General features: G+C 44.1%; 1 protein-coding gene across 1 annotated transcript; it reads right to left on the reverse strand.

Moving 5' to 3' along the window:
* Positions 1-6,633: 6,633 nt before the first annotated feature.
* ANKFN1 (ankyrin repeat and fibronectin type III domain containing 1) lies at positions 6,634-185,462 on the reverse strand. Its single transcript, XM_033961956.1, has 14 exons — positions 185,283-185,462; positions 175,799-176,009; positions 146,188-146,382; positions 138,187-138,300; positions 104,659-104,756; positions 96,271-96,361; positions 75,372-75,479; positions 60,970-61,069; positions 54,799-54,931; positions 46,796-46,912; positions 27,785-28,000; positions 23,725-23,891; positions 16,100-16,250; positions 6,634-6,825 (listed from the first exon to the last, which is right to left on the reverse strand). The coding sequence occupies exons 1-14, from the start codon at positions 185,460-185,462 to the stop codon at positions 6,634-6,636; spliced, it is 2,073 nt and encodes a 690-aa protein (XP_033817847.1).
* Between the last annotated feature and the right edge of the window lie 102,896 nt (positions 185,463-288,358).

The following is a 288,358-nucleotide window of genomic DNA, read 5'->3' on the forward strand; positions in this document are numbered from 1 at the left end:
CTGCAGCCTGCAGCGCTAAATGCTCCAACGCTCATAGAATTCCTATGAGCGTCGGAGCAACACCAGAATATTTAGTGCTGTGGGCCGCGGTAGAAACCTTTACCGTGGCTTAGTAAAAAGAAAGCCTATGTTAAGTAGCCAAATCAGACCGCATAAAACACAGTTCTGTCTTTATGTGGCATCACCTATGTGGCTTGCACTTAATTACATAAGAGAGAGCTGGCGCCTGGACTTGGCTTGGCACTGAATATTTTGGGATAACAAAAGAGGCAGCAGCATAAAGTGCCAGCTGAATATCTATCCTTAAGTATCCTTGGCCACGGACTGGGGGGTTGGGAGGGAGATTGGAGGGTCAGGGGGATGAAGGGAGTAAGTGAGAGGTGCTGGACTCATGAGTGGGGGCAGGGGGAGGGAGGGAATGATGATAGGTGCACAGACCCATGGGGGTTGGAAGGGGAGAAAGAGGGGAGAGATGCTGGATCTTGGGGAGGGAAGAGAGAGTGAGAGAACTGGAATACAGGGGAGGGGAAGAGAAGACAAGAGAACTTGGACTTTGAGAGCGGGGTGCAGAGAGAAGAAACCTGGAGTAGAAGTTAAGCAGAGAGAGAAAGAGAAAGAGTCTGGACCAGTGGTGGTAGGGAGAGAGAGAGAGAGAGAAATACTGGAATACAGGGGAGGGGAAGAGAAGACAAGAGAACTTGGATTTTGAGAGGGGGGTGCGGGGAATAGAAAACTGGAGAAGAGGTTAAGCAGAGAGAGAGAAAGAGTCTGGACCAGTGGCGGTAGAGAGAGAGAGAGAGAGATACTGGATCATAGAGGTTGGGAGGATTAATGGATAGGTGCCTGATCCCTGCAAGGAGAGAGAAGGAGTAATGGAGAGGTGCCAGACCTGTGCATGGGGAAAGGGAGTGATGGAGATATGCCAGACTTGCATGTGGGGTGGGAATGATGGACAGTTGCAATACTTATGCCTGAGGGTGGGAATGGGAGTGATGGAGAGGTGCCAGGTCCCGGGGTGGGGGAGGGAGAGTGAGGTGGTTTAATCCAAGTTGAGATAACAGAACATCTTTTTGGGGGTTTGTTTTTTTTTCGTGTTGTTTTGGATTAGAAATGACATATTTTTGTGTCATGACAGCACACCTCTATTGAAAAAGCAAATTCCGAGACAGACGTTGCGTAGCGAAGTGTTAACGTTTTCAAGTCTCCCTTTCGCCAGCACTTAACTGGCTCCTGCTAGACTTTTTAGTAAAAGGCCGCTGCCTGATTCAGTGTTTGCTAAATATTTATTTGGAGACAGGAGGACACAGAAGCATTCTGTACACAGAACAGACTCCAGGGCTGATTATTAGCTGCCCAGCCTATCCAAATATTTAAGGCTTAGCCCTAAAGTAAATGCTGTTAATTTGCCTACACAAGTCGAAAGTGAAAATATGGACATGTCAGGTTAATTACGTCTCCTGTAACTATTATTATTTCCCATGAAATTAGAGCAAGGGAAAGCAGAATGTTTCATGAGGTGGTTGAAGCAATGCCTAGCTTGTCGGTCATCTCTCTATGGAAGATTATATTTTCTAAAAATCCAACCACGCATTGCTAGAGAAAAATCTCCCCCCTTGGTGACTTAAACAGAGCTACTTCTCAGTAATGCAAGCCTTGGGAGGCCAGTGTGTTTAGAACAGATTGGCACAGCTGGGAATAGGGTGCAGGAGTATATTTATCCAGTAGAAAGAGAACTTCTATGTCTGCTAACCTTTGACACTTGTGATTAAGTGCGTGCATTTTTTTTTTTCCTCTCTCTCTCTTTCAGTGGCTTGAATTGAGGCCCCCAACGTATAAAAGTCATACCTATTAGGCTTGATTTCTAATCCTCAAGAGTTAATTCCTAAGGAGGGTATATAGAAAAGCACCACTCGATTAAAACTCAGCCCCACAGGTAAGATGTAATAAGCATCACTTTTCTTCCCCATGTAAACATTTTCAAATAGCTTTTCTAATTTTTAGAAATTTGCCAAGAGCATTGTATAGGAAGGATAAGCAGTACTTTTGGGGACATGTCCGGGAATCCAAACCCAGCACTTTATCCGGGTTTTGAAAAGCTTTCCTTCGCGCAGCAGAGCATCCGCACATGTGCAGATAAGACGCGCGCACACACGCACGAGCGTGATGTCATCTTAAATGCATCCGCACATGCATGGATGTCCTGCCCGATGAGAGCAGGCGGGGGGGGGGGGGGGGGGAATTGGAGGCAAGGCTGGGCGGGACCAAGGCGGGATTGGGGCAGGACCAGGACGTGACAGGGTGGGGATGGGCAGAACTCGGTGGGCATGCGGGCGGGTCTAGGCGGCCGGATTTTCCAGATGGAAAATCTGGTAACCCTATGTAACATAGAAACATAGAAGATGACGGCAGATAAGGGCCATAGCCCATCAGGTCTGCCCACTCTACTGACCCACCCCCAAGTCTACTATCCTAGGGATCCCACTCCTGGTGACAGATTCCCTTGGCTTAACCCTCTAAGGGATCCCACATGGGCATCCCATTTGCTCTTAAATTCTTGCACGCTGCTTGCCTCGATCACCTGCACCGGGAGCTCGTTCCAAGGATCAACCACTCTCTCGGTGAAGAAATATTTTCTGGTGTCGCCATGAAATTTCCCGCCCCTGAGTTTGAGCGGATGCCCTCTTGTGGCCGAGGGTCCCTTGAGAAAGAGAATCTCTTCTTCCATCTCAATGCGGCCGGTAATATACTTAAACGTCTCGATCATATCTCCTCTCTCCCTGTATACAGTGTTATTTAGGCTTGACTATGAAGAAATGGGCCTGTCATACCAGATTCGAATTCCTCGTATGACCTTCAGTCACTCAACTCTGTTACACTGGAAGACTTGGAAAAGTGTCTCTGTGAGTTAGACAGGCTCAGCAATTGTGAGTTAGTAACCTAGCAATTGATGGCAGGAAAGAACCAAACTCGCATTTGGTCTGGCCAGTTACCATTCTTCTACTGTAGTGTCTCTAAAACATTTTTTTTAGCTCCGGCACACTAAGCCGAGCAAATGTTTTCTGCGGCACATTATACCTGACATTATAAAATTGCAAAACCAACAAAAATTAAATTTTAGAGTTATTTATTTAACAATAGAACATAAGAGCATAAGAATAGCTTTACTGGGCCAGACCAATGGTCCATCAAGCCAAGTAGCCCGTTCTCATGGTGGCCAATCCAGGTCACTAGTACTTGGCCAAAACCCAAGGAGTAGCACCATTCCATACAGAATCTAAAAGAATAGCAAGATTCCGGAATCCCAGAGAATAACAAGATTCTAGAATCCCAAAGAGTAGCAACATTCCATACAGAATCTCAAAGAATAGCAAGATTCCGGAATCCCAGAGAGTAACAAGATTCTAAAATCTCAAAGAGTAGCAACATTCCATGCTACCAATCCAGGGCATGCAGTGGCTTCCCCCCTGTCTTTGTCAATATCAGACTATGGACTTTTATTCCAGGAACTTGTCCAAACCTTTCTTAAAACCAGCTATGCTATCCGCTCTTACCACAACCTCTGGCAATGCGTTCCAGAGCTTAACTATTCTCTGAGTGAAAAAAAGTTTCCCTCTATTGGTTTTAAGAGCACTTCCCTTTAAGCTATGTATGGGTAATTGTAACAACGTGAAACTAAAGTAGATAGAATAGAATTGTTAATCAATGTGATGGATGTGATTGTTTTTGAGTGCAAATTACCGTATTTCCCCAACGATAAGCCGCCCACATGATAGGCCGACCCATTCTATAAGCTGCAGAAAATGCTCATTTATGTTTAAGAATGAGCCGCCCCATGTTATTAGCTTGCCTAGAACTACTGGTATTGACGGTATATAAAAGTAAAGTTATTATTATTATTATTATTAGCTGTGGCGTTACTGAAGTGGCACCTTAAGGAGCGAACGCACCTTTTTAAAAAAATCCTGGCTCGCTCCTGTCTCTCCTGCGCTGGACGGCTGCCGGCTGCCTCCTCCAATCTCGCGGCCAGTGGCGCAGGGCAGGAGTGAGCTTTTCGCGCTCCAACCTGGCCCCACGCCACTTCCTGAATGGCTGCCGTCACGGTATATCGCTCCCGACACGGTATATTTTTTTATCGTGTTGTCAGAACCTTGTGCATCTGCCCCGAGCATGTTATTATGTGAAATGCAGCTATTTTAGGGATAGGTAAGAGGCCTCACAGAATACTGATATAATTAAGATTCCCACCTGAGAACTGAAGACTGTGGCAAGATGCAGTCCACGCCACATCTTTTGGTCTACCAAGTTTCAAGTTTATTAATATTTGATGTATCGCTTAATGATCCAGGGATGTCAAAGTCCCTCCTCGAGGGCCGGAATCCAGTCGGGTTTTCTGGATTTCCCCAATGAATATGCATTGAAAGCAGTGCATGCACATAGATCTCATGCATAGTCATTGGGGAAATCCTGAAAACCCGACTGGATTCCGGCTCTTGAGGACCGGAGTTGCCTACCCTTGTACTAGACCAAGAATCTCAAAATCCCTCCTTGAGGGCCTTAATCCAGTCGGGTTTTCTGGATTTCCCCAATGAATATGCATTGAAAGCAGTGCATGCACATAGATCTCATGCAGATTCATCGGGGAAATCCTGAAAACCCGACTGGATTCTGGCCCTCGAGGACCGACTTTGACACCTGTGGCCCTTAATCGGTTTGCTAAGCGATGTACAAAGTATAAAAAGAGAAGAAAGGTACAAAGTACAAACCAAATGACTAATACCTGACGACAAGAAGAACTTGAATTGGGAGGAAAGAAAGGGAAAGTTACAAATTTTACATTTAGAAGAAAGAACACAAGAAGGAAAGGCACAAAGGGGGCCGGGAAAGTTAAAAATCTAAAATTATTAAACGAGTCTAAAAATTTAGATGTTAAAAGCATCTTTAAAAAGATGAGTTTTTAAAGACTTTTTGAAAGAGGTAAGATCTTTTTCATTTTTAATATATTGTGGTAAAGAATTCCACCATTGGGGGGCTCATTACGGAGAACATGTCGGATCTTCTTGTACCTATTATTTTTAAGGAGGGAATGGTTAAAAGATTCTGGGAGGATGATCTGAGTGGTCGCATAGTATTATGAGGTATTAACATTCTGGCTATAAATTGAGTTTCATTAAAGGTTAAAGTTTTAAATGTTAACAGCAAAAGCAAGAGGAGGACCCTTTCCCTGTGCTGGGTCTTGCTGAGGCCATCTTTAGAGCCCTGAAATGTGGCCATTAGTGGAAAGAAATACGACTATGGCAGATGAGCACAAGTCCAACTGGATCATTTGCCTTTTTGAGGGTCTCATCCCTTCTATATTTCATCGACTTGGAGCCAAAGTCTCTCTCATATGATTGAATTGGATATTTCATATATCTTAATGACAAATAACTGGTTATGAAGCACTCATTCAGAAATTACTCTTCATATTTCAAATATTCTATAATACTTCTGTGATGATTTCTATATCAACCACCATTAGGCTGGTCGGTCTTTATCTGCTTTCATGTTTCTAGGTCTCTAAAAGAGTCTGCATGCAATGACTTTGCTCCCGTAACAACAACAAAAAAAATAAATTGCCAAATGAAAACAAATAAAATTATGTAAAATGAAAAATTTCAGGCTGCCTCTCCTTAATTCTGACCTTTGTGTTTTTGAAAAAATACAGTTTCCTATCTCGACTATAGCACGCCACCGGGAGTACATTCCTACCCATATAGCCAAAAGGATGCACATCTGACCTGCATTAAAGACAGGCGATTTTCAATAAAGCTGATTTACCTGGATAAAAAGCATTTGACCTGTGGAAAAAGCTCTCTGCACTAGAGAATGACACAGGGACAAATTTTTCCCCGTCCCCGCGGGAGCTCAATTTCACTGTCCCATCCCCGCGAATTTTGTCACAGTGCCTGTCACTGTCCCATTCCTGTAAGCTCTGCCTTAACCGCACAAGCCTAAAACACTTATGATTTTAAAGTGTCTGAGGCTTGTGCAGATGAGGACGGAGCTTAGGCATTGGTGGAATGAGGCATTATGACATCACAATCTGAGCTAAAGAATGTTGCTACTTATGATTTTAAATTGTTTGAGGCTTGTGCAGATGAGGACGGAGCTTAGGCATTGGTGGAATTAGGCATTATGACATTACAATCTGAGCTCTAGAATGTTGCTACTTATGATTCTAAAGAGTTTGAGGCTTGTGAGATGAGGACGGAGCTTAGGCACTGATGGAATGAGGCATCATGACATCACAATCCGAGCTCTAGAATGTTGCTACTTAGGATTTTATAGTGTTTGAGGCTTGTGCAGATGAGGACGGAGCTTGCAGGAATGGGGCAAGGACAGGAAAAGAACTCGACGGGAAGGGAAAATGAGTTCCCGCGGGAACAGGGGAAAAATTTGGTCCCTGTGTCATTCTCTACTCTGCACACTCTCAGTTTTTATCTTTTCCAGGGCCAGGGGCATAACGCATTCTGTTATAAGGTTATGATTATTCTGTAATGGTGTCGAGTTTGCTAACACAATTAATCAGCCTTTCACTGGGACAAGAAGAACAGGTACAACCTTGTGATTTACAAGGAGCCTGGGCTAACATTTCTAGGAGAAACAAGTTAGTATACCAAGTTCAAACATCTGAAGAGGGAGGTTAAGAAACCCTGAGTGTGGGGTGTAGGGATTATTCTGTCCCGGAGCAGTGCAGACGTCGTCTGAGGCAGGGAGCAGCAGAAGAAAGGAGACATTGTGGCCCAACTCCAGCACCTCGTGTGTGTACAGACGGAAGTGCTTGGCCTGCAGAGGACAGAGAAAATGGGAGACATGTAAACAACATCAAAATGATAGGCAACAACATGCTTAAATTCAAGCCAGGACAGCATCCCTTCAATATTCAGTGGGAGATAGCCAGTTACCTTCTGCTGAGTATCGGGCTCACCGCAGCTGGTGTTTGGCTTATCATTGGGATAAAAGGCTGGTCTATCTTTGGCTGTTTATAGGGTTACCAGATATTCTGTCTGGAAAATCCGGACACTTAGTCCCGCCCCCACCCATCCCCATCCTAGATCCCATCTCAGCCCCGCCTCCAGTCCTGCCCCCCGCTGCCTGCTCTCATTGGGCAGGACATCTGCACATGTGTGGATGCCCTCCTGCACGAAGGAAAATTTTTCAAAACCCGGACAAAGTGCCGGATTTTGAAAAACCATCTGGGGAAATCCGGATGTCTGGTAACCCTCGCTGTTTATTTATTTATTTAGATTTTTATCCCGTCCTCCCAGTAGCTCAGAACGGTCTAACAAGTGAACATACACAATGGAGTGAAATTAGACATATAAGATATACAATAGGTTTAAATATTTGGGCATACAAGACTGTGTAGTAGTTCAAATACAGGGAGTATACAGCCATTAAGAGTAGAGTTTAAGTATAAGTAGTTTAGTTTAGTACAAGTTATTTGAGTTTGGATACAATTTATCAGAGTACAGACTGAGAGAGGGCTGTACTGAGATTTAGGGAGAAGATAGACAGGAGAGAGAAGAGAGAGGTGGGGCTTGAGGGGGGGTGAAGACTGAGGGTGATCTTTAGTTGAAGAGGATGGTTTTTACCATTTTACGGAATGTCAGTAATGAGTTCTGTTGTCTGAGTTGAGGGGGAAGTTGGTTCCAGAGGTGTGGAATGAAGTGGCTGTAGGATCGTTTGCGGGCAGTTTCTGAGAGGAGGGACCTTCCGGGGGGAATGCATAGGCGTATCTCCGATTTTGAGCGGAGGGTGCGGGTGGGGGTGTAGATGGGAAGCTTGGATTTTATGTAGGAGGGGGAGGTGGTATAAAATCTCTTGTGGGCTATTACCAGGGCCTTGAAAGCACAGCGCTGGCTAATTGGGAGCCAGTGTTCGGCGCGGAGTGCTGGGGAGATGGGATCATGGTAGTTGAGGTTGTGTAGGAGGCGGATAGCTGCATTTTGGACCCGTTGGAGGCGTTTGAGATTATTTTTGGTTAGTCCATTAAATAGAGAGTTACAGTAATCCATTCTGGAGAGGACATATGCGTAGAGGAGTTGGGTGAGGTCTGGTGTGGAGATGTAGGGCTTAATCCTTCTCAGTTGGCGAAGGTAGTAGAAGGAGGTGGAGACTACTTGGGATATGTGTGCAGATAGGGATAGCCTTAGCCTTAGCCGGCCAGCCGATGAAAATCGGCTCGGCTGACTAGGTGTGTGCCACCAAACTTTGCTCTGCATATTCAATGCACGCTAACTAGATGGTAAAGGGATACAGTGTGATAGGGTTACCATATTATGGGCCTCAAAACTCCAGACACGTTACCCCGCCTTGTTCTACCTCTGGTCCCACCCCATTCCACCCCCCAGCAAGCCTCCTCTCTTCTTCACCGGTGAGCTCCTGCCGTGTATGGAAGGCCTGGAACATGCGCGGATGTGTGCGATGTCATCCACGCTTGCTCAGAAGATCTCCAGACGCGGCCGGAGCTCATTGGGACCTTCCAAAAGTCGGACAAACTGCCGGGTTTTGGAAAGTCTGTCCGGGCACTTGATTTATGAATAATGACTAACTCCTAATCATCCTGATAAGACCACCAAGTCCTTTTCATTCAGATATGATTATTACTAATCAGATTTAATTGTTTCCCCTACTGATCATTCCTTTTTTGTATTTCTTCCCTTTTTTCCTCTTGTGTGAATAATTTGTTTTGTTTGTCACAGTGGCGTACCTAGGGGGGGGCGGGGGGGGCGGGCCGCCCCGGGTACCAGCCCTAAGGGGGTGTTCCCGGCCTTGCCGTTCAGTCCCCCGCCACCCCCGAAGGACCGCTCGCCCCACTGACCTTCCTGCACCACCTATGAAGCAGCCGCAGCAGGATCGCGAAGTCAGCGTCAGCATCCCTGCGCTGCTTCCTGCGCCGCGATCCCGCCCTTCCTCTGACGTCAGAGGAGGGGCGGGACCGTGGCGCAGGAAGCAGCGCAGGGATCGCTGACGCTGACTTCGCGATCCTGCTGCGGCTGCTTCATAGGTGGTGCGGGGAGGCCAGGTGGGCGAGCGGTCCTTCGGGGTGGGTCGGGGCATCAGGCCTTCAGGGTGGGGCGGGCGGGCAGGCAAGCAGGCTTTCAAGGGGGAGGGGGTGACAGGCAGGCAGGCAGGCCTTCAAGGGGGGACAGGCCTTCGGAGGGGGGGGTGCAGACCTTCAAGGGGTGCAGGCCTTCAAGGGGGGCAGGCAGGCCTTCAGGGGGGTGCAGGCCTTCGGGGGGGGTGTAGGCCTTTGGGGGGGTGCAGACCTTCAAGGGGGTGCAGGCCTTCAAGGGGGGGAACAGGCCTTCAAGGGGGGAAAGGCAGGCAGGCCTTCAAGGGGGGGACAGGCCTACAAGGGGGGGGGACAGGCCTACAAGGGGGGGGACAGGCCTTCAAGGGGGGGTGCAGGCCTTCAAGGGGGGTGCAGGCCTTCAAGGGGGAGACAGGCCTTCAAGGGGGGGAAAGGCAGGCAGGCAGGCCTTAAAGGGGGGACAGGCCTACAAGGGGGGGACAGGCCTACAAGGGGGTGGGACAGGCCTTCAAGGGGGGGACAGGCCTTCGGGGGGTGCAGACCTTCAAGGGAGTGCAGGCCTTCGGGGGGGGGGTGCAGTCCTTCAAGGGGGTGCAAGCCTTCAAGGGGGGGAAAGGCAGGCAGGCAGGCCTTCAAGGGGGGGACAGGCCTACAAGGGGGGGAGAAGCTACAAGGGGGTGGTACAAGCCTTCAAGTGGGGGACAGGCCTTCGGGGGGGGGGTGCAGACCTTCAAGGGAGTGCAGGCCTTCGAGGGGGGACAGGCCTTCAAGGGGGGAAAGGCAGGCAGGCAGGCCTACAAGGGGGGGGGGAGAAGCTACAAGGGGGGGGGACAGGCCTTCAAGTGGGGGACAGGCCTTCGGGGGGGTGCAGGCCTTCGGGGGGTGCAGACCTTCAAGGGGGGGACAGGCAGGCAGGCCTTCAAGGGGGGGACAGGCCTACAAGGGGAAGGGACAGGCCTTCAAGGGGGGACAGGCAGACCTTTAAGGGGGGACAGGCCTTTGGGGGGGGACCATGATTTAGAAGTACACGGAGGGAAGGGGGTGTTCAAAGAGACATGCATATGCCAAACTTTGGGGGGGGGGAAGAAATAATGGGTCTGAAAATAGAGGAGAGGGAGAGAGATGATGGACCATGGGATTTAGGGAGGGAAGGAACAGAAAGGGAGAGAAATTGGACACAAGGGATGGTGTGGAGGAGGGATAGAGATACTGGATAGGAGGGTAATTAGGAAAAGAAACGGAGAGATGGTGGACTCTGGGATGGTGGGGAAGGAGGGAGAGATGCCGGATGAAAGGGTATTTAAGAAAAGGTGGATCTGTGGAGGGAGATGAAAAAAAGGAAAGATACCAGACTTCCTGGGAAGGGAAGGGAAATGGAAAGGGAGGACAGAGTTGGCAGATGGATGGTTAGCATGCAGAAAGAAGGAGACCCTGGCAAGCAAGTTATCAGAAGAAAACCAGAGCCTTGGACCAACAAGATTTGAAATATAACCAGACAACAAAAGGTAGAAAAATTAATTTTATTTTCTGTTTTGTGATTATAACATGTCAGATTTGAAATGTGTATCCTGCCAGAGCTGGTGTTGGACTGCAAACGTGAGCTAGGATTTAACAGAAAGAGGAAAAGTCCTTTTTGTTTCTTTATTTTATTTACACCACAGCGCCAGTGTGGTTAGGAGAAGCCAAAGGGGGTGAAAAAGCTATAAAACCCACCAGGAGTTTTGAAAAAAATCACCCAACTGGGCAGGAAAATCGAATTGAAAAACCAATTCAATAGGGCTGAATCGAATCAAAATTTTTTTTTCCTGTATCTGGCAGCATTAGTTTGCGCTACTGTCTTAGACTTTAGGACCTGGGATTGGGGAGAGATGGCATCCTCAGTACTTTATAATGCAAGTGAAACGAGGATTTGGTCAGACTTTTGAAGGGTCTGCAGAAAAAAAATATTGTATAGGCCGGGGACATGAGACAGCAGGAAATGGGAACTTTTCTTCCTTCTATTTTTGTGAATGGAAAGGCTGAGGATGTCAGAGAGGTCAGTTAAAATATGTGCTTTATAAGAAAATATAATAATGTGTTTTATAAAGTTTATAGCATAGCTGGCCTACCCAGTGAGGTGTTCCTAGTGGTGATGGTGGCAGCGTGTCAATGTGTTGAGAGGAAGAGGTGGTCTGGGAAATTCTGCTGAGCAAACTCCGGGCCCATTTCCACCCCCCAGTTAGTCCACTCCACTCAACTGATTCACACACTGAGTGGGTCTTTGGGTGTTGTTTTGGGATCTCTTCCAGTGGTTTATCTCCTTCTGGTCCAAGGAAGGAAACTTTGTTATCCTTAGCATTGACCTACAGAATATGTTTGTAACAGCGCTGCTTGTGTGGCATTAGGCTATGTAGTGATCGAAAGAAAAAAACAGACCTTTGCACATTTTTGCACTATATGGTGGGTGTATGAGGAGATTCACATTTCCTGCACAGCTAAGTCCATGTGAAGTTACCTTGTGCTGTATTTGACATCTAGCAAGGTCTCTGTTTGAAAGGAAAGATCTAAACTTAAAAATGAAGTGGCCAGAAGTTATGGTAAAAGCAGATAGTGTAGCTGGTTTTAAGAAAGATTTGGACAAATTCCTGGAGGAAAAGTCCATAATCTGTTATTAAGACATGGGGGAAGTGTCTGCTTGCCCTGGATCGGTAGCATGGAATGTTGCTACTCTTTGGGTTTTGACCAGGTATTAGTGTCCTGGATTGGCTACCATGAGAATGGGCTACTGGGCATGATGGACCATTGGTCTGACCCAGTTAGGCTATTCTTATGTTATGTTCTCATCTGTAGGGGCCTTTGTTTTCACTTCTTATTTTAATGTATTTTTTTTCTGGGAACTTATCAGTGTTTTTTATAATGGGAACAAAAATGGAAGAGAATTAATGTGTGTGGAATGGGGGGTAACTAATTTCTTCAGCTAAATAATTCAATCCACTTCAAACAGACATAGGAGAACTGGTGCACCATTCACACACCCTCCAACCAAAAACGTCAAAAGAAAAAAACTGTTCGACAACCTCCTAGCCATTCGAGCTGCAACACTCGACCCCCAACTCTACAACCAATTGATATCAACCATAGACTGCAAAACCTTCAAAAAGAAATAAAAACCCTTCTATTCAAAAAACACATAAAACCGAACTAACTGTCCCAAGCATCACCTGCAACTACTCCATATGTACTTCTAATGTCATGACAATTTAGACATAATTTATGTTATGTTATGTTTGGAATAATGGTTACATATATGAGGTTCAATAAAAGAAAATTTTCACTGCCTGTTTCTATTCTGACCATTTATTCCATTTCATGGTTATTGCAAAAAAAAAAAAAAAAAAAATTTTTTACATGGGGGGGGGGGGGGGGGGGGTGTCAAAAAATGATGGGCCCCGGGTGCCACATACCCTAGGTACGCCACTGGTTTGTCAGTTAGCATTTGTTAACCTATATCAGTGGTTCCCAAACCTGTCCTGGAGGACCCCCAGGCTGGTCAGGTTTTCAGGTTAGCCCTAATGAATATGCATGGAGCAGATTTGCATGCCTGGCACCTCCATTATATGCACTTCTCTCTCATGCATATTCTTTAGGACTATCCTGAAAACCCGACTGGCCTGGAGGTCCTCCAGGACAGGTTTGGGAACCACTGACCTATATTAATATAATTTTTATTATGTACACCACTTAGATATCTGATATGTGGTTTATCAAATTTTACATAAACTTGAAACTTGACAGTCCTCTAAAAAGAGGACATGTCCGGGTTCTCCAGGACTTCTGGTAACCCTACACCAGGGGTGGGTAACTCCGGTCCTCGAGGGCCGGAATACAGTCGGGTTTTCAGGATTTCCCCAATGAATATGCATGAGGTCTATTTGCATGCACTGCTTTCAATGCATATTCATTGGGGAAATCCTGAAAACCCGACTAGTTTCCGGCCCTCAAGGACCGGAGCTGCCCACCCCTGCCCTACACTGTGTGAGCCCTTCCCACCTGCAAAATGGGTGGCGGTAAGGGGCTCACCAGTAATTTCTAAAAATGGCCATGTGCCAATGGCAACATTAATGTGTGACCATTAAAGCAAAAATAGAATATAGGCCATTTTATGGCTTGGTGCATGGGAAAAATTTGCATAAGGGTGTGCTAAGGCTACGTTTTTTGCGGCAGCTTTATGAAAGAACCGATTTCTTGTACTCCCTTCCTTTAAGCTACACTGGTTGCCGATGGAAGCTCGTGTAAAGTTTAAATTCGCCTGCCTCTGTTTTAAAGTTTTCTATGGTCTAACCCCTAAATACATCACTGACCTATTCTCCTTCTCAGCCAACAAACTCAAGAGAAGATCCCACTCGCACTTCGTTTCTCCCCCGGTTAAAGGATGCAAACTAAAAAAACACCATGAGCATCTTCTCTCACATCAGGTTGCTCTATGGGGTAAAGACCTAGAACAACTCCTATTGCCCACCACTTATGAGGTATTCAGGAAACGCCTCAAAACCCACCTATTCCTGAAATACCTAGACAGCTGACCCACTTCCCTCCTTCCCCTCTCTTGCCCTTTCTCCCCATTGTTCCCCACATCCCTTAAGTTAATTCAACTTGTACGTCAACTCAACTTGTACTCCACTAATCTTTTGTAAACCGCATAGAACTTAACGGTATTGCGGTATATAAACTGTTATTATTATTATTATTAAGCCTGAAACTGGGATCCAAATAGGGCAGCCACAATCCCTAGTCGTACTTGTCCAAGTCAATCAGAGCGGGGCTTGATTAGGGGAAGGGAGAGGCAGTTTAAAGACACAGATTCTTTGTTGGAACATATATTTTCTTTTGTGGGAGAAGACAACAATATAAGTTCATTTAATGCATTATTGACTAATTCGGGTGTGAGGCACTCAGACATATATGCTTATATGCAATTAGTTCATTATAATACCACACTGAAAAGGAAGGCTTGACATTGGGAGTGGGATATAGACTGGGAACTTTGTTGGAACATCTGGAAGCTCTACCCTCAATTTCATACTTTAAAAAGATCCTTGATAAGTGGACTGAGGAATTGGGAGTGGAAATTAGTGAGGTAATAATAGAAAAAGCTCTTCAATTAGGTATTTCTTCAATTTCTTGCACTTATTATAGAGAGAGTCTATTTTGAATGGTTATGAGCGCTTATGTTTCTCAAGTTCAGTATTTACATTTTGGTTGTGTTGATACAAGAATATGCCTAAAATGTGGAAAAAATGGATAATACATTGGGTCATGCTTTTTGGTTGTGTCCCAAAATTCAGAAATTTTGGAATGCTGTTTGTGTTTTTCTTGGATCAATTATTTCTAGAATTGTGGTTCCTTCCCCCCAGATGGTATTATTTCTTTAATGGGAAAGGATTTTTAAGAAAGGGGTTAGGGAATTATTTCGCAAATCCTTTATTGTAGGTCAGAAATCTTTATTATTGATTATTTTGCCTTAGTGTTGTTTCGCCCAGGTGTTTGCTACTCGCAGCCCTCACCCTTGGAACCCTTAGACTGCTTTTCTGCCTTTTTATTGGGTCTTTTGAAGTATTTTTGGCAGTTTGGAAGCCAATGAGAATTGATGAATGCCTCAGTAATGTGATCATGTTTTTTCAATGAATAGACGAGTCTCAGAGCTGTATTCTGAATTGTCTGTGGTTGTTTAATCATTATTGCAGGGCAGGGGAGGTAGAGGATGTTGCAATAGTCTAGGATACTTAGGATTAGAGATTGTACTAGGAGCTGAAATTGTGTTTTTTCGAAGAATTTTCAGACTTGTCTAAGGTTTCTCATAACTGCGAAAGATTTCTGTATTGTTTTGTTAATTGGTGGTTGCATGGTGCAGCCTCTGTCAATAGTCATACCTAGAAGTTTTAGGGTGGTTTGCAAAGGGTAGTTGATAGAGTTGATTTCTAAGTTGGTTATGGTTGGGATTTTGTTATTTTCTAGGAGGATGAATTTAGTTTTGTCTGGGTTGAGACAGACATATCCTTGTGTATGTGAAACAAATAACATATAAGTAGCTTCTCCCTAGGGGGAAGTGACAAGGGAGGGTTGGAGCTGGGAAAGCAGCTGCAAGGAAATTTAAGAGGCAGGGCCAAGGCTAGGTTAAGGAGGCCCAGGGGAGGAGAAGGAAGAAGTGACCCCGTTATACTAGGGTTACCAGACGTCCGGATTTCCCCGAACATGTCCTCCTTTTGAGGACATGTCCAGGGGGTCCGGATGGCACTTTGTCTGGGTGTTGGAAAGCTTCCCGACACTTGCGCACGATGTCTTTGTGTTGTGTCCCTGCGTGTGCGGATGCCGTCTGGGGGCGGGGCTGGGGGCAGAAAAGGGTGGGGAAGAGGCAGAACTGGGTAGTTCTGGGGGGGTGTGGCCATGGATCTGGATTTTCCCGAATGAAAATCTGGTAACCCTACATTATACACCTTAACTTACAACTTACAATGCTCCTTGCGACAAGTCACTCAATTGTCCCAAGTTAGGATTACCAGACACCTGGGAAAACCCAGACATGCCCTCTTTTTAGAGGACTGTCTGGGTGCCTGGATGGACTTTCCAAAACCTGGTAGCTTGTCTGAGTTTTGGAAAGCCCTGACCTCCCGTCCGCATCTGGAGGGCCTCTGAGCATTCAAGGATAAGGTCACATGCATCTGTGCAGGCTCGGAGGCCCTCCAGATAAGGCCCGGAGGCCAAAAAAGAAAGATGAAGACCTCTGGGGGCAAGGCTGGAGTCGGAACATGGCGGGCTGGGAGTGGAATGGGGCAGGGCCATGTGTCTAGTTTTCTCTATGGAAAAATCTGGTAACCCTACCCCAGGCACATTAGAGAGATTGTGAGCCCACCAGGACAGACAAGGGAAAAATGCTTGAGTACCTGAAAAAAAAAATGTAAACCATTCTGAGCTCCCCTGGGAGAATGGTATAGAAAATGGAATAAATAAATAAATGGAAAGCAGGATACCACTGGAGTGCTTTACCTGGTGTAAAGGTAGATGGATCTGTTTCATTAGTGCTTTTACCGCCACCTGGATCTCATAGAGAAGGGGCTGGTTGTAGCCGTCCAATGCCAGATCCAGATTTTCCACTGATTCTGAGGCAGTCAGACTTTGGATCCATTCCCACTCGTCTCTGCCCGTGGAGTCAAGTTAGAAAGATAACACAAGCTCAGTGCACAGCCATGGTTGTAAGCATTCCAGGTCTGTTATCTACTGCATCACCAGGAGACGTCCAATGTAAATGTTTATAAGTGCACTAATTGATTAAAAATAGCTCTCATGCATGCCCTTGAAGCAATAAGAATGCCAGGCTTTTTCCATCTATAATTTTCTCGGCAGCCAGCATGAAGAGCATCATCGGAGACCTTTTCTCAGATCTCTCTTTCTTTTTAAAGGCAGAATAGGTGTGTGTTTCAGAAGGTGATATCTCATATAGTATATAATATTGTATTTATTAATATTATTATTTTTTTTTTTACTGCTTCTCTCTTTGTGGGGGGGGAAAAAAGGTTACAGCTTGCCAATAGCAACGACCAGAAGAAATGGATGAACTGAAAAACATGCCATAAGGTTTGGTTTTTATTAAGGTACATTCACTTTTGCACTTAGGGCCAAATTCTATATATGGTGTCCAAAAATTTGGCACTGACTAAGAATGGCGTGTAGTGTGATTCTATGAAAGTTATGTGTACCTTATTGAATCATGCTAAGCAACAGTGCGTGATGTAACTTATAGGCACACCCATTATGGCAAAGGAAAACCAAGCCTAAATACCTGTATCTAACTTGTGCATGCATCGGGCATATTCTATAACTGTGGTAAATTTTAGAAACACCCATAATCCACCCATGCTCCTCCCCTGGCCATGCGTCCTTTTCAGAATCATACACTAGAACTGGCATGCAACATAAGAACAGCCATAAGACCAATAGTCCATCAAGTCCAGTAGCCTGTCTTCATGGTGGCCAACCCAAGTCACTAATACCTGGCAAAAAAACAAAGAGTAGCAACATTCCAAACAGAATCCCAAAGAATAGCAAGATTCCAGAATCCCAAATAGTAGGAACATTCCAAACAGAATCCCAAAGAAGAGCAAAATTCCAGAACCCCAAAGAGTAGCATCATTCCATGCTACCGATCCAGGGCAAGCAGTGGCTTCCCCCATGGCTTTCTCAATAAGAGACTATAGATTTTTCCTCCAGGAATTTGTCCAAACCTTTCTTAAAACCAGCTACGCTATCCGCTCTTACCACAACCTCTGGCAACGCGTTCCAGAGCTTAACTATTCTCTGAGTGAAAAAAAATTTCCTCCTATTGGTTTTAAAAGTATTTCCCTGTAACTTCATCGCGTGTCTCCTAGTCTTTGTAATTTTTGAGGGAGTGAAAAATCGATCCACATGTACCCGTTCTACTCCACTCAGGGTTTTGTAGACTTCAATCCTATCTCCCCTCAGCCGTCTCTTTTCCAAGCTGAAGAGCCCTAACTTTTTTAGTCTTTCCTCGTACAAGAGGCATTCCATCCCCTTTATCATCTTGGTCGCTGTTCTTTGAACCTATCAAGTAGTGCATGTAACTTTTAATTAGTATCAGTTAGCCTCAATTATGAGACATTAATTGCCTATAGTTGGTGCCAATTTGCACACACAACACAGGGCACTATATACAAAATTTGGGGGTTGATGTGCTTTAATGCAGGAAATTAATATGCATCAAGCGCAAAACTGATATGCTACCTAGCGGGGAGGTTGTCCAGCATGTAACCTTCAGATACCGCATTAAAATGACTAGTAGCATACAGTTCTTAGTTTGCCGTTAGCACACAAGCACTTAGGGATGGATTCTATGAATGCCATTGAAAAATGGGCCCCCAATATAACAACTGGGTGAAATTCAAACAGAAAAAGTTCCCAAAATACTGTGAACTAACAAAAAACAAAAAAGGAAACAAAAAACAAAATGAAAATGCCTTTAAACTACGAAGGTGCTCAGAACCATTGCATGGTAAGAAAGTGACCAAACCAGGGCAGTCCTGTAAGGACTTTCAAAGAGTCTATCATAGCACCATCCTAAAATGGTAGAATGGTATTTAAATTTTGGTGAGTGTCTTTTTTTACTATTTTTCTTTTTTTCTACTAAATGTCCATTTAAAATGTCCAATATTTAAGTGAAAACTATGATCCTCAAAATAAGCAAAACTTAGTTGTGAAAGTTTAGGAAGCCAACTTGCTATAGCAGGTACAGGTGGGTCCTAATGCGTTTCGCCGACAGGCTTCTTCAGAGAACCCCCCATGCTGGATGAAACATCAAGTTCAACAACTTCCTGAATCTTCACTTCTGAACCGATTGCATTTCCTGTTTCCAGGAAATGCAGGACAATTGATTTGGTATATTTATTATTTATTTATTTAAAAGATTTCTTAACCGCCTATAACTAGGCGGTTTTACAAAAAATCAGTTATATAAAAAACATACAAAACAATAAATACAGTAATTCCATTATTTACGGCACTCAACAATGTATCAATGTAAGATCGTTCATAACCCGGGACAGACATTTATTGAAATGCTTCTACAAATAATGTAGTTTTTAGGAGTTTCTTAAACTCCTGAAAATCTACAAGAGCTTTTAGCGGCCCAGTCAACTTATTCCACAGCGTTACTCCCATGAAAGCGATGGCGGAAGACCTAGTACTCTCACAGTGCGCTGCTGAGAAGTCCACCGGCGACAATTGCACTACCCCCTCAGATCGCAATGCTCTGAGTGGCCTATAAAGTGCCATAGCCTGTGGCAGATAACATGGGATCCCTTGGTAAATGACCTTAAACACCAACACTATTGTCTTAAAGATAATACGTGATCATACAGGCCGCCAATGAAATTTTTTCAATCACGGTGGTACATGGTCGAATTTTCTTAAACCACAAATCTACCGTGCAACAGCATTTTGAATCATCTGCATGTGTATATAAATAGGATGATCAATGTGCCAGTAATGTAAGTAGGATGATTGATTATGGCATAATCACACCAGTATTAATAACTCTGTATTATAACACCACCACATACCTCTGTGTATTTCAGTATAGAGTCCATGTATTATAACACCTCACAGAAGCTCTTTGTAACATCTCTACAGAAGCTCATGTAGCGTAACACACCTTTACAGAAGCTCATGTAAACCGCTCTGAAGTGACTCCCAGTCATTAGTAATGGTATAGAACTCTCAATAAACATAAACATGGGGGAAGCCCTTGCTTGACCTGGGATTGATAGCATGGAATCTTGCTATTCTTTGATATTCTGCATGGAATCTTGATACTCTTGGGATTCCGCATGGAATGTTGCTACTATTTGGGTTTCTGCCATGTAGTTGTGACTTGGATTGGCCATTTTGGAAACAGGATACTGGGCTTGATGGACCCATTGGTCTGACCCAGTATGGCCATTCTTATGATTCCTGCACCTTAATTTTGGGCAACTTAACTTTGGGCTGGTGCCTATTTTAGGCATCGTGTACAACTCTTTTGAATGCCCCTGACATGCCCATGCCCCTGAAGTGCCCATGGCTCACCCCTGACATGCCCATGGCTCTCCCATGCTCTCGCCAGGACCGGATGGTATAGATCCCAGGGTACTAAAAGAACTCAGACATGAAATTGCTGACCTGCTGTCTGTAGTACCTGAAGATTGGAGGGTAGCCAATATTACGCCAATTTTTAAAAAGGGCTCCAGGGGAGATCCAGGAAATTACAGACCGGTAAGCCTCACTTCAGTGCCGGGCAAAATGGTAGAAATGATTATAAAAAATAAAATTGTGGAGCTCATAGACAAACATGATTTAATGAGACGGAGTCAGTATGGGTTCAGCCGAGGGAGATCTTGCCTCACCAATTTGCTTGACTTCTTTGAAGGTGTGAATAAACATGTGGATAAAGGTAAGTCGGTTGATATAGTGTATCTGGATTTTCAGAAAGCTTTTGATAAAGTTCCTCACGAGAGGCTCCTGAGAAAATTGAAGTATCATGGGATAGATGGCAAAGTTTAATTGTGGATTAGGAATTGGTTATCAGATAGAAAACAGAGGGTAGGGTTAAATGGCCATTTTTCTCAATGGAGAAGAGTAAACAGTTAAGTGCCACAGGGGTCTGTACTAGGACCGATGCTATTTAACTTATTTATAAATGATCTGGAAATTAGAACGATGAGTGAGGTGATTAAATTTGCAGATGACACTAAACTGTTCAAAGTTGTTAAAACGCATGCGGATTGTGAAAAATTGCAGGCGAACCTTAGGAAATTGGAAGACTGGGCATCCAAATGGCAGATGAAATTTAATGTGGACAAGTGCAAAGTGATGCACATTGGGAAGAATAACCTGAATCACAGTTACCGGATGCTAGGGTCCACCTTGGGGATTAGCACCCAAGAAAAGGATCTGGGTATCATCACAGACAATACGACGAAACCTTCCGCCCAATGTATGGTGGCAGCCAAAAAAGTAAACAGGATGCTAGGAATTATTAAAAAAGGGATGGTTAACAAAACTAAGAATGTTATAATGCCTCTGTATCGCTCCATGATGCGACCTCATCTGGAGTACTGCCTTCAGTTCTGGTCTCCTTATCTCAAGAAATAGTGGCACGAGAAAAGATTCAAAGAAGAGCGACCAAGATGGTAAAGGGGATGGTATGAGGAAAGACTAAAACGGTTAGGGCTCTTCAGCTTGGAAAAGAGATAGCTGAGGGAAGATATGATTGAAGTCTACAAAATCCTGAGTGGAGTAGAACGGGTACAAGTGGATCGATTTTTCACTCCGTCAAAAATGACAAAGACTAGGAGACACGTGATGAAGTTACAGGGAAATACTTTTATAACCAATAGGAGGAAATATTTTTTCACTCAGAGAATAGTTAAGCTCTGGAACGCGTTGCCAGAGGTTGTAGTAAGAGCGGATAGCGTAGCTGGTTTTAAGAAAGGTTTGGACAAGTTCCTGGAGGAAAAATCCATAGTCTGTTATTGAGAAAGACATGGGGGGAAGCCACTGCTTGCCCTGTATCGGTAGCATGGAATATTGCTACTCTTTGGGATTCTAGAATCTTGTTACGCTCTGGGATTCCGGAATCTTGCTATTCTTTGAGATTCTGTATGGAATGTTGCTACTCTTTGGGGTTCTAGAATCTTGTTACGCTCTGGGATTCCGGAATCTTGCTATTCTTTGAGATTCTGTATGGAATGTTGCTTTTCTTTGGGATTCTAGAATCTTGTTACGCTCTGGGATTCCGGAATCTTGCTATTCTTTGAGATTTTGTAAGGAATGTTGCTACTCCTTGGGTTTTGGCCAGGTACTAGGGATCTGGATTGGCCACCGTGAGAATGGGCTACTGGCTTGATGGACCATTGGTCTGACCCAGTAAGGCTATTATATGTTCTTATGTTCTTTTGTTGTGCACAATAGGGATTATAGAACACGATGTCCAATGTGTGTGCAAATCCCAATTGTTGGCACTTAACGTAAATAATTGGCTGTTAGTGGCCAAATATTGCTTGCCAAAGGCTTGTTTGACAATTAAGTTGTGCGCCCTTCTTGGGATATATAAAATCTGGGGATTAGTGCTTCTTATTCAGGAGGCAGTACACGATTCTGCTCTAACTGGGTGGCCGTTAGTTTGCCTTAAGTACAGCATGTTCAATGACAAACACTTCCCACGCCATTTCTCCATCTATGCCCTGCCCAGTTTTGTCCCTTCCAAAAAATTGCCTATATCACATGACTTATGGTGCACTAAGGGGAAAATTTCTATAATGGACACCTAAAGTTAAGCGTCCACAATTTGGATTCCCAGCAACTTAGACGTCCAAATAAATTGAATAAGCACAATTGACGACTTTAACAAGCAATAATTGAATGTTAGACATCCAAAGGCTGTGTGCAATTCATAAAATAGGCATCCAGAATTACAGTGCCTAGTGGGATAGGCATGGGCTGAGCGTGATTCTCTATTGTGCATCTATGCTTAATAGAATCGCGCTGAGCGTTGTGCTGCTTGATGTCTATACGATGCCTAACTTTTAGACATCCTTTATAGAATTTACCCCTAAGGGCCTATAAAGGCACCTGACTCCTAGGCGCTGTTATGCACGATGGTCAATCACTTGCTAGGTGTCGTTTATAGAATTGCGCCTAGCGATGCATAAGTGGTCTTAGGCACCGGTAGGCATTAATACTTTAGGCGTACTCCCATTTAGGACAGAGTTTTCATGGCCTAAATGAATGCACCAATGTTAGGCACCTCCTGGCGCCTAAGTCAAACGATGCCTAAAAATCTACCCTGAATCTGCCCCTAACTATGCCAACTTTCTGGTAGGTGTCTCAGTGTAGACGCTTACCTCAAAGTTAGGCATCTACCAGCTAATTGTAAGCCCCCACCTGGAATACTGCGTCCAGCACTGGTCGCCGTACATGAAGAAGGACACGGTACTACTCGAAAGGGTCCGGAGAAGAGCGACTGAAATGGTTAAGGGGCTGGAGGAGTTGCCGTACGGTGAGAGATTAGAGAAACTGGGCCTCTTGTTCCTTGAAAAGAGGAGACTGAGAGGGGACGTGATCGAAACATTCAAGATAATGAAGGGAATAGACTTAGTAGATAAAGACAGGTAGGGAGAATGAGAGGGCACTCTCTAAAGTTAAAAGGGGGTAGATTCCGTACGAACGTAAGGAAGTTCTTCTTCACCCAGAGAGTGGTAGAGAACTGGAACGCTCTTCCGGAGTCTATCATAGGGGAAAACACCCTCCAGGGATTCAAGATAAAGTTAGACAAGTTCCTGGTGAACTAGAGCGTACACAGGTAGGGCTAGTCTCAGTTAGGGCGCCGATCTTTGACCAGAGGGCTGCCGCATGAGTGGACTGCTGAGCATGATAGACCACTGGTCTGACCCAGCAGCGGCAATTCTTATGCTTTCACTTGGCTGGGAGGGTGTAGATGGGCTGGAGTAAGTCTTAACAGAGATTTCGGCAGTTAGAACCCAAGCACAGTACCGGGTAAAGCTTTGGATTCTTGCCCAGAAATAGCTAAGAAGAAAAATTAAAAAAAAAAAAAAAAAATTTAAATTGAATCAGGTTGGGCAGACTGGATGGACCATTCGGGTCTTTATCTGCCGTCATCTACTATGTTACTATGTCACTTATTAGCTCTGATTGGCCAATTAAGAAAATTAAATTAGATGGCTCAATCGGCTAGGTGTGCTGAGCTAGGTGTCCAACTTTAGGCGTCATTTATAGAATCAGAGCTTAATTGTAAATATACCGCATTAGATGTGCTAAGACCCATCTGGGTACCCAGGTAATTCCTATCTGTCACTCCAGACCAAGATGTTGAGTGTCTGCATCTGTATAGGGGCTGACACTGAATATCAGGGTCCAATTCAGTTGGCGGTTGCCAGTTGAATATTGACCTCCTCATTTTTAAGCACGGAGCAACCTCTTTCAAAGGTTATTGGCCACTAGATCTTGCATTTTCATTGTAAATCTGTATACTATAAGAACACTTCCTGATGTTAATCACTTTGTAGTAAGACACTTGAACTAAAGAATCCAAAAATACTTACTTGGAAACGTTAGCATTATCTCGTATTTTAACATGGCAGAGGACATTTGGGAGTCTTTGGGATACCAGGACTTTGATTTGATCTACTGAACTGCACAACTTCAAGTAACCCAAGTACAGCCCTGGAACAAGGCGCTGATGACTTCGTTTTTGATAGGACAGGATTTCCTAGAAATAAATGGGAAAAAGGGCCTGATTTTTTTATCGGCTGGGTACACATGTCCTGTCTCACTTCAAGAAGAACATCCTTGATAATGGCATATGCTTCGGAAATTAGTAGCTAGGGTGCTGGAAGAACACATACTCGTGAATTCTGGCAAAGGACAAAAATGTCTATTATTTGATGAGAGTGTCCAACACAGGCTATATACATCTACTCCATTCATTATTCATAAAGCTCTATTAATTATGCATTCATATTTAAATCCCAAAAAATAATAAATCATCTACATATCTATTCAGATGGTTAACAAATTAGGAATGGGGGTGGGTGGGTGAGAGTGGTTGACAAAAATGACTGAAGGGAGAAAATGGGGATACAAAGTCATGCAGCTGTGAAAATTCGGCCTATAATTTTATGACTTCATTGATATCTGTAGATATCACTGTAGAATTGCTCAACCAGCTAAATGCTCCATTCAGATGGCCTAGGAAAAAGGATTAACATTTTGTACCTCACCACAGTGGCCTAAACTGGATAAGGTACTGGCCTAGTTCTAATCCTGGGATTGTGGGTTCAAGTTCCATCTGGGGTGTGTCCTGTGGCAAGTTTTGTTTTCTGAGATCCACTTTAGACCAGCCTCCCTTCAAGTTTCAAATTTATTAAAAAATTTCATTATTCGCCTAATCAAGGCGATGTACATTGCTAAAATAATTTATAACAACAAATAAGGGTATAATACAAGTGCTACAAACATAGCTTATGGGACTAACAGAACCACTAGGAAAGGCAGGAATAGAAATACAGTAATTGACAGCATATGAGACAATTAGAGAAACCAATAAAAGCAAGGGTTTAAAAGAAGTCAGGAATCTAAAGTTGGGCTAAAAAAAAAAAAATCGGGAATCTGAAGTGAGGTGTGCGGTCTTGACTATGGAATGACCTCACTGAAACAACCAGAACGGAACCCAACTACACCACATTCCGGAAAAAACTGAAAACCTACCTCTTTGATACTTGAACATCTCAGATCTTCCTTTGCCCAAATGTTCCCCCCCTTTCTCCTCCCCTTCCCACCCTGCCTCTCTCCGCTTCCTCTCACTTCTCTTTATAAGTCGCCTTGAGCCTGCTTAGGTATGTGGGACGCAGAAATAGAAGATTAGATTAGATCTAACGGTCAAAAGCTGCTTTAAAAAGAAAGCATTGTAACTTGCCCTTGAATCAATCTATATGTCTTTCTTCCCCTAGATAAATAGGTAAGGAATTCCACAGTTGAGGAGCCGTGACTGAAAAAATGTATTGTCGATGTGTATTAATGGATTTAAGTGATGGAACGGTCAATAAATGTTGATCACTGGAACGAAGTGTTCTGGTGGGGAAGTAGGAGATCAGAACCCTATCAATGAAGGCTGGGACTTTGTAAAGCAATGATTTATGGGTTAATAGACATATTTTATAATTTATTCGATGTGATACCGGGAGCCAGTGAGATTTTTTGAGAAGTGGGGAGACGTGATCGAATTTCTTTGCTCTCATGATCATTTTAATATAGGCAGTTTGGATTAGTTGGAGGCGTCTTATCTCCTTTTGAGCAATACCCTGAATCAATTTTAGAGATAATAATAATAATAATAATTTTATTCTTATATACCGCCATACCCAACGAGTTCTAGGCAGTTTCCATCAATTACATTAGGATCCGCGTTGACATGCAGATTTACAACAATTTATCAGATTTACAACAAATTTAGCCGAACTTGGCAGATGAAGAAGAAAAGAGGGTAGAAGAAAGGGTAGAAAGAAGCTATGATAAAGGAGGAGAAGAGCAGAGCGAGGGGCCAGGGGATTGCCGGAAGGGGGGAACGCTTAAGGGACTTGTTTGCTGAATAGGTAAGTTTTGAGTAATTTTCTGAAGCCGAGGTAGGTGGGGGCCTCGAGTATCATTTGGGCTAGCCATGGGTTCAACTTGGCTGCTTGGAAGGTGAAGGTTTTGTCTAGGAATCTTTTGAGATGACAACGCTTTAGCGAAGGGAAGGCGAACAGTTGAATTCTGCGGGATGACCAACGAGTGGATCAATAAGTTAAGCGATTTGGCTTCTAACCATTTAGAGACCAAAAGAGGACAGATTCAGACGTAAACTCCGCAAAAACGTTTTCAAGGAAAGGGTGGTGAGTGCTTGGAACGGCCTCCTGGTAGAGGTGGTGTAGACAAAAAGTGTATCTGAATTGAAGACAGCTTGGGAGAAGTATGTTTAGGGTTACCAGACGTTCGGATTTTCCCGGACATGTCCTCCTTTTGAGGACATGTCTGGGGGGGGGCCAGACGGCTTTTCGAAACCTGCCACTTTGTCCGGGTTTTGAAAAGCTGTGTCGGGCAGGGAGGAAGTCCGCGCGTGTGCGGCCGTCACGCGATGATGTCACGCGCATGTGCACGTGATGTCATAACGTAGTGTCCGCGCATGTGCGGACTTCCTCCCTGCCTGACAAGAGCAGGCAGTGGGGCTGGGGCTAGGGTGGGCTTGGGGTGGGATTAGGGCGGGGGTGGGCATAACTAGGTGGGCCTGTGGGCGGGGCTAGGGGTCCGGATTTTCCAAAAGGAAAATCTGGCAACCCTAAGTATGTTGGATCTCTAAGGGAGCGGAGGGGATAGTCGATGGCCTGGTTAGGCAGACTAGCTAGGCCCGTGGAGGGGCATATTCGAAAGGGACGTCTAAGTCCGTTTACGTCCATTTCGCAAGTCGTCCAAAGTCAAAAAGTGCCTAAGTCCCATTTTCGAAAGAGACGTCCAACTTCTTTTGACTTTCGAAAATCGTCCATATTAGACGTCCTGCAGATCTGATCTAAAACGTCTATCCATTTTCGTCCAAATGTCCGTCCAAGTCAAAAACGTCTAGAACAAGCCCTGTTGGACGTGAAAGGGGCCTGCAAAGTGAGTGACAGAACACCCAGACAGGGCACCTAAATAGTGGGGTACCTTACAGGGCACTGCTGTGAACTTCACAAACAGGATGCCATGGCTCCTCCTCACTACAGCTCCCTTATAGGTGACGGTGAGCCCCCCAAACCACCTCCAGAATCCCCTAGACCCACTTATCTACCATCCCTATAGCCCTTATGGATGCAGGAGCCACTTATATGCCAGTACAAAAGGGTTTTGGGGGTATATAGGGGAGTCCACATGTTTCAATATCAATACAGTGATTACAGGGGCTTATGGGCATGGGTCCATCTCTCTATGGGTCCCAAACCCACCCCTAAGATGACTTAAGCTGGCTCTGGGCTGGACGACTAGGCTTTCCTATGCTAGACAGCCAGGTGATGATGGTCTGGAGGCTGAAATTTGAAGTTATGATTAAAATTTTTATTGGGGTGGGGTGTGTTGGTGATCACTGGGGTAGTGTGTGGGGGTCTGTGTTATGTGTATTCAGTGATTATCTGGTGAGTTTAAGTGGGTTTTAGTGACTTAGACCATGTTTTAGATGGTCTAAGTCAAAACGTCCAAGTTTCCTCTAGGCTCTGTTTAACCTTCGGTTATACATGCTGTATGACTAAGTCTAAGCCGGCCCACGTCCCGCCCAACTCCCGCCCTCGACACGCCTCCCGAAACGCCCCGTTTAGCTTTGGACGTTGAGCGGCACTATGAAGGCCTAAGTCGTTTAGAAATACGTCCAAAACCCGGTTTGATTATCGGCACTTGGACGTTTTAGAGAAATGTTCGTCCAAGTGCCGACTTAGGCCGGTTTTGGGACGTTTTTCTCTTTCGATTATGAGCCCCATACGGTCTTTGCTTTCATTTTCTCTGTTTCTGATTTGGTTTAAAACAAAAACCGGATTTTCATAAGCAGCTGGCCATTTTCACAGACACATTTTGACAACATTAAATCCCTGTGAAAAGCACTACCTGAATAGTTATGAGCAAAATGTCTAAGGCCGTTGGCTCTTCAGGCGTCGAGAGCGATTTTCGCTGGCTCTGTAGCTTCGATATCTGCATCCATTTACCATTAAAGAACGAGTACAGAGTTTCCACTTCTCTTATTGTAACTATAAGGATGTTGCCGTGTCTGTCCTTGATGGGTTCATAATACACTTTGCCCAAGTTGTGAGTGCCAAGGAGGTTCTGGAAAACAAGCAGATCATTCCCGGTGATAATGAGGAAATAAGCATACAAAATAGTCCTTGCGTATCACATACCTCTCAGCCTGCCAAAAGCCTAACTGTGGCACATTGTTCTTCATTCCCAAAGAGCTGGAGACTCGACATTCAGTATGAAACCAAAAATAGCAGAGGCAGGCTGAAATAATGGCAGAAGCGTCAGGTGAAAGTCTAAGGACCCAGCTCAAACCTGCTTCTGTGTTTTTACTGGACTGCCAGTTCCAAAGGCCACTTTCTTCTGGAAAAGTAGATGACTCAGTGGCCTGATGTACGGCCCCCCTCTTGGATCAGGTAACTCTGCAAAAGGGAAGGCAGCTTTGACCCTTGAGAGCTACAGATAGGTCTGGCTTTTAGGATATTCTGAATACCCCTCAGACTCGCTTGCTTCCATGTGAGTAGGGGAGAGTGGTGGCGCAATGGTTAAAGCTACAGCCTCAGCACTCTACCCACGCTGCTCCTTGTGACCCTGGGCAAGTTACTTAATCCCCCCCCCCATTGCCCCAGGTACATTAGATAGAGTGTGAGCCCACAGGGACAGAGGGAAAACAGCTTGAGTTCAGGCCTCTTCTCCTCTACTGGAGGACCATCACCTTTCATGTTCCCTCCACGTAGGGTTACAAGATTTTACTTTTGTAAAATCCGGACCTCCTAGACCCGCCCCCCAGGCCCGCCCAGTGACTGCTCTCGTCAGGCAGGAGGGACTCCGTGCATGTGCGTGTGACATCATCGTATAGCATCAGCGCATGCCCGGAAAAAGGAATAGGAAAAAGGGAGAACTACAATTTGTATAGGAGAAAGACATGAAAAGCTAGAACGAGAGGAGGGGGCAAAACCATCATAGAATGAAAAAAATAAAATAATAAGGGAAAAATGCTTGAGTACCTGAATAAATTAATGTAAACCGTTCTGAGCTCCCCTGGGAAAACGGTATAGAAAATTGAATAAATAAATGTAGTCCAAGAGCTCAGTTAATTTAAAACATTGGTTAACCGCTGTTCTGCTTTCTGTGAAAGAATCCAGCTCACACCAACGGGTGGCAAGACATCATTTAGTTCTTTAAGGTCTGACTTAAATCCAGGTCGTTTCTCGTTGACACGGAGACCTAGAGCTTCATTTACGTACAGCTACCAATTTACAGGTGAACATTCTCGTAAATCCAGCTGGCCAAAATCTGAAACTTAACCAATTTGTTAAAAACAAACAAAAACTCTCCTCCCCCCCCCTCTCCCCCACCTACTTGATATTAACGGCGAATGTGTGAAGTGGCTTCCTCTCCATCCCATTTATTTATTCAATTTTCTATACCGTTCTCCCAAGGGAGCTCAGAACTGTTTATATTAATTTATTCAGGTACTCAAGCATTTTTCCGTTATTATTTTATTTTTTTCATTTTATGATGGTTTTGCTCCCTCTCTCTCCTATACAAATTGTAGTTCTCCCTTTTTCCTATTCCTTTTTCCGGAGCTTGCGCTGATGCTATACGATGATGTCACACGCACATGCACGGAGGCCCTCCTGCCCGACGAGAGCAGTCACTGGGCGGGCGGGTCTAGGAGGTCCGGATTTTACAAAAGTAAAATCTTGTAACCCTATGTGGAGGGAACATGAAAGGTGATGGTCCTCCCGTAGAGGAGAAGAGGCCTGAAGGCATAAAAGGAAGGAGTACAAAAGTGAAGAAGCAGTAGAGAGGTCATATCCATATTGTATGTGTTTAAATGCTTTTCTTCTTCCAATTTGCCCTGCTCAGATCCTCTGTTCTCCCAGGTTCCCCCTTGTCTCTGAATCTTTATGCTGTTTGTCCTTGAGCTTGGTGCTAACACTTGCTACCAGAACTTCTGAAAGACAATCCAGCATGAGTCCCGTTAGCTCTCATGCACAGAGAGGCCCGGAGATGCTCCTCTTTTTGCATGGGTTTCCATGGTAACAAGAAACGCGGAGTGGAGAAGGGGTTGTCAGCGAGTGAGTTAGAGGCCCTGCGCTGAATTTTTCTTTTTTTTTTTTAGTTCAATAATTTTTATTTAGTTTCCATATACACAGAACAAAAATAACACAAAATTACAGAGTATATGGTCCATATACAGTAATTATTAGAGTACCTTTGAAAAGGTTTGTGGTGCATACAAGCAAAACAGGAACTTGAAAGTATCAATAATAATAACATGTCAATGATGGTACATTACAAGTAGGACATTGTGAGAATGAGAATATATATATATAGTAGAAGCATTGGAGGATAATTACATAGTTGAACAATAGTCATGTAAAGGAGACCAAACAATTTTATACTTGTTAAGGGCATTCCTCTTTTCCGCTATTACCTGTTCGTATTTGCCATGGAGACACAGGGTGTTCCACCAAGCTTGATATGCAACTTTATCTAGATTTTTCCAGTAAAATAGGACAGTTTGAATCGCTAAGGACATCATAATGGTCAAGAGACAACTCCTATCCTTATCTAGGGGTGAGGCGATTCCTTGGGACATGAGAATGAGTATTTTAAGTGTGAGTGGTTCCGAGATGTCTAATATGGTGCATATGGTATCCCAAACCTTTTTCCAGTAAATATCTAGGTGTTTACAGTTAAATAGCAGATGTTCCAGAGAACCATCGGTATCGTCACAAGACCAGCAGTTAGATGACGAGGTAGGATTGATTTTATGGGAGCGCGTGGGAGTCCATATAGCACGATGGAGCATAAAGAAGATGGATTGTAATATCGATGCAGATCTGATGGACTTAAATAGAGTTGACCGCACAATAGTCCAGTCTATGGCATCAGAAGGCAGATTTAATACGTATTGCCATTTGAGTGCAGAGGGCAAGGGTTCTCCTGTGTAGTGCTGTATCATCTTATACCAGAAGGAAGCTTTGCCATTCAATGCAAACGACTTATCTATTAGTGTGCATATGCTGGGTTTGTCAACAAGAGCCTTTGGGTCTGGAATAGTAGCACGAATACAATGTGTGAGTTGCATCCATGCATAAAACTGGTTTTGAGGGATACCCCAATTTTTTGAAAGCTCATGAAAGGACATCCAACCAGTGTCATTCGTCAGATCCTTAATTGACTCTATGCCACTCTGCTGCCATAATTGCCAAGTGAAAGGTTTGGATTGGATTAAAAATCTCTGGTTGTTCCAAATCGGTATAAGTGAAGATTGCTCCCAGCTATGAGACAATGTGGATTCCAATACTTGCAGTGCAGATTTATATGACAGGAGGATACGATCACTTTTATCCAGGCGGGATAGGGTGTGCCCAGGTAGGAATTTCATGCGAGCCTTGCCGTAAAAAAGATGTTCCAGGTCAATCCAACCTGGCTGTCCCGAAGATCTGAGTTCATTATTATGACCCTGATTCCAATGATGTATAATGAAGGCACTGTGGTATCTATGGAAGTCTGGGAAATTTACTCCACCATCCATTTTCTCTAATTTGAGTTTGTCAAGAGCGATTCTAGGTTGTCTCTTGTTCCAAATGTATTGTGTAAGGATGGAGTCCAACGCTTTATAAAAAGAGCGAGGTAGGTAAAACGGCAACATGCTCAATACATAGTTCATTTTTGGTGCAATCGTCATGCGTATCGCTTCCAACCTGCCCCGCCATGATAAATTGAGGGGGGTCCACGTGGAGGTGGTGTGTCGCGCGATCTGTAACAAATAGTCAGAGTTGAGTTGTATTGTTTCCTCTAAGGATGGTCCGAAGTAGACTCCCAAGTATTTCATTTTTGTAGCTGACCATTGTACACCAAATTGTTCTAAATCAGGTTTAACCTCTGGGCAATTAAGAGGCATGACCACTGTCTTGTTCATATTCAGTTTATAGCCAGACAGACCTGAGTATTCCTGGATTGATGTGATTAAATGAGGAAAGGAGGAAGGAGTGATATAAAGTAGTATGTCATCGGCATAAGCCGATATTTTAGTCTCCGAAACCTTGGATTTGAACCCTTCAATGACATTGTTTTTGCGCGGATTGTGAGGAGTAGAGGTTCCAATACCAAGTCAAACAGCAAGGGGGATAAAGGGCATCCTTGCCTAGTGCCACGTGACGGGTGAAATATGGAAGACAAAGTTCCATTGATATAAGTTCTGGTGGACGGGGAGGAGTAGAGGATCTTGACCTTCTGAATAAAGTCTACAGAGAATCCAAACCATTCCAGTACTCGAAACAAGAAGGCCCATTCCACACGGTCAAAGGCCTTCTCAGCGTCCAGTCCCACCGCAAGGAGATTTTGATGTCTATTCTGAGATTGAGCAATGATGTGTGAAAATGTTCTCGTGTTGTCTGTAGAGAATCTCCCCGTAATGAATCCACTTTGGTCTGTTTTGACTAGTTTGGGTATGACTCCCTGTAATCTATTGGAAATGAGTTTAGCGTAGATCTTTGCGTCCACATTTATGAGAGATAGTGGTCTGTAGTTTGCTACCGATCGTGGATTTTTGTCAGGTTTTGGGAGAACAATAATATTTGCTTCAGTGAATGATCCTTGTATCTGACCCGTATTAATGACGTGATGAAGAAATTGTAAGTAGTAGGGATTGATTAGGTCCTGGAATTCTTTATAGAACTCGACAGTTAGCCCGTCAGGCCCGGGTGCTTTGTGGGGAGCCATGGATTCTATCGCCAAAGTGAGCTCTGCCAGGGTCAAAGGTTCGTCAAGTTTTGCATTATCTTCCTGTGATAAGGTGGGATTAGGGAGATCATCCAAAAACTTCGAAGCAGGGATGTTGTCATCCAATTCTGAAGTGTATAATTTCTCATAGAAGTTTTTAAAAGCTAGTGAGATTTCTTGGTTAGTGGTTAAGACTTCTCCCTTGTCCAATTCAATGGCGGCAATGTGCTTTTTATTTTCTCTTTTGTTAAGATAAGAAGCCAGCAAGTTTCCGCACTTGTTGTTATCAGCAAAATATGAGGCAGACTGTTGGAATACTGATTTGGCTGCTGTTTTGCTGAGTGCAGAGTTATAAAGATATCGAGCCTTCGATAGTTTAGTGAGTGTAGGGACGTCAGTAGGGTCTTTTTGATGATTCATTTCCAGGTTCTTGATGTCGTTCTCCAATTTTAGGATGTTTTCTGATTGGATTTTATGTTTGCGGGCCGCCAAGGCAATAATGACGCCCCTGATGTAAGCTTTAAAGGCGTCCCAGCACACAATCCAAGAAGTTTGTTCCGGGGTGTTGTAAGTGAAGTATTCTTCTATAGCCTTACGAATGCTGAGGTTGAATTGAGGGTCTTGAAGCAGGGAGGAGTCAAAGCGCCATTGACGTTGAGGCTTCTGTATTGCCTTATAGTTGATCTGAAGGGTTATAGCTGCATGGTCTGAAACCGATATAGGCAAGATTTCAGCTGAGGAAACTGAGTTGCATAATGTCGTATTCAGCAGGAAGAAATCTATTCGCGAGTAAGACATATGAGGATTAGAGTAAAATGTATAAGCTTTTTCAGAACTGTGGACCGATCTCCAAATGTCCACTAGGTGAAGATCCGAAATCATATGTTGGAGAGCAAACCATGTTCTAGATTTTTTATATCTATATTGGGAATTTCTGTCAATTTCCGGGTTCAAAACCATGTTAAAGTCACCACCCACGAGTAGGTGGGAATCAGTGTCCAGTAATGCTGATGTGACGATTTCACTGAAGAATTCTGGAGTATCTATGTTTGGTCCATACAAGTTAAATAGAGTAATCTTCTGACCACCGCACGTAATGGCAACCTTGACCCATCTGCCATGCAGGTCATGTGAGGAGGAGTTGACTGTGAGGTCCGGTTTGTTACGAATCAAGATCATGACTCCCCCCCTTTTTCTCTATGGCAGGTGAATAAAATGCAGGCAGGGCCCAGCCAAAGCGAACTTTATCAGAGGCTATCTTGTCCAGATGAGTCTCTTGAAGCATAATGACATCAGGTTTGTGCTGGTCCAGGTATAGCAGTATTTTCTTCAGTTTGATCATATTGTTTAGCCCTTGTGTATTAAGGGAAATGCATTTAAGGGACATTCCTTATGACACAATGATTTACAGAGCATTTGATACCATCTCGCTTTAGTCCTATGTCCACACATTTTGTTGTTAGTGACCTGTTGCATGCCTTGGGAAAAAAGTACATGTTAGTAAACTCTATGAACCGAAATAAGAAAGAACCATAATAACCATGAAATGACCTAAAGTCATGCATTACAACTCTCGTGTGCGCTGTGAGAGTGAAAAACAGCAGCTACTATAGAGCACCCATATATAAACATCATTACATTAGGATTTAGTCTAATACATGTAATTGAAAACTTATGAATTAGTGCAAGCAGCAGAGAGTGAAAAACAGGCAGGCTAGAGCAAATTGGCCCAATAGCATATCAGTCAAACCTGATGAATGGGAGTGGGGGAGTTCAGCTCAATAAAGGCAGCTAAATCATCAGGGATGGTAAAGTCCTTTGTCTGATTATTGAGAGTCACTCTCATCCTGGCCGGGTAAAGCATACCAAATTTTGCATTTAGTTGTTTCAGCTGAGGCCGGTAGGAGAGCAGTCTTGCTCAGATCCGGTAGGAAAAGTATGGTGGATCCCCCTCGTGTTTAACAGGAGCCCTGATTTTGGCACGCTGCATAATATTCAGCACATGTTGGTAGCGGAGGAACTTGAGGACAACCGGTCTGGGGTAGCGGTCGTTGGGGTTTTTAGCTGAAGGAACTCTATGGGCCCTCTCAATTTCAAAGTCACGCTGGAAAGTGAGTCCAGTAGTTTTGGTATCAGCTCCTCTAAAAATTTAACCAGGTTGCGGTCGTGAGTCCCTTCCTGAAGTCCAAGGAGACATATGTTGCATCGACGAGATCTGTTATTATTATCTTCAAGCTCTGACTCGAGATAAGCAATGCGCCGGGTCTGAGCTCAGAGGTCAGCCACGTGCTGTGTGGTAACCTCCATTTTGCCTTCCAGAGACAGCACTCGTGTTTGTAGTTGAGAGAGGTCTGCAGTGAGGGAAGTTAATTTATCATTTATTTCTTCTGTGGCTGTTTTGGTGTCAGTGACCAGATTTTTCAACTCGCGAAGTTCAGCGAGTATTTCGGCGGTACTTCCGGTTTCGGAGCCCGATAACGGAACTTTCGATGGCGACGGGGGATCGGGTTTGTGCCTTTTATTTACCTTTTTATCCACCATAATTCGATCGAAACTTAGCGATTCTGAAGGAGAAACGTGTGCTCTTTCCTGCTCTGTAAAGTTTTGGCGATTTTTGATGCCGTTGCTGCGCTGCGATTAGAATTACAGGAACGGGTGTAGGAGCTCCACAGTTATGCTGCCATCACACGTGGGCTCAACAGCGCCCCCCCGAATTTTTCTTTTGAAGCTGCTGCTTTTTCTCTCAGAGGCTCAGCACTACTCTGGAGGGCAAACAGCGGACCTGGATGGAGGTATAGTGGTGGCAGTACTCCGGAGAGCTTGGCACAGTGGTTAAAACTACAGCCTCAGCCCCATGACACAAGTCACTTAATCCCCCCCCCCCCATTGCCCCAGGTACATTAGACAGATTGTGAGCCCACGAGGACAGATGGGGAAAAATGCTTGAGTACCTAAATAAATTCATGTAAACCGTTCTGAGCTGCCGTGGGAGAACGGTATAGAAAATTGAATAAAAAAATAAAATTTGGTACCAGAGGCACTCGGCTAGTCTGAAATCCGGCTCTGAATAAAGAGCAGCAATTCATTGGTAATGAATCTGTTCTACAGCCCTCATTTCCCCATTCAGCATTTTTGATATCAATAGCTTACAGAAATGAAAGGGGGGAAACCCCCCCCCCCCAGATCCACTTAAGATGCAGATAAAGTTGAGCCTTATAGCTCCAAAATATTGATGTCAAAATCCAGGATATATCCAGAACCCTTGTCACAACTCTAAATAAAGTACTGGATATAAAGGTTTAATTTATCTTTTGGCCTCAGACCCACCACTCCATCGCATAGTAAAAACTTGTAGCGGAGAGAAATACATGGCTCTTCATCATTGGCCCATCGAATTATTTCTTATAACCTAACCTTTACTCATCTCTTATAATAAAACGCTAAGCGCGCATGCGCACTCTCACCGCCGTGTTGCCTGATCTGTAGTTCCGTGGCCGGCAGAGTGCGCATGCGGGCTTGCCGGCTCCGGCCAGACAAAGTTCATTTTTTAGTTCAAAGCCGTGGCGGCGGCTCCTCTATTGAACCTCAGCAGAGTCGGAGAGGACTTCCGACTCTGGCGGGGATCGAGAGAGGAGACGCAGCGTCGGCTTTGAACTAAAAAATGAACTTTGTCTGGCCGGGCATCTGGGGTCTGCAATTCGATGGTGCGGGCGCACGGAAGGCAGACATTGTGTGAGCAGGGAGTCAAAAGTAGACCAGAAATTCACTGGCATAGAATTTCAAGGGTTCACTGTGACTGTTGGCGATCGCCGGTTATCTCCTGCACTCTGAATATTGGGAGTTTGTATAGATTTGAAATGACTTTATATGAATCCACCAAATATACTTTATCTGGCAACTCTAGTGCACTGAAAACCCCATATAGAGAAAGCAGGAATGTGACATAAAAATCAAACTCACGTCTTTCCTGGCCAAAGAACAGGCCAATGAAATTTAATTTGACACAACAGACTGCTCCAGTATGAAACAATGAAGAATGAATCCTTATATAATTTTTTTATACTTAATTTTCATTAGCAAACCAAATACAGTTAAAACTGAAAGTGCTCTCTCACCCCCAATTATACCCTGCATAATTTTAAGCAGACTATGGTGCTTAATTTCTACTTGACATCTTATTAAAAGGGGGGAAGGGGCATGGTCTAAAGTTTCCCATTCCTAATATTTTCTTTGTTCTCATGCACAACTATGGGTTAATGTAAATGCTATCTTATATGCTTTCCTTGCTCTCCTTTTAGAAATCAATCAACCACTACATTAAATATTGGTGAGGGTTATATATCTTTTTTTAAAGTTAAAATGTGTGCAAACACTTTGGGGCTCATGATCAAAAAACCAAAACATCCCAAAAAAGCTTCCTCGGCACTTGGAAGTCCTACTTGCTGGGACGCCCAAATGCCAATTTTTGGAAAATGGTTTCCTGGACATATAGCAGGATATTTTTCTCACAGTGCGTCCAGAGTTCTTGGGTGAATGTTGAAGGGCGTTATGGGTGGGATTTGGGCATACTTAAACTTGGATGTCATGCGGCAACAATTGAACCTTTTTTTAAGATGTCCTGTACGGAACTTGGACGTTTTCAGCCAAACCTGTTTTTGAAGCATCTAAGTGCCACAAAGGTACCCAAACTGACCAGATGACTACTGGGGGTAAGTAAGTATGACCCCCCTATACTCCTCCACTGGTCAATGACCCCCTCCCATTCCTAAAATTTCTGAATAAAATAATATATACCTGTTTGTAGAACAGCAGTATTTGGTATGGGAAAGCTTAGTAGTGGATGGGCTAGTGAACCATAGAGAGGAGGACCAGGCCTATAAACCACTCTAACCATTACATTTATGATGGTAAGTGTAAGACCACTGAGGGCACAGTAGGTTTGGGGGGAGTTTTGGAGGGCTCAGCATAAATTACAAGGAGGCTCTGGTGAGATGTACATCTGGCACCCTTTGTGTGAAGTTCACAGCAGTGTCCTCTAAGGTGACAACTGCTCTGTCAGCATGTCTGTGGGCCAGTCCATCACAATGGTGGCCACCCCCATATCCAAATGGTCTGTATTTGGATGTTTTCAACTTGGACGTTTGAGTGGTCGAAAATGGCTAAAAAAAAACGTTAGACGTTCTGCCTGGAAATGGCCACTAGGATATCCGAGTGGGTGATTTTCAAAAATATGGACGTCTAGCAGCCTCTCCTGCGCTGTGCCTGAGAGGTTGCTGTGGTTGGTCATCAAATGTCTATAGTTCCATGCCCGCTTCCTCATGTTTCTTGAGCCCATTTATCTCTATCCCTCCCCCTCCCTATTCCCCTTCAGCTGCACATGTGCTGCCATTCAGAGATCTATCTGTCTGCATACCCTGCTACCCATCAGCTTAAATTGTTAATGTCTGTATTGCTTAAGTGAAAGTGGTATCTGGTCATATTATCTTTGACATGTGATGTCCTTACTTTTTCTCTAGGAAATATCTCACAGCTGTCCTCCTCACTTATTGGTGGCTGGGACCAGAAACTACATTTCCCAGCCAGCCTATATAATTTTCCCTTGGGATGGGAATGCCTGTAGGACTAAGCATGTTTGTGCTCCCCTGTGCTATCTGTATTCTTGGAAACAGTTGTATATTTCCTGACAATTGTCATCTTAATGTACCATCTCACTGTTGTTGATAACCTGTTTTTCACAATGTGACCTTCTTATGTTCGGATTCATAAACATTCTTAACAAGTCCCTTCTGTCACATGCTACATGCATCTGGGAAACAGCTGTTTGCACATTTTCCAAGGCTGTATGCATGATTCTGCTGGCTGCATGGCCATGGTTCCTGATGGCTACACTGCACTGCTCTTCCTCTTTGGCCACGATGCTGTTTCAGTGACCTGCTCTGTAGTCTTGGGTCCAGGTCACGGAAACTACATGAGTGGAGAAAAATGGTCTGTCAAGAATTTTGAAACTACAAGGTTTCATGAATAATAATATTCATTTTTAATGCTTCTCTTTTTGTTGTTAAGTATATAATAATAATGCTTTCACATTTTGGGGAAATACACATTAATATAGATATGCTAGAATACTTCTAAAGAGAAGAGTAATAGAAGAATAGGCATAGAGAAAAAAAAAAAAAGCTTCTTCAAACTAAAATAATATCAAATTAATGTACATAGAGCAACATAGGCCTGGCCAATTAAAGCAACGGGTTTAACAGTGTCCTACCTCTGCAAAGAAGAATTTCCTTTCTTACCCTTAAATAGTTTATTTCTCATGGCATTTTCTCAAAGTGTCATTCTATGAAGTACCAAATAGGTTTTATTATTTCTGGGAGAATTCAGATCTGCTGGTAGCCTACAGTACTATGTAGCACTGTTTCATAACTCAGGGGAGAGTACCCTTCTTTTTGGGGAATAAAGGCCCAGCAAATCCATATCTCCCTACTATGATAACAGGATCAGGACACATGTTTAAAAAAAAACAACAATTGCAAACTGCAGTCACCTTGTAATTAGCTTTTTCAACATTATACATCTAGTCTTGCAATTATTGACAGAGAATGCTGTGACACCATTTAGTATAGCAGCCAGTAGCATCAAGTAGGCTGATACTATCCCACCACATAAATCCATATGTCCTGATGAAATGCAGTTGGTAAAGTCCAAGGATATGAGAAGGATAGACCTCATAATGTCCTTTCAGTCATTGGGATGTTGTCAACTACTTGTGAGCTGGATTGGCCACAGTTGGAAACAGGATTTGGTCTTCAATGGCCTGTCCAGTCTGGCCACTGTTGTGTCCCTCCTGGGCAAGTCTCTTAATGAGGCTTCCTGCATGCTTCCAGCAGTTGCTGTGGGAGCCACACAATTTACCTCAGGACCTGATCTTGATGCTGAACCTCCTGCAACAAGTCTCTCTGAGTGGCTGAGTGAAATCCTATGTATTTTTATTTTTATTGATTATATACTTCACTGAATGGAAACCGCTCAGAACTTATGGCAGGTCGGTAAATAAGAATAAAGCGTATTTATTACTATTATTATTTATTTATTATTTGCTGCAGGGGCTGCACAAGGGGCTTAGGAGGGTGGGCCCTGTAGAGAGTGCAGCCATAGCAGCAGGTCCTTGAGACTGGCCAGGTGATCCCTCTGAAGCTTCTTAGCTTCCTCTTCCTTGGCCTCCTCCAGGAGTGGCATGTCTGCCCAGGGGTCCTCCTCCACCTCTGTGCCCTAGAGTGACATATCGCAGGTCCCCTGGTCCACTTCCACCTTCTAGGGTACCTCTTCCATTTCCTGATCCTCCTGGGCCACCTCCTGGGCTACCTGGGCCATCTCCTGCTCCTCTAGGCCCTCGGCCTTGGTCTTCTGGCCCTCTTCCTCCACCTGATGATTCTTCTCCTCTGCCTGATGGCCCACCCTCCTCCGCTTGATGACGTTGGCCTGTGTGTGGTAAAGACAAAGAGTTAGGGTAACCACATCATACATGGGTTGCATAGTTGTTCAGGAAGTCATAATGGCACAGGAATGGGTGTTTTTTTTCTAGAACCAGGCAGTCAGGTCTGAGGGGTGGCACCAATGAGATGACATAGCATAGAACCCTGATGGGTGGCCTGACAGTGTATGACAGAAGGTGGGGTGGTCCAGCAATAATGCATGAATGGGACCATTGTGTGTGGACAGCGCTTTGGGAACAGGCATGTTGGGAATCATATATATTCTTATGCTGCCTGAAGCCCACTAGGGGAGATTGAGCAACTATCTGAGCATTGCCCCAACTGTGGAAGACCCCCTCAAAGATGGCACGGTTGTGGTTTAAGGGTAGGGGATGTGACCTTTGGATATCTGTCTGTGTATGGTAATCATGCTAATTGTTGGCCAGTTGAGTGGTGTTTGGGTTGGTGATGTAGGCTTTTACTCAGAAAGAATATTTTGGGGTCATGGGGAGAAGAGGAACATATATGGACATAGGTGGGGTTCTGGGGTAGGGGGAGGAAAAGATAGAGTAGTTTTAGGGGAGGCCCAGTACTGAGAATATGTACTGGGCTGCCGGGTTTGGACTTTCAGGTATGTCTTGCAAGGCAGCACCCCAACCTGAGGTGCTGACTGCAATGAGTGTGGTTTGGGGACGTATGAGGGTTTATCAGTTTGAGGAGGTCAGGGATATAGTGGGTGTCCTCTGTCATTGTACTGTCCTTCATCCTTTTCCCTTCTGTCAGCTGATTGTGTGGCATAATGGTTTGGGCTAAGGTGTTACGGTGCCAAGGTTTGGGCATTCAATATCCACTGTTGGTGACTGTGCTTATTTTTCCCACCAACAATGAACTATATAAGAGTGTGTGGGAGAAGCATCCTTTGGAACTGAAGGGTACTGATGGACAAATGCCTTCCTCCTTCCCCCGATCTTTCCCATGTCATCTCATTGATTGAGATCTTGGGGGTTGCAGATACAGAGAAGAGGTAATTGCATCACCTCTATGGGAGACCAGGGAAGTTGTAGAGTTACTCTGTGTGTGTGTGTGTGTGTGGGGGAGGGGGGGTACTTACAATGAGCTGTGAGGCACCATCTCAGATGCTGGATGAGGCCCGGGTTCTTCCTCTGCACCTGCCTATACCAGCACCTCAGCAACTCTAGAACCCTGAAGCACCTGTAAGACACAAGTTGCTAGAGAATGGGGTCTGGTGATGGGCCTTCTTGGCTTCACATATGATTGTTACTTGTGACATGCTGTGCAATACTCCTTACATGGTCTTAGACAAATAGTGACAGACTGCTTGTAGGGAGGGTTGGGGGGGGAGGCAAGTGGGGGCTGATATAATTTGGGTCCTTCATATTAGGAGGCCTTAGGTGTCCCTTGACAGCTCCTGAGGCCTGTGTCTGGGGCTTAGATGGTGGAAGCCACTAGCTGATACTCACCTCTGGAGGGTGCTCCTGATGACTTGCCGGACCCTCAGAGAGACACTGGAGGGGGAGGGGGAAGTCCTCTCATTCTATTCAAAAAGGTGTCTCCTGTAATGGAGGCACGGCTAAACCAGAGCCTCCGTCTCCCTCAGGGAATAATTGAGCTGCCTTCTTTCCCCCATTACACCCTCTTTCACTCACACAGTCACACCCTCACACACTCTCCCTCACACACTTTGGGGGTCACGCTCTCTATCACACCCTTTCTCACCCTCATTCTCACTATCTCTCTAGCTGTCACTCTCACAATCTCTGTCTCTCACATTAGCACTCTCTCAGTCTCTCTCACTGTCACTCTATTAGTTTATTTATTTATTTTGCTATCTAGCTACAACTACCTCTCCTCTCTTCTACCACAACTCCTTACTACACTCACAAAGAATCGCCATTCCACAAGTAAGGGCTATATGCAGATGTGCTGGACATCAGGAATGTCCTATTACCACTGCAGTGACATTTCGACATCATCAGGGATGTTTTAAGGGGACTTTTTTTTTACTCTGGACATGTTGCGTGTATAATCAAAACTCGCAAGACGTCTATATTTAGACGTTTTGTGGGTCATATAATGAAGCTATTTTGGACATCCAGCAGAACGAGTTCTAAACAGCAAAATTGTAAACGCGTACTTACTGCATTTCTGAGGCGTCCTCTCTTTCTGGATGTCTTTTCGAATATGGGCCTTTGTTGGGAATGTCTAACTTGGAAGTCCTGAGTCGTACTTAGACATCCTATCAAAAATGGCCCTCCACTTCTCTAATCATTCCTGATGCTGGGACTCATGTTTGGCTCTCAGTGGACAAAGATGAATAACTGAACTCTTTTTGCAGAACAAGGCCCTTTGAAAGCTCTCTTTGCTACCATAGGAGCTGAGGTCCCAAAATAATGCAATTTCGGGGACAAAGATTCATTCCCGTCCTCACATTTTCATCCCTGTCCCCTTACCATTCCCGCAATCTTAATTTTCGGCCCTGCTCAAAACAGAAAGATGATTTTATGTAATTGTATGGGTCTAAGGCATTGAAAATAAATATTTTAAGCCTGTTGTGGGGTTTCTTTCCTAATTTTTAATTTTATTGAAAGAACATCAATAAAAATACAACTTATGAGGCATGCTGAGTTCTGCATTGCACGCGGAAAACTACACATCAGCTGAACATCAGTGATATTTTAGTCCACACAATAATTTTAGTTTTAATTATTCATGCACAAAACATATCAAGAGCAGCCCTTAGAATATTACACACAAACAACTTACCCTCCCCCCTATTACAAAGCTGTGTTAAGCTTTTTTATCGCCGGCTGCGGAGGTATTAGCTCTGACATTCATAGGAATTCTAATACCACCATGGCCGATGATAAAAAATGCCTAATGTGGCTTCATAAAAAAAAAAGGGGGGGGGGGATAGGGTCAGTGGTTTTTATTTCCAGTGTAAAAGCAAACCAATAGCACATGACTTAGTGCTTTTCTCAGTGTGAAGGCAAACCAAAATGCATAAACAAACGATATTCATTTCCAAGCAACAAAACAAAGCCAGCAAATAAAGAAATTCAATCAAGTGTAGCCCAAGGTAAAACTATTTTACTGCAGGCTGGAGAGGTAAATGCTCTGATGCTCATTCAATTCCTATGAGTGTTGGAGCATGTACCTTGCCAGCCTGTGTTAAAAAGCTCTACCGCGGTTTGATAAAAGAGGGCTTTAGTGCTTTTTTTTCAGTCATTTTCATGTACTTTTGAAACCTGTACAGGTAATCCTTAATATTAGCCTATAGCACAAAGCTTGTTGCCTTTTCAGTGAGAACCCAAACAGGTCACGCCAGAAAAAGGAGGCCAGATTGAGACATCTGGATTTTATTTCTATTGGAAGTGAAACCCAGATGTCTCATTCTGTCCTCCTTTTTCTGGAGCCATATGGTAAACCAAGGATAGTGGTTTCTACTAATTTTTAAGTGAGGGCCGTTCTGGGTCCAAAAGGACTGAAGGAAAGCCAACAAATATCTTCCTGCTTGGGGCCATGACACCAATAACGCTTCTCAAACTTCATTCCTACCAGAACACCTGGCCTCGGTCACAGATAAACTCTATGCAAATACAGGACCACAAACTAAAAGTACTAATATACACTAATGAAACTCTAAAATGCCAGACTCTGCATGCAGTACAACACCAGAGAAATAGAAAGAAATGAATTTCTTCTTGAACAGTGCAAAATATAAACAGTGGATATAAACTCTCAAAACTGACACATTCCAATCACTAAACTGAAAATAAAATCAGTTTTCCTGCCTTTGTTGTCTGGTGATTTTATTTTTCTATTCATCTTTTCCCAGTCTCTGGTTGCACTTCCTCCTGTCTGCGCTCTTAACTATGGGCTCCTTTTATCAAGCCGCGCTAGCGGTTTAACGCACGTAATAGCGCGCGTTAAACCGCCGGCCACGCTAGCCGCTAATGGAGTGACTAAAGAGAGTGTATCAGCAAAAATAGAAAAGTCACTCTGCGTGCCTTAACAACAAAAAATGTTGATAATGCTTCTTTTGCTGTAATTGAAACCTATGCTCAGAGACATGAAGGCGAAAATACCGCCTCACCACCCAATCATTGAATTGTTCAATACAATGTCAAGATGATGATGTTAATCACTATTGGATTTCTAAAGGCCAAACTGGCTACAACTTTATCATCATATATGTAGCTTAAAGATATGAAACTTAGCTTCGGAATCCATCTTTGACATTAACTTTTAACATTTTACTTTCTTTCGCTTTCTTCTTAAATCTTTCTACTTTAGTCACGTGTCCTCACTCTGCCCATCTCTTCCATTTCTCTCCTCCATCCATGTATACCATTTCCCCCCTCTTTCATCTTCCCTGTTCCCATCTAGCCATAAACAGCGTGTCTTCCATCTCTCTTCCTTTTCCCACCCATCCCTATGCACGATCTCCCCCTTCTTTCTCTCCCCTTCCCCTCCATCCCTGTGCATCATCTCTTCCCTCTCTCTCCCGTGTTTTGACATCTCTGTATTCCTATGTCTCATCTTTCTACTTCCCTTGACTGGCATCTCTCTCCTATCCCCTGCCCTTCCGTCATCTGGCATCTCTCCCCCCCCACCTGCCCTTCTCTCATCTAGCATCCCTCCTGCCCTTGTCTGACATCTCATTCCCCTCCCCTTCCCTGGTCTGGCATCTTTCCCTTGCCCTGGTCTGGCATCTTTACCCTGCCCTTGTTTAGCATCTATTCCCTCCCCTGCGCTTCCCTGGTCTGGCTTCCCTGCCCTGGCTTCCTGCCCCCTCCCACTCCCCTGGTAACCCTGCTTCCTGGCCCTCCCCTCAGTTTCCTTAAAACTCCTGGTGGTCTAGATTTGTCGGTAACACATCTTCATAATAGCTGCCAAGAATTCATGTGGAAGTCTTGCGAAGCTGCTGCCTGAAGTCTCAGCAGCCATTTCGAAGATGCACAAACACTGATGAATCTGGGAGGGCAAGCCTGTTCCCCATCACTGCAGTATCACCATAGTACCGGTTCCCATTCCCATGCCAGTACTGCGGAAGGAGCCACCGGTACTGCGTTAATACCGGGCAATGCCTGGCACGGTCCCCATTATTGTGGTGATTACCGCAGCAACCACAGCATCGCTGTGCCACTCTCTAGATGTCACATAACTGATCTAAAATGACTTAAAGGTCCCTTTGAAGGAAAGAATGTAAGACATTATGGCTTGGCTGGGAACTGAACCCAGGTCTTTTTTATGGGAAGTCAGAATGCTACCACTGACCATCAATACTAAAGAAACTGTTCACCTAATGCCAATGAAAAGTTTACCCAATTAGTTAGCAAGCATGGTTTGGACCAGTGGTGTAGGAAGGGGGGGGGGGCTGTCCGCCCCAGGTACTGTCTTACTGAGGGTGTAGGCACCCATCCTCCTCTTGGCCCCCCTCCCGCTGCGCCAGCGTCGGCTCTTCTTCTGATGTAACTTCCTGGATCCACGCCTAGGAACTGACATCAGAAGAAGAGCCGATGCTGGCGTGACAGCTGCTTGGGGATTGCTGCTTCTGCAGGAACGTTACAGAAGTATGGGAGAAGGAAAGGGGCATGTGTGTGGCAGGAGGGGGTGGGGAAGAAGCGTGTGGAGGTGGGAGGGGTGGAGAAGAGGATGGGGAGGGGCACCACCGCCCCATGCGCCTCGCACCCTTGCTAGGCCACCGGTTTAGACTCAGCGGGTGTATTACAGAAATGCTCCATGCTCTCATTTTTTGACTCCATTAGTGCTTTATCTATAATAATAAAACCCTAGCCGCACATGCGCACTTGAAACGCCGTGCCTCTGTGCCTCTGCATGCGCAGTAGAGGAAGCCGCCGAGCAGGGAGAAACCGCTGACCAGGGAAGCCACTGAGCAGCGAGGAACTGCCAACCAGGGAAGTGTCTCAATACAGTGGATGTGGTAGAAGAAAGGCCCTGTCGGGGCTGGCCGCGAACAGCCTGTTTACAGCGCTGCCACTGCTGCTTTGGGTAAGGAATGGGGGCTTGGCGGGTCAGAACTGCTGCCACTGCTACTGATATTTGGGTGGGGGAGGAAAGAGATGCCTGATTGGGAGTTGGGGCCTGGGTTGGTGAGGAGAAGAGAGACATGGTATAGCCACTGGAAAGTGAAATCCACAGCTGGATTGAGGAAAGGGCAAAGGATTCCCTTAGCTGACACAGCTGGAAGTCGGCTTCAGTGAGGGTCTGGGTAGAGAGAGAAAGAAAGAAAGACAGCGGGAGAGAGAGAAAAAGAAAAAAGAAAGACAAAAAGATGGACGGGGCAGGGAGAGAGAGAAAAAGAAAGAAAGATAGATGGGGCATGGAGAGAGAGAAAGAAAGACAAAAAGATAGACGGGGCAGGGAGAGAGAAAAAAAGAAAGACAAAAAGATGGACGGGGCAGGGAGAGAGAGAAAAAGAAAGAAAGATAGATGGGGCATGGAGAGAGAGAAAGAAAGACAAAAAGATAGACGGGGCAGGGAGAGCGACAGAAAAAAGAAAGACAGACAGACATCTATTCTAGCACCCGTTAATGTAACGGCCTTAAACACTAGTTAAAGAATAAATTAGGTTCAAAGTCCTGTCAGAATCAACATGCCCATTGTTGGACCGTAATTATGCACCACAAACCTGCAATTGTGCCGTTGCCGCAAGCATCTTCTGCCGGGCCTGAAGTGCTGTCGATGAAGATGTAGAAATGGACATGCTTTGTCTTAGCCACCTGATATCATCCCACATGCAGGAAAGCTGGAAAATACACCATATCTGAGATCAGCTGCTGCCCCTCAGGCCCATTTTCATGTGTTTGTTTTCACTGATGTGATAAAAGCATGACATGAATACGCAAAACTGGCAATGGCCAGGAGGATAATGATGCCACTGAAGCCACAACTCAGGTTATTCATTTTATTGCTGACCCGACACAGCCGTGTTTCAGAAACATAGAAACATAGAAGTTGACGGCAGAAAAGGGCTACAGCCCATCAAGTCTGCCCACTCTGCTTACCCACCCCCTGTCTATGCCCTAATGACCCAATTTCCTTATCTTGACCCTCGTAGGGATCCCACATGGGTATCCCATTTATTCTTAAAGTCTGGCACGCTGTCTGCCTCGATCACCTGCACTGGAAGCTTGTTCCAATGATCAACCACTCTCTCTGTGAAGAAATACTTTCTGATGTCGCCATGAAATTTTCCGCCCCTGAGTTTGAGCGGGTGCCCTCTTGTGGCCGAGGGTCCCTTGAGAAAGAAAATATCATCTTCCACTTCGACACGTCCCGTGAAGTACTTAAATGTTTCGATCATGTCTCCCCTCTCCCTACGTTCCTCAAGAGTGTAGAGCTGCAATTTGTTCAGTCTCTCTTCGTACGAGAGACCCTTGAGCCCCGAGATCATCCTGGTGGCCGTCCGCTGAACCGATTCAATTCTGCACACATCTTTACTGTAATGTGGCCTCCAGAATTGCACACAGTACTCCAGACGAGGTCTCACCATGGCCCTGTACAACGGCATTATGACTTCAGGCTTTCGGCTGACGAAACTTCTATTGATACAACCCAATATCTGCCTTGCCTTAGATGAAGCCTTCTCCACTTGATTGGCAGTTTTCATGTCTGCACTGACGATTACTCCTAAATCTCGTTCTCCTGAATCTCGTTCTGCTAGTTAAAGTTTCTCCTGCATCATAGGTCCTTGTTTTTCAATGTGAGTAAACTCAATGGGGCCGATATTCAGGGCTATTTAGATGGCCGGGAACGACTTCCTGAATTTAAATAGCACATAGCCAACTGCCCGCCGATATTCAGCAGGGGATAGCTGGTTATCTTATGCTGACCAGATATATTGTGTGACAGGGCCAGTCGCTGCCAATATTCAGCGGCTCACCGACTAAGTTCGGCAGCCAAAGACAACCACCTTAAAGGATGGACTATCTTTGCCATTGAGACTTAGCTGACCAGCGACTAAATATTGGCTTAGCTGGCTATGTCTCGACTGGCCCAAAATAGGCCAGAAATTCAATGCTGGTGGCTGCATATGACGCCAGCATTTAATTTCTGGTATTGCTGTGGACTATGAGAGATTGCCAGCATTTTCCCGTGGCTTGAATTAGAGAATGGCACGGGGAAAAATATTTCCCCCCGTCTCCGCGGTAACTCGTTTTCCTGCCCCGTCCCCTGCAAGTTCTTTTCCTGTCCCTTCTCTATTCCTGCAAGCTCCGTCCTCATCTACACAAGCCTCAAACACTTTAAACCCCTAAGTGTTCAAGGCTTGGGTGGTTAAGGCAGAGCTTGCAGGGACGGGACAGAGAAATTGAGTTCCCTTGGGGACGGGGACAAATTTGTCCCTGTGTCATTCTCTAGTCTGAATATGTTCACAAACCTTAGCCTATCATATAATCAGCTGATCCAACAAAATACTGCTACACCTTTCAGAATGGAACAAAAAAGTCTTCATAAGCTCACAGGTTTGTTTTCATTGAATCCGCAGTGATCTGTTTCAATGCCATTCTGAATGGTGTAGCGATATTTTGTTGGATCAACTGATCAGAGGTGAAGGCTTGTGAACACATAGTTTATTCACACTGGAAAAACAAGGCCTCCTGACGCAGACACTTGCTGAAAACAACTGTGCCAGGTCGACAATAAAATTAATAACCTGAATGTGGCTCCGGTGACATCATTATCCCCTTGGCTGCCTCCGCCGATTTGCTGTTCTCTGTGGAACGTTTTTGCTGCTGCTGCTGCTGTTTCTCGTCAAAGGCAAGAAATGGACCAGGAAGAGCTGCTACCAAATACCGGAGGTTTTCTGTCTGATGTTTAGAGAAAAAAAAACCAGCTTAATTACAGGACATTGAGATGTTAATAAAAGAAGACGCATACCAATGATGATATGAAACGATTGCTCTCAATCCACAGAATGATAGCGGAAAAAGAGAGACTTTAATGGGTCACGTGGGGTTATATTTCTGCCTCCTTTATTATAAAATCTACTCTTAGTGCCTGGCATAGCGAGAGTAGAGAATGACACGGTGACAAAATTCGTCACCGTTCCCGTCCCCGCGGATAACTGCGGGAAACCATCTTCATGTCATTCTTTAAGGAGAGAGGGAAGAATCAGAGTATGAATGGCCACAACCACTGACCCTCAAGCTTTGCTTTGAAGAATGCTGGTGTAGAAGGACCGAGGTTGAAACAGACACTACAGAATGACAGTCTCTGGTATCCAGAGCAGATATTGTGATGTCATAATGCCTCATTCCACCAGTGCCTAAGAGCCAATCACATCAGTGATGTCACAATGGCTTCATTTTCCTTGGCTCACATAAGAATCAGAGTATGAATAGCCACAACCTCTGACCCTCAAGCTTTGTTTTGAAGAATGCTGGTGTAGAAGGACCGAGGTTGAAACAGACACTACAGAATGACAGTCTCTGGTATCCAGAGCAGATATTGTGATGTCATAATGCCTCATTCCACCAGTGCCTAAGAGCCAATCACATCAGTGATGTCACAATGGCTTCATTTTCCTTGGCTCACATAAGAATCAGAGTATGAATAGCCACAACCTCTGACCCTCAAGCTTTGTTTTGAAGAATGCTGGTGTAGAAGGACCGAGGTTGAAACAGACACTACAGAATGACAGTCTCTGGTATCCAGAGCAGATATTGTGATGTCATAATGCCTCATTCCACCAGTGCCTAAGAGCCAATCACATCAGTGATCTCACAATGGCTTCATTATCCTTGGCTCACATAAGAATCAGAGTATGAATGGCCACAACCACTGACCCGCAAGCTTTGCTTTGAAGAATGCTGGCGTAGAAGGATTGAGATTGAAATAGACACTAGAAAATAACATGGGATTATTTCCTGCGGTTATCCACGGGGACGGGAACGGTGATGAATTTTGTCACCGTATCATTCTCTAAGCGAGAGTGAGAGACGCCCAGGATGGTGGAGCCCCGCCCCACCCTCTTCTTTGCCTCCCGCTCCTTCCCAATCCCTCCCCTGCCATACACCCCCCCTTCCCTTCCCCTGTACCTCTTTAAAGTTTTAAATCGTCTGGCTGACAACCCATAAGGCTTTAAATCATAGTAGAGCATATTAAGATAACCTTGCTGTACCGCCATAACTCTGTCTTTGGGCCCCTTTCTAATCTAATCTTCATTTCATAGACCGAATCTACTCCCTAAGGAGCTCGACTCGGTTTACAGTTCGTTAAAAAATGAAACATAACAAGTAAAAACTGTGGAATAAAAACAGAAATTGGTTAGATTAAATGGATGGAAAAAGTTAGAAAAAAGTATGTTGAATTGCTTAAAATTACTATACGATAGCTAAAATCAAATTAACGATTGTGAAAACAACCAGGTTTTTAAACTTTTTCAAAACTGAAATAATTGATCTACCAGTCTTAGAGAATCTGGAAGTCCCTTCCAAATTCTGACCAATTTAAATGTAAAAGATTTACTAAGCTTCCCAGTGCATTTAATACCTTCCAGAGAAGGAAATGCTAATTTGTGAATTGTTGTAATTCTTGATCTAAAGGAATTCCCACTACGGGGAATCAGAGTCAAATATTCCATAAAGGAGCTTGAAACCACACATGCACACTTGAACTGTATCCTATGATGGACCGGAAGCCTATCTGCAAATTTTGTTCTTACCAAACGCACATTGGAATTTTATTACGGAACCACACATCCTATATATGTGTTTTACTTATTCCAATCTCGCGCCTTTGTGGGAGTTTTAGCCATAGTTCTGTGTATGAAGTTTCATTGACCCTATCTTTATTCGGTTCTATGCTCATTTTTATGTTTTTTAATACCGCTGATTTTTACTTTCCACTTGTTTTTAGTTTTCAATTATTAATCCACGAGCTTTTCTATCTGGATCTTTAGGGTAGGTACGTTTTTCCTTATCACGGCTTGTTTGCCACTGCCTACAAACTAGCCTTTCTTCCTTTTTTTCTGAGGGCCTAGTATTATTTACGTCTTTTAATCCTGCCTTTGTTTATGCATCTAACTAGGAGAGTACGTCTCTGCCTCTTATTTTCACCGTAGCGCTTTCCACTTTGATGTCTCTGGGACTTTGGTCGGCCCACTATTCCTACACACTCACACTCACATCGCACTTGTCAATATCCATCTCTCTATACATCACTAGTTAGGGCTCCTTTTACGAAGGCGCGTTAGGGCCTTAACACACAAAATGGCACGTTAAGGAATTGGGTTATTAGGTTATAGACTAAGGGGGTGGGTCAGTAGGGTGGGCGGCCCTTTTCTGCTGTCATCTTTCTATGTTTCTATCTTAAAATGCCACGTGTGCTAGCCGCTACCGCCTCCTCTTGTAGTTTTTTTGGCTAGCGCGCGCTAATCCGGTACGTGTGCTAAAAACGCTAGCGCACCTTCGTAAAAGGAGCCCTTAGCATCCCACCGTTTTGCACCAGTATGGCCGTTTGGTGGGGGATGGGCAGGGGAGGGCTTCAATGGCTGGGAGGGTGTAGATGGGCTGGAGTAAGTCTTAACAGAGATTTCGGCAGTTGGAGCCCAAGCACAGTACCGGGTAAAGCTTTGGGTTCTCGCCCAGAAATAGCTAAGAAAAAAATTTAAAAAATTTAAATTGAATCAGGTTGGGCAGACTGGATGGACCATTCGGGTCTTTATCTGCCGTCATCTACTATGTTACATACCAAGTATATCCACAACAGTTGTTACAGGTTTCAATTTAATAGACATTGCAAGATTACACTCATTAAATTGTTATTTATAGGACCCCTGAGGAAGACAGCATTGTCGAAACACGGGCCGTGTCGGGTCCATAGTTCCCGACTGTTTGGGTCCTGGCTATATTTGATATGGATTATTAATTTGTACTTTAATAAAGCCTGCATCTCGAACACCATGGCTCTCCCTTTCTGTGTTCATAGCAATCGCTCGTTTGAAAACACAGCCTTAAGAGACTTCAAGACATGCACCGCTATGGTTACCAGACGTCCAGGAAAACCTGGACATGTCCTCTTATTAGAGGACTGCCCGGGCTCCCGGATGGACTTTCCAAAACCCGGCATTTGTCTGGGTTTTGGAAAGCCCTACTAGCTCAAGTCGCATCTGGAAGACCTCTGAGCATGCGCGGTTGATGTCACATGCATCTGCGCATGTTCCAGTCTCTCCAGACACAGGCGGAGCTCCTCGCAAAGAGAGGAAGCTTTCTGGGGACGGGGCTGGAGGTCATAACGGGATGGGGCTAGAGGTGCAACTGGGCGGGGCTAGAGGCAGAATGGGGTGGGGTTATGTGTCCATTTTTAAAAAAAAATATGGTAACCCTATGTACTGCCATATTATGTCCTCACCCCCTTGCTCTCCCTCTTGGTGGCCCTGTGGGACACTCCTGCACACCATCAGATAACATACACACAACACCCATCATGGAATCAGGCCTCATCCACCTACCACTCATATTAGAGAATGACACGGGGACAAATTTTTCCCTATCCCCGAGGGAACTCATTTCCTGTTCCATCCCCATGAGTTCTTTTCCTGTCCTTGCCCCATTCCTGCAAGCTCTGTCCTCATCTGCACAAGCCTCAAACACTTTCAAATCCTAAGTAGCAACCTTCTAGAGCTCAGATTGTGATGTCATAATGCCTCATTCCAACAATGCCTAAGCTCCGCCCTCATCTGCACAAGCCTCAAACACTTTAAAATCATAAGTAGCAACATTCTAGAGCTCAGATTGTGATGTCATAATGCCTCATTCCACCAATGCCTAAGCTCCGTCCTCATCTGCACAAGCTTCAAACACTTTAAAATCATAAGCATTTGAGGCTTGTGCAGTTAAGGCAGAGCTTACAAGAATGGGACAGGGACAGGGACAGCGACAAAACTCGCGGGAACAGGATGGAGAAATTGAGTTCCTGCGGGGATGGGGAGAATTGGTCTCTGTGTCATTCTCTAATATGAGTGGTAGATAGATGAGGCCTGGTTCCATGCTGGGTGTTGTGGGTATGTTATCTGGTGGTGTGCAGGAGTGTCCCACAGGGCCACCAAGAGGGAGAGCAAGGGGGTGGGGACAAGATCCCCCCTGGCCTGGACTCTAAAGGGAGCCCAGTGCAGTCAAGAGCTTCCGGTGGCAGGCACAGGCAGAAGACTGAATTGGTCTCCTGCTCCTGTGCCAGATTATCGCATTAACTCTGCTCTACTGGCCATGGGTTCTTCTTCCTGTCACGCTCCATTCTGCCTCTTGTGTGAATTACTTCCTGTTTTGAATAGAGAAGAGGGGAGGTGACAGGAAGAAAGAGCTGAAGCTGGCAGAGCAGAATTAATGGAATAGCACCATAAGCTGGCTCACAGGAGCAGGAGACTGAGCGAGGTATTACCTTGCCGGTGTGTTTTCCGGACGAAGGAACGTGTTCCATCTCATTTTTTTAGCAGTCCACAAAATCCGGACCCCCATGTCTTTTATGCACAACTCCTTTCCTGGCCTATGTATCTAACTAGAAGCCATTCCTGATGCAGCAGACGCTGTCCTGGCTCTAAAAACACGTCCGCGAAGATGCCCAGGATAAATAAGAATGGTGTCATCAGACAGTAGATAGTAACAGTATAGATGTTGACAGATAATGCTCATTTGGCCCTTCCGGTCGCCTCCATCTGTTCTTCTAGCTCTGCTCCTCACTTTGTCCATATCAGGTTAACTAAAGCCACCCAAGTGGAGGGCAAGATTTACATTCTGGAAGGCAGAAAATGTCGAAAGAGAAGGGATAAATCTAAGCATTACAGATACAAGTAAGAGCTACCCCATGCTAGCCAGAACCAGATATCCGCTGCTCCCTCTGAAACATTCAGCACTGAACGGACAGTTCAGCTTTTTGTATAAGTCAGCCGAAGCCGTCTTAAATGTTTACTTGACCTCGACCTCCTGTGCATGCTATACTGGAACAACAGATCCTAGAACCGAGCCGTGATACGGGCAGAGCTTTGACTCATTTTTCAGTTGGCTTATATAAACTGCCTGACCTTTGACCACAGAGTTTATAATAGCACTGAGATCCTTGATAAAAAGCTTATTGTTGCCTTATTAAGTAGTCAGAAGCTACCAGAACTAATTAGCTGGGCAGGGGGGGGGAGGGGTTTCTCGGGGAATAATGTCTCCTTTTATTGGAAGTAATATGAGTTTGAAACAAATGCTAAAACTGAACGTAAACATATTCTGTGTACCCATATTTTGTGATAGACATTTACAGCTATACCCCAATATGTCACTTAAGCAGAATCTAATATATACATGCAGTACAAGAAAGCGTTCTTTGTTTTCATTTGAAAGAAACTAGTTTCCCAGAATTTTTTATGCCCTCTGATTATATTGTACAACCATTCTAATAATAAATGCTCATTCATAAAAGAACAGATATTAACAAGATGCAGTATCTCAATTTCATTTGTAATATTAATTCCCAAGGAGCATTAGTCTGGTTTTATTTTTTGTTTGTTTTGCACCGATGAACAGATCGTTTTCCCAAAATGAATCACACAATGATCGAATTGTATTTGCAGCACAGAATACACAACCCCAAGGCGCTTCTTCCAAAAGCAACAGCCCACACTAAACGCATGAAACAAATTTACGCTACCTTGGTAAACCAAAGGAAATCTTGCATAATTGAGCTGGTGTGAGAATCATCTATTTCCACAATTGGTATTTGATCTTCGTTGGTTACGAGCATGCTGTCCTTATAATAAAATATTACAGCTATATAGAGGCCCCTGGAAGCAAAAGGACAGACATTTACAGACTTTCACCAGTAGGAAATCAATACAAACTTTTCAAGGCGTTCCCTTGAAGACGATGCCTCATTTTCCAAAATTCTAGGCAATTTATTATCCTGTCAAGAGAAAATATCCTCTTACTAACTTGTTTGAAACCTAAATGAACTGGGAATAGGTAAACATTGAACAGGGCTCTTTACCCCTACTGGGAGAATAGAACCTCTTGAAAATTGTAGTTTGCTGTATAGTGAGCTCCTGCTTCAATTATCTTCTTTGCCAAATCTGTTCCTCCAGGTCCCTAAATACTGTAGGTCTAGTTTTCAAGGTAAAAAACAAGAAAAGAAAATGAGCTAGATTCTTAAACCAAATGTTTGCGCATCAAGGAGGTTTAAGTAACAGGAGATGGTGGAAGCAGGCTTAGCCTGTTATCTGATGTGAAGCCAGTAGGCGGAGCTTGTCGCTATATTGATTCACCCAAAACAACCTATTAGAAACCATGGAAGTATAATTGACAAGAGACTACATCAATTAGAGACTGTATTTTGACTGATTTTGGGTGGTAGTGTGAGGCGACAGCTTCAGCGTTGTCACGTGATGCCGTCGCTTGTTAATTAAAACCTTCTTGATGCACATTAATCAATCATTATTCATTTAGGAATATAAGAGAGCTCGTACTAAAACCAGACCTGCTTAGAAGACCTTGAGAACCACAAAGGAGACCAAAACAAATGTGACAGAAAGATACAGAAATATTCCCCATCATATTGGGTGCTACAGACCGGATGAAAAGTAAGGGTTTGCAACCCCAAAACATTCATATTATATTATTTCCGATTATATGAATGAGGCATTGACGTAGTTTGGTTTTTTTTTTCTATTTGTGAATATTATTTTGCATGTCATTGATGGGAAATTTTAAATGTTTTTTCATCACAGCAGTAACATTGTTAAAAGTATGTTCCCTTTCTCCGTAGTTTGTGCATGTGTGAACTATATTGTACATGTGCAGTGATTCGTGTATCCACACTTTAAGCATGCTAATTCCTTCCATAAGTGCACACTCATTGCAACAAATGCACATTCCTTTGAAAACATACATATTAGTAACATATACAAAAAATGAAAAAAAAAAAAAAGTACCGTATATAGTCGAATATAGGATGACATTTTGAGGCCAAAAAAATGGCCCCAAAATGGGGATCTCGTCACCTGACCCCCCTCCCGGACTTGATGCAGGCTTCTGGTAGGCCGTGACAGGAGGGATCCCTCTCGTCCTGGCCGATGCTAACAATATTTTTACCCCCCCCACCCCAGATGTACCTTTTCTCACATCCGTGGTGGTCCAGTGGTGGTCCAGTGGTACACCCAGCCCCCTTCCCTACCAGGCTCTGCACCCAGTACCCTTCCCTATCTGCCCTACCAGGCTATGCAGCCAGTCCCCCTTCCTACCAGGCTCTGCACCATGTCCCACCTTCCTGTCTTATACCCTCTTCCCCCTCTGGTGGTCTAGTGGTAGGCCAGGACAGGAGGGATCCCTCCTGTCCCGGCCCATACTAACAATTTTTTTACCCCACCACGTACCTTTTCTGACATCCATGGTGGTCCAGCAATGTATAGGCAGGAGCAAACTTTCCGTGCTCCTGCCCTGCGCTCCTCCTCCTGATCTCGTGGCTTGTGGCTAGCGGCCAGCGGCGCACAGGCACACAGGAACGAGCTTCTCGAGCTCCCGGCCAGCCCTGTACCGCTCGCTGAATAGCTGCCACCAGTTCTCGTGACTCAGCGATGTCTTGAACAGCTAAGCAACGAAGCACTGCGAAGGAGCTCACCTAGATTGCTTAGTTGTTCAAGACATTGCCGCCTCCAGTTGTTATCCATAAGGTTCCCCAGTACATGACATACCTTTTTGGACCCCTGAGGAAAGAGTGTTTCTTCGAAACACGGGCCATGTTGGGCCCGGGTTGTCGAACCTTCTTGGATACAAACTGTTTCATGTTCATTATTAAAAACTTGGCGTCTTGTACACCATTCTTGCAGTTTTTTCCTTTGTTCCTTAGCTATTTGAAAAAAATATGTTTTTTGAGGGGTTATATCTTGGGCAGAGAATATGTGTGGAGGTTAGTACATTTGCATTAATCCTATATAATAAAAGGCTAACTCGCGCATGCGCACTCCTATTTGCGTGTTCCGTGCGCTGTAGGTCTGTGGTCGCAGGAGTGCGCATGCGCGAGTCCCCAGCCTTCTTCCCAGAACCTACCTTGGTCGCCAGCAGCGGCGGCTCCTCTCACAAGCCCCCAGCGCTGCTTTCAGCTCCTGCTGCATAGGGACCACACCGAGCCATCCGACAATTACCATAAAATCTTCAGGCGCGAGCGGCGGCTTGCCGCACACGCCCCAACGCCAAGCGCTCTTTTAAAATCTTCAGGCGCGAGCGGCAGCTTGCCGCACGCGCCCTGACCTCCAAACCCCCCTGCCGGCATCTATTTATCCTCCTGCTCCTTCTCGCCTGCTCACAGCTTTTAACTGAAAAGCGCTGCGCTGTGCTGCCACTGGCCTCACAATCTTCTCTCCACTGCGGCCCGTCCTCTTACAACTTCCTGTTTCCGCTAGGGTTGGCCGCAGTGTAGAGAAGACACCGAGGCCAGCAACAGCGCGGTGCAGCGCTTTTCTGTGAGGCAAGTAGATTTCTGTGGGTCATATGCACAGGGGGAGCAGGAAAGGAATGCTGCTGGACGGGGGGAGGGAAAAGGAAGGGAACAGGGGGAGCAGGCAAGGGGTGGGTGCACAGGGAAGGGGGGAATGCTGCTGCTGCACAGGGAAGTGGGGGGGGGAATGCTGCTGCTACACAGGGAAAAGGGAAATGCTGCTGCACAGGGAAGGAGGGAATGCTGCTGTACAGGGAAGGGGGAATGCTGTTGCTGCTACACAGAGAAGGTGGGAATGCTGCTGTTGCTGCACAGGGAAGTGGGGGAGGGGGGAAGGGGGCCAGGGAGCAATCTTGGTTTGCTTTGGGGGGAGACAAAAGGGGGCCATGGAGAGAGACAGAAAGATAGGCAGGCAGCGCACGAGAATGAAAAACAGACACACAGAAAGACAGCAGGCAGGAAGAGAGACAGAAAGAAAGAAACACAGACAGACAAAGGGGGCCAGGGAGAGAGACAGACAGACAGAAAGAAAGACAGACAGTGGGAGGGAGAGAGACGAAGAAAGAGACAGGGGCAGGGAGAGACACAGAAAGAAAGAAAGACAGATAGACATATTCTAGCACCCGTTAATGTAACGGGCTTAATGACTAGTGTGTAATAACAGGCTAGCCCTGAGTTAACATGGGAGCACTTAGCATTTCCTAAATAGGAGACCGTAAGGCCCATATTCAATAAATGGCGCCTTACTGGCGTCTACATTAAGAGGGAAACAGTTTAAAATGGTACATAAAAAAAAAAATGTCAAAATGCCTACTGACCCTTAAAAAACAGCGCTGGAATTGTGCCTTCAGAGGCACCTATCGGCACCTAACAAAACAGTAGGCGTGGCTAATGTTGGACGCCGGTGAGCACCTCCGGAGGTACGATTCATGTCAAACGTAGGCGCCAGAGATGTAGGCCTTGACAACCCTGGCCTACATGCCCAGCGCCTACTTTTGCCAGAGGCACGATTCTCTAAGTGGAGGTATCGCGTGATGGACACGCGATCGGCAGCCGCTTTTAAGGCAGCTGACGACAACGGTGTCATTTAGAGAATCCGGGCTCCTACATTAACCTTTTGCATCTACTATACATAACGTGACCCTATGTCCCATTTTGGATGGGACCATCCTGTTTTTAGGTAGCCTATCCTGTTATTCTCAAGCACAGCTTCGGGATGCCGAAATGTCCCGTTTCAGAAAGAGAGCAATCCACTGTAACAATTTCAAAAAAAGGCGCTGTGCTTGGGGACAACAGGATGCGATTTTACAAGCGGCGGGCCCACAAGCCTCTCCCCCGACTTCAATTCTGATGTCGGAGAGGAAGTTTTAGGGAACTTCCTCTCCAACATTAGAATTGACATCGGGGGGGGGGGAGGGGGGAAAGCTTGTGGGCCCGCTGCTTATAAAGTCGCTGCACGCACCTGGCCTGTTGCTGCAGCAGTGTCGGGGAAGCAGGAAGAAATCGGTGGCAGTGGGTTGGAGAAATCGGAGGGGGGGGCAGGGAGAGAGAAAGACAGAAAGAAAGAAAGGAGGCAGGGAGGAAGAAAGAAAGAAGGGGCAGGGAGAGAGAGAGAGAGAGAGAAAGAAAGACAGAAAGAAAGGGGGCAGGAAGAGAGAGAGAAAGGGAAGGGGATGGGGGCAGGGAGAGAGAGAGAAAGGAGAGGGGGGTAGGGAGAGAGAAAGGAAGACAGATATCTACAGTGTTATTACCTAAAATTAGTAAATGTCCCGTTTTGAGGAAAAATAAAATAAATGATCACGTTAAATATACACCTCTGTGAACATTAGCATACAGTCTGAAAGAAATGATTCAATAATGTCTTAAATTGTGCTGTTAAATCTGGGTTAGCGCATGGGAAAGTTTTGCATTACGAAGCGCTAAGGGGGGGGAAATTCATCAAGGGGTGCTAACTGATTTAGGGCATGCTGATGATTAGTGCTTTCTAAATACTAAGAGGCCCATTATATTCCTATGGGTGTTTTAGCGTTTAGCAAATGCTAATTCTTAACGTGCACTAAATCAGTTAACATAAGAATTGCCATCTCTGGATCAGACCCTGGCTCCATTAAGTCCAGTGAGCCGCACACGCGGAGGCCCCGCCAGGTGTACCCTGGCATAGTTTTAGTCCCCATATCACTATATGCGTCTCAAGGGAGATGTGCATCTAATTTACCCTTAAATCCTAGAACAGTGGATTCTGTAATTACAGTCAAACCTCGGTTTGCGAGTAACCCGGTTTGTGAGTGTTTTGCAAGACGAGCAAAACACTCAGCAAACTTTTGACTCGCAAACCGAGTGTTGACTCGATTTGCGAGCACCCCCCACCGACAACCGGCATCACTCCCCCCCCCACTCTCAAAGGCCCCCTCGCTCCAACCGGCACCCCCCCCCATACGAACCGGCCCCCCTGCCCGAACAACTTAAACTTACCCCTCCTGTCTGGCACCGGCACGCAGGCACAGATCGTGCCAGTGCCTAGAAGATCTTCTGGCTTCTGCCTGCCTTGAGCATGCATCTGCGCATGCTCAAGGACTTCTGATACTCCCTCTTGCTGAGAATCTCAGCGAGAGGGAGAATTAGAAGTCCTTGAGCATGCGCAGATGCATGCTCAAGGCAGGCAGAAGCCAGAAGATCTTCTAGGCACCGGCATGATCTGTGCCTGCGTGCCAGTGCCGGTGCCAGACTGCTGGGGGTAAGTTTAAGTTGTTTGGGCGGGGAGGCCGGTTCGCGCGGGGGGGGGGGGTTGCCGGTTGGAGCGAGGGGGCCTTTGTGAGTGGGGGGGGGAAGCGATGCCGGTTATTGGAGGGGGGGGAACGTATCAAAGCGAGTTTCCATTATTTCCTATGGGGAAACTCGCTTTGATAAACGAGCATTTTGGATTACGAGCATGCTCCTGGAACGGATTATGCTCGTAATCCAAGGTACCACTGTACTTCCTTGAATTTCCCCCCAAGCCCAGATTCTAAGACTTTTTAGTAAAAGGAAACCAGAATTTGCAATAAAGTATAGTGATATAGTCTTGACAATCCCTCCCCTCCCCCCTTTTACTAAGCCTGAAGCACTAAATGCTTCGACACTGTTCTGACGCTCATAGAATTCAGAGCAGCGTCAGAGCATTTAGCGCCCTAGACCACGGTAGAAATCTCTACTGTGGCTTCGTAAAAAAAAGGAGGGGGGGGGAATGTTTGGTAATGGAAGTAATTTGAAAATCAGACCAGCAGATTATGAGGCTCTGCCCACTAAAATGGATTCCTAATATCTGTCATTGGGACAAAATTCTTTGGCGATCTGACCTAAAGCGATTCTCTAAAACACTGTGCACAGCGTATAGATTAGCTGGGTTTTGCAAACCGTTTTAAAGTCTTCACAAACTTGTTTGAAGATTGGAAGAGGTGCTTCAAGCTTCTAGAGACCGAATGCTTGCGACTGGCGGTCTGTAATTTAGAATTCTCTGCAACAGAAGAAGGAAATGCTCGACTGAGTGATTGCATTTGTATTGGGATCGATTTTTCAAAAGGTTTGCTTGCCTGCTTTGAAAAAAAATCGCCCTTTACTGACAGGCTAAATCACATAAGAAGATAAAAGTGCCACAATGGGTCAGATTAATGGATCATTGGACAGAATACCCTATCTCTGACAGTGGTTAATTAGGGTATCATGGACAGGGCAGGATTAATTCATCAAGGGCCCCTAGGCACACAAGTACACGGTGTCAGGTCAAAAGCGCGCCGGGACAAAGGCGCGCCCAGACAATTGAGCACAGCGCGGAGGTGCGCGCCACTCAAAATTAATGTTTTTAGGGCTCCGATGGGGGGGCGTGGGGGGGGAACCCCCCCCACACTTTACTTAATAGACATCACACCGCATTGTGGGGGATGTGGGGGGTTGTAAACCCCCACATTTTACTGAAAACTTCACTTTTTCCCTGTTTTTAGGGAAAAAGTTACGTTTACAGTAAAATGTGGAGGGTTACAACCCCCCAAACCCCCCATAACGCCGGCGCGATGTCTATTAAGTAAAGTGGGGGGGTTCCCCCAAAAACCTCCCGTCGAAGCCCCTAAAAACAGTAATTTTGAGCGGCGCGCGCCTCCGCACTGCGCTCAATTGTCTGGGCGCGCCTTTGTCTTTGAACCCAAGTACACTGGGCCCCCTGCCCCGCCCCACCCCACCATGCGCCCAGGCAGATACAGGAAGCTGCGTCAGAGGGAAGCTTTGGGCAAGCAGCACCGCTTGTACAATTACATTCCCATTGCCTTTCTTACCCGCGTTACTTGCTTGTCTTACATTCTGTCGATGGGGGGGGAAGTACCGCGTTGCCGATCGGGGTAGGGCTCGCGTTGCTGATCGGGGGTGGGGGGGGCCGCGTTGCCAATTGATGCTGGAGGGGCCCCATCGCCGTTTGGAAAAAACAATGTTGATGCCCTCCTTCATCGGGCCCCCCTGACCATTTCGGGCCCTATTGGTTAATCCTGCCCTGCTGGCCGCAGCAGTAACAGCTCTGACGCTCACAGGAATTCTATGAGCATCGGGGATGTTACCGCTGCAGCCGACGCTGAAAACCATGTTACGGCTTTGTAAAAGAGGGGGAAGGGCTATTTATTTAAAATATTTATAACCCATGCTATCCTTCCATTCTGAATGGGTTACAAGTTTTAAAGCATAAATAATAAAATTAACAAAACTGAAAATAATAAAATTAATAACATATTAAAAAAAAACCCAATTAACAGCCACGCCCCTAAATTGTGGCAGATTCTTCAAGTCCCCACTATACTGCCTCTCACTCCATTTTAATGTTCCTTCTAAACAGCTCTAAGCTGGGCGGCATCCTCCAGTGGGTGAGGGGGGGGCCTTCAATATTGGGCTTTTGATTGTGAAGGATGGGTAGCTTAAAGGGAATTTTGCTAAGCAAGGCAAGAAACGCCCTCTTAATACAGGTATCTATCAACCAATCGATCAATCCATTTACTTCCAAAGTATGCATTGCACACTTACTCAAGGAGTCTATTACTACTACTATTTATTATTTCTATAGCGCTGAAAGGCCTACGAAGCGTTGTACATTTTAACATACAATAGACAGTCCCTTCTCAGAAGAGCTTACAATCTAATTTAGACAGGACATTTCAGGGTTGGAGAGATTATGGTAGAGGAAATGATACGGTGGGTCTAGGTATCTGACAGCAGTGAGTGGGAGTTAAGAGTTGAAAGCAGTTTCAAAAAAAGTGAGCCTTTAGCTGGGATTTGAACCCTGTCAGGGACGGAGCACGACAAATTGATTCAGGCAGCCTGTTCCAGGCATACGGCGCCGCAAGAAAGAAGGGACGGAGTCTTGAGTTGGCAGTGGAAGAGAAGGGTATAGATTAAAGGGGTTTGCCTGATGAATGGAGATCATGGGGGGGGGGAGGGGGAGAGCATAGGGGGAGATGAGTGAGAGATATTGGAAGGGCTTCAGAGCGAATGCACTTGTTGGTCAGCAAGAGGAGTTTAAACTATATTCGGAATTGGACGGGGTCTATGTTAATGAACCAAAAATATGGGGGAATGCTATAAAAGGTGCCCTAAGTTAGGTGCTTAAATTAATTAGTACATTGACTTCAATTATGAGCTTTAATAAGATAATTAAAAAATATATTAATTAGGAAATAGGCTCCTATCAGCACTTAACACCAGAGTAGGTGTGTTTAAGGGTGGAGAAAGAATTAAGCATTGCTAGGTGTGATTCTCTAAAGGACTTGGACGTCTATATCAGTGTTTTTCAAACTTTTTACAGCTATGGACCGGCAGAAATAAAAGAATTATTCTGTGGCCCGTCATCCGTCCATGGACTGGCGGTTGAAGAACACTGAGCTAAGTCATGGGCCAGACCCCGCCCATCTCTACCCAATCTCCACCCCAGACCCCGCCCCCCTAATAGTACTAATTGTAACACTATTTTTTCCATTCATTTTTCACAGATACACAATATAATCTTTTTAACAACACATAATGGTTAACCACAACATTAAACTACACAAAGTACACTGACAACAGATGTAAATTCTCAAAATTTACATAATTCAATCACTAAATTCAAAAATAAAATCATTCCCCCCTACCTTTGTTGTCTCCCTCCCTCCATGCTATGCCTTACCTTCTGGCCTGCTCCCGCCTGGCCATTTTATGCTGCCCCTGGTATTATCTTCAGGCCGGCTCCATCTTCCTCACTGATGCTGCTGAAGGCAGCAGCACCTTGAACGTCCCGTGCCTCATCTGGAAGCCTTCCCTCTGACGTTGCAACGTCAGAGAGAAGGCTTCCGGTTCAGGCGCAGGACGCGCGTAGGAACCATTGCCTGTGGCTTTGTGCACTGAATCAGTGAGGAAGAGGGAGCGGGCTCGAAGATAACGCCGCATCGATCGCACCGTGGACCGGTGGTTGAAGAACACTGTTATGGGCCTGATGCACGTGCCGGCCCTGTGGACCAGCAGGAAATTTCTGTTGGCTGGCACCGGTCCACGGACTGGTGGTTGAAGAACACTGGTCTATATTGTAGGCTTTTAAAATTCTGGCCTACATTATAGGTGCCACTCAGCGCAATTCTGTAATGGGATCCAAATTACGATTTACATCCAATGGGCACTGAAATTTAGGTGCCTATCTTTTTAGGCACCCAATTGCAGACTCTGGCCCTAAATAATATACACTCACAAAGGGGTCCTTTTATTAAGGCATGCTAACTGATTTAGAACGCGCTAAATGCTACATCATCCGTTATATTCTATGGATGCTTTAGCATTTAGCACGCACTAATCTTTAGCGTGGACTAAATCAGTTAGCACACGTAATAAAAGGACCCCCAAATGAGGGAGAAATTTGTCAATGATTTTAGCAGGTTTGTGTAACTGGCTGTATGCTACGAGAAATCAACTTTTGCTTAGCTTTCCTAATGTGCAAGGAATTATCCTCCTCCTCCCCCTTTTTACAAAGCGTGGAAGAGGTTTTTAGCACCAGCCGGCAAGCTGTTCTGACAGTCATAGAGTTCTTATGAGCGTTGGAGCAGCGCAGAGCATCCAGCACGCTGGCTGACGCTAAAAACGTCTTCCACGCTTTTGTAAAACAGGGAGGGATGTATATCTTTTAAATTACTGCAGGCATCCTTGATGTACCAAGCTGCTTCAATCTGGAACTCCATTCCTAAATCAATCAGGTCAATCTCAGATTGCTTTTTATTCAGGATAACATTGAGAGCTTTTCTCTTCCATAAATTTTTGCTTCCTTGAATTATGTCACTTGAATTGATTCCATTGTGTGTCCTAGAGTACGCTCTAGTTTCTTACTTGTATCCCACATTGAACTTTTTTGACATTATGTGGGTAATAAGTTCTTTATATAATGTAATGAATTTTTTTTTAAAAAAAACCTGCAAAACTGTATCAAAACATTTTCCCCCATGCATCTCTATGACAGAGATTATCAGTTTGGACTTGACCCTCAGGAAGGATGAAATGACTTTGAAAACAAATTGGAAGTAGATCTAGAAAAATGGGGCAAGAAGAAATTAGGCTTGAAAACATGAAGGGCCTGGCTTTGAGTGGGGAAAACTAAAGTCTGATTGAATATTCTCATCTGTCAAACATTTTGTAACAAAAGATTTGATTTCTGTTTCCATGTTTCTCCTCTACGTTTCCAAGGAATGAATCACTAGGGTCTGCACTTCCTCTTAAATTAAGCATCACATAATTATTTTCATGTAAATAGAGCTTACCATAGATGGAATAATTGATTCTTCAGAAAATTAGGAATTTATACGATGAAAGTTGTCAAACATATGTATGTGCTGTAAGTGAGTCACGCTATTGCTGCAGGATTATGGAGATAAATGAATAACTTTGTTTTTTTTATAATCATTTGAGTTTTCCAGAAGATTAAACATTCAAACTCAAGTGCTTGAAGCAATCCCCATGGGCACTTTAATCATATCTGAGTACCGCCAAAAGGACTGAAACTAGCTCCGATAAAAGCTTTGAACTTCATTTTATGTTTCCAATTATTCTGTTTTAAGAACACTCATTTTGAAAGCTGGTTTTCATTCATGATACTGGATTCTCTTTATTCTTGAAAACACTGGTCCGGAGCAGATATGCTGATGAGGGTGGCCAAGTTGGTTGACCTTCTTTGTACGCAAACCTTCATTCTACTGGACGTGATAAAACAATGACTCGCAGCCTTCTTCCATGTAGGGTGCACTCAAGAATAAACAATAATCCCTGGTCCAGAGCAATTATGCTGAAGAGGGTGGCCAAGTTGGTTGAACTTTGCACACAAACCTTTGTTCTACTGGACGTGATAAAACAATGACTCGCAGCCTTCTTCCATGTAGGATACACTCAAGAATAAACAATAATCCCTGGTCTAGAGCAATTATGCTGAAGAGGGTGGCCAAGTTGGTTGACCTTCTTTGTATGCAAACCTTCATTCTACTGGACGTAATAAAACAATGACTCGCAGCCTTCTTCCATGTAGGGTGCACTCAAGAATAAACAATAATCCCTGGTCTAGAGCAATTATGCTGAAGAGGGTGGCCAAGTTGGTTGAACTTTGCACACAAACCTTTGTTCTACTGGACGTGATAAAACAATGACTCGCAGCCTTCTTCCATGTAGGATACACTCAAGAATAAACAATAATCCCTGGTCTAGAGCAATTATGCTGAAGAGGGTGGCCAAGTTGGTTGACCTTCTTTGTATGCAAACCTTCATTCTACTGGACGTGATAAAACAATGACTCGCAGCCTTCTTCCATGTAGGGTGCACTCAAGAATAAACAATAATCCCTGGTCCAGAGCAATTATGCTGAAGAGGGTGCCCAAGTTGGTTGAACTTTGCACACAAACCTTCGTTCTACTGGACGTGATAAAACAATGACTCGCAGCCTTCTTCCATGTAGGATGCATTCAAGAATAAACAATAATCCCTGGTCCAGAGCAATTATGCTGAAGAGGGTGGCCAAGTTGGTTGAACTTTGCACACAAACCTTCGTTCTACTGGACGTGATAAAACAATGACTCGCAGCCTTCTTCCATGTAGGATGCACTCAAGAATAAACAATAATCCCTGGTCTAGAGCAATTATGCTGAAGAGGGTGGCCAAGTTGGTTGACCTTCTTTGTATGCAAACCTTCATTTTACTGGACGTGATAAAACAATGACTCGCAGCCTTCTTCCATGTAGGGTGCACTCAAGAATAAACAATAATCCCTGGTCCAGAGCAATTATGCTGAAGAGGGTGGCCAAGTTGGTTGAACTTTGCACACAAACCTTCGTTCTACTGGACGTGATAAAACAATGACTCGCAGCCTTCTTCCATGTAGGGTGCACTCAAGAATAAACAATAATCCCTGGTCCAGAGCAATTATGCTGAAGAGGGTGGCCAAGTTGGTTGAACTTTGCACACAAACCTTTGTTCTACTGGACGTGATAAAACAATGACTCGCAGCCTTCTTCCATGTAGGATGCACTCAAGAATAAACAATAATCCCTGGTCCAGAGCAATTATGCTGAAGAGGGTGGCCAAGTTGGTTGAACTTTGCACACAAACCTTCGTTCTACTGGACGTGATAAAACAATGACTCGCAGCCTTCTTCCATGTAGGATGCATTCAAGAATAAACAATAATCCCTGGTCCAGAGCAATTATGCTGAAGAGGGTGGCCAAGTTGGTTGAACTTTGCACACAAACCTTTGTTCTACTGGACGTGATAAAACAATGACTCGCAGCCTTCTTCCATGTAGGATGCACTCAAGAATAAACAATAATCCCTGGTCTAGAGCAATTATGCTGAAGAGGGTGGCCAAGTTGGTTGACCTTCTTTGTATGCAAACCTTCATTTTACTGGACGTGATAAAACAATGACTCGCAGCCTTCTTCCATGTAGGATGCATTCAAGAATAAACAATAATCCCTGGTCCAGAGCAATTATGCTGAAGCAGGGTGGCCAAGTTGGTTGAACTTTGCACACAAACCTTCATTCTACTGGACGTGATAAAACAATGGCTCGTAGCCTTCTTCCATGTAGGATGCACTCATGAATAAACAATAATCCCGCAACACCCCAATCATAAAATTCAGTCACCAAGAAACACAAGTTTTATTTTCCCCCGTAGGCCTAGAAACCTGATCATGAAAACTGACAACAAACAAACTGTCACCGGTCAAGAGTCTTGCCTTAACTAGGGGGCTTACTTTCAAAAAAGATAGATGTCCAAAAGACAGCATAAACTGGCACTTGGACATCTTACTAGTTAAAATGTTGAAGTGGGCATTTTCGAAACTGACTTTCCAGACGTCTTTCTGGTTGTTTTGTCTCCAGACCATCTAAATCTTAATGGGGCATGTTAGAGATGTGTTTTCAGCAGGCCTAGGGCAGATTTAGGACTTGGACGTTCTACAGGAAAACGTTCAGGGTCTGTACAACGGCATTATAACTTTAGGCTTTCGGCTGACAAAACTTCTTTGGATGCAACCCAGCATTTGTCTAGCCTTTGATGAAGCTTTCTCCACTTGATTGGCAGTCTTCATATCTTCACTAATGATTACTCCCAGGTCCAGTTCTGCAACAGTTCTTGTTAAGGTTTCACCATTTAGGGTGTAAGTTCTGTATGGGTTTCCACTACCAAGGTGCATAACCTTGCACTTTTTGGCATTAAAACTCAGTTGCCAAATATTAGACCATTTTTCCAGTAAAAGTAGGTCCTGCGTAATAGTGTCGGGCACGGTTACTCTGCCTACTACGTTGCACAGTTTAGCGTCATCGGCAAATAACACAATTTTGCCTCGAAGTCCCTGAGGCAGGTCCTGTACAAAGATATTAAATAGGATTGGACCGAAGACCGAACCTTGCGGCACTCCACTGATCATTTCCGACGTTTCGGAGGGAGTACCATTTACCACCACCCTTTGAAGTCTGCCACTGAGCCAGTCTTTAACCCATGCAGTCAATGTTTCTCCTAATCCCAACGAACTCATCTTGTTCAATAACCTACAGTGTGGGACACTATCAAAAGCCTTACTGAAGTCCAAATACACGACATCCAGGGACTCTTCCTTATCTAGCTTTTTCGTTACCCAGTCAAAGAAGCTGATTAGATTGGATTGGCAGGACCTTCCCTTTGTAAATCCGTGCTGGTGGGGATCCCTCAGCCTCCTGTCGTTTAGAAGTTATATAGGTTGAAACTATATAGGTTGCACTAAAATTATATAGGTTGAAGGTTATATAGGTTGAAGTGCACATATAACTTCAACCTATATAACCTGAAGTTATATAGGTTGCGCTAAAATTATATAGGTTGAAGGTTATATAGGTTGAAGTGCACATATAACTTCAACCTATATAACCTGAAGTTATATAGGTTATGCTAAAATTATATAGGTTGAAGGTTATATAGGTTGAAGTGCACATATAACTTCAACCTATATAACCTGAAGTTATATAGGTTGCGCTAAAATTATATAGGTTGAAGATTATATAGGTTGAAGTTATATGTGCACTTCAACCTATATAACCTGAAGTTATATAGGTTGCGCTAAAATTATATAGGTTGAAGGTTATATAGGTTGAAGTGCACATATAACTTTAACCTATATAACCTGAAGTTATATAGGTTGCGCTAAAATTATATAGGTTGAAGGTTATATAGGTTGAAGTACCCAGTCAAAGAGAAGCTGTACAGTGTGATTAAATGCTATTTTCTCAGATTTGCTGCTTCTTATGCAAACAGAGTTCTAGTTGGCCCTGACTGGACACTACTAGAGAACATTTCAGCTAGATAGGCTCAAAGTGCATGAGAAAGCAGCCTCACAGGGTGTACCTGTACTGAGAAAACGTCTCGTAGGAAACAGATAAGACTACTACGACATGGATCGTGTTGGGTCCCACGTTTCTAGTGTTCAGGTTTTCCTGTGGATTATCAAGTAGAATTTGGAATAAAGTCCAATTCAGGAACATCAACTCTCCACAGAGTCTTTTGTTTTGATACTACTATTAACCATTTCTATAGGGCTTCTAGACGTACGCAGCTCTGTACATCAAAACACAGATGAGACAGGGGGGGGGGGAGAGTTGCAGATACCGTACAAGATTAACATGACAGGGGGAGAAGTGGGAAGGAGCGAGGGCATGGAGAGGAGAAGTGGAGCCAGCGCAACCACCAAGACGGTGCCCGGGGTGGACCGCCCCCCGCCCTCCTTACTATGCCACCGCATGGACTTTAAATATGTTTTCACGCAGATCTACTATTTCTGCCCCATTTGGGCACCTTGCACCCACTAGAATGCTTTTTGGTGCGGAAGTAGTGTCCGACGTTAAGCGCCAAACATCGAAGTCCCTCATTTATGCTCAATCTCGAGAAGAATCTTCAAGTTTGTCTTCGAAAATGAGCATAAAATGGGTCAGTTAAACACGCTGATGCGCCTTGCCGTGCTAGGGGCTGCCCGAACATTGCTTTGACAATGGTTTTTGGCTTCAATCAATAACCGATGAAAGTTATTAATTTACGCGTCTTGCTATAAATCTAAATAAAATGTCATTCTATACCGGAAAAGTCTGCTCAGTGTATATATACGAGTAAGTGATTTGTCTAGAATGAATAAAACACTTGCTGTGCCCTGTGTATGCAATTACTTGTCCTTCTGTTTATTTGTATTTAACCTTCTTTGAAGTAGAGGCTAACGATATACACAGAAAACAGGAAGATAATTCAACGGCAATGTAAATAAACGAACAGGAGAAAAGAGGTCCTTTAATACACAGAGTTGCACTCAGGCATCCAGCGCTTCAGGATATATATATATATATATTTCTTTCAAAACTGTGGCAAATAATTTGGAATGTGTTGGAACTTATTTTAGACATACGAATGATACCTTTTTTGGTTCACTAATTCAAGTGTTTCCTGATATATCTGAAGTGACAGAAGAGAAGACTTTTTTGGTTTACAGACCAAAGGTCTTGAATTTGGGCACATCTTTTGTGTCGAAATTTCCTGCTAAATGCTGTGTCTCATTAGAAGGAAAGAAAGTTCTTTTTTTTTGGAACCGAAACAACTCTTGGAATTTGGTGTGGCTAGATGGGGGGTGGGGGGGTTGTAATTATTGGTTCAATAGTGTCACCCGCAGTTTAACGAACTGATTTCAGCAGTGTGCCTGATTTTAAGGCCAAATGGGATCGGCACATGGGATCTATTCACAGGGCAAAGGTAGGGGAGGGACATTAGGGTGGGCAGACTTGATGGGCCGTGGCCCTTATCTGCCGTCTATTTCTATATTTCTATGTTTCTAACTGGCTGTCGGGGGTTTGTTTTCCTAAACTGTCCTTACGATATATCTTTTTTTCCCCTTTTCTCTTATATTCTTATAATAATAACTAGTGTTTAAGCCCGTTACATTAACGGCTAGTAAAGCCTCCTTCCCTCACATGTCCCCTATTTTCAGCCCCAGCTCCAAACCCATTTTTGCTCCCCAGCCCCCTTCTCTTCAACAGGAAGGAGCAAAACCAGTTCAAAACTGTTCCACCCACCCCACCCAGTGTTTAACGTCAAAGGAAAGCGCTGCGCTGTTGCTGGCTTCGGCGTCTTCTGTCCACTGTGGCCAGCCCTAGCCGAAACAGGAAGTTGTCAGAGGGCGGGCCACAGTGGAGAGAAGATGGCGAGGCCAACGGTAGTACGGCGCAGATGAGCATTTCAATAGGTACGTGGGGGAGAGGCAGGGACAATGAAGCAGCAGGGAAGAGTGCGGGGGGGGGGGGGAAGAGTGAGGGAGTGCACAGCGCAGTGATGGCAGGCATCGCCGCCCTGGGCGCCAACCTCCCTCGCCACACCACTGCTGACAGCAGATAAAGACCCGTACGGTCCTTATGGTTTTCCCAGCAAGATAAACTTATAGAATATGGTATGATGTGATATACGCAACATATCCACACTTGCCCTTGAGCTGTCCTTGCCGTTTTCAGGACACAGACCATAGAAGTGTACCCAGCATTGGCCTTACTGCCATCAAAGCCCACTCCAGCTCATTCCAAATGTGTCTAGCCATAATTGGGGCACAGACCCTAGAAATCTGGCATTTCCTGATTTCTCTATAGTTGTTTCGAGTAGGCTCAGATGCTGACGGGGTATTTTTTTGTCTCCATTACCTTCCTAGACTTCACAGCTTGGTACATGCTAAATGTTGTGTTGAATTCCTTGAAGTTTGGCGTGTTTCTGCGTCTATAAAGAGAAACTGAGTTTTGAAAAATTCTTCTTTTTAAAATTCAGGTTTAAAAAAAAAAATCATTTGACTTCCCAAAAAGAGACAAGGATTTTTATAAATGTGGCATTTCTGGACATTGAATGAATAATAATAAAAAAATATATATATATATATATAAATATACAGTGGAACCTTGGTTTGCAAGCATAATTCGTTCCAGAAGCATGCTCGTAAACCAAAGCTGCTCGAATATCAAAGCGAGTTTCTTCATAGAAAGTAAGGGAAACTCACTTGATTCATTCCACATCCCCCCCCCCTCAGGAGGCCACCGGCGCTGCGTGCTTCCACCCCACCCCATCACATCCCAAAAAGACTCCCCCCCCGAGGCCACTGATGTGCTTCCATCCCACCCCTGAGAACCGGCATCGCCCCCCCCCCCCCGCCCATGAGCCCCCACCCCTGAGAACCGGCATTGCCCGCCCAAACCCAAACCCTTACTGCGATCTGGCACAGGACGTGCCGGTGCCGGAAGAACCTGCCGCTTGCCGCTGATCTCTGCTGGGCTGGGTCTTGAGCAACTGTGCATGCTCCAGGCCTTCTGGCTCTCGCTCTCTCTGAGATTCTAATGAGATTCTCGGAGAGAGCGGGAGCCAGAAGGCCTTGAGCATGCCCAGCCCCGCAGAGATCAGCGGCAACCTGTGGGTTGGTGCTGCATGCCGGTGCCAGATCGCGGTGAGGGTTTGGGTTTGGGCGGGCAGGCGATGCCGGTTCTCGGGGGGGGGGGGGCTCGCAAATCGAGTCAACGCTCGGTTTGCGAGGCATGATTTGCAAGAGTGTTTTGCTCGACTTGCAAAACACTCGCAAACCGCGTGACTCGCAAAGCGAGGTTTGACTGTATGTATATAACTGAAGCCTTGGTCTTGCATTACATCTATGAGAAAAACCTGATGAATCACTAAAACTTAGAAACTAGTTGACAAAATCAAGAATGTTCATGAATCGAGACAAGACAGAAACACTGTAGTACTCTTGTTTTCTGTTTCCCCCCCTCCCCCCCTTGAAGGTATCTGTCAATCTAAGGTCCTCTTCTGCTGCAGAAGATGCGAATGAATTGTTTCCATAGCGACAGAACAAGACCAGAACATTCTAACATCTTTACGGCAGCCCTGCACATAAACAGCTGAACCACCTCGCTCAGCTTTGGAGAAGAACCCGCATTCAGAAGTGCAGCTGCAAAGTGAGGGATCGTAAAAAAAACCCCCAGAATTGTCACGACTGACTCTGGTTAATCCTCAGAACAAAACCAGGCTCTCAACTAGTGAAACAGCAGCACCATGGACCCGATTCTATAACTGTCGCCTAAACTGGTTGGCGCCTACGGAAATGATATCCCCCAACCCTGCTGCTGTCAGATACTTAGACCCACTATAAACCTCCCCAACCCTGAAATGTCCTGTCTAAGTTAGATTGTAAGCTCTTCTGAGCAGGGACTTCTATTGTATGTTAAAATGTCAGATACCTATATCCACTGTATCATTTCCTCTACCATAATCTCCCCAACCCTGCAATGTCCTGTCTAAGTTAGATTGTAAGCTCTTCTGAGCAGGGACTGTCTATTGTATGTTAAAATGTACAGCGCTGAGTACGCCTTTCGGCGCTATAGAAATAATAAATAGTAGTAGTAAGGCGCCAATTATGGAATCACGCCAAGTGGTGCCTAAATCGTGTTAGGCGCCGGCGGGGAACATAACTTTAGGCGCTGTTATATTAGGCTAGAGATTTCTTGGCCTAAAATACCAGCGCTTAACTCAATCCACGCCCAAACTCCACCTCTAACTCCACCTACTTTTGGGGTAAACACCTACATGGTGCCTACCCCAAAATTATTTTTCTGAATTGTTTTTTAATGGCACTGATTAATTAGCAGCGTTGATTGAATCAATTAAAAAATTAAGTTAGGCACCTAGATCAGCTAAGCTTGCCAGTAGATAGGAGGTACCAGGGGCAGTGGTGCCCCCCCAAACCCTCCTCTCCGCTCCCCCCCCACTCCATCTGCGTCACACTCATGCCCTCCCTTCTCACCCCTGTACCTTTTAAAATCTTCTGCTTGCTGCTCGCTCTGGCTTTCCCTCTGACGCCACTTCCTGGCCCCGCGACCTGGAAGTGATTTCAGAGGGAACCAGGCCGACACAAGCAGCAGGCTAGAGCAGTTGCTCATGCTAGTGAAGATTTTATAGAGGTACGAGGGGGGGGGATGAGGAAGGGAAGGTGCGAGGCTGGCATGGGGGTTAGAGAGGTGCTGGCACCCCCACCAAGACGGCACCCTCCCTTACTATGCCACTGAAGCTTGCCAATCTTGGCACCTAACAGCAGTCACTCTGTATCGAATCAGGGCCCATGTGCCCATTCAAGTGGGAACTTCATCATCATTCTTTTGGTTTGCCTTATTTGCTGGCCATCCTCCTTATCTGTTCAGACACGGAGGGAAGTGAAAGCAAAGAACTTCTCCAGGTTCTTTTGGAACACTTGCTGAAGTCCTTTTAAATATTGAACTAGATTTTGGTAAATACTGTCCATAAAAATGGAACGCTCCTAAGAGGAAAGACTGGAGAGGTTAGAGCTCTTCAACTGAGAGAGGTGTACAAAATCTTGAGTGGAGAGGAATGAGTAAATACGAATTGATTGAGTACGCTTTCAAAAAAATACAAAGACTAGGGGGACACTCCATGAAGTCACACGGTAATACTTTTAAAATAAAGAGATGAAAATATTGCTTCCTTCTGGGATTTGTTGCTGGAGGGTGTGGTAAATGCAAGTGGTATAGCATGGTTTGATGGGCAGGCTAGATGGGCCATTTGGCCTTTATCTGCCATCATGTTTCTATGTTTAAAAAAAGGTTTGGATAAGTTCCTGGAGGGAAAGTCTATATACTGCTGTTAAGTTAGGCCATTATCAAATGGGATACAAAAACAATTAAAATCAAACATCTCTAATGGTGATTTTGCACAAAGGTCATTAAGGGGATCATCCACTGACATAACACAATAACACAGTTAATGTGTGTGCACACTGCCCACATTATTCAACAGGCCTTAATGCACGCTGGCCCCCTTAACAATCTTTGGAAACAAAGTCAGTAAAGATGCTTGCATATAAAAACACAATATCAGACCCAGTGGCATAGCAAGGGTAGGAGGCACTCGGGGTAGTGGTGCTTCCCCACACCCTCCTTTACGCCCCCCCCCCACTCCTTTCCCATCCTCCCATGCCACCCTCCCTTCCCCTCAGTACCTCTTTAAATCTTCACCAGGGCAAGCAGCCTCTCTGGCCTGCTACTCATAATGGCGTTGTCTTTCCCACTGATGTCACTTCCTGGCCCCATGACCAGGAAGTAATTCTAGAGGGAAGCCAGGCAGGCACGAGCAGCAAGTCGGAGAAGTTGCTTGTGCCAGCGAAGATTTAAAGAGGTACTCAGGAGACTTCTGACATTGCAGGCAGCATTTTGAGTCTTCAGTTGGGTTCCCGCCTTACCTCGGTGGCTGTACCGCTGATGAGCTTCTCGAACCTGCTGGAGCAAGCGTTCCAGAGCTTCGATCTGTCCCTTGTGCCTAGGCTCTCTGCCATCAAAGTCTTTCCAGTCTGTAGAACAAGGTCAAATATAACCCTTTAGCACTCCTGCTTCTTGTTAATAACAATCGCACACCAACCATTTTACAATGACGCTGGATACATACAAAGCTTTCAGTCTAGGGTAGGGGTTTTTTAACCAGTGGTGTCTCAGCCTCCAAGAAGAGACCACACGGGGTGTGAAGAAGGGTCCTGAAATCTGAGGCACTTTATTGAAATTCAATCGTACTTGTCACTGGATAAAAAGATTGTTCATGCTTTAATTATTTCTAGACAATTACTGCAATTCCCAATATATAGGTCTTTCAAAGAAAATACCATTGCAGTAATGACTCTCAACAAATCTAGCCATGCCAGTATTACATCATTATTAAATTTTTTTGCTTTGGCTTCCATTAGCTGCAAGAATTGAATTTAAGATCATACAGTATGCTTAGTTTCCAGAATTCTCTATGGAATGTGTCACTCCATCAGGTCAATTCATAAGAATAAACTTTTTTTTTTCTTCATATTACTCATTCATTAAAATTTTTGTCTTGTAAGAAGATATTTAGTTTTGTCGTTACTAGAGTTTGGAATTCATTGCCAACTGAGCTCAGTTTAGAACAAGACTATTTAGAATTTTTGTAAAAAGCTAAAACTTTGGTTGTTTAACACATATTTAGGTAATTTAACACATGTTCAGGTAATTAACTTATAAACCCCCTCTTTTACTAAGGCTGACATGTCCATTATATTATATGGACGAACCCTGCTTCCAAAGCCTTCCATCCCCGTGGGAGTCCCGTGGGCCAGAGGGGGGTCCCCATGGGAGTCCCGTGGGTCAGAAGGGATTCCCGCGGGAACCCTGCGGAACCCGCGGGATTCCCGCGATCCCCGTTCCCGTGCAGACCTCTAATCTCTTATTTTTCTCCTCTATCTCTATTTTTCTTTCTTTATTACTCTTCTAATTGTCATTTTCCTGGTACTTTAGTTAGATTGTGAGCCTTCGGGACAGTAAGGGAATTTCTAAATACCTATCTTACTTATAATTTTAATGCACCAATATATTCATTGTAACCCGTTCTGGGCTCTTTTGGGAGGACGGGCTAAAAAAATTGAATAATAAATAAATAAATTTAAAATCAGAGGGCGCTTTTACTAGGGTGCATTAACGGATTTAGCATGGGCTAAATACTAAGAAGCCCCTAGGAATAAAATGGGCTGCATGGCACTTAAGCCCTAAGAGGCTCAAAATCAAAACTTTGAAATGTCCAAAAACCAGTCAGCACAAGGACATCCTAAAAGCCAGGACGTTCAAGTGCCGATAATCAAAACCAACTTTCTGGATGTGCAGCAGCATTTTAAAGCTGCTGTATGTACAGAGCTCAAAGGGACATGTTGGGAGGTGTGTTATGGGCGGGAATTGAGCAGGTTTCAACCTGGACGTACCCCAGCCATAATCAAAGCTTTCCTAGAGGGACGACGGTAGTTTAACCTGTTTTAGTTACGTCTAAGTGCACCAATGCTGCCCAAAGCGACCAGAAGACCACTGGAGGGATTAAGACATGATCCCCCCTTACTCCCCCAGTGGTCACCAACCCCCTCCCACCACCCAGAGATGGGGGGAGGGGGAAAAGCAGCACATTGAGGGCTTGCATCAGCTGATCGCGGCAGAGGAATCGCCATCAGCTGAGCTGGTTTTGGAGATTCCTGCTGGCTCAGCTGATGGGGATTCCCCTGCCACAATCAGGAAAGGTCGTTAGGTATGTCCACAAAACTTGCTTTTGTGTGTTTTTCATGGGGATGTTTTTATTTTTTAAAAAGATACTTGAAAGGGTCCAGAGAAGAGTGACTAAGATGGTTAAGGGACTGGAGGAGCTGTCGTACAGCGAAAGATTAGAGAAATTGGGCCTCTTCTCCCTCGAACAGATGAGATTGAGAGGGGACATGATTGAAACATTCAAGGTACATAGAAACATAGAAGATGACGGCAGAAAAGGGCTACAGCCCATCAAGTCTGCCCACTCTGCTTACCCACCCCCTGTCTATGCCCTAATGACCCAATTTCCTTATCTTGACCCTCGTAGGGATCCCACTTGGGTATCCCATTTATTCTTAGCAGATAAAGACAGACTGTTCACCCTTTCCAAGGTAGGGAGAACGAGAGGGCACTCTCTAAAGTTGAAAGGGGATAGGTTCCATACGAACATAAGGAAGTTCTTCTTCACCCAGAGAGTGGTAGAAAACTGGAACGCTCTTCCGGAGTCTGTTATAGGGGAAAACACCCTCCAGGGATTCAAGACAAAGTTGGACAAGTTCCTGCTTAACCGGAACGTACGCAGGTAAGGCTAGACTCAGTTAGGACACTGGTCTTTGACCAGAGGGCCGCCGCGTGAATGGACTGCTAGGCACGATGGACCACTGGTCTGACCCAGCAGCGGCAATTCTTATGTTATGTTCTTATAGACGTCCTAAGGACCAAAACTTATACCTAGGTCATTTTCTTTGAAAATGGACATTTCTTCTCCTGAGTTTGTGGATGTCCTGCCCAAAAAGTCCAATCTCAGACTTATACGTCCTATTGAAAATGCCCCTCCACTTTTATAAATAGTGCCTAAAGTTAGGTGCCTCCATTGGTGGCATCTAGCCGATATAGGTGCCTAATTTAATTGTTTAATAGGCTTAATAACTGACAAGAAGCATCTCTTAATTGACATAAATAACACTTAATTGGATGTTAGATGCCTAACTTGGTTGTTGCCTACCACTTTGAGGTAGGCATAAAAACATAAGAATATAAGAATAGCCTCACTGGGTCAGACCAATAGTCCATCAAGCCCAGTAGCCCATTCTCAGGGTGGCCAATCCAGGTCACTAGTACTTGGCCAAAACCCAAGGAGTAGCAACATTCCATACAGAATCTCAAAGAATAGCAAGATTCCGGAATCCCAGAGAGTAACAAGATTCTAGAATCTCAAAGAATAGCAAGATTCCGGAATCCCAGAGAGTAACAAGATTCTAGAATCCCAAAGAATAGCAAGATTCCGGAATCCCAGAGAGTAACAAGATTCTAGAATCCCAAAGAATAGCAAGATTCCGGAATCCCAGAGAGTAACAAGATTCTAGAATCTCAAAGAATAGCAAGATTCCGGAATCCCAGAGAGTAACAAGATTCTAGAATCCCAGAGAGTAACAACATTCCATTCAGAATCTCAAAGAATAGCAAGATTCCGGAATCCGAGAGAGTAACAAGACTCTAGAATCCCAGAGAGTAACAACATTCCATTCAGAATCTCAAAGGATAGCAAGATTCCGGAATCCCAGAGAGTAACAAGATTCTAGAATCCCAGAGAGTAACAACATTCCATTCAGAATCTCAAAGGATAGCAAGATTCCGGAATCCCAGAGAGTAACAAGATTCTAGAATCCCAGAGAGTAACAACATTCCATTCAGAATCTCAAAGGATAGCAAGATTCCGGAATCCCAGAGTGTAACAAGATTCTAGAATCCCAAAGAGTAGCAACATTCCTTGCTACCGATCCAAGGCAAGCAGTGGCTTCCCCCAAGTCTTTCTCAATAACAGACTATGGACTTTTCCTCCAGGAACTTGTCCCGGCCGGGGGGGGGGGAAGGGAGGGGGCGATCGGAGGCTGAGGGGGGCGATCGGAGCATGGACCTTACCTGGTGGTCTAACAGTGACGTGGGTCAGGAGCGATCTTCCTATACTCCTGCCCCGTGCAGAGCCATGCTGCTGAGTTCCCGTGGTCTCAAGACACTATAACAGGAACTTCCTGTTGTAATCTCGTGAGACCACAGGAACTCACAGCATGGCTCTGCATGGGCCAGGAGTGTAGGAAGATCGCACCTGCCCCGCGTCAGCGCTAGACCACCAGATAAGGTCCATGCTCCGATCGCCCCCCCCCCCCCACCTCTGATCACCTCCCTCAGGGAGTGGATCAGAGCCAGCCAAAAGTTATTCGAGATTTTTTCCTATTCGCGGGCCGGCTCTGCCCCTAACCTCCGCGAATAGGGAAGGAGAAGTGTAATTGCTAATGTGCTTAGCCTGTTTTTTGGCTATACCCTCTAGATATTTTAGGCTTTGCTAGTTAGATTATATATGTAGTTTCTTCCTCTTTATAATTTTGGTGTGACTCTAAATAGAGTGTGCTTAATTTTAGGTCACCTATTAACGCCTAAGCTTATTTAAGTGCGATTCTATAAAGTGCATCTTTCATAGAACTGCGCTTAAGCGCCACACTGACCAGCGCCTAATCTATAGGCACCATTTAATCTGGCCCTTAATGCACATAATTTCATTAACGTGCGCAAAATCTGGTTAGGTTTTCTATTATTTTTGTAAACGTTATCTTAGGGCTCCACTTATTAAGGTGAGCTAATGGATTTAATGCGTATTAATGAAGTAATGCGCATTACGAGCCATGCAGCCCATGCGTATACAATGGGCTGGGTGGAATCTAGACCCTTCAGTTTGATTGTTTGTATTACTTTGTAAACTGTCCAGAGTTATTTGTTTGGACACAGTATATAAGGCCTGTGATGTTTCTAGAGCGTGAAGGCAGTTATTAGGACAGTTATTGGCGGTATAACTCTATATCACTATAATTATAGTAACATGATAGCTACTGAAAAGTTCTCAGCCCAGCCAAGAAGAGAACGACATGGATCCATGAAACTTACAAGTTATTCCACACTTTTCTTGACACTTTTCATTTCAACGAGGCAAACGCATCTAGTAAATGGGCACAAGTGTAGGGAAACCAAGGCATTATGACATCACCGATGAGGTTGGCTCTTAGGCATTGGGGGAATGAGGCATTATGACATCACATTACGAGGGGCCGCTGAAAGGTTCTTAGCCCAACCAAGAAGGGAATGACGTGGAGCCATGAAACTTACAAGTTAATCCACGTATTCACCTCTAAGTTGACCACACTTGGCACATTGTATCTGAAGTTTCTGTAACCCTTCCCAAAAAATACTCTGATGTCTGGTCACTGCTCCAATCACCTCCAAATCATTCAAAAATTATCACTCTTTTAAACTTTTTTCAAGGTTTGGAAACATAAAATAGATGGAGCAAGATCTGGTGAGTAGGGTGGATGACCTATGCACTGAAACCCCAACTGCGTTAAAACATCCATCATTTTGCCAGCCTTGTGAGCAGGTGCATTGTCTTGGAAAAAGAAAACACCCTTCTGCAACTTCCCTCTCCTTTTTTCTTTTAATGCCTCCTTTAATTAGCACAGCAAGTTACAGTAGTAGTATGCCTTAACTGTTTGGTCTAATTACAACACCTTCCCGATCCTAAAACACTGTGGTCATGACCTTTCCTGCTGACCTTTGGGTCTTGAATTTCCTTGGCCTTGGAGAACCTGAGTGTCAACATTGCATGGTCTGCTGTTTTCTCTCAGGATCATAGTGGTGTAACCATGTTTCATCAACAGTAAGTAATCGTTCCAAAAAGTTGGTACCAGCTTGCTGCAAAATGAATTTGGAAGTGTCCCTCGATGTCGTTTCTCATCAGCATTCAAACATTTGTAAACCCAATTGGCTGACAGCTTCTGCATACACAACTGCTCATGGATTATACACCCAACATGTTGGTACACCCAACATGTTGGTACACCCAACATGTTATACACCCAAAAGTTGGTACACCCAACATGTCATACACCCAAAAGTTGGTACACCCAACATGTTATACACCCAAAAGTTGGTACTAGTATGCTGCAAAATGAACTTGGAAGTGTCCCTCGATGTCGTTTTTCATCAGCATTCAAACATTTGTACATCCAATTGGCTGACAGCTTCTGCATACACAACTGCTCATGGATTATACACCCAACATGTTGGTACACCCAACATGTTATACACCCAACATGATGGTACACCCATGTTATACACCCAAAAGTTGGTACACCCAACATGTTATACACCCAAAAGTTGGTACATCCAACATGTTATACACCCAAAAGTTGGTACTCCCAACATGTTATACACCCAAAGGTTGGTACCAGTTGCTGCAAAATGAACTTGGAAGTGTCCCTTGATGTCGTTTCTCATCAGCATTCAAACATTTGGACACCCAATTGGCTGACAGCTTCTGCATACTCAACTGCTCATGGATTATACACCCAACATGTTCCCTGGATATCTGTAGAAACATAGAAACATAGAAACATAGAAATTGACGGCAGAAAAGGGCTATAGCCCATCGAGTCTGCCCATACCAATGACCCACTCCCTGATTCTTACTCTCCTAGAGATCCCACATGAATATCCCATTTCCTCTTGAAATCTAACACGCTGCTGGCCTCAATCACCCGCTGAGGCAGCTCGTTCCAATGATCGACCACCCTTTCGGTGAAGAAGTACTTCCTAGCATCACCCTGAAATTTCCCTCCCCTGATTTTCAGCGAGTGTCCTCTGGTTACCGAGGGCCCCGTAAGACTGAAGATATCATCTTTCACCACTATACGCCCAGTAATATACTTAAAGGTTTCAATCATGTCTCCTCTCTGTCTTCGCTCCTCCAATGAGTACATCCGCAGTTTTTTTAACCTTTCTTCATACGTGAGATCCCTGAGCCCCAAAACCATCCTGGTAGCCATTCGCTGAACCGACTCAATTCTCAACACATCTTTTCGGTAGTGTGGTCTCCAGAATTGAACACAATACTCGAGATGAGGTCTCACCATGGATCTGTACAGTGGCATTATTACTTCAGGTTTTCTGCTGACAAAACCCCTACGGATACAGCCCATCATTTGTCTTGCCTTGGATGAAGCCTTCTCTACCTGATTGGCAGCCTTCATATCGTCGCTAATGATCACTCCTAAATCACGTTCCATCGTGGTCCTGGACAAGGTTTCACCATTTAGTGTGTAAGTTCTGTGTGGATTTTTTTTTGCCTAGATTTTACATTTTTTAGCATTGAAGCCTAGCTGCCAAGTTGATGACCACTGCTCGAGCTGTCTTAGGTCCTGCATCATAAAGTCAGGCACACTGCTTTTGCCAACTATGTTGCATAGTTTGGCATCGTCGGCAAACAGTGATACTTTTCCTCTAAGTCCTTGGGTCAAATCTCCTATGAATAAATTGAATAGAATCGGCCCTAAGACGGAGCCCTGAGGTACTCCACTCATCACTGCTGACATTTTGGAGGGGGTACCGTTTACCATCACCCTTTGAAGCCTACCATCTAGCCAATCCTTTACCCATGTAGTGAATGTATCCCCTAATCCCATTGATTTTAGTTTGTTCAACAGCCTGCGGTGTGGGACGCTATCAAAAGCTTTGCTGAAGTCCAAATATATCACGTCAAGGGACTCACCGGCATCCAGATGATTGGTCACCCAATCAAAGAAGTCAATCAGATTAGATTGGCAGGACCTTCCCCTGGTAAATCCGTGTTGATGTGGATCACGTAAACTTTCTTCGTCTAGAATTTTGTCAAGTTCCTGTTTGATCAGTGTTTCCATGAGTTTGCACACTATGGATGTAAGACTCACCGGTCTGTAATTTCCTGTCTCTGTTCTGCATCCCTTTTTGTGGAGTGGAATTACGTTAGCTGTTTTCCAGTCTAGGGGTACTTTTCCCGTGCGCATGGAAAGATTGAAGAGTACGGATAGTGGTTCAGCCAGAACTTCACTCAGCTCTCTGAGTACCCTGGGGTATAGATTGTCTGGCCCCATGGCTTTGTCAACTTTGAGTCTTGAAAGTTCGTGGTAGACGCTACTAGGTGTAAACTCGTAATCGCGAAACAGATCATTTTGGCTGTCTCTTATTTGTAGTTGTGGACCATTTCCCGGTGCTTCACAGGTGAATACTGAGCAGAAGTATTCGTTTAGCAGTTCTGCCTTGGTAGTATCAAATTCTGCGTAGTTTCCATCTGATTGCCTAAGGCGTTCTATTCCATTTTTGTTTCTCTTCCTGTCGCTAATGTACCTAAAGAAGGATTTGTCCCCTTTTTTAATTCTCCATGCTAGATCTTCCTCTGTTTGAAGTTTGGCTTCCCTGACTGCCTTTTTGACAGCCTTAGATCTGGCCAGATAGTCTTCTTTTGCCTCCCTTTTCCCAAGATGTTTGTAGTTGATAAATGCTTCTTTTTTTATTTTAATGAGGTCCGAAATTTCCTTGTTGAACCATTGTAGCGTCTCATTAATTGCTTTGGCCAACATTCGCCGATCTGCCAAAGTCAGGTCATGGACATGGTCAACAATTCCAGGAGTTGGCACCATTTAAGACATCCCAGACCTTGCTGCATCTTCGGTCTCGAAATCTCCACGCTGAAAGTTTGCACACCACTTCTTCACTGTGGAGTATGACGGGCATTTGTCACTCAATGTGTGCATCGTACATTCATGGATTTCCCTTGGAGTTTTCTTCTGCAGGAATAGGAACTTCATGACGGCTCAGAGTTCCACACTTAAAAATGCCACACTTTTCATTGACATGGTTCAATCAACGATCTGAAACAATGTCAAAACATAGCATTATGATTCTGCAAATTGGCACTCTGCTAAATAAAATAACACCCTTTTCAGCTACAGTGGCAAAACAATACTCAGAATTTAGGAAATTGGTCCGGCTGAGAACTTTCCAGCACCTCTTCGTAGTTTAGGAAGGGCGAATAAGAGTTTCATTGATTAGTTAAAGAGATGCAGGAACCAAACAAAAAAGGTTAAGAATCCCTGATCTAGGGCCTGATCCATTATACTTTTTCCTACTTTCCTTTCTGGAAGAATAGCATAAGGGGATCTATGTGCATGCAAGCACTTATGTCAGTTATAGAGCTTATGTATGTGCTTGGGCCTAAATGCACATGATAGATCTATGGTACACACACCTAAGTGTGTCCTGCTCACACTTCTTTCAGACCTCAAACCCGTCCTTGGGACACACCAAGCCAGACAGCTTTTCAGCATATCCACAAAACATAATAAGTGTAAAACAATAACAAAAATAAAACATAAAATGCTCAACAGATGATGTGCAAAGCGGAGAACCATATAGAAAATTGAATAAATAAATAGTGTGAAAAGTTTCAGCCTCTGATAACCAGAGCAGGTATTGTGACATCATAATGCCTCATTTCACCAATAAGAGCCAACCTCATCAGTGATGTCACAATGGCATGATTGTCCTTTACTTGGCTCACTTTTACTACACTATGATTTCTAGAGTGGTGCAGTGTAGAGAATGACATGGGGACAAATTTTTCCCCGTCCCCGCAGGAACTCAATTTCCCCGTCCCATCCCCGTGAGTTTTGTCACTGTCCCTGTTCCTGCCCCATTCCTATAAGCTCTTTGCCTTAACTGCACAAGCCTCGAACGCTTATGATTTTAAAATGTTTGAGGCTTGTGCAGATGAGGACAGAGTTTGCAGGAATGGAGCAGGTACAAGAAAAGAACTCACGGGGACGGGACGGGGCAAAATTTGTCCCCGTGTCATTCTCTAGTGCAAAAAGAATATCTAATTTAAAACGCATTGTAAATTATGTTTAGTAGAAGGGTTTCATTCATACCACATAAAGAAAAATATTGACATAACATAAATTGTATATGAAATAATAGTTACAAAAAACAGAGAAAAACAAACCTCAATTGCAGCCGGAACTACACAAGTACCCTAAGCCGCTTGCATCATCACTGATTTGTAAAAAAGCTCCATACAAATATATATACTTTTGCTTTCATTCGTATGCCACAAAATGTATATTTTCAGTGTTCAGTTAGCTTTATGTATATCAAAAGTGGTGCAAACCATAGATTTAGGAAAATACAGGGCAATGTCATTCTTTAAGAAGACCTTGGCGGGCTTTGAACCTTTACTTTGAATTTTGTAATGTTACTTTTAACCAGGTAATAGCAATGTAAAGATGAAATTAATTTGTAGGTCAAAGCGCTATTCCATTCGACAGCTCTAGGACCAGGAGGCAAGAGCCAATTACTGCAGTCACTGTCTTTGAAGCAGGAAACAGAGCAGAGCAGCAGAAAGAGGCCGACAAGCACTGCCTTTGGTCAACTTCCAGGAGACATTCGCCTTGCGAGAGGCATGTTCTCTTGCTAACACATAAACAGGAGCAAAAAAGACTGGGTGTGTGGGACCTTTAACATCTACCATGAGCCAAGTTGTTTTAAATTTGCTCAGAATGCTGATTTATTTTTACTGAAAAAATAAAAAAATTGGCTCCACACTTAATGAGTCATGACTACGGTAAATAAGAAAAAAAAAAGTGTGATTTGTTTTCATAACATAACTAAATCATTTAACAGTATCGTCGTACTTCAAGTCATCCAGCAATGCTACTTTCTCGAAGAGCCTGCTGCTGAGTGAAGGAATTTGCAATTGTATTTCAGCCAGGTCAGGTTACTTCTAGAGGGGATGAGCCGTCTGCCCGTCTCCGATTATAAATAAGCATAGCGCTACAAATTATAGTGCATTTATATATATACAAAATGCCTGCAATTTGACACCAGAAAAGCAATATTATATGTCAGCATGCCTGCCACCCCTTTTTAATTAATGTCTGATCACGAGGGATATCAATTTAAAGAGCCTGGGATTTATGAATGGATACATTGTATGGGTATCGGTGAACTTATGTCATGCTTAAAAAGAAACTCTTTATCTTTATGATATGTCAGCCATTGAAGGGGCCGATTTGCAGTTACCTCATGGCTATTGCAAAGCCCCTGTATTAACAGTCAGGGGCTCTTCCAGTACCTTCCCAAGCAGTGAGATTGTATTAACAGCATTTCAGACAATGGGCTAGATTCACAAAGCAAACCGATCGTATACCGATCGGTTTGCGACCCCTTAGCGACCAAATTTCCCTCCGGCCCGATTCACTTACCTCTCTGCCGACCATCCTCCGATCCGTGCATGCAAATGAGGTGAAACGCATGCAAAGTAGGCAGGGACGCGATTCACAACACAAAATTTCACATCCGACTGGGCTGGCCGATCAACTGGAGAAGCGACTGCTGGGGACCAGTCGAAAACGTCTTTCCAACCCTGCTTTGCAATTTCTCCTGCCTGCTCACCCCGAATGCCGCCCTGCTCTGCCCCGTGTCTCCTGACTGCTCGCCCCGAATGCCGCCTGCTCTGCCCCGTGTCTCCTGCCTGCTCACCCCGAATGCCGCCCTGCTCTGCCCCATGTCTCCTGCCTGCTCACCCCGAATGCCGCCCTGCTCTGCCCCGTGTCTCCTGACTGCTCGCCCCGAATGCCGCCTGCTCTGCCCCGTGTCTCCTGCCTGCTCACCCCGAATGCCGCCCTGCTCTGCCCCGTGTCTCCTGCCTGCTCACCCCGAATGCCGCCCTGCTCTGCCCCGTGTCTCCTGCCTGCTCACCCCGAATGCCGCCCTGCTCTGCCCCGTGTCTCCTGACTGCTCACCCCGAATACCGCCCTGCTCTGGTCTGAAGTGGGGGGGAGGGGAAGGTCTCTCGCCTGTGGTTAAATGCATTATTTTTAAATGCATTATTATTAAATGCATTATTTTTCATTAAATGCATTATTTTTCATTAAAAAGTGACCGAATGCCACCCTGCTCTGCTCCGTGACTCTGGAATGTCTCCCTGCTCTGCCCTGCACTGCGAGCCTGTGGTTTTAACCCATGAGCTTTAAGCGGGTTAAAACCACGGGCTCAATTTAAAAAATTAAAAAATGTCAAAGCGAGCCGAGGCTCGTGAGAGCATGGGGAGCGCGGAGCGGCGGGTCCATGCGATCCAGTGACCGACTTGTTTGGGGGGTAGAGTCACCAACGGGGAGTCATAACCCCCCCAAAACTGGACACAAAACGCATGCGCAGACCATCTGCAGGGAAAGCAGATGGTCTGCGCATGCGTGGGAATCGCACACCAGCGGTCCGGGCAGGCAGATGGGGGCGTTCCTCCGATCGCCCCCATCTGCATATTTAACGTGCAGAATTCGTCGGACCTGCCTGGATCGGGCCCCAACTGGGCAGGTTAGTGAATCTGGGCCAATGTGATGTAGCTACACTGTATTTTGTGCTTTGTTAACGCTAAGGCGGTATCTCCATCTCCACCCAGTTTCCGCCCCTTCTGTGTTAGAGTTAACGCGGAAATTGGCATTTTGAAAAACACGAACTTCTGATAACCAGCCAACATGGTTTCTGCAGGGGGAGATCGTGTCTGACCAACTTATTGCACTTCTTCGAGGGAATTAACAAACAGATGGACAAAGGAGACCCCATAGACATCATATACCTAGATTTCCAGAAAGCCTTTGACAAGGTGCCTCATGAACGTCTACTCCGGAAACTGAAGAACCATGGGGTGGACGGAGCCGTGCATAGATGGATCAGAAACTGGTTAGCGGGTAGGAAACAGAGGGTAGGGGTGAAGGGCCACTACTCAGACTGGAGAAAGGTCACGAGTGGTGTCCCGCAGGGCTCAGTGCTCGGGCCGCTGCTATTTAATATATTCATAAATGATCTAGAAACAGGAACAAAGAGTGAGATAATAAAATTTGCGGACGACACCAAACTATTTAGTGAAGCTCGGACAAAGGAAGACTGTGAAAAATTGCAAAGGGACTTGGACAAATTGGGAGAATGGGCAGAGAGATGGCAGATGAAGTTCAATGTTGAGAAATGTAAAGTATTGCATGTGGGAATCAGAAACCCGAGGCACAGCTATACGATGGGAGGGATGTTATTGAATGAGAGTACCCAAGAAAGGGACTTGGGGGTAATGGTGGACATGACAATGAAGCCGATGGCACAGTGCGCAGCGGCCGCTAAGAGAGCGAATAAAATGCTGGGGATAATCAAGAAGGGTATTACAACAAGAACGAAAGAAGTTATCCTGCCGCTGTACCGGGCAATGGTGCGTCCGCATCTTGAGTACTGCGTCCAGTATTGGTCACCATACCTGAAGGATATGGTGTTACTCGAGAGAGTTCAGAGGAGAGCGACAAGACTGATTAAGGGGATGGAAAATCTTTCATACGCTGAGAGATTGGAGAAACTGGGTCTCTTTTCCCTGGAGAAGAGAAGACTTAGAGGGGATATGATAGAGACTTACAAGATCATGAAGGGCATAGAGAGAGTAGAGAGGGACAGATTCTTCAAACTTTCAGAACATAAAAAAACAAGAGGGCATTCGGAAAAGTTGAAAGGGGACAGATTCAAAACAAATGCTAGGAAGTTCTTCTTTACCCAACGTGTGGTGGACACCTGGAATGCGCTTCCAGAGGACGTTATAGGGCAGCGAACGGTACTGGGGTTTAAGAAAGGATTGGACAATTTCCTGCTGGAAAAGGGGATAGAGGGGTATAGATAAAAGATTACTGCACAGGTCCTGGACCTGATGGGCCGCCGCGTGAGCGGACTGCTGGGCACGATGGACCTTAGGTCTGACCCAGCGGAGGCATTTCTTATGTTCTTATGTTAACTACAAATCTTCCAAATGAACTGTAAACATAGCACTTTCATTAACTATGAGCATGGGTTAATTGTTTTAAGAGAAAACAAAGCTTAGCAATCTGCTACACCATGCAATATTATTCCAAAATGTGCGTTGCTGAGAAGACAAATGATATCATTCCAGTGATGGCATATACTGAAAACTGGCTTTATATTTTGGGGTCAATTCTGGTTCTGTCCTCGCCTGACACTGCAATCATGATCCTGCTTTCCCTAAAGAGATCTAATGCTACAAAGAAGCCCTGTTCCTATCCAGGAAACACAGAGCTAGTAGAACATTCTTACGTGCCGCATGGATTCAGAAATTATACTGTGTGAAAAAAATAGGAAGCGTGAACGCTAGTTTTTCAAGGGGCCCAGCGCATTCACCCTAAGGGGCCAGTGTTTGCAAGGGTTCATAGACAACGGCGCGAAAGACAAAAGCGCGTGCCGACAATTGAGCGCCGCGCGCACCGCCGCGCCGCTCTAAATTACAGTTTTTAGGGGCTCTGACGGGGGGTTTTGTTGGGGAACCTTCCCCAGTTTACTTAATAGACATCGCGCCGGCGTTATGGAGGGTTTGGGGGGTTGTAACCCTCCACATTTTACTGTAAACTGAACTTTTTCCCTAAAAACAGGGAAAAAGTGAAGTTTTCAGTAAAATGTGGAGGGGTACAACCCGCCCCCACCCCCCACAATGCAGAGCGATGTCTATTAAGTAAAGTGGGGGGGGGGGGTTATCCCCCCATGCCCCCCCGTCGGAGCGCTAAAAACAGTAATTTAGAGCGGTGCGGCGGCGCACGCTGCGCTCAATTGTCTGGGCACGCCTTTGTCCCGGCGCGCTTTTGACCTGACACCATGTAGAGCCATAATAACATAGAAACATGACGGCAGATAAAGGCCAAATGGCCCATCCAGTTTCCCCCTCCGCAACATTCACTATCTCCTCCTCTGCCTAAAAGATCCCATATGCCTAACCCAGGCTTTCTTGAATTCAGACAGTCTCTGTCTCTACCACCTCTTCTGGGTCTACCACCCTTTCTGTAGAAAAGTATTTCCTTAGATTACTCCTGAGCCTATCACCTCTTAACTTCGTCCTATGCACTCTCAGTCCTGAGCTCCCTTTCAAATGAAAGAGACTTAACTCGTGCACATTTACTCCACATAGGTATTTAAACATCTTGATCATATCTCCCCTTTCATGCTTTTCCTCCAAAGTATACCTATTGAGATCTTTAAGCCTGTCCCCATATGCCTTATGATGAAGACCACGCACCATTTTAGTTGCCTTCCCCTGGACCGACACCATCCTTTATATATTTTTCTTTTAAGGTGCTCTCCAGAATTGCACACAATATTCTAAATGAGGTCTCACCAGAGTCTTATACAGGGGCATCAATATCTCCTTTTCCTACTGGCCATACTTCTCCTTATGCACCTTTTCAACCTGTTTGGCCACCGTAAGATCATCACATACTATCACACCCCAAGTCCTGCTCCTCTAAAATGGTTAAGGGGCTGGAGGAGTTGCCGTACAGCAAGAAATTACAGAAATAGGGCCTCTTCTCCCTTGAAAAGAGGAGATACTGAAGATACTGAAGGGAATAGACTTAGTAGATAAAGACAGGTTGTTCACCCTCTCCAAGGTGGAGAGAATGAGAGGGCACTCTCTAAAGTTAAAAGGGGTTCGATTCCATACAAACGTAAGGAAGTTCTTCTTCACCCAGAGAGTGGTGGAAAACTGGAACGTTCTTCCGGAGGCTGTTATAGGGGAAAACACCCTCCAGGGATTCAAGACAAAGTTGGACAAGTTCTTGCTAAACTGGAGCGTACGCAGGTGAGGCTGGTCTCAGTTAGGGCGCTGGTCTTTGACCTAGGGGCCTCCGCGGGAGTGGACTGCTTGGCATGATGGACCACTGGCCGACCCAACAACGGCAATTCTTATGTAAAATTAAATTGCCCAGTTCATTTGTATAGGTTGCAAAATTTGACGATACCACCAACTATCTGAGAGAGACTGTACGAACCTCTTTGGCCCGGATTCTGTCAACAGCACCTACATTGGCCGGCGCCTTTAAAAACAGTGCTGAATGCATGTCAATCATGCGTAGGCACCGTTAACAGAATCGCAGTTACTGAAAAACTTTGGCGCAGGTAATGTAGACCAGGGGGTTAAAGGTTGGCGGCCCCTATGTTCGATGTAGAATTGCAGATAGCGGTGCCTAAGGCCGTCTCTGCCTCTAACCATGCCTACATTGACCTGGGTGCCACTAGGCAGGCACCATGCAGTGGCGTAGCGAGGGCGAACGGCGTCCAGGGTGGTGGTGTCCTTCCCCAACCCTTCTCTCCATCCTCCTGCTCCTTCCTGACTGCCCCCTGCCGCAGGCGCACACCCTTTCCCCCGTTCCTCTTTCATTTTCCTGGCGCGAGCAGCATCAGGAACTTGCTGCCCACGTGAGCGTCGGCTCTCCCTCTGACATCACTTCCTAGGCCCTGGACCCGGAGCTGACATCAGAGAGTGCCGACTGCGATGCGGGCAGCAAGTTCATCACGCTGCTCGTGCTGGGCCAATGAAAGAGGTACGGAGGAAGGGAATGGGCACACAGGGGAATTGAGAAGGTGTGGGAGTCAGAGAGGAGGATGGGTGCTGTCGCCCCCCACCAAGACGGCGCCTGAGGGACAACCCCTTTCCCACCCCCCCTTACTATGCCACTGTTTCCTTGATGTGATTTTGGTGCCTACTTTTTTAAAATTGATTTTTAACAACACAATCAATTACTTGTTTTTATAGGCTACGAATGATTCGCTCGATTTCTGTTTCTGGAGCTAAATATATTAATATATTATATTAATATATAATAAATATTAATAAATATATATATTATATATATATTAATATATATAATATTATTAATATATATTATATTATATATATATTATTATTATATATATTATATATAATATATAATATATAATATATATCTATATATATTATATTATAATATATTATAATTTATATTATATAATATATATTATATATAATATATATAATTTATAATAAATATATATAATAATATATAGAGAATAAATATAGAGAATAAATATTATATATTAATATATTAATAAATATATTAATATATTTTTTTTATTATTATTTATTTATCATTTTGTAAATAATTATCAAGTATAACTTGTACAGAAAGGCAAAAATTTAAGTTTAAGGATACATAGCCATAATCATCATGTTAAAGTCCAAAAATCAAAGAAACAAACAAATAATACATATCCATATTTTCAAAGAAAAACAAAAAGAAAACTCCATTATGTTACTTAAATTTTTAACTCAAGTCCACTTTGAAGATCAAGATGTACAAAGGACAGTTTAAATTAAAAGAAAAACAAATAATACTGAGATTAATCTAAGTTGAGCTCAAAGTTCCCTAATAACTTCCCATCTAGGGCTAGATCTTATTGTCCTTTTTCTTTTTCCAAGCGAGATAGTGACAGGAAGGTCACCAGCTGTGAAGGATCAAAAAAGACAAATTTCTGAGAAGAATAATACACTATGCATTTGCATGGGTGACGTAAATAAAAGGTTGCCCCAAGGGCCAACACCCCTGGCTTTAATAGTAAAAATTCTTTACGACGCCTCTGGCTTTCTCTGGCAAGATCAGGATACATTTGTATCTGCATTCCTAAAAAGGTTTTCATTTTATTTTTAAAGAAAAGTTTCAGTAGCCAATTTTTGTCCGGGGCCAATGCCACTGTTAATATTAAGGTTGCTGGGACTGCCTTTTCAGTATTTGAAGATTCCAATATAGTAGACACATCCAAATTTTCCTGTTCAACCTCTTGCTGTTGTTTCCGTTGATTAGTAGGAAGATAATAAACTTGTGTAAATGGTGGTATCATATTTTCAGACAAACTCAAAATTTCCATTAAGTATCTTTTCAGCATCTCCCGAGGTGTAATCATCAAGACCTTAGGAAAATTTACCAATCTTAAGTTATTTCCACGGGAAAAATTTTCCAAAGATTCTAACTTTCTTCTAAGATTGGTATTGTCCTTAATTATTGTTTCATAAATTTGTTTGGTCTTAATTGATTCCTGGTTAATGCTGACAATCTCTTTTCTAAGCTCTGTTGTTTCCTTTTTTACTTCTTTTATTTCTTTATCATGATGTTTTATTTCCCTTTCTATTTGATTTAATTGAGGTTTTAACAAATTAGGAATATTAGCAACCAGGTCCCAGATAGTTTCAAGTGTTACCTCTTGGGGTCTCTGAAGGTGAAAGGAATAAGTTGTAGACTCTTCTCCCACTGGTGAAACTGCCTGTTTAGCACTCTCCTGGATCTGTCCGCTCTCCTCTGTTGTCGACTCCTCTGTTTCTTCAAACAGACTCTCTTGAAAATGTGGAGAGTCTGGATCCCTGCTCCCTCCATGATTGACAACGGCCTCCAGGGCTGAAGATACTCCCTCTTTGGAGAGTTCCCCCTCTCGCGGGGAGCTGGTAACCTGAGGGCGTGGGGGCGGAGCCCTTGTGTCGGGGCTTAGCGTGGTCTCAAGTCCCTGAGAGATTGCCTCCGTTCTGCCCGTTCGGGGCGTCTCTAGCGGGAACGCCTCCGACTGCAGGGAACTCTGCATGCGGCGAAACAGCTCCTCAATGTTCCCCAAGCTGGGTCCGACGGAGCTCCGCGAGGCCCCAGCCGTGCTCCGACCCCTCCGCTTGGGCATTCTGCCGAAAATTCAACGCGGAATCCAAAGTAAGTGAAGAGCTCACCAGCGCGTGACGCTCAGTTTAGAGCTTTGGCAGCCATCTTAATCTCAATATATTAATATATTAATCGCTAAATATATTAATTCACTCTTTAATTATTGCAAAACTAGATTACTGTAACTCTTTATTCATAAATATCACGCAAAAAGAAAGGAAGCGCTTTCAGATAATCCAGAATACTGCCGTTAAACTCATTCATAACGGTAAAAAATATGATGATGTCACTCCTTTTCTGATTAAATCTCACTGGCTCCCAATTAACCATCATATTACTTTTAAAATTTTACTCTTAGTATTTAAAACCCTTTCCACTAATGAACCTCAATTCATTAATAAATTACTTATCCCTTATAGCACTTCGCGTTCTCTCCGGTCCACTAATCAGAAGCTTATAGTGGTCCCCTCTTTGAAAGTTATCTGATATGTTTTCAGTGATGGCTCTGCAACTTTGGAACACTTTGCCTCAGCATGTAAGAGAGGAAAATGATCTGAGTCGTTTTAAAAGTAACTTAAAGAGTTTCCTTTTTAAAGATGCTTATAATCTTTAAATTATGCTCAAATTTTATATTAGTTTTCTTCCAGGTTTCCACTTTTCCCTCTCTAATGTTCTTTCCATCTATGGTTCTCCTCTGTACTTTAAAGTAGAGAATGACACGGTGACAAAATTCATCACCGTTCCCGTCCCCGCGGATAACTGCGAGAAATAAACCCATGTCATTTTCTAGAGTCTATTTCATCCTCTGTCCTTCTACACCAGCATTCTTCAAAGCAAAGCTTGCGGGTCAGTGGTTGTGGCCATTCATACTCTGATTCTTCCCTCTTTCCTTAAAGAATGACATGAAGATGGTTTCCCGCGGTTATCCGCGGGGACGGGGACGGTGATGAATTTTGTCACCGTGTCATTCTCTACTTTAAAGCATTGAATTGTAGTTCTGTCCTTTCTTACCTTGTGTATTGATTAGTCTGTAAGTCTGTTGGTCTAACCCATCAATTTTAAATTTTAAATGGTATGTCTAAATCAGTGGTCTCAAACTCAAACCCTTTGCAGGGCCACATTTTGAATTTGTAGTTACATGGAGGGCCGCAAAAAAAAATAGTTAATGTCTTAATAAAGAAATAACAATTTTGCATGAGGTAAAACTCTTTATAGTTTATAAATCTTTCCTTTTGGCTAAGTCTTAATAATAATATTGTCATTTATAGCTAAAGAGACATATAATCAAGAAACTTTTATTTTACTTTTGTGATTACAATAAACATATCGAGGGCCTCAAAATAGTACCTTGGGGGCCGCATGTGGCCCCCGGGCCGCGAGTTTGAGACCACTGGTCTAAATATATGTTTATTTTTTATTAATGTTGTATCTCGCTTAGTAAATCTAAATAAGCGATTCATCAAATTAAAATAAACTTGAAAACTTACTGCAACAATTAAAACCAATTAAAACAATTAAGTTAAGTGGTGGCAGGACGCCTAGCATCACCTAACATACGGCACTGTTTATAGAATCCGGGCCCTTGTGTCTGGAATCAGTACTTTAATTTTGGCAACATGCATTAGAACAGGGTGTGCCGTGGCGGATTCCAGGTGTGCCGCGAGATGCTGGCGAGGAGGAGAGTCGCTGGCGCCGACTGACTGCTTAAAGGATGTGCCTCTCACACCTCTCCCCGCACCTCTCCTCCATCAGTAACCCCTACTCAGGGCCGCAGCTGGAGGGCCTCCGCCCATGCGCAGACATCAACGTGATGACATCACGCATGTACGTGATATCTTCATGTAGACGTCCGTGCACTTCCAGGTGCCCTCCAGTCACGGCACTCAGTTTAATGTGCCACGGCGTCAAAAAGTTTGCGGGACACTGCGTTAGAACAAAACAGAGGCTTTTTGACCCTGAAGACTTTGGAGAGTTATAAATGAATGTCATTTAACTCATTAATTGGCAGAGGGTGAAACGGCTGCTTTACGTAACGTAGGCCCTCTTTTACAAAGGCGTGCTAAGCGTTTTAGCGGGGATTTAGCGCACGCTAAATCAACGCGTGCGCTAACCGCTAATGCGTCCATAGGATAACATGCACGCGTTAGTGTTTAGCGTGCACTAAAAAGCTTAGCGCACCTTTGTAAAAGAAGGGGTTAATGTTGAACGAGAGCAACAGTACCAAGTAACAAGCATTTGGAAATGCACTAGAGAATGACACGGTGACAAAATTCATCACCGTTCCTGTCCCTGTAGATAACCACGGGAAACCATCTTCATGTCATTCTTTAAAGAGAGAGGGAAGAATCAGAGTATGAATGGCCACAAGCTTTGCTTTGAAGAATGCCGGTGTAGAAGGACTGAGGTTGAAATAGACACTAGAAAATGACATGGGATTATTTCTCGCAGTTATCCGCGAGGACGGGAACGGTGATGAATTTTGTCACCGTGTCATTCTCTAATGCAGATCTCTCATAAGAGCCATAGAAGACACATGTTGCTTCTGAGCAACAATGCCAAATAAAGGGTTTAAATGAGGAGGTGTAGATTTTCCATATAATGCTAAAATGCAAACAATGCATAAGAGAACCTGTGAAAAATGAATCACTGAGCCTACTAGAAGGAGTGGCAGATGCAGGTGACGCAGCCTCCGGAGGACCCCAGCCTTTCATGTTGCATGCAGACACTCGAACAAAGTAACTTTGACCCTGTCGATGCAATCAAGATGGGAGATAACGAATTAAAATTAGACAACATAATTCACAGCACCAATTAAGCTTTGACCTATCATCATCAATGAAGCGAATAGAAAAATAACAGAGCCAATAGGAGAGAGATTCAGATGCTTCATTGATATGAGTGATTCATTATGCAGTTAATTTTCTTTTTTTTTAAACTGAAACTATATCACAGAATTGAAAGCCCAATCCATTTGCACACAAAGTACGCTAATATACACATATAATATATACCATATATATACATATATAATATGTAATATATAATATGTATATATAATATGTAATATATATTATATATAATATATATATTATATATTAATATATATAATATATATTATATATTAATATATAATATTATATATTATATATAATATGTAATATATAATATACACCATATATATACATATATATATAAATACATATAATATACACATATAATATACACCAAAGTATGCGGCTAAGGAGAGAGAGAGAGAAAGAAATAAAAAGAGACACACACACATATATTCTAGAACCCGTTAATGTAACGGGCTATAAGACTAGTATGATATGAAGATATAGGGCTCCTTTTACAAAGGTGCGCTAGTGGTTTTTGCACACGCTTAGCGGTAATTTTTCAGCTAGCGCGCGCCAAAAACTCTAGCGCACCTTAGTAAAAGGAGCCCATAATTCATATAATATAAATTCAAAAATAACAAACACTGAAAAAAAGATCAAATATCAGTTTTAGTTATTAACAGATCATCAGTCAGTCATAGTAAATGCATGCCCATTCCCTTCACAATCAAAGCAAAATACATCACAAAAATACATATTTCTTCAATAGAACGCACATCGCCATTTTTTTTTTAGAAAATTATTTTTTTTGTAATGCAGATTAAAAAGCAAGAACTTGGAGGTCCTTGTACTAAGCTACGAAACGTACTTCCGCAAGCTTACCACAGCAAAAAGTTTTTTCAAAAACGTTTGGAAGATTCACCCCCTCTTTTACAAAAGCGCACTAAGCATTTTTAGCGCGCGCTAAATCTACGAGCGCGCTGAACGCTAACACATCCATAGACTAACATGCACGTGTTAGCGGTTAGCACATGCTAATATTTAGCATGCGCTAAAACGCTTAGCGCGCCTTTGTAAAAGGACCCCTCAGTTAAGACGTTAAGGGCCTCCTGGATGGTTTTTGTAAAAATTCACATTCAAACGAGAGTCTCTCCTAACTCCCTCACATCTGAAATGGATATTTGCAGCTTATGAGAAATTTATTTTATTTTAGGTTATTTTTTATAATAGACATACCCCCCTTTTTACTAAGGTGCGCCATGCTTTTTAGCATGCGCTAAATCAACGTGTGCGCTAACCGCTAACACGTCCATAGGATAATAAGCGCGTGTTAGCGTTTAGCGCGTGATTAGCGCGCGGATATTTATCGCGCGCTAAAAAGCATAGCGCACCTTAGTAAAAGAGGGGGAGAGTCCTTATTAAGTTGCAATAATGTGTGTTTATTGTTAATATTGTATCGCATGTATTTGAAGTGTATATTTGAAAATAATAAATATATATTTTTTAAAAAGTATTTTGCATACATTTTAAGTAAATTTGCATACAAGTTTGATAAAAGAACGAAATAAAGAAAAATAAAGGGTTTTGATTTTTTTTAGGATCAATGAAAGATACCACCATCCTAATATTACCAACTGACATCAAAATAGTCGGCGGTATGGACGTCTGAGATCCTCTTTTCCTTTACAAAAAAATTTTCAGACATGCATTTTTCATTAAGCTAAGGGCTCCTTTTACAAAGGTGCGCTAGCGGTTTTAGCGCACGCTTAGCGCTACCGCCTCCTTTTAAGCAGGCGGTAATTTTTCAGCTAGCGCGCGCTATAGCGCGTACTAATCTTGTGCGTGCGCTAAAAACGCTAGCGCACCTTAGTAAAAGGAGCCCTAAGTATTTGGGGTAGGAACTAGCAGCTGTTTATTAGCTTACGGATTTTTCTTTTGCCTTTGCATTTATTGCATTTGACATACCGCTTGTACAAGAGTATTAAGCGGTTTACAAAACTAAGGGGTCCTTTTACTAAAGCGTGCTAAATGATAACGCACCCATAGAATATAATGGGCGCGTTAGCATTTAGCGCGCGCTAAATCGGTTAGCGTGCCTTGGGGGTCCTTTTATCAAGGCGTGGTAGGGGTTTAACGCGCGGAATACCGCGTGTTCAACCGCCTGCCGCGCTAGTCGCTAATGCCTCCATTGACGAGGCGTTAGTATTTTGGCTTGCCGCGGGGGTTAGCGCGTGATGAAATGTTCGACGCGCTAACCCCCGTAACGCACCTTGATAAAAGGAGCCCTTAGTAAAGTAATAGTTAACAATCGATAATGGTGTGAATTGGCACTCATTTGGGTTCACACATGGCTACGCCCTGCGTGCTACTCTATAAAATACGTCCTTAAATTTGATAGTGCGTAAATCAAAAGGGGGTTTGGCCACAGGAGGGGCATGGGTGTGTCAGAGGCACTCTCAGAAATTAGGGCTTAATGTTATCAAATGGGGTCATTTACGGGCTCGACTGCCGTTAGTTGTACACCAGCATTTACATCCGGATCCAGCAGGCATAAGCTGTGGCGTAGCGAGGGTGAGAGATGCCCGGGGCAGTGACACCCCTCCCCCGCCCTCTTCCCTGCCCCCCATCCGCGCCTTCCTCGCCACCACGCGCACACCCCTTCCCTTCCTCCGGCCCTCTTTAACGTTCCCGACGCGCCAGCGTTGGCTCTTCCTCCGATGTCCCTTCCTAAGCACAGGTCCAGGAAGTGACATCAGAGAAAGAGCCGACATTGGCACAAGCAGCAGATTGGGGTTGCTGCTCACGCCACGAACATTAAAGAGGTATGGGGGAAGGGAAGTGGCGCGTGCATGCGGTAGTGGGGGCGGGGAAGGAGGGGGAGGGGGGCAAAGAGGAGGACCGGGTGCTGGCGCCCCCAAAAAGATGGTGTACAGGACGGACCACCCCCCCAGCCCCCTTTCTACGCCACTGGGCGTAAATGCTGCGCCCACAGTAAGGCGTAAGATTCACGCTATACTAGAATAGCGCTTAGGCCCTGATTATATAAATGACTTCTAATTCCTACAGTAGGTGCCATTTGGCGCAGTTGTTATTCGTCTGCCTGGCAATATTTATAAAATCGCACCTAGTGTTTGTAGCTGCCAATAGGCATTGAATCCTTAGGTGTGCTGCCATTTAGGCCAGGGTTTTCTTGGCCTAAATGAGTGCATCTAAGGTAGGTGCCTACCAGTGCTGAGGTCAATCCATGCCCAAACTCAGCGCTAAATCTGTCCCGAAGCCACCCCTAATCTTGCCTATTTGCAGGTAGGCCTCTTGGTGTAGACGCCTACTTTGAAGTGGTAGATGCCTATCGAGTTAGACACCTACCAGCAAATTAATTTTTTTTTAAATGGTGCTTTCAAATATCAGCACTGATTAAGCCAATTAAGAATGAAGTTAGGCACCTGGATTGGCTAGGTGTGCCAATCTAGGCATCCAACTTCCAACGCTGTTTATAGAATCTGGGCCTTAGTGCTCATTTTTTGGGCACCCAAACATAAGAACATAAGAATAGCCTTATTGGGTCAGACCAATAGTCCATCTAGCCCAGTATCCTGTCTTCATGGTAGCCAATCCAGTCACAAGTACCTGGCAAAAGCCCAAATAGTAGCAACTTTCCAGAATCCCAAAGAGTAACAAAAGTTTCTAGAACCCCAAAGAGTATCAAGATTCCATACAGAATCTCAAAGAATAGCAAGACTCCGGAATCCCAGAGAGTAACAAGATTCTAGAATCCCAAAGAGTAGCAACATTCCATACAGAATTTCAAAGAATAGCAAGATTCCGGAATCCCAGAGAGTAACAAGATTCTAGAATCCCAAAGAGTAGCAACATTCCATGCTACCGATCCAGGGCAAGCAATGGCTTCCCCCAAGCCGGTCTCAATATCAGACCAGTGGCGTACCTAGGGTATGTGGCACCCGGGGCCCATCATTTTTTGACACCCCCCCCCCCCCCCCTCATGGAAAAATTTTTTTTTTTTTTTTTTTTTGCAATAACCATGAAATGGAATAAATGGTCAGAATAGAAACAGGCAGTGAAAATTTTCTTTTATTGAACCTCATTTATGTAACCATTATTCCAAACATAACATAACATAAATTATGTCGGAATTGTCATGACATCAGAAGTACATATGGAGTAGTTGCAGGTGATGCTTGGGACAGTTCTGATTATGTTAGTTTGGTTTTATGTGTTTTTTGAATAGAAGGGTTTTTATTTCTTTTTTTAAGGTTTTGTAGTTTGTGGTCGAGGTCAATAGGTTGTAGAGTTGGGGGTCAAGTGTTGCAGCTCGAATGGCTAGGAGGTTGTCGAACAGTTTTTTTCTTTTGACGTTTTTGGTTGGAGGGTGTGTGAATGGTGCGTGAGTTCTCCTATGTCTGTTTGAAGTGGATTGAATTATTTAGCTGAAGAAATTAGTTACCCCCCCATTCCACACACATTAATTCTCTTCCATTTTTGTTCCCATTATAAAAAAACACTGATAAGTTCCCAGGAAAAAAATACATTAAAATAAGAAGTGAAAACAAAGGCCCCTACAGATGAGAACATAACATAAGAATAGCCTAACTGGGTCAGACCAATGGTCCATCATGCCCAGTAGCCCATTCTCATGGTAGCCAATCCAGGACACTAATACCTGGTCAAAACCCAAAGAGTAGCAACATTCCATGCTACCGATCCAGGGCAAGCAGACACTTCCCCCATGTCTTAATAACAGATTATGGACTTTTCCTCCAGGAATTTGTCCAAATCTTTCTTAAAACCAGCTACACTATCTGCTTTTACCATAACTTCTGGCCACTTCATTTTTAAGTTTAGATCTTTCCTTTCAAACAGAGACCTTGCTAGATGTCAAATACAGCACAAGGTAACTTCACATGGACTTAGCTGTGCAGGAAATGTGAATCTCCTCATACACCCACCATATAGTGCAAAAATGTGCAAAGGTCTGTTTTTTTCTTTCGATCACTACATAGCCTAATGCCACACAAGCAGCGCTGTTACAAACATATTCTGAAGGTCAATGCTAAGGTTGACAAAGTTTCCTTCCTTGGACCAGAAGGAGATACTGACAAACCACTGGAAGAGATTCTAAAACAACTACCCAGAAATAACACCCAAAGACCCACTCAGTGTGTGAACCAGTTGAGTGGAGTGGACTAACTGGGGGTGGAAATGGGCCCAGAGTTTGCTCAGCAGAATTTCCCAGACTACCTCTTCCTCTCAACACACTGACATGCTACCACCACCACCAACACTAGGAACACCTCACCGAGTATGCCAGCAATGCTTATAAACTTTATAAAACACATTATTATATTTTCTTATAAAGCATATATTTTAACTGAACTCAGCCTTGCCATTCACAAAAATAGAAAAGTTCCCATTTCAAGCTGTCTCATGTACACTTTTCAAATCTAACATATTGTAATCACAAAACAGAAAATAAAATTATTTTTTCTACCTTTTGTTCTCTGATCAATATTCAAATCTTGTTGGTCCCAGGCTCTTGTTGTCTTGCTTGCCAGGGTCTCCTTTCTCCGTGCTAACCATCCGTCTGCCATCTCTGTTCTCCCCTTCCGTTTCCCTTCCCTCTCCCGGAGATCTGGCATCTTTCCTTTTTTTTGTCTCCATCCACAGATTCACCTTTTCTCAACTCCCCACCACCCCAGGATCCACCATCTCTCCCTTTCTGTTCCCAACTATCCTCCTATCCAGTATCTCTATCCCCCCTCCACACCATCCCCTGTTTCCAAGTTCTCTCCCTTTCTGTTCCTTCCCTCCCTAAATCCCATTATGCACCATCTCTCTCCCACTCCTCTGTTTTTAGACCCATTATTTCTAACCCCCAAAGTCTGGCATATGCACGTATCTTTGAACCCCCCCTTCCCTCTCTCCCTCTGTGTACTTTTACACCAGGACCCCCCTCCCCCGAAGGTCTGTCCCCCCTCAGAAGGGCTACACCCCACCCCTGAAGACCTGCACCCCCCGAAGGACTTTACCTCCCACCCGAAGGTCTGTCCCCCTCTGAACGCCTAAACCCCACCCCTGAAGGCCTGCACCCTCCCCGAAGGATTGTACCCCCCACCCGAAGGTCTGTCCCCCCCTGAAGGCCTGCACCCATCCCGAATGCCTGCACCCACCCCGAAGGCCTGCACCCACCCCGAAGGCCTGCACCCCCGAAGGCCTGTCCCCCCCCCTTGAAGGCCTGTCCCCCCTTGAAGGCCTGTCCCCCCCCTTGTAGGCCTGCACCCCCTTGTAGGCCTGTCCCCCCCCTTGTAGGCCTGTCCCCCCCTTGAAGGCCTGCCTGCCTGTCCCCCCCTTGAAGGCCTGCACCCCCTTGAAGGTCTGCACCCCCCCCCCGAAGACCTGCACCCCCCCTTGAAGGCCTGCCTGCCTGCCTGTCACCCCCCCCCCCCTTGAAAGTCTGCCTGCCCGCCCGCCCGCCCCACCCTGAAGGCCTGATGCCCCGACCCACCCCGAAGGACCATTCGCCCCCCTGGCCTCCCCGCACTACCTATGAAGCAGCCGCAGCAGGATCGCGACGTCAGCTATCTTTGCGCTGCTTAGGAGCTGCTTCCTGCGCCGGGCTACCTTAAGCTACTGCCCCCCCCACGCCCGAAGGACCGCTCGCCCCACTGACCTTCCAGCACACCTATGAAGCAGCCCGCAGCAGGATCGCGCCGTCAGCAATCCCTCAGCTGCTTGGGCGCTGCTTCCTGCGCCGCGGTCCCGCCCCCTCCTCTGACGTCAGAGGAGGGACGGGACCGCGGCGCAGGAAGCAGCGCCCAAGCAGCTGAGGGATTGCTGACGGCGCGATCCTGCTGCGGGCTGCTTCATAGGTGTGCTGGAAGGTCAGTGGGGCGAGCGGTCCTTCGGGCGTGGGGGGGGACTGAGCGGCAAGGCCGGGAACACCCCCTCAGGGCTGGTACCCGGGGCGGCCCGCCACCCCCACCCCCCCCTAGGTACGCCACTGTATCAGACTATGGACTTTTCCTCAAGGAACTTGTCCAATCCTTTTTTAAAACCAGCTACGTTAACTGCATTATAACATTCTAATAATTTCTAGCGTCTTGTCCATAAAAAAAACACTGTGCCGTGCTGCCACCTCCCCCACCCTCAGACGACCCTCCGGAACCAAAATAGAGGCAGGAGGGATGTCCACTTCCTCCTGCTGCTGTGACCCTCCCTCCCCTGTGCCAGACTAACCACCCCACTGCACTTCAATAAAAATCGGCAGGAGGGACGCCCACTCTCTCCTGCCACTGGATGACCCCAGCCCCCTCCGAACCACCCCTACACTCCCCGTACCTCAGATCAGGATGACAGCAAAAGGGATGTCCAGTCCCTCCTGTTCACAGGCCCACCACTCCAAAATGGCAGGCCTTCCCCTTCCCGGTGCATCTTGGGATGCATGGGGAGGGGTTAAGGCCTTGATTGGCTCAGATAGAATCTGGGTATTCAGATGTTGTTCTAGAATAAGACTATATGACATCAAGATACCTAAAAGGAGGGCCCCCACTTATAAGATTGCCCTCCCCCCCCAGTGAATTATATGACGAAAGCATAGGTGCCAAAATTTCAAAATGATTGAGAAGCCAAACACAACACAAATGATCCCTTTCTGGACATAATACTTGTGCAGTATTGGGAATGATAAATACCCGTTATCATTCACAGGCCTGGCCAACTATGGACCAAAGATTAGCCCTTCAGTGGAGAAGAAAATAAGTAAAATCAAAAAAGACTTATTTGGTCAGTGCTCATTGGCAGCCTTGTTGACCTCACAATATTAAATGACAGGCAGTTCATTCATTTATTTATTAACTTTTCTATACGGTTCTCCCAGGGGAGCTCAGAATGGTTTATATGAATTTATTCAGGTACTCAAGCATTTTCCCTGTCTACCGTGGTGGGCTCACAATCTATCTAATGTACCTTGGACAATGGGGGGATTAAGTGACTTGCCCAAGGTCATAAGGAACAGTGTGGGTTTGAACCCACAACCCCAGGGTGCTGAAGCTATAGCTTTTAACTGTTGCGCCACACTCTTCCCCAGAGGCATGACTTTCTGTCACTGCCTGCCATCCTGACTGAAAATGTCAAAGCATCCAAATTATTTTAGGAAATTTCCCGTAAAATCAACAAAATAATTTTGCATTTACCGTTATAAGACCTGTGATTATACACCTCAAAGACTGAAGATTATCCAAGATGATTTCTCCCGCCAAAGGAGGAAAATCTGAACAGCAGCTCCATTCCACTAGACAAAGAGAGAGAGGGAGAAAAAAAATCAAACCATGAAGAGAACATAAGCATCACCATACCAGGACAGGACTAAGGCCCATCAAACCCAATATCCTGTTTCTAACAGTGGGCAATTCAGGTCTCAAGTACCTAGCAAGATCCCAAAAGAGTAAAACAGATTTTATGCTGCTTATCCTAGAAATAAGCAGTGGATTTTCACAAGTCCATATTAATAAAGGCTTATGGACTTTTCTTTTAGGAAATTATCCAAACCTTTTTAAAACCCTGTTAAGCTAAATGATTTTACCACATTCTCTGGCAATGAATGCCAGAATTTAATTAAATGTTGAGTGAAGAAATCCTGGCTATCTTTCTGTTTTATTTGAATACATTATTTCTCTTTTTCACTGAGGAGTGGTAGGTTTCAGTAGATAGAACATGCGTGAGGATGCTATGGCAGTTCTAGAATGTTTAAAATGCTTTCACATATCTACTTTCTTTTTGTTGGCATTCCTGCATTGTCTAGATTGTGTTGATGATGATTGGATGGCTTCATTTTCACCCTTAAGTACGAGAACATTTCATTGCTTTCATGCATGGGCAGCGGAACGCTGTACTGTTTGGGGGGGGGAAGAGGGGACAAGAGCTCTGCCCTGGCCCTAGCGAAATCCTGCAGGATCTCTCCCATTTCACTCATCCACCTCCAGCTGGCGCTGTAGTTTTAAATCTTTGGACAGCCGCTGCGCAGCTTCCAGGAAGTAGAATGAAGGGTTCAGGGGTAGGCCTGCTCATTGACGCTGCGCGGCAGTTGCACTAAGATTTAAGGTAGAACACTATGGAGCAAGACCTGCTTGTATTGGAAAAATGGTCCAGTACTTGGCAACTAAACTTTAATGCCAAAAAATGTAAAGTAATGCACCTTGGGAGCAGAAATCCATGCAAAACATACACCTTAAACGGTGAAAACTTAACAAGAACTACTGCAGAAAGGGACTTAGGATTTCTCATCCGAGAAGATATGAAAGCTGCTAATCAGGTGGAGAAAGCTTCAGTGAAGGCCAGACAAATGCTGGGTTGCATCAGAAGGAGCTTTATCAGCCGAAAGCCGGAAGTCATACTACTGTTATACAGATCGATGGTGAGACCTCACCTGGAGTACTGTGTCCAGTTTTGGAGGCCACATTATCAAAAAGATGTGAAGAGAATGGAGTCGATACAGAGAATGGCCACTAGGATGGTCTCAGGACTTAAAGATCTCCCATATGAAGAACGCCTGATCAAACTGCGCTTATATTCTCTTGAAGAGCGCAGAGAAAGGGGGAACATGATAGAAATATTTAAATACATCATGGGTCACATCAAAGTGGAGGAGGAAATCTTTTTTCTAAAGGGTCCCACGGCGACAAGAGGGCATCCACTAAAACTTAAGGGAGGAAGATTTCATGATGACACCAGGAAATACTTCTTCACTGAATGGGTGATTGATAGATGGAATGATCTTCCCCGCCAGGTTGTTGAGGCCAGTAGCGTGCTCGACTTCAAGAGTCGATGGGACAAACAGGTGGGAGTACTACAGAGTTATGCTCAATCGATATATACTCCAGAGAGGAAGGGTCCTTGAGTGGGCAGACTAGTTGGAGGGAGGGTTCTCAAGTGGGCAGACTTGTTGGGCCGTCAGCCCTTTTCTGCCGTCGTATTCTATGTTTCTATAGGGAGATGGGAGGGTGGATGGACCCCAAATTTTTGGGGAGGCCATGGCCCCTGTGGCCTCCCCTGTTCTGACGTCAGGAGTATGTGCTTCCATTGCTCCAGATTGCGAAGCCCATTAAGGACAGCGAAAATATGTGCATGCAAAATATATATAAACTGCTTTAGTTGTACCAGAGAAAGGCAGTATCTCAAATCCATGACCCTTTGACCCTTAAACCTCTGAAGGAGATTGGGTACAAGCAAGTCAGGTATGAAGATTAGTTCTCACTGAAGTAATAAGGAAGTAATAATGTGAAATGTCTCCTTTGGTTCAGGTACAAACTTGGTAGCTCAAGCTTTGGGATTCCAGCTCAATTGGAACTAGTCTACCAGGCTTTAGCACCATGAGACTTAATTACAACGACCTGGCATTTTCCTCCTTTAAATCCTCTCAAGTCTGCCCAACCATCTGAGTGAACATCCCCCGTCAGATGGCTGTAGGTTGTGGCTCCCTCTGGAACCCAGTTAATATGGACCTTAGGTCTGGCCACTGGGTACCACTGTTGAGCAACAGCTTAATTTCCCAGGGATCTTGAGCTCTGTTGCTGTAGGCACCTAAACCCTGGTTGACCTGGGGAGCAGAAAATGGGTTAAGAGATTGAACTCAGGCCCTTTTCATGGCAGTGCATTGCACTTGATCCTATTACAAAGTTAGACAAGTTCCTGGTGAACCAGAACGTACGCAGGTAAGGCTAGACTCAGTTAGGGCACAGGTCTTTGACCTAAGGGCCGCCGCTTGAGCGGACTGCTGGGCACGATGGACCACTGATCTGACCCAGCAGCGGCAATTCTTATGTTCTTAAGTTACCCTGGGCCTGAACATGAAAAGATGTTTTAATGGTGCTGCTTTAATTCCGTTCTTACTGATGTACAAAATATAAAGAACTTAATTATAGATAAAACATAGGCCTCCTTTTACGAAATTGCGATAGCAGTTTCTAGCACGGGGAGCTGCGCTAAATGGCCTGCGCTGCTCCCGACGCTCACTGAGCTCCTATGAGCGTCAGGAGTCAGGTGGGCCATTCAGCGCGGCTCCCCGTGCTAGAAACTGCTATCGCAGTTTTGTAAAAGAAGGGCATAGTGTTAACTTTGAATGGGACAGATGGCATTAATTCCCCAGTGCTGATTTATTTCATTAAGGGTTCTTTTTACTAAGGCGCGCTAACTGATTTAGCGCACACTAACCAATATAAAATATAATGGATGCCTTAGCATTTAGTGCATGCTAATCTTTAGCACACGCTAAATTGATTAGCGCATGCCAAATTGGTTAGTGCGCCTTAGTTAATTTTCTTGAATGTTCATGTCAATTGCCTTCAGAAAAATAGCATGAAAGCACTATAACCCATAATAAACAAATCAGGTTATCAGAATTCTAATTACATTTGGACACAGACATTAACTAGTACCTTATCTGAGTTAAAAGCCTCTGTCTTAATTTTGGGGCAAGTGAGAGTCTCAGAATTCTAATTACATTTGGACACAGACATTAATTAGTACCTTATCTGAGTTAAAAGCCTCTGTCTTAATTTTGGGGCAAGTGAGAGTCTGTGGCAAAGGCCACAGGCTATGCCTTCCTTCGGAACCTGGTAGGCATGCATTCTGAGTCCGGCCATATGGTGTCGCTGTTGTACAATGGCTAGGATTCTCCTTCCCCTTCTCACCTGCTGGCTACTTTTTAGTGCATAACCTAAACTTTTATCACCCAAAGTGGCCAAAATATATTATGCTCATAAATAAAACCTATACCACTTAATATGAGAAATGCATCAGTGTTATAGTTACCTATTGTTCGGGAAAAGGCCTCGGAATCAGAGCCTACGCAATACAAAAGCTAATGGAACGCCTAAATAATAACGGATGATGTTTACGATAAGTAATCAATTGTCAACAATTTTTCTAACCAAGAGAGTAATGCAGTTTGAATAAGTTCAATTTTAGATTTTTAGTACACAACTTTTAGTACACAACTTAAGTTATATAAAAAAATTTATAAAAAAGTCTATAAAAAAAGTTGAAAATAAGCTTATAGAAAATTAGGAGAAAATACATTGCATAGTTCGTTTTTTTGGCCTATGACTGGAGAACGGAGCTGTAAAACTACGCTGATTGTTCAGTCCATGATAGGACTACGCGTAGGCTCCGATTCCGAGGCCTTTTCCCGAACAATAGTAAATTATAACACTGATGCATTTCTCATATTAAGTGGTATAGGTTTTATTTATGAGCATAATATACTTTTTAGTGCAGCCAAGTAAAAGGGCCCCTTAGTGCACAACTGAAAAGGGGGCACAATCACGAGAGGGGCATGGGGGGGGGGTCAGGGTTGTTTGCTAAAGATGCGCACTCTGTAATAGAATTTGGGGTATCCACTCCTGATTTTGGCAGAAGGATTTACACCAGGGTCCAGCTGGAGTAAATCCTAGCGCTTGAAAGTTGAGTGAGGATGCTGGCACTGTGTGCTATTCTGTCAATGGTATTCAACTTGGAGTGGCCAGCACTGAGAGAGACAGAGCACACCAAACATAATGCAGTGAAAAAAGCACAAAGGGCCTCAATGAAGAGGGACTTGTCTTTATTGACCCAACACGAGCTGTGTTTCAGGGTCAGGGTTGTGCAAAAAAAACAAAAAAACTGCATATATATATATATATATACTGTATATACATACATAAATCACATACACTTAATTTAATAAAAACATAAATGCCAATACAAATATTTAAAACAAATTATTTTAATTATGTTGTTACTTTATGCATCCTCTTTATATTTCACCTTCACTTTGTTCACCTCTGATAACGATGTCCATTAATGCTATAATACTGGAGAGGGTTCAGAGAAGAGCAATTAAAATGATAAAAGGTATGGAGAACCTTCCATATGCAGACAGGTTAGAAAGGCTGGGGCTTTTCTCCCTGGAAAAGCGAAGACTCAGAGGAGACATGATAGAGACTTTCAAGATCCTGAAAGGCATAGAGAAGGTAGAGAGGGACAGATTCTTCAGCCTATTGGGAACCACAAGAACAAGGGGGCACTCGGAGAAATTGAAAGGGGACAGGTTTAGAACCAATGCTAGGAAGTTCTTTTTCACTCAGAGGGTGGTGGGCACCTGGAATGTGCTTCCGGAGGTTGTGATAGCACAGAGTACACTATGGGGTTTTAAAGAAGGATTGGATAAATTCCTGAAGGATGCGGGGATTGAGGGATACAGATAGAGGTAGAGATAGGATTATGAAAGGGTATAGATAGAAGCTTAAAGGGGAATAAAGGGTTTTAGACGACAAGGATCACCTTACAGGTCTTGGACCTATGGGCCGCCGGGGGAGCGGACTGCTGGGCGCGATGGACCTCTGGTCTGACCCAGCGGAGGCAACTTCTTATGTTCTTAACTTCTCATGCTTTTTTTAAGCATCGTTTGTTTTAAATATTTTTATTGGCATTTATGTTTTTTTAATTAAATTATATATATATATATATATATATATATATTGCACACCCCTGATGCAGGCGTTGTATGCCAAAACACAGCTCGTGTTGGGTCGATAAAGCCAAGTCCCTGTTCATTGAGGCCCTTTGTCCTTTTTTTTGCTGTATTCAACTTGGAGTATCATTTATAGAATAGCAGACACCGATCATTTTTTTCAGCGCCCAAATAAGGACACTATTTACTGAATTTAAGTACCGTATATACTCAAATATAAACTGACCCAAATATGCCAGCCTCTGCATCCAGCCCCCTCACTCACTCCTTCTCCTGCCCTGTCTGTCTCTGCACATATCCTTCCTCCCTCCTTGTCAGGTCCTGTCCCCTGTCCCCCTCACTTCTAATGACTTGCAGCCTCCACCAGACCTGCTACGAGACCTGGTGGCTCAGCAATGATCCCTCCCGCTTCCTGTCCCAGCCGATTCTAAGAACTTCTACCTTCCTCCCGCCTCCCCGCGTACGTTTAGTATCCCTGGTGGTCCAGCTGTGAACTGCGGCAGGAGCGACCTTCCTTCAGCTGTGAGTTCATGGCAGCCAATCAGCTAGCGTTTCTGCATGGGCGGGAGCGACCTTCCTTCGCTCCTGCTCATGGAGAACCGCTAGTTGATTGGCTGCCACAAGAACTCACAACAGCCAATTAGCTAGCGGCTCTGTGCGGGCAGGAGCGAAGGAAGGTCCCTCCTGCTGCGGTTCACCCTTTATTTGGCCCCCAAATCTCAGTTTATATTCGAGTATATACGGTAGTCCCTCTTGCTATATTTAAGTTTGTATCAAGAGAATGTCCTTGTCTTTTCTGAGTAAACAGTTCTTTCTCTCTGGTTCCTCTTGTCCTTGGGATTAACACTGAGGATATGAACCAAGAGATAGTTAGTACCATATGTGTCAAATATACAGTATTTCATACTTGAGATCTATTGCTAGTGACATATTTTAGTGGTGCCTACATGGATCTGTTTACTGGAGGGTCTCCCTTGAAGAATCATGCCAATAAACCAACAGCTATTTTGTTTACAGTAACATGAGTTCCTAAAAACAGGTTTTTTTAAAAAACTTTTACATTTTTCCAAATCATCCTCTGTCAAGGCAACAGTACATGGTAAAAAGATGCCCAGGGACAGTAAGCTTTGTTTTCAAAAGAGTTTTGTTAATTAAATTGCAGTCCTAATATTAGCTACAAAATCACTTCCATGCCATATGCTACAAAGAGGTTGCATACATATAAATTGCTAATTATTGTAATATCTATACTGTCCATCAGAGTAGGGCAAACTATGGAGTCCTTTTACTATGCTGCAGTAAAAGTGGCCTTTGCATGCCCTTATAAAGGTTATTCTTGTGTGCTAAAGGCCATTTTTACTGTTGCTGGAAAAAGGCCGATATCCTTTTTTTTTTTTTTTCAATTAACAATCATGTACATCATTGCTGAGATGGCTTCACTGGCTGCCAGTAAAATATAGCACTGTCTATAAAATTCTTCGGCCTGCTGCTCGCGCTGGCATTCCCTCTAACGTCACTTCTGGGCCCTGCGACCCGGAAGTAATTCCAGAAGGAGCCAGGCCGGCACGAGCAGAAGGATAGAACTGACGCTTGCTTCGAAACAAAAAATTAAAACCAGTTTTATTCACAGACGCCTTTGATCTCTAATCTAAAAACCTTCCTAGGCCTTAATCTACGGATGGGTCCCCCTCCTAATGGACGACCCTTATATGGCTCTTTCTCCTATTTTGATATGCAGTTCTACCCCCCACTTCCCTTTCATATCAGTTTGTCTGTTTATAACAGTTTCCCCCTCTTTTACAAAGGTGCGCTATGCTTTTTAGCGCGCGCTAAACGCTAACGCGTGCATGTTATCCTATGGATGTGTTAGTGGTTAGCACACACATTGATTTAATGCATGCTAAAACGCTTAATGCACCTTTGTAAAAAAGGGCCTTTGTGTAACCCAATTTTATATGTATACCGCTTAGAAATTTGATAAGCGGAATATCAAATTTTAACAAAACTTGAAACTTCTTAGATTTTAGTGTGTGCTAATCATCCACACTGTGAAGTGACGATGTTCCTAAATGGACTTTATTTGAAAGTGTCAAAGTTCCAAAGGTACACTGAAATCATCCACATAAAATAATTCCATCCACATAAAAGCCTTAAAGGACCTAGTCCGCTAGGGATACAGGACCCAACACGGTCCGCGTTTCGACAAAAAGTCTTCTTCAGGGGTCCCTGGGGATCCTATAAAGGTGAGTACATGGGACACATAAAAGCCTTAAAGGACCTAGTCTGCTAGGGATACAGGACCCAACACGGTCCGCGTTTCGACAAAAAGTCTTCTTCAGGGGTCCCTGGGGGTCTTATAAAGGTGAGTACGTGGGAAACAATTGTGTGGTGAGCCGGAAGTGAGACACCACACAATTGTTTCCCACATACTCACCTTTAAAGGACCCCCAGGGACCCCTGAAGAAGACTTTTTGTCGAAACGCGGACCGTGTTGGGTCCTGTATTCCTAGGGGACTAGGTCCTTTAAGGCTCTTATGTGGATGATTTACTTTTATGTGGATGGAATTATTTTATGTGGTTGATTTCAGTGTAGCTTTGGAACTTTGACACTTTCAAATAAAGTCCATTTAGAAACATCGTCACTCCACAGAGGTTTTTTTTGGTTTTCTCTGGATTTTCTTCTTTGTGGATATTTCGGGGTCAATTCCTTTTGTTTTTTGCTAATCATTCACACACCTTCGTAAAAGAACTCCATACCTTTAAACAAGGAATGCCCCAAGATGCCAACATATTACTAACAATGGAGTCCTAATCGATTTAGCAGGCACAAAAGTTTAGCACGCGCTAAATTGGTTAGCGCACTTTAGTAAAAGGACCCCCCAATGTTTCGCATCATCTCTTCTTTTATTGAGGAAACGCTGCTGACGTTCACATGCTTGAAATGACAGCACTTCTCCGAGCTCCACGCAGGCAAAAATGACAAAAGCTAACACCAGAAGTACCAGTAAGAAGCAAATTTAAAAAGTCTATTTGCTTTATAAAATACGCATCTTTTGAAACAATATGATGCTTTCAAAGGCACATTTCCTAAATAAAAAAAAACCATTAAAAGAGCTTTTAATCTGAGAATGCGATGTGCTAGACTAGAGCCTTCAAAGAAAAAGAAGAATCATTTAATTTCTTTGGAGCATCAGTTGTTTACATTGAAGGGTTTTTTTTTGGGGGGGGGGGTGGGGAAGCAGGCCAGTTAATCCTTAAATAGTTTTCCAAAATGTAGTTAGATAGTGGTTTAGGATCAAAGAAATTCTCTGCCAGCATGGGGGTGGCTTAAGCGGTGAAATGTTACTTTCCTGAAGAAAAGTGGTGGCTTTGAGGTGAAGAAAGAGAGACTAACAGACTCAGTGAGAGAAAGAAACAGAGAGGATCGGGGCCAGTGCATGGGTGGTGAAGACTCCTGCTGCGCTGTGTGCCTGGAGCTGGAGCCCCCCCTTGCAAAAGACAGTGCAAACATTGCAAGGCCCCCCCCCCCCCCCGACTCCTTGAAACACTTTCGACCAGTAACAAATGAGGGAAAATAAACAGAGAGAGAGAAAAAAAAAGTGTCACTTTTCTGAGAAAGAATTACCTATAACCTAGATTGCTTTTGGCTAACGCTGATGAGCTGAAGCTTTTTGAAAGCTCAGAGCAATGGGACCGGAGATCGGTTTTATAACTGGGATTTACCGTGCGGTAGGGATGGGCTGACCTTTGTGATAAAATGTTGTTCACCGATAATAGCGGACACTCTTTGAAAAACGTGTGCACTCACTCTTAACACTCGTTCCGGAACAAAAAAGGATTTAACCATAGAAACATAGAAAATGATGGCAGATAAGGGCCATAGAAGCAAGAGCAAAAGTGGAAATGTCCAATCAGAATGATGCACAAAAAGTGTCTTTCAACTCATCTGATAAATCCAAATGTCTTTATTCATCCAAAATAACTCTTTCATCCAAAGTAACTCAATGACTCGACATGATCATGTTTCGGTCACCCGGCCTGCATCAGGAGTCTATAAATTTTCTACATAAATAATGATGAATAAATAACCATAATCATGTATAAAAACAACAAATGTTAAAAATATGAATGATGTTATATAAAAAATGTTATGTGTAAAATATATTGTAAAAACAGCAAAGAAACCAAACAACAAACACATATAAAGACCAGCATGGTTAAAAATAAAGACCTATCCATATCTGCGCAGATTATAAAGACCAAAACATAAATTAACCAAATATATAGTAACTCTGCATCAATAATACACTAAAAAGATATAACTAATCATGCTTACATAAAAATTGCATTGAAACTATTGATTGTCAATCAACCAAAAATATACAATAAAAACATAATGAATAACCTATAAATTCAATAAGATAAAGAATAGCCTAAAATATACAATAAAAACCAAATATATACGCAGATATGAGGGAAAATAAACAGAGAGAGAGAGAGAAAAAAAGTGTCACTTTTCTGAGAAAGAATTACCTATAACCTAGAAGCTTTTGGCTAACGCTGATGAGCTGAAGCTTTTTGAAAGCTCAGAGCAATGGGACCGGAGATCGGTTTTATAGCTGGGATTTACCATGCAGTAGGGATGGGCTGACCTTTGTGATAAAATGTTGTTCACCGATAATAGCGGACACTCTTTCAAAAACGTGTGCACTCACTCTTAACACTCGTTCCGGAACAAAAAAGGATTTAACCATAGAAACATAGAAAAAGACGGCAGATAAGGGCCAAAGCCCATCAAGTCTGCCCACTCTACTGGCCCGCCCCCCTTAGTCTGCTCTCTTAGAGATCCCGCTCCCAATGACTCATCCCTAACTCCACCCTCTTAGGGATCCCACATGGGCATCCCATCTACTCTTAAAATCAGGCACGCTGTTGGCCTCGATTACCTGCACCGGAAGCTCGTTCTAATGATCAACCACTCTTTCGGTGAAGAAATACTTCCTGGTGTCACCATGAAATTTCCCGCCCCTGAGTTTGAGCGGATGCCCTCTTGTGGCTGAGGGTCCCTTGAGAAGGAAAATATCTTCTTCCACCTCAATACGTCCGGTGATATATTTAAACGTCTCAATCATGTCTCCCCTCTCCCTACGTTCTTCGAGAGAGAAGAGCCGCAATTTAACATAGTAACATAGTAACATAGTAGATGACGGCAGATAAAGACCCGAATGGTCCATCCAGTCTGCCCAACCTGATTCAATTTAAATTTTTTTTTTTTAAATTTTATTTTTTTAAATTTTTCTTCTTAGCTATTTCTGGGCAAGAATCCAAAGCTTTACCCGGTACTGTGCTTGGGTTCCAACTGCCAAAATCTCTGTTAAGACTTACTCCAGCCCATCTACACCCTCCCAGCCATTGAAGCCCTCCCCTGCCCATCCTTCACCAAACGACCATACACCGACACAGACCGTGCAAGTCTGCCCAGTAACTGGCCTAGTTCAATATTTAATATTATTTTCTGATTCTAAATCTTCTGTGTTCATCCCACGCTTCTTTGAACTCAGTCACAGTTTTACTCTCCACCACCTCTCTCGGGAGCGCATTCCAGGCATCCATTACCCTCTCCGTAAAGTAGAATTTCCTAACATTGCCCCTGAATCTACCACCCCTCAACCTCAAATTATGTCCTCTGGTTTTACCATTTTCCTTTCTCTGGAAAAGATTTTGTTCTATGTTAATACCCTTCAAGTATTTGAACGTCTGAATCATATCTCCCCTGTCTCTCCTTTCCTCTAGGGTATACATATTCAGGGCTTCCAGTCTCTCCTCATACATCTTCTGGCACAAGCCTCCTATCATTTTCGTCGCCCTCCTCTGGACCGCCTCAAGTCTTCTTACGTCTTTCGCCAGATACGGTCTCCAAAACTGAACACAATACTCCAAGTGGGGCCTCACCAATGACCTGTACAGGGGCATCAACACCTTCTTCCTTCTACTGACTACGCCTCTCTTTATACAGCCCAGCATCCTTCTGGCAGCAGCCACTGCCTTGTCACACTGTTTTTTCGCCTTTAGATCTTCGGACACTATCACCCCAAGGTCCCTCTCCCCGTCCATGCATATCAGCTTCTCTCCTCCCAGCATATACGGTTCCTTCCTATTATTAATCCCCAAATGCATTACTCTGCATTTCTTTGCATTGAATTTTAGTTGCCAGGCATTAGACCATTCCTCTAACTTTTGCAGATCCTTTTTCATATTTTCCATTCCCTCTTCGGTGTCTACTCTGTTACAAATCTTGGTATCATCTGCAAAAAGGCACACTTTTCCTTCTAACCCTTCAGCAATGTCACTCACATACATATTGAACAGGATTGGCCCCAGCACCGAACCCTGAGGGACTCCACTAGTCACCTTTCCTTCCTTCGAGCGACTTCCATTAACCACCACCCTCTGGCGTCTGTCCGACAGCCAGTTTCTGACCCAGTTCACCACTTTGGGTCCTAACTTCAGCCCTTCAAGTTTGTTCAACAGTTCCTATGAGGAACTGTATCAAAGGCTTTGCTGAAATCCAAGTAAATTACATCTAGCATATGTCCTCGATCCAGCTCTCTGGTCACCCAATCAAAAAATTCAATCAGGTTCGTTTGGCACGATTTACCTTTTGTAAAGCCATGTTGCCTTGGATCCTGTAACCCATTAGATCCTGTAACCCATTAGATTCAAGGAATAAGAGATCCTTGAATAAGAGATTCTTGAGCCCCGAGACCATCCTGGTGGCCATCCGTTGAACTGACTCTGCTCTCAGCACATCTTTACGGTAATGTGGCCTCCAGAATTGCAGTGCCTTTCAAAGGGTCAGTTTAAGAGTAAATGGGTGCCCAGAGCTTGACCACTTCTCAATTTATATGCTTTAAATGCAGATGAGTAAATATAGAAGGTATAATTAAGTATCCAGAGAAGAGAGTTGCGCGGGGACAGAAATCCCACCCATCCCCGCCCGTCCCCACCAGGATCCTCTCCATCCCCACCTGTCCCCACCAGGATCCTCTCCATCCCCACCCGTTCCCGTCAGGATCCTCTCCGTCCCCACCTGTTCCCGTCAGGATCCTCTCCATCCCCACCCATCCCCGTCAAGATCCTCTCCGTCCCCACCCGTCCCCGCCAGGATCCTCTCCGTCCCCACTCATCCCCGTCAGGATCCTCTCCATCCCCACCCATCCCCACCAGGATCCTCTCCATCCCCACCCGTCCTCATCAGGATCCTCTCCGTCCCCACCCATCCCCGTCAGGATCCTCTCCATCCCCACCCGTCCCCATCAGGATCCTCTCCGTCCCCACCCATCCCCGCAAGGAATTACCTCCATCCCTGCCCGTCCCCATAAAAAGCAGCAATTACTTCTGACAGGATCATCAATTCCACAGTTTCTTTTGTGTTTGCGCTGCTGTTTTCCTTGTGGAATCTCTTTGGTGGAACCCTTTTTTTGTTTTCTGTTCAGGTAATTAACTTATAAACCCCCTCTTTTACTAAGACTGACGTGCCCATTATATTATATGGACGAACCCTGCTTCCAAAGCCTTCCATCCCCGCGGGAGTCCCGTTGGCTAGAGAGGGGCCCTGTGGGAGTCCGGTGGGCCAGAGGGGGGTCCCCGTGGGAGTCCCATGGGTTAGGGGGGATTCCCACGGGATTCCCGCGATCCCCGTTCCCGTGCAGACCTCTAATCCAGAGGGTAAGTTTATAAGGGGATGGTGGTGTGACAGGGCAAGTAGATACCTGTTGAGACAAAATTATATAAAGATAGATGGGATCCTTTTATTGAAATGGATTTAGCTGTTCGGATATGGTTTATTATGTGGTAACAACATATTAAGGCTCCCTTTTACAAGAGTGCGCGAAGTGTTTTAGAGCGGATTTAGCGCACGCTAAACCAACGCGTGCGCGAACCGCTAACGCGCCCATAGCATAACATGCACCTTTGTAAATGGGGTGGGGTAACTGTTTTTACAGCGTAGCCAATTATTTCAAATAAGAAAAAATGCTGCCAAGACTCTTAAAGCATCTGGTTTTATGTTCATAGGTGCTGACGTTGCACATTGAGATTGAAAGAAGAGAGGATGTTACGCAGATTGCATAAGAAACATAGAAACATGATGACAGATAAAAGGCCAAATAATAATAATAACAGTTTATATACCGCAAGGCCGTAAAGTTCTATGCGGTTTACAATTGTTAAAAATACAACAAATTGAATAGAACTAAAAAGGTAAAAGCCAATAACTAAAAAAAACCCTACAAAGATCTGATTATTGCATGATAAAATCCTACAAATCAGCTACCTAAGTACAGTCAAACCTCGGTTTGCGAGTAATGCAGTTTGCGAGTGTTTTCCAAGATGAGCAAAACATTCCCGCAAATCGTGCCTCGTAAACCGAACGTTGACTCGATTTGTGAGTCCCTCCCCCCGCGATCCGGCATTCCCCTGTGATCCGGTATCCCCCCGCTCATGTTGCCCCCCCCTCCCCCCCGCTGTAATCTGGCATCCCCCACTCACCCACCCAAACACAATCCCTTACCCCGATCTGGCACCGGCACCAGCACCAATGCACAGGACTTGCCGGACTGGGCTGGGCCTTGAGCATCTGCGCATGCTTAAGGCCTTCTGGATCTTGCTCTAAACGAGATTCTCGGAGATCTCCGAAAATCTCGTTTAGAGCGAGAACCAGAAGGCTTAGAGAATGTGCATATGCTCAAGGCCCAGCCCAAGCAAGAGGGAGGATCTTCGGCCACTGGCACTGGCATGTCCTGTGCATTGGTGCTGGTACCGGTGCCAGATATGGGATTGTGTTTGGGTGGATGGGTGAATGGGGGATGCTGGATCGCGTTGGGGGGGGCGATGCCGGTTCAGGGGGCAATGCTGGTTCTCGGTGGGGGGGGGGGGGGGGGGAGCAGCACCAGTGGCCTTGGGAGTGGGAGGTAAGGTGGAGCAGCACCGGTGGCCTGGGGGGGGGGGGGAACGAATCAAGCGAGTTTCCCTTACTTCCTACGGGGAAACTTGCTTTGATATATGAGCAATTTGGTTTACGAGCATGCTTCTGGAACGAATTATGCTCATAAACCAAGGTTCCACTGTACTTCAAAAACAGACATGTTTTTAGATGTCTCCTAAATTCCCCATAAGTATCAGTAAGCAGAAGAGATTGTTCTAGATCTTTGCCCCATAATGCTGCCTGATATGAAAAAAGATATTGATGATGGTTTTTAAGTTTACATTCTCTGACCGGTGGAAAAACAAATTTCAGGTGTGAGCTTCTCTTATGTCTGTTGGTTGCAAAAGAGAAAAGCTCAGTTATGTATTTAGGAGCTAAACCAAATAAAACCTTAAACCAAAAAACAGCCAAACTTAAACTTCACACGCGCCTCCATCGGCAACCAGCGCAGCACTCGATAGGAAGGTGTTACACGATTGTATTTCTTCAATCTGAAAATTAACCTGACCACCGCATTTTGCACCATTCACAATCGTTGTATATTCTTCAGAGAAATTGCTAAGTAGGCAATATTGCAGTAATCAAGTTAACTTAATATAAGAGATTGTACCAAAATTCTAAATGATGAAACATCAAAATACGCTTCCAAAGAGTAAAGAAACCCTTTCTAACCAAAGAGTCCACCTGGTCCTTCATAGTCAAACCCTGGTCCTGTATTATACCCAGAACCTTCAAAGTAGATTGAATAGGATAGCTAAGTTTATTGATACACACTTATATTTTAGTATCAAACGGGTGAGGTGAAGCTACAAAAATTTTGCTTTTTCTGAATTAAGCTTTAGTCTAAATTCAGTCATCCATTGCTTCATCAAATTTAACACTTCTGTTGCCTTAGGAATGACTTCAGAGAAAGAGGTAGCAAATGGAATAATGATCGTAAAATCATCTGCGTAACTAAATAACTGGTGTCAGGTCAAAAGCGCGCCGGGACAAAGGCGCGAGCAGACAATTGAGCGCAGCGCGGAGGTGCGTGCCAAAGAAAATTACTGTTTTTAGGGCTCCGACGGGGGGGGGGGCGTGGGGGGGAACCCCCCAACTTTACTTAATACAGATCGCGCCGCATTGTGGGGGCGTTGTGGGGAGCATGGGGGGTTGTAACCCCCCAAATTTTACTGAAAACTTTACTTTTTCCCTGTTTTTAGGGAAAAAGTTAAGTTTACAGTAAAATGTGGGGGGTAACAACCCCCCAAACCTCCCACAACGCCGGCGCGATTTGTATTAAGTAAACTGGGGTGCTCCCCAACAAAACCCCCGTCGGAGCCCCTAAAAACAGTAATTTTCTTCGGCGCGCCTCCATCTTGCGCTCAGTTGTCGGCGCACGCCTTTGTCTTCCGCGTTGTTGTCTATGAACCAAATAACTTTATCCCCAGCTGGGGCGATTGCACACCTAACGATGACAAATAAACATTAAAAAGCAATGGGGATAATGGAGACCCCTGCGGAACGCCAGATGAACTAGTCCAAGTACCAGAAAGATCATAATTAAAACATACTTGATAGGGGCGAGAAACAAGAAACCCCGAAACCAGTCTAACACCTCTCCTCTGATGCCGATAGCATCCAAGAATTGTAACAATTTCCCATGGTCCACTAAATCAAATGCAGAACTCATATCAAATTGCTTGATCAAGGCATTAAGGCCCCTGCTGAACAAAGAACGCAAATTGTCCAAAATGGCCGCAATTACTGTCTCGGTGCTAAACAAAGATCTAAAACCAGATTGAGATTCATGCAAAAGAGAAAAACTGATCAAGATATTCCATTAGTTGAAAATGTACCAATCCTTCCATAATTTTTGCAAAAAATGGAATGGATGCTACTGGTCTATAATTAGTTATTAATGCTAATGATTCTTTACGATTTTTTGGAATCGGAGTTATTATAATGGTCCATCCAGTCTGCCCAACTACAGCATCCACTGTCTCCTCCTCTCCCTATTGGCTAAGGCTCTTTACACCTGCATTGTGAGGTCATAGAACATTATTGTTATAGAAATATAGAAACATGAGGGCAGATAAAGGCAAAATGGCCCATCTAGTCTGCCCATCCGCAGTAACCATTATCTCTTTCTCTCTCCGAGAGATCCCACGTGCCTATCCCAGGTCCTCTTGAATTCAGACACAGTCTCTGTTTCCACACATCTACCACCCTTTCTGTAAAAAAGTATTTCCTTAGATTACTCCGGAGCCTATCACCTCTTAACTTCATCCTATGCTCTCTCATTCCAGAGCTTCCTTTCAAATGAAAGAGACTAGACCCATGCACATTAACGCTACGTAGGTATTTAAACGGCTCTATCATATCTCCCCTCTCCCGCCTTTCCCCTAAAGCAGGGGTGTCCAACCTGCGGTCCGAGGGCCGCATACAGCCCCGTGAGGTATTTTGTGCGGCCCCGGTCAAGGGCGATGCAGTGTTTTCCTCTGCTGCCCCCGTCTTGCCGGCTCCCTCCTCTGTCTTGCTGCAGCATTTGCATGTTTGCGCGGCCTCATAAACATTTTTTGGGGGCAATGCGGCCCAGGAAAGCCAAAAGGTTGGACACAAGTCTGTCCTCATACGCCTTATGACGAAGACCATCAAGCGTTTTAGTCACCCTACCTGTTTGCTCTGCCCCCAGCAAACAGGTGGGACAGCATTCCAATGTTTATTTTGTCAGAGCCCACTTTAATCTCTAAATAAAAAATGAAACGAACCCCGAGCTACATTTCTACGTTTCTTGGTCCATTTAAAATGCAACAGATCAGGAGAAACAAAATGAGTAGACACAGTTTGACGAAAAGATTAATGGCCACACATCAGAGACAGCGTTCCTACAAAAGGGAAGGCAATGAATTGAACGCCTACTGGTCTTGCCTCAGACAGACTTAACTGCAGTGTCATTGCTGAGTAACCCACAGCTCTAATGTCTCTGAAGTAGAAATGCCTCCTGCAGAGAAGCAGATTACAACAGCTGGTTGCAGGCATCATAATTTCAAGCCTGTAAATGACTGTTATCAGAGCAAAAGCATCCATGAGCCTTCCAAGAGGGATTCATTTATGGGATGTTGTCCTTTAGTTTCTACTAATGAACTGATAGAGGAACTAAAAAAATACTTCAAAACACTTTTAACCCTGGACGGTGCTCAGAATCCAAGATGGAAATTAAGAACTCAAAGCGGGGGAGAAACCCCTACCCGAACTCTTATGGTATCTATCATTGCACCATGGTTACTGTAAAAGGTTGTTTGAAGCTCTTAATAAATTGATTCTAAATTTTTAATCGTTAATGACTTGCAAAGCTTTAAAGTGACTTCCGGCTATAAATGATTCAAAAATGATGACTTAGCTGGAGATTGCTGCTAGCGTTAGTCTGGCTGGGTCCTGACGCGTTTCGCCGCACTGGCTTCCTCAGAGAACCCGCTAACAATCTTCCATTTAAGCTTGTCCTAGTTCAAATCAATAATTTTTCTGTTTCCTGTGACCTTTTTAGGAACTAACTTTGTCTTTTTGACTCAACCCAGTCGTTTATATTGGGGTCCTTTAGTTTCTGACATTCATCCTTTGCTTCTCCATTTCAGTGTCCTATGTAAGCATGTTCGACTGATCTCAAATATCATCTGTTTTGGTTATTTGCAGTGAAATGTGACTTCTTCTGCACAAGACTAGCCAAATTTCAGACCCCCTTTTTTGGCAGGAGAGCTCCATTGTGAAACTTGGCTCCTGAATTAGGGCAATACAATTTTTTTAAAAAAATTTTTCTTAAGAACATATGAATAGCCTTACTGGGTCAGACTAAGGGTCCATCTAGCCCAGTGTCCTGTCATCGTGGAAGCCAATCCAAGTCACACATAACTGGCAAAAACCCAAATAGTAGCAGCATTCCATGCTACCATCCCATGTCTGTCTCAACAGCAGACTATAGATTTTTCCTCCAGGAATTTGTCCAAACTTTTTTTTAAACCAGCTACATTAATTGCTCTTACCACATGCTCTGGCAACGCATTCCAGAAAACTATTCTCTGAGTGAAAAAACATTTCCTCCTATTGGTTTTAAAAGTATTACTCTGTAACTTCATCGAGTGTCCCCTAGACTTTGTAAATCTTGATGCAGTAAAAAAATTGATCCATTTGTACCCGTTCTACACCACTCAGGAATTTGTATCATATCATCTCGTTTCTAAGCTGAAGAGCCCTAACCTTTTTAGTCTTTCTTCTTACGAGAGGAGTTCCATCCCCGTTATCAACTTGGTCACTCTTCTTTGAACCATTTTTAGTGCAATTCCAAAGACAATACTTAAGTAATTAAGAAAGAAAAACAGAGAAAACCTTAAAGGAAAATAGCACACATCTAAGTTTGTTTGTTTGTTTATTTCTCACCCACCCTTATCCAGGGTGAGTTATATATTAACATACAAAATAAAAGATTTACATTTATCGTACAAAACACTTCAGAGACACACTATAACAAAATACAGTGGCACCTCGGTTTATGAGTGCACCGTTTTGCGAGACGAGCAAAACATTCGGTAAAAATCGGTGCCTCTGAAACTGAGCATGGCTCTATTTACAAGCAACCCCCCCCCCCCCCGCGATCCGGCACCCTCCCCCCGCTATTCGGCACCCTCCCCCTGCGATCCGGCACCAACCTCCCCGCGATCCGGCACCAACCCCCACCACGATCGGGCATCTCCCCGCCGCGATTGGGCACCCCCCATCGCGATAGGGCACCCCCCCCCTCACCGCTGCTTACTGTCATCTGGGCACCGGCACCGGCATGTCCTGTGCGTTGGTGCCGGTGCCCGAAGATCGGCCTCCTCTTCTTGCTGGGCCTTGAGCATCTGCGCATGCTCAAGGCCTGCGAGTTCACGGAGAGAACATGAACTCGCAGATCTTGAGCATGCGCAGATGCTCAAGGCCCAGCAAGAAGAGGAGGCCGATCTTCGGGCACCGGCACCAACGCACAGGACATGCCGGTGCCCAGATGACAGTAAGCAGCGGCGCGGGGGGGGGGGGGGGTGCTCAATCGCGGCTGGGGGGGGTGCCAGATCGCAGGGGGGGCCTTCAGGGGGAGCAATGCCGGTTGTCGTGAGGGGGGATGGGGGAACGTATCAAAGCGAGTTTCCATTATTTCCTATGGGGAAACTCGCTTTGATAAACGAGCAGTTTGGATTACGAGCATGCTCCTGGAACGGATTATACTCGCAATCCAAGGTACTACTTACATATCAAATCAAATTACATATAACATACACGTCGCATCAACGACGGATATCTTTTAAGAACAAATCTGGCGAACCCACACATACATCAAAATGTAAAATTCCATAAGTCATACAAGATGCCTCAATAACAGATATCAATAAACCAAATAAAACAAACCAGCCCATCGAACGCCTCCGTGACCAGCACTCAGCACTCAAGAGTCATCACTCCTTCTCCCTCAGCCAAACTCAGACCCTATATTTCATTTTACACAATAACGGAAAGGCGAGACCAAAGAAAAGTGTCTTGGACCGAAAAAAATATGAAATCAAAGAGCAGCAAAACTGACACAGACAATGCCCTCTCTTAGGGCTCCTTTTATTAAGCAGCGCTAGCGGGGTTAACGCACGCAACGTTTCATCACGCGCTAACCCCCGCGCTGGCCTAAAAACTACCGCCTGCTCAAGAGGAGGCGGTAGCGGCTAGCGCAGACGGCGGTTTAGCGCGCGGTATTACGCGCTAGCACGCCTTTGTAAAATGAGACCTTAATCAATAAAGCAAAGTCCTCCTTTCAGGATGAAAGGATCTACAGTGTCTTTTAGGCTATTGGTACAATCATTGATCTTACCTATTCTGGATTATTGTAATATCATTTATTTGGGATCTTCCCATAAATTTTTAAGAAGGTTGAGAATAATTCAGAACACCGCGGTCCGATTGATTTATGGTCTGAAGAAGAATGACCACGTCAGCCCATATTATCGTTTATTGCATTGGTTAGCGTTAGAAGCAAGAGTATTATTCAAATTTTCTTGCATTTGTTTTAAGTTGAATATCAGAATTGTCTCCAGTTTATCTTTCCCCTCACTTTGAGTTATATAGACCAGTGTTCTTCAACCACCGGTCCATGGACCAGTGCCGGTCCACAGAAATTTCCTGTCGGTCCACAGGGCCAGCACGTGCAGCAGGCCCAAAACAGTGTTCTTCAACCGCCGGTCCACGGTGCGATCGATGCGGCGTTATCTTCGAGCCAGCTCCCTCTTCCTAACTGATTCAGTGCACAAAGCCACGGGCAGCGGCTCCTACGCACGTCCTGCGCCTGAACCGGAAGTCTTCTCTCTGACATTTTGCAACGTCAGAGGGAAGGCTTCCAGATGAGGCACGGGACGTGCAAGGTGCAATTAGTACTATTATGGGGGCGGGGTCTGGGGTGGAGATTGGGTAGAGATGGGCGAGGTCTGGCCCACGACTTAGCCCCGTGTTCTTCAACCGCCGGTCCATGGGCCGATGCCGGTCCACAGAATAATTCTTTTATTTCTGCCGGTCCATAGGTGTAAAAAGGTAGAAAAACACTGATAATAGACCATCAAGGAATACAAGAAATTCTCACTTATTTGCCTATCCTAAGCCAAATGGTGTCCAATATAAGACCTTTTTTGACAGGACCTTAGCGTTTCAAGCAGGCAAACTGCAATTTTGGCTTGGTGAATGTATTCATCAAGCCATGTCCTACTGTTCTTTTCAAAAATTAGTCAAGTCTTCTCTGTTTGACAAATTTATCACTTAGTTGGGTATTTTTAAGATTGTAATCATATTTTTAACTTTTAGTGTACGATTTTATTTTTATGATATGAATGTATTTCGCTGATTGTCCAGTTTCTTATGGTGTAAACCGCCTAGAACTTTTAGTAATGGCGGTATAAAAGAATACATTTTTATTATTATTATTACAGGACTGTATAAACCTGTCAGATCTGCAGATTACCTAGAAATCTTTTCCAATGTGATAGGGTTTGATGAAAAAATGGCGTATGGCAAGCACTCCCACTCATGTACTAAGTTGAGTGGAAGTCCTCCAACTGCATTGCTACCAGTAGGGGGTGTTGCTTCAATATTGTGTTTTCAATTGCTAGGACAGACAGGGTCCTTGAATTCCTGAAAAACTTGCCTGTCCTTTGCTATTGAAAATGTGGTAATGACACAGCACCCCCACTGGCAGGGCTGTATGTGGAGGACTCCCACTCAGTTTAGTGTAGGGTTACCAGATTTTTGCATCCAAAAATCCTGGATGCATGACCATGCCCCATACTGCCCCATCCCTGCCTTGTTCTGCACCATTCTGCCTCTAAGCCCACCCTGTTCTGCCCCAGCTCCGCCCCCAGCATGCCTCTTCTTTTAATCTGTGACCTCTGGACCATGTCCGAGGGCTCTGAGCATACTTGGATGTGTATGACATCATCCGCACATGCTCAGAGGCCCTCTAAATGTGACTAGAGCTTCCCAAAACCCGGACACACTACTGGGTTTTGGAAAGTCCATCCGGGCACCAGGACGGTCCTCTAGAAAGAGGACATATCTGAGCTTTCTCAGATGTCTGGTAACCCTAGCTTAGAGGAAACAGTGTTGTTTTGCAGATCCGTACTTAACAAATCTGTGGCAATCTCTGGCATATAAAAACCAAAACACAGGGAAGGTAATTTTCAAGAGATTTTCTACAGGTACCTGGATAAAAGCATGAACTGAAGACTTCCCTTCCCCATCTTCATTGTACTGCTTTGTGGGTACTTTTACCCAAGTAGAAAAAGGGGTGGAGCCAGGAACCAGGGGAGGCGGATCATTTGCAGGGATATTATGTTGAAATCTGATACAGATTTTATACTCTATGGTCCCAGCTGGTCCCATATTATCAAAGAGAAAGTCCATGAGGAGTTTCCAGGCACACAAGAATATACTGCCCACGGTCTTGTCATTCCCCTTACAAACCACAAATGACAATGACCAGTAAACAAAAATATGCGAGCTGATCAATGCATATGGCACCCTCCCATAACAAGAAAAAAATAATAGTACGAGGCAAAAGTAAGCAACCAAATATACATACTAAAAACCCATTATTTTCCACTTAGGGCAAGATTCCAGTGGCGTACCAAGGGGGGGCGGGAGGGAGGTCCGCCCCAGGTGCAAGGCCCGAGGGGGTGTTCAGCTGGCCACTTACCGGGCAATAGGCTGCCGCTGGGGAAAGGCTGCCATTGCCGTCAACAGAGAGAAGCCGGTGCTGAATTCTCCCTCCCTGCTGCTTCTCTTCCCCGAGCCGAGCAACTCTAGCCGTCCGACGTCAATTCTGACGTCGGAGAGGACATTCTGGGCCAGCCAATCGCTGCTTGGCTGGCCCGGAACGTCCTCTCCGACGTTAGAATTGACATTGGGCAGCCAGAGTTGGTCAGCCCGTGGGAAAAGAAGGAGGGCGAATTCGGCGCCGGCCTGTTTCCGATGGCCAGTGGCAGCCTTTCCCCGGCGGTGGTGGCAGCATGGTGGTGGTAGCGGCGGTGGCATGGGGGAGGGAAGGGAGAAAGAAAGAAAGGGGGGAGCCAGGGAGCCAGAAAGAAAGCAAGGGGGGGGGACAGGGATCCAGAAAGAAAGAAAGGGGGCAGGGTGAAAGAAAGAAATGGGGCATGGAGAGATAGAGAAAGACAGACATACAGAAAAAAAGGGGGCATGGAGAGAGAAAGAAAGAAGGGGACAGGATGAAACAAAGAAAAAGTTGGGGGAGGGAATGAAGTCTGGAGGAGAGGAAGCATACAGGAGGCTGAAAGAAGGGAAGAAATATTGGATGCACAGTCAGAAGAATAAAGTGCAACCAGAGACTGATGAAATTACCAAACAAAGGTAGGAAAAATGATTTTATTTTCAATTTAGTGATCAAAATGTGTCAGTTTTGAGAATTTATATATGCTGTCTATATTTTGCACTATGGGCCCCTTTTACTAAACTGCAATAGCAGTTTTTAGCGCAGGGAGCGTTGAGAGCAGTGTGGGGCATTCAGCGCAGCTCCCTGTGCTAAAAAACGCTATCGCGGTTTAATTAAAAGGGTTTAATTAAAAGGGTTTAATTAAAAATATTTGTCTATTTTTGTATAGTTGTTACTGAGGTGACATTGCATAAAGTCATCTGCCTTGACCTCTTTGAAAACCCGCGGAATATAAATGATAATTAACATTTTCTCTGCGTACAATGTGCTTTGTGTTTTTAAAATTTTATTGTTGGTAGATCATTTTGACTTGGCCACGAAGGTAAGGGGGAGGGAGGGAGGGGAGCTGCTGAAAGACATCTAGTAATCCTTGCAGGCTTGACTGCAGGGAATTATTTTTGTAAAATCATGTTTTGTTATGTGACTGGCATTATTTAGACTTTAATTTCTATGAATGAATAGAATGAAAATGATATAAAATTATTTGCTTGTTTTTATGTGCGTGCGCTGAAGGAAAGTGGAGAGAGAGTGGGTTGAGGACGCTGTAGGGAAATGGGGAAGAGAGAGTGGGGAGAAGACGCTGATTTATAAATTGACAATTGTACAGAATATTGTTTCTTTTTATACTTTAATATAATAAGTTCAATATAAAACAATTCAAGGCTTGTGTGGATGGAATCAGGTGGTTTGGGGGGATGAGGACCGAGCTTACGGGGTTAGTCCAATAAAATGGTATTTTCTTATTTCTCATTATTTGTTTTATTTTTATTTGTTAATTTGTAAAGTGGTGATTCTTATATATCAGTTTTTTCAAATTTACATCTACTGTCTTTATATTTTGCACAGTATTAAAGGACATGTATTACTGTTTTTGTGGTGTTATGCTGTTGCATTGTATGCAGAGTTTAGTTTCTTGGCAGTTCAGTTTAACTTTTGTCTACATATTTCTATTTTTAGTTTGTGATTATTCTATATTGGGCGAGGGTGTATCTGTCTGTGTGTATGAAACGGACATGGCTTTCTGATAGCATCGACTGTACAGGATCAATTGACTGTGCAGGATCTGGTTTGTTTAGTTTTACAATGTATGTATTGGTGAGAGAGGGAAAATGCTTGAGTACCTGATTGTAAAAACCGCTTAGATAACCTTGATAGGCTAAAATATATAAAATCCTAATAAAACTTGAAACTTGAAACGTGTTCTAGTGCTCACTGCAGTGTTTAAGATGCTGCCTTTTCCTAGGTACACTCTTGTTGTGCGATATGTAGATTGTTACTAAAAATCATATTTTTCATATAGATGGGGTGGGGGGGTGTCAAAAAATGATGGGTCCCGGGTGTCACATATGCTAGGTACGCCACTGCAAGATTCGAAAAACTTTAACGCCGTCACTAAACTCTTTTCCAGCTATTTAGCCTGCACTCATTTTAGCGGCGGATTATCAAAACGGATTATCTTTGTCTTTAGCGAGGTTTCTAGCAGTCTCCGACAATGACATGCAAATGTGCTCTTTAATATTAAAATGAGCCCTCCGGTGGATTCTTAAAAGTCACCGAGGCATTTTCGAAGAGTGGCGTCAGTTTTTGGTGACAAAAAGCAGCGACTGGTCCGGGAGTGCCGTTACAGTGCCAGCACTTGTGTTTTGACCGTGGCTAATGGAAAAAAAAAAATGTATATCCATATATTTTATAAGTGGAGGGTAGTAAAACCACACTTCTTTTGAATTTTTGGGAGAGACAGGCATGTTTCATGCCAGTTTGTTAAAAGCCGTTTCTTCTTCAGCGCATGTATGATACCCTTGTCTTGTGTGTTTCTTGTTGTGGGTTTTGATTAAATTTTACATTAAAAACAAATTATAAGATTTACCTGAATTATAGTATCTTTTTTGAGAGAAAAGTGTGTTTTATGCGCGATTGAAAGAAGTTGACGTTGCTTCTCCCCTCCTCTCCCTTCCATTCGTCCAATAGTGCAGCAGGAGAGTGTGTTTTGGGTTGGGGTTTTTTTACGGTGTTTTTCTGTGCATGTGCCCATTTGCATGGGCGCATGCAAATGTAGGAAATCTTCACTGCTGTCCGCCGATCTTATTTGCATGCGCAAATTTTTAAGAATGTCTCGGGTTTTTAGATTCGGTATCAAAACGGCTGCAGTAGCAGACCGTCGCTTTTTAACACGGGTTTTATGAAAATCCTGGCCTTAGTCAAAAACAAAACATATGCATGGAGTCATTTCAGAAGAACCAAAGAATTAATTAGACGCCAATCCATAAACCCATCTCCCTTCCAAACTGCCTACACCCCAGGTTGAGGAGTAGCTATCTCTAATCTGAGGTACCTTGGAGATCAAAATAGTCCTATAAAGGAAAAATATAACAAAAGGCCATGTACAACCTGAAGAGAAAAAAAATAAATACAGTAAAGGCACACTCAACCTAATAATCTGCTGCACAAAGAACACCATCGAAGGAGCAATTTCTCTACAGAAATATCCCCTGACGCCAAGTTAATTTTTCCATGTGGATAATTTCCCACAGTTTTCACAGTCGTTCCAACTTGGTTGGGCAGCTGTTCCTTTCCACGCTCTAGCGATAATGTTCTTGGCTGCTGGCAGTGAGCTCACAGTTAAACATTGTATATCTTTCGCCAGGCCCTCTGAGGAATTGAGCTGAAAAGAAACAGGGTGATGTCCAAGGGATAATTTCATTTACAACCTATTTGACAGAGTCCCGGATCACAGACTAAAACTCCTGGATAATTGGACATCCATACCATATGAGGTTAAGATGACCTAGCACTCCACAACCCCATCAAGGCAGAGGCGATGAGTATAGGTTCGATTTGTTAAATCTTTTGGTAGCAAGAATTGTCCTAAAGAGTAATTTTAGCAGTGTGTTGACCAGAGCAAAAGAAGGGGCACTATTATGATTATAAAACCAAAACCTGGGGCTAGATGTTCTCCTCTCAAGGGCCAATCAACTCCTTTTTAATGTTACATTTAGCTATGGAATCAAATTAGGACTGCCAAGGCTTTATAGAAATGTGCAGTTATCCTCTTCCCAACCTTATTCTCAAAGATCAAGAAGAAATTTATTATTGAGGACTTACGACTATAGGCTCATCACAAAGTGGAAATATTGAAAGAAGATGAGCTAGAGACCGAGATCTTTCTCTATGTTATCCTTGGCTTGAAATATTTCATTTTTGAAGACCATCTAGAAAGGGGTTCCTTCAGCTTTCTCATCTCAACATATGATCCATGTCTTGAGCAAACCCTTGGGTAAACGTTTCACAGTCCTTAACTTGTGGGAAATCACAGAGACCACTCTTGAGGTCTGATGCTTCATGGAGAGGCTGGACTCTAGAATGACTCCAAGGTTGTGCATTTTATCCCCTCTAGCAATACTGAAATTGCCAGTCCTAAGGGATCTTGAAATATCAGGACGGGATAAGTCTGTCAGGACAGACGCCACTGGCTCTCGAAGCCATATGCCTTGCCGGTATCAGTGGCAAGGCTTACAGCTGAGGCACCTCTACAAAATTTGGGGGAGGTGGAAGAAATGGGGGAGGGACTCGACTCGTGACCCATCGAGTGTGACACCCCTGAGGTTGGACAGACCCCCGAAAGAGTCCCCCCAAGCTCCGTCTGACACCAGACGGGGACAAGAAGGCCACTAAACAGCTTCCAACAGGTCTACACTAACCCAGGGAAGACTAGCAACAGCTTACCACACCTGCATAGAGACTGAGAGCAGACTGAATATATTAGGGGGAAGCACAGCCCAAAAGGCTCCGTCCCAGTCTCCACTTGCTGGCCATGGGGAGCCACTACCCATCAGTGAAATGGGCCGGTCTGGAGAGTTGCTAAAGAACACACTTTTTCTGCTTTTTTTTGAAATGCTCACAATGAACGCGCCATAAACCCACACACAACAACACCGCCCGAAAACAGCGGTCTCAGATCAGATAGAAACATGATACAGGTTTTGGCAACATTTAGCTTCAAGAAGTTATCATGTAACCAATGTTCTACCAGGTTCAGGTGCAATTGCAGTGCTAGAATTGTCACATCAATGCTGCTTTTAACCTTAAACAAGAAGTGAAGGTCAACAGCTTAGAGACAATAGACAATACCAAGGCGCATAAGCAGTTTATAGAGTGGCAGTAAAAAAAAAAAAAATTGAATAGAATGGATGAAAGGACAGAACCTTGAGGAACGCCATGGGCAATGTGTTCCAGAGCTTAAATATTCTCTGAGTGAAAAATTATTTCCTTTTATTGATTTTAAATGTATTTATTTCCCTGTTGATGGAAAAAGGAGGAAGAAAATATTGTGCCGTACTGCCAATCTGTTAAATGCATATTGTCACAAGCCCGAGCCCAATGCCGGCCTTGTGCCAGGGAAGAATGATAAAAAACACCCCCTGAAACTAGTCCGGGCTAACCATGTTGTCCCTGTTAGGCAAGAACAAGAACAGGAAGCACAGGCTGTGTTTAAACCTAATGCAGAACACAGCCTGGTGAAAACTGGTAGGGCCCCTTTAAATCCTCCATTTTGTGGAAAGTTGGCTAAGCAGGGGAAAAGGCAACCACAGCTGAAGGAAGTTCAGCCCCGGAGTAGGGCTGGGCGTGGTACAGCAGCTTGGCAGCATTTAAAGAGCTGGCTGACCAAGAGGAAAGGAGACAGAGGAGAAGCTCTCAGGTGGAAGGAGCCTCCAAGTCCCCCTGAGACAAGGGACATTGAAATGTTGGACACAGAACCAGATGATACAACCCTGGTAAATCCTGAAGGTGAAGCTATGGATTGTAACACTTTACCAGAGGTGGGACTATTTGAAGAAATGGAAATCAATTAGTTTGGAATTGTTTTTTTTTTGTGCTGAGTTTTGTGGAATGTTTCCATTTCTGTTGAACATGAGGATTTTCTTGAAGTCTGCTGATTAATGGAATGCATGCTAGCCAAGGGTTTTGCTGGTATGAGAAGTTTTTTTTTTTTCTCTTGCTTATCAAGAGCTGCTGTGAAAGAAACTTCAGCAAGTTCTTTCCAGCAGGTGTGAATATCCTGTAAGCTTGAGACAGGATTTACACAGTACCATGGTGAATAGTTTGCAGGTTTCTTTTCCTTTGATAACAAGGAACTCTTTGACAAATCTGCCAATCTTTTGTTACTGCATTTAATGAGGCAGTACTGTACAATGCAGTGCACCATGCATAGTTGGCCTATTTTCCAATAAGACTCTGGGAGAGTCAAGGACTATCAAGAGACTCTGTTACACCTGGGACATTGATAAAGAACTTTGAGACAGATATCCAGACCAGGCTGGTTACTATCATATTATGTTGTTCTACATGTTTTTGCCAAAGACCTTTTGGAATACATTTTCTTTTGATGCATTTTTTTTGGGACTCGTCAGTTGAACAATAAATTTGATTTTTGTTTCATTACTTACCTGTGTGAGGCCATCCTGTTGATACACATAGGATAAGTTTATGCACAACAGGGACTTCCTCCATCTTGAGGAAGCACGCTGGGGAGAATATTGTAAGCGTGGGCCGGTTACTGCGAGCCTTGAGGACTGGCCACGCTACAATATTTATGAGTGCATTAAACAACAGACCTACGGTCCTATTTCAAAAATATTATTTCCTATCTTGAATATTTCACAATCTTGAAAGAGCCAATGAGACCTTGAAGAAGAAATAATGAAAACAACATTACCCTAGGCACTCCCTGACATTTAAGACTATGGATAAACTGTATGTCTTATGAGCTTTAATTTTGGCATATGGATCAAGGCATTGAAGTGTAATGAACCAATAATATGTTTGTGTAGCGTACTGGAAGTACTGCATGATTTCTTTACTGATTAAAGATAAACTCCAGATGACGAGGCCAGTTTGTGTCAAAACACCCCTCAAGAAATGAACAAACAACAAAAATACTAACATACTTGATGTAGAACCATTGTTTTGCATTGTTAATCAGCTCTGTTCCAGAGAAAACATAACATTGTCCACTCCTGACTTCATGTCAGAGAGCTTTGCTTTGAGCCTCTTAGATAAGCTAGTCCCTTTTCAGGATTCAACCCTTAAGAACATAAGACTTTCCATATTGGTACAGACCGAAGGTCCATCAAGCCCAGTATCCTGTTTCCAACAGTGGACAACCCAGGTACCATGTACCTGGCAGAAACTCAAACAGTAGCAACATTCCAGAGCTGAGATTGTGATGTCACAATGCCTCATTCCACCAATGCCTAAGAGCCAGCCTCACCAGTGATGTCACAATGGTTTGATTGCCCTATACTTGGCTCACATAAGAACATAAGAATTGATGCACTGGGACAGACCGAAGGTCCATGAAGTCCAGCATCCTGTTTCCAACAGTGGCCAACCCAGGTCCCAAGTACCTAGCTAGATCCCAAGTAGTAAAAACAGATTTTATGTTGCTTATCCTAGGAATTAGCAGTGGATTTCTCCGAGCCATCTCAATAATGGTCTAAGGACTTCTCTTTTAGGAAATGATCCAAACCTTTTTAAAATCCCGCTAAGCTAACTGATTTCACCACATTCTCTGGCAAATGAATTCCAGAGTTTGATTACACGTTGTGTGAAGAAATATTTTCTCTGGTTTGTTTTAAACCTACTACTTAGTAGCTTCATTGCATGCCCCCTAGTCCTAGTATTTTTGGAAAGAGTAAACAAGCGATTCACATCTACCCTTTCCACTCAGCTCTATCATATCACCCCTCAGCTATTTCTTCTCCAAGCTGAAGATCCCTAGCCGCTTTAGCCTTTCCTCACAGGAAAGTCGTCCCATCCCTCTATTTTTGTTGCCCTTTTCTGTACCTTTTCTAATTTTTCTATATCATTTTTGACATACGGCGACGAGAACTGCACCCAGTATTCAAATTGTAGCCCTACCACAGAGCGATACAAGGGCGTTATAACATTTTCATCTTTGTGTTCCATTCCTTTCCTGATAATTCCTAACATTCTATTTGCTTTCTTAGCCGCTGCCGCACATTGAGCTGATGGTTTCAACATATCCTCAGCAATGACACCTAGATCCTTTTCCTGGGCAGCGACTCCTAACACAGAACCCAGCATCACATAGACATAGTTTGGGTTCCTCTTTCCCACATCCATCGCTTTGCCCTTGCTCACATTAAACGTCATCTGCCATGTTACAAAATCTCTTCCCCTTCCCCTCTCCCCACTTACCATCTTCCACTTGTAGGTGCAGAATATTCTCCCTTTTTTCCCCCTCTGTCTCACTTGGTCCTTCAGAAATGGATCATCATTGTGTGTCCTGCTGGCTCTCTCTATATATGCATGTATTTAAATATGCCTTGAATTCTCATGACACGGATCTACATACACCTTACCTAATAATTGAGCTATTGTGTATTTTGCTGCCACACCTAAAATCAAGACCTAGTTTACACTCTTAAGAATCCATTGTGTACCACCACCCTGAAGTCAATGTTATTCTTGCTGACGTGAAAATGCAGAGGAGGCTGACTCTTTGGCCATATGGTTATCTCAAGGACCGTCTTCCATCTGTCCATGGTAATTCACTATGCGTATACGTAGGAGTTTTGTCAGCCGTAAGCCCGAAGTCATTATGCCATTATATAGATCCATGGTGAGACCCCATCTGGAATACTGTGTACAATTCTGGAGGCCTCATTACCGCAAGGATGTGCAGAGAATTGAATCTGTCCAGCGAATGGCCACCTGGATGGTCTCGGGATTCAAGGATCTCCAGTACGTGGAACGGCTGGATAAACTGCGGCTATACTCACTCGAAGAACGCAGAGAGAGGGGAGACATAATCGAGACGTTCAAATATCTCACGGGTCGTATTGAGGTGGAAGAAGATATCTTCTTTCTCAAAGGTCTAACCGCAACAAGAGGGCATTCGTGGAAAATCAGGGGCGGGAAACTGCACGGTGACACCAGGAAATACTTTTTCACCGAAAGAGTGGTTGATCGTTGGAATAGTCTTCCACTTCAGGTGATCGAGGCAAGCAGCGTGCCTGATTTTAAGACGAAATGGGATCATCACGTGGGATCTCTTCACAGAGAAAAGTAGGGGAGGGTCATTAGGGTGGGCAGACTAGATGGGCCGTGGCCCTTATCTGCCGTCTATTTCTATGTTCTATGTTTCTAACAGGTATTTTGCAGCACTAGGAGGCCTCCATAGGCAGTCGAGCATTACATTTCACTTATTTCTGCTTCTCATTTATGATTAAATACTTCTAGGAATTAAACACACTTTTTAAAATAATTTCAGAACAGTAGCTCTCTCCAGGGCTTTATTTATCCCCCCCTACCACACGCTTTTACAAAACTGCATAAGAGGTTTTTGGCGCTGGCCACTTCGCTGAATGCTCTGCACTGCTCTGATGGTCCTAGAGTTTGGAGCAGCGCAGAGCATTCAGCGTGCAGGTTGTGCTAGAAACCTCTTGTGCGGTTTTGTAAAAGGGGAGTTATTTATTTAAAAAGTGTTTTATACACCGCAAATCTACACATCTAAGCGGTTTACAACATATATACATGAGTCCTTTTGCCATTGATAAACACATACCCCCCTCTTTTACAAAGGTGCGCTAAGCTTTCTAGTGCACGTTAACACATGCTAAACTCTAATGCGTGCATCTTATCCTTTATCGGTTAGCGCACACGTTGATTTAGCGCAAGCTAAATCCAAACTGAAACGCTTAACGTGCCTTTGTAAAAGAGGGCAATAGAATTGAAGGGAGGAGTACGGATTATTAGAAACAAAATGGCTGGCTACTTCTTCTATACGGATAAAATTCATGGTCCTCACTTTATTCCACAAGACACTCTATTCTATTAGTCTTTCCTATCTTTCTTCCATAATAATCCTATACTCTGCGATCTATGGCACATCAATGACTTTTCCTCCCTCTGCTTATCTTGAGTCCACTCGCTTTTCTGCAATGTAATCCCTAGTTCCTTCTCTCTGGAATTGTCTTCCTAAACATCTTCATCTTGAAGCCTCTTACCCACAATTTCAGTCCCCCTTGAAGACCCACTTGATTTGGATTGCTTTTGATTTATTTCAACATTAACGACTACCTGCTGTACAGCTTCATCTCCTTGGAACAACAGTATTTCATGTATTTATTTGTATTTAAAATATTTCTAAGCCGTTTAATAAACTAAGCAGCTCACAATATCACATTCATAATATCATTAAACAAAACTACATTCACCAGACTTTACAAAGCCACTCTTAAAATTCTAACCCTATTACAAAGAAATCAGAATTCTTGTAATTTGTGGTACTCTATTACATGTTAAACCTTCTTTGGATCCCTATAATAATTTCTTAATAATGATGGATTTCTTAATAATGACGGGAACAGCCATCCAGATGATAACACTCAACTGGAAGAGTTATGATCGACTTAATTATACTTTCTGGTGGGCAAACTTATGTTCTAGCTACAAATATGAAAGAATGAACGATGAAATTTGAAGATATAGTAGTGCATTTGAAAAGGGGTGGAGCTCATTGACATCATTCATTGAGTCGCAATAGCTGTCATGTACCTTTTCTTTTTATCTGTCCTCCTTACACATCCAGGGTGGGAGGGAGGGAGATGGGAAAAAATTATAATTATTTATTCATTATTGAAATTATTTTATTGAAATTATACTTGTGGTTTTATTTTCATTAGTTAAGGGGAGGACGAGGGGGTGAAAATGTTTGTTGTTGAAATATTTGTATATTCAAAGTGCTTTTGTTTGATTCGTTTATGTTAAAATTCACTGTATTGCACTGTTAATAATTGAAAACTAATAAAGATTTACCAAAAAAAAAAAAAAAAGAATTATTGTTTTTAATCTATATTCCACATTGTAGTTCCTTTCCTACTTTTTTATTATATATGTTTTATTTTAATTATTGGGCAAGCATTGATGCTACCTACAATAAACCATAAACCTTAAATAATACTAAAAAAAATACATTTGGAACTATAGACTTGCAAAGAACATCACTTAAACCAAGGGATCCTTTTACGAAGCCGTGTTAGCAGCTTTATCGTACGCAACTTTTTAGCGTGCGCTAGCCCCCACGCTAGCTGAAAAACTACCACCTGCTCAAGAGGAGGCCGCAGCAGCAAGTGCGGCCGGGAAATTAGCCCGCGCCATTACGCGCGTTAAACCGCTAACGCAGCTTCGTAAAAGGAGCCCTTAGTCTTCAAGATTACCTTTATATTTGGTCACAACAGCAGAGTTGACGCTCAGAGGCTCCTGGAAGGTGACCATGAGTGATGTACTGCTTGTCGCCATGAGACAGACATTGGTTGGCACCTCTGGGGCCCCTGGGGAAAAACATAATGAAAAGCAAGAAAGTAAACAACTCAACAAGGCAAAGTATGCACTTGTATTTGTTGACCGTTGAACTCTCTCCACTTGACACATCAACCAATTGTATCCTACGAAAAGAATTTGTTTCTACTACAGCAAAACCTTTTGGTTCATTTTCCACTTGTATGGGCTTTGCTTGGAAATAGGACTTGGTTTTTTCTGTTCATTTCACATAATCATTTTAATAAAACTTTTTAACAAGCCATAACAATTTATAACATACAGTGGTACCTTGGATTATGAGCATAATCCGTTCCAGGAGCATGCTCGTAATCCAAAATGCTCGTTTATCAAAGCAAAGTTCCCCATAGAAAATAGTGGCAACAGCAACAATTCGTTCCAGAATCCGGGGTCTGTACCTGTCAGGTGCCGGGTGCTGCAGCGCCGTCTCCTCCATCCGCCTCCTCCGCCCGTCATCTGAAGAAGAACCCCACGGTGCCGCTTCAGAGGGATGCCTCCTCCATCTGCCAGCCAGCCCTCCACGTCGGATGCCCCTCACATGCTGGAGAGCCCCCACCCGAGCCCACGCAGCCGAGCGCCGCCCCACCCGCACGCCACGCATGCCACGCACAACACCGACGATTGACGCTGTGCGCATCACATGCAATGCGCAGGCGGGACAGCACCCGGCCGCGCAGGCCCAGACAGATGTCCTCCAACCTGCAGAAGGCACCCGACATGGAAGGCTGGCCAGAAGAAGGAAGAGGAATCCCCCGAAGCGGCGCTTCCTGGTCTGTAAGTGCTTGTTGATCGGGGCAGTGCTCGGTTTGCGAGTGAAAAGTTTGCTGAGTGTTTTGCTTGTCTTGCAAAACACTCGCAAACCGGGTTACTCGCAAACCGAGGTTCCACTGTATATTAATTTGTAGTTTAAAGTAAATTAATTTGTAGTGTGATTTAGGGGATCCTTTTGCTGAAAAACATTAACACTCTCTTGTATTAAACTGCACTAGCAGTTTTTAGCGTGACGAGCCACGCTGCTCCCGACGCTCATATAGTTCCTATGAGCGTCAGGAGCAGCACGGGCCATTCAGTGCGGCTCTCTGTGCTAAAAACTGCTTGCGCAGTTTAATAGAAGAGGGGGTGTCAGGTCAAAAGCGCGCTGGGACAAAGGCGTGCGCAGACAATTGAGCGCAGCGTGGAGGCACGCGCCGCAGAAAATTACAGTTTTTACAGCTCCGATGGGGGGGCGTGGTGGAGAACCCCCCCCACTTTACTTAGTAGAGATCGCGCCGCGTTGTGGGGGCATTGTGGGGGGTGTGGGAGGTTGTAACCCCCCACATTTTTCTGAAAACTTCACTTTTTCCCTGTTTTTAGGGAAAAAGTTAAGTTTACAGTAAAATGTGGAGAATTACAACCCCCCACAACGCCGGTGCAATCTCTACTAAATAAAATGGGGGGGGCTCCCCAACAAAACCCCTCGTCGGAGCCCCTAAAAACTGTAATTTTCTTTGGCGCGCGCCTCCGTCTTGCGCTCAGTTGTCGGCGCGCACCTTTGTCTTTCGTGGGGTTGTCTATGAACCGAAGAGGGGGGTAAGAGATTGGCGTAGCTAATCTCATTTCTAACAGCCCAAAAATGGGGCTTCTTAGTTTTTTCTTTTTGCAGGTCCTCTGCTAATTTTTCCATTAGTGTGGGAGCCTCAAACATATTAATACAGGAGAACTTAACAAATACCATTTAGGATGCAATAAAAGGTCCCATGTAAAGTCTGCATCATACAGGTAGGGCCAGATTCTATAAACAGCACTGAGCGTGGTTGTCAATAATAATAATTTAAAAAATGGTGCCATTTATAGAATCCTTTGACCAAACAGCACAATAGTTCAAGTTAAATTTTCTGTGAGAGTATAGCCCAAACTTTGAATTAACTATTTAGTGGTCGCGTTAAGCTTTAGAAAGGGAGGACACGATACTACTCGAAAAGCGACTAAAATGGTTAAGGGTCTGGAGGAGTTGCTGTACAGTGAGAGATTAGAAAAACTGGGTCTCTTCTCCCTTGAAAAGAGGAGACTGAGAGGGGACATGATCGAAACATTCAAAATACTGAAGGGAATAGACTTAGCAGATATAGACAGACTGTTCACCCTCTCCAAGGTAGGGAGAACGAGAGGGCACTCTCTAAAGTTGAAAGAGGATAGATTCCATACAAACGTAAGGAAGTTCTTCTTCACCCAGAGAGTGGTAGAAAACTGGAACTCTCTTCCGGAGGCTGTCATAGGGGAAAACACCCTCCAGGGATTCAAGACAAAGTTGGACAAGTTCCTGCTAAACTGGAAGGTACGCAGGTGAGGCTAGACTCATTTAGAGCACTGGTCTTTGACCTGGGGGCCGCTGCTTGAGCGGACTGCTGGGCAGGATAGACCACTGGTCTGACCCAGCAGCTGCAAATCTTATGTTCTTATGGATATGGTGCCTTGATAAAACCCCTTCGGGTGAAACATGTTGGTGGTATAAATCCCTGAAAGCGTGATCACAAGTTTTAAGCTAAGTATTTAAACTATTTATACACTAAAGTGGAAAAAAGTATTTATAAATTTAATAGCAAAGTATGGAAGATCCGGTGAGGAAGTAGTACATAAAGTCTGATACAATGAATTAGTATGAGTGCTAGGTGGTACTTCTGAGGAGCAATAAACGTTGTATTATTTGCTGTGAAGAGAGTTAGGAGGGGTAAGAAAATATACACCCTTCCAATCTGAAGATTTATAGAATCCAAACACAGGAATCGTGAGGAAGAGATGTTGTCAACCAAGAAGTAATACTATACAATGGATCTTTATTAGGTCTATTACACCGTACAACAAATTTTTCCAAAGGTTTTGCTTCAATGAAAGAAACTGGTGATTATGATAGACCCCTTCAAAATAATCATTTCCCACTGACTGTATCACGTAGGAATTTTGAGAAGCACGATGGTATCTTTAATTGACTATAGCATGTTTTAACGCACAAAGTTTCTGATATGCTGTGATAGTTTGCTGTGGTTAAAAGTGTTTTCCTACAGATATTCATTTGTACTCAGTGCCCGGTGCATCTCGTTACAGTGTCCAACAATAGTCCGCCAGCATTGATGGATTCCAGTTGCCCTGATATCTGTTTTCCATAGAGGCAACCTCTAGTGAAACCTTTCGCCATGTTCGTCGGCTGACTGCACCAAGATTTGCGGGGAAGAAGTCCAAGCGTGAATGTAGAAAGTGCCTCTTCAGTGACATGTTGCACTTCATGGTTTTGTATGCTCTAAGAAGTTTGTCAACCAGTTGAAAATAGTTTGGTGCTCTGTAACTGCTAAGAAAATTCTCAACGACATCCTTGAATGCCTTCCAGGCGATTTTCTCTGGCCCGACTAACATTTCTTCAAATCTCTCGTTATTGATGACATGTCTGATCTGTGGATCGACAAAAATGCCTTCCTTAATCTTGGCCTCAGTTTTTAATTATTAATTGCATTAGCTTGAAAGTATAACAAGAAATTGTAAAAATGTACTTTTTTTTGCTATAAAGGTACGTGATAACGTAATTTTAAGTGTGATTTTTGTGATCAGCAGCCAAAAGTCTATATAAGGTACACCCAAAAGTGTTGAAGAAGCAAAAACGTTGTTCTCCGGTTTTATTGGTCTAGACTCAACACTGCCAGTGTTTCGACAACTCGTGCCTTTCTCAAGAGTCAGCCATTTGTCAATTAGAACCAACAATGAGCAAATAATGTCTCCTTCATACATCTCAGCTGTCAGCTTTCTGCTTTATCCAACCCAAGCCATGAAGTGAAAGCAGCATTATGCATTAACTGCAACACTTTTCCCCTCGCTGTGGAGACACTGAGGTAAAGAGAATGCATTTAGGAATACCCGAAAAAAAAGAGCGTGATAGTGGGTAGAGGTGATATCAAAGAATATTTATTAGAATGTCCTTACACGGGTGGCATTAGGATCCCATTAAAATCGAGTCTGCAGAGTATTGCATTGTGTTAGACTTATTGTTAACCTTGCAATTCCAGATCTAAAATAGCATTTCAGATGGTGATTTTCTCCCATTATGACTATGGTAATTCAATTTATTTGACCCTCTCAAAGCAAACGATAGCAATAACTTCGGAAAAGAAATAAAATCTATACTCTTCAAGAAATTCCTGAAACAGCCCTAACTTCAAACTTACTGTCCTTCCCCCCCCCCCCTCTTCACCTCTCTAGAAAGGACAAATGTTCTTCCATTGTAACCCAACGTTTTTCATCTCTTTTGTAATCCGCCTTGAACCGCAAGGTAATGGCGCAATAGAAATCTCTAATGTAATGTAATAATGCAGATAATGCAGAATTCAGCTGCCTACAAGATTTTGGAAGGATCAAGATGGGACAGAATGTCGACACTTTTAATTCGAGTAATTAGTTACCAATATAGACAAGAGCAGAACCTGAACCTGTCCTGTCAGAGACACAAAAAACATACAGTGTTAAAAAAAGTTAAATGAACCCGAATGGCAAATAAATGTGTCACAATAATGAAAGAAATGGTAAAATATACTTAAAACATAATAAATAAATAAAAACATTAACATTAAAATACAAATCAATGATACACATATTCATAAAGTAATGACCACAACAAATCAAAACATTGGTTTACTATATGGCCATATCATATGTACATATATAAGCCCCCTTTTATGAAACAGAGCGTTTTAGCGTGGACCGACAAGGGAAATGCTCTGACACTCATAGGAATTGAATGAGCATTGGAGCACTTAGCTTGCCAGTCCACACTAAAAAGTTCTATTGTGGTTTGATATAAGAGGCCCATAGATAGATTCAGTAGATCGATAGGTACATATATACATAAAAAGGGAAACTGTTGTCCCAGCATCAATGAATATGCATGAAATAGATTTCCATACATTGATTCTATTGTATACAAATCTATCTCATTCACATTCATTGCAGATATCCTGAAAACCCTACTCTCTGGGGGTCTCCCAAAACAAGTTTGGGATTCTCTGACATAGGATGTTTTTCAAATATTAATAAACACTCTCAAAATAATGAATGAGATGGATAATTTCCTAAAAGAGAAAACTATAAGCCATTATTAAGAAGGCTTGGGGAAATCCACTGTTTATTCCTAGGATAAGCAGCATTAAATCTGTTTTATTCTTTGGGATCTTGCCAGGTACTTGGAACTTGGGTTGGCTACTGTTGGAAAAAGGACACTGGGCTTGATGGACCTTTGATTTGTCCCATTATAGCAATTTTTATGTTCTTATATGAGCCAAGCATAGGACAATGAAGCCATTGTGACATCATTGATGAGGTTGGCTCTTAGGCACTGGTATCTCAACTCTGTAATGTTGCTACTATTTGGGTTTCTGCCAGATACTTCAGACCTGGGTTGGCCACTGTTGGAGGCAGGATAATGGACTTGATGGACTTTCGGTCTATCCCAGTATGGCAATTCTCATGTTCTTATGTTCACTCTATTTGCAGGAGTTAGTTGAAGTCTATTGCCCTATCAGAGATTTCAGATTAAAGGGAGCGTTTCTGTTAAAACATCCTATGTCATATAGTTATAGGTTGAAGGCTACCCAGGAAGTGACATAGTGGGGTCTTTTCAAATTATTAGGGGGAAAAAAACCCCCTTACAATCTGGTTAATTTTTGAGTATTTGCTAAATAAGGATAATAACTAGGAATGCTGTTGAGTACAAAGATTATGGAAACTGGTTTGTATGACTGATTCATTGTATACATTTTAATTATGTTTTATTATATTAGGAATTATGTATTTTGTAGCTAGGTGTACATTTGTATTAATATTGTTTTAATAATTTGCTTTGAAAAAGATTGCAATCTGTCTTCAACCCAATACAACCCGAACTAAAACTCCTAGGAGTTACGATAGACAGATGTTGCACAATGCAGCCCCAGATCAACAAAACAACCCAGAAAGCTTTTCTAACCATGAGAAATCTCCGTAAAATCAGAAAATTCTTTGACCAAGCACAATTTAGACTAATCGTCCAATCCCTAGTCTTAGGTCTGCTAGATTATTGCAACTCCCTATATCTTCCTTGTCCAGCCACTATGATAAAACAACTCCAGACCATACAAAACACCGCCCTCAGATTGATCTACTCACTCAAAAAATATGATCACATAACAACTGCCTTCTTAGACTCTCACTGGCTACCCATACAAGCACGAATCCAATTCAAATTCTACTGCCTGATATTCAAAGCATTACAAGGCTCTTCCCCCTCCTATCTAAATAACCGCTTAAACCAAATCTCCACCTCAAGACACAGAAGAACCTCGAACCCTTTCGCCTTCCCCCCACTCAAAGGCACACAACGCAAGAAAATGTTTGACAACCTTCTAGCAACACAAGCAGCAAAAATCAACCATTCCATCTCCAATCTTATGACAATATCAGACAACTTCATAACATTCAGAAAAGAAATCAAAACCCTGCTTTTCAAAAAATTCATCCAAATATCTTAACCCCTCCTCTTTTACCTCCAGAAGATTCACCTACCTTCAGATAACCTTCCCCCAAATTACCCATCTTAACACCTTCCAATTAAACAAATACCATAAATAGATTGTAACCTACCCTCTCTAACTGCATTCCATATGTATTTTTCATACAGTTCTTCACAGTCAGTTTAATTTCCATCCTATAAATTCACATAGAATTTTTCTTTTTTCAACCATCTTTATTTTCTCTTCTTTATTAATTTCCAGGTACTTTAGTTAGATTGTGAGCCTTCGGGACAGTAAGGGAATTTTTTAAGTACCTTCTTACTTCTCATTTATAATCTTAATGTATATTTTCTTCAAACCGCTTAGAACCTAACGGATGTAGTGGTATATAAGAAATAAATTACATTACATTACATTTTGGTCAGTTTAAATTAAAACATATTAAATAAATATCTGCTTACCTTTCAACTTTCACCTTTCACCTGCTCTGTCTGGAAGCCAGCAACTTAGGCCCACATGTTTGAAATTAAATATCAAAACAAACTAAGAAGATATGGATAGCCCATGAAAAGCCAACAGATTGTCCAAAAAAGTGGGAGAAAGAAGGCACAATGGAGAACAGCAAACTAATCGATTCTGTAAAAGCTTTTTATTGATAAAAAGAGTTCTCATGAAGGACTCAATACAAGCTGTTTTTTGGCTTACAAGCCTTCACCAGGAGTCCAAATCAGACTAATTGCATACAGGTGTGTAAGAAAAAACATAAAGAGCTCCTATAAAAACAACCCAATGCGTTCAAAAAGTGTCCAAAATGCTGATCCACCCGATCTCAGGTTTGAGCTCCCGCTGGGTCGGCTGCCGGTTGAGGTTTACAGGCTATTTACAAGGTGCTGCTGCTGCCGCTGAGTCCAAAGGGTTATCTATCATTTGCTATTACCATGTGCTTCAATTTTCCTTCCCGGCCATATAGCAGTAGACTCGGAGGTAGCAGCAGCGCCTTGCAAATAGCCTGGAAACTTCAACTGGTGGCTGAACCAATGGGAGCTAAAGCTGAGATTGGATGGATCAGCATTTGAGCCCTACGATCAAATAAGCATTCACGCTTTTTGAATGCATTGCTACCACATCATTGGGTTGTTTTTATAGGAGCTCTTTATGTATTTTCTTACACACCTGTATGAGATTAGTCTGATTTGGACACCTGATTAAGGCTTGTGTTGAGTCCTTCATGAGAACTCTTTTTATCAATATAGAGCTTTTACAGAATCGATCACATCGCTGTTCTCCATTGTGCCTTCTTTCTCCCACTTGTTTGGACAACCTGAAAATTAAATACACCTGCATATTTCGGAAATGCCATTTGCTTCCACTCACTGGCATGTTCGTAGCCTACTTTCATTCTCTTGTATAACCGGTAGCGCCACTCCCAAGCCTTCAGCTGCTTTTCCCTCTCTGTGCTGTCCATACAGAGTCCTTCACTTTGCATGAGTGCCGACAATCCGCTCACCCGCTGTTCGGCTTCCAAGACCAGCCTGTTTAGGTGCACAGACCTGCTTTCCATGGTAATAACTGGGGGGGGGGGGGGGGGAGAAGAGAAAAAAAGAGAAATTAGCAGCCTATTTGTATAGTGGCTTCCCACTGTCATACAGTAGATTGAGAAATATAGGAAAAGTGAATAATTCCTTGAGAGTTCTGTCTCAGTTCAATGACATAGATAGAAACTAGGGCCTGGATTCTTTAACTAGCGCCGTTGTCGGTGGCTTCCTTAAAAGTGGCTGCCAATTGTGTGTCAATCATGCAATGGCACTGGGCACAGAATCACACTTCTGTCAAAGGTAGGCGCTGGAAATATAGGCCAATACATTTCCGGTGCCTACCTATGATGTGAATTAAGCCTCTGTAGGTGCTTTTGGCCACCCAATGTGGGCATTAGCCATGCTCACATTGGCATTAGGTAGCCTAAAGCACCATTTTTAGGTGCCGGTAGGTACCTTGAAACTCAATTAAAAACATAATTTCAATAGTGTATTTTACTGTGTTTGGGCACCTACCAGCGCCTAAAAAAATTGGCGCTGTTTAGAGAATCTGGGCCTATGCAAAACAATTTAAACAGGCATGAAAGGATTTAACTGGCTCAATTGCACCGTCTGCCCATTTGCTAATATTCAGTGGCAGTTATCCAGACAGAGGTGCTTAATATTAGCCCCAAAATTTATCTAAGCACCTCAGATATGTGGGATAACTAACTGGGGATCTTGGACTGCATATAAGGCTAGACTTAGTAGATGACACTCAACAGTCAGCGCCGGAATGAGTCAGCACTCAATGCTATTCTATAATGGGCATTCAAAGATAGCACCCATTATAGAATTTAGCAATGAGTGCTGATTTTGTTGCTCAAATCTGAGTGCCAGGTCTTATAATTGCTGAAACCAAGTGTAATTCCCGGCTCCCAGTATGTATAACTCTGTGCAAATTTTTGGGACTGCTTCTGACCTGCCCATGCTCTTCCCATGGCCACACACCCTTTTAGGCTGTGCCCTATAGGATTTGTATGCACTTTGTTATAGAGTACCATAGAGCAAGACAGAAACATTGAAACATGACGGCAGATAAAGGCTAAATGTTCCATTCAGTCTGCCCATCTGCAGCATCCACTACCTCCTCCTCTCCCTATTGGCTAAGACTCTTAACATTTGCATCTCCTTTTCCTATTGGCTGAGGCTCTTTACACTTGCATTGTGATGTCATAGAACTTTATGCTTATAGAAACATTGTAACATGATGGCAGATAAACGCCAAATGGCTCATCCAGTCTGCCCTTCTGCAGTAACCTTTATCTCTTCCTCTCGATAAGAGATCCCACGTGCCTATCCCAGGCTTTCTTGAATTCAGGCACAATCTCCGTCTCCACAACCTCTACTAGGAGACTGTACCATGCATCTCTCACCCTTTCTGTAAAAAAAACAATTTCCTTAGGTTACTCCGGAGCCTATCACCTCCTAACTTTACCCTATGCCCTCACGTTCCAGAGCTTCCTTTCAAATGAAAGAGTCTTGACTCATGCACATTTACATCACATAGGTATTTAAATGTCTCTATCATATCTCCCCTCTCCCGCCTTTCCTCCAAAGTATACAAATTGAGATCTTTAAGTCTGTCCCCATATGATGAAGACCACATGATGCCTTATGATGAAGACCACATAGCATTTTAGTAGCCTTCCCCTGGACCAACTCCATCCTTTTTAGATCTTTTTGAAGGTGCGGCCTCCAAAATTGTACACAATATTCTAAATGTGCATGAAATTTAAATTGATGCCAAGTCGAATTCTCTAAATGGCGCCATGGTCAGCAGCCGCCGATCGCGTGTCAATCTTGCGATGGCGCTGTTTAGAGAATCGCACCTCTGACAAAATTAGGTGCCAGAACTGTAGGCCAGGGTTTTCAAGGCGTACATTTCTGGCGCCTACATTTCTGGCACCTACTAGTGCCATTTGTTTAGCTGAAATTATATTTAAGTACCGTTTCAAATGGTAACTTCCTCTTACTTTAGGCAAATTCATTCACGTGAAATGAAAAAAGAAAAAACAAAACCCAACCCCGAAATAATAAAATATATGTGGACATCCCTTGGCTTTCTCCATCTCTCCATATTTATTTTCCCTTGCTTTCAACAACCTTCCATTTCGCTCTTTCTTATTTGCCCCGGGTTTGTTTTTTTTCTTTCCTCAGCATCTGCTCTCCTTCACCAGTATCTGCTTTAAGCCTCTTCCCCAGTTCCTGAAATTTTCCCTTCTCTTTCTTTCTTCCCTCCTTCACCAGTACCAGCATTTACCTCTCTGCCTCTCATTCCTCTTGCCTTGATCTTAACTCCTTCCCTAATATCTTTACATTATTCTTTTTTGCATTAATCTTTTCCCTGGCATCCATTGCCCTGCTTCTTCCCACTTTCCCTTGACCTGGATTCAGTCTCCCTCTGGATTTAGTTTCCTGGTTTCTGATCTTATGATTCATAAAATCTTCAGTCAAGAAATGCCAGCCTGAGTTTTTAAAAATGCCAGTGACGGTGGCCCAGAAGGTTCAGAGCAGTTGACAATGGCAGGATGTGCTATTCCTAGTGGCATATTAAGGGGCTAGCGGTCTGCCACGGGCACCATGTTGGTGGGGGCAAAGGCACCCCTTCTCCTCTCTGCCCCCACCTCTTCCCACTCCTCCTTTTACCATGTGCACGCCCACTTCCCTTCCCCCATCGCTGCGAGCAACAACTTCAACGTGCTTCTTACGACTCTGTCATCTCTCCTGCTGACATCACTTACGGGGGCCGTGAATGGGAAGTGACATCAGAGGGAGAGCCAACAGGGTGACGAGGAGCACATTGACGTTCTTGTTGCTCGTGGCAGTGAGCAACTAGAAGTATGGGGGAAGGGAAGGGAAGGGGGGTCAAGCACGTGGCAGAGGGGATTGGGGAGGGGGCAGAGATGAGGGTGGGGGAGGGGCAAACCCCCCCAAATGCTTCTCACCTTCGCTACGCCACTGGCTATTCCTACCCCTCCTGTCGGGTTCTTGTGATAGTTCAGTGGTATACAGTACTCCCCTGAAATTTGCAGGGGTTCCGTTCTAGGAAGCCCCGCAAATTTCAAAAAAATGTGGGTTTTTTTTGCCTGTCAAAAGACAGGGGAGGCAGGAGAGGGCAGCTGGAGCGCCAGTGGGTAAAGAAAATCACTCATGGTCTGCTCCGACCGCCCCTTCCTGTAGTAAAGTCGGGCTACACTAATCAGGAGCTGCTTTGACATGCAGCTCCTGATTGGTGTAGCCCGACTTTACTACAGGAAGAGGTCAGAGCAGACCGTGAATGAGCGAGTCCGCGAACCACAAATTCACGGGGGAACACTGTAATTTGTTCAACCTGGATTGAGCTGTCCACAGTAATGCATGTTTGCCTCTTAAAGGGATCTTGCTTGGTCATGTGGTCAAATTCATTCACGTGATTAATTTATGTATGTTATTTTACATTCATATGGGCAACTTGTATGCATAACTCCGGAGTAAACATTTTAAAAATTTAGGCCCCCCCCCCCATCAAGCCGCGTTAGTGTTTTTTTTAATCGCCTGCCGCTGTGGTAAAAGCTCCGATGCTCAGAATTCTATGAGTGTCAGAGTTTTTACCGCAGCGGCCGGCAATTTTTTTAAAAAAAACTAATGCCGCTTGATAAAAGGGGGCCTTAACCCTTCTTTTACTAAGGTGCGTTATGCTTTTTAGCGCGCGGTAAATATTAGTGGGCGCTAATCACGCGCTAAACGCTAACACGTGCATGTTATCCTATGGATGCGTTAGCAGTTAGTGCACGCGTTGTTTTAGCGCGCACCAAAACGCTTAGCGCACCTTAGCAAAAGAGGGCCTTAGTGTTTTCTGTGTTTTGGGGACGAATATCCATTAATTTCAGACACTGAATACTATGTTTACCATTGCTCCTAGTTGCCGTCAAATTCTATTTATGTACAGATGAGGTCGATGAAAAATTAGTTCTCTATTTTTTATTTTATTTTATTGCTGTTTAAAACACTCAAGACTGTGTTTTTCTGTTGATTTGTCATGGCTTAATGAATGTTGCTTCAACAGTCAATCATCCCCTCAGAATTCTGCCACACATATTATTTTTGAGCCACGGTCACGAAGCAAAACAAACAAATAGGTATACAGCTCAAGTTAAAAAAAAAAAAAATCCCTCTGTTACACCGAGCAGCCAAGCTGTGTGAAATTCTCCTGAGAAGTCTGAAGGAGGCCAGAATAAATGATAATGTAAGCACCGAGGACACAGAAAAAGCAACAACGGTGCAACAGCATAGAGGGTCTGGCAAAAGACGAAATCTCTGCCGTGGAAAAGCTGGCTCCGTTGCTAGCCTGAAGGTGCAATTTCCTGAAGCGGTCAGATTGACACAGCCGTCCTAAATGTCATTAATTCAACTTACTTCAAATTCATTTTGGAGCCTGCTAATGCTGGACCTTCCCTCCCCCCACCCCCACCCCATCCCCTACAACACAGATCCATTTATACTCTTGCGGGGAATGTTCTAAATATAGGCATTGAGAACTTGAGTGAAAGCTTATTTTTTTTGTGGATATTTTGCCACAGGTAAGGGCATCTTAAGCTGGTGTCAAGTCTTAACGTTGATTAATTGACTCTGTTACTCCCACTTGTACGCCAACACCCATTTATTGACTGAAGAATTAAGTATAACAAGTACCATTAAAAAAAAAAAGCAATGTCTAGAGTTCCTGCTGTCAGTGTTATTACTTTAGTTGAATGGTTCAACATGGTCATAAATTTTGAGGGCACTTGGAAGACTGACTGGTGCGATGTGCCAACATTGGCATTAACATTATGACACTCTAATACATGTAGAATAGAGGGGATGAACACAAAATACTATTTTCTGTCAGGCAAGAAAGAAAAAATTATATTTTATCCTATTTCTTATATTCCGAACAAAGTCCCACAGGATTCTAGATGGAATACACTGGAAGAGACCTTGACAAAAAGGGAATGGCATATCATGATAGAATACAGTAATTAAATGGTATACAAATAAGTCTTCAAAGCTCTACAAAATAAAAATTAAAAAAACATAAGAAATCTATTTTAACTGTTGAGGAAAGCAATTCACACTTTCGCCCTTGATATGAGACTTACTGCAAAGATTTTTTTTTTATTGATGAGTAGCCCAAAAGCATATTATCTAAAAATCGAGAATTATATCTCAACCACAAAGACATTTAAAAGTTAAACTTCCTAACTTAAATTTTATTACACTCACTGATTGGAAGCCAGTGAAGATTATCCAAGGAGAAACTCTATCAAATTGATCTTTCTTGAAGATCAATCTGGCTGCAGTATTCTGCAACTGCAACCTTTTGAGTGATTTTGTTGAGAAATCTAGGTAAAGCGAATTGCAGTAATCTAGCTGAGGTAGTAAAAGAGATTAAGGGACAGATTCTGTATTTGGCTGCTTAAAAAGATAGGCGTCTATTTCATGTCAATCACACTTTGACCATTACAGAATCGTACCCAACTAAAACTTAGGCACCTATAAAACACCTATAATGTAGGCCACAGTTTTAAAAAGCCTACATTATAGGTACCCAAGTACTTTAGAGAATCGCGCCTGTGTCTATCATTGATATATACTTTTTTCAGGCAAAAATTATCTTCAAAACTTTCTGATACTGAAATCAACAGAAAGAGTTTGTCGGCATAAGATAAAATAAGAGTGAATACATGAATAAACTTGGAAATGTATATAAAAGTGGAATGGGTACAAGTAGACCGATTTTTCACTCCGTCAAAAATGACAAAGACTAGGGGACACTCAATGAAGTTACAGGGAAATACTTTTAAAACCAATAGGAGGAAATATTTTTTCACTCAGAGATTAGTTAACTCTGGAACACATTGCCAGATGCCAGAGGTTGTGATAAGAGTGGAAAGCGTAGCTGGTTTTCAGAATGGTTTGGACAATTTCCTGGAGGTACAGGGGAGGGGTTCTTCCTGGAGGAAAAGTCCATAGTCTGTTATTGAGAAAGACATGGGGCAAGCCACTGCTTGCCCTGGATCGGTAACATGGAATGTTGCTACACTTTTGGATTCTAGAATCTTGTTATTTTCTGGGATTCCGGAATCTTGCTATTCTTTGAGATTCTGTATGGAATGTTGCTACTCTTTGGGATTCTAGAATCTTGTTATTCTCTGGGATTCCGGAATCTTGCTATTCTTTGAGATTCTGTATGGAATGTTGCTACTCTTTGGGATTCTAGAATCTTGCTACTCTCTGGGATTCCGGAATCTTGCTATTCTTTGAGATTCTGTATGGAATGTTGCTACTCCTTGGGATTCTAGAATCTTGTTATTTTCTGGGATTCCGGAATCTTGCTATTCTTTGAGATTCTGTATGGAATGTTGCTACTCCTTGGGATTCTAGAATCTTGTTATTTTCTGGGATTCCGGAATCTTGCTATTCTTTGAGATTCTGTATGGAATGTTGCTACTCCTTGGGATTCTAGAATCTTGTTATTTTCTGGGATTCCGGAATCTTGCTATTCTTTGAGATTCTGTATGGAATGTTGCTACTCCTTGGGATTCTAGAATCTTGTTACTCTCTGGGATTCCGGAATCTTGCTATTCTTTGAGATTCTGTATGGAATGTTGCTACTCTTTGGTTTATTTACCCGGTACTAGTGACCTGGATTGGCCACCGTGAGAATGGGCTACTGGGCTTAATGGACCATTGGTCTGACTTATTCTTATGTTCTTAACGGATTAATTGCATCACAAGAAAAACAAGTTAAATTACACTAGTACAGTCAGCACTATGTAAGACAAGATAAGAGAAGATGGGCTGATGAAAATTTATTTTATTTATTAAAAAATGTATATACCGCACATGCTCAAATAGTAGAACCAGCAATAGGAGATTTGTAAACTGTGTATTGTATAAGCAGTTAACAGGACTAGAAGGGAGAAAAATATTACCTGTTACAGATAAAGGCAGCACATTAATGACAGATGAAGAAGTGGATTTCCCCACGTCCATCTTAATAATAGCTTTTGTATCTTTCTTTTAGGAAGTTAGCCAAATCTTTTTTAAACCCTGATAAGCTAACTGCTTTCACCACATTCTCTGGTAATGAATTCCAGAGTTTAATTACACATTGATTGAAGAAATATTGTCTCCGGTTTGTTTTAAATCTACTACTTAGTAGTTTCATCGTATGCCCCCTAGTCAGTGGCGTACCTAGGGTATGTGGCACCCGGGGCCCATCATTTTTTGACACCCCCCCCCCCCCATGTAAAAAAAAAATTTTATTTTTTTTTTGCAATAACCATGAAATGGAATAAATGGTCAGAATAGAAACAGGCAGTGAAAATTTTCTTTTATTGAACCTCATATATGTAACCATTATTCCAAACATAACATAACATAAATTATGTCTAAATTGTCATGACATTAGAAGTACATATGGAGTAGTTGCAGGTGATGCTTGGGACAGTTCTGATTGTGTTAGTTCGGTTTTATGTGTTTTTTGAATAGAAGGGTTTTTATTTCTTTTTGAAGGTTTTGCAGTCTGTGGTTGATATCAATTGGTTGTAGAGTTGGGGGTCGAGTGTTGCAGCTCGAATGGCTGGGAGGTTGTCGAACAGTTTTTTTCTTTTGACGTTTTTGGTTGGAGGGTGTGTGAATGGTGCACAAGTTCTCCTATGTCTGTTTGAAGTGGATTGAATTATTTAGCTGAAGAAATTAGTTACCCCCCATTCCACACACATTAATTCTCTTCCATTTTTGTTCCCATTATAAAAAACACTGATAAGTTCCCAGAAAAAAAATACATTAAAATAAGAAGTGAAAACAAAGGCCCCTACAGATGAGAACATAACATAAGAATAGCCTAACTGGGTCAGACCAATGGTCCATCATGCCCAGTAGCCCATTCTCATGGTAGCCAATCCAGGACACTAATACCTGGTCAAAACCCAAAGAGTAGCAACATTCCATGCTACCGATCCAGGGCAAGCAGACACTTCCCCCATGTCTTAATAACAGATTATGGACTTTTCCTCCAGGAATTTGTCCAAATCTTTCTTAAAACCAGCTACACTATCTGCTTTTACCATAACTTCTGGCCACTTTATTTTTAAGTTTAGATCTTTCCTTTCAAACAGAGACCTTGCTAGATGTCAAATACAGCACAAGGTAACTTCACATGGACTTAGCTGTGCAGGAAATGTGAATCTCCTCATACACCCACCATATAGTGCAAAAATGTGCAAAGGTCTGTTTTTTTCTTTCGATCACTACATAGCCTAATGCCACACAAGCAGCGCTGTTACAAACATATTCTGTAGGTCAATGCTAAGGATAACAAAGTTTCCTTCCTTGGACCAGAAGGAGATAAACCACTGGAAGAGATCCCAAAACAACACCCAAAGACCCACTCAGTGTGTGAATCAGTTGAGTGGAGTGGACTAAATGGGGGGTGGAAATGGGCCCGGAGTTTGCTCAGCAGAATTTCCCAGACCACCTCTTCCTCTCAACACATTGACACGCTGTCACCATCACCACTAGGAACACCTCACTGGGTAGGCCAGCTATGCTATAAACTTTATAAAACACATTATTATATTTTTTTATAAAGCACATATTTTAACTGACCTCTCTGACATCCTCAGCCTTTCCATTCACAAAAATAGAAGGAAGAAAAGTTCCCATTTCCTGCTGTCTCATGTCCCCGGCCTATACAATATTTTTTTTCTGCAGACCCTTCAAAAGTCTGACCAAATCCTCGTTTCACTTGCATTATAAAGTACTGAGGATGCCATCTCTCCCCAATCCCAGGTCCTAAAGTCTAAGACAGTAGCGCAAACTAATGCTGCCAGATACAGGAAAAAAAAATTTTGATTCGATTCAGCCCTATTGAATTGGTTTTTCAATTCGATTTTCCTGCCCAGTTGGGTGATTTTTTTCAAAACTCCTGGTGGGTTTTATAGCTTTTTCACCCCCTTTGGCTTCTCCTAACCACACTGGCGCTGTGGTGTAAATAAAATAAAGAAACAAAAAGGACTTTTCCTCTTTCTGTTAAATCCTAGCTCACGTTTGCAGTCCAACACCAGCTCTGGCAGGATACACATTTCAAATCTGACATGTTATAATCACAAAACAGAAAATAAAATTAATTTTTCTACCTTTTGTTGTCTGGTTATATTTCAAATCTTGTTGGTCCAAGGCTCTGGTTTTCTTCTGATAACTTGCTTGCCAGGGTCTCCTTCTTTCTGCATGCTAACCATCCATCTGCCAACTCTGTCCTCCCTTTCCATTTCCCTTCCCTTCCCAGGAAGTCTGGTATCTTTCCTTTTTTTCATCTCCCTCCACAGATCCACCTTTTCTTAAATACCCTTTCATCCGGCATCTCTCCCTCCTTCCCCACCATCCCAGAGTCCACCATCTCTCCGTTTCTTTTCCTAATTACCCTCCTATCCAGTATCTCTATCCCTCCTCCACACCATCCCTTGTGTCCAATTTCTCTCCCTTTCTGTTCCTTCCCTCCCTAAATCCCATGGTCCATCATCTCTCTCCCTCTCCTCTATTTTCAGACCCATTATTTCTTCCCCCCCCCCAAAGTTTGGCATATGCATGTCTCTTTGAACACCCCCTTCCCTCCGTGTACTTCTAAATCATGGTCCCCCCCCAAAGGCCTGTCCCCCCTTAAAGGTCTGCCTGTCCCACCTTGAAGGCCTGCACCCCCCTTGAAGGCCTGTCCCTTCCCCTTGTAGGCCTGTCCCCCCCTTGAAGGCCTGCCTGCCTGTCCCCCCCCTTGAAGGTCTGCACCCCCCGAAGGCCTGCACCCCCCCGAAGGCCTGTCCCCCACTTGAAGGCCTGTCCCACCCCCTTGTAGCTTCTCCCCCCCCTTGTAGGCCTGTCCCTCCTTGAAGGCCTGCCTGCCTGCCTTTCCCCCCTTGAAGGCCTGTCCCCCCTTGAAGGCCTGCACCCCCTTGAAGGCCTGCACCACCCCCCTCGAAGGCCTGCACTCCCTTGAAGGTCTGCACCCCCCCCCGAAGGCCTGTCCCCCACTTGAAGGCTTGTACCACCCCCTTGTAGCTTCTCCCCCCCTTGTAGGCCTGTCCCCCCCTTGAAGGCCTGCCTGCCTGCCTTTCCCCCCCTTGAAGGCCTGCACCCCCTTGAAGGACTGCACCCCCCCCGAAGGCCTGCACCTCCTTGAAGGACTGCACCCCCCCCGAAGGCCTGCACTCCCTTGAAGGTCTGCACCTCCCCGAAGGCCTGTCCCCCCCTTGAAGGCCTGTCCCACCCCCTTGTAGGCCTGTCCCCCCCTTGAAGGCCTGCACCCCCCCTTGAAGGCCTGTCCCCCCCCCTTGTAGGCCTGTCCCCCCCCCTTGTAGGCCTGTCCCCCCCCCCCTTGTAGGCCTGTCCCCCCCTTGAAGGCCTGCCTGCCTTTCCCCCCTTGAAGGCCTGTTCCCCCCCTTGAAGGCCTGCACCCCCTTGAAGGTCTGCACCCCCCCAAAGGCCTACACCCCCCCCGAAGGCCTGCACCCCCCTGAAGGCCTGCCTGCCCCCCTTGAAGGCCTGCACCCCTTGAAGGTCTGCACCCCCCCCCGAAGGCCTGTCCCCCCTTGAAGGCCTGCCTGCCTGCCTGTCACCCCCCTCCCCCTTGAAAGCCTGCTTGCCTGCCCGCCCGCCCCACCCTGAAGGCCTGATGCCCCGACCCACCCCGAAGGACCGCTCGCCCCCCTGGCCTCCCCGCACCACCTATGAACAGCCGCAGCAGGATCGCGAAGTCAGCGTCAGCGATCCCTGCGCTGCTTCCTGCGCCACGGTCCCGCCCCTCCTCTGACGTCAGAGGAGGGGCGGGATCGCGGCGCAGGAAGCAGCGCAGGGATGCTGACGCTGACTTCGCGATCCTGCTGCGGGCTGCTTCACAGGTGGTGCAGGAAGGTCAGTGGGGCGAGCGGTCCTTCGGGGGTGGCGGGGGACTGAACGGCAAGGCCGGGAACACCCCCTTAGGGCTGGTACCCGGGGCGGCCCGCCCCCCCCGGCCCCCCCTAGGTACGCCACTGCCCCTAGTCCTAGTATTTTTGAAAAGAATAAACAAGTGATTCACATCTACCTGTTCCTCTCCATTCAGCATTTTATAGACGTCTGTCATATCTCCCCTGACAATACAAGTCAACACTACCAGGCTCAAATGTTTCAGACCTCCTTTACTTTAAAGCAATAGATAACTAAAAGGAGTCTTCCAACGTTTAACATTTAATAGTTGTTCAGGCTAACAGACCTCAGAAGTACCATACTGTATGCCTCTAAGCTTCTGAGATCATACAGACTCAATTGGCACCCATGGTCGTCATAGGCCTCTATAATACTTTTTTTGATAATTTTTGTATATATAAATATAAATGCTTTAAATATATATCAAAATATACTCATCTTTATCTACGCGGGTGGGGGTAGGCACTCCGAAATAGACTATGTTTCGCCCCGAACGGGCTGTATCAAGGAAAATCCCCCTTACATCCAACGGCTCATGCTTCCCGCATTAGAATTTTAATCCAGGACGCGGGAAGCATGAGCCGTTGGATGTAAGGGGGATTTTCCTTGATACAGCCCGTTCGGGGCGAAACATAGTCTATGTCGGAGTGCCTACCCCCACCCGCGTAGATAAAGATGAGTATATTTTGATATATATTTAAAGCATTTATATTTATATATACAAAAATTATCAAAAAAAGTATTATAGAGGCCTATGACGACCATGGGTGCCAATTGAGTCTGTATGATCTCAGAAGCTTAGAGGCATACAGTATGGTACTTCTGAGGTCTGTTAGCCTGAGCAACTATTAAATGTTAAACGTTGGAAGACTCCTTTTAGTTATCTATTGCTATATCCTCCCCCTGAGCCATCTCTTCTCCAAGCTGAAGAGCCCTAAATGCTTTTAGCCTTTCTTCATAGGGAAGTCGTCTCATCCGCTTTATCATTTTCATTGCCTTTCTCTGTATCTTTTCAAATTCCACTATATCTTTTTTGAAATGCGATGACCAGAATTGCACACAGTATTTGAGGTGTAGGCACACTATGGAGCGATAAAAGTGCATTATAACAGTCTCGTCTTTGATTGTTGCAGTTGTCTGGGTCTCACCAGAATCTGTGTAGGCAGAACTGACGTTTCAGCCGTGGCGTTCTTCAGGGTATGCTTTGAGGTCTGCAGTTTGACTTTATATAAAGTGGATCCTCAAACTTGATTGGCTGGGACTTGAGGTGACTGAGGCAAGGAAGTACATTGGTCACAAATTTGAATCACCTCAGGCCTCAGCCAATTAGGTTTGAGGATGCACTATATATAAAGACAAACTGCAGACCTCACAGCGTACCCTGAAAAAAGCCACAGTATGATGGCTGAAACATCGGTTCTACCTACCCAGATGCGGCAAGACCCGGACAACAGCAACAATCATGATGCCCAGCTGCAGAAGCCTTAGAGATCATTCTTTGTTTTCCATTCTTTTCCTAATAATTCTTAACATTCTATTTACTTTCTTAGTCCCCCATTGTTTTATTTCTTTTTTTTTGTGCAGGGAGGCTTCAGGAGGGAGGGGAGCATGTGTATGAGAGCAGTGGCGTAGCGAGGGTGAGAGGCACCTGAGGTGGTGGCACCCTTCCCCCACCCTCTTCTCAGCCCCCACTCCCTTCCCTGCCCCCTCTGGCTGTGCAAACCCCTTCCCTGTACCTCTTTAATATGCTGGGCTTGAGCAACAACCCAAGCAGTGTTGGCTCTTCCACTGATGTCACTTCCTGGGCGCCTGTCCAGGAAGTGACATCAGAGGAAGAGCCGAAGCTGGCGCGAGCAGCAGGTTGGGGTTGTTATTCCTGCCTGGAACTTTAAAGGGGGGGGGGTGACAGGGAAGGAGCTGGGGGTGCCCCAGGCAGGACTGACCCTCCTATCTTACTACACCACTGTATGAGAGGCAGAACACCACTGAGTGATATGTGGGTGCGGACTCACATTTCAGCGCTACCACCTGCATAGCTAAGCAGCCAAAATTAGAACCGTTTTATTATGTGGTTCTATTTGGTCACTTAGCTATGTGGGCCACTGGCACCGAATATTGCTGGAACATGTATAGCTGCCAGTTCCCTCTCCGAATCTGTCTTTGGAGTGCCACTCTCTGGCCCACTTCATAAATGAGCAATCAGAGCCAATATTGAATGGGCATTATCCAGTTAAGTGCTCCTGACTACTGGGAGCCAGCCCCCACCGCGTGAGCTGAGCCTTTCCTGCCCACTTAAATCATTTTGAATAAACGGCTGGTAGGTTAATTGGACTATAAAAACACAGCAGATAATACAGCAAATAAATAAAAGAAGATGAACTAGACAAAGTGCCAGAATGCATCTATTTTAGGGAGTCTGGAAACAGAAGACGACAACATTGAAATAGAAATGGAAAATGGAATTGGTTAAAGTGGTATCATTCACGAACAAACTGGCAAAGATCTGGGACAAGTTGAACAACACAATAAATGCATGTGTGTAATATTTCTATGACGCCTACTCCTCTTTTATGAGTCCAAACCTGGCCAATAACATAAAGTCTTCAGAGCAGAGTAGACAGTTTTGATTCACAAAGCCTAAGAAGAACTTTAGATGTCAAAATGGCAAGAGAAGATTAAAACATAGATGGTTTGGGCACCTACAAAGAATGGATGATCGGGTGCATGCTAAGAAAAAGCCATGAACTGGAAGCCAGAAGGGACAAGAGGTCCACAAAGGCCAAGATAGATGTGGTGTCCAAACAGCTGGAAAGGGACTCACTAAACTAGCTGACAGCTGATCAGAAGTTGACTATGCATTAGTCGGTTAGCAGTGCAGTAAGTGCAGTGCGTCAATTGCTGTATACGATCCACACCCATTCCACTAAAATGGTTGTTGTATCAGCTGTTATCAGGTGCTAAACTGTTAACCTGTGTGGAGGTTAGGTGTGGCTCACTGGTAGAACTGCCTGTGCACCCAGATCAAATCCCGGTGTTGCTCCTTGTGACCCTGGGCAAGTCACTTAGGGCCTCTTTTACAAAGGCGCGCTAAGCGTTTTAGCGCAGATTTGGGGCACGCAGAATCAACGCGTACGCTAACCGCTAACGCATCCATAGGATAACATGCATGCGTTAGCGTTTAGTGCGTGGTAATATTTAGCGCGTGCTAAAAAACATAACGCACCTTTGTAAAAGAGGGGGTTAATCTTCCAGTGCCCACCACTTTGAATGTCAGCTTTGAGCAGCAAAGCTACAAAAAGACAGTATACAAATTCCCTTTCCCCTAATATATATTTACCTCACCCCTGCCCAGGTACAATTTTATGTCATTAATGTAAAATTTCTATAAAAGTGTCTATTTTATACCTATTTGTAAAGGTTGTGACTATTATTTACTGCATTTTTCACTCTATAAGATGCACCCACCTGTAAAGGAGGAAACCCAAGAAAAAAAAAATTACCACCGCCCTGACCTGTATCCCCTCTGGTGGTCTAGTGGTAGACTGGGACAGGGTCTTATAGAGCAAAAAACCCATAGGCAGCCCCCCCCCCCCCCCGGTACCTTTTTAAAACTTGTTGCCTGCCCCCGGTACCTTTTTAAAAATCTGTTGACCCCCCTGCAGTCATACTCCAACCTGATGCCCCCAATTCACTGATGGCCTCTCCATATGCCTAGATTAAGCACACGCTAAGTATAGTACTTTGTGCTGCCAGTATACTATGAATGAGCTGCTATATATTATGAACAAGCTGCTAGATCCCTTATCTTTAGCTCTAATGAAATGGGAAAATACCCTAAGTCCTAGGTCAGTTTAATGCGATTCCACCCTTAGTCATACATCTTACAATGTGAATGTATCCTCATTCGAATGCATCAATCCTATAGCAATATAATGTGATTGTACCCTATGGCAATGCACTGTGAATGTATCACTATTTGTAATCTTTCTGCATGTGTCAATGTATTGTGAACATACCACTATTCGTAAGCCTCAAAATCTTTGTATCACTGTAACCCGTTCTGAGCTCCTGGAAAGGATGGGCTAGAGGACGGGTTAGGCCCAAAATTGGACTGTCTGCCTCTTTCTGGAGCCCTGGTCTTTGGAGCCTCTCTACAAACTGAGTTTTCTGCTAAGAATTTGGGAGTCTTTTTTGACTCCTCTCTTTCTTTTAAAGATCAAATTAATTCTGTGGTCAAGAAATGCTTTTTTAATCTACGTATGCTGAGTAGGGTTAGACATCTATTTCATCATCATCATTTTTCTATTTTAGTTCAGTCAATTATATTATCTCATCTGGATTATCGTAATGTTATCTACCTCAGTATCACAAAAACCTGCCTTTATAGATTGCAGCTCATTCAGAATACTGCTGAAAAATCGATCTTTGGGAAACGTAAATTTGCTCCAGAGTCTTCACTGACTCCCGGTTTATTTCAGACTTCAATTTAAATGTGCTTGTGTTGCTTTTAAAATCTTATATGGAATTCATACTCCTCTTATTCCTTTATCGTGGAATGTTTATAGATTCTCTTTTTCAAAAGGCAACCAACAATTTAAATTATCCCTTCCTTTCAGGAAAGGGATTAAAGGGGTTAAGATTTTCAGTCAATTTTTGATTTTTAAATTTTCTCAACTTTGGAATGATCTTCCATCCCTTTTAAGGAGTTCTGGTTCGCTTCAATTTTTTCGTAAATCTTTAAAACCATTTTATTTTCTAAACATTTCAAAAATTGATCTTTTTGAAATTTGTTTCTATTTCTAATGGAGAAAAGGGCGAACAGAATGCTAGGAATGATAAAGAAGGGGATCACGAATAGATCGGAGAAGATTATCATGCCGCTGGACCGGGCCATGGTGCGCCCTCACCTGGAGTACTGCGTCCAGTACTGGTCTCCGTACATGAAAAAGGACACGGTACTACTTGAAAGGGTCCAGAGAAGAGCGACTAAGATGGTTAAGGGACTGGAGGAGTTGCCGTACAGTGAAAGATTAGAGAAACTGGGCCTTTTTTCCCTTGAACAGAGAAGATTGAGAGGGGACATGATCAAAACATTCAAGGTACTGAAGGGAATAGACTTAGTAGATAAGGACAGGTTGTTCACCCTCTCCAAGGTAGAGAGAACGAGAGGGCATTCTCTAAAATTGAAAGGGGATAGATTCCGTACGAGCGTAAGGAAGTTCTTCTTCACCCAGAGAGTGGTAGAAAACTGGAACGCTCTTCCGGAGTCTGTTATAGGGGAAAACACCCTCCAGGGATTCAAGACAAAGTTAGACAGGTTCCTGCTGAACCATAACATCCGTAGGTAAGGCTAGTCTCAGTTAGGGCACTGATCTAAGGGCCGTCGCGTGAACAGACTGCTGTGCATGATTGACCACTGGTCTGACCCAGCAGTGGCAATTCTTATGTCCTTATGTTTAAGTTAACTATTGTAAACTGAGTCGAGCTTTCATAGAATGATGACTTGGTATATAAAGCCAAGCATTAGATTAGATTAAATAAAGATATCCAACAATAAATCCTTGTCGGTACACTCTATTTTACTATTGTCCAACAGCATCTAGCTTGCTCTCCTGGCATTAGGAGAGTCAACCAAATGCAGTTGAATCATGCTACATCTCTTTCCTTCATCCTATCTGGCTCCTGTGTAGAGATATCCAACAATAAACCAACCCTACACTATAATTTTTGTTAACTGTTGCTGTGTGACCCTTGACAATGCAACAGCTTTTCCGCTCTCCTTGTTGGATTGTTGGATTTCATACATGCCCTACCCTCCACTGTTGAATTAGTCTCCATTGCTAAGCAAGCCTCTATGCTGGACAAACCCAGAATCCTTTGCTTTTTATTCAGTGGCAGAGATGGTACCTCTCAACTTTTCATTTTGTTTGAAACCTCAGATCGTTAAAAGACCTGTCAATTAGGTTCAGGCAATGACTGTTGCCACCTAGAAACGTCTGATGTAATACGGATACGTGCAACAGCAGATTTAAGGACACGGAAAATAACTCTCTGCTAAACTGCACAGCTGCTTTGAGACCCAGGTGACACAACCCTCGGAAATGTGATGGAAACACTCCACAGTTTGAGAACTCGATCTCAATCCAGCCACCTGATTTAATAACGATCAGAAAAGAAACTAGGCATACAACATTCCGGAAAAAAACTGAAAACCTTCCTCTTTGACAGCTGAACCTACTTGACTTCTCAGAAATGAATCTCTCCACATCTTTCGCTCGATGAGCTCCTAGACAACTATGATTTCTTGCCCCCCTCTTACCCTCCCCCCCTTTCAAGACCCCTTTTAGTCCCTCCTCCTGATCCCCTTTCAACCCCTCTCTGAATGTTGCCTAGAGCCTGAATAGGTATGTGCGACACACAAATTGAAGATTAGATTAGATTCTTAGGTGGAGTGAGGTAAAGTTGGAATACATATGCATTTAGGTTTATATAAAAGATGCCTCTCTTTTAAGCATACTGTTCCCCCCATCTGATCCTCCACTATAGAAACTCAGCAGCATCCAACTATTGGTCTCAGCTGGGCTCAAGCAAACAAAACAGAACCAAAGAAGGGAACGAATAATAAGAAAAATATGACTCAATGGAACTCAAGCATTAATGATTATCCAAAATAATAGGTAAACTTTGTCCATAATTCCAGCTTGTACAGTTTAACAAAAAAAAAAAAATCTCCAATAACAATTGATGCCACAGCCTCAAATCTAAGCACTGGAAAGGTCAGATGTATTGCATGGTTTTCCATCCTTCTTGGGACCTCTTCATTAAAGTGTGCAGGCCATTTAGCATGTCCTTAGAAACATAGAAAGATGACTGCAGAAAAGGGCCATGGCCCATCAAGTCTGCCCACTCTACTAATCCACCCCCCTAAGTCTACTCTCCTAGAGATCTCGCGCCTATTCTTATAACGATATTTAATACTATATTCCCCAGCAAGATCCCTTAGATCAGCAAATCAGTACTTGTTGACCATTCCATCATTGAAAATAATTGGCACTAGAAGAACTACAACTTTTTCTATCTTGGGACCCCAGCTTTGGAATAAACTTCCAATTTTTCTGCGCGCTGAAACCTCCTTAGAAAAATTTAAAAGCAAACTGAAAAGCTATCTTTATAAAGACGCATATGAATCTTAGATCAGATAATCTTTTTTGATTTTCCTATTTACTTCTAGATTAAGCCTTTTTTTTTTAAACATTTTTTCCAAACCAAGTTTCATTAAAAAATTTTTAATACCCTTCCTGATGTTGCTCCTTTCCAAAATGTTTTTTATTTTCATTTTTTTTTTTCTTTTAATTAACTATGGATAGGTTTGTATGTTTTATTCTCTCAAATGATTTTATTTGTTCCCCCCAATTTTTAATATTGTTATACGCATTGAAAATACTTGATATTGCGTTTAAATCAAAACTACAATAAACTCGAAACTTAAACTAATGACCCAATACCTTGACTCGACCCTCGTAGGGATCCCACATAGGCATCCCATTTATTCTTAAAATCTGGCACGCTGTTGGCCTCGATCACCTGTACTGGAAGCTCGTTCCAATGATCAACCACTCTTTCGGTGAAGAAGTACTTCCTGGTATCTCCATGAAATATCCCGCCCCTGAGTTTCAGCAGATGCCCTCTTGTGGCCGAGGGTCCTTTGAGAAAGAAAATATCATCTTCCACCTTGACACTTCCGGTGACGTATTTGAATGTCTCAATCGTGTCTCCCCTCTCCCTACATTCTTCGAGAGTGTAGAGCTGGAGTAGCATTCCATGTACTAAAGCCCTAGTGCATATGTAGTAAAATTTGCATGTAGGTACACATGAATGGAAACCTGATATGCAGATTAGGCTTTAGCAGACTGTTCTCCTCTTTGTGTTAGTTAATGTGCACTTGCTAAGCTTCAAAGTTTAACACCTGCCTTCACTCTATGTTCAAACAGTTTTATTAAAATTTTTCACAAACCCACAGAACAAAAAAAACCAAATCTGAACAGATTACACACAGCTTAACAGCGTTATGCCACTAAGGAAAGCGAAAGTAAACAAGTTCCTGAACAGCCCCCTCCCCTCCTCTAGACCCCACTCCCCCTCCAACCTCCCCCCCCCTTTGTTACTCCAAAACCCTCCCCCCCCCAATCAGGATCTACTATATCCGATATGGATAGTGAGCAGAACTCAGAGAACGAAAATACTGACCCCAGGGTTGGGTTCTGATAACCCCGGGGACACTCAGCTATCCACAACTACCCCCTCCAATAGCCCCCCTCCCCCCCAAAGGAAGAGCCCCGCTAATCCAGCTAGGTGTCCAGCCGACCCACCACCAAATCAAGCCACGGTATTCAAAATGAGACTACGTCTTGTAGAAGGTAAGGACATGAGAACATAAGAATTGCCACTGCTGAATCAGACCAGTGGTCCATCATGCCCAGCAGTCCGCTCACGTGGCAGCCCTCTGGTCTAAGACCAGCACCCTAACTGAAACTAGCCCTACCAGCGCACGTTCTTGTTCCACAGAAACTTGTCTAACTTTGTCTTGAATCCTTGGAGGGTGTTTTCCCCTATAAGAGCCTCTGGAAGGGCGTTCCAGCATTCTACCACTCTCTGGGTGAAGAAGAACTTCTTTACGTTTGTACAGAATCTATCCCCTTTCAACTTTAGAGAGTGTCCTCTTGTTCTCCCTACCTTGGAGAGGGTGAACAACCTGTCCTTATCTACTAAGGACAGCAAATAATCCCATAAGACTAAAAACTGGCACCGATGTTTAGCTGAACCCAGTGCCTCCCGCCCCTCATAAAGAGCCAAGGTATGTATCTGAGCCCTCCACTGCCAGAACGAAGGAGGGTCCGGAGAAACCCAGTGTTGCAGAATACACTTCAAGGGATCATTATGGGTTTCGCCTATAAATATCTGCTTCTAGGCGTGGCTTTCTCACTTACAAGCTTATTCACACACTCTTCATTCTTCATGCATGTCGGCGACGGTTTAAACTAAGTGAATGTCAGTTGACGATCATTGAATAAGTATCCACCGTTCTAGGATTTAAGGGTAAGTTAGATGTACATCTCCTTATGAGTGGCATGAAGTGACATGGGTAAGGGTAAGCTAGATGCACTTCTCTTTACGAGAAGCTTAGAGCGATATGGGGACCAAAACTATGCCAGGGTACATCTGGCGGGGCCTCCGCATGTGCGGATCACCGGACTTGATGGACCTAGGGTCTGTTCCGGAGATGGCGCTTCTTACAGATAAGTTACCGTAGTTATACAAAAGAAATGTTTAAAAGAATCAAAGAGAAGAGGATATGCATAAAAAAATTGAGCCGATAAGGATATATAGCGTCATATACACAAAGAGTAAAGTTTTAAGTTAAGAGTGCCACTTCTGATGTCTCTATAAACAAACCAAAACTGCAGATATGTACAATGATGTAGGCAAATTTTATTGTGACAACCAAAATATATATTAAAACCTTTTTACCAAACAGGGGACCCAACACGGTCCGTGTTTCGGACAACCTTCATCAGGGGTCCATGGTAAAAAAAGGGAAAAAAAATGTATGTCACAAAAAATGTTGGAAAATACAATAGAGACAAACGAGTGACTCTTGGCGTGACATATCATTTGTTTGTCTCTATTGTATTTTCCAACATTTTTTGTGACATACATTTTTTTTCCCTTTTTTTCCCATGGACCCCTGATGAAGGTTGCCCGAAACACGGACCGTGTTGGGTCCCCTGTTTGGTAAAAAGGTTTTAATATATATTTTGGTTGTCACAATAAAATTTGCCTACATCGTTGTACATATCTGCAGTTTTGGTTTGTTCCTGATTGGTTTCTTCACTGCAGACAAGGTTGGACTCCTCCTCTTCTTGTTTCTGTCACTAACCGATTAGCGCACGCTAAACGCTAATGCGTGCATATTAGTCTACGGATGCATTAGCGCCTTAGTAAAAGAGGGGGATAGTATGAATGGTTTGTGAGTTTTCAACGAAGCTATCTGTTACAGCTGCAGACTGTTATATTAAACTGTGACCTGGTTCGAAACAGTGTTTTGACTCCGACTCATGGCATTCAGGCGTGGGAACGACACTATTTTATAACTTTGCAAGCGGTTTTTTTTTTTTTGGAATGCCCCTTCCCCGTCCCTAACACCGCCTCCTTTTGAGTTGACATAAGAGGATTTAGGCACATGGGGTTATAGAATAGGACACGGGGAGATGCACGCACAAATTTTAAATCCTGCCAATTAACTGCAATCGTTGATTTTTAACATTAATTTATTGCAATTAATTGGCTCAAAAGCGAATTAATTTGCGTGTGGTTTGGAGATTTGTGTGCAAAATTTGGTGCCCAAATCCTGGCGCCATATATAGTATCTGGGGGTTGGTGCATTGCCACCCAATAAATAAATACATTTATTTATTTAAAATATTTCTAACCTGCTTAAACCTAAGCGGTTTACAAACTACAGACATAATTATCATAGAACATGCAGAACATACAAATACACAAAGCAAACTTATCTAAAATACAGTTGACTCCACCTAAGTGCGCATAGGTTAAGCGCACGCTTTGGTTATCTGCGTATACCACCACGGTCCCGTTTTTTTTTTTTACATTAAAGTCAATGGACGTATACTGCGGATATTTGCAGTTCAGATAAGCACACAATCCGCTTATGCGCACTGATGTCGTAGGTCCAACCTCTGTTCTTTCACGTTACATTCACTCCGGTTAAATGCGATCACGTTCTGACTGGGAATGGCTAGGCTTCATACTAGAGAATGACACGATGACAAAATTCATCAACATTCCCGTCCCCGCGGATAACCGTGGTAAACAATCTTCATGTCATTCTTTAAGGAAAGAGAGAAGAATCAGAGTATGAATGGCCACAACCACTGACCCGCAAGCTTTGCTTTGAAGAATGCTGGTGTAGAAGGACTGAGGTTAAAACAGACACTACAGAATGACAGTCTCTGGTATCCAGAGCAGATATTGTGATGTCATAATGCCTCATTCCACCAGTGCCTAAGAACCAATCACATCAGTGATGTCACAATGGCTTCATTATCCTTGGCTCACATAAGAATCAGAGTATGAATGGCCACAACCACTGACCCACAAGCTGTGCTTTGAAGAATGCTGGTGTAGAAGGACCGAGGTTGAAACAGACACTACAGAATGACAGTCTCTGGTATCCAGAGCAGATATTGTGATGTCATAATGCCTCATTCCACCAGTGCCTAAGAGCCAATCACATCAGTGATGTCACAATGGCTTCATTATCCTTGGCTCACATAAGAATCAGAGTATGAATGGCCACAACCACTGACCCACAAGCTTTGCTTTGAAGAATGCTGGTGCAGAAGGACTGAGGTTGAAATAGACACTAGAAAATGACATGGGATTATTTCCCGCGGTTATCCGCGGGGACAGGAACGGTGATGAATTTTGTCACCGTGTCATTCTCTACTTCACACAGCAGCTTAAGTGCTGGGACAGCTGGGAAAGTGAGTGCTCCGCTTCCACTCAAGCTGTAAGGCAGAGCTTCCCTGTACTTTAGGTTTCAGAAGCCCACGCGCCATATTTAAACTGAGCCGACATAACTACAGCCTCCCCCTCCCCTCCCCCCCACTCCTATTAAGCACACGTGGTGACCCGGTCTGAAGGGCATGCACTTAAACTGAGTCTACTGTACTCATAATTAACACCACAGCTTGTTCAGTTAAAAGCCTCCATAAACAAAGTTGTTATTGGTACTTTCTAATATTTTCAGCATGAGAGTTAAATTCTTTAGATGGAGCAGGCTAAAAACAGGTTTAACTCATGTTTTAGGGCTTCTTTTACGAACCAATGTTACGCTTTTATTATCGCCGGTCTCAGCGGTATTAACTCTGATGCTCATCGAATTCCTACGGGCATTGGAGCTAATGCCGCCTCGGCCGTTGATAAAAAAAAAAGCCTAACGCAGCTTCGCAAAAGGGGATGGGGGGGGGAGGGGGGCAGTGCAGAGGCCTCTTTGCATATGGAAATTCCTTTTTTTTTTTTTTTTTAATTTATTTATTTATAGTTTTCACATTAATTAACAAGCATATCATCTTGTACAGAAGTGTAATTAAGATAACATAGTATTGAAATTACCATCCAAAGAATAATTTCAAATTACTAATTATAATTATAATTATGAATTAAATTAAATTAAATAATTATATTAATTATATTAAATAATTTATTAAATTATATTAATAAACTAATTATTAATAATAAATAATAATATTATAATTATATATATAAATATATATAAATATATATAATATATATATAATACTATAATATTAATATATATAATATATAAAATAATATATTATAAATAATATAATTATAAATAATATATTATAATAAATAATAAATAATATATTATAATAAATAATAAATAATATATTAAATTATATTAATAATAATTATATTAAATTATAATTATAATTATTTCTCTACTTAATCACACACTAGTCCTCAATTTATTAGGATCCATGATTAGGAAATAGGAGTGATTGAACCATCTAATAATATAACAGCAAGCTCATTATCTGATGCTGAAACAGAGCTAAATTATTACTCGGACTTAGATATTATTCCATTTCAAGGCGTTATTGGAGAGGAAAGCCGTCACTGAGCGGTTCAAAAACACATATTTTAAAGTACGATACCTCATACACAGGGAAATTCCTATTATAGGATCATTTTACCATACTGCCGGGGAGTTTGTGCACTACTTAGGAAAGTCATGGAATTTACTGGTTCATAGGTAGAGCAAGAACGAAAAAGATTAGATTAAAGAAGACCTAATCAAATCTCCAAGATCTAAAGTTTCAGTCTGTTAGTGAATCATGAATGGGAGCTGGCAGCAATTTATTTCTTTCACTTTTTGTGTCCATGCTGAACAAAATCAGTGAAGGCCTTGATTTAGTGTTCAAAATTGATAATCCTGGGACAAACAAATGATGTAGAACACTACAAACAACATATGATGCACGATAGCGTCCAAACAGAGGAAAAAAAGGGTTCATAGACAACGGCGCGAAAGACAAAAGCGCGCGCCGACAATAGAGCGCAGCAGTGCGCCACCGCGCCGCTCTAAATTACAGTTTTTAGGGGCTCCGATGGGGGGGGTGTGTGTTGGGGAACCCCCCCAGTTTTACTTAATAGACATCACGCGGCGTTATGGGGGGTTTGGGGGGTTGTAACCCTCCACATTTTACTGTAAACTGAACTTTTTTCCTAAAAACAGGGAAAAAGTGAAGTTTTCAGTAAAATGTGGGGGGTTACAACAACCCACACCCCCCACAACGCCCCCACAACGCGGCGCGATCTCTATTAAGTAAAGTGGGGGTTCCCCCCACACCCCCCCCGTCGGAGCGCTAAAAACAGTAATTTAGAGTGGCGCGGCAGCGTGCGCTGCGCTCAATTGACTGGGCGCGCCTTTGTCTCGGCACGCTTTTGACCTGACACCGGAAAAAAGACCTCATAGAACCCCCGGAGTACCCTAATTTTAGAAAATTGTTAAAGACTCAACTCTTTGATAGGCTGGTATCTTAATGCATTCGGCTTCATTTTTTCAATCAAGTTCCTTATATTCATCTTGATGTATTTTATCTGTTCTATGTATTACTTCTTTCCCTGCCATGCTGGTACTTTTCTGCATTATATTGTAAAGTCTTTCTGTCTTTATCTGTTTTTAAGTCCATTATTCTAATTTGTATTTTATCTGTATCCCTTGTATTAGCTCACCTTTTTGTAAACCGCCTAGAACTTTTTTGATATGGCGGTAAATTATTATTATTCATTGATATTCTGTATGGAATGTTGCTACTCTCTGGGATTCCGGAATCTTGCTATTCTTTGACATTCTGTATGGAATGTTGCTACTCTTTGGGATTCTAGAATCTTGTTACTCTCTGGGATTCCGGAATCTTGATAGGCTGGTATCTTAATGCATTCTGCTTCATTTTTTCAATCAAGTTCCTTATATTCATCTTGATGTATTTTATCTGTTCTATGTATTACTTCTTTCCCTGCCATGCTGGTATTTTCTGCATTATATTGTAAAGTCTTTCTGTCTTTATCTGTTTTTAAGTCCATTATTCTAATTTGTATTTTTATCTGTATCCCTTGTATTAGCTCACCTTTTTGTAAACGCCTAGAACTTTTTTGATATGGCGGTAAATTATTATTATTCATTGATATTCTGTATGGAATGTTGCTACTCTCTGGGATTCCGGAATCTTGCTATTCTTTGACATTCTGTATGGAATGTTGCTACTCTTTGGGATTCTAGAATCTTGTTACTCTCTGGGATTCCGGAATCTTGATAGGCTGGTATCTTAATGCATTCTGCTTCATTTATTTCAATCAAGTTCCTTATATTCATCTTGATGTATTTTATCTGTTCTATGTATTACTTCTTTCCCTGCCATGCTGGTATTTTCTGCATTATATTGTAAAGTCTTTCTGTCTTTATCTGTTTTTAAGTCCATTGTTCTAATTTGTATTTTATCTGTATCCCTTGTATTAGCTCACCTTTTTGTGAACGCCTAGAACTTTTTTGATATGGCGGTAATTATTATTATTCTTTTGATATTCTGTATGGAATGTTGCTACTCTCTGGGATTCCGGAATCTTGCTATTCTTTGAGATTCTGTGTGGAATGTTGCTACTCTTTGAGATTCTAGAATCTTGTTACTCTCTGGGATTCCGGAATCTTGATAGGCTGGTATTTTAATGCATTCTGCTTCATTTTTTTCAATCAAGTTCCTTATATTCATCTTGATGTATTTTATCTGTTCTATGTATTACTTCTTTCCCTGCCATGCTGGTATTTTCTGCATTATATTGTAAAGTCTTTCTGTCTTTATCTGTTTTTAAGTCCATTATTCTAATTTGTATTTTTATCTGTATCCCTTGTATTAGCTCACCTTTTTGTGAACTGCCTAGAACTTTTTTGATATGGCGGTAAATTATTATTATTCTTTGATATTCTGTATGGAATGTTGCTACTCTCTGGGATTCCGGAATCTTGCTATTCTTTGACATTCTGTATGGAATGTTGCTACTCTTTGGGATTCTAGAATCTTGTTACTCTTTGGGATTCTGGAATCTTGCTATTCTTTGAGATTCTGTGTGGAATGTTGCTACTCTTTGAGATTCTAGAATCTTGTTACTCTCTGGGATTCTGGAATCTTGCTATTCTTTGAGATTCTGTGTGGAATGTTGCTACTCTTTGAGATTCTAGAATCTTGTTACTCTCTGGGATTCCGGAATCTTGATAGGCTGGTATCTTAATGCATTCTGCTTCATTTTTTCAATCAAGTTCCTTATATTCATCTTGATGTATTTTATCTGTTCTATGTATTACTTCTTTCCCTGCCATGCTGGTATTTTCTGCATTATATTGTAAAGTCTTTCTGTCTTTATCTGTTTTTAAGTCCATTATTCTAATTTGTATTTTATCTGTATCCCTTGTATTAGCTCACCTTTTTGTGAACTGCCTAGAACTTTTTTGATATGGCGGTAAATTATTATTATTCTTTGATATTCTGTATGGAATGTTGCTACTCTCTGGGAGTCCAGAATCTTGCTATTCTTTGACATTCTGTATGGAATGTTGCTACTCTTTGGGATTCTAGAATCTTGTTACTCTCTGGGATTCTGGAATCTTGCTATTCTTTGAGATTCTGTGTGGAATGTTGCTACTCTTTGAGATTTTAGAATCTTGTTACTCTCTGGGATTCCGGAATCTTGATAGGCTGGTATCTTAATGCATTCTGCTTCATTTTTTTCAATCAAGTTCCTTATATTCATCTTGATGTATTTTATCTGTTCTATGTATTACTTCTTTCCCTAATAATTAATAAATATATGAAAATACGTGTTTGTAAAAACCAGTTATTAGCAGGGAAACATCCAGGCCAATGTATACCAAAAACAAAGCTGACAACACATAAACCAAAAATTGAAACGGAGAGAAAATAACCTCAATTGAGGGAGGTTGGGACTACACAAGTGCCCAGCCCTCCACACATCATCACGGGTTTATAAAACACTCCGCAAACATATATATGAGAGTCACTTCTTCACTCGTTTTCATACATACAAAATCATATTTAGGTCACCTTTTTTTCAAAGTCTTTTTTATGTATATGTGTCAGTATATAGCAATACAGGCCAGAATCCCAACTTAACTCAATTAGTTTAGCAAGGGCTACAGCTTAATTAAATTAGTGTAAGAGCTCTGGATACGAAAAAAATACACTCATCTGGAAAAAGGAGATTTTCACAAAGGCTTCCAACTCATAATACCGACAGAAAAGACTTTCGGTTTCGCCCAGCAAGGGCTACTTCAGGGGAAAAAAAGCCATCTTCTACTGTTTCCATGCTTCTTACAACTTGTTGGTAGTGAAGCCGACTCCTCTCCGGAAGGTACTGGGACTGTGAGACGCGCCCGGCTCGAACAAAAAACCGATAATAAAACACACAACGTGGGGCAGAAAAAGACCACCCCATATTAATTAAATAGATTAAAGTAATTAGCTCAAGCACGTTGTGTGTTTTATTATCGACCCACAAACTCAGCGTTGGGCTGCTCCACCTGGAAGTGGCAGTGACTTTTAGAGTATTAAGTTTTCTTCTCACGGATTTTGCATATTTTATTGTGGACACTTATCCAAATTTGGACTTCATTAGGGATATTTAGTTTAAGTTTTTGTTTTCTTCATACCATTATCAGAACTCGGATATTGATTTGGACTTTTGCGTGGACTTCGTCCATTTGGGTGATTTTTTGGTTGATTCACAATTTTGGTTTTGAGTTTTTTAATTTTGTTTATTTTTCAGATTTTTGTGTGTGTTCTTCCGGAAGGGCTTTTTCTTTAACTTCCTTTACAATTTTAAATCTTCTCCTCCTGGCACTTCTCCTGTAGTGTTCATGCACTTGATTGTTTCATCGGCTTTTCTATCACATTGTATGAAGGTATGATGATGTACGGGGCAGGATTTATTTAGATTTCGGTCTAAGTGTTACTCACTCAATAATACCTGCCTGGAGCCATTGGTTATCATGAGGGTTTACACAGGCCCATACCGATTAGTGCCTTTTGGATTTTTGAACTTACTTTTTTTCCTTATTTAAGGATTAGCTGTTGGTGCATTTTTCACGCCATTGTAGATTCAGTTTTGGAGATTATATATTATAGTACCAATTACTTCTTTCCCTGCCATGCCGGTATTTTCTACTTTCTGTCTTTATCTGTTTTTAAGTCCATTATTCTAATTTGTATTTTATCTGGATCCCATGTATTAGCTCACCTGGTGAACCCGCCTAGAACTTTTTCGGTATGGCGGTATATAAGAATAAAATTATTATTATTATTACACCCCAAATCAGTTTCTTTCCATTGACGGAACTCCGAGGGTTCTTTGAGGTCTTTTTCCCTCTGGACGCAGTCGTGCATCATATGTTGTTTCTAGTGTTCTACAACACTTTTTATGCCCATGGTTGATTAAAAACATGTGTAAGTTGAATGTGCTTTTATTGTATTACTGGTGTTTAAGCCCGTTACATTAACAGGTGCTAGAATATATGTCTGTCTGTCTTTCTTTCTGTGTCTCCCCCTGCCCCTGTCTCTTTCTTCCTTTCTTTCTGTCTGTCTCCTTCCCGCTGTCTATCTTTCTATCTCTCTCCCTCCCGCTGTCTGTCTTTCTTTCTGTCTGTCTCTCTCCCTGGTCCCCTCTGTCTGTCTATCTTTCTTTCTGTCTGTCTGTCTGTCTCTCTGGCCCCTTTGTCTGTCTTTCTTTCTGTCTCTCTCCCTGCCCGCTGTCTTTCGTTCTTGTGCGCTGCCTGTCTGTCTCTCTCCGTGGCCTCCTGCCTGCCTTTCTTTGATCACGGATCAAGCAGGTAGGAGTACACATGCGCGCTTAGGGTTTTATTATTAGTGATTTGCATTTTTTTAAAACTCTTTTATGGGTGACTAATGTTTTTTTGTTTTTTTTTAAATATTATACAGCTTCAAATAAGGTCACAGCACCTCTTGGCCACCTCTGCCCACCTTAATTCTTTATTTAATTTCACTACCAAAACATTTAAACTGCTTAATTTGGAAAATGGGGAAATCAGCCATTTTCCAGCTGTGGCATAATTGGCCTTAGTGTGCAGGAAAGACCCGCGTCAGGGCCGTGCTGAGGCTACTTTTGCTGCGGCTTTAGTAAAAGGGCCTTCTAATTTCCAAACATACGAGTCTTCTGGATCCATTCAACTTAGAAACTGAAACCTTCATGACAGCCTCAAAGGAATGAAAAGATCTTGTTTTTCTTACACTTACAGTGAGGACTTTCCTTTGCTCCAGTCCTTAGAAGGATCCTGGCAATGGGGGCGTTATTTGTCATGATGGCAATGTCCAGCGGTGTCAGGCCTTCGCTGTTGGGTGTGTTTAGATCCAGTTCATCGGCAGTGTACTGATAGAGAAGAACCTGAACGGCATCAAAATCCTGCTGCTCCACAGCCTCAAACAGAGCTTCATTGCACTGGAAGTTCTAGATGACACAAGAAAGAAGAACATGCACCATATGAATTGCAGAGTCCAGCTGACATCCGTTACCTTTTCTGCAGGTGAGTTACCCTAGGGCAGGGCTGGCCAAGTCCAGTCCTCGAGATCTACTGGAAGGCCAGGTTTTCAGGATATCCACAATGAATATGCATGAGACAGATTTGCCTGCACTGCCTTCTTGGTATGCAAATCTCTCTGTCATGCATATTCATTGTGGATATCCTGAAAACCTGGCCTGCCAGTAGATCTCGAGGACCGGACTTGGGCAGCCCTGCCCTAGGGTTACCCGTTGTCCAGATTTGCCCGGACATGTCCTCCTTTTGAGGACATGTCCCAGGGTCTGGACGGCTTTTCAAAACCTGGCCCTTTATCCAGGTTTTGAGAAGCTTCCAATGTCGGGACAGCATCTGCGAAGACACGGATGCAATGCGATGACATCATGCGTACATGCATGACATCATCACGGCACATCCGCACATGCGTGGATGCCGTTCCAATCCACGAACAGGTTAAGGGGGGTGGAGGCTGGGGGCGGGACAGGGTAGAACTGGGCGGGCCTGGGGGCGTGGCCATGAGTCCGGATTTTCTTTCAGGAAAATCTGGTAACCCTAGAGTTACCCATTGCCTACTGTTAATAGGAGTGGGGGAGTGGCCTCATCACCATGAGGTTCTGAGTTTGATCCCAGCCTGTTCCTTGTGACTCTGAGCAAGTCACTTAACCCTCTATTGCCCACAGTTAGATTGTGAGCCTGCCAGAACAGATAGGGAAAATACTTAAGAGTTCCTGATTACTATTCAATGTATTTTAAATTGCTTTGGGTGAATCTCCTCATGAAAGGGCAATAAATAAGAAATAGCACCAATTCTTTGTATGACATGGAAACTAGGGATGGGCTGTCTTTTGCAATAACACGGGAAACATCAATGACATAGTCCATGATGCTGCATGTCATTAGCGACATTTTCAATCTGGACTCTCCATTCATTGGCTGGTTTTTCGAGAGCACACTTTGACTCACAGCTGGTTCCTAAGGAAGGGGGGGGTGGGGGGTTGTCCCTAGAAACGGAGCCCCGTTGGACGGGTTCATTTCAAGCTGGTTCCCCTGCACTCCGGATTTTTACGGAGAAGCTAAGTACTTTTCTATTATCTTCAACTTGCTCGTTACTGAGCCGGCCCGGCTGATTTTGTACGCCACTTGACCCCCGGATGGGGGACAGAGACAATCGAACCAATTCACTGTATGATTTGTGATTATTGATTATCGTTGCACTTCTCACTTTTAGCACATTTTGTGCACTAGTTACAATTTATATGGGCAGCCCAGGGATGTTTCACAGACGATACCTTTCTGGGTGTATGACTGTGACAGCTGGTGCATTAGGGACGTGTTCCCACTGCAAGCTGCGAGACTGAGGGCTTCCCATTCTCGCCTAAATAATTTGTGGTAGGCTGTTTTGGTTCGGTTGCCTCTGCCCTTCACCCTGTTTCTGGGTCAGGGGAGACTTGTTGTTTTTGTTCAATTCGTAGTACTCCCCTCTCTGGGCTTTTGTATTGTTCATTGCATGTCATTAGTGACCAGATTGCGCTGGATTCAGTACATGGCACTCAAAACGTGATGCACAAGAAGTCCGCACGGAGCGCTATCGTATAACCTAAGCACTTAATGGAATAGCACTTAGGACCAGATTCTGTAAATGAGGCCTACATCTGCTGGCGCCTAGAAAAAAAGGCGGCAGACATGTGTCAAGCGCGCTTCGATGCCGTTTACAGAATTGTGCCGATCAAAAACGTAGGCACCGGTAATGTAAGGCAGGGTGTTACGGGCCTGCATTGCAAGACTCTAAGGTCTTTTGAGAATCATGCTCAGCAGCACCTATCTCTGTCTTCAACCCCCTAATATGCCCACTTAGGCATTAGACATCACTGGGCACCATGCAATAGATGCCTATTGGCTAATTTTTTTTTTTTTTTTTTTCAATTATGAGCTTGACAGTAGCATAGTAAGGGTAGGAGGCGCCCAGGGCGGTGGCCCCCCTGCACCCATCCGTGCCCTCCTCGTTGTGCCCCCACTCCTCCCGCGCTCCCTGCACCTCTCCACCCCACCCACTCCACACTTGCAGTCTCTCTTCCTCCCCCTCCGTATCTCTTAATCTTCACCAGTGCAACTGTTTTTTCTCCAGAATGCTCCTCATGCCAGCTTTGGATTTCCCTCTGACATCACTTCCTGGCCCCTGGCCCCGGAAGTGAATCAGAAGGGAACCAGGCTGGTGCGAGCAACAGGCAGGAGAAGTTGTTTGCGCTAGCGAAGATCTACAGAGATATGGGGGTGAGGCGGAGGGATGGCGTGAGCGTGGGATGGTATGGAAGGGCGGGACGGGGTGTGGCGAAGAGGTTCTGGCACCTCCACCAACACGGCGCCCGAGGGCCCCACCATCCCCCTTACTACGCCACTGTATTAAGGTGGTTTGGGCAACTAAGAAAAGCGGCTAAATCAACACCTAACAATGCCTCGTATAGAATCTGGCCCTGAGAGCTGATTTCCATGCCAAACTTTGGGAGCAAGGATTTAAACCAACTGAAACTGGTGTACATCCTGGCATATAGGTGAGGCGCAGATTCTCGGTACTTAGGAATACTGTGTGCATCTTTCGTGAATGCCCTGCCCCTCCCATTGCCATGTCATGTATAGCAAAAAAAATGGGGTACCAAGATTGTAAAATTAAACTTTTTTGATAATAAATTTCAAATCAAGTTTTAATTGTTGTGATATCCAATAAACTATTGTCATCAGTTCCTAGCATCAATTTTTACGATACGTCTCTATTGGTATTCTTCCTATTTCCTCTTTGAAAAATTAAGCCCGTAGGGGGCATATCATAACTATACAGACGTCAGTCTTTGGAACCTCTTAAGATGTATTTATCATTTCAAGTTTCCATCTTGTATTTTTAATTTATAATTCTTGAACTCATTTTTTGATAAATAATACCCATAAATATCATTTCTAAAAGATTCCTGTGAATCATGCAACAAAGAACCTTCTAATCATAAGAGGTTCCGAAGACTGACGTCTGTATAGTTATGATATGCCCCCTACGGGCTTAATTTTTCAAAGAGGAAATAGGAAGAATACCAATAGAGACGCATCATAAAAATTGATGCTAGGAACTGATGACAACAGTTTATTGGTTATCACAACAATTAAAACTTGATTAGAAATTTATTATCAAAAAAGTTTAATTTTACCATCTTGGTACCCCATTTTATTTTTGCTAAAATGATTTGAAATACGGGGTTGATGTCTTAAGGCTTTATTCTGTAGTACCTCCCATTGCCAAGGCCTCTTTTGAGTCGCACGCTAAAAATTTTGCACGCAGATCTTTATGGAACAGCACTTAGGGCAGGATTCACTAAAGTCACATAATCTAATCTAATCTAATCCTTAGGTTTGTAGACAGCATCTTCTCCACGTTCGTAGAGCTCGGCACGGTTTACAGGAGATGTAATAGGAAGGAGCAACAATAAAGGGTTAGAGGTCAAAGTATGAAGAATATTTAGAGGACTAGGGATGCCGGATATGAAGAGATTTTGAGGACTTGGGATACCAAAGTTGGGGAGAGGCTTACATTTTTGAGAAGAGCCAGGTTTTCAGATGTTTGCGGAAAGCTTGGAGAGAGCTCAGGTTCCGAAGAGGGGATGGAAGGTTGTTCCAGAGCTCAGTGATTTTGAAAGGGAGGGAGGTCCCTAGCTTTCCTGAATGGGAAGTGCTTTTTAGCGAGGGAAAGGAAAGTTTTAATTTGTGGAAGGGTCTGGTGGTATTAGGGTTCGTGTCCTATCCATTTCCGAGTCATTGTAGCTGATCGATTCAGTAAAGCTTGTCCATACAAATGACCCAATCGTAAACACGCTGCTATTAGCGCTGAAGCATCGATCGACGCACGTGCGCACTGGATCCTTGTTGGCTTTGAAGCTCATAACGCATGCGCCAGCTCTATTGGACTTCACTGCGTAGAAATGGGGCGTGTAGCCTCCGAGCGCCATCCATTTCACTCCGGAAAAGTACTGTTAAGTTGCTAGAAGGCGCAACAGTTAACAGCTGTTTAATGCGCTGGGATCAAGCGCTGTTATATACAGCCTAAGAATCCCATACACATGCACGCGACAATCTAGCTGGGGGAGGGATATTTGATTTAGGAATTTTTTTTTTATTATTTGGCATTGATATTTGAAATGTACAATGCGCAAGGAGTGCACGGGGTTAATCCGTGATTTTCTCGCCATGCGCATTACAAATCCGAGATTCACTCCCGTGCTCGCTATGCGCATTCCCCAAAAAATTTTAAAAATATTTCTAACGCTTATGTACATGAAAGTTTACATATATTTAAAAGTTTAGATATATTTTGGATTTTTGGAGGGGAAGATATATATTTTTAATGGGGTTCTTAACATGCACTTGTCAGAAATAGCCGGCGAGGATGTAATCGACTGGTCCTCAACAGTCATAACTTTTTGGACAGGAAAGGCCAGTCGGTTTGGACAAAATGGTTTCATGAATCGACGCGTTAAGAAATTGACATGCCTTTTTACTCATTTGCATGTGCAGATTGGATTGGGTGTGGATGGGGTCTGGAGGAAGGTTAGTGAATCGAGCCGGAGTCGGAAAGTGAGCGCAAACTGAGTGGTACACGATCGGTTTGCTTAGCGAATCTAGCCCTTAGCGAGATGTGCACAGAAATCCAAACTATTGCCAAGTAACGCCAATTATTGGTACTAATGGGCTCGTTAGCTCCTGTTCAGAAGGGAAAGGGTCCAGGGCAATTGAGTTATGCATGCATCTCAGAAGAGCAGGCAATTTTGTGCTTTTACGGAATCTGGGCTTTTATGTTTCTTTCATTTGCCAATAAGCGTGCACTCTTTTCCCAACAGTGCACACATTTGAACCATTGCACATCCATCCACTATCGGGAAAAGAATGCACCCTGTTTCCAAAATAGTGCGCCCTCCTTGCAACCACTTTAAAAAGGCATTTGATTTAGCTTCGCTATAGATCAACTGATTCTTGGTAACACAAGTGCTTTTAAGGTTGTCTTCCTTAATCCTACCACCACTTGTTAATTTCCCTCTCGTTTTCCTTCCCTACAAATATTATAAACCTTCCCCTTCCCTGTCAATCCCAATTAATTAAGTAATGCGCCTACATCAGTTAAGCGTACTTTATAGAATGGGGGGACAATGTGTGCCAAGGTTATATTCTTTATAGGACACTCCATACAGAGTGCCTTTTACAAACATTAGCTTAATGCATATCATAGTGATGTCTAATTATGGGTGCCGTTTATTAACTTGAGCCCAAAATGTAATGCCTGCCATGTTTGATTTTAAACATCAGACAGCACAAGTTAAATTTTCATCAGGCTTCTATGGGCAGCCAATGCAACCTCTTTAACAGTGGCGTTGCATTGTCAAACTTTTTGGCAGCGTCTGTAATCATGTATGTGCTGTCTTGGAACGTCCTACATAGAAACGTGATGTCAGATAAAGGCCAAATGGCCCATCCAGTCTGCCCATCCGCAGTAACCATTATCTCTTCCTCTCTCTAAGAGATCCCACGTGCCTATTCCACGCCTTCTTGAATTCAGACACAGTCTCTGTCTCCACCACTTCTTCCAGGTGACTGTTCCACTCATCTACCACCCTTTCTGTAAAAAAGGTTTTCCTCAGATTACTCCTGAGCCTATCACCTCTTAACTTCATCCTATGCCCTCTCATTCCAGAGCCTCCTTTCAAATGAAAGAGATTCGACTCGTGTAATAAAATATAAGCTTGAACTATTAATATAACATATCTTTATTCTTCTATACCGCCAACAATCAAACGACTTCTAGGCGATTTACACAGAAGAGAAGCTGCTCAATCAGCGAAGTGCAAAATATTAGTAGTAAAAGTACATATTACCTGGAGTATAGACAGTACAAGATTTTTGTTATAAGTAAAACTTCAGTTAAGAAATGAATTTATCAAATAGTATAGTCTTAATCTCTTTTTGAAATGCGCCATAAGACTGCATGGTTCCACTAATATAATTACCCAACCTGGACTATTGTTTACTTGCTTGAAATGCTAGTATCCTATCCAAAAAAGACCTGTATCTACAGCCAGTGATCTTTGGATAGGCAAATAAATTGCAATTCCTGGTTATTCTTGTAGGGCTGTATAGCACGAAATAAGATAAAAGATAGGCAGGGGTTCAAAATAATTTGCCGGTATTATGTTTTCAGGTCGACTTCCTGGGTCACCAGGCCACTCAGTGGTATAAATTAATATCTGGATTTTTGAATAAGAAACCAAAAACTGGTCTGCGTGAAATTTGGAGCATTGAGATCAAGCATCAAATTACTGCGTTTCAATGGCCATGAATTTGGTCTTGGAGGATGAGACGTACAATGTCTACATCTATGAGACAAACATGGTTTTTCCTATTACATAGAGTATTTTGGACCCCAGTTCATTTGCATAGAGTAGACAGTTCTAAATCTAGTAGATGTTGGCATTGTCATCTGGAAGTTGGGACGTTAGATCATTTACTATATTATTGTCCTTTGATACTAAAATTCTGGAGATCGATTTGGGATCAGGTTAATAATTTATTAGAAAATCCAGTGGCACTATCGTATGATACCATTTTATTTGGAACATCTATGAGGGCAAAAAGTCAAATTTTGCCAAAAAATAACAAGCTTTTGTTTATAATGGAGGGAGTTGCCATGCAGCTTATTTTAAAGAATTGGAAAAATTGGGATAGATTAAATTATTCATTTTGGTGGGAATCCCTATGTTGTATCTTTAAAATGGAAAAGTTTATGGCCATTCAGAAGGGTTATTATTAAAAATTTATGGAAGTTTGGTAACCATTAACTAAATATTGTAAAGATTGATTTATTTGTATAAATTGGGGAAAACATGCACATCCGGGGAGGGGGGAGGGGGATATGTTTTGGCATTTGTTAAGAAATATAGAAGGGTTGATTACAAGTATTTTATGAGGTGTTTGTAAATTGAAAAGTGAGTGGGAGAAAATAAGTCTTGTCTTTATTCTATTAAGTATATTGTGCGATAATGATATTAATTTATATAAATGCATCATCTTTTGTGCACAATTGAAGTTTTAAAAATGAATAAAGAATATTAAAAAAAAAAAAAAGATAGGTAGAGGTCAATCCCCAAACCAACTTAAAGCAAATACAAGAGAACTTAAATATTACTCGTGCTTCCACTGGCCGCCAGTGCAGCGTTCGGTAATATGGACTGACACGGAAAGCAATTATAGCGTGTAAACACTTTCTTTCGTTTCTCCCAGAGATTGTTTATGGGAGAAAAGATATGGATTTTCCCTGATGTTACTAAGTCCACTCAAGAGAGGAGAAAGCTATTCCTGAGTACGAGGGAGGAGACAATAAAAATGGGAGCTACCTTTTTTACTTACCCGCTCTTGCGGCTTGCGCGTGGCAACAGCCCCGAAGCCCTTTATATCTCTACTAGTGTTTAAGCCCGTTACATTAACGGGTGCTAGAATATATGGCTGGCTGTCTTTCTTTCTTTCTTTATGTCTCTCTCCCTGCTCCTGTCTCTTTCTTCCTTTCTTTCTGTCTCTCTCCCTCCTGCAATTTTTCTCTCTCTCTCCCTGGCACCCTTTGTCTGTCTGTCTCTCTCTGGTCCCCTGTCTGTCTTTATTTCTGTCTGTCTCTCTCCCTAGCCTCCTTGTCTGTCTGTATTTCTTTCTGTCTCTCCCCCCCCACCACCACTTTCCTTTGCAGAAGCAGCAGTGATATTTCCCTTCCCCTCCAGATCCCTGTGAAGTAGTAGCAGCATTTTCTCCCACCCCCCATTCCCTTCTCTCCCCCCCCCACTTTCCTTTGCAGAAGCAGCAGTGATATTTCCCTTCCCCTCCAGATCCCTCTGAAGTAGTAGCAGCATTTTCCCCCCCACCCCACCCCATTCCCTTCTCTCCCCCCCCACCACTTTCCTTTGCAGAAGCAGCAGCGGTATTTCCCTACCCTCCAGGTCCCTGCTAAAGCAGTAGAATTATTTCCCCCACCCCCTATTCCCTTCTCTTACCGTGAGGTGCCCTGCTCCGTTCGGCCCCTACCCCTTCCCTTCCCGTATGCTGGCCTGCTGCAGGCTGAAGGTTTTTTTACGGCGGCTCTTCTCACGATCCCCGTGGTGGCTGATCCTCATGTTCAAAGTGGCCTGCTGAGGTTCGCGGCCGGCTGTAACGAACCTCGCAGGCCGCTCTCCAACTCGGTAGCATGTTCCCTCTGACGCGATCGCGTCAGAGGGAACGTGCTACCATGTGGAGAGCGGCCTGCGAGGTTCGTTACAGCCGGCCGCGAACCTCAGCAGGCCGCTTTGAACAGGAGCGGTAGCGGTTGTTGCGGGAAGGGGGGAAGTCGGCGACGTGCTGTGAACAGGAGTGGCAGCGGCGGCAGGACCATGAGCCTTCCTCCCGCCATCCGCCGCCAGCGCCGCTCCTGTCGCCCGATGCACCTAACTGGCGCATACGCCTCAAGCCGCGGCCACGGACGGACACAGGACACAGCGGTGGCTGCTGACGGCCAAGGTAGGCTGGGAAGAAGGCTGGGGACTCACGCATGCGCACTCATGCGACCACGGAACTACAGATCATGGAAGCATACAAATAAGAGTGCGCATGCGCGAGTTAGCCTTTTATTATATAGGATGGGCTTCAAGCCGTTACCGTGCGGCTTTGTAGAAGAGGGGGTTAGTTATCTCTGCCGGTGTATGATTAAACATGCTGGAACGAAATATGTTTATTTTGTGCCGGAGCAACTTTGTAGTTTTCTGGATGCATAAAAAATTAACTCATATACGAAAGGGCTGTTATAAGGAATTTGAACCGGATAAAATCACGTTAAGCCTTTTACTTTAAATTTTAAAAAAAGTATCATTAGAGACCTCCTTATCTCTTTATATTCTTGCTCCTCAAGGCATTATGGTGGTCTAAGAAAGAGTGAATATTTAGTTTCTTTATTATATTGCATAATTTATTTTACTTGATTTTGTCTTTTTGTTGGTTCAATTATTATTATGCAATATATGTCTTTTTTCCTTTATTGGATCTCTGATTTTCTGTAACAAGAGGATTCTTGTGTTTGTATTTGGAAATTCATAAATAAATTAATTAAAAAAAATAAAAAATTCTAATTGAGCTTCCCTTGTTCGATAGACGCTACTTACCAGAGAAGTCTTTCTACAGCGGTCAGGCCTTGCTCTGAAATACGCTTCATCGAAGGATGAATGGCTGCCTTTCAGCTTTTCTGAGAGGTTGCGGTACAGGCGTTTGGCTGCATTTGGGGAAGAAGGTGCACTTGTCTTCTTGGTCTGAGACAGTTGCAAACTCTGCATCTGTTGGGTCATCTTCACATGAATGCTCCTCGCTAAAAAAAAAAATGATAATATATTTAGAAATTAGTGTTGTTTGAATCCTTGGGTTGATCATAGGTTGGCATAGGGGACGGCAGCCTGAACATTTCATGCTCTGTAGTTTTCTGTGTGGTTTACAGGAATGTGTGTGTGTGTGGGGGGGGGGGTTGAGGCGGGGCATGTTGACTTATTTTTGTTATAAGAGCAATGTTGTAGAGCGCACGGTCTTTCAGAAAGTGCGTGCAAAGGTGCATTGTTTATGTGCGATGGTTTGAACATGCTCGCACTACTGGGAAGGAGGGCACCCTCTTGCCCAAAACAGTAGGACCTCTTTGTGAAGAGTGTTCACTCTTTCAGAATAGTGCAGCTTTTAACGAGTCATAAAAAAATCAAAAGATGTCACATCTTTTCCTGTTATTTTTATTTCAAATTGACATGCAACAGCGTGTCATTAACATTTTCCGTGTCGCTTCAAATGAATGCATATCCCTAAAAATGATCAGGCCAGTATTTAGCTGGCAGCGGTCAGTGTTTTTTAAATGCTGGCCTTTGCTGGTTAAATTAGCCTAATATCCAGGCACTGGCATTGAATAACTGGGTCTGACTATGTTGCACCTGGCTTCCAAAAGCATATATGTCTTCCAATCCCCCACTGACTTCTGACCTCCTGAACCCCCTTGCTCACATCAGATCTCCTCCCCTGCTCATATCAGACCCCCTCTGATTCCTTCCTGCTCACATCGACCCCCTCCCCAGAACTACCTGCGCACATCAGACCACCTTCTACTCCCCTGCTTACATCATACTCCCCTCATCCCTGTAGTCCTATGAGGTAACTCGGGCAAGAGCAGTTCCCACTCACTCTTGACCCTTAGTGGTTCCATGCAGAAACTGTAGAAGATGGCCACCATGAACTGTAGCAGTTGTACTGTGAGACTACCACTAGGGCTCATAGTGGCTATTTTCTCTATGAATGGAAATTGCTCTTGCCTGGACTACCCCACCAGACAGCCAAGGATGACAAAGTAAGATATGGGGTGGGGGAATTACAAGTAGATGAATGTGTGAGGTTTTGGATGGGGGTTGTGATGGGAGTTTGTATGTGTGTGAGGAGTTTGATGTAAACAGGATGGGTTCTGATCTAATCTAAGCCTTATATTTATATACCGTATCATCTCCTGAAGTAAGGGCTCGACTCGGTCTACATAAGACTTCAATAAACAGGGAAATCAGTTTAACTAACGTGAATTACTAAACAAAAAACAATTAACACGCCTTAGTACCATTTCCCAAAAACTGTTAAAATAGCATTGTTTTCATCAATTTACGAAAAATCTGGCGAGAGAAACGTGTTCTAATATAACTAGGAATTTAATTCCAAATCGTCGTAAACCTATACAAAAAGGAGCGAGAGATATTACCAACAAGCTTTATCTCTCTCACTGAAGGAAATGAAAGTTTGTATTTCTTAGAATTCCTTGAAACAACAGACCAAAAATAATTCCATGTTAGAGGGACTATGTGAGTGAGGAAATGTGAGGGCAGTATGAGTGGGGCTGATATGAGCAAGGGGACAGGTTTGGAAGGGGGTGGGTCAAACCATGTTGGGGATGACCTGGAGAGAGAGGAGCACATCCACATATTTGAACTCTACCTGGAAGGTACATTAGGTAGAGTGTGATAGGGAAAATGCTTGAGTACCTGATTGTAAACCGCTTAGATAACTTTGATAGGCAGTATATAAATACCTAAAAAATAGAACCTAAAGCTATGCAGGTACAGGTCGATATTTTGTGCTGGCACCTGCAGAGCTAAGTGACTAAAGTTAGGACTGCTTCTTTGATGGTCCTATTTCACAGGTGTCAAAGTCGGTCCTCGAGGGCCGCAATCCAATCGGGTTTTCAGGATTTCCCCAATGAATATGCATTGAAAGCAGTACATGCAAATAGATCTCATGCATATTCATTGGGGAAATCCTGAAAACCCGACTGGATTGCGGCCCTCGAAGAGGGACTTTGACACCCCTGTCCTATTTGGTTGCTTAACCCTGTGGGTACTGCCACCCGTATAGCTGCCAGCTCCTCCCCAACCCCGCCCTTGGAATGCCCCTCTCCAGCCTATTTAAAAATTGGCAAGCCAGAATCATTATTCAGCATAATAGTTGAATAATGGCTGCCAGCCCACAGAGCCCGACTTAGGTAGGCAGGAGCGTCTCCTGCCTGCTTACGTGGTTTTGAATATCTCTCTTTATATAATGTATTCCTGAGAAATCTTGTAAGACTCCATTAATCCCATTTTCAGAGGAGTTTTAAAAAGTCTATTTTCAGGCATTATCAGTCTTCAGTATTTGTTAAAGAATTAAAGAGGAAAAAAATGACTTGGATATAACAATCAAAAAATAAAATCTCCCTTTAACAAAATCAGCAACAACAAATACAAACTGAAATTATGAGATTGATATGGAAAGGACAAACTCTGATATTTTAAATTTCCACTCACTGCCACAATATTGTCCAGGCAAAATGATTCCCAAGTAAAATTCACCTGCAGAAAGGGAGGTCGTGGTGGGCGCAGTCCCAGAATTCATTTTTACTTTGGCTGAATAAATAACAGAAGTCAAACAAACCACCCACAGCTTCCATTTTAAATGTAACTTTTCCCCGCACAGTGCAAAACAAATGCCCAGGACCAATAATAGATAGAACGATCACTAGCGGGGTTGCTACCCCATAAGCTAGGCCTTTCACATTCAATCACAGCACTTGTAAGCACTGATGTGATCAAAAAATGATCCCAAAATTGCAAAATTGAACTGTAAACTTTACTCATTTTAAAGCGGTCGTCCAATTTCTCTGGGTTCTGACGCGTTTCGCCAGACCAGGCTTCCTCAGAGAACCCACCCTATATGAGTTTAAATTCAGTATGATCGATAGTCTTTCTTCTTGAATGGAGAAACTTTAACTAGGACTTCAGCAGAACGAGATTTAGGAGTAATCATCAGTGCAGACATGAAAACTGCCAATCAAGTGGAGAAGGCTTCATCTAAGGCAAGGCAGATATTGGGTTGTATCAATAGAAGTTTCGTCAGCCGAAAGCCTGAAGTCATAATGCCGTTGTACAGGGCCATGGTGAGACCTCATCTGGAGTACTGTGTGCAATTCTGGAGGCCACATTACAGTAAAGATGTGCGCAGAATTGAATCGGTTCAGCGGACGACCACCAGGATGATCTCGGGGCTCAAGGGTCTCTCGTACGAAGAGAAACTGAACAAATTGCAGCTCTACACTCTCAAGGAACGTAGGGAGAGGGGAGGCATGATCGAAACATTTAAGTACCTCACGGGACGTGTGAAGTGGAAGATGATATTTTCTTTCTCAAGGGACCCTCGGCCACAAGAGGGCACCCACTCAAACTCAGGGGCGGAAAATTTCATGGCGACACCAGAAAGTATTTCTTCACAGAGAGAGTGGTTGATCATTGGAACAAGCTTCCAGTGCAGGTGATCGAGGCAGACAGCGTGCCAGACTTTAAGAATAAATGGGATACCCATGTGGGATCCTTACGAGGGTCAAGATAAGGAAATTGGGTCATTAGGGCATAGACAGGGGGTGGGTAAGCAGAATGGGGAGACTTGATGGGCTGTAGCCCTTTTCTGCCGTCATCTTCTATGTTTCTATGTTTCTTCCTGTCATTACTTTCTCTACTGTTGATCACACTGGGATTATTTTTTGACCATATAAGTGCTTACAAGTGCTGTGATTGAATGTGAAAGGCGTAGCTTATGGGGCAGCAACCCTGCTAGTGATACGTCCAAAATTCAGTTTGATAACCTGTCTTTTAAGTCGTCCAAGTGCCGACTTGGGTGGGATTTTAGACATGTTTAAGTTTTGATTATGAGCCCCATTGCATTTTCGATTATAATGTGAAGTTGAGCCTGCATTGCTTGTCTGTTTTCGTTTTCTAATTTTCTTTAGGGAATAGGCAGGCTTGAAATCTTTTTTCTTTTTTTTTTTAATTGAAATTTTATTGAAATTTTACAAATACAAAAGATAAGAATAAAACAAAACAATAAGCTGCAGATACCAAAATATACATAATAATATGCAAAATATAGTATAGTTAATATGCAAAGTAAAGTTAATTAGGATTTACACGAGTCCTTACTTATTCATCAAGAGGGGTCCAAATTTTTGTGAATCTGGCTATGTTATTTTGTTTTAATGTTATTATTTCTTCAGACTTTTTGATGACACAAAGGTGATTCCACCATTCGTACAAATTAAGCCTAGAATTGTCTTTCCAATTGGCTAGAAATCTATTAATAAATAAATAAAAATAAACCTGATATGTGTTCCTATATAAAAAAAAAATTAGCACCCATTTCCCCACCATTAAAAACATAATAGGCAACAGCCAAAACATAAAGTTTTATTTATTCAATTTTAGTCTAGGGTGTTGACACCAATGTGCCAGTTGCAGTGTGCAGATTTGAAAAGGGGGCATGTAAATACCAAAACGCCACATAGGCTGCCCAAAAATGTCTTACACAGAATGCATTTTACAGGGGAGCTACGGATAGGCGAAGTCTGAGCATAGGTGGGACATATAATATTCTATAAGTTGCATGCATAAATTACATTGTATTAATATTCTATAAGTTACAAGCGCATCTCTGGCATTAATGCATGAACATTTACACAGATCTGTAGCACATTCTCTTGTTTCTGGTTCTATATGGAAGAATAAAGGGGAAGAGATTGGGACTTCTATACCGTCTTTTTCTATTTATACAACCACACTCAAAGTGGTTTACATACAGGTACTTCAAGCATTTTCCCTACCTGTCCCAGTGGGCTCACAATCTGTCTAATGCACCTGGGGCAGTGGAGGATTAAGCGACTTGCCCAGGGTCACAAGCTTGGGGTTTGAACCCACAATCTGAGGCTGTAGTGGCTGTAGCTCTAACCACTGTACCACACTCTCCTCCAATGCAATATCAGAAGTGAAACAAGTATAGAACAATGAAGCCATTGTGACATCACTGATGAGGTTGGCTCTTATTGGTGGAATGAGGCATTATGACATCAGGGAAAGGGGTTGGGACTTGTATGCTGTCTTTTTGTAGTTATACAACCACACTCAAAGTGATTTACATACAGGTACTTCAAGCATTTTCCCTACCTGTCCCAGTGGGCTCAAAATCTGTCTAATGCACCTGGGGCAGTGGAGGATTAAGCGACTTGCCCAGGGTCACAAGGAGCAGCTTGGGGTTCGAACCCACAACCTCAGGCTGTAGTGGCTGTAGCTCTAACCACTGTGCCACACTCTCCTCCAATGCAATATCAGAAGTGAAACAAGTATAGAACAATGAAGCCATTGTGACATCACTGATGAGGTTGGCTCTTATTGGTGGAATGAGGCATTATGACATCAGAGAAAGGGGTTGGGACTTGTATGTCGCCTTTTTGTAGTTATACAACCACACTCAAAGTGGTTTACATAAAGGCACTTCTAGCATTTTCCCTATCTGTCCCGGTGGGCTCACAATCTATCTAATATAACTCACTTGCCCAGGGTCACAGGGAGCAAACCTACAACCTCAGGGTGCTGAGGCTGTAGCACTAACCAGTGTGCTGCATTCTAAATAGCAGGGTGAGCAGAAAGGATCCCCCCTTTTTTTTCTCTCAGTTAATTAATTTTAGCCATGGAGATCGGTGTCAGGTCAAAAGCGCGCCGGGACAAAGGCGCGCGCAGACAATTGAGCGCAGCGTGGAGGTGCGCGCCGCAGAAAATTACTGTTTTTACGGCTCCGACGGGGGAGGGTGTGGGGGGGAACCCCCCCAGTTTACTTAATAGAGATCGCGCCGCGTTGTGAGGGGTGTGGGGGGGTTGTAACCCCCCACATTTTACTGAAAACTTTACTTTTTCCCTGTCGGTGCGCACCTTTGTCTTTCGCGGGGTTGTCTATGAACCATGGAGATCGTATAAGCAAAGACCCTGATCCACTATGTGGTCAAATCTAAAATCCATCCTGAACGAAGCATCTAGCCGCTACGTAAAAACAGTAAGCAAACGCCGGAGAAACAAAAAACCACAATGGTTCAACAAGGAAATTTCGGACCTCATTAAAAAGAAAAAAAGAAACATTTATCACCTACAAACATCTTGGGAAAAGGGAGGCAAAAGAAGACTATCTGGCCAGATCTAAGGCTGTCAAAAAGGCAGTCAGGGAAGCCAAACTTCGAACAGAGGAAGATCTAGCACGGAACATTAAAAAAGGGGACAAATCCTTCTTTAGGTACATTAGCGACAGGAAGAGAAACAAAAATGGGATAGAACGCCTTAGGCAATCAGATGGAAACTACGCAGAATCTGATACTACCAAGGCAGAACTGCTAAACGAATACTTCTGCTCAGTATTCACCTGTGAAGCACTGGGAGCTGGTCCACAACTACAGATAAGAGACAGCCAAAATGACCTGTTTCATGATTATGAGTTTACACCCAGTAGCGTCTACCATGAACTTTCAAGACTCAAAGTAGACAAAGCCATGGGACCAGACAATCTACACCCCAGGGTACTCAGAGAGCTGAGTGAAGTTCTGGCTGAACCACTATCCGTGCTCTTCAATCTTTCCATGTGCATGGGAAAAGTACCCCTAGACTGGAAAACAGCTAACGTAATTCCACTCCACAAAAAGGGCTGCAGAACAGAGACAGAAAATTACAGACCGGTGAGTCTTACATCCATAGTGTGCAAACTCATGGAAACACTGATCAAACAGAAACTTGACAAAATTCTAGACGAAGAAAATTTACGTGATCCACATCAACACGGATTTACCAGGGGAAGGTCCTGCCAATCTAATCTGATTGACTTCTTTGACTGGGTGACCAGTCATCTGGATGCTGGGGAGTCCCTGGACGTGATATATTTGGACTTCAGCAAAGCTTTTGATAGCGTCCCACACCGCAGGCTGTTGAACAAACTAAAATCGATGGGATTAGGGGATACATTTACTACATGGGTAAGGGATTGGCTAGATGGTAGGCTTCAAAGGGTGATGGTAAACGGTACCCCCTCCAAAACGTCAGCAGTGATGAGTGGAGTACCTCAGGGCTCCGTCTTAGGGCCGATTCTATTCAATTTATTCATAGGAGATTTGACCCAAGGGCTTAGAGGAAAAGTATCACTGTTTGCCGACGATGCCAAACTATGCAACATAGTTGGCAAAAGCAGTGTGCCTGACTTTATGACGCAGGACCTAAGACAGCTGGAACAGTGGTCATCAACTTGGCAGCTAGGCTTCAATGCTAAAAAATGTAAAGTAATGCACCTAGGCAAAAAAAATCCACACAGAACTTACACACTAAATGGTGAAACCTTGTCCAGGACCACGGTGGAACGTGATTTAGGAGTGATCATTAGCGATGATATGAAGGCTGCCAATCAAATAGAGAAGGCTTCGTCCAAGGCAAGACAAATGATGGGCTGTATCCGTAGGGGTTTTGTCAGCAGAAAACCTGAAGTCATAATGCCACTGTACAGATCCATGGTGAGACCTCATCTCGAGTATTGTGTTCAATTCTGGAGACCACACTACCGGAAAGATGTGTTGAGAATTGAGTCGGTTCAGCGAATGGCTACCAGGATGGTCTTGGGGCTCAGGGATCTCACGTATGAAGAAAGGTTAAAAAAACTGCGGATGTACTCACTGGAGGAGCGAAGAGAGAGGGGGGACATGATTGAGACCTTTAAGTATATCACGGGGCGTATAGAGGTGAAAGATGATATCTTCAGTCTTACAGGGCCCTCGGTAACCAGAGGACACTCGCTGAAAATCAGGGGAGGGAAATTTCAAGGTGATGCTAGGAAGTACTTCTTCACCGAAAGGGTGGTCGATCATTGGAACGAGCTGCCTCAGCAGGTGATTGAGGCCAACAGCGTGTCAGATTTTAAGAGAAAATGGGATATTCATGTGGGATCTATAGGGGAGTAAGAATAATAATAATAATAATAACAGCTTATATACCGCAATACCGTGAAGTTCTATGCGGTTTACAAAGATTAAGCAAAGGTACAAATTGATTGACTTTAAGAGGGGAGGAAGAAAGAGGGTTAATAGGACAGGAAATCCATTTTTGAGGAGAGAGTGATCAATAGAACAAGTTAATCGCTATAGAGGGGGGAGAAAAGAGAGGATTAATTGTCTAGATACTTTAGGAACAGGTGTGTTTTCAAATGTTTCCTAAATTCCTCATAAGTAGTGGGTGAAAGCAAGGATGTAGATTTCACTAGTACTAACATTTACACTTTCTAAAGCCCCGTCTTGGGCACCATGCAGTAAGTGGAACAACGTCCCTTAGTTCCTGAAGAACTACAAGAACTGCCCTGAGGACCAATAACACTTAAAAGGAAAACACAAAACATAGAGACTCCAAGAACGAACCGGAAACCTGAGGAGGATGCAAAGTTGCAAGCATCCTGAAAAATGTTCATAGCCCCCTGACCTGACATTATAGCGTCTTCTCCCTCATGAGAAAGCCTGAAGAGTCATTGGAAGAAGTCAAGATCCCCTCAGAATGAAGTGCAGAAGGTCAGGGAACGGCAGGATGAAAACTGTAGGACCTGTAAGAAGAAAGAAATTCTCCTAGGAAAAATCAAGTTTCGCAATGTAAAGAGGAGTATACTGGAACTATGAAAACAGTACTAACTCCATGCAATGTGAGCGAAATACGAATGTCCTTTAAAGTGAATATGTACTAGATGCAATCAAGATGCTGCATCTACCGCCCCGTGGAAAACAACAGCATCCTAACAGATATCAGACAAAGCTCACATTACTAATGAGAGCTTCAGGCAACTGGTGTTTGAACCAACAAGGGATCAGGCAATACTGGACCTGATACTTACCAATGGAGAAAGTGTCACAGAGGTCTCGGTGGGTGACACATTGGCCTCCAGTGACCACAACATGGTATGGTTCATTCTCAGGAAAGGTTTCACTAAATCTACCACACTGACTAAGGCCCTCAAATTCAAGGACACAAACTTCAAAGAAATGGGACACTTCGTTCACCAGGTGCTACAAAACCAAGCAGAAACCGATAACGTGGAAGAAATGTGGTAGACTTTGAAAGCCCTAGTGTTAAACCTAAAATAATACAACCCTGTGGTATATTATATGAAATACAAAACTAGTAACAAAATACCACTCTGTCGGACCATACACAACAGTGTTACAAAATTTTTTCCTCTCTACATACAGGCATCCTATACGGCCTCAGAAATGGAGCCTACGCATAGCAGCACAGTCATAAACTGGAAAAATCTGCGTAGTTCAGATGCTCCTGCTCCAATCATTGGCCTTTAGATCTCCATTTTTAAATTTTTAAGGTATTCTTTTTTTAGTTGCTAATGTTTAGTTCAATGAATCCCACACCATTCAATACTGAAAAAATACTTCCAAATATACTATTACTATTTCAAGTGCTCTGTATCAAATACTGTGTGCAGTGTCCTGATTTGAAAAACTTGACCAAAAACTTATCTCATTAGTTGAGTATTTTTCACTGTCGAAGTCTTAGCAGTAAAATTTCCAAAACAAACGGAGCTTCCAGACGTTATTGTGGAAGGAATGCTCTGAGTTGGACAGTGTCCAGAACAGCTCCAATGAATTGTAGATTCTGAGAGGGTTGAAGTTGAAATTTGGGAAAGTTGATTTCGAATCCCAAACTTTGTAGGAACCAGGTAGTCCGTTGGGTCGCTACAATAACCCCTTAAGATGTGGAATTTTTGATGAGCCAGACGTCGAGGTAGGGAAATACCTGAAGACCATGACTTCTTAGAGCTGCTACGACCACAACTAAGCACTTGGTGAACACTCTGGGAGACGAAGCCAGACCGAAGGGCAGCACTCTATTGAAAATGCAGATTCCCCACCCGAAATCTGAGGTATTGGCGGGAGGCCGGATGAATGGGAATATGAGTGTAGGCCTCCTTGAGATCCAGAGAGCATAACCAGTCATTCTGCTCGAGAAGGGGATAAAGGGATGCCAGGGATAACATTCGAAATTTTTCTTTGACCAAAAATTGGTTGAGAGCCCTGAGATCCAGAATGGGTCGCAGATCGCCCATCATCTTCGGAACAAGGAAGTAACGTGAGTAAAAACCCCTATTCTGCTGTTCCAAAGGAACTGGTTCGATGGCATGGAGGCGAAGCAGAGCTTGAGCTTCCTGAAGAAGAAGGGCGGTCTGGGATGGACTGGAAGGATACTCTCTTGGAGGAAGGTCTGTAGGAATCTGAGTGAAATGAAGAGAGTATCCTTCTTTGATGATGGTGAGTCCCCAGAGGTCGGATGTAATTGTCGTCCATCGGTGGTAAAAATGATGGAGACGACCTCTGGGAGTGAGTCATTGGTATGGGCAGACTCGATGGGCTATGGCCCTTTTCTGCCGTCAATTTCTATGTTTCTATGTTTCTAGGATTTGCAAGGTATATCTGCTCTGCTTGTGTTTTAAATGGGGGTGGGGGTGGGGGTGGTATTAGACGGAGGAGTGATGCATATGACCCATACACAGACACATTTGTTTAGAAAGCATCTTGCAGACCCTAAGGGCCTGATTCTCTAAAAGTGCGTCCCGATTTTAGGCAGCTGTAGGCGTCCTACAGCTGTCTAATCAGCCAATCGGGATGCACGTTTTTTTAAAAAAATGCTCCCCAGGCAGGCCGCCTATATTGAGGCCCGCAAGACACCTAGGCCCTGATTCTGAATAGGACGCCCGGGAGAGGCGTCCTATTCAGAATCGGCCTAAACTAAACCCCAATTCTGTAACCGGCGTCCATGTTACAAACGCGGGTTAGGGAAACGGGTTAGATTAGACACGGCCCGCTACACTTATCGCAAGGGATCTCTCTGCCGCTATAAGTATAGCGGGCCGCGGCCCCCTGACCAGGAGGGTGCCCAAACCCTCTGCCCGAAGACGCACCCCCCCCCCGACACTACCGACCGCCCCCCCGACACTATCGACCGCCCCCCCGACACTATCGACCGCCCCCCCCGACATTACCGATCTCCCCCCCCCGACAATATCGATAGCTGGCAGGAGGGTGCCCAATCCCTCCTGCCCGAAGACGCACCCCCCCCCGGCGCTAACCCCCACTCCACCAAACCTGTTCTTAGATGGGTCTTGCACGTCTTGAGCCGGCAGGCACGCCTCGTCGAAATGAAGCGGGCCCGCCTTTTCCCGGCCCATCCCGCCGAAGCCTAAGGCCTGATTGGCCCAGGCTCTAGAAGCCTGGACCAATCAGGCCTTAGGCATAGCGGGTCCGCCCATCCCCACTTAATCTAAGGCCTGATTGGCCAATCAGAATGATTGGCATTCTGCTGGCCTACATTTTAAGCTTCTCCTCTACTAGGGAGACGCGTAGGGCCGCCTAGGTTCAGCCTAAGGCCCGCCTAAGGCCCTTAGACGAGCTTAGGCATCTTGCGGGTCTCCCTAGGCTCCCGGAGGCGCCTTCAGGCTTGCCTAGGGAGCATTTTTTTTAAAAAAACGTGCATCCCGATTGGCTGATTAGACAGCTGTAGGACGCCTAAAATCGGGATGCACTTTGGAGAATCAGGGCCTAATTGTCTATCGTGGACACAGGAGGTCTGAAATAATGAGTGCGTGATAAGAGGGAAGGTGCAAGTCTTCCCTATCACAGATTCCATAAAAATTCTGGGAGTGACACTAGATCGCAACCTCACCCTTGAAACTCGCACCGACTTACTGGTCAGAAAAGGCTTTTCTGCCTTATGGAAACTGAGAACCATCAGAAAGTATTTCGATGCAACCTCATTCCGATTACTGGTACAATCCTACATCCTATGCCTACTGGAGGAGTGTGTGGCGAAGTGGTTGAAGCTACAGCCTCAGCACCCTGGGGTTGTGGGTTCAAACCCCGCGCTGCACTCTGTGACCCTGGGCAAGTCACTTAATCCTCCTTAGCTCCAGGTACGTTAGATAAATTGTGAGCCCACTGGGACAGATAGGGAAAATGCTTGAGTACCTGATTGTAAAACCGCTTAGATAACCTTGATAGGCGGTATATAAAATCCGAATAAAACTTGAAACTTGACTACTGCAGAGATAATTGGTAGTGAGGTGAATGCTCTCAAAACATACAAAATCTGCAGCTCTCTCAGTTCTAATCGCAACTTCCCCGCGGCCCTCTTCAGCAACTCGGCAGGGGCAGTGATCAAGACAGGCTGCCGACGTCGGGACCTTCACTCTCTGAGTCCCGCCTATTTTGTTTCAACTTCCTGTTTCCAAACAGGCGAGACTCAGAGAGGGAAGGCCCCGACATCGGCAGCCTGTCTTGATCGTCTGAGGCTGGGAGGAACATTAGTCAGCAGGAACCGCAGTCGGCAGGAAATTTAACTGCCAACTTGATCTCGCCGGCCCTGCGCGGACCGGCAGAAATTTTCTGTGGACCGGCGGTTGAAGAACTGTGGTCTGGAGCTAATGAGTAAAGCGGATGAGACTTCAGCAGGTCTATCAAAGCTGCTGGAATGATAAACTCATAACTGATGCCAGCACAAGAATACTGGGCACCCTTAGGGAACATTCTTTAACTTTATGAGGCTACCAGGATCATACTTTTTGCCGCCCAACCAGAAGCGGCAGCCCTAGGCGATTGCCTAGTCATGTCTAACGGTTGTGCCAGCACTGAGTGTAGCTCTACAGCAGTACCTTATAGCAATGTTTCCCAACCCTATCCTTAGTCACATTAAGCCAGTAGGGTTTCCAGGACTGCTACAGTGAATATGAAGAGACCTAACAAAAAGGCAAAAATGGTCAAGGGTTCCAAGAGAGGTAGCGGAACAGTACACACCCCAACAATAAATAAACGCTGTAAGAACTACAAACTTTTGTGAAAGATTTAGGAACCCTCAGTGTGAGGGGTCAGTGATGGGAGCACAGCTCCAACACTTCACACAGTAAGGTGGTGCCTGTAAGACCACCACCTACACACCATCATGGGGAACCTAAGTGTGTTTTATAAATCAAAATAACACTATCACCAAAAAAGTAGTGTGAAATAAACACAGGTGAAAACAATTATAGCTATCACTCTGGGAACCCCCCCCCCCAACCAACTCTCAAAAATTGAAAACAGCAAATTTAGCTTCAATAAAACTTCAACCAAGCCTGGTTTCGGGAACGTCCTCAGGAACCCATAATTCACAGAATCACTCAATGGCAGACCTCCGAGAGCTGGAAGATTTATTGTTGGGGTGTGTATTATTCCGCTACCTCTCTTGGAACCCTTGACCATTTTTGCCTTTTTGTTAGGTCTCTTTGTAAGGTATCTTGGCAATTTTGTTTTCTGGAGACTGTGTACAGTGAATATGAAAGCAGAGCTACCAAATGGTACACGTTCCATATGGGAGGCATAACCTCAGGTGAATTCCAGGGCCTACCAAAACCCCACACATTCAGCATCGGTAGCTAGATACGGTCCAGCACTGAATATTCAGTTCTAAATCAATCCACACTACAATACTCCCCCGGAATTCGTAGGGGTTCCATTCCAGGAACCCCCGTGAATTTAGAAAAAAACGCAAATGCGGTTTTTCACCTTTCAAAAGGCAGGAGAGGGCAGCTGGAACACCAGCGGGCGAAGAAAATCACACGCGGTCAGCTCCGACTGCCTCTTCCTATAGTAAAGTTGGGCTACACCAATCAGGAGCTGCTTTGACACGCGGCTCCTGATTGGTGTAGCCTGACTTTACTACAGAAAGAGGCAGTCGGAGCAGACTGCGAAAGAGAGAGTCCGCAATTCACGAACCGCGAATTCACGTGAGAACACTGTAGTTGAATATTGACTGGATGTATATGCAGCACATTTTCTTTGCAGGGTACATTAGCATGACAGAATAGGGCGCAGTGGCGTAATAAAGAAGGGCAGGGGAGGTGCCATCTTGGTGAGGGCGCAGGCAACCGTCCTCTTCTCTGCCCCCTCCCCCTCTCCTTCCCTGCACCCCCCACTGCCACGCATGCATGCCACTTCCCTTCCCCGTACCCCTGTAATGTTCCTGGTGCAAGCAGCAACCCCCCCAACCTGCGTCGAAGCCAACGCAGGCAGCGAGTTGGTGGCTGCTCACGCAGAGATTAAAAAGGGAAGAGAAGGGGTGCGTATGCAGCAGGGGGAGAAGTGGGCAGGGTGGTGGAGAAAAGGAGGGGTGCCAGCACCCTGAGCAAGACCACGTCAGGGGCAGTCCGCCCTCCTCCACCCCTCTTTACAGTACCACTGCCTGGACCTTGTGTCCAATTGCTATTTACATAAGAACATAAGAATAGCCTTACTGGGTCAGACCAATGGTCCATCAAGCCAAGTAGCCCGTTCTCACGGTGGCCAATCCAGATCACTAGTACCTGGCCAAAACCCAAAGAGTAGCAACATTCCATACAGAATCTCAAAGAATAGCAAGATTCCGGAATCCCAGAGAGTACCAAGATTCTAGAATCCCAAAGAGTAGCAACATTCCATACAGAATCTCAAAGAATAGCAAGATTCCGGAATCCCAGAGAGTACCAAGATTCTAGAATCCCAAAGAGTAGCAACATTCCATACAGAATCTCAAAGAATAGCAAGATTCCGGAATCCCAGAGAGTACCAAGATTCTAGAATCCCAAAGAGTAGCAACATTCCATGCAGAATCTCAAAGAATAGCAAGATTCCGGAATCCCAGAGAGTACCAAGATTCTAAAATCCCAAAGAGTAGCAACATTCCATACAGAATCTCAAAGAATAGCAAGATTCCGGAATCCCAGAGAGTAACAAGACTCTAGAATCCCAAAGAGTAGCAACATTCCATGCAGAATCTCAAAGAATAGCAAGATTCCGGAATCCCAGAGAGTACCAAGATTCTAGAATCCCAAAGAGTAGCAACATTCCATGCAGAATCTCAAAGAATAGCAAGATTCCGGAATCCCAGAGAGTACCAAGATTCTAAAATCCCAAAGAGTAGCAACATTCCATACAGAATCTCAAAGAATAGCAAGATTCCGGAATCCCAGAGAGTAACAAGACTCTAGAATCCCAAAGAGTAGCAACATTCCATGCTTCCTCCATGTCTTTCTCAATAACAGACTCTTTCTCCAGGAATTTGTGCAAACCTTTCTTAACACCAGCTACGCTATCCGCTCTTATCACATTCTCAGGCAACACCTTCCAGGGCTTAACTATTCTCTGAGTGAAAAAAAATTTCCTGCAATTATTTTTATATTGAGCTAGTGTACAGTGTAAACTCCAACACAGAACTGTAAATCATTCTTAAGTTTTTTCAGATTATGCCTGGAAATCCATATTCTCATGAACCTTAGAGCTGCTGTGAGCCATCTGTTATGTGACACAGGTCCTGTTGCCAACAGAGCCAGATCCTTTGGCAAGATGCCTGCTGTAATGCTAGTTACGGTTCTATAGTCATTTGCTTTGATCACTGCTGAGCTGAGGAAGATCAGGGCCAACATAGAGCTTAATATGTCCAGTTCTTTAGCCAAATCCAGCATTTTCCCAACGGGACCTGTCCATTTGTTGTTGCTGAATGCCTCGCCACCTAAAGCAGTCACCAAGCGCCTGAATGGCCGTTCGCCCGTGTGCAGGTTACAGACAATCCAAACCAGCTTTCCTTTATAGCTTCTCCTCAACATAATGAATCATTCCTTCCTCCCAAGCAGTGTTTACATTACAGGAACCATCTCCACTAGCTTAAGAAATTTTGTCTGCTCTTCTTTCTCTCAGCCATGCAACCAAATTATCAGCCATTATTTCTGCATGAGTCTTTTGCAGGAACAATGCCTCCTGGCTCCATTCAAACCGTGTGATGTTCCTATTTCACCATATCTGGATACATTTTGCCATTCTCTTCTGCCTTTAGCAAGACCAGTGGCGTAGTGAGAGGGAGTGGTGCTCCTCCCCTCTTCTCTGACCCCCCCCCCCCGCTGCTTCCCGACCCTCCCTCACCAGGCATGCATCTCCTTTCCCTTCCCTCCCCCATGTGCATGTGCCCTTTCCTTTCCCTCGTACCTCTTTAATTTTCCCGGCCCGAACAGCATCGTAAACTTGCTGCCCGCGTCGTGTTGGCTCTCCCTCTGACGTCCTTTCCTAGGCGCAGGACCAAGAATTGACGCTAGAGCGAGCTGACGCCGATGCGGGCAGCAAATCTGCGACGCTGCTCGGGCCGGGAAAATTCAAGAGGTACGAGGGTAAAGAAGGGGCATATGTGCATGGGGGAGGGGGTCAGGTAGAAATGGGGGCAGGGCAGAGAGGAGGACAGGTGCCGTCACCCCCCCCCCCACCACCACCACCACGCCACTGAGCATGACCCTGGTATCAACACACAACCATTTAAAAAAATGCAACTGATACCATTCTCCTGCAGTTCCTCCTCAAACTGTACAACCAACATTTTCACGATTCTCCCCTGAGCACTCTTCATCTTGTTGTGATCAATCACCAAAGCAGTGTCCAAGTGCTTCAATCCAGGCAGCAGTAGCCATCTCTGCTGTCAAGTATGGTGTCTTAAACCGTAAAGGGCTACCTTGGTTATATCCTCAGGATTATATTATGGCCTCTTCGTAGCTTTTCTAGCGCAACAGGAGCTTCCTCCATTGGTTCTTCTGCCATATCATCCGAATCTCCCATTTCCACTTCAGGTACAAATCTCTCCATCATCTCTTGCTCTTCTGCTGTTCTTTCTTCACTCTTTTTGCTCTACTTTTCTTCATCCTCCTTCCTTCTGCCTGCTTTTCCTTCTGTCGTTCTTGTCTCAGAGATGTCGACCAGTCCAGTATGATGAGGTCCAACACTTCCAACTTTCTTTGATCTTTTAGTATGGCCAACTCAATCACAGGAATCTTCTCTTTGCTGCAGTCACAAAGCATGTGCATTCCACTTACGCAGGCAGAATTGCAACCTACAACAGGTAACCTTCTGCTTAATGTCAGGCGGTGGCCAAAAAAGCAAACAAGATGCTAGGAATTATTTTAAAAAAGGAATGGTTAACAAGACTAAGAATGTTATAATGCCTCTGTATCGCTCCATGGTGCGACCTCATCTGGAATATTGTGTTCCATTTTGGTCTCCTTATCTCAAGAATGATATAGCGGCGCTAGAAAAGGTTCCAAAGAAGAGCGACAAAGATGATAAAGGGGATGGAACTCCTCTCATATGAGGAAAGACTAAAAACGGTTAGGGCTCTTCAGCTTGGAAAAGAGACAACTGAGGGGAGATAGGATTGAAGTCTACAAAATCCTGAATGGTGTAGAATGGGGGTACAAGTGGATTGATTTTTCAGACAAAGACTAAGGGACACTCGATAAAGTTACAGGGAAATACTTTTAAAACCAATAGGAGGAAATTTTTTTTTTCACTCAGAGAATAGTTAAGCTCTGGAATACGTTGCCAGAGGATGTGGTAAGAGCGGATAGCGTAGCTGGTTTTAAGAAAGGTTTGGACAAGTTCCTGGAAGAAAAGTTCATAGTCTGTTATTGAGAAAGACATGGGGGAAGCCACTGCTTGACCTGTATCGGTAACATGGAATATTGCTACTCCTTGGGTTTTGGCCAGGTACTAGTGACCTGGATTGGCCACCATGAGAACAGGCTACTGGGACTGATGGACCATTGGTCTTACCCAGTATGGCTATTCTTATGTTCTTATGTATGTCCATCAGTGTGTCAAGTTTCTCCATAAATCTGTCTTTCTCCTCCAGTTTTGCTCTGCCCAAATGGATTTCAACTTTGCTTTAATCCTAACATGGCTATTTATAGCAGGACCACAGAATTTTAGATTTGTTTTGTATCACTGAGCAAGTAATCTAGTCATTAGATCACTTTTACATCTGTGCTATAATTTCATCTCTCTTGATCACTAAAGTCTCTTAAAAGCAACCCATATCTAATGAGATCCCTGACAGTTTGTAGTTCATTTTCTCATTCACGGGTTTTCAACATAGCATCATCTTAGCAATAATCTAATATTGAAGATGACCAAAAGAAAACCAAGACTGCAAATCTGGACTCATTTAACGTCATTTGTAGAGAATGACACTGTGACAAAATTCATCACCGTTCCCGTCCCCGCGGATAACCGCGGGAAATAATCCCATGTCATTTTCTAGTGTCTATTTCAACCTCAGTCTTTCTACACCAGCATTCTTCAAAGCAAAGCTTGTGGGTCAGTGGTTGTGGCCATTCATACTCTGATTCTTATGGGAGCCAAGGATAATGAAGCCATTGTGACATCACTGATGTGATTGGCTCTTAGGCACTGGTGGAATGAGGCATTATGACATCACAATATCTGCTCTGGATACCAGAGACTGTCATTCTGTAGTGTCTGTTTCAACCTCGGTCCTTCTACACCAGCATTCTTCAAAGCAAAGCTTGCGGGTCAGTGGTTGTGCCCAATTATACTCTGATTCTTCCCTCTCCTTAAGGAATGACATGAAGATGGTTTCCCGCAGTTATCCGCGGGGATGGGAATGGTGATGAATTTTGTCACCGTGTCATTCTCTAGTCATTTGGTCCAAACTTGGAGTCTTGTTTTTCTTTCGGTCATTTTCAATATTAGATTATCGCTATGACGACAATATGTTGAAAACCCATGAATGACAAAATGAAACTAATGTGTTAAGTGTCAATATGAAAAATAAGTAAAAACATACCTGCCTGAGCATATGATGAATAATTTAAGAATAACAGCAAACAACCAATTGTAATATAATCTGCCAAAACAATGCAAGGATATTATTAAGTCTGCAGCATCCTCTCACGGAATGTACCTTGGGAGAAATGATGGGAGTGTGATAACAGAAGCCCCGACATCCAGGCTGGTATACCCTGTGCTAACATCTGCAGGGATGAAGCAAGAAGACAAAATCGAGCACTGGGCTCTCCGTAAGTCCTCTCCCATGGAGAAGAACATCTCACCAAAAGTGGAAAACACAGGCAAACCCGAAGCAACACTCTCGCCAAGGAAGACCAAGTCAAAGGGAAACTTTACAAGAGCAACACAGGATCAAGTCTACATTCTAGGTATGAGACTTATGGACACCAACTAGGCATGTGGATGAGCAAAACAAGTTAATACCCCTCTTATACAGTCCCCCATCACTACTTAATGAATGTACTATTCTCTCCACCCTCTCCAGGATTCCCTTCTGACTCCGTTGGAGTTGCAGTGTGCGACTGCAGAATTCATATTACTTGTATACTATTTGAATACCTTATTTGTCCATTTGTATTCTCGCACACTGGCAGCTACCATATCTGTTTTATATGTTCTGTTCTATTTTACTAAAAATTCAATAAAAATATTTGACCTAATTTTGGGGCATTCTTTCATTTTTGTTTCATCTTTGTGTGAACATGGTGGGCTGGATAGTTTGCAGAGATCTGCAGGGTGACTCATTGATCTGCAGCGTATCTGTCCCTTGCTCATCAATGAAATTGAACATTGGAGGTGTTCAAAGGTCCAGGTGTGCAACTTTATTTCAAAAAGTCCATAGTCTGTTATTGAGCAAGACATGGGGGAAGCCTCTGCTTGCCCTGGATCGGTAGCATGGAATGTTGCTACTCTTTGGGATTCTGTATGGAATGTTGCTACTCTTTGGGATTCTAGAATCTTGTTACTCTCTGGGATTCCGGAATCTTGCTACTCTTTGGGATTCTGTATGGAATGTTGCTACTCTTTGGGATTCTAGAATCTTGTTACTCTCTGGGATTCCGGAATCTTGCTATTCTTTGAGATTCTGTATGGAATGTTGCTACTCTTTGGGGTTCTAGAATCTTGTTACTCTCTGGGATTCCGGAATCTTGCTATTCTTTGAGATTCTGTATGGAATGTTGCTACTATTTGGGGTTCCAGAATCTTGCTTACTCTGAGATAATGGAATGTTGCTACTCTTTGGGTTTTGGCTAGGTACTAGTGACCTGGATTGGCGACCGTGAGAACGGACTACATGTCTGACCCAGTAAGGCTATTCTTATGCTCTTATGGATTCAGTAAATGTCACAGATAAAAAGAGCAATAATCTCTATTCTGTTGGGTGCCAAACTTACACCTGCTAAAACCTGGTGTACATTCAGCAGCCAAGTTAGACATGGTTAGGCAGTATTCTGTAAATCCACACACAACTTTTGGGAGCCCCCCTCAAATTCCCACGGTCTTGCCCCTTTTGGAGATACATGTCATGGAGGCTAGGCACTGTGCATTACAGAACAGCACTCATCCACATGCATGTGCAAATTTTCATGAGTGCCAATTAACATCAACAAATGGTTGCTATCAACTAATTATTGATGGGTCAGAACTCATTATCTAATATATTTGTGTGTTCAATTTGGGTGCCATATAGAAACTCCAGGGGTACGTGTGCGCTACAGAAGGAGTGGCCTCATGCAGAGCAGGATTAATTCGTCGAGGGCCCCTAGGCACACAAGTACACTGGGCCCCCTACCCCGCCCCCACCATGCGCCCAGGAGGAAACAGGAAGCTACGTCAGAGGGAAGCTTTGGGCAAGCAGCACCGCTTGCACAATTACAGTTCCCGTTGCCATTCTTACCCGTGTTGCTTGCTTGTCTTACTTTCCGTCGATAGGGGGAGCTGTGTTGTCGATTGGGGTGTGGCCCGCGTTGCCGATTGTGGTGGGGGCCCACATTGCCAATTGATGCTGGAGGGGCCCATCGCCATTTGGAAAAATCAATGTTGATGCCCTCCTTCATCGGGCCCCCCTGACCATTTTGGGCCCTACTTGGCCTATTGGTTAATCCTACCCTGGCCTCATTTTCATACCTGCTGCCTCAGCACCCTGAGGTTCGGAGTTCAATCCCAGCCTGCTCCTTGTGACTCTGGGCAAGTCACTTAGGGCTCCTTTTACGAGGGCATATTAGGGCTAAATTGTCGCGCACGCTAGCAGCTACCGCCTCCTTTGAAGCAGGCGGTAGATTTTCAGCTAGCGCGCGCTATAGCACACGCCAATCCGGGGCATGTGCTAAAACGCTTAGTGCACCTTCGTAAAAGGAGCCCTTAGTCCCTCCGTGTGCCCAGGTACCACAGTTACCCCTCTTTTTATGAAGGCGTAGCGCGGGTTTTAGCGCCAGCAGCGCAGGTAACTGCTTCGACGCTCTTAGAATTCCTGTGTACATTACATAGAACTCCATACACTTAGGCCCTCTTTTACACAGGCACGCTATACATTTTAGTGTGTGTTTAGCGGGCGCTAAATCAACGCGTGCACTAACCGCTCATGCATCCATAGGATAACATGCACGCGCTAGCGTTTGGTACGTGTTTAGTGCACGATAATATTTATCATGTACTAAAAAGCATAGCGCACCTTGATAAAAGAGGGGGTTACGCTTCATAATTTTAGGCACCCATGAACCAAATGCATTCTCAGGAATATGTGCCCCTAATACCGTATTTCCCCCCGAATAAGACAGTCATATTAATTTGGGGTCAAAAAAATGCATTAGGGCTTATTTTCAGGGATGTCTTATTTTTTTTCATGTACGACAGTCATCTCTCCCTTCCTCTCCTCCACCCCAATTCTTCCTCTTTCCTCTCTCCCCCCTCCATATGCAGCATCTTTCTATCCCTCCCATCCCCTTGTGCAGCAGAACCCCACCGACCCTCCCGTGAGACTGACATACCTTTGCTCCAAGACCTCCAAAAACAGCAGCGGTGACAACGCTCTGAACGGGCTGCTTTGAGGTCTTCCCTGCCGGGGCGGGGCCTTCCCTCTGCAGCATCTTTCTATCCCTCCCTCCCATCCCCCTGTGCAGCAGAACTCCACTGACCCTCCCACTGTTACGCGGCAGAGGGAAAGCCCCAGCCGGGAAGACCACAAAGCAGCCCGTTCAGAGCGCTGCCGCCGCCGCTGCTTTAGGAGGTCTCGGAATGGAGATAGGTCAAGTCTCACCGGTGTGGGGATCGCTGAAGTGAGAAGTCTGATTTTTTTTCTGCGACTTGGGCAGTACTAGTGTCAGGGATGGAGTCAGGGGCTTCGGGGGTTGATCTTAACTAGGGCTTATTTTAGGGGTAGGGCTTATATTAGGGGCATCGTTAAAATTCATGCTAGGGCTTATTTTCGGGGAAACAGGGTACCGACCGCCCAACTCAGATCTTTGGAACTGAACCATTTTGACTTACACACCTACCCTGCGTTACAATTTTGATTTTTTTTTTTTTTAAGTTTCCAGTTGCTCATCATATCATATCACACCTGAACCTGAGAAAGATCTGTTGAGAAATGATGCTTTAGAATCTAACCTGGCGTCTTTATCAAGTTCAATCATCTCGACACCATCTCTTATTACAGAAACCCAGCTCAAATGTGTACATGAGGTCAGCAGAATGCAGAGCATGCACTGCAACCCCCACCGACTATCCAAAGAGATTATAAAAACTGATTTATGGAAACTAACTTTTAGGACATCATGTTCCTACATCACTGAAAGAAACCCAGGGAAGCGGATTTTACATATTAACAATACAGCTGTGTATCGCTCTATAATTACTTTGATGTCTCGCAGAGACCAACCCAAACAGAAAACATGTTGTTTTTTTTTTTTTTACCTTGCAGAATAAAATTCAACTTACCGGTGAGAACAGTCGGAGGCAGAATTGGGAGGAAATTGGGATCAACAGTCTGGTGTCTTAATTCAATAAATCACCCTGTCTCAGCCTTGCCTTTGGAGCAGCTCCTGGGCTAAACTGTACCTCCTTCCCTACAGCATGCAAATATCGGGAAAAGGAGGTGTTTAGCAGAAGCAAATACTGAAGTCCCGAGGTACCGCTTTCCTCTCAGAACAGAGCAAGAAGGCAATACAAGGAATGTGACACAAACTACCTACAGGGCTGTCTTTACGGAGCTCTCAGCATGCTTAGAAACGCTCGCTCGTGTCTTTAGGAGCCATGCATTCCGTCCTGTGATCCCCTGGAACTGATCGGCACACGAAGAATAATACTCATCGCTGAAAGTCTGCTGGGGGCAACAGCAACCGTAAGTCTGTTGTCACTAAAGGTTCACGCAACTGTCCTAAACCGATCAGCTGGATTGCATCAATGGCAACAATAAATCCTGCCCAGCAGTGCATGACTGCAGCTGATGTACCCTTTGGTGATCCCGGCTCTGAGCTGCCCGTGATCATAGCAACCCAGACAGCGGCTCAGTCCACGGAGAAGGCGCACCTGCAAGCAAATTCAAAGGCTCCCAGCGTGAATGCACTAACCCAGCAAACAGTTTGCAAAGTGCGGAATGCGGTCCCCTAAGAAAGCTTAAGCATGCGCTTAAAGCAGCTGTAAGGGATGATCTGGCGGGGATGGGGGGGGGGGGGATGATTTTTTAAATTTTATTTATAAAGAAGAGCATTTCATCGGTAAACACGTACCTGAAACTGACTCTCAGTGAACATGTCTCACGATACAAGATGCAGATGAATATAGGGAAGTGTCGGGATGCCAAGATCAGTTCAGTCTAGTTTGGAATCAAAAACGAAAACCAGTGGCTGTTTGGAAGCTAGTTCCCCCCACTCAGGGTCAAATCATTGTTAAGCACCTCTGGAAAGTCACTTAACACTTCATTGCCCAATGTAAACCGCCTTGATTGTGTAAACCACACAGAAAAAAGGGGTATGTCAAGTCCCATCCATTTGTCCCCTTGCAAAGCTGTCTGTTGAGCCTTTTGAGATTTTTTTTAATCTACCTCAGCAGACCCCAAGCTTTTTTGTACCAGGGACTGGTTTCATGCAAGACAATTTTTCCACGGACTGGGGGGGATTCGAGCATAATATATAATCGAACTAATGCCTCCATGTGCTAATGCTATTTGCTGCTGAAGCCTTACCGTCCTGTAAATGTTTTTATGGGATTTTGTCTTTCCATCTCCTTGGATGAATTTGAAAAAAGGTTTTAATAATGATACTGTTAGTTAATGCTTTATTGTGTTTGTTCTGTCGAAACATGTTTTAGTATTTTTGACTGTATGCAAGTAATTTTGTAAAACGCATAGTTTGATGCGGTATATACATTTTTAAATAAATAAATAAATTATTATATATATATAATGTAAATGTAATTATTACATTTTATATTATGCGCTTTATATCTTTCACCCCTGCCCACCAGCCCCATAACCAAGATTTCTCCAATACCATACCACATCTCTCCCTCCATTGCCTCCACCACCTCCACCACCATGTCCAACATTTCTCCCTCCCAAAGTCAGATCCTAGTATCCTTCCCACCTTCTCCACCTCCTTGAGGCACCTCTTGCATCCCTTTCCATCCATCCCACTATTCCCTCTCCACCACCACCACATCCAACATTTCTCCCTCTCATCTCTCTCATCTCCATGCATCTGGACCTCACTCCTCTCCCACCGCAATGTCCAATAATTCTCTCTCCTTCCCTATGCCAACAAGCCTCCTCTTCATTTCCCCATATGCACTATCTCTCTTTCCCTCTCACTCAGACACCCATGCCCAACAATTCTCCCTTTTTATTCCCTCCCCCACTTCAGCTCTCTTTCCCTCACTCCCTTCATTCTTCCATCCTATGTCCCAAGTTCATGCTCCCCTCCCTCCCACCCTCCATTGTTCTTTCCACCCTTTGTCCGAAGTTTGTGCTCCCTCCTTCCTTTTGTGTCCCAATGCGCCTCATCTCTCTCATGTCCTAAAGTGCCCCTCTCCCTCCCTCCTTCTATGTCCCAAGTTCATGCTCCCCTCACTCCCTCCATTGTTCTCTCCATCCTTTGTCCAAAGTTTGTGCTCCCTCCCTCCTTCTGTGTCCCAAGTTTGTGCCTCCCTCCTGCGGGTGTTTACCTGTTCTGAATGTCTCCCTCCTCCCAGCCACACTGCTCTTTATAAAGCCACGGCTCTGGTTCTTATATGCGGCCCATGGCTGACCCAGAAGCCTAGAGGGAAGGCTTCCGAGTCAGCTGCGGGCAGCATGTAGGAGCTGCTGCTTGCGGCTTTGTGAAGTACGGATGGGAGGAAGAAGCCAGCCAGAACCAGGGGACTGCGTGTAATGTAAATAAAATAAAAATTTCTATGCGGCCCGGTTTAGTACAGCCCACGGCCCGGTTCAGGTCCGTGGCCCAGTGGTTGGAGACCCCTGTTCTACCTGACTACTAGATGTGCTCAGCACTGTATAGTTTATAATTTATTAAAATTATCTATGCTGCCTGGCTGTAAGTGATCACACAATTCAAATATGAGCGTGTCTTTGCATTGTGGAACTTAAAATCTAGTCAAAATGCCAAAGTGGCTCAAAGAAATGCTTGCACAGTCTGTGTCTGTATATGGCCTTTTGGTTGAGGACGGGCTGGGGAGGGCTTCAAGGGCTGGGAGGGTGTAGATGGACTGGAGTGAGATTTGATGGAGACTTCGACAGTTGGAACCCAAGCACAGTACCGGCTAGAGCTTTGTATTCTTGCCCAGAAATAGCTAAGAAGAAAAAATTTAAATTAAATCAGGAAGGGCAGACTGGATTGTTCTTTTATTTATTTAAAAAAAACTCACAACAAAATACAAATCACAGCAGTACAAAAATAAAAGCAGTCAGAAATACATATACAGAAAACCATAACCTATTCTATCCCCAACCTTCTGCCTGTTAACAATCCCGCCTCAGCATAGCTAATACAAAGGAAATCTGACCAATGAAAACCAAACTGTAACTAATCTCCAGAGAACCAGCTGACTTAACCTGGATCTGGTCAGTCCAAGCATCAATCTAGCACTTTATTCATGGGGGCCGAAGGCGCATCCCCTTCCATAGAGTCCGCCACTGAGCATCAGCACACCTGGCTCGCTCATTCTCTGCAACTTTGTAAATACCCTCAGTAATGTCACTGCAAACAGTCTCGGGCATCAGGAACTGCTGTCGAATGGATACTTGGCAACGTGCCATCCATAAACAAAACTTCATGACAGCCAAAATCAAGAAAAAGGTGTCCACATGAACCCCCCCCAAAAGACCTCCCTCCATAGACCCAATCAGCATAAGACAGATGCCCAAACCACCCACACCCAAATCCCAGCCTGCGAGCCACCCTCCTCCCCACCTCCAAATTGAACAGACAAAAACAAAGAAAATGATCCATGGTTTTCAGTTTTCCTTGGCATTCTCCACTTGGGCAGTCCCTATCTGACAATGACCTGTACTTCAAATTAGCGCGCACGTACAGCCTACCCTGAAAAGCCAACCAGACAATGTCGAAAAATTTGGGGGGAAAGACGTAGCATGGAGAGAAGCCGGAGCGCCTGCTGCCTCAAGGGCCCCGGACAATCCCTTAAGCTCGGAGCCACAATGAAGAATTGCTGCAGCACCCTTGTTACCCAGGTAGAACGGCCCTCCCTAACCTCCCCTGAAGTCACCCCCCACCTTTTGACCAGCCTTACTAACCCTACGAAGTGAGAAACTCCCCGAGAGACCCCTACCACCCTCTTCCGTATCGTCCCACCTGCCAACCACTCCCTCCACAAAGCTGGACCCCATCTCTTTCACACTGCCACCTTAGCCCGTCCCTTGCTCAACTGCTCTTCCTAGTTGGAACAGATGTACTCCTCCGAGGTCCCGTGAAATGTAATCCATTCCTCTGGAGGGGGAAATCCACTGTCCCTGCTTAGAACCCAACCCTGCCCGCCCATCCACAATGAATGGCACTTGTCTTTGTTTATCTGGGCTCCTGTCGCCCTGGAATATTGACTGAGCTGACGATGGGCCCATTGGACTTTCCCTGGTGAAACCACGGTCAAGGTCACATCATCAGCGTACGCGATTGTGCGTAACACGCTTCCACCCCCATCTGCACCCCCATCTGCTGAAAACACTGCAGTAAAGGATCGATGGCGAAGATGTAGAGCAAGGGGCTAAGAGGGCACCCCTGCCTCACCCCGATCTTAATGGGAAACTGTCCCTCTCCAGCCGTTCACCAGGGGAAAAACCCTTGCCCCTTCATACAGGACCTTCAGAATGTTGATAAACTCTTCCGAGATACCATAATGTGCCAGAACCGCCCACAGGTAAGGATGATGCACTCGATCGAAAGCCTTCTCTTGGTCTAAGCTAAGCAACAGGATCCCCCCAGGAGCGCTGCTACCTCTGTCGAAGACCTCCCGCACTATCACTGCTGCCCTGATTGCTCCCTTCCCCTGGATGCTACACATCTGTATCGGTGAGAGCAGCTTCGGGGCCACCACCACAAGCCGCGAGAACAGTAGCTTGGCAAAGAGCTTTCTGTCCATGTTCAACAGACAGATCGGCCTCCAATTTGACACCTTGGAGCCATCCCTTCTTTTCTTGGCCACCAGAGTCAACACTGCCACCTGCATCAAGTCAGGTATGGACCCCTGCTCCCCGATCTCCTGAAACAACCGGACCAACACCGGAGCTAGTTGGTCCTGGAACTCTATATAGAATTCTGAAGTGAGTCCGTCCGGACCGGGCATTGTTTTATTTGATAGACCCGCAATAACCAGCCTGGCCTCCTGCTCTGTCCAAGGCCCGATCAACCCATCCTGGTCCTGCTGCGGTAAGGAACCCAAAACCCCCGGGGTAGCTGACACGTAATCTTCCCACCCATCAACCGCACAATTCTGCCCGGAAAAGAAATGCCCAAAATAGTTCCCTATCACCCGCAGGATCCCTTCCTCTGTTTCTACATAATCCCTCTCTGTGTTCTCTAAGCCCTGCAACCTCCTGTTCCCCACCCTCCCTTTAAACGCTTGAAAGGGGTCTGGCGAGATGAATTTACCGTAGTCCCTCTCCCACACAAGGGACTTGTAACGGTCATACTGCAATTTCTCTATAGAGTCCTTTATGTCCCGAATAGCTGAGAACCTGCTGCCCTTCTGACACCCTCCAGCTCAATTCTCTACGCAAGGTAGCTAACTTGCTGCTCTTCCCTATCGATGCCCACTGAGCGCGCTTCTGAAAGAAGGCCTTGATGCGCCGCTTGATCTCTTCTCACCAGCTGGCTACTGAAGGAAAGGCCTCCAGCACCGACAACTGGTCTGACCAGAACTGTAAAAAGTCCTGCGCGTGCATCGGGATCGCTACAGGGCGATCCGTGTCGTCAGATGGGGGCATGCTTCCGTTCGCCCCCATTGGAATATTCTCCCTTCGTGAATTGGTCGGCCTGCCGCAGACTGGCCACGGATCGGGCACGGAGAGGCAGGTTAGTGAATCTAGCCCTAGGTAAGGACATCAAGGCAAAAGTGTTGATTTCACGGCTTAAAACAAATCCAAGCTGAGCCGATGCTCTTTTCTACCCCTCCCTCTACTTTCACTGCGGTTGTGTTGAAAAATCATTGCTGTTTTTACGGCATCCATCTCTCATCTAATCTGGTTCTTAATTCCCCGACGCTATAAAAGTTAAGCTGAAACACCTGCATTCTATCCTGCAGCTAAGATCTGCCAAATATCATTACAAGTCAAGCTACTCCCCTTGGGTAATTTCTGGAAATAAGAAACAACTTGTGCTACCTCTGAAAGAAAGGAACTGAGATCTAGTCAGAACCATTTTCTTTTCATTTTGGGTGCATTGATTTGGGTCCTAGAAAAGTCCTGTGTACAGTAGCTAAAGACTTATAAGTTAAGTTTTATTAGGATTTTATATACCGCCTATCAAGGTTATCTAAGCGGTTTTTCAATCAGGTACTCAAGCATTTTCTCTATCTGTCCCGGTGGGCTCACAATCTATCTAACGTACCTGGGGCTATGGAGGATTAAGTGACTTGCCCAGGATCACAAGGAGCAGCACGGGATTTGAACCCACAACCCCAGGGTGCTGAGGCTGTAGCTTCAATCACTGCGCCACACACTCCTCTAGGTCGTGCTTGGAGCTTAGCAGTACATGGATTAAAGACAGGGTCAGTGACCTGTTTGCAATACAGCACAATGTCATAAATGAGACCAAATGCAGACCTCCCCCCCCCCCCCCTCTTTCTTGTATTTGTTATAATCAGTTTCGGGTTTGTTACCAGGTTGTCTTGTGTCTCATTTTTCGTTGATTGAACTCCAATATATAAGGGGTTATAAACCTGGAGATCTGGAGATCAGCAGTTCCCATATCTATCCTGAAGGTGTTGTAGAGTAAATATGATAAACTAGTTTTTAACCCGTTACATTAACGGGTGCTAGAATAGATGTGTAGACTTAGGCATTTATTTCTTTCACTTTCTTTTTTTGTATGTCTGTTTTTCTTTTTTTGTATGTCTTCTTTCTGTATGTCTGTTTTTCTTTCTCTCTCCCTGTCCCCTTTCTTTCTTTCTGTTTCACTCCCTGGCCCCCTGTCTTTCTTTCTTTCTGTCTCTCTCCAACCCAATGTCTGTCTGTCTGTCTGTCTTTTTTTCTTTCTGTCTCTCTCCCCCTGTCTGTCTTTCTTTCTGTCTCTCTCCCTGCCCCCTGCCTTTCTGTATTTCTTTCTGTCTCTCTCCCTAGCCCCCTATCTTTCTTTCTTTCTGTCTCTCTTCCTGCCCGCTGTGTGTCTTTCTTTCTGTCTTTCCCCCGTCCAGCAGCACCCCTTACCTGCTCCCCCTGTCCAGCAGTAGCCCTTCTCCCTAAGTTTTAACTCCCCCTGTTCAGTAGTACCCATTCTCCCTTCCCTGCTCCATGTCCAGCATCCACTAGGCAGGGCTTTTGCTAGGCCGGTTCGCCTCGCATTATTGAAGTGTGCCAGCCTAGCAAATGCCCCGCAGCTTCATGATGAAACCGCAGCTGCTGAGAAGAAGAGGCGGTGAGAAGAAGAGGCGTCCCCGCAGCGGCTGCATAGTCAGAAGGCATAAAGTCAGCCAGTGTCGGAGATCGGGGCAGGAGCATTGCTGGAAAAACCACCGCACGCATCGCACACCGCCACAGGCTTCTACTGCGCATGAGGGGGCACGGAGTCATGGAGTCACGGATCATGGAGGCATGGAGATTGAAGTGCGCATGTGCGCTAAGGGTTTTATTACAGCGGACGTGCAGATAATAGAGGCACTGCATTTAAATTTGTATCATTACTAATCATTTTGAATATCTAGAAAGCCGAATTTTTTGATGAAGGGAACCTAAAAACATAAGAATTGCCATACTGGGACAGAATCCTGTTTTCAACAGTGGCCAACTCAGGTCCCAAGCACCAAGCTAGATCCCAACTAGTAAAACAGATTTTATGCTGCTTTTCCTAGGAAAAAGCAGTGGATTTCTGCAAGCCATCTCAATAATGGCTTATGGACTATTCTTTTGAAATTAGCCAAGTGTTTTTTAAACCCCGCTAAGCTAACTGATTTCATCACATTCTCAGGCAACAAATTCCAGAGTTTAATTACACATTATATGAAGAAATATTTTATCCGGTTTGTTTTAAATCTACTACTTAGTAGGAAGGGGCAGGAGGTCTGGTCTGAGAACAACTCCTTCAGATATCTCAGAATGATGGACACACCAGAATCTATTTTGATTTGGATCCTAATCTCTTCTAAAAGTTCAGGTGGGCAATCATTTACATTACATTAGTAACTTTTATTTCGCCTTAACCTCGCAGTTTTAGACGGATTACAGGTTCAGGTACCTGTTACACGACTCTGACATTGTCCGAGATATGAGATCCTTGGTATGGCATTAACTTGTCTTTATAAAGTTCTTGAACAGCAGGGTTTTTATTTCCCTTCGGAGGGTTTTGCAGTCAGGCGATGTTAACAGAGCGTGGGTTTCTGCAGCTGGCATCGTGCTTGTTGCAGGTTTCCGGGTCCTCGCTGCGTCTTGTCAGGAAGAAACCGATGTCTCGGCCATTATGCTGTGGCTTTCTTCCGGGTATGCAGTGTGGAGAACATCTTTAAATTCAGCATAGACTTTTACCAACTGATTCAAACTGCCTGGCCAGCGGGCCAGGTTTGAGATGTGGCAAGTGTGTTTTGATAGGGGCAAGTCAATAGAGCGACTCGGAATGGTGCCATTAATTTTCGTAGTTTACCTGCAGAGGGTGATTTAGGCCCATATATTTTGTTCCAGGATTTACTTTATTAAACTTTTTTTTGTGTTCTCATGCAAGGCAGATTCTCTCACTCTTCCAAAAATACAGACAATGCCTTTGGAAATTCTGTGTACTCCACGTTTCTTAACCCTCGCCTGTTTGACAATCTTCATAGTGCTCTTTCTTATCCAGTTTTTTGGAAGATGATTAAGTTCATCTTGTTTCAACAGTATTTTGGTTCAAACTCCTTAGACCATTAGGCTATTCTGTTGGCTTTACAGTGGTACCTCGGAATCCGAACGCCCCAGAACTTGAACGACTTGGAATCCGAACTTTTTTTTGTAGTAAATTTTGTCTTGGAATCCGAACTCTGCTTTGGAATCCGAACACCCTGCACACTATGTGTGTGTGTTTGTGCCCCAGAATCTGAATGCTGCTTTGGAATATTTGTTAATATTTTACCTTAAAATCCAGTGTATTTCCTGTTAAAATTTGAGTTTGTGGGACCCAGGAATGGATTAATCCAGTTTCTATTATTTTCAATGGGAAAAATTGTTTTGGAACTCAAACGCTTTGGAACTCGAACGGGGTTCCGGAACAGATTAAGTTCGGATTCCAAGGTATCACTGTATTTGACTTTGCAGGGAGCGCTTATCTTAATATATTGTAAGTTATTCTTCTAACGTGAATGGATTTTGTAGACTAATCTTGTTATTTTGTCCACGGTATGTTATAGCTTAATATATAATTCTTTGGTATTTGTTTATGAATCATTTTATGGCATGCTGTATTAAGTAAAACAGTGCTCTGTAATTGTTTTTAAATGGTTTGTATTTTCTACGCTGCTTAATTCTTTCTGTCGATAATGGTATATCAAAAAGACCAAATCCATTCCGATTCAATCCAGACTCCTAGCCAATTGGGTTTTCAGGATTCCCACAATGAATATATATGACATAGATCTGCATATAAAGGATTTCCTATATATGCAAATCTATCTCACACGCTTTCATTCTGGGAATCCTGAAAACCCAACTGGCTAGGTATGTCTACAAGAGTAGCTGAAAAGCAGGGACTTATTTACAAAAATGTATTAAGGTATTGCACCTAATATGTGTTAGTTGTCAAGGTTAGTGTATTAATTGTAGCTGCAAGACTTTCATGGTAACCGTTAGGGGCCTTCCCAGCATGTTGGGGAAGGCAGTCATGCTACAAATGAGGGACAATCCCCATGCCCCGTTATTCCCAGGTTACACCTATGCTGGCCGAACTTCATTGGTTGCCGATTGTTTGGAGAAGACAATTTAATCTTCTAACCTTGGCATTCAAATCTGTCCGGGATCTATTGCCCAAGGTGATTTCTTCTCTGCTGCAGACTTCTGTGCCTTCTCATTCTTTGAGATCACAAGACAGAGCGTTTTTCGGCTGTTCCCACTCTTTGTTCTGTCACCAAAGCTGCAAATCGATCACGCGTGTTCCAAGTAGCCGGACCTTTACTATGGAACTCGGTTCCAGATTCTATTTGTCTGACCTCTGATTTTTGGGCATTTCGGAAAAGTTTGAAAACCTTTTTTTTTTTACTTGCCTTTTCAAATCTTGTAATTGTTTGGCTTTTTTAAAAAAAATACATAGTGCAAACAAATGAACAACAAGTAATATAACAAAATGCACTCTATTCCAATCACATACTATAAAGTTGTTAAACCCCCCCTCCCCCTCCCATTCTCCCATTCTCCCTCCCCTCCTGGAGGTGAAATCTTTCAAAAATCAAAGGGAATTAATATTAATATATCATAATTTGTAATATTTTGTTAATGGGCCCCAAATTTCCTTAAATTTATTATGACGACTCCTCTGCATGGAAAAAATGTTTTCAAACTTATAAACTTAACATACGGACTCCCACCAAAAACTATAATTCAAGTTATCCCAATTTTTCCAATGTTTCATTATCATCTGTATGGCCACTCCTGTCATGATGAGAAGCAATTTATTCTGATTTTCACTTATAGGTTTTTTGGTTAATAATATCATTCCAAATAATATTATATCATTTGAAAGAGATAAAGGGACTTCCAATATCATAATAATTTGACCCCATATGGATTTCCAGAAGTTGAGTATCAAGGGACAATAGTATAGTAAATGATCCAATGTCCCTATGTCATGATGACAGTGCCAGTATCTATTAGATTTAGAACTATCCAACCGTTGCAATATACTTCAATTTTTTGAGACTGTGAACAAACAAATTGATAGTGGAGAACCGGTGGACATAATATACTTGGACTTCCAGAAAGCGTTCGACAAGGTTCCACTTCTCAGGAAACTACAAAGCCATGGAATAGAGGGAGAAATACTAAAATGGATAGGCAAACGGCTGGAGAACAGAAAGCAGAGAGTGGGCATAAATGGGAAGTTCTCAGACTGGGAGAAAGTGACTAGCAGTGTGCCCCAGGGCTCGGTACTTGGCGCCATCTTATTTAATATTTTCATCTATGACCTAGAAGAAGGAACATCCAGAGAGATCATCAAGTTTGCAGACGACACAGAGCTATGCCGGGCAATCAGATCGCAAAAGGATAGCGAGGAACTCGAGTGACTTGTGTCAGTTAGAGAAATGGCAGCTGAAGTTTAATGAGGAAAAGTGCAAAGTAATGCATTTAGGCAGAAAGAACAAGGAACATGAGTATAGAATGTCAGGTGCAACTCTGGGTAAGAGTGAACAAGAAAAGGGCCTGGGTGTACTGAATGATAGGACCCTGAAACCGTCGGCACAATGCGCGGCAGAGGCAAAGAAAGCAAATAGAATGTTAGGCATGATAAAGAAAGGAATCACGAGTAGATCGGAGAAAGTTATAATGCCGCTTTATAGGGCAATGGTCAGACCACACTTGGAATACTGTATCCAGCATTGGTCTCCCAACCTAAAGAAGGATATAAAACTGCTGAAGAGGATGCAGAGATGAGCAACGAAGCTAATAAAAGGTATGGAGAACTTGGAATACAAGGAGCGACTTAAGAGACTGGGATTGTTCTCCCTTGAGAAAAGGAGACTGTGAGGGGATATGATCGAGACTTTCAAAATACTGAAAGGAATCGATAAAATAGAGCAGGAAAAAAATTATTTAAAATGTCCAATGTGACACAGACAAGAGGACATGGACTGAAGCTAAGGGAGGGACAAGTCCAGGACAAATATCAGGAAGTTCTGCTTCATGCAATGAGTAGTGGACACCTGGAATTCTCTCCCAGAGGAGGTTATTGCGGAATCCACCGTTCTAGGATTTAAAAGCAAACTAGATGCACATCTCCTTACGAGAGGCATAGAGGGATATGGGTGACTAAAATTACGCCAGGTGTACACCTGGCTGGGCCTCCGCGTGTGCGGATCGCCGGACTTTGATGGACCGAAGGTCTGATCCGGAGATGGCAGTTCTTATGTTCTTATGTAACCGGGGTCCTAAAAGATCTGTGCAATAAGAAAAACCAAGTTTGGCTTTTTTTTTTAATTTTAAGGCACATGTGTAAGTTGTTTATTGCATGCTGTTATTTGAATAATCTGCTATGTTCTGTTTTATTATGTATGTAATGTTTTGTTGTAATTACGTAGGCATCGTTGTTATCCGCATAGATGGTTGATATGCGGGCTACAAGTGATTTAAATAAATAAATAGATGCTAACAGCAGAGCTGAGAGAAAAGCAGAACGCAGTTAGCTACAGCTCAGAGCATGTAGCTGGGGGCACACCACCAATTTCTACCTTAAAGAAGCAGCACTAGGAGGAGAGGAACTGGCCGGAGGGGCTTCGGCATCCTCACCAGCAAAGGTATCTTTAGTAGATGCATGCACAGTATGTGTGTGTTCATCCCTGGGTGCCCTCAAAATTGGAGGGCTGGCTAGGCCACTGTCATGGACACAAACAACGAAGGAAGTTATCCTGCCACTGTATCGAGCAATGGTGCGCCCACATCTGGAATACTGCGTCCAATACTGGTCGCCATACCTCAAGAAGGACATGGCAATACTCGAGAGGGTCCAGAGGAGAGCAACGAGGATGATAAAGGGTATGGAGAACCTTTCATATGCCGAACGGTTGGACAGGCTGGGGCTTTTTACCCTGGAAAAGCGGAGACTGAGAAGGGACATGATAGAGACTTATAAAATCATGAAAGGCATAGAGAAGGTAGAGAGGGACAGATTCTTTAGACTAGCGGAGACGACAAAAACAAGAGGTTATTCAGAAAAACTGAGAGGAGACAGATTCATAACGAATGCAAGGAAGTTCTTCTTCACTCAGCGGGTGGTAGACACCTGGAACACGCTTCCCGGAGAGGTGATAAGACAGAGTACAATTCTAGGGTTCAAAAAGGGACTGGATGACTTCCTGGAAGCGAAGGGGATAACAGGGTACAGATAGAGGTTTACCTTACAGGACATTGAGCGAATAGGGTATGGACATTTTAGGTTAGGTAGGGAACACTTTCAGGTCATGGACCTGGAGGGCCGCCGCGGGAGCGGACTGCCGGGCACGATGGACCCCTGGTCTGACCCGGCAGAAGCAATGCTTATGTTCTTATGTTCTTATGTTCTTGATCTGAGATGAACTGTCATAAATACAAATAATAATTTAAAAAACAACCATGAATGGCAAAAACACTTAAAAGTAATGAAGACACAAATTATGGGGTCCCTTTACTAAGGTGCGCTAACCGATTTAGGAGGTGCTAAAGATTAGCCCGCGCTAAATGCTAAGGACCCCGTTATATTTTATAGGCGCTTTAGCATTTAGTGCGCGCAAAATTGGTTAGTATGCCTTAGTATAAGGACCCCTATATTAATAAAGAAAAATGGGGAGACCCAATGATCCACCGATGAAAACAAAAACTGTGGATACAGTTGTTCTGGAGATAATTTATTATCCACTGACATATAAAAACATGAAAATGCAATGAAAAAAGTACAATGATAAAAAATACTCTGATAAAAATCCAACCGGACCCTACACGGTCCGTGTTTCAGCGAACACGCCTTCCTCAGGGGTCCAATGGTTTGCAACCTCACATATAAGGAATTGGACTGAAAACAGTCTATTGTCTTTAAACATGTGAGCAAAGAACACCGCAGACAAGCTGAAGAAGCAAAAAAAATGCCCATCTGCAGTAACCATTATTTCTCTCCTTATTGGCTAAGGCTCTTAACATTTGCATCTCCTCTTCCTATAGGCTAAGGCTCTTTACACCTGCATTGTGATGTCATAGAACTTTATGGTTATAGAAACATAGAGACATGATGGCAGATAAAGGCCAAATGGCTCTTCTAATCTGCCCAACAAAGAAAAATGGGGAGACCCAATGATCCACAGTGAAAACAATTCACCGATGAAAACAAAAACAAAAAACTGTGGATACAGATGTTCTGGAGATGATATATTATACACTGACATATAAAAACATGAAAATACAATGATAAAAAATACAGTGGTAAAAATCCAACCGGACCCTACACGGTCCGTGCTTCGGCGAACACGCCTTCCTCATGGGTCCAATGGTTTGCAAACTGACATATAAAGAATTGGACTGTTCTTTGCTCACATGTTTAAAGACAATAGACTGTTTTCAGTCCAATTCCTTATATGTCAGTTTACAAACCATTGGACCCCTGAGGAAGGCATGTTCGCCGAAACACGGACCGTGTAGGGTCCAGTTGGATTTTTATCACTGTATTTTTTATCACTGTACTTTTTAAATTTAATTTTCATGGTTTTATATGTCAGTGTTTAAAAAATTATCTCCAAAACATCTGTATCCACAGTTTTTGTTTTTACCCCTATATTAATAAACATGTTTTTATGTTATATATTTCTTTTATTTATATTTATGACAGTTACACCCCTGATGAAGAATATTGGAAATATAGCCAAGATGGATGGTTAATGTATGTGGCAAAAGAATTTCTGATCATTTTCTCTGCATTTTTTGTCCGTAATCTAATCTTGTGCATGTGTATCATATGCACATGGATGCATACATGCCAAAAATCAGTACAAAGATGAAAGCGTGCAAGGACAAAGGAGCTCAGACAAATGCAAGCAGGATGTCAGCGCGTTAGATTAAAAGTTAAATTTAAAGCGCTCCGAGGGGGAGTATGAGGGAAACCCCCCCCCCAGTTTACTTAAAAGTGTTGACGCTGCCGTTGGGGGGTTCAGGCCCACATTACAAAAAAAAGTGTAATTTTTCCCTGTTTTAGGGAAAAATTACAGTTTCTTCTCTAAGTGTGTGTGTGTGATTGCCACCCCCCCCCCAAAGCAGCGCCAACACTTCTAAGTAAAGTGTGGGGGGTTACTTCTCCACACACCCCCTCGGAATACTTTAAATTTGACTTTTAATCCGGCGTGCTGATGACCTGCGCGCATATGTCTGAGCTCCTTTGTCCATGCGCGATTGTCTGGTGTGCTTTAGTCCTGTCACCCCAAAATCTGGCTACTTCCTATTCTGTAAACATGAGCATTCTTTCAATAGCGTGCATTGTACAGTTTTAGTGCTTTTTAATTTTCTGTTTTTGGCGTTTTTAAATTTTTATCTGTCCTCCCCATTTTTTTTTTTTTATTTAAAATCCTGTATTGCGCTTAGAATTTGGATAAGCGGTATTATCAAATTTTAATAAAAACTTGAAAAACATTTATGAAGCTGGTACAGTAGGTAACCAGTTTAGAAAGCCAAGGCTGATTTTTAATGGATGCAATTATATTCTTTTTTTTTTTTTTTTTTTTGCCTTTTTAGAAAGCTAGGGCATAATTTGGATGAAACAATAGTGCGGTCGGAAGACCCTTGTCAAGAATCTGAGTTTTCCTACCAGATAAATACTCTCTTTGTTGAGTTTATGAGGAGAAACCATGACATCCAGTGGCAAGTTTATTACTCACAGATAAACAGTTTTTCTGGATTTTCTGTAAAGACGTTACTATTTTATTTCAAATATTTAATCATTTATAAATGGATTGCTAATTTCTCTTCCTAGAAAATGTTATCTAATTGGTTACATTTATAGTGCATTTCTTTTACATGTGGGAATTGGATTAGAGATGATGCCATGAGAAAATTCATCACCGTTCCCGTCCCCGCGGATAACCACGGGAAACAATCCTGTGTCATTCTTCAGTATCTATCTCAACCTCAGTCCTCCTACACCAGCATTCTTCAATGTCAGGCTCGACGGTCAGTGGCTGGGCCCATTTCTACTCTGAATCTTCCTTTTCTCCTTAAAGAATGACATGGAGATGGTTTCCCGCGGTTATCCACAGGCAGGGCAGGATTAAACAATAAGCCAAGTAGGCACGTGCCTAGGGCCCGAAATTGTCAGGGGGGCCCGATGAAGGAGAGCATCAACATTGTTTTTTCCAAACGGCGATAGGCCCCTCCAGTTTCGATCAGCAACACGGGCCCCCCCCCCCCCGATCGGAAATGCGGGCCCCACCCCAATTCGCAACGCAGCCCCCCCCCCCATCGATGGAAAGTAAGACAAGCAAGCAACGTGGGTATGAAAGGCAACGGGAACTGTAATTGTGCAAGCGGTGCTGCTTGCCCAAAGCTTCCCTCTGACGCAGCTTCCTGTTTACGCCTGGGCGCATGGTAGGATGGGGTGGGGCGGGGCGGGGGGCTCAGTGTACTTGTTTGCCTAGGGGCCCTCGACGAATTAATCCTGCCCTGTCCACAGGGACTGGAACGGTGAAGAATTTTCTCACCCTGTCATTCTCTAAATTGGATTACACAGGAGATCAATACAGGATGACAGTCTTTCACCTCTAGGTCTCTAGCTGATATCTGGCGGGTCAGTAGTGACTGCAAAGCATTACAGTATCATCTTGTTGGTAGACTGTGTGAAATGGGTTGGTAGGCCCAGTCCAGTCTCCTACACGACAAACACCAGCACTACAGTCTATCACTAATTGGCAGCTCTGTTAGCACCTCAGCAGAATGTCCAGAGAGAGTAGAGACCTGGAGGAAAGTCGTACAATCATTTCTAAACAGGGAAGTTGCAGCATTTGAGTAACTCAATGTTTCATTTCTGTGTTTTAGCAAACACTAAAATGCTTCAGGTAGGGTTACCGGATGTCCGGGGGAAACCTGGACATGTCCTCTTTTTAGAGGACTGTCCAGGCCCAGAAGGACTTTCCAAAACCTGATAGTTTGTCTGGGTTTTGAAAAGCCCCGATGAGCTCAGGCCACATCTGGAGGGCCTCTGAGCATGATGTCACACACAACAACGCATGTTCCAGGCCCTCCAGATGCGGCCGGAGCTTGTCAGGGAAGAAGAAAGAAAGGGGGTGGAATGAGGGCAGAGCTGAAGGCAGGAATGGGTGGGGCCAATGAGGAAAGGGGCAGGGTCGGAGGTGGAACTGGGCGGGGACATGTGTCTGGGGTTTTGCGAGCCAAAATATGGTAACCCTAGCTTCAGGACCCCATTCAAAAGCAGAAACCCAAGTCGGAGAGAAAGTAGCAGAGAGAAATATCCTCCTCCAAGTAGAGCTGATCTGAACCATCCTGGCAAGAGAGTGTGGGAAAGAATAGACCCTTTAGACCACTGGCCCTCAAACTCTTTTAGCTACGGCACACTAAATGAAGCAAATGTTTTTCGCAGCATATTATAATTGAAATGATAAAATTGCAAAACCAATAAAAAAATTAAATTTGAGAGTTATTTAAAGTTCTTTCAGCTATGTATGGGTAATTGTAACAACGGTGAAATTAAAGCAGATAGAATAGAATTGCTAATCAACGCAATGGATGTGCTTGTTCTTGAGTGCAAATTAACTCAAAGCGCGGCTTGATAGTCGACAACCAAACAAGCATTTCATCATCCACCATCTGCAGTCGTTCTCTTTTATTTTTCAATCTAATATCTTCAATTTAATTTCTGTCAGAGCTGAAAATCCAAGTTCGCAAAGATAAGACGATCCAAATGGTAACAATGGGAGAATGGTATAGAAAATTGAATGAATAAATAAATAAAGCCTTGATTGCTTTGTTGCTTTTTAGGATAAATACTGCATAAAAAAGGAAACTAAAATTACTTGCCTTTAGTTTTCCATGGACCAATCACGTCAAAGAATGATGCTTGTCTGGGTGGTTGTATCCTTATACATACAGAACTCATAACATTGACAGACTCTTGCATACACAATGCACATGTCATCTGTTCTAGTACATACTTATGAAGGGAATTTTTAAAAATAAAGTACAATTCCGCCCTACCACCTCCAACATGCTCCTTCCCTGCCCCCTCCTGCCGCATGTGCATGCCATTTCCCTTCCCCGTACCTCTGCAATATTCCCGTTACAAGCAGCAGCCCTCATTCTGCTGTTGCGCCAGTATTGGCTCTTCCTCTGACATCACTTCCTACGCATGGGTCCAGGAAGTGATGTCAGATGAAGAGCCGCCACTAGTGCAACAGCAGGTTGGGGCTTACTGCTTGCATCAGGAACATTACAGAGGTATGGGGAAAGGGAAGCGGCACACACGCATGGTGGGGAAAGAGCAGGGTGTGGTGAGGGGGGGGGGTGGAGAGGAGAGGAGGGCAGGTGCCCATGTCCTCACCAAGATGGCACCCGGGATGGACCACCCTCCCTCCCTATTACTCCACTGTGTCCAGGTTACAGAAATGTGCTCTAATTAAGCTGAAAGAAAGTATGGCAAGTCACAGTAGATAGTTTTATGTTCTTAGAAGGCACACAATTAAAAGAGAGAGAGAGATAGAGATAATATCCTCTTTAGATTTCCCTGACAGTAATGTTTGATTTAAAGCTTGTTTGTATTTCTGAATTGTTGGAACTTGACATGCTTTGCATGCAAATGTGAATTGGTTTGGCTATCTACTTTGGAATTGATCATTTGATCTGACGTCTTTTGTTTTTTTAATTGGTGAATCTTGTTTAGACTTGATATACTGACACTATATTGAGGGGGGGGGGGTGTTTATGATGTCCAACACACTATACAAGGGAAGCTTCAATTAACTAAGGTGATATGCCAAACAACTCTCATTAATCACCTTTGAATGACTAAATTGTCAATGTATAAAAAATAATCAAAATCAAAAAAGTTTAAAAACGCTTTTTAGTGAACGCTCAGACCCACAACTATAAGTCTAGTGAAAATTCACGGAGTCAGCTGTGTTTGGAGACCATCATCGCGTGTTCACTGTCTCCACCACTAATTACCACAGAACAAATTGGACAGAAATTTTGAAACTGATCTGGTAACACTGCTAGCACACAGCTGCTCCAGGTACATTCTTAGATCACAATAGCTGGTACATTTTTACCGACCCCCCCCCCCCCCCCCCCGACATGTCTATGTTATATATGGAAATAACAAGATTTTATGTATGTGATATGGAAATGAACGTCCCCAAGATCAATGCTCCATACATTCTTGGATATTTTTAAATGATCTATCAGGGCTTCAGACATGCCATTTGGTCACCTCATGTTTTTCTGGTAACCCAATGTTTCTTAATGGCTATAGCTTCTTCATTTGCCCTCTCAATGTGGCACTTTTCCTTTTTTTTTGTTTTTTATAATAATTTTTCTTTTACTTTAAAGTGCTTAATAATAATATTAATAGCAATAACTTAATCTTCATGACTAAAAACTTAACTTAAATATTTGCATTGTTCGTTTCTCTCTCTCTTATCACGTCGGGAAAGGGACCTGTCACATCGACATGTTTCGCCGTCAGGCTGCTTCAAGAAAAAGTCCCCCTTTACAAACTTATCTGCACCATCCCGATCTGCATAGTTTCTGTTAAGGAAAATTACCACATTGAGAGGGCAAATGAAGAAGCCATAGCCATTAAGAAACATTGGGTTACCAGAAAAACATGAGGTGACCAAATGGCATGTCTGAAGCCCTGATAGATCATTTAAAAATATCCAAGAATCTATGGGGCATTGATCTTGGGGACGTTCGTTTGAATGATTGGTCAATGCCATATGAACGATTGCGACAATTACTTGTGGAGTGTGATCTGGAAACCGCATAGTTGTATGCGGTATATACATTTTATAATAAATAAATAAAAGACAGAAACAAAAATTACAAAAAAGCCACAGTTGGATTTAAATTGGCAACCTTTCAATCTCTGTTCTGTTCCTCATCAGGGTACTTTCACCAGTTGATTTAAAGTGGTTTACAAGAAAAGCTAAAATAAAGATAACAAAGCCAAAACAAAGATAACAATACAAAGATAACAAAAACAAAGATAATAAAACAAAGATAACAAACAAATCTAAAATAAAGATAACAAAGCCAAAACATACCCCCTAGGATGCGCCAACCGATTAGTGTACCTTAGTAAAAGAGCGGGATAATCTAATACATTAAAAATGCAGTTGACATTGAAGGGCAAATTCTATAAGAAGCGCCCAAAAGTTAGGCGCCTAATTAGGCCCTGTTCAGCGCGATTCAAGCACAGTTGGGTGCTGTTTAATGAATCACGCTGAGCGGAACCTACATTAGAGGCGCCCAAGAAATAGGCCAGCTCTAGGCACAACTAAAAGGTAGGCGCCTAGCTGAGCGCTTAAGCACGCTTAAGAGCAGCGATTCTGCAACAAGGCGTCTAACATGTAGCCACGCCCACACCTAACGTGCATAGCGCCTATTTTTTTGAATTCATTGCTTCAGTCTTCACTGAGGAAGATGTGGGGGAGTTACCGGTGACTGAAATTTTATTCAGTTCTGATGAATCAGAGAAACTCTTATAAACCTCTGTAGCAAATTGCCTGGGCCGGATGGTTTACATCCTAGAGTGCTGATAGAATTGAAAAATGAACTTGCAAAGCTATTGTTAGTAATTTGAATTTATTTATTTATTTATTTATTTTTTAAATCCATCATAGTACCAGAAGATTGGAGGGTGGCCAATATGATGTCGATTTTTAAAAAGGGTTCCAGATGTGACCTGGGAAATTATAGATCTGTGAGTCTGATGTCGGTGCCGGGCACAATGGTAGAGACTTTACGTAAGCATGGATTAAGGAGAGAAAGCCAACATGGATTTAGTCAAGGGAAATCTTGCCTCACCAATCTATTACATTTCTTTGAAGGCGTGAATAAACATGTGGATAAAGGTGAACCGTTGATACTGTGTATTTGGATTTTCAAAAGGCGTTTGACAAAGTACCACAAGAAAGACTTCTGAGGATATTAGCAAGTCACGGGGTAGGAGGTAATGGCCTAGTATGGGTTAAGAACTGGTTGGAAGACAGAAAACAGAGAGTAGGTTTAAATGGCCAATATTCTCAATGGAATTGGAATGTGATCAGTTCTTTAATTAATTATTTTTAATTCAACATTTTCAACCAAAATAATATTAACTAAGATACATCAGTTGGGGGTTTTTTCCCCCCGTTTCATGTGAGATCAGCTAGTATACAAATGAAATGGGCAAGTAGATGGATTTTTGCAGTTTACGGACGCTTAAGAGATAAGTAATGGTTGTTCTTTGCTGCATGAACAGTTATTAGAACCAAGTTTTGTTGAGTTTTGAATTTAATTAAAATATTTAATATTTAATAGTGCACAGGGAACAAAGGAGGAAGGAGGTTTTTTTCAGCCAATGAGGTGGTTTCCCTTTTCAGTCAGCCTGCAAGATAAGCTCTGGCAGCAGACGGGGTCTGAGGCTTTTTTCCTCCTTTAAAACTGTTAAATCTGATACATTAACCTTTCAAAGATATGAAATTCAGTAATTGATAATAAGCACATAGATATTTTGAGAGACTGCCCTAGCAGCTGCCACGCGGCAACAGCCCCGAAGCTCTTTAAATCTCTATGGGCTTAGGGGCCGTTAGCGCAGTGCAGCCATTAGTGCGGCTTTGTAAAAGAGGCCGTTAGTGTGAACACATAAACAGTGGGGTTCTCCAGGGGTCTGTGTTGGGACCATTGCTTTTTAACATATTTATCAATGATCTAGAGATGGAAATGGTGACGGGATAATCGCGCGCCAGACGCCAGCGTGCCGACAATCCAGCGCAGACAATTCGTCGGAAGACAGAAGCGTGCAGGGGAAAAAATAATTTTTAAAGAGCTCCGACTGGGGGTTTGGGGTGGCAACCCCCCCCACACTTTATTGGTTAGTGTTCGCGCTGCCATTGCGGTGGGGTGTGGGGGGTGAAACCCCCCACATTATAGAGAAAACAGAACTTTTCCCGAAAAAAATCAGAAAAAGTTCCGTTTTCGCTATAATGGAGGTTTCCAACCCTCCGAACCCCCCTCCAACAGCAGCGCGAACACTAACCAATAAAGTGTGTGTGTGTGTGGGGGGGGGTTGCCACCCCAAACCCCCCGTCGGAGCTCTTTAAAAATTACTTTTTCCCCCGCGCGCTTCTGTCTTGCACCAAATTGTCGGCACTGGATTGTCAGCGCGCTGACGTCTTGCGCTCCACTGTCTATGAACTGATGGAAATAACTAGTGAGATAAAAAAAAAATTGCTGATGACACAAAGTTGTTCAAAGCTGTTCAATTGCAAGAGGATTGTGAAAAATTGCAAGAAGACCTTGTGAGACTGGAAGACTGGGCATCAAAATGGCAGACGATGTTTAACGTGAATAAGTGGGAAAGAGGAACCCAAACTATAGCTAAGTGAGGCTAGGTTCTGTGTCAGGATTCACTGCCTAGGAAAAGGATCTAGGTTGTTATTGTTGAGGAGACGTTGAAACCCTCAGCTCAATGTGCAGCGGCTGCTAAGAAAGCAAATAGGATGTTAGGAATTATCAGGAAAGGAATAGAAAACAAAGATGAAAATGTTACAATGCCCTTGAATAGCTCTATGGTACAGCCGCACCTCGAATACTGTGTGTAGATCTGGCCGCCATATCCTAAAAAAGGTATAGTGGAATTAGAAAAGGTACAAAGAAGAGTGACAAAAATGATAAAAGGTTTGGGACGACTTCCCCATGAGGAAAGGCTAAAGCGGCTATGGCTCTTCAGCTTGGAGAAGAGACGGCTCAGGGGTGATGTGACAGAGTGGAGTGGAAAGGGTAGATGTGAATCGCTTGTTCACTCTTTCCAAAAATACTAGGACTAGAGGACGTGCGATGAAGCTCCTAAGTAGTAGACTTAAAACAAACTGTAGAAAACATTTCTTCACACAATGTGTAATTAAACTCTGAAATTCATTGCAGGAAAATGTGGTGAAATCAGTTAGCTTAGCAGGGTTTAAAAAGGCTTGGTTGATTTTCTAAAAGAGAAGTCCATAGGCTATTATTGAGATGGCTTGGAGAAATCCACTGCTTTTTTCTAGGATAAGCAGCATAAATTCTGTTTTACTACTTGGGATCTAGCTGGGTATTTTGGGCCTGGGCTGGCCACTGTTGAAAAAAGGATACTAGGCTTGATGGACCTTCTGTCCGACCCAGTATAGCAATTCTTATATTCTTAAAGAAGGCAAAAATAATTAAAGGGAATTCTAGCTGAAATAGGAAGCCAGTGTAGCTCTTTAAACATGATCAAATGTCTTGCCATTGAGGATCAAATGTTCAGCTGTATTCTGGACTAATTGCAATCTCTTAAGACTTTGTTTTTGTCAAACTATGAAAGAATGAATTACAATAATCTAGTCTGCTAGTTGCAATTGCATAAACAATTTTGAGCAGATTGGACTGACTCAAGAAATGTTTCAGTTGACGAACTAACTGTAATTGAAAATAGCATGAACTTACAATGCTGCTAATATGCCTATCAAACTTCAAAGCAGCTGTGGCAGCGAAACCCTCGTGTAATAATTTCGTCTTTAAGTGGAATCAAGTTACCCTGCATCATTGGCTGTGTAACAAATGGTCTAGATTTCCGAGACAGCCACATAGCAACAGATTTGTCGATATTTAAGATCAACTCGTGGGCTCACAACGGTATTTATTTAATTATTTATTCGCTTTTTTTTTTCTTTCTTTTTTTTCTCTCTAGTTCAAGAATTGCGCGGACGGCTTCATCGACGTGTCGATCAGAGCTCCCAAGTCTCTTTCCCGGGAGGTCTCTCCAAGTACCGCCCCGGACATCCTGTATTCGTGCATGAGATTTTTGTTACCGACATGCATCACTTTACACTTATCCACGTTGAACCTCGTCTGCCAGGTCGATGCCCATTCCTCGAGCCTGATTATGTCACGTTGCAGATCTTCACAATCCCCCTGTGTCCTCACTACTCTGAATAACTTCGTATCGTCCGCAAATTTATGAGATCAAAATCATAACCATAAGATGCATAACAATGCATGCCAAATATGGTAACCATCTTAATAGCAACATAATTACATTACATTACATTAGTGACTTCTATTCCGCCTTGACCTTGCGGTTCAAGGCAGATTACATCAGAATTGTTATGATCTTAATACATAAGCTTATATAGGAACATTTTCTAATTTGCTAAGGAATAGATTGGTAATGTCGGAGGAGTTTGGTGCTTTGTTGGTAGAATTATATTGGTTTTATGTGTTTTTTGAAGAGTAAGGTTTTTGTTTCTTTTTGGAAAGTTTCGTAGTCTGTGGTTGAAGTCAGCAGATTGGCGAGTTGTCGGTCCAATTTTGCTGCTCTGGTGGCTAGAAGGTTATCATAGATTTTTTTTCGTTTGACCTTTTTGGTTGGCGGGTGTGCGAATATTGTGTGGGTTCTCCTGTGTTTGACTGAGGTGGAATGAGTTAGTTGATTGATCCAGTAGGAAGGGCTGATTCCATTTACGGCTTTGAAAAGTAGGCAAAGGAATTTGAAGTGCATTCTGGCTTGTATTGGGAGCCAGTGTGAGTCGTGGTAGGCCTCCGTGATGTGGTCGTACTTTTTCAGAGAGGAGATACATCTTAGGGCTGTGTTTTATCAATGCGGTGATGATTCATTTTTTAATCTAGAAAGCATCAAATGCAAAGGAAAACAAAAAGCGAACAAGTAAAATGGGGGTGACAAATCAAAAAGGACTAGGGAGGTAACAAAGCTATAAAGCAAACAGAATAAAAAACTTATCGGTATGATCATATGGTCATGTGTAATACATAGGGCTCATTTTATCAAGGTGCGCTACGGGGCTTAATGCGTTAGACATTTAATTGCGCGCTAACCCCCCATGGCAAGCCAAAAAAAAACCTAATGCCTCGTCAATGGAGGCGTTAGCGACTAGCGCGGTAGGCGGTTGCACGAGGGGTATTCCGCGCATTAACCGCCTACCGCACCTTGATAAAAAGGAGCCCTTAGTTTTTTGGCTTGCCGCGGGGGTTAGCGCGTGATGAAATGTCCGACGCGCTAACCCCCGTAACGCACCTTGATAAAAGGAGCCCATAGTGTAATATAGAATAAGAATAAGACAAAGGGCTCCTTTTTAGCGCGCGCTACCTGAAATACTACCGCCTGCTCAAGAGGGGGCGGTAGCGGCTAGCGTGCACGCTAAACCCACCAGCGCGCCTTTGTAAAAGGAGCCCAAAATAAACCAGAAACATAAGCAGATTGACATGGATGTCATTAAGGGAATAACATGTTATAATAGTACAATATAGGTATCCTGAGAAATGTCAGCCTGTTGGGTGATAAGGAGACATAGGGCTCCTTTTACAAAGCCGCGCTAGGGCCTTAACGCGCGGAATAGCGCACACTAGATTGGCGCATGTGCTAGCTGCTACCGCCTCCTTTTGAGCAGGCGGTAGATTTCCGGCTAGTATTTAAAAACAAATATATTTAAAAAAAAGATTAAATTAATTTAAAAAAATCACAACAGAGGTTTTGACCTGTGATGATACCTTAACCCTAAATTGGAGTCCTTCTATTGATTAGATCCCAAGGATTGTTTGAGGTCTTTTCCCTCTGTTTTATAAAAGCATTATGCATTGTTTATAATCAGACAGTGTTCTATGTTATTTATGATAATCTAAGGATTTTTGACCTTGAACACTGATTAAGGGCCTCCACCAATCTTGCTCAGAATGAGGCATTATGACATCACAATCTGAGCTCTAGAATATTGCTACTTACGATTTTAAAGTGTTTGAGGCTTGTGCAGATGAGGACGGAGCTTAGGCATTGGTAAAATGAGGCATTATGACATCACAATCTCAGCTCTAGAATGTTGCTACTTAGGATTTTAAAGTGTTTGAGGCTTGTGCAGATGAGGACGGAGCTTAGGCATTGGTGGAATGAAGCATTATGACATCACAATCTCAGCTCTAGAATGTTGCTACTTAGGATTTTAAAGTGTTTGAGGCTTGTGCAGATGAGGACGGAGCTTAGGCATTGGTGGAATGAGGCATTATGACATCACAATCAGAGCTCTAGAACATTGCTACTTACGATTTTAAAGTGTTTGAGGCTTGTGCAGATGAGGACGGAGCTTAGGCATTGGTAAAATGAGGCATTATGACATCACAATCTCAGCTCTAGAATGTTGCTACTTAGGATTTTAAAGTGTTTGAGGCTTGTGCAGATGAGGATGGAGCTTAGGCATTGGTGGAATGAGGCATTATGACATCACAATCTCAGCTCTAGAATGTTGCTACTTAGGATTTTAAAGTGTTTGAGGCTTGTGCAGATGAGGACGGAGCTTAGGCATTGGTAAAATGAGGCATTATGACATCACAATCTCAGCTCTAGAATGTTGCTACTTAGGATTTTAAAGTGTTTGAGGCTTGTCCAGATGAGGACGGAGCTTAGGCATTGGTGGAATAAGGCATTATGACATCACAATCTGAGCTCTAGAATGTTGCTACTTAAGATTTTAAAGTGTTTGAGGCTTGTGCAGATGAGAACAGAGCTTGCAGGGCTGGGGCAGGGACAGGAAAAGTGTAGTTACTTACCTGTAACGTAGGTTCTCCGTGGACAGCAGGATAGTCAGCCACATATGGGTGTTGTCCCAACACCTCCCAATTTGCGGATAAGCTCTCCAATAGCTCAGAGAGATTTTTTTTTTTTTTTTCCCTGAGCACGTGCAGTGCCCGGGGCCCACTGGGCATGCCCGAGCCCTACCCATTTCCCCCTGCTTCCCCCTAATCCCCAGGATGTTCCTAGCTGTGGCCGGGTCGGCCGTATGGGGAGGCGGGTGGGTTGTGTGGCTGACTATCCTGCTGTCCACGGAGAACCTACGTTACAGGTAAGTAACTACACTTTCTCCTAGGACAAGCAGGATGAGTCAGCCACATATGGGTGACTCCCTAGCCGAGGGATGTACCGACTGGACCTGCGCCTTAGCGCTTTGTGCATCCCTCGCCTGGCTGTGGAGGCCGAGCCGGGCAGGGTAATCAGGCAAAGCAGGTAAAGTTGTGGAAACAAGGTTTTAGATAAAGTGCTGTGTTAACTGAGCAATAATACTCACAGAACAATGAACTGGTCAATGACAATCAATGAACAGTGAGAAACCAACTGGTCAACAGTGACCATTCGTACTTGCATGTGAGAATTCATACTTGCCTATTCCACATTCAGTCTAGACAGGAGTGCTGGAAGACCTACTTAACTCACAGAACAGTGAAAACTGGTCAATGACAATCAATGAACAGTGAGAAAACCAACTGGTCAACAGTGACAATTCGTACTTGCATATGAGAATTCATACTTGCCTATTCCACATTCAGACTAGACAGGATTGCTGGAAGACCTACTTAACTCACAGAACAGTGAAATTGGTCAATGACAATCAATGAACAGTGAGAAACCAACTGGTCAACAGTGACAAATCGTACTTGCATGTGAGAATTCATACTTGCCTATTCCACATTCAGTCTAGGAAGGAGTGCTGGAAGACCTACTTAATCAATATCTATAACACCCTACTTGATCAGTGTTTGTCGATATTTATAACACCCTACTTGATCAGTGTTTGTCAAGGCTGTACTAGTGGTTGCTGTCCCTCCCGGGAGGGAAGAGCCACTTCCAAGACTGCTCGGCCGAATGCATTTGGAGCGTGGAATGCTATGTCGAGGCAGTAGTGCTTGGTGAAGGTGTGCATGGAGGACCAAGTGGCTGCATTGCAGATGTCCTCTATTGGTGTGTGGTGCAGATGAGCCGTTGTGTTGGCTATGGTTCTGCGCTGGTGGGCGTTGGCTCCCACCTGCGGTTGATGCTGCGCTTTTCTATAGGTGAAGGGGATGCACTCTTATATCCAGCGCAAGCGCCTGCGTTTGGTGGCCGGAAGTCCTGGTCTGTATTGGTCATAGGAGATGAACAATTGAGGCTTGTCTAATCTGCTGCATAGTCAGGGCCCGCACACAGTCCAAGAGGTGTTGCTGAGGTGGCAGTGTGCCTCCCTGTGGGGAGATGTAGAGTGCCGGGAGGCACGCTGAAGCCACCTTCGGCAAGAATCGGGGGTGGGTTCTGGGTACCACCCTGTTCTCATGAGGGAGTGTGTCGGTAGACACGATGGTCAGGGTTTTCCCAGCCAGGAATACGGGATCTGCCTCCCCCAAAGGTTTGAAGGGGTCGAGGTGAGATGATGCGGCACCAAGTTGAGGTCCCATCCAGGCGGTGGTGGTCTGACCGGTGGGTGCAGATTGGACAGTCCCTTCATGAAATTTTGTGATTACTGGATGCCTCGACAATGGTTTGCTGTCTAGGCCAGCGTGGTATGCCGTGATTGCACTTAGGTGGACCTTGATGGAAGTGGGTTTTAGGTCCCCCTGAGATAAGCTCAGTATGTACTGCAGGATGTCCGGTATGGGGCAGTTGTAGGGGTCTCGCTGCGTGTCTGTGCACTGGTAGTGGAACCTTCTCCCTTTCAACCCATAGTGTTTTCTGGTTGAAGGTATTCTGGCTGCCATAAGAGTGTGCTCCACGTCTTGTGGTAGGTTCATCCTCTTATCATCCATGCGGTCAGGGCTAAGGAACGCAGGTCGTGGTGGAGGGTAAGGTTCCCGCGTTGTGTAATGAGAACTGCACTGATCGGGAGCGGGGAGAGGTGGGTGAACCGCTATCCCTTGCCGGAACGGGAACCCTGGTTGCAGGAGCCCGATCAGGGCAATCATGATCACCGTTGCTCTGTCCTGAAGAATCTTCTGCAGGACTTAGGGTGTTCCAACTCACAGACAGACCGTCGGGGCTGAGACGGCGATGGGTTGATCTCTTTGCGCAGAAGGTCGAGTATTTTGAGTTCGGTTTGGTTGCAAACAGGTCGATGCTCGGTGTGCCCCAGGTGCTGAAGATCTTCTTCATCGCCGCTGGGTTGAGACACCACTCATCGGGATCCAGCTGGTGGCTGAGTCTTTCTGCCAGGTCGTTCTGCTCCCACAGGAGGTAAGTTGCCTAGATGGGGCATTGAATGGAGTTGGAGAACTCCCACATGTGGCAAGCTTCCTTGCATAGCGAGGTTGACCCTGTCCCTCCCTGTTTGTTGATATAGTGCAAGGCCACCTGGTTTTCTGTTTGGGTGAGGACTGCCCTGCCTGTTTGAAGGTTTCGAGGGCATTCCCTAAGGCCCTGAGCTCCAGTAGGTGGGTGGTCAGAGGTTGGGTACACTGGTCCCAGTGACGTCTGAGGTGCCCTTTCAGGGATCACATGAGTAGTCTGGTGTGCTGCACAACAAAGACCGGAGCGTGCTGACGATGAGCTGCTGGCAGGGATGCACTGGGCCAGGGATGTCATGGCGTCGATCTGGTAGTCCCGTAGGACGGCCTTGGTCTGCGTGGTGTCGATGACTGCCCAGATGAACGATATCCCCTGGGTGGGTATCAGGTGGGATTTCATGTAGTTGATGAGGAACCCCAGTTTTTGGAGGAGGGTTATGGTGGTTGACGGGGCTGCCAGCTGTCGAGATAAGATAGGACGCGCACCCCTTGAAGGCGAGGATGTGCCACTGCCACGCACTTTGTGAACGCTCTTGGAGCCGTTGAGAGTCCAAGGAGCAGGACCTTGTACTGGAGGCGTCTGTCTTGGCTTTAGAAGCGACGATGCCTCCTGTGGGCTGGGTGCATGGGATACTAGCCAATACTCGGGCTGTAACAGGGCCAAGACTATACCCAGAGAGTGCATCTGGACCTTGTGTATGCATCTGTTGAGCTTACAGAGATCCAGGAAGGAGCGTTGTCCTTGTCCATGGTGACGCGGGGGTTCCTGGAGTAGAAACCCCTTGGTGATCTCCTCTGTTCGTCACCGCCTCTATTGATTCTGCCGAAGCAGGTCCTCTCCTTGCTGCAGGAAAGTTGGGTCGTCAGATGGAGGGTGCCCCACCCACTCGGGGGGGAGTGGGGGGCGGGAGTGGAGACGAATTCGGAATCCCTGCTTGATGATGCTGAGGGCCCACTGGTCGATGGTGATCCTGGGCCAAGCCTTCGCAGACAATCTGATCCTGCTGGGCCGGAGGGTAGTCAAGGTTCTGTTTTTGTCTTGGGGAGAGGGCTGCCCTTGGATGCCCCTGCCCCTCGGGCGGTGCTTGTTTGCGTAGCAGTTATGTTACTGTTGCGAGCGCTGGGGCACAGACTGCTGCCAGTGTGGACTGGCTCAGTTGTGAGCTGGAGTCTCTATTTTATTTTATTTATTTATTTCCTCTCACTGGCCTCCTGATAAAGCCGCATCTGGAACTGGAGCGCAGCAATTCGTGCGCTCAGCATTGCGCCCTCGAAGGTCTTTTTTCCCCGTGGAAACCAGGGTTTTTCAGGTCCTTCCCTGACGGGGGTTGGTGGGGGGGGGGGGGGGGGTTTGTGCTGCCCTGTTTCTCTTAAGCTACCGCAATGTCCATGTATGGTTTGAGGCTTGTGCAGATGAGAACAGAGCTTGCAGGGCTGGGGCAGGGACAGGAAAAGTACGGTACTTGCCGGGATGGGAAAATGAGATCCCGCAGAGACACTAGTCACCACCTCAGGGTGCTGAGACAACTGCTCTAACCACTAGGCCACTCTGCCACATTTAGACCTGCAGGAAGTGTTTGTTTAGTGACTGTAGCTGAGAGGTCATGTTCTGTTCTTTTATTTATTTATTTGATTTTTTTTTTTTAGGCCATCCTCCCAAAGGAGCTCAGAATGGGTTACAAATCAGGTACTCAAGCCTTTTCCCTATCTATCCCAGCAGGCTCACAATCGATGTAATGTGCCTTGTGCGCTGGTGTAAATCTGCCCGTGGTCGGTATACAAGATCTTCCAGTCTCCTTTGAAAGCTTTCTGCCTGCCAGAACAGCCCAAAACCAAGGCAGAAGGTTACATCTGAACTTGAAGAAATTTTAAAACCCTGCAATTGTTACCCTGCTGCATTTTCATGCAATAAAGCCTGGGAGAGCAGAGTAGGTAGCACATAGGGCAGATTTTGACGATCGAGTAAGTGGTCCTTATCTGCCGACGACCTTGGTGGTTCTTCATCTTCCAAGACACAGATGCTTTGGCTGCATCCCTCATTAAGAAGCTCCCCAAATCACATCGCAGCCACTAAATTCATCAGAGGATATTGTGGTTTTCTGGAAATGAATTACCCAGTTGAATAATGAAGTTGTCAAGAGCAACAGTACAGCCGGGACGCCGTCAAAGAGCGGCGTACGTTGTGAAGCAATTTCAGGGCCTGCTCCAAGAAATGCAGTCATGATCTCGACTCCAGCCACTGGAGCGGGCTTAAAGCAAAATGAGCCGCCTTTTCACAAGCAGCAATTTACAGATCGCAGATTGCAAGATAAATGCTGGGATCTGTTCAAACAAATTCAAAAGACCAGAGACGCTAAGAGACTGTGGCCACTGCAGTAGAACAAAGGGCTAGATGCACTAACCTGCCCAATCATGACCGATCCGTGGCTGATCCGGGCAGGTCCGATGGGTTCTTCAACCTCTAATATTCAAATGGGGGCCGATTGGAGGAACGGATCGCTACTGTGCAATCCCGATGCATGTGCAGACCATCTGTAGGTGGTCTGCGTATGTGTCTAAGACCCGTCCGATCCGCAACTTTTTAAATTAAACTTTACTTTTTAGCCCAGCGAGCCCGTGGTTTTAAACCACTTTAAACCCGCGGATTAAAACCACGGGCTCACAGTGCGGGTAAGGGCAGGAGAGATTGAGGGGGGGGGGCAGGCAAGAGAGATCCGGAGACGAGCAGGGCGGCGATTTGGGAGAGAGCAGGCAGGAGAGATCGGGGGAGAGCAGGGCGGTGATTCGGGGCAGAGCAGGCAGGAGAGATCAGGGGAATGCAGGGCGGTGATTCAGGGCAGAGCAGGCAGGAGAGATCGGGGGAGAGCAGGGCAGTGATTCGGGGCAGAGCAGGCAGGAGAGATCGGGGGAGAGCAGGGCGGTGATTCGGGGCAGAGCAGGCAGGAGAGATCAGGGGAATGCAGGGTGGTGATTCAGGGCAGAGCAGGCAGGAGAGATCGGGGGAGAGCAGGGCAGTGATTCGGGGCAGAGCAGGCAGGAGAGATCGGGGGAGAGCAGGGCGGTGATTCGGGGCAGAGCAGGCAGGAGAGATCGGGGGAGAGCAGGGCGGTGATTCGGGGCAGAGCAGGCAGGAGAGATCGGGGGAGAGCAGGGCAGTGATTCGGGGCAGAGCAGACAAGAGAAATCCAGGGAAGAGCATCGGGGCGGCAGGCAGCAGAGAGAAGGGCGTGCAGAGAGCAGGGCATCAATGGATCTGGAGAGTCGGAAAGACATTTGCGACTGGTCCCCAGCAGTCGCTTCTTGGATCGATCGGCCAGCCCAGTCGGTTTCAAAAATTTCTTTGGCGAACCGCATCCCTGCCTACTTTGCATGCGTTTCCCCTCATTTGCATGCACGGATTGGAAGCGGATCGCAGGAGAGGTTAGTGAATCGGGCCGGAGGGAAATCTGGTCGCAAAGGGGTCGCAAACTGATTGGTGCACGATCGGTTTGCTTAGTGAATCTAGCTCAAAGTTTGGTTCTCGCTTTTTTTGTCTTTCCTTCTGCTTTTGCAAGAAGTGCGATCTATTTATGTACTTCATTCATTTTCTATCCCGCTGTCCCCAAAGAGCTCAGAACGGGATACAGGTTAAACATGCATAATTTCAGTACAAGTTTACAATACAAGTTTTATCCTTTGGAAAGCGTAAATTTGACCATGTGACCCCTTTGCTCCAGAGTCTTCATTGGCTCCCGGTTTATTTTAGAATTCGATTTAAATGTCCTTGTATTTCTTTTAAAATTCTACATAGAATCTTTAATCCTCTTATTCCTTTATTTTGGAACGTTTACCGATTCTCCTTTGCGAGAGGTATCCAACAATTTAAACTCTCGGGATTAAAGGAGTCAAGATCTTCAGTCAATCTTTGGTCTTTAAACTCTCTCAACTCTGGAATGATCTCCCCCTTTTTTTTTTAAAGGAGTTCCAGTAAGTTTCAATTTTTCCGTAAATCTTTAAAAACGACTTCATTTGCCAAACATTTTGAAAATTAATTCTTTTGAAATTTTGCCGCTATCTTCTATTTATCATTTGTAAATCATTCCCTGTTTATTTAATTGCTGTAAACCGAGTCGAACCTTCTCAGAATGATGATTAGGTGGACAAAGTTAAGCTTTACTTTAGTTTAGTTTATCCTAACTTGGCACATATTAGGGGTCTGATATTAATATACATAATATACAGTTTACCAGTTTTATCCTAATTTGACACATATGGACAGTTTACAGGTTAAATTTTCCATAGTTACAGTGCAAGATTATACAGTGTAAGTTTTCTTTACATGAAACATACTGGTTCTGGTATCAATATACAATTCTGTGTAGTCCATTGGTCAAGGGTAGGGGATTAGCTGAAGAGGTATGGTTTTATTGCATTTTTAAAGTTGAGTCGTCCTTCAAGGGATCTGATCTGCAGGGGCAGTCGATTCCAGTGGCTCGGTATGACGTGGGAGTAGGACCGTCATTTGGTGGTTTGCAGCCGAAGGGCATGACACTAGGAAGCATTTCTTTCTTTTTTTTTTAATAAAAGCTTTTTATTTGGTGAAGAAAAATGAAGAACACCAGCAAATACAAACAAAACTGATGAAATGTACAGGAAAGTACAACCAGTAAAAAGGAACACTAACAAAACCCCCAGCAAGAATACAGCAAAAATCGATAAATCCCCACAGTAAACAGCCCGCAATTGAATCAACTCCCGGAAGAAGGCCCTCCGTTTATAAGGAGAGTTGAGACCTCTGATGTTATAAGAGACCAACTTAAGCCCCACCATAGTAAGAAAAGAGAACAGCAACAAGAAACCTCCATAGCAATGATCTGTCCCTCTGCAGCATCTTTCTATCCTCCCCATGCAGCAGAACCCTTGAGCAGCATCTTTCTATCCCTCCTCCCTCCCATCCCCCCATGCAGCAGAACCCTTGCACAGCATCTTTCTATCCCTCCCATCCCCCCCGTGCAGCAGAACCCTTGCACAGCATCTTTTTCTATTCCTCCCTCCCATTCCCCCCGTGCAGCAGAACCACACTGACCTTCCCACCACGAGACCGACATACCTCCCTCCAAACTGCAGCGTTGGCGCCACTCTAAACAGGCTGTTTTGCGGCCTTCTCCCACTAGGGCCTTCCCTGTGCCGTGCCACTGATGACATCATCAGTGGTGCAGTAGAGGGTAGGACCCGGCGGGGAGAAGACTGCGAAGCAACCTGTTTAAAGTGCTGCTGACGCTAATGTTTGGAGGGAGGTATGTCGGTCTTGTGGTGGAAAGGTCGACGGGGTTCGGATGGGAAGGAGAGATGGAAAGATGCTGCACAGTGGGATGGGTGGGAGGGTCAGCGGGGTTCGGCTGTGGGGTTTGGGGAATGCTGCCGCCGGCAAATCCAGGGATGGAGTTGGGGAGTATTGGGGACATTCAGGAGGAGCTTCGGGGGCAATCTAACTAGGGCTTATTTTGGGGGAAACATGGTAGGTGTTGGTGTCAGTGCATAGCTTCCCAAGGGGAGTACTTTGAAGGTGACCTTAGTGATATTCAGCAATGAGATATTAGGCACTTCATCTAGAATGAGTTTATGAACTTAATTGTCAGACCTCATAAGTACCTGTAAAATAACTAATGGGTGTCAGAATCAACAGAAGAGTCTTTCGGAGAACTTTTCACTGGGTTGCTAATGGTCTGTGAGGCCTACAAGAGTGTTATATTCCAATCTTAATGCAATTTATCAAAAACTTGAGTACTTTGTTTACTTGTAGGAGATACAGCAACAAATTTAAACCAGAAAAAAAAAAAAAGGCTCTCCATGCTGCTGAGGGAAGAAGAATGAAACACACACAAAGACCAGAGTTGGCCAAGTCTGGTACTACATGTAATCCTTCAGTACGAGACTCAGGGCCACCCTCAGTGTTTCAATGCTTAGGGTTACCATATTTGAAGAAGCAGAAACCCGGATACATGGCCCTGCCCTGTCCCGACTCCATCCCCGCCCTGTTCTGCCTCTAGCCCCGCTCCCCAAAAGCCACATCTCTTTTTTCCTGACCTCTGGCCGTATCTGGAGGGCCTCCGGCGTGCGTGGATGCATTTGACCTCGTCCGCACATGCTTATTGCAGGTTTTCTAGATGCGGCTGGAGCTCATGGCTTTCCAAATCCCAGACAAACTGCCGGGTTTTGGACAGTCCTCTAAAAAGAGGACATGCCTGGGTTTCCCTGGACAACTGGTAATGCTACCAATACTCATAGCCAGGGTTATCTACCCAAGATGGAAGGAGACATTAAAACTGTCCTGGATTAGGACGGAGTGAGAACACTCAAGTAGTCACAATCTGTGGCTGCTTTTAACAGTGCAGAAAGGCATACCTCATTGGCTATCAGGCCTTTATAATGCCTTTATTATGGAGTTCTTTTACTAAATGTGTTCAATTTTTACACTTACCCTATTTTAATGGCAAAAAATAATGCAAGGTATGTGCAAAAGTTGTACAATAATTGTTGGGAGCATGCCTTCTTGTCATCTGTAGTTATCCTATAGAAATATTCTTTACCGTGTGTTACGATTGTTTGCAATTAGGGTGGATGCACTTCCTGCTTCTGCCTGAGGAGGTGGTAAGTGCATTCGTGTTAGCTACTCAAGTGACATTGAATGGTAAGTACAGTGTGCAAACGGCAGTGTGCAGTCTATACCTGTTATTCCCTTGCAACGCACGCAGTTCCAGCCTCCTGCCACAGCATGGCTTTTTAATATGTGAATTAGCAAGCACTTTTATTGAGGAATCCTCATCCGAGCAGAGTCACGGCTCAGTATCGTTTTCAGTGTTTAATCCACGTGTTTTAATATCAGGACTTTTAGGGACCCCTGAGGAAGACAGCATTGTCGAAACACGGACCGTGTTGGGTCCATACCTTACAATGGTTTAGGTCCTAGATACATTTTATGTGGCTTATCCAGTTGCACATTTTTAAATAAAGCCCTGCATCTTGATCATCACCATCTCCACAGAGTTTTTATTTTTGCTGGAATTAGCAAACACTGCCATTTCATCATGGCAGTTAAGAGTTCCTACACTTGTGGTTTATTTAATATACCGCCCTTCCTTTTATAATAACAGAGCAGTTCACATTTATAAGAGACAATAAAATTATCTATTTCTCAAAAACAAGCAAAAAAATTAAATTAAAATTAAAATAAAATTAAGATTAAAAATTGAAAAAAAAAAAAAATTGCAGTGACAGCTAGTGCATGCTCATTCTTGACTTTAGTGCTTAATAGGGGTCTTCAGTCAGAAAAATGTCATGTAGTGTCATTTATTATTCACTAACCCCCCTCTTTTACAAACGCATAGTGTGGTTTTTAGCGCCAGCAGAGGCGGTAACTGCTCCGACACTCATAGGAATTCTTTGAGCGTCGGAGCAGTTACCAGCGCTGCCGGCGCTAAAACCCGCACTATGCGTTCATAAAAGACAGGGTAATAGTGCTACGTGTAAAGTAAACGATAAATTAAAAAATCAAATAAAAGTTTTTTAAAAATATACTTAGACCCTCTTTTACAAAGGCGCGCTAAGCATTTTAGCGGAGATTCAGCACACACTAAATCAACACGTGCGCCAACCGCTAACACGTCCATAGGATAACATGCACATATTAGCATTTAGCGCATTTTTAGCGTGCGCTAAAAAGCATAGCACACCTTTGTAAAAGAGGGGAGGGTTAAAGTGTGCTGTGCTCCTACTCACCGGTGAATTTAAAACAGACCCGTGAACTTTTTTCCCTCGACAATTTTACAATCACGGGTAACCACTGAAAAGTGAAGCACTCAAATCCTGCAGTCTGTAGCTCAACAGGAGTACCCGGTTTCGCAATTCGCGTCTTCAGGAGAAATCCACGAGAGAGAACTGCACAGCAACAACAGATGGTTCAAAATGGCCCCCGGGTGACGGATTTGAGTGCTAAGAAGAGGAATGGCCAGTTTTGCTGTTAAGAGAAGTGATGTTTCCCCCCCCCTGCACCTTTATGAACTTGAAAGACAGAGTGTTACTATTTTTCCTGATCTGCCTGAGGTTGGTTTCGCAGCACTGAAATTGTTTGTTGAATGGAGTTTTTTCACTTAAGATTAAGTTGCACTTACTAATTTTTTTAGCTTATGCTATATTAGTTTTGTGCAGGATGTACACTAGAGAATGACACGGGGAAAAAATCTGTCCCCGTCACCGGCCCACCATCCTCTGCACCGCCCCGTCACCGCCGATCCCTTCACCGCCCCGTCACCGTCACCGCCATCCCTTTCACCGCTCCGTCACCGCCACTGCCATCCCATTCACCGCCCCGTCACCGTCCCCGCTGCATCCATATAAGCCTTTTTCCTTTCACTCCCTCCTTCCAATTTGAGCCGGGAACACTAGCGATCGCACGGTCCCCGCGGCCACTACCTGCCTGCCTGGTCGATCCTGGTGTTTGGCCGGCTCTCTCCCTTCTCCTCACCTTGGTTTGTGGGTTTTCTTTTTCGGCAACCTGCGCGCTTTCCCAGGGAGCCGCACACGCGCGGCTGCTCAGTGTTCGATCTTCTGCTCTGCTGCAACTTCCTGTTTCCGGTTGCATCAGAGCAGAAGATCGAGGCTGAGCAGCGGCGGGTGTGCGCGGCTCTCTGGTAGCGTGCGGGTCGCCGAGGAGGAGGATCTGCGGACTGGGGTGAGGAGAGGGGAGAGAGCTGGCTGGACACTGGAATCGATTGGGCGGGCGGGTGTGAGCTGCGGGGACCGCGCGATCCTTCATGCCTCACTGCGGGGGACAAGACCATTCACCGCCCCGCGGGCGGTGAATGGCCTTGTCCCCGTCGCCGCAGCGACTGCTAGTTTTCTTCCCCGTTTTCGGCGGGTGACCCGCGGCTAAAATGCGGTGGCCGCGGGTAAACCGCCACCGTGTCATTCTCTAATGTACACTTCTCTCTCCGTATTCGCTATGATAGGGGATTAACAGACCCTCGAATACAGAAAAACCGCAAATCACTTTTTCATATGTTATTCGCTGTTTTCTATTAAAAACCATTGTGAATATGGTGAAACCACGAATAACATGGTGGGAGTTCTGGCCTGTTCCTAAAAGAGAGGCAAAACACAGTGAAGAAAGTGCCGGGAATCGGCGATTGTCTCTGGAAACGCTTAGAATCGGTGTTTTCTCTATGCAAGCTGACATAATTTTGGGGGGGGAGGAGCCAGCAAGCTAAAAACCATGAATAATCGAAACCACGACTGCTGAAACCGCGAATACGGCAGGAGAAGTGTACTGAGATCTTTTTCTCTAATTTTTATGCTAAATTTGCAGCGTCAGTCTGTTCCCTCCTTGCGGAAGAGAGTATATTTGCTGTTTATATATTTGCTGTTTATTTTCCCCCATTTTTTTCCATTTATCATCAGAGAAACGATGTTGATAAGAGTGTGGGTTCTTTGGGAAAGAGTGCATCCTGTTGGCAAAGAAAGTATGCTCTTCGTGGCCTATTCGATAACAGTCAGCACACTTTCAGAAGAAAACATGCACTCTTTTTTTGTATGTTAAAATCAATAAAAAAATTTTGAATTAAAAAGAAATAAATGCAAACAGGTGGAATGGGAGCTTGAAAATAATAAGAGAGTGGAAACCCTCTATCCATGAAACGAAGAAACCATCCTTAGTGCACTCCAGTTTCTCGATTCCCTTCTTTTTTTTTGAATGACGATTGGTCGTTATGTGTTCCCTCCCTTTTTCTGTTTATTGAAGTTCTCTCCTCCTCCCTTTTGTTTCTGTCATCGTTTAAAAAAAATAAAAAAAAAAATAAATATATATATACTACTCTTATAGCCCGTTATATTACCGGGTGCTAGAATATATATGTGTGTGTCTGTCTTTATTTCTTTCTCTCTCTCCTTAGCCTCTTTCTGTATTTCTCTCTCTTTCTTTCTTTTTCCTCGGCTGTCCACCACTTCCCCTTGCCTGCTCCCCCTGTCCATTCTCCCTTCCTTTTACCTCCCCTGTATCCACCACCACCCCTTCACTGCTCCCCTTATCCAGCAGCAGCCCTTCTCCCTTTGTTTTACTCTCCCCCCCGTCCATCAGCACCTCTTTCCTGCTCCCCCTGTCCAGCAGAGGCTACCCTTCCTTTTTCTTCCCCCCTCCATGGTCTTCCCCTGTCCAGCAGCACCTCTTTTCTGCTCCCCCTGTCCAGCAGTAGGCCTTCCTTCCTTTTTCTTCCCCCCCTGTCCATCAGCACCTCTTCCCCTGTCCAGCAGCAACCCTTACCTCTGTTCGCGTCTGCCCTCCGTCGACAGCTGCCTCAAGCCACCGCGGCATGCAGGCACCGAAAGCCTCCGCGGCCTGCAGATGCCGACAACCGCCACGTGCAATAACTACCTAGTTAAGCGTGAGGCGGCGGCCGCGTTGACAGGAGGTGACATGGAGCCCGAGGCGGATGCTGGTAGCCCTTCCTCACGCTGGCTGGATGACCTGTGCGCTTCCCCAGTGCAGGTGCTGTGTGTGCTGAGCAGTCCGTGAAGTGTAAGATGCGTGGCAAGCGCGCATGCGCACTCCTGCCGGCCACAGCCCGACGGATCAGGGAACACAGCGGTAAGAGTGCGCATACACGTTTAGCATTTTATTATAATAATAACTTTATTTTTTTTTATTTTCTATACCGCCATAGTCAGGTGATATATATAGTAGATATATATATATATATAAAAATTAAATAAAATTTTTTTAAAAATATACTTAGACCCTCTTTTACAAAGGCGTACTAAGCATTTTAGCGCAGATTTAGCACACAAGATATATATATATATATCTTTATTTTTTTACTGTATGACATTTTACCATGTGTATTTGCCTTTGATGTATTCTGTACATATTTTATTTTTGTAAACCGCCTTGAGATTTGATTAGGTGGTATAACAAATTTAAAAAAAAACTTGAAACTTAGCACACAAGAGGGGTGGATCCATCAGAAATAATGGCGCAAGTACCGTAGTAGAAAAAAACTGTATAAAGTAATACAAGACAATGACATGTACAGGCTGTATCATAAATTAAACAATTCCCTTTCTGATTAAGAGAAAGGATCAATTGGCTGCTTAAAAGTTCACTGTAACTTGAGTCGAAGTCTTTGCATTTGGAAGAAGTCAAAGTTGAGCTGATGCTCTTCGGCTCTGCAATCAATTTTCAGGACCTCGGTCACTGGAAGATGCCTCAGAGGAGGGAAAGTGACAGGCAGATGTGGTTCCTCCTGGCTGAAGCAAAAGTAAGGAGGAGGCTGGGAATTACAGGCCAGCTAGGCTGACCTTGGCCATAAGTAAATTAGGAGTAGTTAATAGGTGCATTAAAAAGTGGCATTGGGCCACACCTTAATGGGAGTCAGTAATCTGCGGTATCTCAATACCACAGTTTCAGACCCACAGTTTCAGTTGCATAGAGGAGGAGAGGTACCAGTGCCGGTTACAGCTGACTGCCTACAGAATGTGTCTCTTCCGTGAGAGGCACTGCACCGGCAACTCTCCTCCTTGTCGGCGTCTCATGGCACACCCGGAATCTTGCCATGGCATACAGTTTGCGATACACTGACCTAAACCATTAGGCTGCCCCTTTGTGTGGCCATTTTAGAAGATGGTTTAGAAGAAGGTTTGGACAATTTCCTGGAGGAAAAGTCCATAGTCTGTTATTGAGAAAGACATGGGGGAAGCCACTGCTTGTCCTAGATTGGTAGCAGGGAATGTTGCTACTCTTTGGGATTCTAGAATCTTGTTACTCTCTGGGATTCCGGAATCTTGCTATTCTTTGAGATTCTGTATAGAATGTTGCTACTCTGGACTTTAGCCGGGTACTAGAATCCTGGATTGGCCACCATGAGAAGGGGCTAGTGGGCTTGATGAACCATTGGTCTGACCCAGTAAGGCTCTTCTTATGTTCTTATGACATCCTAAGCTGCCACACAGACATTCTAGTCCCTTGGTTTTCCCCTGTTCATAATTTGGACATTTCAGTTTGTGAAATGGATGTTTATGCTGGATTAGAGAATGACACGGGAGGAGGTGAGTGGAAGAGTTGGGCGCTAGTGAGAGTAGGGTAACCAGATTTTATGTTAGTAAAATCCAGACCCATGGCCCCACCCCCAGGCTTGCCCTTTGCCACCCATCCCCGCCCCATTCCTTCCCAGCCTCACCCACCAGCCCCACTCCCCTCAAGTGCTCGGAGTCGCGTGGGGAGGGCATCTACCCATGCGCAGGTGTTAAGTGATGACAGCACACGCATGCGCACATGCATTTGACATCACCTCGCTGCATGTGCAGATGCTCTCCCGACGATGTACCAAGCAGGAAGCTTTTCAAAACCCGGGCAAAGTGCCGGATGGCTGGTAACCCTAGGTGAGAGGCTATGCCTCAGGATTCTGCTGGCTAGGGCGGAGCCCCTGGGACCCCCCTGAAACAAAACAGCATTCCGCTGTCTATGCCTTCAAGTGTTGTGGAATCAATATTAATATTAATTTTTAATATCCAGTCTGAACAAGCAAGTTAAGACGGTTTACAAATTTTGTAGTATGTGTAAGCCTGAAATCTTTTGGTGGCCCTCAGAGCTTTCACTTGACAGAGGTTGGCAATCTCTGACCTATGCAAAACAAACCTTCATGCCTTGCACAAGCTGAAGAGGCAGATCCACACAGTTCAGCTTTCTCAGCTCTCACACTGTGAACTTATCATCAGCCCTTCCGTCAATAATTATAGCTCAGCCTCGTCACTGTCCCTGTGACCTTTCCTTCCTTTCTGCATTACACGATACACGGCGATACGACCAAGAAGGCTGGGCAGCTTTTCTCCCCTTTCATCTCTTTAATTTGTTTCCTCTTGTATAAATCATGAGCATGCCTCGCATTCCCTGTTTTGCCAACATCTTCATGCTTTGTTTTCAATTCTTTTCATAAGCAATTAAGAGAATTCAGTTAAGGTGTTCAATTAGTTCTTCAAATTGAATGCAGTTTGACCACTTGGCGAGAGTAAGATAAGAACATAAGAAGTTGCCTCCACTGGGTCAGACCAGAGGTCCATCGTGCCCAGTGGTTCGCTCCTGTGGCGGCCCATCAGGTCCATGACCTGTGAAGTGGTTTCTGACTATTCCTATAACCTACCTCTACTTCTATCTGTACCCCTCAATCCCCTTTTCTTTTAGGAACCTATCTAGACCCTCCTTGAACCCCTGTAGCGTGCTCTGGCCTATCACAGCCTCCGGGAGCGCGTTCCATGTGTCCACCACCCTCTGAGTGAAAAAGAACTTCCTAGCATTTGTTCTAAACCTGTCCTTTTTCAATTTCTCCGAGTGCCCCCTTGTACTTGAAATAGCCAAGAGGTTTTTTTCCCCCCTATTATCTGAACATTCACCACATTTTTCATTCACATTTTTAACAAAGATCACTTGTTTCCAGCTTCCCCATAGGATCTTTACGTAAACAGCAATTTATTTTTTTGTCTTTGATTAATCTTGTTTTTTTCCTACAGGATTGACAGGGAACTATTACTTTTGAAAAGAATATCAGCATATGATATGACTAATGGTGGATGTCCTTCAGTGGAGTAGCGAGAGTGAGCGGCGCTCGGGACGGTGGTGCCCCACCCCACCTCACGTCACCCCTTCCCCGTACCTTTTTAAAACAATTTTGGCGCGAAAAGCCACCAACTTGCTGCCCACGTCAGCTTTGGCGCTCTCTCCAATGTCACTTCCTAGACGCCGGGTCCTGGGAGTGACATCAGAGAGAGCGCCAAAGCCGACGTGGGCAGCACGTTGGTGGCTGATGGCTCCGAAGTTAAAAAGGTACGGCGGAAGGGAAGAAGCGCGCGCGAGGCAGGTGGAGGAGTGGGAAGAGGGGGGACAGAGAGGAGGGAGGTCTGCGCCCCAAGCCAGATGGTGCCTGGGGTGGACCGCTTCCCCTTTCGACAAAACTGTCTTCTTCAGGGGTCCCTAAAGGTCCTGATACATAAACTCATGGATCAGAGGCTAAAAACAATCACAGGTTGTCCTCGGGAGCGGGAGTTCAACCTATGATTGCTTTTAGCCTCTGATCCTCGAGTTTATGTATCAGGACCTTTAGGGACCCCCTGAAGAAGACAGTTTTGTTGAAACATAGACCCTGTTGGGTCCATAGTCCCCAATGCTCTGGGTCCTAGATAGTTCTTCATGTGGATTATTAGACTGTATTTTTAAATTAAAGCCTGCATCTTGAACATCATCTTCTCCACCTTGTTTTTGTTCTTGTCAGACTTCCATTTCTGTGGAGGTTCAAGGGTCAACCTTTTCTTTGTCCACAACGTTTAGTGCATACTTTAGAGATTTGCCCAGAATTTGCAGTTATTTGAATGATTTTACTGCTGTAACCACTTATTTTCTATGTGCTGGTTATACTTGCTGTACACCGACTTGGGTGAATTTCTTCAAGCAGGTGGTACCGGCGTTGCCAGATTTCCTTTTTGAAGAAAAAAGGATGCCTGGACCAGCCCCATTCTGCCCCGGCCCCGCCCTGTTTCCTCTCTGGCTCCGCCCTATTCCTCCCCCAGTTCTGCCCCCACAAACCTCCTCGAGCCCGAAGGCCACATCACATGCAAGCAAGCGCACGTGCATATGATGTCATCATGGTCATGGCTGCACGTGCGGAAAGGCTTCCAGATGAGACCTCCGAGCGCAGGATTTCCCAAACCCCGACGAATTGCCGGGTTTTGGGAATCCCTCTGGGCGTCCGGACAGTCTTCTAAAAAGAGGACAAGTCCAGTTTTTCCCGTACATATGGTAACCAGTGTTCCCTCTAAGCTGCGCTGGCGTGCGCTGGCGCACAAAATATTACATCGCAGCGCACACGTTTCTCGTCACAGCGCACGGCGTACGGCAGATGGCAGGGCGGCGAGAGGAGAATCGGGCGAGTTGGCTCATAACTTGCTGGCGCCCGATATTTTTAGCTCACAGCGAAAAAAAGTTTGCTCACAACACCCGCCCGCTTAGAGGGAGCACTGATGGTAACCCTGTACTAAGTCGAATAAATAAATAAATAAATAAATAAACGTGGCCCTGCTTAGTGAGAAGTGAAATGAACAGGCATCCACTTCAACGCTTTCCCTCTCTGTATCAGTGGCGCTGCCAGCTCCCTGGTACATAAATAAGACAAATTACTTTGCTGCGAGACAAGCAGTAAAGTAGAGAAGGAATTCAAGCTGGGAAGTGCAGTTTTTCTAGATTCAAAGTGCCTTTTTCAAAGCAAACATCAACTTATTCACTGTGGACTTATTCGCTGTGATAAGACCGCAGAGGCTTTATGCAGGATGTTCCACAATAAAACTATTTCCCATTAAAATGGATGTTTATTCTAAAATACCTACAGCGCATCTTCCTAGAAGTTTAACAAACGAGCGGCTCTAGAAACAACACTTTAACTGCAACTCATGACAGGCAATGGTGTCCTTCAGAAACATGACTCATGCACTACCCAGGAAGAAAAATTGCAAGAGCAGTGGAATGCTGTGGGAGGATTTGGAGGACCCTTGCTTGGGTGGGAGGGGGAACTGTAGGAAAGAGGAGTGAGAGCGAGGCGTTTGGTTATCACTGATTCTCCCGCCAGTGCCCTAGTACCGAGGGAGACTCCTGAAGGTAAGGTTACCAGACGTCCAGATTTCATCGGATATATCCTCCTTTTGAGGACATGTCCAGGGCTCTGGACGGCTTTTCAAAACCCGGCACTTTGTCCCGATATGAAAAGCCTCCTCTCCATCGTGTCAGGCAGGAGGCAATCCGCGCATGCGCAGATGCCATTGGAAGATGTCACGCGCACGCGTGTGTGCGCACGTGACATCATCACGTGGTATCCGTGCATGTGCGGATTGCCTCCTGCTCGACCAAAGCAGGGGCGGAGCTAGGGTGGGACTAGGGCGGAGATGGGCAGGCCTGGGGGGCGGGTCTAGGGTGTCTGGATTTTACGATCATAAAATCTGGCAACCCTACCTGAAGATCTTATGCGTCTTATGGAGCGAAAAATGCAGTTCTGTGGAGCCCTTATACTAAACTGTGGTAAAAAGTAACACAGTAAATGATGGCAGATAAAGACCCGAATGGTCCATCCAGTCTGCCCAACCATGCACTCGTTTTAAATTAATGATTTAATTTAAAATTGTTCTTTTTCTTAGATATTTCTGGGCCAGAAACCCAGAGCTCTGCCCAGTACTGTGCTTAGGTTCCATCTACTGGAGTTGCCATCAAAGCTTATTCCAGCCCATCCCAGCCGTTGAAGTGCTCCCCAGCCTATCCTCAACTGAATGGCCCTATATGGAACACAGACCATAAAAGTCTGCCCAGTACTGGCCTTAGTTCATCAATATACGCTTTCTTGAATTTAGACGCAGTCTTTTTCTCCCCCCACCTCTACCAGGAGACTATTCCACCCATCTACCACCCTTTCTGTAAAAAAGTATTTCCCTAGATTACTCCTGAGCCTAGCACCTCTTAACTTCATTCTTTGCCCTCTCCTTCTAGAGTTTTCCTTCATTTGAAAAAGAGTCAGCTCCATTTTGTCAACCAAAAGAAGAAACCCAAGGCATCCCCCCCAGTCCTCCTTCCAGCAAAAACACCAGGAACTGACAAAAAGTCAAGATAAACACTAGGTCAAAACATCAGATCGAAACAACAACCAATAGAGTTAAAATCAGTAATTAACGAGATGACTTCTGGCCAGGGGAGTCATGGTGTTCCAAAAGGGCTCCCAAGCAAGCTGAAAAAGTCGTCCTGGCCCCGATGAAAAGTTAACATTGTCTGTACGTTCCCACATCAGAAGGGTAATCAGGCGTCAGCGCCAGAGTGAAAGGTCCGGAGCGTCCACCTCCAACCACTTTAAGAAAATGCATTTCAGGGCAATCGACACGGTCCACTATAGAAAAGTACTCACTCCCCTTTGGTGAGGATGATAATTTAGAAGCACACCAAAGAGTATCAGAGGCGTGCGACAAAGTGTAATGTGCCAGATGCGGCCCACAAAAATAAAAATACACTCCCAAAAGGCAAGTCCAAACCATATGCCTCAAACTGGCCTCAGCACCACGGCACCGAAGGCATTTCAGCAGAGGCATGAAAATGAGCGAGATACGCTCGCTTAGGAGATATGTATAGACTCATAACCAATTTATAATGTTGTTCCCAAAAGGAATTATACGTGCGAAAGGTGGGCACACATCTGCCGGCAATTCCAAGAGTCCCAAAATCTAGAGTGGTCTAGAAACAGTTCCAGCAAACAGATCTGAAAATAGGTTGTGACTCATGAATTCTGAAGTCCTGCAGGTGATGCCAATGCTTATTTGGCATATGATCCTGTTGCCCCCCACCTCCACCCCCTCTTCTTGTTTTTCCCTTCTTCAGGAAAACACTAGGTGCATTTACTACAAACGCATCGATTTTACGGAAACCCAGCTTACACAGAAACATGTTTACTTGTGTGGAAACTTATTTATTTATTCTAATAATGGCAGATTACATTTTAGCTCAATAATAAAATAATCTAATAATGCTTATAATCAGCTCAGCTGCCTGAACACTGCTATGCTTTTATTCAGCCTTGGGACATCCCCACCAAAGACCTGCTCTGGGCTCTGAAAAAATGTGGAGGTGTGCAAGCCGTTATTTCTGGAGAAAGTCGGGATTTCTTGCCAATAAAAATGCTTAGAGGTCAAAAAAAGGGGGTGGCGAGGGTTATATATCTCAGCCCTTTTATATGCCCTGGGGTTTCTGTGCTCTTAAGTCCTCTCCCATAATCATTCTGTATTCTGAATCGAGCAAAAGTGTCATTATAGATCACCAACACTCAGTGGCGTACCTAGCATGTGACACCCAGGGCCCATAATTTTTTGACACAAACCCCCATCTGTATGAAAAACATGATTTTTAGTAACAATCCACAGGTCACATAAGAGTGTACCTAGGAAAAGGCAGCATCTTACGTACTGCAGTGAGCAGTACATCAATACCAATGTACAACTAAACAAGCCAGACTAGTACAGATCAATCCTGCACAGTCGATCCTAACAGAAAACCATGTCTTTTCGAACACACAGAACACAGAAAACACCTTCGCCTAGTACGGAATATGTAATCACAAACTAACCTCTCCCCCTTTTACAAAACTGTAGTGCGTTTTTTAGCCATGGTGGTAACAGCTCAGACGCTCATAGAATTCTGAGCGTTGGAGCTGTTACCACCACGGCCAGCACTAAAAAATGCTCTACGGTTTTGTAAAAGGGGGGATAAAATAGAAATGCATAGACAAAGGTTAAATTGAACCACTAAGAAGCTTGACTCTGCATACAATGCAACACCACAGAAACAGCGACGCATCTCCCCTAAAGTAAAAAAATAAATAAATAGAATTTTTTTTTCTACCTTGTCTTCTCTGGTTTCTGCTTTCCTCATATTCTTGTTACTCTCTCCCTTCCATCCATTGTCTGCCATCTCTCTGCCCCTTTATGACATTTCTTTCCTTCTATGCCCCTTCCAGAAACTGTATGCCTCCCCCTTCCATCTCTCCTTTCACCTCCATTGGTCTGGCATTCATCTTTTTCCCTTCCCTCCTCCAATGGTCTGGCATCTCTCTCCTCTCCTCTTCTTCCCTTCCCTCCCCCACACCCCCATGGTCTGGCATTTCACTCTCTCCTTTCCCTTCCCCCCACTTCCATCAGCATTTGCCCCCTTTCTTTCCCTCCAACCCAATTCCATCCAGTATCCTTCCCCCTTATGTCTCTCTCCCCTTTCCCTGCACACCAATTCCATCAGCATCTGCCCCCTTTCTCTTCCTCCACCACCCTTTCATACCACCCTGCCCCTTTCTCTCCCTCCACCACCCTTCTATGCTCCTTTCTTTCTCTCTCCAAACCAGCAAGGTCCCGCGATGACTTTGTCTTCCGCCTCTGCTCTGGAAGACGTAAGTGACCGTCAGATGCAGGGAGTTGTAGAAAGGTCGCGCGATGACTGTGGCTGCTGGTCCACCCCCTCTCCGACATCACTTACGTCTTCTTGAGCAGAGCTAGCAGACGCAATCATCGCGGGACCTTCCTGCACTTCAGGGCAGCTGCCGACTCTGCTCTGGAATATGAACGGCAGCCACGCTGAGGTGCAGGTCCCATTGTAGAGCAGCGCAGGAAGTTCTGGACCCAGTCAGCTGTGTACCTCCCTAGGGCATGCACCTGGGGCAGTCCTCCCTCCCTGTTCCGCCCTTAGTACGCCACTGCCAACACTCCATCTTTTCTTAGGTCTGCCTGGAACTTCTTGAAGTCCTTTTACTATGCTGTGTTAGGTGCTCATGCATGCCTAACACTGCTGAACCCTTTAATAGGCAGATGGTGAAAACGGCCGCTTTACGTAACTCGATGTTGAACGAGAGCAACGGTGCCAAGTAAACAGGCATTTGGAAATGCATATCTCCCATAAGAGCCATAGAAGACGCTTGTTGCTTCTGAGCAACAATCTGTGGCATTGTAAGGGGGGGGGGGCGAGGGGTCCACCCCAGGTGCGGTCTCGGTAGGGGTGCCGGCACCCGTCCCCCTCTCCGCTCCTTTCCGACCCCTCTGTCCCTTCCCTCGTATCTCTTTAATTTTCCCTGCGTGAGCAGCATTCCCAACTTGCTGTCCATGCCGGTGTCACCTCTCTCCGACATCACTTCCGGGCCCCAGGCCCAGGCAGTGACATCAAAGAGATTGCCGACATGATGCGGGCAGCAAATTTGTGAGGTTGCTCGTGCCTAGGAAATTAAAGAGGTACGAGGGTGGGAAGAGGGCGTGCACGTGGCAGGAGGGGTTGGGCAGGAGTGGGGGGTACCACTCACCCTCGCTACGCAACTGTCAACAATGCCAAATAAAGGATTAAAACGGTACACCCAAGAATATTGCCAAATATACATTCTCCATATATACCATATATCACACACATACAGCAAGGGTCTCCATAAGCACCCCATAACTTCCACATACACACACCCCCAACTCCTACACGCAGCCTCTACTACTCTACTAAAACTTTACTAAGGCTCTTCCCAATAAGGAAAATGAAATACGCACCGTTTGCATTTTTCCTTATTTTGGGAGTCTTCCAGGTTCCATCCCTTCCATATGTTGTTCTTCCATCATTCTCTGTCTTTCCGCTGCAATCATCTCCAGATAAGTTAAAGCAACTTTCTTGATTGGTGGTTGCGCCTTTTTTCATTGATTTTTTTTCTAGTTAGGAATCACAGTGACTCTCACATTAGGGGCTCCTTTTACAAAGGCGCGCTAAACCGCCGGATGCGCTAGCCACTCTCACCTCCTTTTAAGCAGGCGGTAGTTTTTGGCCAGCGTGGGGGTTAGTGCATGATTAAAAGTTGCGTGCCTTCGTAAAAGGAGCCCTAAATGTTTTAAAAGTTTTTTTTTATAGCACTGGGCACTTTTGAATTATCAAAAAAAAATGATGGTGATTATATATGATGTTCTTGGGTAATGCCCACAGAGCGTTTTAGGGTGCACGTTGTCTGTGGGATACACCCGGGTGAAAACCTAAGATTAAGGGCTCCTTTTACGAAGGCGCGCTAGCGGTTTTATCACACGCACCGGATTAGCGCACGCTATAACGCGCACTAGCTGAAAATCTACCGCCTGCTCAAAAGGAGGCAGTAGCGGCTAGCGCACGTGGTAATTTAGCGTGTGCTATTCCGCGCATTAAGCCCCTAGCGCACCTTCGTAAAAGGAGCCCTAAATCCAAAGGTTATTCCCCAGAAACTGATAATTCACCTTCATTATTTAATTAAATGAGTGTCAACTCAAGTGCCTTGCCCGTGAGCAATTCTAAAAAAAACAACAACTCGGGAGCAGGTCTCTTATGTGGTCTTAGATATATCTGACCCCTTCTTACATTTTTGATCAATTTCAGTTTTTTTAAACATAGAAGGTCAGTTCTTGCCTTACATTGCCATTCCTCTCTTGTCTTTTACGTCTTTTAAAAATCCCACGGCTGCCACCTGAATTCTACTAACATCTTTCTTGTGAACAACCCACATTTGAATGCAAAAGAAAGTGTCTGTGTTGCCATAACTTTCTAAAACTGTGGTTTCTCTTCTACTTTTTCACTTGAATGCTCGACGGACGGTGCCACAGATGGTAGCAATTAAGTCAACTCTGTAAGAACCCTAAGCTCAAAATACCTACAAAGAAAAGGAAGAAAGTGGAGTTCAAAAGAAACTAGATTAGCAGAACTAATATTTTGTTTATTTATTTATTTATTGCGTCAGGAATACTGCCCAAAATGAAGGCGATTTACTACAAATCGTGAGGAGAACTGTCAAAGCATGATAATAACAAAGACAAAGGAAAAAAAAAAAATAACAGACAGAACGAGGGTAGAACTAACAGGCCCAATAGGCTTCTAGGGGTCAATATTAGAGTTATAAAAATAATGTGCTACGTGGGCTCTTGCGGGCCTGGCGAGGATCAATATTAAAACACTGAGGGCTCCTTTTACGAAGGTGCGCTAGGGCCTTAATGCGCGAAATAGCGCACGCAAAATTGCCACGCGTGCTAGCCGCTACCGCCTCCTTTTGAGCAGGCGGTAGATTTTTGGCAAGTGCACGCTATAGCGTGCGCTAATCCGGTGCGTTGTGCTAAAAACGCTAGCGCATCTTTGTAAAAAGGAGCCCTGAGTTTTACTAAATGGCATTTAGTGCGGTTTAGTAAAAGGAGCCCCGAGTGATTTATTTATTCTATACGGTTCTCCCAGGGGAGTTTAGAATGGTTTACATGAATTTATTCAGGTACTCAAGCATTTTTCCCTGTCTGTCCTGATGGGCTCACAATCTGTCTAATGTACCTGGGGCAATGGGAGGATTAAGTGATTTGCCCAGGGTCACAAGGATCAGTGTGGGTTTGAACCCACAACCTCAAGGTGCTGAGGCTGTAGCTTTAACCACTGCGCCACTCTAGAAATCAAAATGTAGCAAAGGTGAGCCAAGTGTAGGACAATCCAGCCATTGTGACATCACTGATGAGGTTGGCTCTTAGGCATTGGTGGAATGAGACATTATGACATCACAATACCTGCTCTGGGTGTCAGAGGCTGAAACCTTTCACACTATTTATTTATTCAATTTTCTATACTGTTCTCCTAGGAGAGCTCAGAAGGGTTTACATGAATGTCTTCAGGTCCTCAAGAATTTCGTCCTGGTGGGCCCACAATCTATCTAATCTACCTGAAGCAATGGGGGGGATTAAGTGACTTGCCCAGGGTCACAAGAAGCAGTGTGGGTTTGAACCCAGAATATCAGGGTAGCTTTAACAACTGCGTCCCACTCTCCTACTCACTGAGAGACTTCTGCCCACTTAAATCACTTGAGGCTGGCTATTCACCAGTATTCAGCAGCACCTAATCAGACTGCGATGCCAAATATTGATGCCATTTTGGAACTGAGTCACAGAGGGGTATTATGGGAGCAGAGTCAAGGAGGAGCCATCAGTTAATCAGGTGCTGCAATGTTCACTGCCAGAGCTCGGATAGCTATGTGTGCATACAGGACTGTGCAAAAAGCTGCGCCGACACCACCAAGGTTGCAATCCTCTGATCCCTAAAAATAGCCATACTGGGTCAGACCAATGATCCACCTAGTCCAGTATCCCGTTTCCTACAGTGGCTGAGATGCCCAAATAGTGACTGAGAAACCCAAATAGTAGCAACATTTAATGCTGCTGATCCCAGGGCAAGCAGTGGCTTCCCCCCTGTCTGCCTCAATAGGATATTATGGCCTTTTCCTCCAGGAACTTGTCCAAACCTTTTTTTAAACCCAGCTATGCTAACCGCTGTTACAACATCCTCTGGTAATGAGTTGCAGAGCTTAACTATCAGTTCAGTGAAAAAAATATTTCCTCCTATTTGTTTTAAAATTATTTCCATGTAACTTTATTGAGTGTCCCCCTTGTCTTTGTAATTTTTAAAAGACTGAAAAATTGATTCACTTTTACCCTTTCTACACCACCCAGGATTTTGTAGACCTCAGTCATATCTCCCCTCAGCCATCTCTTTTCCAAGGGGAAGAGCCCTAACCTCTTTAGCCTTTCCTCATACGAGAGGAGTTCCATCCCCTCTATCATTTTGAGATACAGTGACCAGAATTGAATGCAGTATTCAAGGTGAGGTCACACCATGGAGCGATACAGAGGTATCATAATGTTCTTAGTCTTATTCACCGTCACTTTCCTAATAATTCCTAGCATCCTGTTTGCATTTTTAGCTGTTGTATTGTCTATGATGAAACCTAGATATTTTTCCTGGGTGCTGATCACTAAGGTGGACCCTAGTATCTGGTAACTATGATTTGAATCATTGTTCCCAGTGTGTATCACTTTGCATTTTTTCCTGAACCCACTAATCCATGTCAAAGTGGGTTCAAACCCCCGCTGCTCCTTGTGACCCTGGGCAAGTCACCTAATCCCCCCATTGAACATAAGAACATAAGAACATAAGAACTGCCATCTCCGGATCAGACCTTCGGTCCATCAAGTCCAGCGATCCGCACACGTGGAGGCCCTGCCAGGTGTACACCTGGCGTAATTTATAGTCCACCATATCCTTATATGCCTCTCTTAAGGAGATATGCATCTAATTTGCTCTTGAAGCCTAGGACGGTCGATTCCGCAATAATCTCCTCTGGGAGGGCATTCCAGGTGTCAACCACTCTCTGAGTGAAGTAGAACTTCCTGACATTAGTCCTGAACCTGTCCCCCCTTAGCTTCATTACATGTCCTCTAGTCCGTGTCAAATTGGACAATGTAAATAATCTTCTCTGCTCTATTTTGTCGATTCCTTTCAGTATTTTGAAGGTCTCGATCATATCCCCACGCAGTCTCCTTTTCTCAAGGGAGAACAATCCTAGTGTTATAAGTCTGTCCTCGTATTCCAGTTTCTCCATACCCTTCACCAGTTTTGTTGCTCGTCTCTGCACCCTCTCCAGCAGTTTTATATCCTTCTTTAGGTAAGGAGACCAATGTTGGACGCAGTATTCCAAGTGTGGTCTGACCATTGCCCTATAAAGCGGCATTATAACTTTCTCCGATCTACTCGAGATTCCTTTCTTTATCATGCCCAACATTCTATTTGCCTTCTTTGCCGCTGCCGCGCATTGTGCCGACGGCTTCAGGGTCCTATCTATCAGTACACCCAGGTCCTTTTCTTGTTCACTCTTCCCCAGAGTTGCACCTGACATTGTATACTCGTATTCCTTATTCTTATTGCCTAAATGCATTACCTTGCATTTCTCCACATTGAACTTCATCTGCCATTTCTCCGCCCATGTTTCTAACCGACACAAGTCGCTCTGGAGTTTCTCTCTATCCTCCTGCGATCTGATCGCCCGGCATAGTTTTGTATCGTCTGCAAACTTGATGATCTCACTGGATGTTCCTTCCTCCAGGTCATTGATATAAATATTAAAAAGGATCGGCCCAAGTACCGAGGTACACTAGAGAGATTGTGAGCCCGCCAGGACAGACAGTGAAAAATGCTTCAGTACCTGAATAAATTCATGTACACCATTGTGAGCTCCTCTGGGAGAACAATATAGAAAATTGAATAAATAAGTAGTGTGAAAAGCTTCAGCCTCTGATAACCAGAGCAGGTATTGTGATGTCATAATGCCTCATTCCACCAATGCCTAAGAGCCAAGCTCATCAGTGATGTCACAATGGCTGGATTGTCCTACACTTGGATCACCTTTCTTACATTTTGATTTCTAGAGTGGCGCAGTGGTTAAAACTACAACCTCAGTACCTTGAGGTTCTGGGTTCAAACCCACACTGCTCCTTGTGACCCTGGGCAAGTCACTTAATCCCCTCATTGCCCTCATTACCGATCCAATTATGGCATGCAATGTTAGGCCATCGATCGGATGGCTGGTTTTAATATTAATGACCTCATTTTAATAGTAATGAGGTCGTTTGCATGCCAGTGAGCCATTTTGAGAATTGGGTCAGCAAATTTTGTTGGTCGCTAAACCAGTCAAACTGGTTTAGTGACCATCAGTACCCAATCGGAGCATTTGGTGCATCTAGCCCCAAATCTGTGCATTTCTTCCAAATCCCACAATTCTATACTTTAAAAAAAAGAGATAAATCAATTAGAAAGCCTGCACGACCTGCGTCATTCTTTCATATGCATATATCTTTTTTTTTTATTATTTTAAGTAATCGGATTTCAAGTGCCAAAGAGAAACTCAGATCCCTCTGAGCTACAGCTCTGCAACACTTAACAGAGGGCAGGAGTTTCAGATTCTTTATAATTTTTCTTGAAAGCTCCCAGGGAACAGGTCACATGAGACGAGAGCCACATTCATAAAAAAAAGGATGCAAGGGAACCTCAGCACGGCAGAGAGAATGACACTTTAATGATAACCCTAGAGCGACCAGCTTGAAGTTACCGATGTCTTGCTGGGTGACATGTTGCTACTTCAAAGGTTGGCAGCCCAAAGATCTTACACGAGACAGGACTCACTGATCTGCATAACAAAACAGGCTTTGGTATTATTCTGGCCTGATTTATTTCAGTTTTCCCTGCTCTGGATTTAATGACTAGCAAATATCCTTTGCGTACAATTTTATTTGCATGGAGCAAATGCATGTGTTAGATCACAGCGACCCGTAATTATTTCCTAAATGCAAATCAGCAAAGCTTTGGAGGGTAGGAGCTGTTTCCCACAATCATCTGTGGATGTGCAAGAATACGGTGTTTCCCACCGAGAGCGGGAAATTGGATCCTTCTGTACTGGTGGGACTGGGTAAAATGTGGACCTCGCAGGCTCCACGGATATTGCGGATCTTAACCACATGCCCTTAATAATCTGCTCATCTCGGGGTAGAAGGCATTTGGGACACTGGGTTACAGAAAAGCTGGGTGATACTCCAGGATTCAGTACCATCAATCCCAACCACCAACAGCAAAGGTAGAAGGTAAAAAGGGGATCTCATGGACCCCACAGAACTAAAAGTGCATGGGCTTAAAAAGAAAGCTGTAGTGGCATTGGTCTGCAGGTATCCTCATTTTTTAACTTCTGTGGACCTCACGGATCCCATTCACTCTACGGACCCTTGTTTTAACTCCTACGAACCTCAAGGATCCTGCTGGGGGGGTGGGGTGAGTGGGATCCATGAGGTCCGAGAGGGTTAAAACTTGTGTCCGTGTGGTCCGCAGAAGTTAAAAAAAATTAGTATCCCTGCGGACCACAAGCCACGACTGCTTTCTGCTGGGGATGGGGGGGGGGGGACACTCCTACTCCGTTCTCACTAGACATCGGGGATTGTGGTAAATCGTGACTGGGGGGAGGGATCTTGGGAAGCGAGGGGGGCCCATCAGAGGGGGAATATGATATTGAGGGGAATTGGGAGGTGGAATCGATGCTGTGGGAGCATTGGGAGATTGAATATGGGGGCATGGGGGTTCTGATATTGGGAGCATCTAGGGGGATATGATTTTGGGGGGGCATTGGGAGGGGGAATAAATATTGGGGAGCATTGGGAGATCACATAGTGGGGGGCCATTGGAGGTAAGGGTTAGACTAATGCTCAGTTCTTTTAAGATGAGGTCCAAGAGCACGGGCTACAATTTTATTCAAATCTTTTAAAATCCAGCTGTACCATTAAAAAATGTTTTCAATCTGCTGCAAATTAGCTTCATTAAGTCTTTACAATCGTTTAAGTTCACACAGGCTTCCAGATCTAGCAAAATTAGTATATTGTAAGTGTGCAAATAGCTGTTGGCCAATTACATGACCATTTTCCTGCTTCTGCATCTTCATCTAATGTAAGAAATTCAAAGGAAATAGTCATAAGTAGGGCTGGGAGGAGAAGTCTCTACTTGTTTGGAGGAGCTAGGAGGGGGATCTAGACTTGGGGTGGGGGGTGAGAAAGGGTCGACCTCTCAGAAGGGGCCAGGAGGGGGTCAGAGAGACTAGGAGGGCTTTCCTTGTCAAGGGTGGACGGGAGGGAGGGGTTCACTTGCTGGGGGAGAGGCAGGGTGGCCGATTTGACCTTGCTGAGGGATAAGCGGGTGGGAGGGAGGCAAGGGGCATTGGAGCACGTGCCAGCTGGTACCGGAAGTTATGTGGGTGCCAGGCGATATTCAGGGACGGCACCCATATAGCTAACCAAGCAAAGTTAGGACCGTGTTTCACGTGGTCCTACATGACCAGATTGTTCTGAGGATGCTGGTTCTGAATATTGCTAGCCCATGCATAAGTCCCAGCTTCTCCTCAGCTCTGCCTTCTGCGAGACCCGCCCACATGGGACACGGGCCGATCCGCTCCTATTTTCAGCTGCACTACTTATTAAGAGCACAAGTGATTCAGAAGGCCAGGAGACCATTTACATCTATTTGAATATTGACCAGACATTTTGTTTACTGGGGGGATTTTTTTTTTTTTTTTTTAAAGCTTTTCCATATTCCTCTCAGATTCCCCCCAAAAGCCCTACAGAAGCCATGGGAAATCCTGGAAAGTCTAAGGCTCCATTTTTTCCTCCCTATATCTCTTATCTGACCAAAGAAGAGAGGAGACTTCAACTAGAGCTGACTCTGGAAACTGCACCACTGAAACAGAGTCAGGCTCTCATGGTGATAAAGCCGCCTGAGTCACCATAAAGTGGCAGAATTCAAAACTACAGGGCTACCCCGATGTTTAGTCTGTGGTTGTTCAACCTTCCCCTGGACCAAAACTACTCCTTCACTCAGTAACGTTTATTTGTTTTAACTTCCTTACTCATTGCATTTTTCAACAGATTCGGCTTCTAGAAACTCACATTCTTTTGGCTTGTCCCCCAGGAAGCGTGGTGCAGAAACCATTATCTTTGGGTTGGAACGGAGCAACTCTTTCCTCAGAAGATAGTTTCCGTGTATTTATGTTGTCTGTTGCCTTCTCAGATGAGCTTTGTTTAGTATAGAGTCGGTTGGTCATGTCTACAAGTAACATGTTTGGGCAAAATGATCATTAGGCCATCCAAATGGACCGAACGGTTTCAAAACACCGGAAGGAGAGGGCATAGGATGAAGTTAAAGAGGTGATAGGCTCAGGAGTAATGTAAGAAAATACTTCTTGACAGAAAGGGTGCTAGATGTCTGGAATAGTCTCCCGATGGAGGTGGTTGGAATTGAAAAAGAGAACCAAAGAGAATCACTGCACGCTTGAGAATCATCGCTTGATGCCAAGTCTTTATTGCAATCAATAAACGTTGTTTTAATGTGGTCCACCTTTGTGATAAAGGAACAGGGATCCGACACGGTCCGTGTTTCGATTAGCAGATCTTCCTCAGGGGTCCAAAAGGTGCCCTATGTGGTCCACAAAAAAAACGAGACTTAGGGGTGATCGTCAGTGAGGACATGAAGGCTGCCAATCAAGTGGAGCAAGCTTCTTCCAAGGCAAGACAAATCATAGGTTGCATACGCAGGGGTTTCGTCAGCCGTAAGCCTGAAGTCATTATGCCTTTGTATAGATCCATGGTGAGACCCCACCTGGAATACTGTGTGCAATTCTGGAGGCCGCATTACCGTAAGGATGTGCTGAGGCTGGAATCGGTCCAGAGAATGGCCACCCGGATGGTCTCAGGGCTGAAGGATCTCCCGTACGAAGAACGGTTAGATAAATTACAGCTATACTCGCTCGAGGAGCGCAGAGAGAGGGGAGACATGATCGAGACGTTCAAGTATCTCACGGGCCGCATTGATGCAGAGGAGGATATCTCCTTTTTCAAGGGTCCCACGGCAACAAGAGGACATCCGTGGAAAATCAGAGGCGGGAAACTGCGTGGTGACACCAGGAAATTCTTTTTCACCGAAAGGGTGGTTGATCGCTGGAATGGTCTTCCACTTCAGGTGATTGAGGCCAGCAGCGTGCCTGATTTTAAGGCCAAATGGGATCGACAGTGGGATCTATTCGCAGGGTAAAGGCAGGGGAGGGTCATTAGGGTGGGCAGACTGGATGGGCCATGGCCCTTATCTGCTGTCAATTTCTATATTTCTATGTAAATGAACCAAAACTCGTTTAGAAGCGTGAATGCCTTAGAGCGCTGCGTATCAGTGGGCGGCTGATAGACAAAGTGGTGGAAATGAAGACTGCGTCTGAATTCAGGATAGCGTGGGACAGGCACTGGGATCTCTTAGGGAGAGGAGGAGATAGTGGATGCTGCAGAGGGGCAGACTGGATGGGCCATTTGATCTTTATCTGCCATCATGTTTCTATGTGAGGTATATCAACATTTAAATTACCTCTAACACTGTGATTTTCAAACAATATTTTTTTTTTTTAAACCCTTATCACAAATGTGATGTTCTGTGAAACCCCAGTTCCCGGGGCTCACCTTCTACTGGATACTTAGAAGTGTGTAGCACAGTGGTTAAAGCTACAGCCTCAGCGCTCTGAGGTTGTGGGTTCAAACCCACCCTGCTCCTTGTGACCCTGGGCAAGTCACTTAATCCCCCCATTGCCCCAGGTACATTAGATAGATTGTAAGCCACCAGAACAGACATGGAAAAATGCTTGAGTATCTGAATACATTCATGTAAACCATTCTGAGCTTCCCTGGAAGAACGATATAGAAAATTGAATAAATAAATAGTGTGAAAAGCTCCAGCCTCTGATAACCAGAGCTGGTATTGTGACATCATAATGCCTCATTCCATCAATGCCTAAGAGCCAACCTCAGCAGTGATGTCACAATGGCTCGATTGTCCTGTACTTGGTTCACTTTTACTACATTTTGATTTCTAGAGTGGTGCAGTGGTTAAAGCTATAGCCTCAGCACTCTGAGGTTGTGGGTTCAAACCCACCCTGCTCCTTGTGACCCTGGGCAAGTCACTTAATCCCCCCATTGCCCCAGGTACATTAGACAGATTGTGAGCTCATTAAGGCAGACAGGGGAAAATGCTTGAGTACCTTCATAAATTCATGTAAACCGTTCTGAGCTCCCCTGGGAGAATGGAATAGAAAAAGAATAAAACAGAAATAAAACAAAACACTCTCCTACCCCAACAAAAATCAATAAAAACATAGATGCAAGTTATCTCCTATGCTTCAGTTTGTTTAGTTCACGTGCAACAAAATCCTTCTTCACCAATGCTGTCATTTATAATGTCTTTCTCCTTCAGTGAACGACAGTGTTTTCATGAATGATGCGTTATGCCATGTTGAATTATAAGCTACAGTTGAATTAAAAACTCAGACATACCATTCCTTTCTCTTCTTCGGCTTCCTTTCAGTGTTACCTCTAGCAGGGTAGACGTAATTTAATTTTATACATGGTTGCAAATGGAATAAATAGATTTGGTATCAAGGCTTGGTCATGCTATTGCAATTGAAAGTCAGACCTTTTATCTTTTTTAAAATTTTATTGCCGGTTCCTTGGAAAAATCCCAGTGGATACACTCATGGCTAATCAGCATGTTTCCAACCTTCACAAATAAATTGAAGCAGGGTCCAGCGCCAAGAGCAAAACTGATGCAGCTGTCCTTCGGCATGGAAGAAGGAGAGAACCTGATGCCTGCTTTTAGAATGTCTTATCATGACTCGGGCTCAGAAGTTGCTTAGAGAAAATCTTGTAAAATGTTCATTGTACAATATTTGGGGATAACTAGATGTAGAACACACACTAGTTTGGAAACGATACTCGGAAAAATAAAACTCATAAATGCACCGACATGGTTCAAAATGGTGGCATTAACGAGTTTAGGAGAAGTCTCCAAAGAGAACGACTATTTCAAATCAGGAGTGAGCTTGAATGAGCAACATTCTGAATGTGAATGGTTAGAGCTATGACTCAACAAATAGAAGACATCAAATCCTGCTTGTTGCAGGTTTCTGGGTCTCGCTGCATCTTTGTCGAGAAAAAAAACGACGTTTCAGCCACCATGCTGTGGCTTTCTTCAGGGTATGCTCTGAAGTCTGCAGTGTGACTTTGGAAATAGTAGGTTCACTGATCTGATTGGGAAGAGGACAGTCCACCAATCTCAATTTTGGTGGGAAAGTCAGTCAGTTGATCAGAAATTAGAGTTTTGTTATGAAAGTCCATAGAATGGGAAAAGATGTTCTCCCCGTGGAGTTGGGTTAGATGCTCTTTCAGGGTTTCCGCAGCCGGCATTGTGCTTGCTGTAGGTTTCTGGATCTTGCTCCTAGGATGATCTCCGAGTGAGTTCCAGGGAGGATCAGGGTATGGTGCAGGGGTAGGAAGTCTCAGGGAGGCAGCTTATTTGGGGGGGGTGAACTTATGGGGGGTTGAATTCGGGGAAGTAGGGCAATTAGATGGGGGCATTTGTGTCAAGGGAAAGAGATCACTGGAAGGAGGCTGTGTGTAGGGTTCAGAAGAATGCATATCATGGTCCAGGACCATTCTATTGGACTGCTGGTAACATGGCTTCACTTAATGCCAGCTCTTACTACTGCTCCTATCCATTGAGTCGTGTCCGACCCTTGGATACTCTGTAGGCCAATCCTCGCCATGCTTCCCTATTTTTCACGGCTTCTTTCAATTACTTCATGTTCATTCCCCTGTCATTCATGATGGTATCCAGCCAACAGGCCTTTGGTCTCCCTTGAGTCCTTTTACCACTGACCATTCTGAACAGCACCTCCTTTTCTAGTGAAATCGCGCTCATCACATGTCCAAAATTGTTCTTAAGGTGATGTTAAGTGCCGCCACGCGATTGCAGTTGTGACAGCCAACCTGCGGCACTACCTCCACGCCAGCTGTCAGAGCCGGTCATGTCTTTTCCCTGCCCATGTCCTGATCTTAGCCATGCTAAGCAAGTAGACAGGATTCCTACCTCAATGGCTGATTTTAGCACGTGGTCACTGTTCACAAAGATTTATGCTAAAGCAGCGAATCGCAAACTGTGTGCCGCAGCGAGATTCAAAGTGCGCTGTGAGACGCCGGCGAGGAGGAGAGTCGCCGTCACTGGCTGACTGCCTACAGGATGTGCCTTTCGTGGAGAGGGGCACATCCTGTAGACAGCCGGCGCCTCTCCTCCTCCCCGGCGCCTCTACTGGTCTCCGCCCCTCTCCCGTTGACACCACCACCACCACCGTCAGCCGAAGGCCCCATCTGCAGGGTCTTCGCGCATGCGCAGACATCAATATGACGATGTCGCGCATGCACCTGATGTCGCCTGCACACTTCCGGATGCCCACGAGATGCAGCCATCTGTTTAGTGTGCCGCGGCTGGAAATAGTTTGCGAAACACCGTGTTAAAGGCGATCATATCCTATGAGTAGTACATGTCCGGGTTAATCCAGACGTCTGGTACCCCTAAGTTTAGTAAACATGTCAATATAGTCTGATAATTACCCCCCACCCCCTCCAAAGACCTGAGGCTTGGGAGTCATGTGTGGCTCCTCAGACCCACAGAGCGGGTGGGTTTTTCAGCCCAGAATTTTCACAACAACATTGGAAAGAATGACTGAAGGAATGACGAGACCTTCTGAGGCTTGACTGGCTGTTGAAGGTTGACCAACACAGCCTTTGTTACCCTTTCAGATGCTCATGCCTTGTTATCTTAGTACACCCCGAAGCCATCCGAATGAGAGTAATGGCACAACGCAGGGTCGCTAATTGCTTGATTACTGTCCCTTTTCAAAGCCTTGGCGTCTAGCCCTGACATCGCCCCGGGCAGGGGTTAAGACCCAGCAGCAGGTATTAGTGAACTGTGACGAATGAGTGTGCGCATCGAGGGAGGCTGTTTAAATAAACAGCTGGTACTTGGAAAGGCAGACCAGAGAGGCAGGATCTCCGCATTTCATTTCTGAGAGCAGAAGATTCAGAAATGGACATAGGCCGAGGGAAAGAATTCACAGGGCGCTTTGAATAGTCCCACAGCGAGACACAGAGTAGAGTTGCAAACTGCCCTTGGAGACACAAGTCTCCCTTTAACAGCGCTTAACAAAAAATGTACACAGATCTTCTTTCTAGAAGGTACTAACTTGTAAATTAACCTTTAATGGCGTACGAATACTATCCTCAAAGAAGTGCTTATGTAGCTGTATTTATGATCTAGAAAATTTGCAAATATTTACAGGATTATAGGTGTTAATGGTCTGTCAAAAAATGTTTGTATATTGTATATACAGTACAACCCTGGTTTAAGACCACCCTGGTATAAAGACCACCCTTTCCTGTCCCATATAGGGTTTCACTTTGATTCCATATATAGAACGGCAGTCTGTACAATCAGAAGACTTCAAACATGCACAAAGGCAACTTTTTGAAGAACTTTTTTGGATAATTCATTTATTTTGTTAAAAAAAAAAAAAAAAATTCCAGTGTTCAGACTGTCTGTGTAAACTCTGTGTTGGAGTAAATTATACTGCCTGCACAACCTGTCTGGGTAAAATGGTTTAAGAATTATTTTTAAAAAGCCGATACCACTTCTGCATTTTCCTATGGTTAATCATGACCCACTGAATAAACTTTAAAATAGCTGCAGGCAAGCCTACTCTGGCTCAAATGACAACGGTAGAATGCATTTTGCTTCAGTTTGAAATTTGGCATTTTACATTCGGTGCCGAAAAATTAGACTGATCAGATGCAGGTATAAATGGGAGCAGTTGATCCTAGGACACACACTGATTGCAGCTTTGTTATTTCAGCCTAATTAGCTGAAGGAAGACTTTTTCATTTTTCCGATCGGTAGCGCAGGGCTTCTCTCGAATGGGCCGTTGACGATCATTTCCATTGTGCGTGGGAATTTATTGGCAAACATCACAGAGAAGCTGAATTTAGTACAAATTACTACTGCAAGCTCTTTTTATTTTCTCAGCTGAGAGTAAATGAGTTTTCACCTCAGTTTAGCATAACCACGAAGGAGCATTTCAAAGACGCCCCGTTGTGAAAATATTAAGTCTGCTACATTTATTTCACATATTTTATTACCTGGCCTTTGCTACGTTGCAGGAGATATCATAGGAAGAGAGTGTTTGAACTTCTCCATGAGCCTCTTTCACAAGTGGTAGAAGTACGCGGGGGCTGCAGAAAAGTTCTCAGCCCAATCAACAAAACTGGGGCACTCCATCAAGGACTATACACTTAGGGCCAGATTCTCAAAACGCGCAGGTAAAATTCGGCAAGTCAATGTAGTGGCCATAGTGGGAGCAATTTGACTTTTTCGGGTGATTCGCAGCATAATAAATTACAAATTACATGCACACTATTTGTGTGGAGAAGTGCCGGTAAAAGGGGAGGGGGGGGGAGGCGAGGAACGGAGCCTAGCGCTGACTTGGAAGAGTAAGCGCTAGGTACAGCTCCTCCCTCCTGTCAAGGCTGCTCTCCCTGCCCCAATCAACTGAGCTGCAGGTCTCCCTGAGTCATAGAACACATAGAAACATAGAAATAGACGGCAGATAAGGGCCACGGCCCATCTGGTCTGCCCACCCCAATGACCCTCCCCTACCTTTCTCTGTGAATAGATCCCACAAGTCCTGCTGGCTCCGCTGATTAACCAACAGGGAGAGCAGCAGAGGGAAATGTTCTCCCCTCCCACAGACACCCCCTCTTCATCTGTAGCTGCCCTGCACCCCCATCCTGTACAAGATCGGCCACCAGGGTCCCCTGTCCTCCCCCTGATGATTCACTGACACCCCTGACAACCTCTTTAAATTAAAGGACAGCAGGAGGGATGCCCACCCCCCCCATCGGGGTCACCTGGTCCCCCACCCCCCTGACAACCTGCTGCCTCCCCGTACCTTTAAGACAAAGGCTATCAGGATGGATGCCTACTTCTTCCGGCCAGCAGGTCCCGCCTCTTCAAAATGTTCGGCCTTTCTCTTCCCGGTATATCCTGAGTGGCCCAAGTGCCTATAGCAGTTAGGCATGCACATGGGCGGAGCATGAGTGGGGTGCGCACATGCTTTATACTTTATTAATTTGATATACCACCCTTCCTGAGAACGTAACCGGATGGTTTACAAAATTCAAGAAATAAAGTTAAGAGAGGAAAGAAACACCATTAGTCAAGAAAGCAAAGGAGATAAGTCTAACTGGTCCAACTAATTGCCGTGGGCCTGTTGAAATAAATAGATTTGTAGGAGAGCTCTAAATTTGAGAAAATAGATTCAGTGTGCAAAAATAAAGGCATAACGTTCCAGAGCAGAGGTGAGGCACAGAAGAAAGCAAACTGATGGGTTGAGTCCAAGCGGGCTCGACAAACTGGGGGCACCATTGTGAAGAGGATGAAGAAGTCAGTCATTGAGGGGAAGTGGGCAAGGATTATAGTAGACCTTACAATTCACTTAAGTTTAACCTGATGCTGACTAGGCAGCCGGGCTCGACACACATAACTTGTAGAATACTATAAGTGCTGCACGTATCTCTCAAATCTATCCAGTCATCAACATCTACACCTAAATACATGTTATATTAGTATTCCATAAAGAAGTATAGGCATCTACTTTCCTTCTTAGAATAAGTTTCACATAGGTACACTCTAGGTGCCAAAGTATAAGCACCCCTTTATAGAATCACTCTGCCCAGATGTAGGTTGAATACATCTTCCATCTCATTATGTCGAAAAGCCGTAAGTTGGTAAAGATCTTTAATAGGAAGAGGTCTGGAATAAATATCCAAGGCATAGAAACATAGAGCATAACGGCAGAAAAGGGCCGACGGCCCAACAAGTCTGCCCACTCAAGAACCCTCTCTCCCTCAAAAATCCATCTATTAAGCTTCCCTCCCTCCCTTGAAAATCCATCTATTAAGCATTGCTCTTAAGCGACCCCACCAATCTGTCCCATCATCTCTTGAAGTCAAGCGTGTTACTGGCCTTGACTACTAGGCATCTCCTGGCCTTGACTACTAGGCATCTCCTGTTATGCCATTATTAGAAAGGCAATTAAAACTCATTCGTTAGCCCAATTTTTGGAAAGGCCCTTGAGTTCAAAGTTATCTTGATTTGTTACATATAATTATTGTAATTCAATGGAATTTGCTCTTTTTTTCTTTCCCGATTGTGATCCGCCTTGAGCCTAGCTAGGTTAAGCAGAGTAGAAATGCGTATATAAGACTAGATTAGTTTAGATTATGTTGCATATATTATCAGCCGTTGGTTTATTTCTTTGGAACAGTTTAGCTCACGAGCTTAAATTATTTGACAATTATCTTATTATTCTGCAAACAAGTAAAGGCACAGTCATTCCATCTGACTTGTAATTAGTTGATGATGCAGAATGGTACAAACCTGTTATTGTCGGTGAAAAGTGGGCCCACAGAGCTGTAAACTAGGCCTTTTAGAGACTCTTCCTAGGTATACAAGGCCTTTTCTTGGACTTCATTATGTGATATGTCCATGTTTCTACTGCTTTGTCTCTGAATCACCCTGCCACAGCCAAAGCTTCACCTGTCCCCTTATCAGTTAATAAGTGAAGGAGAAAAACATTCCTTTTTCTGTGGACATGTATGTTACCTAGCCAGGCTTTGTCCATGTGTGACGTTATGTCAGAAGTTACTACAGATGACTGTTTGGAGATAACCCCAAAAACCAACTCGGGGAAATAGTATTAATGTTTAGTGGATCCAAAGGTAGAAAATAATTACATTACATTAGAAATTTCTATTCCGCCATTACCTTACTGATCCCCCTTCCTTAAATGTGCTGGGAAGCTTAGTAAATCTTTGGCATTTAAACTGGTTGAAATTTGGAATAGGCTTCCTGACTCTATCAGATTGAGAGGTCAGTTACAACAATTCCGGAAAGATCTAAAAACTTGGTTGTTTACACAATATCTTAAAAGCTTACCTGCTGAAGTGCCTGTAGTAATAGTATATTTTACTCTTTTAGTTTTTTTAACTTTATACCTTCGATTTTAATTACCAGTGCTGTTCCTGGAAACGACACACCAATAGCAGTCTCTCTCTCAGGCCTATTTCTATGTCATTCTATTTTTAATCAACTGTGAACTGAGTTGAGCTCCTTTGGGAGATGACCCAGTATATAAACTGAAGATTAGATTAGATTAAACTACCTTAGAAGTGCCCGGAACCCTTAGATGGAGGGTAGAGGACCCGCAAATGGGGACAAGCCCCAAAATGCAGACCCCCCCCCCCCTCCCTGGTCTATCACAGCACTTCAACCGATAGGGTTCTGAGCACTTCTAAGGTAGTTTAAAGTTAAAAATACCGATATAAATAATAAGGAAGGGGATCGGTAATGCTTGGAGATAACAACATGCTAAGAGAAATACATGTTGAATGGCTGCAAATACCAGATATATATAAGAAAAAGTTGGATCTATGAGGATGTATTGAATCCATAATGTTACACGATTACACTAGATTATTCTACACTAACTGATGGTCCTCAAAAAAGTATTCAACAATTTCCTGCTTAAAGGTAACCCTTATGATTGATATTAATCTGAAGTTATACAGCGGTCAGACTGATTTTTGGGTTGAAGAAGTCCGATCACGTAACCCCTTCTTACCGACTCCTGCAATGGTTGCCGATGGAAGCGCTGTCAGAGATACTGTCATTCGTGCCTTTGGATGTATATTTTAAAATACTAATAAAGATGATTGAACTTAAATTTGGCTGTTTTTGCTTCAAAGTATTATTCAGTCTAGCCCCTAAATATATAACTGACCTTTTCTCTTTCTCAACCAATAGACATACGAGAAGCTCACACCTGAAGTTTGTCTCACCACCGGTTAGAGCAGGGGTCTCAAAGTCCCTCCTTGAGGGCCGCAATCCAGTCGGGTTTTCAGGATTTCCCCAATGAATATGCATGAGATCTATGTGCATGCACTGCTTTCAATGCATATTCATTGGGGAAATCCTGAAAACCCGACTGGATTGCGGCCCTCAAGGAGGGACTTTGAGGCCCCTGGGTTAGAGGATGTAAATTTAAAAAACATCAACATCTTTTCTTTTATCAAGCTGCATTATGGGGAAAAGATCTGGAACAATGACTTATGCATGCTAATAACTATGGGGAATTTAGGAAACACCTAAAAACATATCTGTTCCGGAAGTACTTTGATAGTTGAACTGCACAATCTCCCACAACAAGTGATCTCTAGAACTGTTAGTCACTAATCTCTAACTTTGTTAGTTCTATTCAATTTGTAGCATTTTTAATCATTGTAAACCACATAGAACTTCACAGTCCTGCGGTATATAAACTGTTATTATTATTATTATTATATTTGGTCATCCTGGACTGGGCAGAGCAGGATTATACTGTAATTTAACCATATAGAAGTATTTTAGAGGGGAGACTTCTTTAGAGCTTTAGTCTTTCTTGTCTTTGGCTTTTTTCCTTGATATTCCATCTCTTTGGAGAAACAGCTGCAAATCTCTGCAGGCCAGACCCTTCATTGCCCCCTTCCCATGTACGAGACTGCCATGAATACCATCCATCTGTAACCAGACGCTGTACGAGATGATTATTCCGGCAACATATTAAAGGTATCTATTGTCTCCTATTTCCTGGGTAAATGGGTGCCTTTGTAGTCTATGCTCATTTGCCGTTCAAAAATACAAAAGAGAAACAAGTTGTAACCTAGATCAATTGGGATTGGGTTGACTTTTATTTCTGTATTATTTGTTCACACTGTAATTCTTTTAAATGTATTATTTTCTTATATCTTTATAGTCTATATTTCCTTGACCTTATTTATGCAATTTACGCCTTCAATTAATACAAAATACTGCAATAAAACTCATCTATAAACTAGGCAAATATGATCATGTTACTCCGGTCCTGAAAGATGCACACTGGCTCCCTGTGGCTCATCGAATCACTTATAAAATCATCCTCTTGACCTTCAAAATAAAGTCTTCTCATCAGCCTTCATACCTTCATAAACTTCTCATTCCTCAATGTTCTCCACGAACTTTGATATCAACGAATCAAAAACTTCTTTTAATTCCCTCCATAAAAGAGTTCTATTATACACGGAAAATACATTTTGCTGTATCTGCCCCAACTTTGTGGAATTCTCTACCACAACAACTTCGAGACGAACTACATCTAGATAAATTTTAGATAAGCCTGAAGACTTTCTTATTTCGCGACGCATTCTCTTCTGTCTAGACTCTACTCCTCCCTTTTATTCCATTCATATTATTTTCTATCTTTTTTTTTTCCTTCCTTTTTTTAATTTTTTAATTTTATTTCTCTCTTAAAAAACCTACCCCACCCAATATGTTTTATCCCAATTCCCCTTTCTCCCTTTTCTCTCAAAACATGTAACTCTACCCTCCCATTCCCTTTTATCCTCACTTTCAAGTTTGTCCTGTTAATGTCTTTTATGTCCACTCTATGCACTTTTAAATATTTACCATTTCAATTTCTTTTGCTTTACTTTTTTTTAAATTTAATGTAAACCGGCCAGATATTTGTTTGATGGTCGGTATATTAAAATCTAATAAACTTGAAACTTGTTTGATAGAGGAGATATGTAAGTCAAATAAATTAAAAATTTTAAGTTTATGTTGGAGAACTTATCTGATAACTGAGGGCCCCTGTATTTTCTCTATGGAGGGCCATTTCATTTTTCATAGGGACCCTTACTATACATATTATAACAAAGAACAGTGTAGAGAAAACTCAGATTACAGAGTAAGGGATGGTGAAGAGGGATTAGTAAACGGTGCAGGCAAAGTGGAAGATACAACAAGCCTTAAGACTAGAAAAGAAGACAAGAGTGGGGAACAGGTAAGGCTGGTTTCTTGTCCAAAGAGGATACAGGTAGGAATAGAGAATGGGCTTATTGCTCTGGTGAAGCCACTATGAGGAATGGTCATGGATTGCTTAATGAAGTAGGCGAAATAATAATGAAAATAATAGGTAAAAGCATGGTTATAATATCCAATATTGTCAACTATATATATATTGGATCAAATTCTATATATGGCACAGAAAAAAAGGAGCACTAAGGCCCGGATTCTATAAATGGCACCTTAAGTTAGGGATCCCCAATATAACAACTGGGTGAAATTTAAACACAAATGTTCCCAAAGGACTGTAAACCAACCAAAAACAAAAAAAGGAAACAAAAAGCAAAATAGAAATGCCTTTAAACCTCGAAGGTGCTCAGAACCAATGAATGGTAAGAAAGTGACCAAACCGGGGCAAGAACCCCTGTGAGGGCTTTCAAAGAGTCTATCATTGCACCATCCACAATCGGAAGAAAGGTATTTAGATTTTGATAAATATCTTTTTTTCTTTTGTCCATTTAAAATGTCCAATGCTTTAGTGAAAACAAACAGTAACCAAAATTTAAAGAACTTAACTTTTGAGTGTATAGGAAGTGAACTTGCTACAGCAGGTACTGGTAGGTCCTAACACGTTTCGCTGACAGGCTTCTTCAGAGGACCCCCATGCTGGATGAAACATCAAGTTCAACAACTTCCTCAATCTTCACCCCTGAGTAGTTTCATTTCCTGTTGACGTCACTTTCTTACCATTCATTGGTTCTGAGCACCTTCGAGGTTTAAAGGCATTTCTATTTTGCTTTTTGTTTCCTTTTTTGTTTTTGGTTGACCTTAAAGGGGATGGAAAACCTTTCATACGCTGAGAGATTGGAGAAACTGGGTCTCTTTTCCCTGGAGAAGAGGAGACTTAGAGGGGATATGATAGAGACTTACAAGATCATGAAGGGCGTAGAGAGAGTAGAGAGGGACAGATTCTTGAAACTTTTGAATAATAAAAGAACAAGAGGGAATTCGGAAAAGTTGAAAGGGGACAGATTCAAAACAAATGCTAGGAAGTTCTTCTTTACCCAACGTGTGGTGGACACCTGGAATGCGCTTCCAGAGAGCGTAATGGGGCAGAGTACGGTACTGGGGTTCAAGAAAGGATTGGACAATTTCCTGCTGGAAAAGGGGATAGAGGGGTATAGATAGAGGATTACTGCACAGGTCCTGGACCTGTTGGGTCACCACGTGAGCGAACTGCTGGGCATGATGAACCTCAGGTCTGACCCAGCAGAGCCATTGCTTATGTTCTTAAGTTAGGGGCCAGTAGGCACCCTACCGGCCCCTAACGTTAAGTTGAAATCACCACTTAAAAAAAATAATAATAATGTAGGTGCTTACCAGCACCTATAAAACGGCATAAGATTTGCACCTACAGAAGCGCTCTAAGATGCCTAATGCCATTGTAGGTGTTAAGGCATCCTAAATTACCTCTGTAGGCATGATTCATTTGAAAGGCAGGCACCGAAAATGTAGGCTTTGAAACACCTGGTCTACATTTTCAACGCCTACCTCTCCCAAAGGGGCAATTCTAGAAACGGTGCCGTCACATGATTGACATACAATTGGCGGCCATTTATAAGGCAGCTGGCGCCGATGGTGCCCTATATAGAATCCAGGCCTAATTGCTATTCTATAAATGGCGCGCCACGTTGTGTGCCATTTACGGACTATCACCTAGTGCCAGGATCCGTGCCTAAGTTTTAGGCATGGGGAGTTACACACGTGGAACCTGGTATAAATCCCCACACCTAATTTAGATGTGGATTGGGCGAATTCTGCAACAATTCTCGGCATGCCAAAGACCTAACCGTGCCGCTAACTATGGCCACAGCCTTTTCAGTTCTGCACGCTAGAATATACGCATGTATATTTATAGAATTTGCCTAGCAAGATGCACTAGTAAATTCTAATGGTTGCCAATTAGCACCGCTAATTGATTATTAATGCCCAATTATCATCACTAATTGGTTCATTATTCAATTAAATTGCATATAGAATAGCATGTGGTTTGGAGCGCTGTATATAGAATCCAGGAGATTTGCCGCTGAAAACTTCTCAGCCCAACCAAGATGAGAATGATCGTGCAGCCATGAAACTTACAAGTTATTCCAAACTTTTCATTTCAATGAGGCCAATGCATCTAGTAATTGGGCCCAAGTATAGGGAAGCCAAGCCATTGTGACGTCACCGATGAGGTTGGCTTTTAGACACTGGTGGAATGAGGTATTATGACATCACAATATGAGGGGCCGCTGAAAAGTTCTCAGCCCAACCAAGATGAGAATGATGTGGAGCCATGAAACTTGCAAGTTACTCCACACTTTTCTTGAAGATATGAAATGAAAAGTGTGGAATTACTTATAAGTTTCATGGCTCCACATCATTCTCTTCTTGGTTGGGCTGAGAACTTTTCAGCAGCCCCTCGTGATTTCCTAACTTGTACCTGCCTAGAAAAAGCAAATTGAATATATTCAGATATTATTATTACTTCTTCTGACTGTTAAGGGCCTATTTGACTAATCCACAGAACATTTGATTTGGAAATGCAGTATTTTTCTGTCAACAAATGAACAAGTTCCAGAAAAAAAAACAACAACCCAGTTTCTATCTGCAGAAAAATATGACAAGTTAAAACACGCGAGTACAAATGATCCCCTGTCTCCAACCAGTATTGCTATACTTCTCACACAAAAATAATATGAGTTGTTATTTTGCAAGTCAATAAGAAATTAAGTGGGATTTGGAATGCATTAATAAGAATGGAAGGCACAGGGGCTTAGGATTTTGCAGAATGTATGCTATTGTGCAATACTTTATTGGCAGAGAAAATAAAATGTTTTAGAAGAAAAAGAAAAACATGCATGAGGCGGCTTGAAATAAAAATGATGGCCGACCCAACAACCTCACTGAGGCATTGCAATTTCCTGCACACAAAAGATGATGCTTGACTGGATCTGATTTGGAATTGCTTGGTGTATAGATGGCTGGAAGCTGGTAATTACGGTTTTTCTTTTGCAGGTTGATATTTATTTGAATGCATAATCTTCAGCCTCATCTTCAGAATGAATACGCACAGAAGGAAAAGCTGCCAGCTGGCTCTGTCTCCGGGACTTGTAAGTGTGAGTTCCCTGGGTGAAGTAGAACCAGAGCGCCAGAGATAAGAACATAAGAATAGACTTACTGGGTCAGACCAATGGTCCATCAAGCCCAGTAGCCCATTCTCACGGTGGCTAATCCAGGTCCCTAGTACCTGGCCAAAACCCAAAGAGTAGCAACATTCCAAACAGAATCTCAAAGAATAGCAAGATTCCGGAATCCCAGAGAGTAACAAGATTCTAGAATCCGAAAGAGTAGCAACATTCCATGCTACTGATCCAGGGCAAGCAGTGGCTTCCCCTATGTCTTTCTCAATTACAGACTATGAACTTTTCCTCCAGGAACTTGTCCAAACCTTTCTTAAAACCAACTACACTATCTGCTCCAGAGCTTAACTATTCTCTGAGTGAAAAAAAATTCATTCTATTGGTTTTAAAAGTATTTCCCTGTAACTTCCCCTAAATAATAATAATAATAATTTATTTCTTATATACCGCTATACCAGAAGTTCGAAGCGGTTCACAACAGAAATACATACAATCAATATTTGGGGTACAAAATAAAATAGCCAGTCTAAAATGCAATAAAACATTAAAAATACATCTGATTAAAATCTAAAAGTTAAGACAGTGGCATAATTAAGATATAAGCAGCTATTAGAATTCATGAAAAGTTAAAACAATAACATTATATAAGAATTGAAAAAACTTATCGAACAGACGCGTCTTCAATAATTTTCTGAAATCAACATAAGATGTAGCCGCAAGTATAGGTTTTCCAAGCCATGTATTCAGTTTAGCTGCCTGGAATGTTAAAATTCTATCAAAAAACTTCTTATATTGACATGATTTCAAAGAAGGATAATTAAATAGATTTATACTACGAGTACTCTTATTGGAACAATTCAAAAAGAACTGAGAGGCAAGGTAAACTGGTAGCATCCCGAAAACTGCCTTGTAACTAATGTAGGCAAACTTGAAGAGAACTCTAGACTCCACAGGTAACCAGTGGAGTTTTTGAAAATAAGGGGTAATGGGTTTCCATTTTTTTTATACCAAAGATGAGACGAACTGCGGTATTCTGGATCAGTCTCAATTTTTGAGTATTTTTTTGTAAGCCCCTAGATATACAATATTACAGTAATCCAAAATACTCAAGATGGATGCTTGCACCAGGAAACGAACGGACATCTGGCATCCCCCCAAAAGATGACAATGTGCTTGGCAGTCTGCCAGTCGCAGTCAGGAAAGTGAGGCGTTCCATAGTATACAGAAAGATAGGTGATTCATATATTCAAAAGGAAAACCACAGGCTTACAGATGCTCAGAGTCAACCCACTGTTTGAGCGGGATACACTTTCCAGACGGTAGTCCTTGATGAAGTCTTTTGCATCCTGCCCACAGAATTTTGCATCCGAGAACCAAAGATCTTGTAAGATGATTTAAAAAAAGAAGCCCCAGCGTCTTCTTTCCCTAAAGAAAACTATAACTAATGGTGACCTGAATTCATCAGTAGAAGTTGCAAATGGACATACATTTTGCTAGCAATGTGCAATAGAGATTTTTTCCTGCACACAGAGTGGTAAATTTTAATATTGTAAGCACCCAATGCATAACATAGGCAGAAAAATGTTCAAAGCATTCTACATAGTTAAAAGGTGTTTTACCGGTACATAAGAACATAAAAGTTGCCCAAAGGTCCATCTAGCCCAGTATCATGGCAGAGTACCAAAAAGTATGAGGGCCGCTGAAAAGTCCGTACTTTTCCGACAGAGCGAAAAAAAAGTGGAAAATCACTGGACTAAGTGTATAGACCTCGATGGAGGTTGCTCCAGCTTTGTTGGTTGGGCTGAGAACTTTTCAGCGGCCCCTTGTAGCAAGATTTCTTGCTACCTAACCTCAGAGATAATCAACGACTTTCCCCAGGCCAGCCTTAACAGCAGATTATGCACTTTTCCTCCAGGAATTGGTCCAAACCTTTTGCAAACCCAGCTACATTAACTCTACCTGCGCAGACTTTAGAAAATCCCTGAAAACTCGATTGTTTAACAAATTCTAAATTCCCGTACCCAACTCTTCCTTGCTAAGACCCTCTTCCCCACCTCGCCCCCCCAATTCAAGGTCCGAAACTAACTTATACTCTTTCCACCTTGAATCTCATGCACTGACAAAATGCATCTTTATTGTAACCTACTTGTATCCTGTCTAAACGTATCTTTATTGTAAACCACTTCGAAGTTCACGGTATAGCGGTATATAAGAAATAAAATTATTATTATTATTATTTTGTCACTTGCTCCAGGAATGATTTCCAAAGCTTAATTACCATGTAACTCCATGGAATGCCCACCAGGGTCTGTAAGTAGCAACGGACCTCCAGCCACAAGGCAGCAATCGCCGTACAAGACCAGAGACCATGCGCTAGGGAAATATCAACCTGGGGCATTTCAAACAGGTAGGTGTAGTGGCACACCCAAAGTGATAGGCCTGTTTCTGGGAAATATAACCCCTATGGATTACCCGAAATTGGCATTCCTGAAGCTCAGCGCTCTGCACCACCCGGGGCCCAACCTTCCTTTTTAATAGCCAGCTATGCTGATTGGTTTTACATCTCCTGGCAATGAATTCCAAAGTTTAATTATGTATTTAATAAAAAAAATATTTTCTCTGATCTGTTTTAAATGTACTGCTTAGTAACTTACACAAACATCTGCCACATATCCCTCTCAAATTATTTTGACTAAAGAGAAAGCATGAAAATTGGACCCAATTTCATGACCACCTCCCGTGGCCCCATAACGCACACTCTGAACATTTTTGCTTCTCCTTTATTCTGTGCTTTTATGGGTCCTGTAGCCACTGGGCTTCTAATCTTCCAGCTGGGAGTTCCAAAGGCTCTTAAAGCATGCAAATAAACAGAGAACGGAAGAACGGGAAAGAAAAACATAGACAGAGAAATGAAATGAAACCGGAAAAATAAACAAAGCGAGAATGAAAGCAAATGCACAGGAGATAAATATTAGATGTCAAAAAAGTTTAGACTGCAGGACAAAATGGAAGACACGTAAAAAATGCTTGGTTTACCAACACCTCACATGTCACATGGTTTTTTTGTGTGTGTGTTTTACACACTGTATTTCAGGAGAAAGAGTTACGCAAGGATGCCTACCATAGCCTGTGGGCGGGAAGGGCCAAAGGTCCAGAAGAATCTCAGAGCTGCCAAGAAATCCAGTTCCAGGATGGAGATGTTTTAAACTTACATCCCAAAGTAGTGTGGTATTCATTGGCGTAGTCGAGGGGGAGGGGGGGCAGGCCACCCCAGGCACTGAGGGGCGGGGGCGCTGGCACCTCTCTTCTTCCCCTCCCACCCATGCACCCTTCTCCGCATCCCCCTGTACCTCTTCAAATCTTTACCTGCCGTGAGCAGCATCTTTTACCCGCTGTTTGCGTCAGCCTCCTCCATCTCTCTGATGTCACTTCCTGTTTGTGGGGACCAGGAAGTGACATCAGAAGGAAGGATGAGGCTGACGTGAGTAACGGGTAAGAGATGTTGCTTGTAGCTGGCCAAGATTTGAAGAGGAATGAGGGTCACAGAGAAAGGTGCATGGGGGGGGGGGGCTGCATGTCGCAGCAATGTCGGGGGGAAGCATAGGGGCACATAGCATGGCGATTCTTGGCACGTCTTCTTTGATACACCACTGGTGGTATTTGTAGTCCCCGATTCTATTCATTGAAACCAGGACTGCAGGTCCCATAAAGTATCATGAAGAGGTTGGAAGAAATCCAGGAATGGCTCAAATTCTCCCTCCTGGAACTGGGTAACTTGGAAGCTCTGGAAATCTAGGGTAGGTAGGACAGTCCCACTCATCACATATGGTTCATAGACAATGGCGCAAAAGACAAAGGCGCGCCCAGACAATTGAGCGCAGTGTGGAGGCGCGCGCCGCTCAAAATTACTGTTTTTAGGGGCTCCGACGGGGGGTTTTGTTGGGGAACCCCCCCCCACTTTTCTTAATAGACATCGCGCCGGCGTTATGGGGGGTTTGGGGGGTTGTAACCCTCCACATTTTACTGTAAACTTAACTTTTTCCCTAAAAACAGGGAAAAAGTGAAGTTTTCAGTAAAATGTGGGGGGTTACAACCCCCCAAGTCCCCCACAATGCCCCCACAACGCGGCGCGATGTCTATTAAGTAAAGTGGGGGGTTCCCCCACCACGCCCCCCGTCGGAGCCCTAAAAACAGTAAGTTTGAGCAGTGTGCGCCTCCGCGCTGCGCTCAATTGTCTGGGCGCGCCTTTGTCCCGGCGCGCTTTTGACCTGACACCATCACATATGCACTATACAAATCATAAAAATAATAATTGTAAGAAGAACCTGGCAAACTTACAAAAAAATAAAATATACCCCCGTGAAACAGCGTGTTTCTGAATGATGTCAGCAGAATGAGTTTCCATGGCAACCACTCATCGGCAGCTAAGGGAAAAAAAGCTATCATCTCGGGTTCTGCTTGTTTGCAGGGTTAAAAGGAAAGAGAACAAGCTACAAAGAAAACCACAAATTGCCCATTTTCACTAAACACCCCGGGCATGCAATTCGGTTGTCTTGGAAAGTGATGTCCCATGCAGCCTCATGCCATTGTTTTTAAAGTGACGAACTTGTATGTAAACTGTTTCATTTAAAGGAGACTTACCTTCATACAATGTTCAAATCAAAAGCATCTAAATTACTGCAGCACCGAAATGCATGCTCTAGGTTTATGATTTTCCAGGAGGCCTGAATGGATAATTCAACCAGTCCCGAAAGAATAAATGATTTAATAGAGCATATCATAAATGATGTTATCATCAGACGGTGATTTTAATTTCAAGGGGTGTTTTGCTTTTTCTCTAGGAGTGTTGGAAATAGAAATGAGATATATCAAATAAACTTCCAGTTCATTCTGAAAGTACAGGGGATTATAATTCCTTTTTCTTTCTTTTTTTTTTTTTTTTATTACATAAGAACATAAGAACATAAGAACTGCCATCTCCGGATCAGACCTTTGGTCCATCAAGTCCGGCGATCCGCGCACGCGGAGGCCCTGCCAGGTGTACCCTGGCGTAATTTATAGTCCATCATATCTTTATATGCCTCTCTTAAGGAGATATGCATCTAGTTTGCTCTTGAAGCCTAGGACGGTCGATTCCGCAATAATCTCCTCTGGGAGGGCATTCCAGGTGTCAACCACTCTCTGAGTGAAGTAGAACTTCCTGACATTAGTCCTGAACCTGTCCCCCCTTAGCTTCATTTCATGTCCTCTAGTCCGTGTCAAATTGGACAATGTAAATAATCTTCTCTGCTCTATTTTGTCGATTCCTTTCAGTATTTTGAAGGTCTCGATCATATCCCCACGCAGTCTCCTTTTCTCTAGGGAGAACAATCCTAGTGTTATAAGTCTATCCTCGTATTCCAGTTTCTCCATACCCTTCACCAGTTTTGTTGCTCGTCTCTGCACCCTCTCCAGCAGTTTTATATCCTTCTTTAGGTAGGGAGACCAATGTTGGACGCAGTATTCCAAGTGTGGTCTACATGTTGAAGAAGAAGCCATCAACCCTGGTCCTTCCCTGTCAGAAAGCCTATGTCACAGGATCTAAAACAGCTCCATCTTCAGAATGTCAGCCAGCCACCCCACATTTTTTCCTATTCATAAGAACATAAGTAATGCCTCCACTGGGTCAGACCTGAGGTCCATCGTGCCCAGCAGTCCGCTCACGCGGCGGCCCATCAGGTCCAGGACCTGTGCAGTAATCTTTTATCTATACCCCTCTATCCCCTTTTCCAGCAGGAAATTGTCCAATCCTTTCTTGAACCCCAGGACCGTACTCTGCCCTATTACGCTCTCTGGAAGCGCGTTCCAGGTGTCCACCACACGTTGGGTAAAGAAGAACTACCTAGCATTTGTTTTGAATCTGTCCCCTTTCAACTTTTCTGAATGCCCTCTTGTTCTTTTATTTTTCGAAAGTTTTAAGAATCTGTCCCTCTCCACTCTCTCTATGCCCTTCATGATCTTGTAAGTCTCTATCATATCCCCTCTTAATCTTCTTTTTTCCAGGGAAAAGAGTCCCAGTTTTTCCAATCTCTCAGCGTATGAAAGGCTTTCCATCCCCTTAATCAGTCGTGTCGCTCTCCTCCGAGAGTTCATGAAGCTAGGGCAGGATTAATTCGTCGAGGACCCCTAGGCACACAAGTACACTGTGCCCCCTTGCCCCGCCCCACCCCACCATGCACCCAGTCGTAAACAGGAAGCTGCGTCAGAGGGAAGCTCTGGGCAAGCAGCACCGCTTGCACAATTACAGTTCCCGTTGCCTTTCTTACCCGCATTGCTTGCTTGTCTTACTTTCCGTCAATGGGGGGAGGGGGTTTGCCGATTGGGGGGGCCCACGTTGCCAATCGATGCTGGAGGGGCCCATCACCATTTGGAAAAAAACAATGTTGATGCCTTCCTTCATCGGGCCCCCCTGACCATTTCGGGCCCTAGGCATGTGGCTTCTTGGCCTATTGGTTAACCCTGCCCTGCATGAAGCAGGAATAATCTACCAGCGCAATACTTCAAAATGATGCCAGCAGACCTGGGAGCTTTTATTAAAAAAAAAAAAATTAAAAAGTATGGTATTACAAGTAGTGTACATTAAAATGAAATTGAAAAATTGAAAGAGTTTGGCTCTCTTTTACTAAAGAGTATCCCGGGGGACAGTGGGGCCCTCCACTCTGCCCCCCCCCTCCCCCGCTCCTCACGCCACACTCACGCCCTCTCTTCCCACCACCGTACCTCTTCAAATCTTCGCCAGCGCCGGCCTGCTGCTCGCGCTGGCATTGGCTTTCCCTCTTATCACTTCCTGGTCCTGTGACCCGGAAGTGATTTCGTAAGGAGCCAGGCCAGCGCGAGCAGCCGGGCAGAGTTGTTGCTCGCACTGGAAAGATTTTAAAGAGGTATGGGGAGGCGGGGAAGGGAGGGCACGAGTGTGGTGTGGGAGGGCAGAGAGGTGCTGGCACCCCCACCAAGATGGCACTCGGGGCGGTCTTCTCCCCCCCCCCCCCAAATTCCTATTCCACTGATGGGGGTACTTATCAGGGAGAGGTAAAAGGCTGGCTTTTCTGCACCATCATTTATAACGGGAGTCTCTGTGTTACAGGTTACTGACTCCCATAGCAAAGGACTAGAGCTGTCTGCATGCTATCTTGCCTAGGGTTGCCGGATTTTCCAATTGGAAAATCCAGACCCCTAGATAGAGAATGACACGGTGACAAAATTCATCACCGTCCCCGTCCCCGCGGATAACCGTGGGAAATAATCCCATGTCATTTTCTAGTGTCTATTTCAACCTCAATCCTTCTACATCAGCATTCTTCAAAGCAAAGCTTGCGGGTCAGTGGTTGTGGCCATTCGTACTCTGATTCTTCCCTCTCTCCTAAAAGAATGACATGAAGATGGTTTTCCGCGTTTATCCGCGGGGACGGGAACGGTGATGAATTTTGTCACCGTGTCATTCTATACCCCTAGACCTGCTCCCAGGCCGCCCAGTTTCGTCCATCCCCACCCTGTAATGCCCTAATTCCGCCCCCCACTGCCTGCTCTTGTGTCAGGCAGGGAGGAAGTCCGTGCATGCGCAGATACCGCGTGACATCATCGCCTGGCATCCGCACATGCGCGGACTTCCTCTCAGCCTGTCACGATATGAGGAGGCTTTTCAAAACCCGGACAAAGTGCCGGGTTTTGAAAGTCCATCCGGACCCCCGGACATATCTTCAAAAGGAAGACATGTCCGGGGTGAAATCCGGACGTCTGTCAACGCTAATCTTGCCAGCAGCATTTGTCCGGTGACCAAGCCTCGGGTCAGTGCTCCCAGGCTGCATTTGAAAGGGGCTGCAGTGCTGTACCTTTAGCCTTGCCTCCTTTAAATACGCACCTCTTTTTCCATTTCTAAGTGGAGAAAAACTGGATTTCTATTTCATAAAATTTAAAGTTTTGAAAACCAAAAATTTATAGAAAATTTATGCAGTACTTTCTGTATACAAAAATTATACACTGAGCTCAATTTCAGTCTCTTTTTTACTACTTGGGATCTAGCTAGGTACTTGGAACCTGGGTTGGCCATTGTTGGAAACAGGATACCGGGCTTGAGAGACCTTCGGTCTGTCCCAGTATGGCAATTCTTATGTTCTTATGTGAGCCAATTATAGGATAATCAAGCCATTGTGACATCACTGCTGAGGTTGGCTCTTAGCCATTGGTGGAATGATACATTATGACATCACAATCTCAGCTCTGGAATGTTGCTACTCTTTAGACCTGGGTTGGCCACTGTTGGAAACAGGATACCGGGCTTGAGAGACCTTCGGTCTGTCCCAGTATGGCAATTCTTATGTTCTTATGTGAGCCAAGTATAGGATAATCAAGCCATTGTGACATCACTGCTGAGGTTGGCTCTTAGGAATTGGTGGAATGATACATTATGACATCACAATCTCAGCTCTGGAATGTTGCTACTCTTTGGGCTTCTTGGAACCTGGGTTGGCCAGGAATACCGGGCTTGAGAGACCTTCGGTCTGTCCCTCTAAGGCAATTCTAATGTACCCCGACCCCATCACTTAGTATCTGCATCCCCTCTAAACAAGCCCCCCTGATTCATACACCCCCCTGAGAAA

This window comes from Geotrypetes seraphini, chromosome 10 (genome assembly GCF_902459505.1).
Source record: "Geotrypetes seraphini chromosome 10, aGeoSer1.1, whole genome shotgun sequence".
Classification (NCBI taxonomy): domain Eukaryota; kingdom Metazoa; phylum Chordata; class Amphibia; order Gymnophiona; family Dermophiidae; genus Geotrypetes; species Geotrypetes seraphini.

Bases quoted from the DNA above. Each gene is read 5' to 3' on its own strand.
- ANKFN1 (XM_033961956.1), bottom strand. From the start codon at position 185,462: ATGACCCAACAGATGCAGAGTTTGCAACTGTCTCAGACCAAGAAGACA. The intron at 104,757-138,186 runs GTAATCTTGAAG...CTCTTTGTCTAG, and splicing joins TGTTGTGACCAAATATAAAG to TGGAATGGAGCTGCTGTTCA. The intron at 75,480-96,270 runs GTAGGCTCAGTG...CTTGTTCTACAG, and splicing joins TGCATCTGCCACTCCTTCTA to ACTGGAAAGACTTTGATGGC.